Below are 288,358 nucleotides of genomic sequence, written 5' to 3' on the forward strand. Positions count from 1 at the left end.
ACTGGGGGCAGTGCTGGACATACTGGGGCAGATTGCTGGACACACTGGGGGTAATATGCTGGACACACTGGGGCAGATTGCTGGACAACATGGGGGTAATATGCTGGACACACTGGGGCAGATTGCTGGACAACATGGGGGTAATATGCTGGACACACTGGGGGCAGGACTTGAGGCATGGGCAGAATGTAGATACGGGGCATGATTGGAGACACGGGGCAGGATTGGATCATGGGGCAGGACGGATACGATGGAGGCTGGTGGGGCAGGATGTGGAGATCATATGGGGTAGAATGGATACTCATGAGGGCAGGATGCGAGAACATATGGCTGGAGCCAGGAATGAGAAACGGGGCCAGGGTGGGGAATATTATTACCATAGGGGCTAATTAAGGGATATTATTACTGCAGTGATGTATTTATTTTATTTTTTGAGTATACTGTTTTAAATGGGGGGGGGGCGGTCCTGTTACTGTGCAGAGTGACACTATATCACCTTTTTTTCTTCATGTGATGTAATGTAGAAGTTGTGAAAAATTAAGTAATGTGTTCTGCAAGCGGAGCTCGAGATAACTGTGTTATTTCCTGCAGAAACGAGTCCTGGCTGGAAGGAATGATGGCGGTCTGTGCTGGATGAAAGATGAAGGACTTCACCTAGAGACGTCACTGGTGAGTCAGTGTGTTACCTATACACTGACACTATACACTGTATACTATATAGAGGTCCTGTGTATAATGTCACCAGTGATCTCTGTATTACCTCTACACAGACACTGCATACTAAGTACAGATCTCCTGTGAATACTGGCACTTATGGTGATAGTATTGTGGGTTTTTTTTATTACTGATCAGTATTGTAGTATTCAGTCACTATGTGGTGGTAATATGTGGTCTGGAAATGGTGTTGTGGTATTTGTCCCTTGTATGTAGTATTATTCGGTCACTATGTGGCCTGGTCATGGTGTGGTGGTATTAAGTCACAGGTGTGGCATGTGGGGGTGACACCATTAGGCCCAGTTTAAGTTCTACAAAACAGGAAAACCGTTTTTGGTAACCTTTGTGTGTATTGAGCTGGGGGGGGGGGGGGGGGGGGGCGCCAAACTCGGGAACAGCCCCGGGCGGCAAAAGCTCTAGCTACGCCTCTGCATACATACACACACACAGCTTTATAGAGTAGATAAATACATATGTAAATAAATTGGTTGCTCTGCTTCAAATGGAGTGAAGTGGAAAGGAAAACTAAATTAAGAAAATTAAACTGTAAAAAAAGAAAATCTAAAGTAGGCATAGGTATAGATGACTAGACTAAAGGCCCCTTCACATTAAGCGACGCTGCAGCGATACTGACAACGATCCGGATCGCTGCAGCGTCGCTGTTTGGTCGCTGGAGAGCTGTCACACAGACAGCTCTCCAGCGACCAACGATGCCGGTAACCAGGGTAAATATCGGGTAACTAAGCGCAGGGCCGCGCTTAGTAACCCTTTGTTTACCCTGGTTACCATGCTAAAAGTAAAAAAAAACAAACACTAGATACTTACCTACCGCTGTCTGTCCTCCAGCGCTGCGCTCTGCTTCTCTGCTCTCCTCCTGTACTGGCTGTGAGCCGGAAAGCAGAGCGGTGACGTCACCGCTCTGCTTTCCGGCTCACAGCCAGAGCAGGAGGAGAGCAGAGCACAGCGCTGGAGGACGGACGGCTGTAGGTAAGTATCTAGTGTTTGTTTTTTTTCACTTTTAGCATGGTAACCAGGGTAAACATCGGGTTACTAAGCGCAGCCCTGCGCTTAGTTACCCGATGTTTACCCTGGTTACCAGTGAAGACATCGCTGGATCGGTGTCACACACGCCGATCCAGCGATGTCAGCAGGAGTCCAGCGACGAAATAAAGTTCTGGACTTTATTCAGCGACCAACGATCTCCCAGCAGGGGCCTGATCGTTGGTCGCTGTCACACATAACGATTTCATTAACGATATCGTTGCTACGTCACAAATAGCAACGATATCGTTAACAATATCGTTATGTGTGAAGGTACCTTAAAATATCTACCATAGGCATAGGTTAATTTGGCACCTAGGGTTTTAATATGCACCTGGGCACAGTCCTGGCAGTGGAGTGACCACAAGGGTGGGCGCACCTCATAGTCATGGTGCCATCCCTGCAGTCCCACCACGGACCGGAATGGCAGAGCTGTGGACGTCCTGAGTGTGACTGGGGTCTTAGTCAAGAAGGGAGTGGCCAGCCATATTTAAGGCACCAGCCGCTGTCCGGCATCGTCCCTCCAGTGCCGGGGAGGCGGCGCGCTCGGCGGACATGCAGGCTGGATGGCGAGGGGCGACTCTCCGGACTTAGCGCTGCAGGACTCTTCCTTCCCGGAGCGGCCATGAAGCTCGTGAACTTCGCGCTTGTCCTTGCGCTAGAAGGTAAAGCTGCGCGCCGGGTCCCGGCCGGGGGATGGCCGCCTCCATGTCTCGTCCGTCACTGTTGTCTATTCTGGGCAGCCTGTGCTATAAATGGCGCTCTCGTACCTCATTGTGAAATGCAACTCGTGCTTATTTCTGTCTCCGCCAGTCTGAAGTGAATGCCCGATCTCTTGCAGGCTTCTTGGCGCTCACTTGCTTACACGGAGCAGTCATTGATCACAATGAAGTTCTCCACCGAGCCAGCAATGAACTGCCGGAGCAGGCAGGACTGAGCGGCCGGCCACTGCTGACCGGCGGAAACCCCATGGTGGCGTCCTCCAGAGGTAGGTCCTCCTCCAGAGGTAGGGACTGAGGTATGTCCTCCAGAGGTGGGTCCTCCTCCAGAGGTAGGGACTGAGGTATGTCCTCCAGAGGTAGGTCCTCCTCCAGAGGTAGGGACTGAGGTATGTCCTCCAGAGGTAGGTCCTCCTCCAGAGGTAGGGACTGAGGTATGTCCTCCAGAGGTAGGTCCTCCTCCAGAGGTAGGGACTGAGGTATGTCCTCCAGAGGTGGGTCCTCCTCCAGAGGTAGGGACTGAGGTATGTCCTCCAGAGGTAGGTCCTCCTCCAGAGGTAGGGACTGAGGTATGTCCTCCAGAGGTGGGTCCTCCTCCAGAGGTAGGGACTGAGGTATGTCCTCCAGAGGTGGGTCCTCCTCCAGAGGTAGGGACTGAGGTATGTCCTCCAGAGGTGGGTCCTCCTCCAGAGGTAGGGACTGAGGTATGTCCTCCAGAGGTGGGTCCTCCTCCAGAGGTAGGGACTGAGGTATGTCCTCCAGAGGTGGGTCCTCCTCCAGAGGTAGGGACTGAGGTATGTCCTCCAGAGGTGGGTCCTCCTCCAGAGGTAGGGACTGAGGTATGTCCTCCAGAGGTGGGTCCTCCTCCAGAGGTAGGGACTGAGGTATGTCCTCCAGAGGTGGGTCCTCCTCCAGAGGTAGGGACTGAGGTATGTCCTCCAGAGGTGGGTCCTCCTCCAGAGGTAGGGACTGAGGTATGTCCTCCAGAGGTGGGTCCTCCTCCAGAGGTAGGGAGGTGTGTCCTCCAGAGGTAGGTCCTCCTCCAGAGGTAGGGACTGAGGTATGTCCTCCAGAGGTGGGTCCTCCTCCAGAGGTAGGGACTGAGGTATGTCCTCCAGAGGTAGGGACTGAGGTATGTCCTCCAGAGGTGGGTCCTCCTCCAGAGGTGGGGACTGAGGTATGTCCTCCAGAGGTGGGTCCTCCTCCAGAGGTGGGGACTGGGGTATGTCCTCCAGAGGTGGGTCCTCCTCCAGAGGTGGGGACTGAGGTATGTCCTCCAGAGGTGGGTCCTCCTCCAGAGGTAGGGACTGAGGTATGTCCTCCAGAGGTGGGTCCTCCTCCAGAGGTAGGGACTGAGGTATGTCCTCCAGAGGTGGGTCCTCCTCCAGAGGTAGGGACTGAGGTACGTCCTCCAGAGGTGGGTCCTCCTCCAGAGGTAGGGACTGAGGTACGCCCTCCAGAGGTGGGTCCTCCTCCAGAGGTAGGGACTGAGGTACGCCCTCCAGAGGTGGGTCCTCCTCCAGAGGTAGGGACTGAAGTACGTCCTCCAGAGGTGGGTCCTCCTCCAGAGGTAGGGACTGAGGTATGTCCTCCAGAGGTGGGTCCTCCTCCAGAGGTAGGGACTGAGGTATGTCCTCCAGAGGTGGGTCCTCCTCCAGAGGTAGGGACTGAGGTATGTCCTCCAGAGGTGGGTCCTCCAGAGGTAGGTCCTCCTCCAGAAGTAGGGACTGAGGTATGTCCTCCAGAGGTGGGTCCTCCTCCAGAGGTAGGGACTGAGGTATGTCCTCCAGAGGTGGGTCCTCCTCCAGAGGTAGGGACTGAGGTATGTCCCCCAGAGGTGGGTCCTCCTCCAGAGGTAGGGACTGAGGTATGTCCTCCAGAGGTGGGTCCTCCAGAGGTAGGTCCTCCTCCAGAAGTAGGGACTGAGGTATGTCCTCCAGAGGTGGGTCCTCCTCCAGAGGTAGGGAGGTGTGTCCTCCAGAGGTAGGTCCTCCTCCAGAGGTAGGGACTGAGATATGTCCTCCAGAGGTAGGTCCTCCTCCAGAGGTAGGGACTGAGGTATGTCCTCCAGAGGTGGGTCCTCCTCCAGAGGTAGGAACTGAGGTATGTCCTCCAGTTGTAGGGAGGTATGTCCTCCAGAGGTAGGGAGGTGGGTCGTCCAGAGGTGTCTTCCAGACCTAGGGAGTTACGTCCTTCAGAGGTAGGGAGCTGGATCCTGTATGGGGTGTGTCCTCCAGAGGTAGGGAAGTATATCCTCCAGAGGCAGGTGTGAAGGAGTGCACAGCCTCTGCTAGCTGCACATCAGAGCATTTCACCATTTTTCATGTCCTCCAGAGGCAGGGGGGTGGGTCCTCCAGAGGCAGGGGGATGGGTCCTCCAGAGGCAGGGGGGTGGGTCCTCCAGAGGCAGGGGGGTGGGTCCTCCAGAGGCAGGGAGGTGGGTCCTCCAGAGGCAGGGAGCTAGGTAATTGTTCCTCATTGTGAGCTGCTGCACACTGGGTGGCAATTGCCCCACAACCAAAACTTAGTCAAAATGGATCCAGGGAAATGGCGCTTTCATCGCAAAAAATAAAGCGCAGATAGGAGTGGCAATGTGATTTTTCTCCAAAATAGGGTAGATTTATTTTAAAAATCGGTCGGCACTAGAAGAAGGCTGTCCACAGCGGGAACACGTGTGGTTATAAAACAAGACTTGCACGAAGGGTGATCACATAATGTCTGCATGTATAAAAAGGATTGTTGGAAGCACCTTGCCCCATGGCCCCAAGGAGCTTGCTGAGGCCAATATGATATGGAGTGTGGGCAGAGCAATCGCACTAACCTGCACGCCAGTCAGCAAGCTCCCATTGACTTGTGCATCTTTGGCGCTTGTTGATGCTGACTTACTGAGCTATACGTGTGCAGGGAATACTATGGCTCTAATTCATCAGAACCAGCGCAGAATATTCAGCTGTAGACACAACCCTTATATAAGGCACAGCGATTCTTTACCCCTTGGGTTCAGTCTCCGCAAGATGTCAGGGTACAAGTTCCTGTCTTAGGCCTCTCTCATACCAGATGTCAGGGTACAAGTTCCTGTCTTAGGCCTCTCTCATACCAGATGTCAGAGTACAAGTTCCTGTCTTAGGCCTCTCTCATACCAGATGTCAGGGTACAAGTTCCTGTCTTAGGCCTCTCTCATACCAGATGTCAGGGTACAAGTTCCTGTCTTAGGCCTCTCTCATACCAGATGTCAGGGTACAAGTTCCTGTCTTAGGCCTCTCTCATACCAGATGTCAGGGTACAAGTTCCTGTCTTAGGCCTCTCTCATACCAGATGTCAGGGTACAAGTTCCTGTCTTAGGCCTCTCTCATACCAGATGTCAGGGTACAAGTTCCTTTCTTAGGCCTCTCTCATACCAGATGTCAGGGTACAAGTTCCTTTCTTAGGCCTCTCTCATACCAGATGTCAGGGTACAAGTTCCTGTCTTAGGCCTCTCTCATACCAGATGTCAGGGTACAAGTTCCTGTCTTAGGCCTCTCTCATACCAGATGTCAGGGTACAAGTTCCTTTCTTAGGCCTCTCTCATACCAGATGTCAGGGTACACGTTCCTTTCTTAGGCCTCTCTCATACCAGATGTCAGGGTACAAGTTCCTGTCTTAGGCCTCTCTCATACGAGCGTAAAACACGGCCCGGGTGCTGTGCCTTGTTTTATCTCGATCACCACTCGGCCTGATGTTATACTATGGAGCAGATTTTTATTCTAGTGCCCTTTCGGCACGATGTGAGTGGCTGCGAGACTCGACTCACATGCACCTATACATGTCTACGTATGTGTGTGAAACATCGGATTGAACTCTGATGTCATCCCAGTGTACTCGCCCAGAGAAGATGGAGAAATGAAGTTCTGCTTCTTCTCACCTGTGCTACCATTCTCTCACGCTAGAGAGTCGGGGCCAGTGCACTGACATTTGGATCAAACCCTGACAGATTTTGATCCAAGAGCATTTGCACACTCTGCCCGATTCTGTTCCATGAGAAAATCGACTGCCATGTGACCCCGGCCTTAAAGGAGTTCTCCTGTCACATATTGATGACTTATCGACTGGATAGATTATTAGTATGACATTGGTGGGGGCCCAGCACTCAGCACCCCCACCAATCAGCTGTTGTTTGCTCTGGTGGCTGACGTATGTATAGACTGTAAACAGAGCTGGAAAGTGCGGCTCCGTTCAGTGTGTAATGGTCCCTACTGACTAATGCAGATGGCTCCTATTTGGGTGTTGGACTGCCACCAATCTCATTTTAATGACCTGTCCCTCAGATCTTTGTTGTGATGTGAACAGACAATCCTTTCAAATCACTGTGTTTTGTCCTTTTTTGTTGTGCCTCAGAGAACTCTTCTGGGAGGTTTCAGTCTTTTGCAGGATTTTCCAGGATAATATGGAAGATTTGGAAAATTTAAATTAAAGGGTTGTTTACATCTTCATAAATGAGGGCATAACGGGGCTTTCTGATCGCTAAAGCCCTTCACATGCATTAGCCTGCAAGGGATCAAATAATGTGAAGCCATCTCTCAACTCTACTGCATTCATGCAGGTCACTGGAGGCAATTATGCCTTATTTTGTTATTGTTAACACATGCAAGAATCATGAAAGGCTTTTCCTGGGGCCAGAAAACCCCTCTAGGCTGGTTTCACACGTCAGTGGCTCTGGTACGTGAGGTGACAGTTTTCTCACGTACCGGAGACACTGACTCACGTAGACACATTGAAATCAATGGGTCTCTGCACATATCAGCGTGTTTTCACGGACCGTGTGTCCGTGTGCAAAACACGGAGACATGTCAGTGTTCGTGGGAGCGCACGGATTACACGGACCCATTAAAGTCAATGGGTCCGTGTAAAACACGTACCGCACACGGATGCCGTCCGTGCCGTGCAGAAGACAGATCTACAGTAAGCGCTGTTTCCCCCCCCCCCCCACGTGGTGCTGAAGCCGCCATTCATGTCTTCTCTCCAGCAGTGTTCGCTGGAGAGAAGATATGAAGAATCCTTTTTTTTTTTTTGTGTTTAAAATAAAGATCCTTGTCCCCACCCCCCTCCCACCCCCTGTGCGCCCGCCCGCTGTTAATAAAATACTCACCTGGCTCCCTCGTAGCGACCTCTCCGCGCTGCACCTTCTCCTGTATGAGCGGTCACGTGGTGCCGCCGATTACAGTCATGAATATGCGGCTCCACCTCCCATAGGGCAAAATCCGCATCGTGTGCACATAGCCTTAATGATCATGTCAACCTCTATGACCCGCCCCCCATTGATTTTGAAAATAAGAGTCCATGAGCAGAGGAAAACTGAGGTATTTAGAATGCTAAAGCAGCTCTGCGGCCTCTTTATTCTCTGGATCGGTGGCCATCACATATGTTGGACTAACAGCCATAATCTGGTGATGGCTAGTGATGAGCGAGTGTGCTCGTTACTCGAGATTTCTGAGCATGCTCGGGTGTTCTTCGAGTATCTTGGGTGTGCTCGTAGATTTTGTGTCCCCGCAGCTGCATGATTTGCGGCTGCTAGACAACCTGAATACATGTGGGGTTTCCCTAACAAACAGGCAATCCCTGCATGCGTTCAGGTTGTCTAACAGCTGCAAATCATGCAGCTGCGGCGACACAAACATTCTACGAGCACGCACAAAATATGGGGAGAAAACCCGAGCTTGCTCGGAAAACCCGAGTAATGAGCACACTCGCTCATCACTAGTGATGGCATGTTGTCCAATACCAAGCACAACATCTAAAAAATGTACAGGAGGTAAACCATGAAGGAAGTGGTGGGAAGGGTGCTGGAAGTTGGTCCTAACCCTACGAATTGACTATGAATATCTACACTGTGTGCAGAATTATTAGGCAAGTTGTATTTTACAGGACTATTTTTATTATTGATCAACAACTATGTTCTCAATCCCAAAAGAATCATAAATATCAAAGCTTAATATTTTTGGAAGTTGGAGTTGGGTTTTCCAGTTCACCACCTGACGGCACCATTGGAGGACGTCCTTCTTACCCTCAGTGGGACAGGAAAAACAAGCGTTTAAAAGGACCCTCCCCACTCCACCCACCAGTGTTTTTCCTGTCCCACTGTGGATAGGAACGGCAAGCTTTTCCTCCGACGGTGCTGTGCAGATGGTGGGGATCGGGGGGCCCAGCCTTTCCCTTCCCTGCCGCAAGACATCTGCGGCTGATACCTGCTTTGGGGGGTCCCTCAGCCTCCCCAGTGCAGCGCTGCTCCTGGGGTTGGGTCCGTCTCCTCCGCTCAGGGGGCTCTCGGTCCGGGCGCCTGTCTGCTGTGGGGTGAGTGCGGCGACAGCTTCCAGCAAGCGGCCGGTTCCAGCATGCGGCCACAGCTTTCTCCAGAGACCGCTTCCAAGCGGCCACTTCCGGGTCCAGCAGCCGCGTCACTTCTGGTCGCGGGGAGCATGGGGATGCCGGCAGCAGCGCCGGCCTCGGGTGAGGCGTTACAGCACGGTCAACCGCAGCGGCGGTAAGGAGGGCAGGATCAACCAGGTACATCCTATATAAACGTCTTAAGGGGGTCTTTATGCCACCAGCCATCCTGACAAGGAGCTCTCGGCTATACGGCTAGAACTGTCCTCACTATGGAGGAAACAGCCAGACCTGAGGGGACTGACCAGCTTCAGGGGCACGTGAGTGGGCTATACTAAGCCATACCACAATGCTCACCCCTCCCCCTACTTCCCTATCTACGGAGTATATCTCTATCTATCCTAGGCAGAGCCTCCTATCCCCGCACCTGAAAGGAAAAAATCTGGGAAAAGTAAATGCCCGATATGTGCTTTTAAATTTCTGGAAAATTGGCGGAAGCCACTATGCAAGTCGTGCACATCTAAGATTGTGGGTGATGAACAGACTGCGTTATTAGCCAGTAGGAAAACAATGATTCATCAGGAGGTTCAGGCATCCATCTCAAACCTGAATCTTTCCCAGACAAGTCAGTCAGAACCGCAAATATCATGGAAAAGACCAAGAGAGTCTAGTCCTTCCTCCGAAGAGGGAAATTCTGAAGAATGAGACCAGGAAGGAAGAGACGAATCATTGGGCAGAGGGAAGAGATATCTCTTCTCAGCGACAGATACAGATGAGCTTCTTCATGCAGTTCGTAACACCATGCCGTTACAGGACACGCCAGAGGAGACCTCGATCCAGGATGAAATGTTTGGCGGTTTACATGCTCAAGTCACAAAGGTTTTTCCAGTCAACAATCACATCCGTTCCATGATTCTAGAAGAATGGCAGGAAGCGGAGAAGAGACTAGTAGTACCTAGAAACTTCAGACTCCATTTGCCTTATAATCCAGAGGACATTAAAGTGTGGGATGAAGTTCTCAAGATTGATGTTCCATTGGCAAAGGAGGCGAAGAAGACCTCAATTCCATTTGAGGATTCCTCCGCTTTAAAGGATCCAGTGGATCGCAAAACAGATGGACTGCTCAGGAGAACTTGGGAATCCTCGGCAGCAATAATACGGGCCAATATAGTTGCAACATCAGTAGCCCGGTCATTGCATCTATGGATAGATGATTTGGAGGAACATCTCAAAGCTAAGACTTCCAGAGATGTTCTTCTCAAATCTCTACCATTACTTAAACTCGCAACAGGCTTTATGGTGGACGCTTCAGCAGAATCCGTGCGCTTCGCCGCCAGAAGCGAGTCCTTGTCCAACGCGGCCAGAAGAGATATCTGGCTAAAGACTTGGTCAGGGGATATCCAATCAAAAAATAAACTGTGTGGAATCCCATTCTCGGGGAATAAAGTATTTGGGCCTACTCTAGATGACCTTTTAGAAAAAGCCTCAGATAAAAAGAAAGGGTTCCCTGAGGAGAATAGTAAAAAATTCCAGCCCTTTCGTAGATCCCGACCTGGTCAGAAGACAGACTACAGGGGGAAAGGGAAGACTGGGAGGTGGTCTTATCCCAAGGGTGGAAAGGGTAGAGACTCCATCTTCCCAAGTGCAGGTGCTGGAAAGCCGAATAAATGACATCAAGGTGGGTGGTCGGTTACAAAAATTTCTAGGGGGTTGGCAGAAAATATCCCAAAATCCTTGGATTCTGCAGGTAATTGCTCAGGGGTACAAGCTAGAATTCTCCAACAGTCCCCCAGAAAGATTTGTTGTAACCCGACCCTGTCCACGCTCAGACTCCTCTATGTGGACAAACATCCAGGAATTGATAGAATTAGACGCAATCATCCCAGTACCCATCTCAGAAAGAGGCAAGGGCCATTACTCTCACTTGTTTTCGATTAAAAAAAAAAAACCTTCGGGAGACTCCCGAACGATTATAAATTTAAAACCCTTAAACAGGTGGGTCTGGTACAAAAGATTCAGGATGTAATCTCCGAAGTCCACAACGCCTCTCATAGACAAAGACATGGTGATGTGCACCTTAGATCTAAGCAATGCATACTACCATGTCCCAATACACACTTCCTACCAAACGTTTCTGAGATTCGCCCTAATGAACAAAGGAATAATGTTTCACATCCAGTTCAGATGTCTCCCATTCGGGCTTGCTTCGGCGCCCAGAATATTCACCAAACTAATGTCAGAAGTTGTAGCCTATCTAAAGAACCAGAATGTTGCCATATTGCCATATCTGGACGACTTTCTGATAATGGCGAGATCAGAGAAACTTCTCAAGAGACTGCAACTTCACACTTTCCATTCTACAGGACCTGGGGTGGATTGTGAATTGGAAGAAATCATGCCTGGTCCCAAATTGAATGAAATTTTTGGGACTCCAACGTCAGAACATCTTTTTTACCGGAAGACAGACAGGAGGCCTTGATCAGGCACATACACCAATTCAGAAGGAGTACCCCCTCCATAAGAGAGGCAATGAGGATTCTGGGCTTTATGATGGCATGCATAACCTGTGTAAAATGGAGCCAATTCCACTCGCGAGGATTACAGAGAGAGGTTTTGAAATCTTGGAACAGGAAACAGGGCTCCCTGGACAGGAAGATGATTGTTTCTCCGTCTGTAAAGAAATCCCTAACCTGGTGGAGCACACCGAAGAACCTAAAAGAGGGAGTTCCATGGATCCTCGATCCCTGTGTTACGATTACCACAGACGCCAGTCAATTCGGAGGAGGGGGACATATAGAAAATACATATTACCAGGGAGAATGGACTCCTCAGATTGCTGCAAGGTCGTCAAACTTCAGGGAGCTGTATGCGATCTGGAAGGTGTTATACCAGGCCCAGTCATAGGGGCAGACACGTAGGGATACTGTCCGACAATGTCACAGCAGTGGCATTTCTAAGACACCAAGGAAGTCTGAAACATCCTCCGCTGCAACACCTAGCAGACCAAGTTTTCAGATGGGCGGAGAAATCTGTCAAATCCATCTCGGCAGTTCACCTGGAAGGCGCCAAGAATCAAGTAGCAGAACGCCTGTATATCCCGGAGAATGGGAACTGAACCCAGAAATATTCAGCAGTCTGTGCCAGAAGTGGGGAACTCCTCAGGTGGATCTTTTTGCCACCAGGTCGAATGCAAAGACCAGAGCATTTTTCTCTCAATCCTCTAGATGGAGCCACAGGAGTAGACTCCTTGTCTCAGTATTGGGGAGAAGGTCTCCTGTACGCATTTCTGCCTCTTCCTCTGATACCGAAGACACTCAGGAAGATACGAGACGAGAGAGCAACCGTAATCCTGGTGGTTCCTTTTTGGACAAAAAGGAGCTGGTTCTCTCTACTATCCAGAATGTCAACAGAGAGACTAATCTTACTACCAAACAGGCAGGTCCTTCTACTACAGGGGCCAGTATTCCACAAAGACCCAGACTCTCTACACCTTTCTGCTTGGATCCTGAACGGCAAACCCTAAGATCCAGAGGCCTGTCAGAAGAGGTCATTACTACACTCCAGGCAAGCAGAAAGCTGGTGACTTCAGCGATTTTATAACAAAATCTGGAAGCGGTATTGTTCCTTTATAGGAGAGGTTCCTGTGGATACTTCAAATCCTGACATTCCCAGAATCCTCGACTTCCTGCAACTCGGGTTTGAGAAGGGCCTCCGGCCTAGTACTTTAAAAGTACAGATTGCAGCGCTTATTTTCTTTTTTGATAAGTCACTAGCCTCCCATCCTTGGATAGCAAGATTTTCCAGGGCCACGCAGAGAATGAGACCACTTGTGAGAAAATCAACTCCTCCTTGGGACCTAAACCTGGTCCTTAATGCCCTGTGTAAAACCCCATACTTGTTATCAGAAGATATGGGCATAGCCAATCTCTCCTTTAAAACTGCCTTCCTGATTGCCATCACATCAGCTAAAAGATTGGGGGAGATGCAGGCTCTATCCACTCAGGACCCATATCTTCAGATCTTTGATGACAGGATAGTCTTAAGACTTAACCCAGCCTTCCTCCCCAAGGTAGTGTCCTCAACAAATATAAATCAGGAGATAATCCTTCCCTCATTCTGCCAACACCCTAGAAACACAAAGAAAAGGGTCTACCATAACCTTGACGTTAGGGAGACTGTTCTAAAATACCTGGGGGCGACGGAAGGTTGGAGACGGGACACTAACTTGTTCATACAGTACGGGGGTCCAAATAGAGGTTGTAAGGCAGCAAAATCAACCTTTGCTAGGTGGCTCAAAACCATGATAAACCTAGCATATACAGACCAAAGGAAAGATCCCCCGGATATTCTTAGAGCCCATTCAACTCGAGCTATCTCAACATCATGGGCGGAGAAGGGGGGGAGCTGTTATGATCCGATGACCTTGGAGCTGCATGAGAACTTTCACTGGAGAAAGTGGCCACTATACTGACCGCAATCCTGATCTTAACACCGCAACTAGAAGTAGCCGTGGAGTGTACCTAACACACCTAGACACCTCGTCACAGCCGGAGGACTAAATACCCCTAAAGATGGAAATTGGAATACTATCTTGCCTCAGAGAAAATCCCCAAAGGATAGACAGCCCCCCACAAATATTGGCAGTGAGTCGGAGAGGAAAAAACATACACAGGCAGAAAAACAGGATTTAGCACAGGAGGCCACTCTATAGCTAGATAGGACAGAGTCCTGTGCGGTCAGTATTAAAACCCTTCAAAACATCCACAGCAGAATATACAAAAAACTTCCTACATCTAAGTAAAAGATGTAGGAGCGTAAATCTGCAACTCCAGTGAATCCTACAATCAGAGCAGGAATAAAACTGAAACAAGCACACAGCAGTGTGCCACAGATACAAAAACCAAACACTTATCTTTGCTGAATTTGGCAGCAAGCAGGAGAAGCCAGAAAGTGATCCAACACTTCACAAGGAACATTGACAACTGGCAAGGGCTAAAGGATCCTGCACACCTAAATATCCCAGTCAGAATTGTAATCATCCGATACACCTGGCCAGGACTGCGAGTCAGAGACAACTGCATTCCCACCTACAACCACTGGAGGGAACCCAAGAGCAGAATTCACAACAGGGAGCCTCATCTGAGCAAATTTGTAGGGCGGCGACTTGGACCAGTCTTTCTACCTTTGCTAGACACTATAAATTAGATGTCTCATCAAATCAATTAGCATTTGGTAGAAAAGTATTAAATGCAGTAGTCCCACCCTAGTTTACCATCCTTTGGTATTTCTCCAATGGTGCTGTCAGGTGGTGAACTGGAAAACAGTAATTAGACCTACCGGTAATTGTATTTCCAGGAATCCATCCTGACAGCACCACTAGTTCCCTTCCACTGCAAGTTTATACAATTGACTAATGTGATGTAACATTGGTGTATGACTATTAATAAACTCTCTTTTGCATCCATCCAGATGTGGTACTTAGAAAATCACTGGTGGGTGGAGTGGGGAGGGTCCTTTGGGTCCGGTTAGCTTGTTGTTCCTGTCCCACTGAGGGTAAGAAGGACGTCCTCCAATGGTGCTGTCAGGATGGATTCCTGGAAATACAATTATCGGTAGGTCTAATAACTGTTTTTCTTTTTTTTAGATTTGGCTGTCTTAGGAGGATATCTGTTTGTGCAGGTAACTATTACTGTGCAGAATTATTAGGCAACTTAATAAAAAAACAAATCTATTCCCATCTCACTTGCTTATTTTCACCAGGTAAACCAATATCACTGCGCAAAATTTAGAAATAAACATTTCTGACATGCAAAAAAAAAACCCCCCAAAAATTAGTGACCAATATAGCCGCCTTTCGTTATGATGACACTTAGCAGCCTTCCATCCATAGATTCTGTCAGTTGCTTGATCTGTTTACAAGCAACGTTGCGTGCAGCAGCCACCGCAGCCTCCCAGACACTGTTCCGAGAGGTGTACTGTTTTCCCTCCCTGTAGATTTCACATTTTATGAGGGACCACAGTTTCTCTATGGGGTTCATATCAGGTGAACAAGGGGGCCATGTCATTGTTTTTTTCTTCTTTGAGACCTTTACTGGCCATCCACGCTGTGGAGCAATTGGAGGCATGTGATGGGGCATTGTCCTGCTTGAAAATCATGTTTTTCTTGAACGATACCGACTTCTTCCTGTACCACTGCTTGAAGAAGTTGTCTTCCAGAAACTGGCACTAGGTCTGGGAGTTCAGCTTCACTCCATCCTCAACCCGAAAAGGTCCCACAAGTTCATCTTTGATACCAGCCCATACCAGTACCCCACCTCCACCTTGCTGGCGTCTGAGTCGAAGTGGAGCTCTGTGCCCTTTACTGATCCAGCCTCTGGCCCATCAAGAGTCACTCTCAATTCATCAGTCCATAAAACCTTTGAAAAGTCAGTCTGAAGATATTTCTTGGCCCAGTCTTGACGTCTTATCTTATGTTTCTTGTTCAAAGGTGGTCGTTTTTCAGCCTTCCTTGGCCATGTCCCTGAGTATCGTACACCTTGTGCTTTTTGTTACTCCAGTAACGTTGCAGCTCTGAAATATGGCAAAACTGGTAGCAAATGGCATCTTGGCAGCTTCGCGCTTGATTTTCCTCAATTCATGGGCAGTTATTTTGCACCTTTTTTGCCCAACACACTTCTTGTGACCCTGTTGGCTATTTGCCATGAAACGCTTGATTGTTCGGAGATCACGCTTCAAAAGTTTGGCAATTTCAAGACTGCTGCATCCCTCTGCAAGACATCTCTCAATTTTGGACTTTTCAGAGCCCGTCAAATCTCTCTTCTGACCCATTTTGCCAAAGGAAAGGAAGTTGCCTAATAATTAAGCACACCTTATATAGGGTTTTGATGTTATTAAACACCCCTCCTCATTACAGAGATGCACTTCACCTGATTTACTTAATTGGTAGTTGGCTCTTAAAGGGAACATGTCACCTGAATTTGGCGGGACCGGTTTTCGGTCATATGGGCGAAGTTTTCAGGTGTTTGATTCATCCTTTCCTTTCCCGCTGGCTGCATGCTGGCCGCAATATTGGATTGAAGTTCATTCTCTGTCCTCCGTAATCTAGGGATTTATGGTATCCCTGAAAACTGTCCCTGATGCACAGCTCGGGAGTACTGTGAATAGTAGTTTTCTACTACTAGAAAAAGGAAAATAAAGTGTACCACTTGAATCCTGACCACTTACATGCAGGTGTACCGCATGTGAAGTGCCTGACTGCGAAAAAGAAACAAACAGGCCTGCGGCTATTGGGAAGAGAATACAAGGCCGTACAAAGCACCTTGTAAATGTAGGTCCTTTGTAATGCTGCATTGATGGTGGTTAAACACTAAAAATATGTCTTGGTTTTATCCTCCATCTATGGAGATGACAGCAGTCCTGTATCTGTACGTGGGACAAACGCCAACCACCATGTCCAAGTCAAACGGCATACAGCAGTATAATAAAAATATGGGAGGCATGAACCTTGGTCACCAGATATCGCAACCTGTAGTACCATTAGAAAAAGCACAAGCTGCAAAACTATTTAACTTAGTTTTATACTAAACAACGCAGGGAACTAGAGCTCTTATGTGGACTACCGTGAGGACATAATAAAATGACATTTTAGAGAATGGGTGAGGACACTAGGGACCATGTAGCATACATTGAATACTTGTCACATATAATTAATTCTCCAGTAGCCCTAGTATATTTGTTTTTTCTTTGGTCATACTGTGTATCTATATTGCATCAATAATTACTTGATAATACAGATTAACTCCATATTTACTTCATGACATGGCTTACCGCACATCTATGTTTTTTCTATGTTGGCAAACTAGGGTACATATGATCTAGATGGTTTAGGCTTTTACCAGGGATAGCCTACAAGGAACGGGAATGCCATTGTCACTGCCTGAGGGTGCTATCTATCTAAAATATATAATTTTGATATATACTTACTTTGTAACGTCTTCACATCCTGTTTCGTCCAGATGTGTCCGGATCCCAGAATTTCAACTGGCAGAAGTTCCCCAACCTCCATATTGGGACACCCAAGTGATGGCTGTCGCAATATGGAAACTGCAGGTGGTATCAGCCTCTTGCACGGTACCAGCAGCGGAACACCGTTGCAACACGCGCACACACACACTATACGCCGTACACACCACAAACACAAACTGTATGCACCACACACACTGTATACGCCATACGCAGCCTCTTGCGCGGTACCACCAGCGGAACACCGTCGCACCACACATACACAGACATACACACACACACTCTGTATTCTGTACGCACCACACACACACTCACGCATCCTCTTGCTTGGTACTATCAGTGGAACACCGTCACGAACACGCCGCCGCCAGGATCAGCCAAATGATTCACTGACCGCTGCCATCTTTGTACAGGAGGAGCGCATGCGCAGTTTTAATGTGACCGCCGCTATCTGTCTGCACAAAGATGGCAACGGTCTGATTTACTGCGCCTGCATGAACTCTGCGCAGGCGCAGTGAGTCATTCGACTGATCCCAGCGGCAGATCTATGACATGTCTAAAGGCAGAGGAAGCCGGTCACATTAAAGGGGTTTTCCCACGAACAAAAGTTCATTTTAAAAATTGAGTGTGTCTGACTGTGTAAGGAGCATACCACATCTCCTGGCGGGGGGAAGCAGAAGACAATACTAACATTACAGCAGGGGATCACAGTGGATTCATTTTGTGAGGTAAAATATTTCACTGACTTTTTAAAAAAAAATATTTTGCTTCACAAAATGTATCCTCTGTGATCTCTTGCTCTAATGTCAGTATTGTCTTTTGCTTCCTCCCCTGCCCAGGAGCTGTGGAATGTTTTGTACATGGTCAGACACAGGGGTGAGTGTGTCTGACCATGTACGGACCATACCACATCTCTTGGGCGGGGGAGGAAGCAAAAGACAATACTGATAGTACAGCAGGGGATCGCAGAGGATACATTTTGTGAGGTAAAAACCAGCTATCGCATCAGGATATATATATATATATATATATATATATATATATATATATATATATATATATATATATATATATTCGAGTATATGCCGCCCGCCCCCCCCCCCCCCCCCTCCTAATTTTGCCACAAAAAAACTGGGAAAACTTAATGACTCGAGTATAAGCCTAGGGTGGAAAATGCAGCAGCTACTGGTAATTCGGCTTTTATCATCCCCACCGCTCACGCTAATATGTCATGAACCGGGGTTATTTGGTTGCCCCTGGTTCTTTCTGAAGGGGATTTATCTATATCACAATTCCCAGTTCCGGTTTGGAACTTGCAGCTCTCTGGCGCCCCCCCCCCCCCCCCCCGCCCCTTACCTTAGGTCAGACAGGGTACTGCACCTAGGATAATTAGTCACCAGAAAGGCGGCCTTACTTTGTACTGGCTAATGGGCACACTGCAGTGAGGGCGATATAACTACTCCTACTCAGGCAGGAACGATAATTATCCTTTCCGTCCGTCGCTACCAGGTTTCCCAAACGCACAGGACAAATCCGCTTCCCCCAGCTCCGATTTCTTAATTAATAACGGGTCCGGAGCCAACCCAAATTAGTAGCGCAATTTTCTTCAGAGGACGCTCTTCAATGCGGTCAGCTGTATCGGCTAGATGCCAATACAGTTGAACCAGCGATGACGGGTGGGTGGGTCCCACTGCTGACACCAGACCCCCCACCGCCTGCTCAGGGGCCCCATAGCTTCCGGGCGGCAGAGCAGGGAGAACGATTCTCCCTGCTCGGCGCAGAATGTAACTGTATTGGTGCGATGTGCACGCTGATACAGTTACAGTAGCGTAGCACGGGTGGGTCCCCACAGACCGCGGGGCGACTGCCTCCTCTACCCCTCCAGTAGCTATGCTACTGCATGTAGCTTTTAGGGAGCCCCTGGTGTGCCTGAACAATGGAAAGCTCTCACAAGTGACTCGATTTTTGAAACAAGTTCCCTAAAGTAATGAATCTAGATGTGTGGGAAGCACCTTGAACCCCCAGGTGCTTCTCAGAAGTTTCTAACAGTGAATTGTGCAAATAAAAGAAAAATCAAAATTTTCCCACAAAAAATGTTAATTTAGTCACAATTTTTTTTTATTTTCACAAAGTAACAGGAAAAAATTGAACTCACAAATTTGTTGTGCAACTTCTCTTGAGTACGCAGATACCCCATATGTGGTGAAAATCTACTGTTTGGGTGCACAGTTGGTCTCAGAAAGGAGGGAGTGACGTTTTGCAACGCAGATTTTGATTGAATGGTCTGCTGGTGTCATGTCGCGTTTGGAGAGCCTTTGATGTTCCTAAACAGTGGAAACCCCCCCACAAGTGACCCCGTCTTTGAAACTATACCCCTCAATGAAATTATCTAGATGTGTGGTGAGTACCTTGAACCGACAGGCGCTTCACAGAATTTTACAACGTTTATCTGTGAAAAAGAAACAAATATATTTTTCACCCAAAAATGTTGTTTTAGCCCCATTGTTTTTTTTTCTATTTTCTCAGTAATAGCAGGAGAAAATGGACCCGAAAATTTGTTGTGCAATATCTCTTGAGTACAACGATACCCCCCCCCCCCCCTTCCCCCATATGTGGTTGAAAACTACTCTTCAGGTGCAGTGTACAGCTCCGAAGGGAAGAAGCACCATATTGGAGATTACCGTATATACTTGAGTATAAGCCGACCCCCCCCCCCCCCCAATTTTGCCACAAAAAAACTGGGAAAATTTAATGACTCGAGTATAAGCCTAGGGTGGGAAATGCAGCAGCTACCGGTAAATGTCAAAAGTAAAAATAGATACCAATAAAAGTAAAATTAATTGAGACATCAGTAGGTTAAGTGTTTTTGAATATCCATATTGAATCAGGAGCCCCATATAATGCTCCATAAAGTTTATGATGGCCCCATAAGATGCTCCATATTAAAATATGCCCCATATAATCCTGCATAAAGGTTAATAAAGGCCCCATAAGATGCTCCATAGACACATTTGCCCCATATAATGCTGCACAAATGCTGATTATAGCCCCATGAGATGCTCTATAAAGATATTTGCCCCATATACCGTAATGCTCCACAAACGTTAATTATGGCCCCATACAGACACTTGCCCCATATAGTGCTGCACAAACGTTATGGCCCCATATAGTGCTGCACAAACGTTATGGCCCCATAGATGCTCCATACAGACACTTGCCCCATTTGCTGTTGCTGCGATAAAAATAAATAAATCACATACTCACCTCTCCATCGCTCAGGCCCCCGGCACTTTCAATAATCACCTGCTCCTCGTTCCGGCGCCACTCCATGTTCAGCACTAACGTTCAACAGATGGCGCGCACTAACCATGTCACCGCGCCCTCTGACCTGAGCGTCACTGCTGAAGACAGAGCGGCGCCGGAACGAGGAAAGGTGACTATCGCGCAGCGCTCCCCTCGCCGATATACTCACCTGGTCCTGGCGCTGTGCATGTCCCTGCTTCCCCGACACCGCAGCTTCATCCTGTACTGAGCAGTCACCGTTACCGCTCATTACAGTAATGAGTATGCGGCTCCACCCCTATGGGAGGTGGAGCCGCATATTCATTACTGTAATGAGCAGTACCATGTGACCGCTCAGTACAGGAAGAAGCTGTTGCTGCCAGCGCCGGGGGAGCCAGGGACCTGCAGGGACCGCGCCAGGAGTAGGTAAATATAATTAGACAGCCCCTGCTCCCCCTTCCCTGCCGACCCCTGGGTATGACTCGAGTATAAGCCGAGAGGGGGCTTTTAGCCAAAAAAGTGGGCTGAAAATCTCGGCTTATAGTCGAGTATATACGGTAGATTTTGCTGGACTGGTTTGAGTGTGCCTTGTCACATTGGCAGAGCCCCTGAGGTGCCAGAACAGCAGAACCCCCCACATAAGAGACTCAATTTTACAAGCTACACTTCTCAATTAATGCATCCAAGAGTGCAGTGATCATATTGACAACACAGGTGAGTACAGAATTTTATACCATTGGGCTGTGAAGAAAAAAATATTTAAATTTTTACCACTAAAATTTAACATTTTCACACTGGGAAATGGATAAAAATGGCACCAAAATGTGTCCCACAATTCCTGGTGAATGTTGAAATACCCCATATATGGCTGTACAGTACTGCTTAGGCTAGGGTCACATTGCGTTAGGGCAGTCCGTTTAGCGCATAGCGCTACAGACTGCGCTAACGCAATGTCCCAAAAGGGATCGCGTTTGCCGATCCCGCTAGCGCAGATCCCCGATCTGCGCTAGCGAGGATGGACCGCGCTTGCGTCCGTCACTCAAATGACAGCACATCGCTAGCGCACGCCCAATAAGGGCGTGCGCTAGCGATGCGTTCGCCATTACAGGCAATGGCAGCGTTAACGGACTACACCGCGTTATGTCGCGGTGTAACGTAGTCCGTTAAACGGGGTCACATAACGCAATGTGACCCTAGCCTTAGCCACACAGCGAGACTCTGAAGGGACAGAGCGCTATTTGACTCAGAGTTTCTTAGATTAGTTTGCAGAAGGCCCCGAAATGCTAGAAAGGCAGAATTCCCCTTCAAGTGACCCCATTGTGGAAATTATACCCCTTTGAGAATTTATCTACAGGTGTGACAATGTTGACTCCATGGGTGATTTCCAGAAAAAAGCAGTAGTGAATGTTGCTGAGTAAAAATTGCAAACTGCATGTGAGGGTTTCATACAGACACGATAATACAAAGGGTTAATTTGCACAAATGAGACAGTTAAGCAGCACTCAATAAACACTCAATAAATAAACAATAAGATGGGCCTGACAGATCAGGAGCTATATCACACAGCTAAATTGTTAAATGCATTCATAGTGCTAAAACATGTACCTGTCCAAAGGGCACCAAACTGTAAAATACAATGCAAAAAACAAATGCACACTAAGGCGGGCACGTCAAAACGCCGCATCCGCATACAACGCATGTCCCTGCGTACCCAGTGTTAAAGATGGGTACGCAGGACGCATGTGGAAATAGCTGGAGCTTAAGGGAGGAACTACAGCCATACGCAGACCAGCCACACGCAAGTGTGAACTTGGCCTCAACGGCACAGTGGCCACTAGTCAAATAGCTGATAGATAAAAAGTACATGCTCCTTTAAAATGAGGCAGACACATCAGGTAAAGGATAGCAGCAGATAAGGTGTCTCAAGTGCATAGGCAGAAGAAGGTAATGCGCGTTGCTTCTTTCTGGGGTGCTAGTGAATGGGTGGGTGAGCATGTGGTTCATTTTATACTTGTGTTAATTAGTGGTGGCAGACGTGTTTGGGACTAAGTCCTGTTCTTCCCTTTCTGAGCATGCCCAGGGCAAGATCTCTCATTGGAGATCAAGGGTCACATGCTTAGATACTGCAGCAAATCCCATTGGTTCTTCTTGGAAGGTCCTGTTCTTGCTGCAGCTATAAAAGGTTTGCATGGCCGCACGGCCATGCGCTAGTGTACATTTGGAATCGTGTGTGTGTGTTGATGAGTGCACGTCGTTCTTTATAATCCCCTCCCTTGTGTATGACTGTTTCCAAAAGGTGGATGCTTGCTGTCTAGCGCCCGACTAAGCTGTCAACATAAAGACACACGATACAGCGTCTATTGCTGTAACAACCAGTGCGACGCCGTGCGCTTATAGAGCGCTTTCCTATCCCAAGTCTGGGTGGTTAGTGCTGTCCGCCAAAGCGGCACAGTACACACTCTTGTGCTTTGTTATATTTTCTGTTACTTTGACACCCCAGTTGCAGAGTCGAGCGCAAGTGGTCTGTACGTACTCTAACCCTGTGTCTTGGGACAGAGTTCTGTGACTCCTTGCTTGCGCTCTTGGTGCGGCCCTGTGACGCAACAGGTTTTGCTTCCTTCACACAGGGTGAAGTTAACCTGTGTGTGTATCCACATTGTACCGCCATATAGTCCGTCATTAGTCAGCAGCAGGTTCCATCTCTGCACGGTGGACCCCGGACTGCGAACGCACCTTATACCATCTCTCTTATAATTTGGTGTGTTCCGCTAGCCCTAACAGTATGTGAAGCCTAGTGTGTTACGCATGTTAGCTGTGGTGTATGAGGGAATACTCCTACCTAGAAGTCTGAGATGATAGGACTTAGGCTGGAGTCACACTTAACGTATAAAAAATCGGTCTGATTTTGACGGACGAGAATTGCACAAATGTTCTCCAAACAGTGATCCGTGTGTTATCTGTTTGCTGTGTGATGGTGCGATTTCCTCGCATCAAGTAACCATGTGACACCCATATGCAATGCGATTTTAACATGAGCTTTTACATACAGCAGTTCTCTGTATGTAAAAGCTCGTGTTAAAATCGCATTGTAATACACAATTGTACACATCCTTTTAAAACCAAATATTCTTCAAAACATATATGTAGGAGGGTGGATCGGGCTAGTGGTCCCTCTTGTGTGTCCTGGCCGGAACTGTCGGGGCTGTCACCTTTGTTGCTAGGGGAAGGACTTTCTGGCTGGAGGAGACCTTTGCATCTCACTGTTGGGGGCGGGTCCAAGATAAAAGGGACTGAGCGCGGGAGAATGCGGCTTTTGTCGGGTACCCAGCGTGTGCGACAAGAGAAGGTTGACTCCCTCTACGCTGACTGATGCCAACCTACAGGGCTGCTTTACACCCTCCCATCCCCCGCGCATACAGAATGTGTACTTTCAGAGACCCTTTCCCTGCTATCCTCTGACGTCAACAATACTAACCAGTCTGTACCCCTGACCACTGCCAACACGCTACGCAGTACTGATCCTATGGTGCACACTGTAGTATCGAGACTGCACCATTTAGTCAGTGCCGTGTTCCAGGACCACATGTGAGAAGACCAGGAAACTTCAACGCTGTGCAGAGAAGTGCTTCACTTTCCTCCAGGACCGGTTCAGAGACTTTTCACATCACCTACGGCGCCATTGTGGGATTTTCCAGCCTCAACCATCCAGGAACCTGAGACTTATAAGTTAACTCATTATTTGACCCCCTGTTACCGCTAACACTTTGTGTTTCTATATATTCTCAACCCTGTATTCCCTGCATGGAGTATTTACTGCTGTGATAACTTTATATGAAAGCCCCATTAACTCTTGCTCTGCCTCCTGCTCATTACAGCATCCCTCTTACAGTACCTGTGAAAACCTTACACTTGGCATAGTCAGCAGGGTGCAGTCCAACAGCACGGAGGCATCAGACCAAGCAGTTGGGGGTGGCCCTTGGTCTAGTATCTCGCTGGGGGCAATGTTGAACAATTTGCCAAAGTTTACAGGAAATAACACCATGTTGTGGAGCTGGACTGAGTGCATAAGGGGTATGAAGAGAATGCATCCCATGACCCCTGCATTGGAAGCTGAGGGAGGTGGCTATCATGGCATTGGATAGAGAAGCTAGAGACTCAGTTATGTTATGGACCCCCAGGGAGCGAGACATCTTTAATAAGGTAATAGGGAAAATATGAACGTGGCGCAAGGTGTCAAAAAAAGGTTTTTCCTGCAGCGAATAGCGCAATCACCACAAAAATTGCCACAAAGTATAAAAAAAAAAAGGGTCTATATTTGTGCTGAAAAAGACCAATAGGATAAGAGATGAATATGACCACAAAAAGCACCCAATTGCATATATTAAAGGGAACCTGTCACCTGAATTTGGCGGGACTGGTTTTGGGTCATATGGGCGGAGTTTTCGGGTGTTTGATTCACCCTTTCCTTACCCGCTGGCTGCATGCTGGCTGCAATATTGGATTGAAGTTCATTCTCTGTCCTCCATAGTACATGCCTGCACAAGGCAAGATTGCTTTGCACAGGCGTGTACTATGGAGGACAGAGAATGAACTTCAATCCAATATTGCAGCCAGCATGCAGCCAGCAGGTAAGGAAAGGGTGAATCAAACACCTGAAAACTCCGCCCATATGACCCAAAACCAGTCCCGCCAAATTCAGGTGACAGAGTCCCTTTAATATAGTCAGCCAGTGAATTCTGTTAAATAGAATGAAAATGACCCACAGGTATCTCCATCATCCAATGTACACATGCAGTAAGGGTTAAACAGTCTTGGTTGCTTTAAGGTCAATGAATTTCTTACCATCGGGAGGATGACCGTTCGGATCGGCGATTTACAGATTCTCCAAAGCTGGGTGGATGGAATAGGAGTCCGTGGAATACAATCGGAGAGCTGCCCCATCCGGTAGCAGCTACTCCGTCTGTAGAGTCCAGTGAACAGCGGGATCCTGTATCTTAGTAACCAGACGTCGCGTGGTGTGAGAGCAGTGAACGCGGCTCTGTATGTACGGATCGCGGTAAGGAACATAAACTGAAGCGTTTCGGAAACGTCTGTTCCCTTCCTCAGGGAGCTATTCCACTCTATTCCATTCTATTTAACAGAATTCACTGGCTGACTATATTAATATATACAATTGGGTGCTTTTTGTGGTCATATTCATCTCTAATCCTATTGGTCTTTTTCAAAGCGAATATATACACATTTTATCTCTTAATAAGGTGCTGCAAATTTTGGAAGAGACTCATGGAGACCCCACAGATGTAGGGAAACTGAGGACACATGTGTCTTGCAGAGGGAGGGGGAGACTGTGACTCAGTACATGAACGCACTGCAGGAGTTACATACTGCGATTGTTAGGAAAGATGGCATTGGTATAGACCCTACGGGCATAATGCTACGAGACCTTTTAGTGACAGGCTTGCAGAACTCACTGACGAAACAGGCTTGCGGGAGGTGTGCTGGTAAACCCTTGTATCACTTTTTCTGAGATAGGAAATGAGATGCGTGAACAGGAGCAGGGAGTGACAATCCCGGTGGAGAAGGTCTGGAGCAGGGAGGTATTCGTGAATGTAATCACCGAACCCCAATGGGTGGAAGGATTGAGGAGAGAACTTCTGAATACTAAAGGAGAATTAGCTGACGTTAGAGAAAAAAAAAAAAAAAGGTCGGAGGCTGCCGCAAATTTACCAGGGGACAGGGAAGGCCCAGAGTCCCGCCATGATACTAGTAGAATGCTTCATCGACAGACCCCCTCACTTGCTTTAATTGTGGCGAGAATGGACATATAGTTCGGGAGTGTACAGGTCGGGGAAGAATTCCACCCTGTCGTCCGTTAAACTAGAAGGCTCCGAGCCAGGGGGATGCCGCCTTGAGCCACAACAGATGCAGGGGTGGTGTAGATGCAGATATCCATTTGTGGAAAGGATCTGGGATGAAAGGGTGTAGTATTAACTCGGGGAAGTGAGTAGCAGACATACAGTCACCCTGGGAATGAACGTCTTAAAGGAATTCGGAAGTCTCCTCATCAACGAACCCTCTAACGAGACTTTGAAGCAGTGGAGTCCACATACCCATATACTATGTAACTGGGCAATATACTACGTGGCTCTGTGCTGTATACTACGTCACTAGGCAATATACTACGTAAATGGGCAATATACTACGTAACTGGGCAATATACCATGTGGCTGCGCAATATATTATGTAACTGGGCAATATAATACGTGGCTGGGCAAAATACTGCGTGACTGGGCAATATACTACGTGGCTGGGCAATATACTACGTGGCTGGGCAATATACTACGTGGCTGGGCAATATACTACGTGACTGGGCAATATACTACGTGACTGGGCAATATACTACGTGGCCGGGCAATATACTACGTGGACATGCATATTCTAGAATACCCGATGCGTTAGAATCGGGCCACCATCTAGTGTGTGTATATGTGTGTGTGTGTATATGTGTGTGTATATGTGTGTGTGTATATATATGTATATATGTATGTATATATATATATATATATATATAATATTTGTACTTCTGTCTGTTTGTCTGTCTGTAACGGAAATCCTTAGCCGCTGATCAGCGACGGGCACAGTCCGGCCGCGAATTCGGCCCTCCCTACTTCCGTCCAGTCCGTGCCCGCTCCATACTCTCCTCGAGTCAGCGCTCACACTGGGTTAATGGCAGCATTTATGGACCGCATTTTGCCGTGGTGTAACGCACTCCGTTAACGCTGCTATTAACCCTGTGTGACCAACTTTTTACTATTGATGCTGCCTATGCAGCATCAATAGTAAAAAGATCTAATGTAAAAAAAAAAATCATTATATTCTCACCTTCCATCGTCCACCGATGCGCGCAAGGCTACCGCCAGCTTCTGTTCCCAGCGATGCATTGCGAAAATCCCCAGATGACTTAGCGGTCTCGCGAGAGAGTGAGTATATAACTAACTATTTTTTTTATTTTCATTCTTTTTTAACAGGAATATGGTGCCCACACTGCTATATACTACGTGGCCTGTGTTATATACTGCGTGGGGCAGTGTTATATACTGCGTGGGCAGTGTTACATACTACTTAGGCTGGGCTATATATTACGTGGGCTGTGCTATATACTACGTGGCTGTGCTATATACTACGTGGCTGTTTGTTTTACGTGGCCTCTGCTATATATATATATATATATATATATATATATATATATATATATATATACATAATTTCTAGAATACCCAATGCTTAAAAAAAATCTTTAAATGAGAAGTTGTGTCAAAACTTTTGGTCTGTACTGTATATATATTCTATTTTAACCTCTCAGTGTAATTTTATATTACAGTGCCCTAAATTGCCGGCTTTTCTAATGGACACCGGTGTATATTTCTCGCAAGTCACACTGATGGTCCGTGTAGTGTGCGATTATTTATTTTTGTTTTGTTTTTCTTTTTCCTCATCCATAGCTGATATACACTGCAAATCGCAGCATGCTGCAATTTCACTCGCACTTATAGTATGGCCGAGAGAAAAAAAATGGTGATGGCAGCTGGCCCATAGATTAACAGTGGTCCGTTTTTTTTCTCGCATAGCACTTGTCCGTATTCCTCTCTAGTGTGCCTATGCATGTGGCAAGTGAAATTGAGTAATTTTGAATATTAGTCCATAAAGTCAGCAGACAATTACTGCTTTAGCATGTGCTTTTGTAATGCAATGGTGGTCTCTGAACTTCTATGATGCCACCCTGGACAACACATCATTAGGCTAAGGTCGGAGTCAGACTCGACATATAAAAAATCAGTCCATTTTTCACAGCTGAAAATCGCACAAATGTTCCCTAACAGTGATCCGTATGTAATCCGTTTGCAATGCGAGGATGCGATTTTTCTCGCATCTAAGCATCCATGTGACATCCATGACACTTTTGTGCTCATATTTGTTCAGTTGCTTCTCATTAGCTGCACCATAACATTGGTGCACTCAATATAATGTCAAACCTAAAGATATTAACTAGAGTTAGATTATTTCATATTTGTATAGTAGATGCATTAGCCTTGCAAAAACGCAGTCTTTTCAATAATATACTCAGTGTTTCCTTCACTGCTATGGATCATTTCCTATGTGGGAAGAAACCCACTTGCAATTTTCCTGCCATAACTATGTGAATATTGTTGCACAAATATCACATTCCTTCCAGTGCTGGGCATTTGGCCTTTGTTGGCATACTTTTCTTTATTAGATATCTAAATTAACCCCTTAAGCCCCGAGGGTGGTTTGCACGTTAATGACCGGGCCAATTTTTACAATTCTGACCACTGTCCCTTTATGAGGTTATAACTCTGGAACGCTTTAACGGATCCCGGTGATTCTGACACTGTTTTCTCGTGACATATTGTACTTCATGGTAGTGGTAAAATTTATTCGATATAACTTGCGTTTATTTGTGAAAAAAACGGAAATTTGGCGAAAATTTAGAAAATTTCGCAATTTTCCAACTTTAAATTTTTATGCCCTTAAATCACAGAGATATGTCACGCAAAATACTTAATAAGTAACATTTCCCACATGTCTACTTTACATCAGCACAATTTTGGAACCAAAATTTTTTTTTGTTAGGGAGTTATAAGGGTTAAAAGTTGACCAGCAATTTCTCATTTTTGCAACACCAAATGAGATGTGGTCCCTAAAAAAAAAATGAAGTCATTTTGAGGGGTCTATATGATAGAAAATACCCAAGTGTGACACCATTCTAAAAACTGCAACACTCAAGGTGCTCAAAACCACATTCAAGAAGTTTATTAACCCTTCAGGGGTTTCACAGGAATTTTTGGAATGTTTAAATAAAAATGAATATTTAACTTTTTTTCACACAAAATTTATTTCAGCTCCAATTTGTTTTATTTTACCAAGGGTAACAGGATAAAATGGATGCCAAGCGTTGTTGTACAATCTGTCCTGAGTACGCTGATACCCCATATGTGGGGGTAAACCACTGTTTGGGCGCATGGCAGAGCTCGGAAGGAAAGGAGCGCCATTTGACTTTTCAATGCAAAATTGACAGGAATTGAGATGGGACGCCATGTTGCGTTTGGAGAGCCCCTCATGTGCCTAAACATTGAAACCCCCCACAAGTGACACCATTTTGGAAAGTAGACACCCTAAGGAACTTATCTAGATGTGTGGTGACCACTTTGACCCACCAATTGCTTCACAGAAGTTTATAATGCAGAGCCGTAAAAATAAAAAATCATATTTTTTCACAAAAATGATCTTTTCGCCCCCAATATTTTTTTTCCCAAGAGTAAGAGAAGAAATTGGACCTCAAAAATTGTTGTCCAATTTGTCCTGAGTACGCTGATACCCCATATATGGGTGTAAACCATTGTTTGGGCGTATGGCAGAGCTCGGAAGGGAAGGAGCGCCATTTTACTTTTCAATGCAAAATTGACTGGAATAGAGATTGGACGCCATGTTGCGTTTGCAGAGCCCCTGATGTGCCTAAACATTGAAATCCCCACAAGTGACACCATTTTGGAAACTAGACCCCTTAAGGAACTTATCTAGATGTGTGGTGAGCACTTTGACCCAACCAGTGCTTCACAGAAGTTTATAATGCAGAGCCGTAAAAATAAAAAATCATATTTTCCTATCGCCACGACAGCACCCACAACGAGAGAGGGGATCCGCCCACCTTCCGGACAGGAACCTACAGGTTAAAAACGGGCGGTCCCCCTCGCCCTCCAGTTTGGGTTCCTGTCCGGACGGCGGGAGCCTACAGGTCTCGTTCACCTACCCAGGTCCGCCAAGCCTCTGTGCGGTGTCCAGGTGAGAACGGCAGAGTCGGGGGCCCGGAAGCAGCGTCGGGGGAAGTCCTGTGTTCAGCTTCCCCCCTTGTCTGGCAAGGAGCGGCATGGCCGAGCGTTCGAAGTGGCGTTCCCGGGGGAAGGCACGCCGCCCTGGGTCGTCCACACGCGCGCGACGCTGCGGGAGCAGGTCGGCGCTTATGACCCGGAAGTGATCTAACGACTTCCGGAGGAGGCCAGGAGGAGGAGCGCGGGACCTTTGAAAAGAAGGCAGCGCTTGGTGAGTGGTGTGCGGCAACATGTCTTCCACAGGAGATGCCGAACACCGACAGTTAGGAGATCAGAGGAGGAGCAGCAGATCTCGTAGTGGAGATGTGGACGCGGGCAGCAGGACCCTGACAACCCAACGTCACGTCGCACCTCACCCCCTCAGAAACCGGTACTCTAATTTCATCAGCAGTGGTGAGTGTTATATCTGAGCCACTGGCTGATACAACAGTCTTCTATACTATGCTTTGTTATAGGGGAAGAATGTTGTGAATTCTGTGGCAGAGTTCACTCCTGTGGTCACAGGTGGTACTTCGGCTGATTCTCTCTGGGAGCTTCCGTTTGTGGAGGAAAGTGGTAATGCAGCTTCTGAGTTTCCTCCCTCAGGTGATCTGGTGAGCTCGTTAGCTGCTTCTCTACTTAACTCCACCTAATGCTTTGATCCATGCTTCCTGTCAATGTTCCAGTGTTGGACTTGTGTATCTCTAGATCATTCCTGTGGCCTGCTCCTCTGCATAGCTAAGTGCTTCTTTGCTATTTGTTGCTATTTTTTCTGTCCAGCTTGTCTATTTGTTTTGCTGGAAGCTCTGGGACGCAAGGGGTGTACCTCCGTGCCGTTAGTTCGGTACGGAGGGTCTTTTTGCCCCCTTTGCGTGGTTTTCTTTAGGGTTTTGTGTAGACCGCAAAGTTATCTTTCCTATCCTCGTTCTGTCTAGAATATCGGGCCTCACTTCGCTGAATCTATTTCATCCCTACGTTTGTCTCTTCATCTTACTCACAGTCATTATATGTGGGGGGCTGCCTTTTCCTTTGGGGTATTTCTCTGAGGCAAGGTAGGCTTATTTTTCTATCTTCAGGCTAGTTAGTTTCTCTGGCTGTGCCGAGTTGCATAGGCAGAGTTAGGCGCAATCCACAGCTGCCTCTAGTTGTGTTTGGAGAGGATCAGGGATTGCGGTCTGCAGAGTTCCCACGTCTCAGAGCTCGTTCTATTATTTTGGGTTATTGTCAGATCACTGTATGTGCTCTGATCGCTATGTACATTGTGTTACTGAATTGCCTATCACAACAGAAGAAGGTCTCAAAGTCTAAACATAAGCAGTGTGCGTTATGCACGGAGCCACTAACTGACATCTATGTAAAGAAATTATGTCAGACGTGTATATGCCGTACGTTAGAGGAAGAGGCCCCCCTCCGTGTATCGGATTTGAGGGAAGTAATTAGGGAAGAAATAATATCTTCCCTTAAATCTAGGCGGCATGAGAAGAGTAGTATGGAAATGGTATCCGATTCCAGCCCTTCGTTGCAAGAGGGCGAGTGCTCGGAGAGTTCATCACCATCCTCCTCAGATGAGGAAGGAAGGCCTTGCTTTGCCACCGATAATATGGAGACTTTAATTAAGGCAGTCCGTGCGACTATGGGTGTGGCTGAGAGTAAAGAACCGAAAACAAAGCAGGAGATCATGTTCGCAGGGCTGAGCCAGAGAAGTCGCAAAGCTTTCCCGGTGGTAGATACCATTAAAGATCTGGTCAAACGGGAGTGGGACAAGTTGGATAAAGGGTTCTTACCTTCGGCCACAAAAAGAAGGTACCCCTTTGAGGATGACACCTTATCCCAGTGGATGAAGATCCCAAAAGTAGATGCGGCAGTAGCCTCTACCTCGAAAACAGCCTCGCTACCATTGGAGGATGTAGGACTCCTTAAAGATCCTTCAGACAGGAAGGCTGACATGCTCCTTAAGAAGGCGTGGGAAGCATCATCTGGAGCCTTTAAAGGGAATCTGTCACCTGAATTTGGCGGGACTGGTTTTGGGTCATATGGGCGGAGTTTTCGGGTGTTTGATTCACCCTTTCCTTACCCGCTGGCTGCAATATTGGATTGAAGTTCATTCTATGTGCTCCGTAGTACACGCCTGCGCAAGGCAAGATTGCCTTGCGCAGGCGTGTACTACAGAAGACAGAATTAATTTCAATCCAATATTTCGGCCAGCATGCAGCCAGCGGGTAAGGAAAGGGTGAATCAAACACCCGAAAACTCCACCCATATGACCCAAAACCAGTCCCGCCAAATTCAGGTGACCGGTTCCCTTTAAGCCCGCAATTGCAGGCACCTGTACGGCAAGATCAGTTATGGTCTGGTTAACTCAGCTGGAAGAACAGCTTAAAGCTAAAGTACCCAGGGATAAATTGTTAAACTCCCTGTCTCAGGTCAGAGAAGGAGCGGCTTATCTAGCGGATGCCTCGATTGATTCCCTGAAATTGTCTGCAAGATCGGCGGGTCTCTCAAATGCAGCCCGACGGGCACTTTGGCTAAAGACCTGGAAGGGGGATGCTCAGGCAAAAGCCAAATTGTGCTCCATTCCGTGTAGGGGTGAGTACCTATTCGGCCCGGTGCTGGATGACATCCTTGCAAAGGCAGAAGACAGAAAGAAGGGTTTTCCTAAAACATTTAATCCCACTTTTAGGAATGCCTTCCGGAGACGCATGCCCTTCAGAAAATTCCAGTCAGACCAGCAGGGATATAATCGTGACTGGGAGACGTCGGACCAAAAGAAGAAAGGTGGATACTATAAAAACCCTTAGTCTTTCTCAAGATGTAGACGTAATTACAGATAGAACAGATCTACCAGTAGGGGGAAGACTACGGTTCTTCTCAGCAGAATGGAAAAGGATAACTTCTAGCGCCTGGATAATGGGAGTAGTCGAGTCAGGATTAAAATTAGAATTTTTGAGAACTCCCCCAAAACATTTTGTTATAATATCACTGGACACTCCGGCCCAACAACAGGCCTTAGAATTAGAGATTCAACAATTGCTTACAAAGCGAGTTATTGAAGAAGTACCAAAACATCAGGAGAAGACGGGCTTTTATTCTCCGCTATTCTTAATCTCTAAACCTGATGGGTCCTTTAGGACTATCATAAATTTACGTAAATTGAATAAATATCTTCAGTACCACGCTTTTAAGATGGAATCCATTAAATCAACAACTAAGCTTTTGTTTCCTAGGTGCTACATGTCGGTCTTGGATCTAAAAGATGCGTACTACCATCTTCCAGTTCACAGAAATCACCAGCAATTCCTCAGGATGGCAGTATGGGTAAACCATCAGATTAAACATTTTCAATTTTTGGCAATGCCATTTGGCCTGTCCATGGCACCTAGAGTTTTTACTAAGATTGTGTCGGAAGTAATGGCCCATATCAGGGAAAAGGAAACCCTTGTAGTGCCCTATTTAGACGATTTTTTAATAGTCGGAAATTCAATTGCTCAGTGTACGTCTAGGGTAAATGCCATAATATCATCCCTACAGGAACTCGGATGGATAATCAATTGGGAAAAGTCAAAACTGGAACCCACAAGACGTCAAATGTTCCTAGGAGTTCTTCTAGACTCAGAAGATCAGTCATCCTTCCTACCAGAAGAGAAGAAGCAGAAGATCATTCAAAGGATCATGGCTGTAAGGAAAGTTCCAAACTTAAGTTTAAGAGACGCAATGTCTCTACTAGGATCTTTGACTGCGTGTATATCGGCGGTGAGATGGGCTTAGGCTCATACCCGAATGCTTCAATACGAGGTTCTTCAAGCGGAGAAAGATCTTCACGGTGCTCTGAGCAGAAAGTTCAGTCTATCACCCGCCACTCTTCACGATCTGAGATGGTGGCTCAATCTGGCACATTTGTCAAAAAGAGTTCTCTGGACCATCACTCCGGACAACGTAATTACAACAGATGCCAGTCCGTTCGGTTGGGGAGCCCATATGGGAGACATTCTAACCCAAGGGTGATGGTCGATTCAAGAGTCCCAGAATTCCTCAAATCTAAGAGAGCTTGCTGCAGTCAAACAGGCTCTTCTTTGCTTACTACCATCCCTGAGGAATTCACATGTACAGATACAATCAGACAATATGACTGTGGTGGCCTACATCAATCATCAGGGGGGGGACAAGATCACGATCCCTAATGACCACTACAGCACAGATATTGTCTCTGGCCGAGAATCACTTACAATCCCTGTCGGCAGTTCATATAAAAGGGGAACTCAATATAGAGGCGGACTATCTCAGTCGCCATTCCCTTCGTCAGGGAGAATGGTCCCTAAACCAACACATATTCGATCAAATAGTCAATCTGTGGGGATTGCCGATAATAGATCTATTTGCTACGAGGAAGAACAGGAAGGTCAGGAGGTTCGCATCCTTACACATAGCAGACCAACCATTCATAGTGGATTCCCTTCGTGTCCGTTGGGACTTCCAGCTGGCATATGCCTTTTCCCCTATGTGTCTGATTCCGATAGTTCTCAGGAAGATCCGGGAGGAAGGAGCCAGAGTGATCCTAATTGCCCCCTTCTGGCCCAGGAGGCCTTGGTTTTCTCTCCTCAGGACAATGTCTGTGACCGATCCCTGGGTGCTGCCAGTAGTTCCGGAACTCCTTTCTCAAGGTCCATTTCGTCATCCAAATTTGGAGACTCTTCACTTAACGGCTTGGAACTTGAGAGGGAGCTTCTGAAGGAGAGAGGGTTCTCTAATGCTTTAATTACTACCTTATTGAAAAGCAGGAAGGAGGTTACTACAAAGATCTATACAAAAATTTGGAAAAAATTCCTTATGTTTTATCAGCAACCATTAGGAGATAAGGCTCCGATTTCAGCTATTTTAGAATTCCTTCAGAAAGGCTGGGAATTGGGTTTAGCAGTCAACACTCTAACAGTTCATGTTTCAGCCTTGGGAGCTCTATATAACAGTGATATAGCTGGTAATAGATGGGTTGCTAGGTTTATTAAGGCATGTCAGCGTTCTAACCCAATCCATATTGTAAGAATACCCCCTTGGGATCTAAATTTGGTGCTTGAGGCGTTGACCGAACCTCCTTTTGAGCCATTAGACTCTATTTCGATAAAAAATTTAACTTTAAAGACAGCTCTACTTTTAGCATTAACGTCTGCCAGGAGGGTCAGTGATATACATGCGTTATCAGTAGATCCTCCCTATCTAATAATTCTCCAGGATAAGATTGTCTTAAAGCCTGATCCTGCATATTTACCAAAAGTAGCAACTAAATTTCATAGAAGTCAGGAGATTTATTTACCATCTTTCTATGAAAATCCAGGTTCAGAAGAGGAGAAAAAATATCATACCCTAGATGTAAAGAGGGCGATATTAGAATACCTGGATAGGACACAAAGCTGGAGACAGAGTAGGGCTCTGTTTATTTCTTTCCAGAATCAGAAAAAGGGTTCTGGTGTCACGAAGAACTCTATCGCTAGATGGATTAGAGAAGCGATATGTCTTGCCTACTCTGCCAGGGGAGTAACACCACCAGAAGGCATCAGGGCGCACTCCACTCGGGATATTGGCATCATCCTGGGCGGAGAAGGCAGATGTCCCCATTGAAATGATATGTAAGGCGGCAACTTGGTCATCACCTTCCACCTTTTATAAGCACTATCGCCTTGATCTATCTGCTAATTCCAGCTTACAGTTTGGCCGTTCAGTACTTAGTGCTGTGGTCCCTCCCAAATCTTTGAAAGTCTCTCGTTGTGGGTGCTGTCGTGGCGATAGGAAAACCGGTTTTTACGTACCGGTAATAGGATTTTACAGAGTCCACGACAGCACCCATACATTCCCCCCCCCCCCCCCCCCCGTATTTAGTTACTTATTCCTGCACTCTGTTGGAAGGTGTGCCTTAAGGCCCCTTCACATTTAGCGACGCTGCAGCGATACCGACAACGATCCGAATCGCTGCAGCGTCGCTGTTTGGTCGCTGGAGAACTGTCACACAGACCGCTCTCCAGCGACCAACGATGCCGGTAACCAGGGTAAACATCGGGTAACTAAGCGCAGGGCCGCGCTTAGTAACCCGATGTTTACCCTGGTTACCATGCTAAAAGTAAAAAAAAAAAAACACTAGATACTTACCTACAGCCGTCTGTCCTCCAGCGCTGCGCTCTGCTTCTCTGCTCTCCTCCTGTACTGTCTGGGAGCCGGAAAGCAGAGCGGTGACGTCACCGCTCTGCTTTCCGGCTCACAGCCAGTACAGGAGGAGTGCAGAGCGCAGCGCTGGAGGACAGACAGCGGTAGGTAAGTATCTAGTGTTTGTTTTTTTTACTTTTAGCATGGTAACCAGGGTAAACATCGGGTTACTAAGCGCGGCCCTGCGCTTAGCTACCCGATGTTTACCCTGGTTACCAGTGAAGACATCGCTGGATCGGTGTCACACACGCCGATCCAGCGATGTCAGCAGGAGTCCAGCGACGAAATAAAGTGCTGGACTTTCTTCAGCGACCAACGATCTCCCAGCAGGGGCCTGATCGTTGGTCGCTGTCACACATAACGATTTCATTAACGATATCGTTGCTACGTCACAAATAGCAACGATATCGTTAACAATATCGTTATGTGTGAAGGTACCTTTAGAGATCACTCTATAGAAGTGGTGGTATTTAGTAGTGTTTAAGATAATATTGTCATGTACTGATTCATTGGCGGTATCCCTTGTACTCTGGAACACAAACTGGAGGGCGAGGGGGACCGCCCCTTTTTAACCTGTAGGTTCCTGTCCGGAAGGTGGGCGGATCCCCTCTCTCGTTGTGGGTGCTGTCGTGGACTCTGTAAAATCCTATTACCGGTACGTAAAAACCGTTTTTTTCACAAAAATGATCTTTTCGCCCCCAATTTTTTATTTTCCCAAGGGTAAGAGAAGAAATTAGACCACAAAAGTTGTTGTGCAATTTGTCCTGAGTGCGATGATACCCCATATGTGGGGGTAAACCACTGTTTGGGCGCATGGCAGAGCTCGGAAGGAAAGGAGCGCCATTTGACTTTTCAATGCAAAATTGACTGGAATTGAGATGGGACGCCATGTTGCGTTTGGAGAGCCCCTGGTGTGCCTAAACATTGGAACCCCTCACAAGTGACACAATTTTGGAAAGTAGACCCCTTAAGGACCTTATCTAGATGTGTGGTGAGAACTTTGAACCCCTAAGTGTTTCACTACAGTTTATAACGCAGAGCCGTGAAAATAAAAATTCTTTTTTTTTTCACAAAAATGATTTTTTAGCCCCCAGCTTTGTATTTTTACAAGGGTAACAGAATAAATTGGACCCCAAAAGTTGTTGTCCAATTTGTCCTGAGTACGCTGATACCCCATATGTGGGGGGGAACCACTGTTTGGGCGCATGGCAGAGCTCGGAAGGGAAGGAGCGCCATTTGGAATGCAGACTTAGATGGATTTGTCTGCAGGCGTCACATTGCATTTGCAGAGCCCCTGATGTACCCAAACAGTACAAACCCCCCACAAGTGACCTCATATTGGAAACTAGACCTCCCAAGGAACTTATCTAGATGTGTTGTGAAAACTTTGAACCCCCAAGTGTTTCACTACAGTTTACAACGCAGAGCCGTGAAAATAAAAAATCCTTTTTTTCCCCACAAAAATGATTTTTAGCCCCCCAAATTTTTGTTTTCCCAAGGACAACAAGAGAACTTGGACCCAAAAAGTTGTTGTCCAATTTGTCTCGAGTACGCTGATACCCCATATGTTGGGGTAAACCCCTGTTTGGGCGTACGGGAGAGCTCGGAAGTGAAGGAGCACTGTTTTACTTTTTCAATGCAGAATTGGCTGGAATTGAGATCGGACGCCATGTCGCGTTTGGAGAGCCCCTGATGTGCCTAAACAGTGGAAACCCCCCAATTATAACTGTAACCCTAATCCAAACGCACCCCTAACCCTAATCCCAACTGTAACCCTAACCACACACGCACCCCTAACCCTAATCCCAACTGTAACCCTAACCACACACCTAACCCTGACACACCCCTAATTCTAATCCCAACCCTAATCCCAACCGTAAATGTAATCCTAACCCTAACCCTAGCCCTAACCCTAATGGGAAAATGGAAATAAATATATTTTTTTTAATTTTATTATTTTTCCCTAAGGCTGAGTTCACCTTGCGTTAGGGAAATCCGTTTAGCGCTAGCGGATTGCACTAACGCAATGTCTTTTTAGGTGTCGCGTTTAGTGGTCGCGTTAACGTCCCCGCTCTGGAAGATCGGGGATCGGACCGCGGACGCTGCAAGCAGCGTCCGAGGCGCGCCACAAAAGAACGGCACCTTGCTAGCGCGAGCTGAAAATGGCATGCTCTAGCGATGCGCTACACCCGAAAATCACATTGCTGTCAATGGGTGTGCTAACGGACCCGTTGCACGGCGTTAATTGTGACATTTTCGCCGTGCAACGCTGTCCGTTAGCATTAACCCATTAACGCAATGTGAACCTAGCCTAACTAAGGGGGTGATGAAGGGGGGTTTGATTTACTTTTATAGCGTTTTTTATATCGGATTTTTATGATTGGCAGCCGTCACACACTAAAAGACGCTTTTTATAGCAAAAAAGTTTTTGCGTCTCCACATTTTGAGACCTATAATTTTTTCCATATTTTGGTCCAGAGTCATGGGAGGTCTTGTTTTTTGCGGGACGAGTTGACGTTTTTATTGGTAACATTTTCGGACACGTGACAGTTTTTGATCGCTTTTTATTCCGATTTTTTTGTGAGGCAGAATGACCAAAAACCAGCTATTCATGAATTTCTTTTGGGGGAGGCGTTTATACCGTTCCGCGTTTGGTAAAATTGATAAAGCAGTTTTATTCGTCAGGTCAGTACGATTACAGCGATACCTCATTTATATCATTTTTTTATGTTTTGGCGCTTTTATACGATAAAAGCTATTTTATAGAAAAAAATAATTATTTTGGCATCGCTTTATTCTGAGGACTATAACTTTTTTATTTTTTTGGTTATGATGCTATATGGCGGCTCGTTTTTTGTGGGACAAGATGACGCTTTCAGCGGTACCATGGTTATTTATATCCGTCTTTTTGATCGCGTGTTATTCCACTTTTTGTTCAGCGTTATGATAATAAAGCGTTGTTTTTTGGCTCGTTTTTTTTTTTTTTTTCCTTACGGTGTTCACTGAAGGGGTTAACTAGTGGGCCAGTTTTATAGGTTGGGTCGTTACGGACACGGCGATACTAAATATGTGTACTTTTATTGTGTTTTTTCTTTTTTTTTTTATAGATAAAGAAATGTATTTATGGGAATGATATATATTTTTTTTTCTTCTTTATTTAGGGATTATTTTTTTTTTTTTTTTTTTTTTTTTTACATGTGTGGAATTTTTTTTTTTTTACTTTTTCACTTTGTCCCAGGGGGGGACATCACAGATCACCGATCTGACAGTGTGCACAGCACTCTGTCAGATCGGTGATCTGACATACAGCCGGGCAGGATTAGAGCTGCAGCTGCAGCCTGATCCTGACCCGGAAGTGCTCCCTGCAGGACCCGGATGCAGCCCCGCGGCCATTTTGGATCCGGGGCCTGCAGGGAGAAGACGCTCGGTACACGGTGAGTACATCACCGTGTACCGATCGTCTCAGGGAAACCCGCAGGGAGCCCCCTCCCTGCGCGATGCTTCCCTGCACCGCCGGCACATCGCGATCATCTTTGATCGCGGTGTGCCAGGGGTTAATGTGCCGGGAGCGGTCCGTGACTGCTCCTGGAACATAGTGCCGGATGTCAGCTGCGCTCCCCCCGTGAGCGCAGCCGATCGCATATGACGTACTATCCCGTCACTGGGAATTAAGTCCCAGGTCACCTTGACGGGATAGTACGTCATATGGGATTAAGGGGTTAAGTAAGTATTTGAAATGGAATTGAAGAGGTGGTCTGAAGGCCAAATACATTTTTACCTAAATCCCGATCTATTTAGTATCATAACCTAAACTAATTTCTGATATACTAGCAGTAAAAATGCCCTATCCTTCCCGAGCTAACTAGACTTTCTAGCTGTTTTTTTTTTTTTTCTTCTGTGTGATGACTCTTAGTTTGAGTATCCCAGCATGCACTTGAATTCTCAAACAAAGCATCATCAGGGTGCAGGGGCTGCGGTCACTGCCACAGACCAGGCCCCCTCCTCGAAACGCATCTTACAGGGGTAGAGTGATCATTGTGAACTCCCAAGTACTATACAGAATTTGATAACATTAGGTCATCATACTGAATTTTTTTTTTCACAAAAATGTTGCTTTAGCCCTACATTTTTCCATTTTGCAAGAGGTAGCATGAGAGTGTGGACCCCGCGGTTTGTTACTCACTTTCTTCTGTATGTGGCGATATCCCATACAGTGGGGGAAATAAGTATTTGATCCCTTGCTGATTTTCTAAGTTTGCCCACTGACAAAGACATGAACAGTCTAAAATTTTAATGGTAGATAACTTTAACATTAAGAGATAGAATATCAAAAATAAAATCCAGAAAATCACATTGTATAAATTTATATAAATTTATTTGCATTTTGCAGTGAGAAAATAAGTATTGGATCCCTCTGGCAAACAAGACTTAATACTTGGTGGTAAAACCCTTTATGGCAAGCACAGCAGTCGGAAGTTTTCTGTACAGTTATATGAAAGTTTGGGCACCCCTATTAATCTTAAGCTTAATGTTTTATAAAAAATTGTTTTTTTTGCAACAGCTATTTCAGTTTCATATATCTAATAACTGTTGGACACAGTAATGTTTCTGCCTTGAAATGAGGTTTATTGTACTAACAGAAAATGTGCAATCTGCAGTCAAACAAAATTTGACAGGTGCATAAGTATGGGCACCCTTATCATTTTCTTGTTTTAAATACTCCTACCTACTTTTTACTGACTTACTAAAGCACTTTTTTTGGTTTTCTAACCTCATTAAGCTTTGAACTTCATAGCCAGGTGTATGCAATCATGAGAAAAGCTACTTAAAGTGGCCACTTGCAAGTTGTTCTCCTGTTTGAATCTCCTCTGAAGAGTGGCATCATGGGTTCCTCAAAACAACTGTCTAATGATCTGAAAACAAAGATTATTCAACATAGTTGTTCAGGGGAAGGATACAAAAAGCTGTCTCAGAGATTCAACCTGTCAATTTCCACTGTGAGGAACAAAGTAAGGAAATGGAAGAACACAGGTACAGTTCTTGTTAAGGCCAGAAGTGGCAGGCCAAGAAAAACATCAGAAAGGCAGAGAAGAAGAATGCTGAGATCAGTCAAGGACAATCCTCAGACCACCTCCAGAGAGCTGCAGCATCAACTTGCTGCAGATGGTGTCACTGTGCATCGGTCAACTATACAACGCACTTTGCACAAGGAGAAGCTGTATGGGAGAGTGATGCAAAAGAAGCCATTTCTGCAAGCACGCCACAAACAGTCGGCTGAGGTATGCAAAAGCACATTTGGAGAAGCCAATTTCTTTTTGGAAGAAGGTCCTTTGGACTGATGAAACCAAGATTGAGTTGTTTGGTCATACAAAAAGGCGTTATGCATGGCGGCCAAAAAACACAGCATTCCAAGAAAAACACTTGCTACCCACAGCAAAGTTTGGTGGAGGTTCCATCATGCTTTGGGGCTGTGTGGCCAATGCCGGCACTGGGAATCTTGTTAAAGTTGAGGGACGCATGGATTCCTCTCAGTATCAGCAGATTCTTGACAATAATGTTCATGAATCAGTGACAAAGTTGAAGTTACGCAGGGGATGGATCTTTCAGCAGGACGATGATCCAAAACACCGCTCCAAATCTACTCAGGCATTCATGCAGAGGAACAATTACACTGTTCTGGAATTGCCATCCCAGTCCCCAGACCTGAATATCATTAAACATCTGTGGGATCATTTGAAGAGGGCTGTCCATGCTCGGCGACCATCAAACTTAATTGAACTGGAATTGTTTTGTAAAGAGGAATGGTCAAAAATACCTTCATCCAGGATCCAGGAACTCACTAAAAGCTACAGGAAGTGACTAGAGGCTGTTATTTTTGCAAAAGGAGGATCTACTAAATATTAATGTCACATTTCTGGTGGGGTGCCCATACTTATGCACCTGTCAAATTTTGTTTGAATGCAGATTGCACATTTTCTGTTGATGTGAAACTGTAGTTGATGATGAGGTTTGCACCCATGTCAGGAGGAAATTTGGTCTACTCCTCTTTGCAGATCATCTCTAAATGAATAAGATTTTGAGGCCGTCATGTGGCAACTCAGAGCTTCAACGCCCTCCATAAGTTTTCTATGGGATTAAGGTCTGGAGACTGGCTAGGCCACTGCCTTTGACCTTAATGTGCTTCTTTCTGAGCCACTCCTTTGTTGCCATGGCTGTATGTTTTGGGTCATTGTCTTGCTGGAAGACCCAGCCACGACCCATATTTAATCCCTTAACCCACAAAGCTTTTTTCGGCTTTGCGTTTTCATTTTTCACTCCCCTCCTTCCCAGAGCCATACCTTTTTTTTATTTTTCTGTCAGTATGGCCATGTGAGGGCTTATTTTTTTTGCGGAATGAGTTGTACTTTTGAATGACACCATTGATTTTACCATGCCTTGTACTAGAAAATGGGAAAAAAATTCCAAGTGCGGTGAAACTGCAAAAAAGTACAATCCCACACTTGTTTTTTGTTTGGCTTTTTTTGGTAGGTTCACTAATTCCTAAAACTGACCTGCCATTATGATTCTCCAGGTCATTGTGAGTTCATAAAAACAAAACAGGGCTGGGTTCTTTTTTTATCTAAGTGGTGAAAAAAAATTTCAAACTTTGCTAAATAAAATAAAGAAAATTGCTTTTTTTATTCCGATACCCATAGCGTCTCCATTTTTCGTGATCTGGGGTCGGGTGAGGGCTTATTTTTTGCGTGCTGAGCTGACGTTTTTAATGATACTTCATTTGTGCAGATACGTTCTTTTGATCGCCCATTATTGCATTTTAATGCAATGTTGCGGCGACAAAAAAACCTTAATTCTGGCTTTTTGACTTTTTATCGCTACGCCGTTAAATGATCAGGTTAATCCTTTTTTTTTTTTTAAATTGATCGAGCGATTCTGAACATGGTGATACCAAATATGTGTAGGCTTTATTTTTTATTTTTTTATTTTGAATGTGTCGAAAGGGGGGGTGATTTAACCTTTTTTTCCCCCATATTTTTTAAAACATTTTTTTTAACTTTCGCCATGCTTCAATTGCCTCCATGAGAGGCTAGAAGCTGTCACAACTTGATTGGCTCTGCTACATATAGGCGATGCCACACCAGGATAGGAGTGCAGGATGCTCGAGTGTAGTACGCAGGACCAAGGACTCCAGGTCAAGTTGGCACAGCTCTAGGAGAGTGGAAGATTCTGCTGTCTCTAGAGGACATATTTTGGATGACATTCTGCCTCCCGTTCCAGTACTTCTTTATTTCCTCTAAGTGGTGAGTGACCTTTGAGAATGTCAGTTTAATAATGGAGGTCTGCTCACTCGCACTCTCAATCTCTCTCTCGATCTAAAATTCATGTCCCACTCAGGGGAAACACCCCACATAGACAAGACTAGGAAATCTATGTCATCAGACGAGGGTGTTTTGGAGGATTCATCGGGTTCATCCTCTTACAAAAGAGACTCAGGAGCGAGTTACTGTTTTCGCCTGGAAGAGATGGACAATTTGGTAAAGTCTGTAAGGTCCACAATGGACCTGGTCGACCAAAAGGCAAAAAAATCAGTCCAAGACTTGATGCTTGTGACTTTGGACCAAAGAAAGCATAGATCCTTCCCTATAAATGAGAAAGTGCTAGGACTCATTAAGAAAGAATGGGAAAGGCCAGATAAGTAGCGTCCCCACCATCTTCAAAATAAAATATCCCTTTGATGAGACAATAACATCCTGGAATAAAGCCCCAAAGTTGGATGTAGCTATATCCAAAGCCTCAAAACAATCATCCCTTCCATTTGAGGATGGAAGCTTGCTGAAGGCCCCCTAGATAGGAAAGTTGATACTTTTTAACCCTTTACGTGCTTCACTGGAAGTGAAGCAATGTGGAAGGAAAAAGTTAACATTTAACTTTTTTTTTTTTTACAAACATTTTACTTCAGAACCAATTTTTTTATTTTCACAAGTGTAAAAAGAGAAAATGAACCACAAAATTTGTTGTGACATTTCTCCTGAATACGCCGATACCCCATATGTGGGGGTAAACCTCTGTTTGGGCACATGGCAGAGCTTGAAAGAGAAGGAGTGGCGTTTGACTTTTTCAATGCAGAATTGGCTGTAATTGAGATCGGACACCATGTTTCGTTTGGAGAGCCCCTGATGTGCCTAAACAGTGGAACCCCCCCCCACAAGTGACACCATTTTGGAAATTAAACCCCTTAAGGAACTTATCTAGATGTGTGGTGAGCACTTTGAACCCCCAAGTGCTTCACAGAAGTTTATAACGTAGAGCCATTAAAATAATTAAATCACTTTTTTTTTTCCACAAAAATTATCTTTTCGCCCCCAAATTTTTACTTTTACAAGGGTAATAGGAGAAATTGGACCATGAAAGTTGTGCAATTTGTCCTGAGTATGTTGATACCCCATATGTGGGGGGGGGACCACTATTTGGGCGCATGGCAGAGCTCAGAAGAAAAATAAAAAATTATTTATTTTTTCTCTCTAAAATGATTTTTTTTTAGCCCCGAATTTTTTGTTTCCCCAAGAGTAGCAGGAGAATCTGGACCCCAAAAGTTGTTGTCCAATTTGTCCTGAGTACGAAGCCCCATATGTGGGGGTTAACCACTGTTTGGGTGCACTGCAGAGCTCTGAAGGGAGGGAGCACCATTTGACTTTTTCAACGCAAAATTGGCTGGTATCAAAGCCATGTCTTGTTTGGAGAGCCCCTGATGTGCCTAAACAGTGGAAACCCCCAATTCTAGCTCCAACCCTAACCCCAACACACCCCTAACCCTAATCACAACCCTAATCACAACCGTAACACCAACACACCCCTAACCCTAATCCCAACCATAACCACAAACCTAACCCTAATCCCAGCACATCCATAACCCTAACCATAACCCTAATCCCAAATTATAACCCTAATCCCAAACCTAATCCTAACCCCAACCCTAATCCCATCCCTAACCATAACCCTAGTCCCAAATCTAACCCTAATCCCAAACCTAAGGCCTCTTTTACACTTACCGGGTTTTTTGCGGCCCGTTATTGCAGGCCTTTTTTGCTGGCTGTATTGCCGCAATTTTCACGGTCTGCCGCAATAACGGACCGCAAAAAACTTGCAGATCACCGTTTTTTGGGTTTACTATATGTAAGACTCATGCTGGTGTGGTAGTTGGAGGCAAGTATATATCGCCCAGGTGTTTGTCCTATGTGAATTAGGCCACTCAGTATCTTCAGGGTGCTAATGGATTAATGATTGCAGGAATAAAAGATGACCAGCTGGGGGTTTCCAGTGTCTGCCTGGGGCACACAGATTGCCTGCCTGTGTGAGACGAACGTGAGTGAAGAGCTCTGCTCAAGATCTGTGTGATGTTAGCTGGGTGGGAGAAGCCCCCCCAGTTGTTGAGATAGCAACGTATTTGTTTAGATAGTGCCGGACAGGCTAGGATTTATTTTTATGTTTTGTTTTGTTCATGTTGCTTTCACGTTAATAAATCTGACCTGAGGTCAGCCTGCTCAGAAACCTGCTGTACGCCTCAGATTCAATGCACAAACCACATGACCTTTGACCCCAGCAAAGGCGATCCCAGAGTGTTTTGTCACATTGTGGTGGAGAACGCGGGCATACCGTGGCACAGGCGACAGCATGGAAGACGTGGTGAAAGCCTTAGTACAGTCCACTGCCGTACAGCAGCAGGCCACTGCCGCACAGCACGAAGCTAATCGCTTGATGGCCGCACTGCTGAAGGAGTTGGTGGACATGACGGTTGCAGACCGCCAACTTCTCCAACAGGTGGCGCAGCGCCTGGTGAGCATGCCTGACGCTGACCCGGAAGCAGAGTCCAGAAGGATCCATGTGAGTCGATACTGGCAAAAGCTGACTGCAGAAGATGACGTCGAGGCATACCTGACAACGTTTGAGCGGACGGCATTGAGAGTAGAAGGCTATAAGAAGACTGCAAAGCGTTATCAAGTTGTCCTTTCCTCAATTTGAAATGTAATTAAGAAATGAAAGTTAGCAAGAACAGTAAACAGGATAAGGTCTGAAAGATAAACCAAAATTTCAATGAGAGCTGCTCATAGGATTGCTAGAGAGGCAAATCCGAATCCCTGCTTGACTTCAAAAGCCCTTCAGAAAGACTTGGCAGACTCTGAAGTTGTGGTACATTGTTCTACTGTTTGGAGACACATGCAGAAATATGGGCTTCATGGAAAAGTCATAATGACTCATAAGTGACTCCATCTCCCGCATTATAGTTAGTGGCTATCTGAATCAAGGTTTTTGGGATGTACATGGAAACCACGACCTAAGCACTCAGCAGAGAGTACAAGATAAATATGACCCGAGCCTTATTCCAATTTTTGGGACGCAGAATGAACAGTACAAGAATAGTTGTTTATTTTTGCATGGTTTACTGTGTTGTACAAGTGATAAGACCACGTAAAACCTCTCAATCGCCCTCACCATAAAATTCAACATCATAAGTATGCAAAAGAACATCTAAATAAGCCTGTTGCATTTTGGAAACAAGTCCTGTGGACAGATGAGGTTAAAATATAACTATTTGGCCACAATGATCATAATAATAATATTCTTTAATTTTATATAGCGCTAACATATTCCGCAGCGCTTTACAGTTTGCACACATTATCATCGCTGTCCCCGATGGGGCTCACAATCTAAATTCCCTATCAGTATGTCTTTGGAATGTGGGAGGAAACCCGAGTACCCGGAGGAAACCCACGCAAACACATAGAGAACATACAAACTTTTTGCAGGTGTTGTCCTGAGTGGGATTAGAACCGACGACTCCAGCGCTGCAAGGCTGCTGTGCTAACCACTGCGCCACCGTGCTGCCCCTCATGATCAAAGGTATATGTGGAGAAAAAAGGACAGAATTTCAGGAAAAGAACATCTCGCCAACCATTAAGCATGGGGGTGGATAAATCTTGCCTTGGGGTTATTGCAGCCAATGACATGGGGAATATTACACAGGTAGAGGGAAGAATGGATATATATAGTCATTTTTTGAGCAGGGTAGTAATGGTGCAAGTGCCCTAGAAAACTTTTGAGCAGTGTGTGTGTGTGTATGTATGTATGTGTATATCTACTATATAATTGTCTAAGGGTCACTTCCGTCTTTCTGTCTGTCCTTCTGTCTGTCACGGATATTCATTGGTCGCGGACTCTGTCTTGTTATGGAATCCGAGTCGCTGATTGGTCTCGCCAGCTGCTTGTCATGGCTGCCACGACCAATCAGCGACGAGCACAGTCCGATTAGTCCCTCCCTACTCCTCTGCAGTTAGTGCCCGGCGCCGGCTCGCTCCATACTCCCCTCCGGTCACCGCTCACACAGGGTTAATGCCAGTGGTGACGGACCGCGTTATGCCGCGGGTTACGCACTTCGTTACCGCTGCATTTAACCCTGTGTGTCCCCAACGTTTTACTATTCATGCTGCCTATGCAGCGTCAATAGTAAAAAAAATCTAATGTTATAAATAATAATAATAAAAAAAACCTGCTATACTCACCCTCCGTACTCCGACGATGTGCTCGCACATTCCGCCAGCTTCCGGTCCCAGAGATGCATAGCAAAATTACCCAGACGACTTAGCGGTCTCTCGAGACCGCTAAGTCTTCTGGGTAATTTCGCTATGCATCCTGGGAACGGAAGATGGCGGCAGCTGCACGCCCATCGCCACAGCGCCGTTGGATCCCAGGGGGTGAGTATGTAACTATTTTTTATTTTAATTCTTTTTTTTTTTTAACAGGGATATGTGCCCGTACTGCTAAATACTGCGTGGGCTACATGGCTGCTATATACTACGTGGGCAGTACTATATACTACATGGCTACTATATACTACATGGCTGCTATATACTACGTGGGCAGTACTATATACTACATGGCTGCTATATACTACGTGGACAGTACTATATACTACATGGCTGCTATATACTACGTAGACAGTACTATATACTACATGGCTGCTATATACTACGTGGGCAGTACTATATACTATATGGCTGCTATATACTACGTGGGCAGTACTATATACTATATGGCTGCTATATACTACGTGGGCAGTACTATATACTACATGGCTGCTATATACTACGTGGACAGTACTATATGCTACATGGCTGCTATATACTACGTGGGCAGTATTATATACATCATGGCTGCTGTATAGTACGTGGCCTGTGTTAGATACTGCGTGGGCTGCGTTATATACAACGCATCGGGTATTCTACAAAATGTATGTACAGTCATGGTCATAAGTATTGACACCCCTGCAATTCTGTCAGATAATACTCCTTTTCTTCCTGAAAATGATAGCAAACACAAATTATTTGGTATTATCTTCATTTAATTTGTCTTGAATGAAAAAACACAAAAGAGAATGAAGCAAAAAGCAAAACATTGATCATTTCACACAAAACTCCAAAAATGGGCCAGACAAAAGTATTGGCACCCTCAGCCTAATACTTGGTTGCACAACCTTTAGCCAAAATAACTGAGACCAACCGTTTCCGGTAGCCATCAATGAGTTTCTTACAATGCTCTGCTGGAATTTTAGACCATTCTTCTTTGGCAAACTGCTCCAGGTCCCTGATATTTGAAGGGTGCCTTCTCCAAACTGCCATTTTTAGATTTCTCCACAGGTGTTCTATGGGATTCAGGTCTGGTCTCATTGCTAGCCAGCTTAGAAGTCTCCAGTGCTTTCTTTCAAACCATTTTCTAGTGCTTTTTGAAGTGTGTTTTGGGTCATTGTCCTGCTGGAAGTCCCATGACCTCTGAGGGAGACCCAGCTTTCTCACACTGGGCCCTACATTATGCTGCAAAATTTGTTGGTAGTCTTCAGACTTCATAATGTCATGCACACGGTCAAGCAGTCCAGTGCCAGAGGCAGCAAAGCAACCCCAAAACATCAGGGAACCTCCGCCATGTTTGACTGTAGGGACCGTGTTCTTTTCTTTGAATGCCTTTTTTTTTTCTCCTGTAAACTCTGTTGATGCCTTTGCTCAAAAAGCTCTACTTTTGTCTCATCTGACCAGAGAACATTCTTCCAAAACATTTTAGGCTTTTTCAGGTAAGTTTTGGCAAACTCCAGCCTGGCTTTTTTATGTCTCGGGGTAAGAAGTGGGGTCTTCCTGGTTCTCCTACCATACAGTCCCTTTTCATTCATACGCCGACGGATAGTACGGGTTGACACTGTTGTACCCTCGGACTGCAGAGCAGCTTGAACTTGTTTGGATGTTAGTCGAGGCTCTTTATCCAACATCCACACAATCTTGCCTCAGTGCCATGGGCTTTAAACTTCTTGATGACACTGCGCACGGTAGACACAGGAACATTCAGGTCTTTGGAGATGGACTTGTAGCCTTGAGATTGCTCATGCTTCCTCACAATTTGGTTTCTCAAGTCCTCAGACAGTTCTTTAGTCTTCTTTCTTTTCTCCATGCTCAATGTGGTACACACAAGGACACAGGACAGAGGTTGAATCAACTTTAATCCATGTCAACTGGCTGCAAGTGTGATTTAGTTATTGCCAACACCTGTTAGGTGCCACAGGTAAGTTACAGGTACTGTTAATTACACAAATTAGAGAAGAATCACATGATTTTTCGAACAGTGCCAATACTTTTGTCCACCCCCTTTTCTATGTTTGGTGTGGAATTATATCCAATTTGGCTTCAGGACAATTCTTTTTGTGTTTCTTAATTTAAGACAAATTAAATGAAGATAATACCAAATAATTTGTGTTTTCAATAATTTTCAGGAAGAAAATGAGTATTATCTGACAGAATTGCAGGGGTGTCAATACTTTTGGCCTTGACTGTATGTATATAGCAGCCACATACTATATAGCACAGGCCACGTACTATTTGTATGCTACAGTGCCTACAAGTAGTATTCAACCCCCTGCAGATTTAGCAGGTTTAATAAGATGCAAATAAGTTAGAGCCTTCAAGCTTCAAACAAGAGCAGGATTTATTAACAGATGCATAAATCTTACAAACCAAAAAGTTTTTTTGCTCAGTTAAATTTTTATAAATTTTAAACACAAAAGTGTGGGTCAATTATTATTCAACCCCTAGGTTTAAAATTTTGTGGAATAACCTTTGTTTGCAATTACAGCTAATAATCGTCTTTTATAAGACCTGATCAGGCCGACACAGGTCTCTGGAGTTATCTTGGCCCACTCCTCCATGCAGATCTTCTCCAAGTTATCTAGGTTCTTTGGGTGTCTCATGTGGACTTTAATCTTGAGCTCCTTCCACAAGTTTTCAATTGGGTTAAGGTCAGGAGACTGACTAGGCCACTGCAACACCTTGATTTTTTGCCTCTTGAACCAGGCCTTGGTTTTCTTGGCTGTGTGCTTTGGGTCGTTGTCTTGTTGGAAGATGAAATGACGACCCATCTTAAGATCCTTGATGGAGGAGCGGAGGTTCTTGGCCAAAATCTCCAGGTAGGCCGTGCTATCCATCTTCCCATGGATGCAGACCAGATGGCCAGGCCCCTTGGCTGAGAAACAGCCCCACAGCATGATGCTGCCACCTCCATGCTTGACTGTAGGGATGGTATTCTTGGGGTCGTATGCAGTGCCATCCAGTCTCCAAACGTCACGTGTGTGGTTGGCACCAAAGATCTCGATCTTGGTCTCATCAGACCAGAGAACCTTGAACCAGTCAGTCTCAGAGTCCTCCAAGTGATCATGAGCAAACTGTAGACGAGCCTTGACATGACGCTTTGAAAGTAAAGGTACCTTACGGGCTCGTCTGGAACAGAGACCATTGCGGTGGAGTACGTTACTTATGGTATTGACTGAAACCAATGTCCCCACTGCCATGAGATCTTCCCGGAGCTCCTTCCTTGTTGTCCTTGGGTTAGCCTTGACTCTTCGGACAAGCCTGGCCTCGGCACGGGAGGAAACTTTCAAAGGCTGTCCAGGCCGTGGAAGGCCAACAGTAGTTCCATAAGCCTTCCACTTCCGGATGATGCTCCCAACAGTGGAGACAGGTAGGCCCAACTCCTTGGAAAGGGTTTTGTACCCCTTGCCAGCCTTGTGACCCTCCACGATCTTGTCTCTGATGGCCTTGGAATGCTCCTTTTGTCTTTCCCATGTTGACCATGTATGAGTGCTGTTCACAAGTTTGGGGAGGGTCTTAAATAGTCAGAAAAGGCTGGAAAAAGAGATAATTAATCCAAACATGTGAAGCTCATTGTTCTTTGTGCCTGAACTACTTCTTAATACTTTAGGGGAACCAAACAGAATTCTGGTGGGTTGAGGGGTTGAATAATAAATGACCCTCTGAAAAGACTTTTCACAATTTAAAAAAAAAATAAACAAAGAAATAACATTCTTTTTTGCTGCAGTGCATTTCACACTTCCAGGCTGATCTACAGTCCAAATGTCACAATGCCAAGTTAATTCCAAATGTGTAAACCTGCTAAATCTGCAGGGGGTTGAATACTACTTGTAGGCACTGTATATACTACATGGCTCTTATATACTAAGTGGCCTGTGCTATATAGTATGTGGCTGCTATATACAGTGGGGCAAAAAAGTATTTAGTCAGTCAGCAATAGTGCAAGTTCCACCACTTAAAGATGAGAGGCGTCTGTAATTTACATCATAGGTAGACCTCAACTATGGGAGACAAACTGAGGAAATAATATACAGAAAATCACATTGTCTGTTTTTTTTATCGCATATTATGGTGGAAAATAAGTATTTGGTCAAAAACAAACAATCAAGATTTCTGGCTCTCACAGACCTGTAACTTCTTCTTTAAGAGTCTCCTCTTTCCTCCACTCATTACCTGTAGTAATGGCACCTGTTTAAACTTGTTATCAGTATAAAAAGACACCTGTGCACACCCTCAAACAGTCTGACTCCAAACTCCACTATGGTGAAGACCAAAGAGCTGTCAAAGGACACCAGAAACAAAATTGTAGCCCTGCACCAGGCTGGGAAGACTGAATCTGCAATAGCCAACCAGCTTGGAGTGAAGAAATCAACAGTGGAAGCAATAATTAGAAAATGGAAGACATACAAGACCACTGATAATCTCCCTCAATCTGGGGCTCCACGCAAAATCCCACCCCGTGGGGTCAGAATGATCACAAGAACGGTGAGCAAAAATCCCAGAACCACGCGGGGGGACCTAGTGAATGACCTGCAGAGAGCTGGGACCAATGTAACAAGGCCTACCATAAGTAACACACTACGCCACCATGGACTCAGATCCTGCAGTGCCAGACGTGTCCCACTGCTTAAGCCAGTACATGTCCGGGCCCGTCTGAAGTTTGCTAGAGAGCTTTTGGATGATCCAGAGGAGTTTTGGGAGAATGTCCTATGGTCTGATGAAACCAAACTGGAACTGTTTGGTAGAAACACAACTTGTCGTGTTTGGAGGAAAAAGAATACTGAGTTGCATCCATCAAACACCATACCTACTGTAAAGCATGGTGGTGGAAACATCATGCTTTGAGGCTGTTTCTCTGCAAAATGGCCAGGACGACTGATCCGGGTACATGAAAGAATGAATGGGGCCATGTATCGTGAGATTTTGAGTGCAAACCTCTTCCATCAGCAAGGGCATTGAAGATGAAACGTGGCTGGGTCTTTCAACATGACCATGATCCAAAGCACACCGCCAGGGCAACGAAGGAGTGGCTTCGTAAGAAGCATTTCAAGGTCCTGGAGTGGCCTAGCCAGTCTCCAGATCTCAACCCTATAGAAAACCTTTGGAGGGAGTTGAAAGTCCGTGTTGCCAAGCGAAAAGCCAAAAACATCACTGCTCTAGAGGAGATCTGCATGGAGGAATGGGTCAACATACCAACAACAGTGTGTGGCAACCTTGTGAAGACTTACAGAAAACGTTTGACCTCTGTCATTGCCAACAAAGGATATATTACAAAGTATTGAGGTGAAATTTTGTTTCTGACCAAATACTTATTTTCCACCATAATATGCAAATAAAATGATAAAAAAACAGACAATGTGATTTTCTGGATTTTTTTTTCTCAGTTTGTCTCCCATAGTTGAGGTCTACCTATGATGTAAATTACAGACGCCTCTCATCTTTTTAAGTGGTGGAACTTGCACTATTGCTGACTGACTAAATACTTTTTTGCCCCACTGTACATACATATTCTACAATACCCGATGCGTTAGAATTGGGCCACCATCTAGTGTGTGTGTATATATATACAGTGGGGCAAAAAAGTATTTAGTCAGTCAGCAATAGTGCAAGTTCCACCACTTAAAAAGATGAGAGGTGTCTGTAATTTACATCATAGTTAGACCTCAACTATGGGAGACAAACTGAGAAATAAAAATCCAGAAAATCACATTGTCTGTTTTTTTAACAATTTATTTGCATATTATGGTGGAAAATAAGTATTTGGTCAGAAACAAAATTTCATCTCAATACTTTGTAATATATCCTTTATTGGCAATGACAGAGGTCAAACGTTTTCTGTAAGTCTTCACAAGGTTGCCACACACTGTTGTTGGTATGTTGGCCCATTCCTCCATGCAGATCTCCTCTAGAGCAGTGATGTTTTTGGCTTTTCGCTTGGCAACACGGACTTTCAACTCCCTCCAAAGGTTTTCTATAGGGTTGAGATCTGTAGACTGGCTAGGCCACTCCAGGACCTTGAAATGCTTCTTACGAAGCCACTCCTTCGTTGCCCTGGCGGTGTGCTTTGTATCATTGTCATGTTGAAAGACCCAGCCACGTTTCATCTTCAATGCCCTTGCTGATGGAAGGAGGTTTGCACTCAAAATCTCACGATACATGGCCCCATTCATTCTTTCATGTACCCGGATCAGTCGTCCTGGCCCCTTTGCAGAGAAACAGCCCCAAAGCATGATGTTTCCACCACCATGCTTTACAGTAGGTATGGTGTTTGATGGATGCAACTCAGTATTCTTTTTCCTCCAAACACGACAAGTTGTGTTTCTACCAAACAGTTCCAGTTTGGTTTCATCAGACCATAGGACATTCTCCCAAAACTCCTCTGGATCATCCAAATGCTCTCTAGCAAACTTCAGACGGGCCCGGACATGTACTGGCTTAAGCAGTGGGACACGTCTGGCACTGCAGGATCTGAGTCCATGGTGGCGTAGTGTGTTACTTATGGTAGGCCTTGTTACATTGGTCCCAGCTCTCTGCAGTTCATTCACTAGGTCCCCCCGCGTGGTTCTGGGATTTTTGCTCACCGTTCTTGTGATCATTCTGACCCCACGGGGTGGGATTTTGCGTGGAGCCCCAGATCGAGGGAGATTATCAGTGGTCTTGTATGTCTTCCATTTTCTAATCATTGCTCCCACTGTTGATTTCTTCACTCCAAGCTGGTTGGCTATTGCAGATTCAGTCTTCCCAGCCTGGTGCAGGGCTACAATTTTGTTTCTGGTGTCCTTTGACAGCTCTTTGGTCTTCACCATAGTGGAGTTTGGAGTCAGACTGTTTGAGGGTGTGCACAGGTGTCTTTTTATACTGATAACAAGTTTAAACAGGTGCCATTACTACAGGTAATGAGTGGAGGAAAGAGGAGACTCTTAAAGAAGAAGTTACAGGTCTGTGAGAGCCAGAAATCTTGATTGTTTGTTTCTGACCAAATACTTATTTTCCACCATAATATGCAAATAAATTGTTAAAAAAAACAGACAATGTGATTTTCTGGAGTTTTTTCTCAGTTTGTCTCCCATAGTTGAGGTCTACCTATGATGTAAATTACAGACGCCTCTCATCTTTTTAAGTGGTGGAACTTGCACTATTGCTGACTGACTAAATACTTTTTTGCCCCACTGTGTATATATATATATATATATACATATATATATATATATATTACAGACCAAACGTTTGGACACGCCTTCTCATTTAAAGATTCTTCTGTATTTTCATGACTATGAAAATTGTAAATTCACACTGAGGGCATCAAAACTATTAATTAACACATGTGGAATTTAGTACTTAACAAAAAAAGTGTGAAACAACTGAAAATATGTCTTATATTCTAGGTTCTTCAGAGTAGCCACCTTTTGCTTTGATGACTGCTTTGCACACTCTTGGTATTCTCTTGATGAGCTTCAAGAGGTAGTCACCGGAAATGGTTTTCACTTCACTTCACACTTGTGCCCTGTCAGGTTTAATAAGTGGGATTTCTTGCCTTATAAATGGGTTTGGGACCATCAGTTGTGTTGAGCAGAAGTCTGGTGGATACACAGTTGATAGACTGTTAGCTGCTTTTTTCTTGCCATAATACAAATTCTAAGTAAAGAAAAACGAGTGGCCATCAATACTTTAAGAAATGAAAGTGTCCCCAAGTGCAGTGGCAAAAACCATCAAGCGCTCCAAAGAAACTGGCTCACATGAGGACCACCCCAGGAAAGGAAGACCAAGAGTCACCTCTGCTTATGAGGATAAGTTTATCCGAGTCATCAGCCTCAGAAATCGCAGGTTAACAGCAGCTCAGATTAGAGACCAGATCAATGCCACACAGAGTTCTAGCAGCAAACGCATCTCTACAACAACTGTTAAGAGGAGACTTTGTGCAACAGGCCTTCATTGTAAAATAGCTGCTGGGAAACCACTGCTAAGGACAGGCAACAAGCAGAAGAGACTTGTTTGGGCTAAAGAACAGAAGAGATGGACATTAGACCAGTGGAAATCTGTGCTTTGGTCTGATGAGTCCAAATTAGAAATCTTTTGTTCCAAACACCTTGTCTTTGTGCGATGCAGAAAAGGTGAACGGATGTACTCTACATGCCTGGTTCCCACTGTGAAGCATGGAGGAGGTGTGATGGCGTGGTTTGCTTGTGATACTGTTGGGGATTTATTAAAAATTGAAGGCATACTGAACCAGTGTGGCTACAACAGCATCTTGCAGCGGTATGCTATTCCATCTGGTTTGCATTTAGTGGGACCATCATTTATTTTTCAAAAGGTCAATGACCCCAAACACACTTCCAGGCTGTGTAAAGGCTATTTGACCAAGAAGGAGAGACATGGGCTGCTACGCCAGATGACCTGGCCTCCACAGTCACCAGGCCTGAACCCAATCGAGATGGTTTGGGGTGAGCTGGACCGCAGAGTGAAGGCAAAAGGGCCAACAAGTGCTAAGCATCTCTGGGAACTCCTTCTAGATTGTTGGAAGACCATTTCTGCTGACTACCTCTAGAATTACCATGAGTGATAAACAGTTATGTCCATAAATATTGGACCAGTTCTTAGCTAAAGAGTGTTTTATTGTCCTCTGATTGGGGTCTGGTTCTGTTGTGATGACCCCCACGTGGTCTGAAGGGCAAATTCCTTTTTTCCATTTTTTTTGACCAAATGACATACTCCACTTGCTGAAATGCAACATCAAACACACAAGGAACCAGGGCTGTGCAGTCATGGATTTTGAGTTGGTGTCCATCTTGGTGGAGTCGCAGTTGCAGTCTGTATAAAATGGACTGTCTCATACTCATTTTCTTCCTGAAAATGATTGCAAACACAAATTATTTGGTATTATTATCTTTATTTAATTTGTCTTAAATGAAAAAAACACAAACGAGAATGAAGCAAAAAGCAAAATATTGATCATTTAACACACAACTCCAAAAATGGACCAGACAAAAGTATTGGCACCCTCAGCCTAATACTTGGTTGCACAACCTTTAGGTCTTCTTTCTTTTCTCCATGCTCAATGTGGTACACACAAGGACACAGGACAGCGGTTGAGTCAACTTTAATCCATGTCAACTGGCTGCAAGTGTGATTTAGTTATTGCCAACACCTGTTAGGTGCCACAGGTAAGTTACAGGTGTTGTTAATTACATAATATATGTGTGTGTATGTATGTATATATATATATATATATATATATATATATATATATATATATATATATATATATATAAACTAGATTGTGGCCCGATTCTAACGCATCGGGTATTCTAGAATATGCATGTCCCTGTAATATATGGACAATGATGATTCCAGAATTCACGGCAGACTGTGCCCGTCGCTGATTGGTCGAGGCAATCTTTATGACATCATCGTCGCCATGGCAACCATTATGACATCATCGTCGCTGTGCCCGTTGCTGATTGGTCGAGGCCTGGCGGCCTCGACCAATCAGAGACGCGGGATGTCTACGTCCTTTATGACCTCATCGTCGCTGTGCCCATTGCTGATTGGTCGAGGCCTGGCGGCCTCGACCAATCAGAGAGCCGGGATTTCCAGGACAGACAGACAGACAGACAGACAGACAGACGGAAAAACCCTTAGGCAATTATATATATAGATATATATATATATATGTTTGTATGTATATACGTATGTATGTGTGTATGTATATATGTGTATATATGTGTGTGTGTATATATATGTGTATATATATATATATATATATATATATATAATATAATTATAATTAGCACTTCCGTCTGTTTGTCTGTCTGTAACGGAAATCCTTAGCCGCTGATTGGTCGTGGCCAGTAGTATCCTTGATCATGAGGAAGGTGAGAGATCAGCCTAAAACTACATGGGAGGGAACTTGCTATTTATCTCAAGGCAGCAGGCACCAGTCACCAAGAAAACCATTGGTAACAAATTACACCATAAAGGTTTCAAATACTCAAGTGCCCGCATGGTCTCCCTGCTCAAGGCACGTGTGCACGCCCGTCTGAAGTTTGCCAATGTACACCTGGATGATTCTGTGAGTGATTGGGAGAAGGTGCTGTGGATAGATGAGACAAAAATTTAGGTCTTTGGCATTAACTCAACTCGCCGTGTTTGGAGGAAGAGAAATGCTGCCCATGACCCAGAGAACACCATTCCCACTCTCAAGCATGGAGGTAGAAACATGTTTTGGGGTTGTTTCTCTGCTAAGGGCACGGGACTGTATGTAAGCTTTTTTTATCTTCATATAACTTACTAGATGGTGGCCCGATTCTAACGCATCAGGTATTCAAGAATATGCATGTCCACGTAGTATATTGCCCAGCCACGTAGTATATTGCCCAGCCACGTAGTATATTGCCCAGTTACATAGTATACAGCACAGACACGTAGTATATTGCAAAGCGACGTAGTATACAGCAGAGAGCCACGTAGTATATTGCACAGCGACGTAGTATACAGCACAGAGCCACGTAGTATATTGCCCAGCCATGTATGTCACAGGTTAAAAAATAAACATTTACTCACCTTCCAAGGAAGCCCTTGTAGTCATGTCGACTGTGTGCGGTGCACTCGACAGCTTCCGGTCCCAGGGTGGGTAGAGCAGGACCAGTGATGAGGTCGCGGTCACATGACCATGACGTCATGGCAGGTCCTTGTCACATACCATGTTTGCCACCGGAACCTGCCGCTTGCATGGAGCGGTTACCGGAGCGTCGCGAGGAGCGGGAAAGGTGGCAGAAGGTGAGTATATAATGATTTTTTTATTTTTTTATTATTTTTAACATTAGATCCTTTTACTATTGACGCTGCATAACCAGCATCAATAGTAAAAACTTGGTCACACAGGGTTAATAGTGGCCGTAACAGAGTGCGTTACCTGCGGCATAACGCGGTCCGTTGCCGCTGGCATTAACCCTGTGTGAGCGGTGACTGCGGGGAGTATGGAGCGGGCGCCGGGCACTGACTACAGGGGAGTAGGGAGGGACTAATCGGACTGTGGCTGTCACTGATTGGTTGCAGCAGCCATCAGCGACTTGGATTCCATGACAGACAGAGGCCGCGACCAATGAATATCTGTGACAGAAAGACGGAATTGACCCTTAGACAATTATATAGTAGACTGCATGGTGGCCCGATTCTAACGCATTGGGTATTCTAGAATATGCGTGTCCACGTAGTATATTGCCCAGCCACGTAGTATATTGCCCAGTCACGTAGTATATTGCCCAGTCACGTAGTATATTGCCCAGTGATGCAGTATACAGCACAGAGCCACGTAGTATATTGCCCAGCCACATAGTATATTGGCCAGTCACGTAGTATATTGCCCAGCTACGTAGTATATTGCCCAGCCACGTATGTCACAGGTTAAAAAATAAACATATACTCACCTTCCGAGGGCCCCTTGTAGTTCGGTCACATGACCGTGATGACATGGCAGGTCGTTCTCGCGCTGGCGCGCAGGACCTGTGATGACGTTGCAGTCACATGACCATGACGTCATGGCAGGTCCTTGTCACATACCATCCTTAGCACCAGAGCGTCGCAAGGAGCGGGAAAGGCGGCGTAAGGTGAGTATATAATGATTTTTTATTTTTTGTATTATTTTTAACATTAGATCTTTTTACTATTGATGCTGCATAGGCAGCATCAATAGTAAAAACTTGGTCACACAGGGTTAATAGCGGCGGTAATGGAGTGAGTTACCCGCGGCATAACGCGGTCTGTTACCGCTGGCATTAACCCTGTGTGAGTAGTGACTGCGGGGAGTATGGAGCGGGCGCCGGGCACTGACTGCAGGGGAGTAGGGAGGGACTAATCGGACTGTGGCAGTCGCTGATTGGTCGTGGCAGCCATGACAGGCAGCTGGCGAGACAAATCAGCGACTTGGATTCCATGACAGACAGAGGCCGCGACCAATGAATATCCGTGACAGACAGAAGGACAGACAGACAGATGGAAGTGACCCTTAGACAATTATATAGTAGATGGCCCCCTCACACACATTAGACTAATGTCAACTGAACCCATCAATATTGACTGACAGTCTATTGTATATCAGGGCCTGCCGATTCTTCTCCAACAGATGTTGATTTATTTATTTTTTTAATGACGTAGGATGTTTGCATTTTGGACTGCCGATGCTTTTTCTCCATAAAATAAGCCACCCCCAGAGGAGGCTGAACACTCTCTTGTTTGTTGAGGGTGGGGAAATAGAGAGAATAAGCTGAACCTATGGTAAATAACAAACAGCCATCTATTGTGTAACACGCGCTGTTGATATTACAGGGTATCTTGATTTGTATTTTTTTTTTATTTAGCAGTGTATTCTTCAAAGCCAAAAGATAAGCAAGGAGAAGAGAATATTCACAATGGAAGAAAGAAAGGCAAAGGACGAAAGCGGGATCCATGTCTAAGAAGATACAAGGACTTTTGTATTCATGGAACTTGTCGTGTTCTTAAAGTAACAAAGGAACCCTATTGTGTGTATGTTCTGATTTTAATATTTTAATGCACTTTTAATTTGAAGAGGTTTTTCCACAAACAAAAGTTGATTTTAATCAGTAGATCTTAGAATATTAACTTCCACAATTGGATGTGTTTAAAATGTTTCTGTGTTGAGATAATCTTATAAATGTGCCCCTGCTGTGTACTGTCTGACTGTACAGGGATATGGTCTGATCATACCACAGCTCCTGGGCAGGGGAGGAAGCAAAAGAGAGTATACAGACAGGACATCATGGGATTGTAAATGAGTCATTAATTGAAGTAAAATACTGTTTATCCCCTCTCCAACCTTAGACTTATAGGTACTTGTAAGGTTTCCTTCTCCTGTTTGCTGCAGGCTCCAGCGATGAGCCTGCAACTTTTACTGCACCCGTCAGCTGACTTTAGCAGCTGACAGATGCCCCTAACAGCAGCGGGTGAAATCACAATCCACCGGCGGATGTTAACATGTCAAATGCCGCTGTCAATCTCTGAACATGGAAGTGTGTCACAAACCCCACCTATCGCCTTCCATGTCACATAACCACGGGTCGCCGATGGGTTAGCATGACAACCCAGGGTCTGCAGGCCGGCACTCATAGCAGGTGATCATTTTAGCTACACATAGCTGAAGTCATGCTATGTGTAGCACAGGCATTCGTATGTTCACACCTTCTAGTCTCCCATGGAGCACTATTGAAGCAAGTGACTTTTAAATAAAAATAAAAGTTTTAAAAAATATTAAAAAAAAAAAATAAAATTTTAACCCCTTCATGACCTTGGGTTTTTCCGTGTTCATTTTTTGCTCCCCTCCTTCCCAGAGCCATAACTTTTTTATTTTTCCGTCAATTTGGCCATGTGAGGGCTTATTTTTTGCGGGACGAGTTGTACTTTTGAACAACATCATTGGTTTTACCATGTCGTGTACTAGAAAATAGGAAAAAAAATTCCAAGTGCGGTGAAATTGCAAAAAAAGTGCAATCCCACACTGGTTTTTTGTCTGTCTTTTTTGCTAGGTTCACTAAATGCTAAAACTGACCTGACATTATGATTCTCCAGGTCAGTACCTGTTCATAGACACCTAATATGACTAGGTTATTTTTTATCTAAGTGGTGAAAAAAAATTCCAAACTTTGCTAAAAAAAAAAAAATTGCGCCATTTTCTGATACTTGTAGCGTCTCTATTTTTCATGATCTGGGGTTCGGTTGAGGGCTTATTTTTTGCGTTCCGAGCTGGAGTTTTTAATGATACCACTTTTGTGCAGATACGTTCTTTTGATCGCCCGTTATTGCATTTTAATGCAATGTCGCAGCGACCAAAAAAAAACGTAATTCTGGTGTTTCAAATTTTTTTTCTCGCTACGCAGTTTAGCGATCAGGTTAATGCTTTTTTTTTATTGATCGGGCGATTCTGAATGCGGCGATACCAAATATGTGTAAGTTTGATTTTTTTAATTGATTTATTTTGACTGGGGCGAAAGGGGGGTGATTTAAACTTTATTTTTTTTTTACTTTTTTTTTTTACTTTTGCCATGCTTCAATAGCCTCCATGGGAGGCTAGAAGCTGGCACAACACGATCGCCTCTGCTACATAGCAGCGATCTGATGTTCGCTGCTATGTAGCAGAATTGCAGGTGTGCTGCGAGCGCCGACCACAGGGTGGCGCTCACAGCTGCCGGGGATCAGTAACCATAGAGGTCTCAAGGACCTCTATGGTTACAATATACAAGCATCGCCGACCTCCGATCATGTGACGGGGGTCGGCGATGATGTCATTTCCGGATGCGGGAGTTAAATGCCGCTGTCTGCGTTTGACAGCGGCATTTAACTAGTTAATAGGCGAGGGCAGATCGCGATTCTGCCCGTGCCTATTACGGGCACATGTCAGCTGTTCAAAACAGCTGACATGTCCAGTCTTTGATGCGGGCTCACCGCCGGAGCCCGCATCAAAGCGGGGCTTCTGACCTCGGATGCACTATCCCGTCCGAGGTCAGAAAGGGGTTAGAGCACCCCCCCCCCCCATTCAAAATAAAACAATGAAAAAAATGCACATATTTGTTATAGCTACGTTCATAATCGCCCGATCTATCAATATATAAAAATAATTAATCCTATGAGTAAACGGCGTAATGAGAAAATGGATCAAAATTCCAAAATTAAGTTGTTTTTTTTGTCTCTGCAACATTGCATTAAAATGCAAAAAAACAGGAAATCAAAAGCTGGTATCTGCACCAAAATGGTATCAATGAAAACATTGACACGCAAATATAAGCCATCACCTAGACCCAGATCACGAAAAATGGAGGCACTACGGGTCTCGGAAAATGAAAAATTTTTTTTTTTTTTTACAAACTTTTTTTTTTTTGATCACTTAACCCCTTTACCCCCAAGGGTGGTTTGCATGTTATGGACCGGGCCAATTTTTACAATTCTGACCACTGTCCCTTTATGAGGTTATAACTCTGGAATGCTTCAACGGATCCCGGTGATTCTGACATTGTTTTCTCGTGACATATTGTACTTCATGATAGTGGTAAAATTTCTTTGATATTACCTGCGTTTATTTGTGAAAAAAACGGAAATATGGCGCAAATTTTGAAAACTTTGAATTTTTATTCAATTAAATCACAGTGATGTGTCACACAAAATACTTAATAAGTAACATTTCCCACATGTCTACTTTACATCAGCACAATTTTGGAACCAAAATTTTTTTTGTTAGGGAGCTATAAGGTTTAAAAGTTGACCAGCAATTTCTCATTTTTACAACACCATTTTATTTTAGGGACCACATCTCATTTAAAGTCATTTTGAGGGGTCTATATGATAGAAAATACCCAAGTGTGACACCATTCTAAAAACTGCACCCCTCAAGGTTCTCAAAACCACATTCAGGAAGTTTATTAACCCTTCAGGTGTTTCACAGGAATTTTTGGAATGTTTAAATAAAAATGAACATTTAACTTTTTTTCACAAAAAATGTACTTCAGCTCCAATTTGTTTTATTTTACCAAGGGTTACAGGAGAAAATGGACCCCAAACCTTGTTGTACAATTTGTCCTGAGTACGACAATACCCCATAAGTGGAGGTAAACCACTGTTTGGGCGCATGACAGATCTTGGAAGCGAAGGAGCGCCATTTGACTTTTTAATGCAAAATTGACTGGAATTGAGATGGGACGCCATGTTGCGTTTGGAGAGCCACTGATGTGCCTAAACATTGAAACCCCCCACAAGTGACACCATTTTGGAAAGTAGACCCCCCTAAGGAACTTATCTAGAGGTGTGGTGAGCACTTTGACCCACCAAGTGCTTCACAGAAGTTTATAATGCAGAACCGTAAAAATAAAAAATCTTTTTTTTTCACAAAAATTTTCTTTTCGCCCCCATTTTTTTATTTTCCCAATGGTAAGAGAAGAAATTGGAACCAAAAAGTTGTTGTACAATTTGTCCTGAGTACGCTGATACCCCATATGTGGGGGTAAACCACTGTTTGGGCGCATGGGAGAGCTCAGAAGGGAAGGAGCGCCGTTTGACTTTTCAATGCAAAATTCACAGTAATTGAGATGGGATGCCATGTTGCGTTTGAAGAGCCCCTGATGTGTCTAAACATTGAAACCCCCCACAAGTGACACCATTTTGGAAAGTAGACCCCCTAAGGAACTTATCTAGAGGTGTGGTGAGCACTTTGACCCACCAAGAGCTTCACAGAAGTTTATAATGCAGAGCCGTAAAAATAAAACAAACATTTTTTAGTCCCCAGTTTTGTATTTTCCCAAGGGTAACAGGAGAAATTGGACCCCAAAAGTTGTTGTGCAATTTGTCCTGACTGCGCTGATACCCCATATGTGGGGGGGAACCACCGTTTGGGCGCATGGGAGGGCTCGGAAGGGAAGGAGCGCCATTTCGAATACAGACTTAGATGGAATGGTCTGCAGGCGTCACATTGCGTTTGCAGAGCCCCTAATGTACCTAAACAGTAGAAACCCCCCACAAGTGACCCCATATTGGAAACTAGACCCCCCAAGGAACTTATCTAGATGTGTTGTGAGAACTTTGAGCCCCCAAGTGTTTCACTACAGTTTATAAAGCAGAGCCGTGAAAATAAAAAATCTTTTTTTTTCCCACAAAAATTATTTTTTAGCCCCCAGTTTTGTATTTTCCCAAGGGTAACAGGAGAAATTGGACCCCAAAAGTTGTTGTCCAATTTGTCCTGAGTACGCTGATACCCCATATGTTGGGGTAAACTCCTGTTTGGACACACGGGAGAGCTCGGAAGGGAAGGAGCACTGTTTTACTTTTTCAACGCAGAATTGGCTGGAATTGAGATCGGACGCCATGTCGCGTTTGGAGAGCCCCTGATGTGTCTAAACAGTGGAAACTCCCCAATTATAACTGAAACCCTAATCCAAACACACCCCTAACCCTAATTCCAACGGTAACCCTAACCACACCTCTAACCCAGACACACCCCTAACCCTAATCCCAACCCTATTCCCAACCGCAAATGTAATCCAAACCCTAACTTTAGCGCCAACCCTAACTGTAGCCTTAACCCTAACTGTAGCCCTAACCCTAGCCCTAACCCTAGCCCTAACCCTAGCCCTAACCCTAATGGGAAAATCGAAATAAATACATTTTTTTTTATTTTTTTTATTTTTCCCTAACTAAGGGGGTGATGAAGGGGGGTTTGATTTACTTTTATAGCGTTTTTTTTTAGCGGATTTTTATGATTGGCAGCCGTCACACACTGAAAGACGCTTTTTATTGCAAAAAATATTTTTTGCGTTACCACATTTTGAGAGCTATAATTTTTCCATATTTGAGTCCACAGAATCATGTGAGGTCTTGTTTTTGCGGGACGAGTTGACGTTTTTATTGGTAACATTTTCGGGCACGTGACATTTTTTGATCGCTTTTTATTCCGATTTTTGTGAGGCAGAATTACCAAAAACCAGCTATTCATGAATTTCTTTTGGGGGAGGCGTTCATACCGTTCCGCGTTTGGTAAAATTGATAAAGCAGTTTTATTCTTCGGGTCAGTACGATTACAGCGATACCTCATTTAAATCATTTTTTTATGTTTTGGCGCTTTTATACGATAAAAGCTATTTTATAGAAAAAAATAATTATTTTGGCATCGCTTTATTCTGAGGACTATAACTTTTTTATTTTTTTGGTTATGATGCTATATGGCGGCTCGTTTTTTGTGGGACAAGATGACGCTTTCAGCGGTACCATGGTTATTTATATCCGTCTTTTTGATCGCGTGTTATTCCACTTTTTGTTCAGCGTTATGATAATAAAGCGTTGTTTTTTGGCTCGGTTTTTTTTTTTATATCTGTCTTTTTGATCGCGTGTTATTACATCTTTTTGTTCGGCGGTATGATAATAAAGCATTGTTTTTTTGTCTCGTTTTTTTTTTTTTTCCTTACGGTGTTTACTGAAGGGGTTAACTAGTGGGCCAGTTTTATAGGTCGGGTCGTTACGGACACGGCGATACTAAATATTTGTACTTTTTATTGTTTGTTTTTTTTATTTAGATAAAGAAATGTATTTATGGGAATAATATTTATTTATTTGTAAAAAATTTTTTTAACTTTTTTACTTTGTCCCAGGGGGGGACAATACAGATCGGTGATCTGCCAGTTTGCACAGCACTCTGACAGATCACCGATCTGATAGCAGTGCAGGCTGCTTCACAGTGCCTGCTCTGAGCAGGCTCTGTGAAGCCACCTCCCTCCCTGCAGGACCTGGATCCGCGGCCATCTTGGATCCGGGACTTGCTGCAGGGAGGAAGGTAGGAGACCCCCGGAGCGATCACATCGCGTTGCTGCAGGGGTCTCAGGGAAGCACGCAGGGAGCCCCCTCCCTGCGCGATGCTTCCCTGCACCGCCGGCACATCGCGATCATGTTTGATCGCGGTGTGCCGGGGGTTAATGTGCCGGGGGCGGTCCGTGACCGCTCCTGGCACATAGTGCTGGATGTCAGCTGCGATAAGCAGCTGACACTCGGCCGCGCTCCCCTCGTGAGCGCGGCCGATTGCCTATGATGTACTATTCCGTCCGTGGGAAGTAAAGCCCACCCCACATGGACGGAATAGTACGTCTAATGGCAGAAAGGGGTTAAATAACAAAAGAACCTAGACATGTTTGTTATCTGTGAACCCGTAATGACCCGGAGAATCATAAGGCTATGTGCACACATCAGGATTTTATGCGGAAATTTCCTGAGCAAAACCAGAGATTTTCCACATAAAATCCGCACGCGTTTTACTTGCGGTTTTGTCGCGTTTCTTGCGTGGATTTTATGTGGATTTTTCGCGTTTTTTTCCGGAGCTTCCCAATTCAATAACCTAGTGGGAAATCCGCAAAATTAATGAACATGCTGCGTATTTTTACGCAAGCGTTTTTTTTTGCAGAAAAATCCGCAACATATCCACAAAAAATGTGGAATTCATTGGAAATGATGGGATGCATAATGCATGCGTTTTTTTATGAGTTTTTGCCGCAGAATACCGCCGAAAAATCCGCGAATAATCCAGTATGTGTGCACATAGCCTAATGGAAAGTCAGATTTAGCATTTAGTGAACATGGTAAAAATAAAAAGCAATTGTGGTGTGAATTTTTTTCCTGTTTTTCAGTAGACTACATGTCAAAACTAATTGTGTCGTTCCAAAGTACAACTCGTCCCACAAAAACAATCCCTCATATGGCCATATTGACCTAAAAATAAGAGAGTTATGGCTCTGGGAAGAAGGAGAACAAGAAAAGGAAACTCAAAAACGGAAAAACCCAAGGTGGTAAAGGGGTTAACCCCTTTACGACCTATGACATATTGATACTTTCCCCTGTTTGATGCAGGCTCCTGCTATGAGCTTGCAACTTTTCCGGCACATGTCATCTGATTTCAACAGCTAACATGTGTCCCTAACAGCTGCGGGTGGAATCGTGATCCATCAGCTGCTGTTAACATGTTAAATGCCTCTGTCAATCTCTGACAGTGGCATTTAACATGATTGCGCCGGAAGCGCATCTTTAGCTCTGCTCATCGGTGCCTGTGTCACATAACCGCGGGTCACCAATGAGTTGGCATGACAAACCGGGTCAACAGGAGACTCCTGTTGTTGTAATTGTCAGACAGCAGATGAGCATATTCGCAACACATAGCAGGGTTTCAGCAATATGTGGCACAGGCGATCGGATGACTTCTAGATGATTGGTATCTACGAAACGTGATGACCTGAAGAATCTTAATAGCAGGTTAGTTTTAGCATTTAGGGAATATCGTAAAAAAAAAAAAAAAATTGTGGAATTGCATTTTTTTTAATTTCACCGCACTTAGAATTTTTTTCCTGGTTTCAAGAACACTATATGGTAAAATCAATGGTGGCATTCAGAAGTGCAACTCATCCCGCAGAAAACAAGCCATACTGACAGAAAAATAAAAAAGTAATGGCTCTGGGAAGAAGGGGAGGGAAATACAAAAACTGAAAAACCCAAGTGGTGAAGGGGTTAAACACATCCAATTGTGAAAGCTATTATTATTATTATTCCAAGATCTATTGATTAATGAACAACTTTTATGCAAACATCAGAACTAACTTCTTAGTGATTTTGAGTGTTTTTCATTTAACTTCAAATATTTCAGGTAGAATTAAAGCTAACATTTTTACCATTGAAAATACTATATGCATGTAATCCATATTATACAGTGCTAAGTATCCCAATCTGCACTAAGGCTTCAGGAAAGAGAGATCCTACTCATGGCTTTAGCTTTGGCTTGCAATTTGAAGAGAACCTATCACCTCATTTTTGGTTATTAAACTGGTCCCAGTGTGGTGCTATTGAAGCAATGTGCATCACTAAGGCCGGTTTCACACGTCAGTGGCTCCAGTACGTGAGGTGACAGTTTCCTCACGTACCGGAGACACTGACTCACGTAGACACATTAAAATCAATGTGTCTCTGCACATGTCAGCGTGTTTTCACGGACCGTGTGTTCGTTTGGAAAACACGGAGACATGTCAGTGCTCGTGGGAGCGCACGTATTACACGGACCCATTAAAGTCAATGGGTCCGTGTAAAACACGTACAGCACACGGATGTTGTCCGTGTGCAGTCCGTGTGCCGTGCAGGAGACAGCTCTACAGTAAGCGCTGTCCCCCCAGCGTGGTGCTGAAGCCGCTATTCATTTCTTCTCTCCAGCATTGTTCGCTGGAGAGAAGATATGAAAAATCTTTTTTTTTTTTTTTTTTGTGTTTAAAAAAAAAAAAAAAAAAAAAGATCCCTGTCCCCAACCCCCTCCCATCCCCTGTGCGCCCCCCTGCTGTTAATAAAATAGCATATTGACCACTGTAATGGGCGGCACCACGTGACCGGTCATACAGGAGAAGCTGCGGCAAGGACAGGAAGCAGCAAGGGAGCCGGGTAAGTATTTTATTAACAGGGGGGGGGGAGGGGGTTGGGGACAGGGATCTTTTTTAAAAAAAAATATATATATATTTTTCATATTTTCTCTCCAGCGAACGATGCTGGAGAGAAGAAATGAATGGCGGCTTCAGCACCAGATGCAGGGGACAGCGCTTAACTCTAGCGCTGTCTCCTGCACGGTCCGTGTGGTCCTCAGACGGCACATGGCTGCCGCACGTGTGCCACACTGATGTTCAGCGTAAGCACACGAACACGGATAATTCCGGTACCGATTTTTACGGTACCGGAATTATCTGGATGTGTGAGACTGGCCTTACTTGTTTTTGTCAAAGATAATCGCCAAGTATTAAGATTAAAAAAACACTTTATATCATTAGAGGATTCCCTCACAAACCTTTTCTTTCAGTCATATGGGTGGTGACTTTATCTTTTCATGAAAACACAAAAGGAGTGCACCATCCTACTTCTGTAAGAGGGGATCAACCTGCAGTATGTCTTGCAAACAGACAAATTGCAATCAAAAGCAAACAGACATACATGGAAGCAGGGATCTCCATAAAAATATAAATTTTATTAGTCCATTTAACACCACATATGAAATTTTAAAAAGAGCGTTGCATAATATATGCCTATTGTGTGCAGGAGCTGCAGGTTGCCAACTAGCACATATAAATAACACATATAGTAAGTATAGCACCAAACAATGGGGTCTGTGTCACCATAAAGGGGTTCATAAAGATATTGATTATTAACAATATTGTGGTTCAAAAATAGGATAAGCACCTAAAATATGTCACATTCAACAAGTGAAACTGATTGGCACCGAATACAAAGAGGTGTATGGATGTTGTAAAATAGCTGGTTATCCAAATATAAGCATCAATATCTTAAGGATCACTAAAGCCACCTTATGATTCGTATCCAAAGAAAATAGACCTACAATATCAAATGTTTATAGTCCCAGAAAATTGCAAACTGAGCTCAGTAACATGATATGACCATAACCTATCAAGTACCATAAGTAGCTAAGGGCTCAAGATATGTTCACAGAACCAAACCCATTGTGCAGTAATTAAGGTACAGAGGCAAAGACCGTCTCCTGTCAGCCCGACGCATGTCATCACAATTGTGACTTCATCAGGAGCCAATCAGTCACAGATCTTTTGGTGTTCTTTTGAAACTAGGCACTCCCACAACATTGCATTTGATAGTTGTGACTGGCCCGAAGTCACGGCAAGCACGTAACAAATACCATGCATGCCCCCTGCCCATCCGCTCCCCGGGCATGCACACTGACTCTGGTTATACAGCCCCAGCTTCATGTCAGATGCGCGCACGCTCCGAAGCGCAGAGTGTGAGAGGGACGCAGGATGTATATAGCACATGTAGACACTGATTCAGAGCGGCTCTGGAGCATGTGCGCATCTGACATGAAACTGGGACTGTACACCCAGAGTCAGTGCACATGCCTGGGGAGCAGAATAAGGGATACAATAAACACAGATGAAAGGACACAGAGAAAAGCAGATATGTAAGACTGTATAAGACCTGTTGGTTAAAATGTTTGAGAGAAAAGTCACCCGGTCACATCATGGTCACTGGAGAGACGAGCCCTGCGCGTATCTGCTTTTCTCTGTGTCCTTTCATCTTTGTTTATTGTATCGCTTATTCCGGGGATACACTCTTATTTACCGTACCCCTATTTCCTTATTGGAACTTCTATTTTCTTTGAGGGAGATTTTGCTGTTTAAGGATATCTTTACTATTGGTTCAGGATATATAAAATGTATTGTATAGACTGTTTACCTATAGTGCGCTATGTGTGCTGTAGCGATTCTCCACTATCTGTGGACGGGAAGTTCTCACTTGGCCGGTCGTTGAGGTATACGATGGGACACTCAGGGTTAAAACAAAAGTCCATTCGGTTTATTAACACACAGCATAAAACAAATCTCAGGTACTTGGTAACATGCAGCACCCCGTGCACCATTCAGCAATCGTTCGGCTCTACAGTACTGTTGTAGCTGTTTGCGTTCTGACCCAATGTCAGACATGCCAGATCACCAGTGAGGCCAAATCAGGAGGTTACGCCCCTTCATTTACAATCGCTTGGAGAAAAAAGTAAATCACACGTTTCTGTGAGCAAAGTCATTTTTATCTCTTGTAATGCAGCAAGAGGCAGTATTTTTTTTACCATTTACAACAAATGTAACTCAATGTAATTCATGTAGCCCTCCCCCTGTTACCCCGGGTCATGCTGAACTTTATTTCCCACGTACCCAGAACATGCTGTGGCTAACTATTGAGAACATATATGATAAGAAGTATAAAATCCTTGAAGAGGAGCCTACCAGACTACTGCATCATGACTAAACACGTTCTAGCAATTAAAGGAAAAAGACAATTAAAGGAAAAACATTAACCCTTCTATATCAATTCCCCCCTTTTGTAAATGGTATAACCTCTGCCACAGGGTCAGCTGATGTCCACAAAGGAGCTACTGTCTCATGGGTCTAGTACCCATAAGGGGGCTTTCTACCTGCTTCGCCCATCCACCCTCAGTGTGGACACTCACTTCCCCCATCAGCAGTGGTTACCCGGGATCTATTATACACTATGGTTGACTCAGCCTTAGATTCCTTCCTTAAGCATACACTCTTCAATAACTTATGTAATGCATATATTAGCGCTTTTCCAGCTACATAAAGCAATAAACAAAATAAAACAATAAAAATTGCATGCAAGTCTCTAAAATACCAAAAATAATCCATCCCACTAGGCCGCTAAGCCAATTGGCTGGATTTAAAAAGGAACCTAGTCTCATTAAGAGCCTTAAAGGGACACTGTCACCTGAATTTGGAGGGAACAATCTTCAGCCATGGAGGCGGGGTTTTTGGGTTTTTGATGAAGATTGCACTGTGCAGGCATGTACTACAGAGGACAGAGAATGAACTTCAATCCAATATTGCAGCCAGCGTGCAGCCAGCGGGTAAGGAAAGGGTAAATCAAAAACCCCAAAACCCCGCCTCCATGGCTGAAGATTGTGCCCTCCAAATTCAGGTGACAGTGTCCCTTTAAGGAACTTAGAAAATCTGAGTCCATTTCTCATTGTGTATGCAGTGTGGTATTAATACCTTCCTTGGCTCCAGGGGTAAGGCTAAGTACAGCATAGTCCTTGCAGATACTGGGTTGTGTGTACAGATCCAACAGTCCAACAGTTTTTGTCCTTCCGCATCTTTTATAAGAAAAGCAAGATATTGAATAAGTTTGATGTCACTGTCCACATTTAAAAGTTTATCCAGTGTCTCTGTAGGATGCAAAAATCCTACCACTGCTAGCAAGCTGATTAGGAAAACAGTCATTCTGCTGGTGAAAAGATCTTTTTGCAGTGACTGGCATGGATCCAGGTGGGCTTTCCCTCAAGTTTCACTGAGGTGAATGTGGTCAGCTGGACTTTAAAACGGGCCATCAAACCATGGATCTAGGCTCCTTCTCGCGTGTCTGTGTATGACCATCCAATCACCTGGATTCAGCTGATGTACGTCTGCACTGGCATTAGGATCTGGAATGTATGAAAACACATGTTTATGCACCACTTTTCTGCAAGGCTTAGACATGGGCTGACATAGCACTGTTTTGCATTTGTAGCACCTGTGGGAAGTACAGACTAGTCTTTGGGGCACTACCAAACAAGACTTCAAAAGGAGACAAGCCTGTCTTTCTATTTGGATTTTTACTGTTTTACCTGGGTTGTGCTGTACACAGATGAGGCATGACTGTACGAGTTTTGCGGCTGCATAACTGAAACCAGGAGCGATCCAGAAGGCATCTACCATGGACACATATGACATTTTGAGGTGTGAGTGGGGCCATGTGTTGCTTGCGCCATAATTAGGAACAGGGACCTTGGTATATACAATTTATCCTTATTCTCCCATACTCCTTCTGAGTTCAGCTCAGCTCCCATTCTTCCAGAGTGTTCCTTCTCTGTTTGGGCAGCTGGAGAGATCTCAGGACTAGGGTTGAGCGACCTTGACTTTTTTAGGGTCGAGCCGGGTTTCGCGAAACCCGACTATCTCAAAAGTCGAGTGAAATCGGCCGATTATGGCGAAAAGTCGAGGATCGACCGAAACACGAAACCCAATGCAAAGGCAATGGGATTTTTTTTTTTCTCTCTCTCTCTCTCTCTCTCTCTCGCTACAGCGCACAAGCGACAACATGGCGATAGGCGTCCACGCCCCTAAGACCTATGTCATCACTCTGCCCACGCCCCTTCATTGGCTGAAAAAAATGGCGCCAAGCGCGTCATACGAAACGCGACTTTGGCGCGAAAGTCGCGTACCGCATGGCCGACCCCACACAGGGATCGGGTCGGGTTTCATGAAACCCGACTTTGCCAAAAGTCGGCGACTTTTGAAAATGAACGATCCGTTTCGCTCAACCCTACTCAGGACATCTAGGCTCAGTGTGGTTGGAATACGCTGACTCCCCGCCACCGTCCACTGCTCCCTAGGCCGCCTTGCTGCTACTTTAGCAGTCTCGTCCGCCCTTCTGTTGCACTCTACCTCCACAATGTCACCGTTCGTGTGTGATTTTACCTTGACGATGCCAACCTGGACTGGTAACATCAATGCCTCCATTAATTGTTTCACCAGCTCTGCATTTTTAATGGGCTTACCGGCTGATGTAAGAAATGCTCTGCTTCTCCAGTTAGGGACATAATCATGGGATATTCCCCATGCATAATTCAAATCTGTGTAAATATTAGGGACTTTACCTGCAGCAGCTCTACACACCTCAGTAAGTGCCTTCAACTCTGCCTCCTGCACGGACATGTGAGGAGGGAGTGGTTCAGCTTGGATTACCTCATGTGAGGATACTACTGCATATCCAGTGTAGAATCTCTCATCCTGGTGGGATCTGGAGCCATCTACAAAAATAAAAACATCAAAATATGCATTAGGAACAGGGTTTTTTCCCCCATGAACATATGTAAAACACACTGTCTCCTGACTCATCAGTTCCTATGCAGTCATGTTCGTGCGTCATGTCAAAGTACCAGAGTACTCTTTTTCACCTGCCAACGCTGTCACCAATTCCCCCTTTTCTGAATCCACAGGCAGATGAGTGGCTGGATTCTGAACATTATGTCTTTTGAGGGCGACGTATTGAGGAATTAGTATTAGAACACATTCAAGTCTGATCTGTCTAGCCATAGACAGGTGTTTTGGTTGAAATTGTGTGAATATGGCATTAATGTCATGTGGGGTGTAAATTGTCAAAGGAAAAGTCAGTGTGAACTCACATGCCTTTCAGTAATACAGCAGCTCTTACAGCACGGACACACGTAGAAGACCTTCTAATCACTGGGTCTAATTGTGCTGAGTAGTAAGCTATCGGTCTCTGTTTCCCTCTATGCTGTTGTGTCAGCACTGCCTGTTTTCTTCTTTAATCAGGCATCTTGTACCTTTAGCAATATTGTAGCCTAAAAATGTCACCTTTTGTTTGCAATACTGTAGTTTGTCACTTGAGACTTTGCAACCCTTTCCTGCCAAAAACCACAGCAAGGACATCTGGTCCGGGCAGCAGAGCAGGAGGTCATCCACGTACTGTAATAGTACAATCTGTGGATGAGGTGAAGAATGCATTTGCCAAATCCGTGATTGTGAAACATTTTGATGTAGCTGGGATCTGTAACAGTACGGTGTGTATTAGGAACAATTGAGGTCACACTCACTGTAACATCATTAACCCCTTCACCCCCGGAGCTTTTTCCATTTTTTCATTTTCGTTTTTCGCTCCCCTCCTTCCCAGAGCCATAACTTTTTTTATTTTTCCGTCAATATGGCCATGTGAGGGCTTATTTTTTGCGGGACGAGATGTACTTTTGAACGATACCATTGGTTTTACCATGCCATGTAACAAAAAACGGGAAACAAATTCCAAGTGTGATGAAATTGCAAAAAAAAGTGCAATCTCACACTTTTTTGTTTGGCTTTTTTGCTAGGTTCACCAAATGCTAAAACTAATCTGCCATTATGATTCTCCAGTTCATTCCGAGTTCATAGACACCTAACATGTCTAGGTTATTTTTTATCTAAGTGGTGAAAAAAAAATTCCAAAGTTTGCTAAAAAAAATAAATAAAAAAAAATTGCGCAATATTCCGATACCCATAGCGTCTCCAATTTTCGTGATCTGGGGTCAGGTGAGGGCTTATTTTTTGCGTGCCAAGCTGGCGTTTTTAATGATACCATTTTGGTGTAGATACGTTCTTTTGATCGCCTGTTATTGCATTTTAATGCAATGTCGCGGCGACCAAAAAAACGTAATTTTGGGGTTTTGATTTTTTTCTCTTGCTACGCCATTTAGCGGTCAGGTTAATCCTTTGTTTTTATTGATAGATCGGCGATTCTGAACGCGGCGATGCCAAATATGTGTATGTTTGATTTTTTTTTTTTGTTTTATTTTGATTGGGGCGAAAGGGGGGTGATTTGAACTTTTTATATATTTTTTATTTTTAAACACTTTTTTTTTTTTTTTTAAATTTTGGCATGCTTCAATAGCCTCCATAGGAGGCTAGAAGCATGCACTACACGATCACCTCTGCTTCATAGAGGTGAAGTACAAATCACCTCTATGTAGCAGAAATGCAGATGTACTTTGAACGCCGACCATAGGGTGGCGCTCAGAGCAATCGGCCATCAACAACCATAGAGGTCTCAAGAAGACCTCTGGTTGTTATGGCAATGCACCGCTGACCCCCGATCATGTGACGGGGGTCAGCGGTGCGAGCACTTCCGGCCGGGAGCGCTAGTTAAATGCCGCTGTCAGCGCTTGACGGCGGCATTTAACTAGTTAATGGGCGCGGGCGGATCGCGATTCCGCTCGCGCTCATTGCACGCACACGTCAGCTGTACAAAACTGCTGACATGTCGCGGCTTTGAGGTGGGCTCACCGCCGGAGCCCACCTCAAAGCATGGGATCTGCCAGCTGACGTACTATTCCGTCAGCTGGCAGAAAGGGGTTAATAGCCTGTAAGTCATGAACTATTCTGTAAGTGTCAGGGGAACCCTTGGGTCCCTTTTCTTCTTAATGGAATACAAAGGGTGTTGCAGCGGGAAGATCTCTGCACTAGAACCCCTGCCTTAACATACTCTTTAATATTCCTGCTCAGGGCCATTGATTTGACTAGGCTCAAAGGGGCATTGCTTTAACCAAAGAAGAGTGGTTCCTTTTAATTTATCATGACAGGGGGAATGGGCAGCCAACCCATATCAGATTTTCCCCTTGCCCAAACGGTGTCTGGTACCTGACTCTTTTCCCTGTCCTCAGACTTTCTGGTGTCAGGTGTTACTTTCATTACTCTTGCCATATACACCATTTCTGCAATATTACACAAGTGTTTATATAAGTCACACATTAATGTCCAAATATTATATATACCCGTATTAGATTGGGTAGAGTACCCCTTAAAGAACTAAATTTGATTCACAAATTGTTACCATTAAAATATATAAATACGAAAGGTGCTGAGTCATAAAATGGGGAGCACAATGCCATAGGGCAAAGCACAAGCTTATTCTAAAAATGTAGTAGCCCTATATAAATCCATAACCAACAGTTTGAAATACAAAAAGAAAGGATATGAAAAATACCAAATATCAATGCAGTGACTAATGGTTTGAGCCAATAGAATGAATGGCTATAAAAACTATATATCACATGAAGACAACCTAGAAATAAACTGTTACTATACCATCTTGTGTAAGGAAAACTACTAAACTGGCAAGTGAATAGAATTAAGTATAACTATAATAGGGCATGATTTACCTGTGGTATAATGTGCACGTGGAAGACCCTGGCGTCCCTCTGCCCCAAGTGTTTATATGAAAGGGGACTTGTGACTGTAATACCCTCAGGAGAGTACTGTATGGTGGCCTAGACAGCACTCCACTCTGCTCCCAGCAAAATTATATGGGTATTGTCACTAACAATAAGTTTGTAAGCACCTCTCGGCTGTCTCGTGATTCTAGTCATATTTGTTTAGTCATAAGGGCTTCAGTCGCTTGTCCCTCTACCCTCACGCATTCCACAGTCTCGTCAGTAATAATGTCTGACATTATCAAGTCTGTGTACCACAGTCCCGGCTGCCCCAGTGTCAATCAAGAATTCTGTCTCTTTCCCTCCTGGCATTGTTATGGTGGCAGGGCCAAGGTTATGGTGGCAGGACCATTGTTAAGGCAGGACCAGGTCCGGAGGGGACAGGAACAGGGCACACATTTGTCACTGGATTGTCAGTTTCCTAGTCTGAAGGTGAAAGAGGTGGAAGATTGGTCTGCTTAGTCTTAGGCCGGCTTCACACTCAGCGTATGAAAATACGGTCCGTTTTATACGGCCGTAATACGCTGAAAAGTCCCCAAAATAGTGGTCCGTAGCTCCTCCGTAGGCAGGATGTTTCAGCGTTTTTTGCGCATGGCATCCTCCGTATGTAATCCGTATGTCATCCGTACTGCGTGTTTTTAATCGCAGGCTTGCAAAACCGACATACGGATATACAAGGGATCCATGTGTTAAAAACCCCCAAAAACATATATACTGTGTATATATATATATATATATATATATATATATATATATATATGTCAGTAGACACATATATGTATATATATTAATATTTCATCCAGCGCGATATAGCAGAAAGCCGGTAATTCAATTACCGGCTTTTGCTTTCTCCTTCCTAAACCCGACATGATATGAGACCTGGTTTACATACAGTAAACCATCTCATATCCCCATTTTTTTTTGCATATTCCACACTACTAATGTCAGTAGTGTGTCTATGCAAAATTTGGCTGTTCTAGCTAGTAAATTAAAGGGTTAAATGGCGGAAAAAATTGGCGTGGGCTCCCACACAATTTTCTCCACCAGAGTGGTAAAGCCAGTGACTCAGGGCAGATATTAATAGCCTGGAGAGGGTCCATGGTTATTGAACCCCCCCCCCCGGCTAAAAACATCTGCCCCCGGCCACCCCAGAAAAGGCACATCTGGAAGATGCGCCTATTCTGGCACTTGGCCACTCTCTTCCCACTCCCGTGTAGCGGTGGGATATGGGGTAATGAAGGGTTAATGCCACCTTGCTATTGTAAGGTGACATTAAGCCAAATTAATAATGGAGAGGCGTCAATTATGACACCTATCCATTATTAATCCAATAGTAGTAAAGGGTTAAAAAATAACACACACATTATTAAAAATTAATTTAATGAAAAAATCACAAAGGTTGTTGTATTATTTTATTCTACTCTCAATCCACTCACTGAAGACCCTCGATCTGTAAAGGAAAAAAAAAAAAAATAAACCAACAATATACATACCTTCCGAGGATCTGTCACGTCCAACGATGTAAATCCATCTGAAGGGGTTAAAATATTTTGCAGCCACGAGCTTTGCTAATGCAACGTTGCTCATGTCTGCAAAACCCCGGAGAATGTAGGTAAAGTAGGTCAATCACCTATATTTACCTGCTTTTGCGGTGAGGCGCCCTCTGCTGGCTGTTCCTAGATCATGGGAACTTTCCTAGAAAGCTCCCAGGCTCGAGATCATAAGAGGGCGCCCTCTGCTGGTTGTCCTCATATGAACTCGAGCCTGGGAGCTTTCTAGGAACAGCCAGCAGAGGGCGCCTCACCGCAAATGCAGGTAAATATAGGTCAATGACCTACTTTACCTACATTCTCCGGGGTTTTGCAGACATGAGCAACGTTGCATTAGCAAAGCTCGTGGCTGCAAAATATTTTAACCCCTTCAGATGGATTTACATCGTTGGACGTGACAGATCCTCGGAAGGTATGTATATTATTGGTTTATTTTTTTTTTTTTCTTTACAGATCGAGGGTCTTCAGTGAGTGGATTGAGAGTAGAATAAATTAATACAACAACCTTTGTGATTTTTTCATTAAATTAATTTTTAATAATGTGTGTGTTATTTTTTAACCCTTTACTACTATTGGATTAATAATGGATAGGTGTCATAATTGACGCCTCTCCATTATTAATTTGGCTTAATGTCACCTTACAATAGCAAGGTGGCATTGACCCTTCATTACCCCATATCCCACCACTACACGGGAATGGGAAGAGAGTGGCCAAGTGCCAGAATAGGCGCATCTTCCAGATGTGCCTGTTCTGGGGTGGCTGGGGGCAGGTGTTTTTAGCCAGGGGGGGGCCAATAACCGTGGACCCTCTCCAGGCTATTAATATCTGCCCTCAGTCACTGGCTTTACTACTCTGGCGGAGAAAATTGTGCGGGAGCCCACGCCAATTTTTTCCGCCATTTAACCCTTTAATTTACTTGCTAGAACGGCCAAATTTTGCACATACACACTACTGACATTAGTAGTGTGGAATATGCAAAAAAAATGGGGATATGAGATGGTGTACTATGTGTAAACCATGTCTCAAATCATGTCGGGTTTTAGGAAGGAGAAAGCAAAAGCCGGTAATTGAATTACCGGCTTTCTGCTATATCGCGCTGGATGAAATATTAATATATATACGTATATGTGTCTCACTGATATATATATATATATATATATATATATATATATATATATATATATATATATATATATATATATATATATATATATATATATATATATATATATATATATATATATATATATATATATATATATATATATATACCTATTCTATGTGTACACATTCTACCTATTCTACTGGAAGCTGTCAGTGTGATTTTACTGTACACCGCACTGAATTACCGGCTTTTCTCTCTAACACCGCTGCGTATTCCTCGCAAGTCACACTGCTGGTCCGTGTGTAATCTGTATTTTTGGGGTTTCCATAGACTTTCATTGACGTTTTATTTGCGCAATACGGTGACAAACGCAGCATGCTGCGATTTTCTACGGCCGTAGAAAGCCGTATAATACTGATCTGGAAAATACGGCAGATAGGAGCAGGGGCATAGAGAATAATTGTGCCGTATTTTATGCGAGTTTTACGGACGTAGTTTCTGCGCTCATACGTCCGTAAAACTCGCTAGTGTGAGGACGGCCTTAGGGTTTTTGCAGTGGTTGGTGTAGTGTCCATTTTCTCCACAATTCCTTAGGTTCCTTACTACGTCTCCACTGTTTGCCTTGTGCTCCAGCATACATGACAGGTCGTCTTATTGTCCTAGTTTGTTCAACTCCTTTAGCAACCTTCAGGAGGTCTTTTGGATCTACATTTCTCCATTGAGGTCTGGCTGTCTGTACTGCGTTTCGTAAGCCTTTGTTCATATCGTCAATAAATGCATTTACCAATATTTTAACATCAAGTGGGTTTACTGGACTGTACCCCATGTCTGCCCATTTCAGCTGTAACTGTCCAAAGTACATCTCTACGCTCTCTCCTTTTGTCACATCTGTAAAAGTCTTAATTTGCGTCCTAGTACATCACCTGCTTTTGTGCTCACCAAACTCTCTAGGTCTGCCCAGGTGCACTTATACGGTCCTTGCTGAGTCTTGGTGTGCCTAACACGGATTACTGTCTGCTAACTGTCTGTGACGACCCCACCGGTTCCCGGATACCTCTTATCCTCAGAGGCGTCTTCTTTGGAGGTATACCACAGGCCTTATCTCTTGGCTCAGCCTAGCCAGCACTGCCCGTGCACAAACACAGACTCCATTTTGGGTCTTCAGACACACCCCATTGGGTGGGGTATGTAGGTGACTGGACCCACTCATCTCTCCAAGTCACCTGGAAACCTTCCCAATGTATAGTAACCCTCAGCAGTAGATCTGCTGAGCAAAACAAGCCCAGGCTTCCATCACAGGGCCACCCACCTCTGTGATACATACCACCCATTAACCACATGGCCACTCGCCATATTACATACCTCCCCTCTAAAGCCGAGGGGCTTGGCACCTTCTATTACCCAACCAGAGACCCTTCTCAGTCGCCTCTGAAAGTCACACCATCTGTCACAATTGGGCCCTGCCACTGAACCCTTTTGGAACCATCTGTCATCCGACTCTGTCACCTACTCTGATAGTGATAAATCAACGTGTGCACAACCTAAGAGGGTGCATGGGTAGGTTCCCAAACCGCTATAACAAGTAAATACAAAACCCAGCACTCAACTTTGTGGTGAGAAGAAATGGATAATTTATTGTAATCCCAAGAAAAACGTATCCCAGAGTACAACGCTGATTCCTATGACGAGAGAGTGTGTATGCAGCCTTAATGGCGGCTGGTCTCGCGGTGTCCACCACTGTGTCGAATCAGCGTTGTACTCTGGGCATTACCGGCAGCGTGTATAGCCACTAGCACCCATCTCCTATCCCAATATATGTTACTGACGAAGGTCCTTTGTGTGACCGAAACGTTTTTCTTGGGATACAATAAATGATCCATTTCTTCTCACCACAAAGTTGAGTGCTGGGTTTTGTATTTACCTCCTCTGATAGAGCTGCCCCTTTGTCGGACCACACCCATCCCTAGAGGTCAGTACAGTGTGGTGATTCCCTGGCACCTATACCTTCTGTCTGTTCTGACTTTTGTCACCATGTCTGCTACGGGGTTTCCCTAGGTCACTTGGCACTGAGCTCACAGAAGAGTCACTACTTCTAACTCTTCCTTGTCCTCTTCCATCAGGCCACCTTCGGTTGTCGCTCTGTTGACAATTTCTCCTACTGACTTTATTACCCAGAGAGCAGTCGTTCCATTAATCTTCCGGTTGAGTACTTCCTCCCTTTAAAAAACCCTTCGTCTCTCCATACCTCGGGGTGAAAGTGGCCTTTATCTTCTTCGCCTTTCCTGCAGCTGTTTATTAATTTGCAGTCTCTCAGGTCTCAGCTGCTCTACCTCTCTTAGGTACGCCATTCAATATTCCAGAAGTATTCGGATATTCTCAAGGCTCTCAATTCATCTGATAACGAAGATCAAAGCTTCACCAGCTACCTGCGTTTTGTCATCAGGCGGAATCCACACTCTTGCCACACCAGACTTCTCTATGATTTCCTGCATCACTCTTCCCAATCTCCCAATAACTTTTCTCACCAGATTTCTGGGCACTTGAACGATGTCTTTCACCAATTCCAACTCACTTTCTTTGCACGCTTCAGACATCGAGCGGCTCCATCATTCCTCAACAGGATCATCCTTTTCATGCGAAGACAGTGTAGGTGCATGTCACTCAGGATAGCCACCCGCTTCACTGTGACTTCCTAGTTGACAGTATAACCAACTGTTTAGTAGTCTTTGGCGCCAGTACACCCTACATGCTTCCACCGCCTTCCTAAAATCTTCATGCACCGCCTCACTGGCACAAACTTCTCGCACGTCCTCGGGTACCTCTACTATGCACTTGAAGAGTGAAGTCTCATCCTTCATGGAAAGACTGCTCCTGCTTTGCCTTTGACATTTCTATCAAGTCATCTGCCATGATCGAGGAATTGTCTTGTTCAGCTTTTAGCGCAAGCTGTCCCTGAGCTTCACACTCTTCAAGATCCCTTGCCAAGATGGGCATTTGCAGCTTTGCCTCTTTACTACTCTGGCACTGCCGTTGTAAGTCTGCGACCACCATCTACTTCTCCTGTAGAAGTCCTCTTAATGCTTCTCTGAGCACCTCCATATTTTCCAATATGGCCTTGTTCACAGATTGACACGTTGACAGGTGACCTCTGAGCTCAGAGACTTCCTTCTCCAGCTCATCCACTCTGTACTCAGCCGCTTGTCTCAAGACCTTTTCTTCAACATCAGGTTCAGTTTTCTCTTGGGTCTTCCCTCCATTACCTTCAACCGCTTCTAGGGTCTCTGCTGGGCTCAATGAAGAGTCAATCCTTCGCTCCCAGATTCCATCTCTCCAACCTCGGGTTCTCTGAAGTTTTCACCCCCAACTGTCCTGGTGTCACTTGCCTCAGTACAGTTCCCTTCCCCTTCCAGAGTTTTTACACAGTTGTCATTTTCCTGCATCTCAGAGGCAAATGAACCACTATGACCTTTGTGGGTTTTCACTCCATCTGCGCTCTCTGGAATTTGCTGATGGATATCCACCGTCACAATGTGTCAGTTTCATTTTCAGCACATCAGCGGCTACCTCTGTGCTGGGGTTTATCGGCCCCCTTATCTAGAGCTTTAAGTTTGTTTGCACCTGACCCCGTCTCGTCTTCAGAGGGTTCAGCCTGTCCTGCCTTTCTGCGGCCGCCGTGACCCCAGTGACTAGGAAAACCCTTGACATTTTTACTCGGGTCACCTTACCGCACTCTCTTTCCCTTGGGTTACCGTCACAGGTGTCTGGCCCCTTTCCTGGTGCTACCTCCTTTTCAACGCTCACACAGGTGGTCACCTCAGCTAAGTCCTTGAGTTCAGACCCACACTTTTTCCCGGTCACCCTTAACTCTGAGACCTTGACGTTGGAGGGCACCACCTCATCCTCGATACATCCCATTAACAGGAACCCTTTCAGCCGCCTGCTGTGGTGGGGCTCCCTTAGTCATTCCGGCTCCCCTCTGAACAATCAGACATTCCCCTGTCTTCCCAAAAGTCCCAAAACCATTTAAAGTTCCGGCCTATTACAATAGGGAATGGCAAATCCAGGACTACAGGGACGTCATGGCTTGTAACAATCCAGGGTGTCTCAATGATTACCCTGGACACCGGATAACCCTTAGGGACCCGATGGATGCAGTGGACTTCCATCTTCCTTCCGGGAATCAGATAGATGGGGATTGTGGCGGTCACCGGGCTCCCTGAGTCTAGAAGACCAGTCACACACTCTCCATTGATTTCCACAGTACACCTCTGTGACCTCTTGTCAGGTGGCTAGTCAGCGCATAGTCCCGGACCTGCGCTGTCCGAACGTTGTTCCTGGCAACAGTGCTTCGGCGCATTGGGCCACCACCCCTATTTGGGTCATTGCCCCCTTTTGAGACTCCACTGTTGTGAATTCTGTTGTCAAGCTCCCTCCTGTGGTCATGAATGGTACTTTGGCGAGTTCCGTCTATGGGCTCCCTCTAGTGGCTATGAGTGAAGCTGCGGCTTCTGAGGTTCCTTACACAGGTGACGTGGTTTATCCTTTGGTTGGCTGTTCTATTTAACTCCTCTCAGATCGTTACTCTAGGCCAGCTGTCAATGTTTTTGCATTCGTTCAGTTCGCTCCTGGATCTCTCTGGTGACCTGCCTTCTCCTGCAGAAGCTAAGTTCCTTATAGTCTTATTTTGTTCTCTGTTTTCTTGTCCAGCTGGTTTTCATGATTTTGTCTTGCTAGCTGGAAGCTCTGGGATGCAGAGTGGTTCCTCCGCACCGTGAGTCGGTGCGAAGGTCTTTTTTGCACACTCTGCGTGGTCTTTGTAGGTTTTTGTGCTGATCGCAAAGTTACCTTTCCTAACCTCTGTCTATTTAGTTTTTCTGGCCTCCCTTTGCTGAAAACCTGTTTTCATTTCTGCGTTTGTGACTTTCATCTTTACTCACAGTCAATATATGTGGGGGGCTTCCTTTACCTTTGGGGAATTTCTCTGAGGCAAGGTAGGCTTTATTTTCCTTCTCTAGGGCTATATAGCCTTAGGCTGTGACGAGGCGCCTAGGGAGCGTCAGGAGCGCTCCACGGCTATTTCTAGTGTGTGTGATAGGATTAGGGCTTGCGGTCAGCAGAGTTCCCACATCCCAGAGTTCGTCCTGTATGTGGTTTAACTATCAGGTCATTCCGGGTGCTCCTAACCACCAGGTCATAACACTCCACCCCCTTTTGGATCAACACCCCTTTTGAGACTCTACCCCTTTCTGAGCAACCATCACTGTTTTTTCCCCATAGTTTGTAAGCTTGCGAGCAGGGCCCTCACTCCTCCTGGTATCTGTTTTGAACTGTATTTCTGTTATGCTGTAATGTCTATTGTCTGTACAAGTCCCCTCTATAATTTGTAAAGCGCTGCGGAATATGTTGGCGCTATATAAATAAAAATTATTATTATTATTATTATTATTATTACTGCCCTGTTGTGAGTTCCATTCTGGAGCTCCCTCCTGTGGTTGCTAATGGTATTTTTGCGAGTTCTGCCCTTGGGCTCCCTCTGGTGGTTTCAAGTGGAACTGCTGCTCCATTAGGTAGTTGTAGCAGCTGCCTTCACTAATCGTCTTGCCTGGGTTTGTTATTTAAACCTGCTCTGGGCTTTAGTCCATGCCTGCTGTCAATGTTCTTGGTTGGATTTGATTCTTCCCTTGGATTTCTCATATGGCCAGTCCTTGTCTGCAAAAGATAAGTTTTGCTAGTTTTGTTTGTCCATTTGTTTGGACACTTTTGCTTTGCATTTTGTCTCTTTTGTCCAGCTTGTCACTATGTCTTATTCAGGCTAGCTGGAAGCTCTGGGAAAGATTTGCCCCTCCACACCGTGAGTCGGTGTGGAGTTCATTTTTGTAAACTCTGCGGGGATTTTGTAGTTTTTTATACTGACCGCACAGTATCCTTTGCTCTCTGTCTATCTAGTTTAGTTTTGGCCTCCCTTTGCTGGAATCTAATTTCATTTCTGTGTTCTTCATTTCCCTCTCCTTTCACAGTCTATATTTGTGGGGGGCTATCTTTCCTTTTGGGGGTTTCTCTGAGGCAAGATAGCTTTCTATTTCCTTCTTTAGGGGTAGCTATATCTGAGGCTGTGACGAGGTGTCTAGGGAGTGTCAGGAACATCCCACGGCTATTTCTAGTTGTGTTGTTAGGATTAGGGACTGCGGTCACTAGAGATACCACCTTCTCAGAGTTTGTTCCATATTGCGTTTTAGCCACCAGGTCATTTCAGTGTGGCCTCTTAACCACCAGGTCATAACACTGCCCCTTTTGGGACTCTACCCCTTTTTGTGCAACTATCACTGTTTGGTTCACCGCCCCTTTTTGGGACTCCACCCCATTTCGGGCAACCATCCCTCCTTGGGGTGCACGCTGTGGACTCCCCATACCCTCTCAGGTTCCTCACCGCCTGTGCACGGCAGTCTATCTTCCCCAACAGTTTCTTATGGTGAGGCTCCGCACTGCTCTGCAAGACTCTGTCCATCTCCACAAGGCTCTGCACAGGGAGGCTTTGCACGACTCCGCAAGGCTTTGTTCTGCAGATTTCATGAACCCGCCAATCCACAGCAAGCTGCCCGAAGTTCGTGGACCCGCTGATCCACAGCAAGACGCCTGGAGTTCGCGGACCCACAATCCACACCAAGCCGCCCTGAGTTCGTGGACCCGCAGATCCACAGCAAACACCTGCTATAGTCCTCCCAGGTACCTTCTGGACCGATGCCCACAGTCTAGCATCAACTGTAGTGATTCTCCACTATCTGTGGCCGGGGAGTACTCGCTTGGCCGGTCATTCAGGTATACGCTGGGACACTCAGGGTTAAAACAAAAGTCCATTCAGTTTATTAACACACAGCATAAACTGAATCTCTGGTACTTGGTAACATGCAGCACCCTGTGCACCATTCGTCAACCGTTCGGCTCTACAGTACCCACGGTCCTCGCTGAGTCGTGGTGTGCCTAACATGGATTATTGTCTGCTATCTGTCTGTGACAACCTCACCGGTTCCTGGATACCTCTTATCCTTAGTCATCCTCTCTAGAGGTATACCACAGGCCTTGTCTCTCTGGCTCAGCCTAGCCAGCACTGCCCATTCACAAACACACAGACTCCATCTTGGGTCTTCAGACACACCCCCTTGGGTGGAGTATGTAGGTGACTGGACCCACCCATCTCTCCAAGTCACCTGGAAGCCTTCCCAATGTATAATAACCCTCAATAGTAGATATGCAGAGCAAAACAAACCCATGCTTCCATCACAGGGCCACCCATCTCTGTGATACATACATTAACCACATGGCCACTCGCCATACCACAGTGCCAGTGCACAGTGGGAGGTTCTTACATGGCCCTCCAGTTGTAACTTACCTTTAAGTGTTTTTAATCTATTTCTTGTCTTGCTTGTTTTTTTGTACTGTAATAAATAGCATTGTGTGTTTACTAATGGATACCTGATTGCCGTGACTTTGTGCTAGTCAATCAAATGCAATGAATGATATAAAGTGTTTATTTAAACCTAATACTAGGAGATTTTCTTTGACAAAAACATGCTATTGATGCACATTGCCTCACTACCGCACACTGGGACCAGTTTAATAGCCAAAAATGAGGGGACAGGTTGCCTTTAAGAAATAAAGCCAGGACATGCTAATCTTAGCAACAGATCTCACACCTTGAGCCAGCTATCAGCCTTTTGAGGTCTAACCCCTGCTGAGATAGGGATCCTGTTAAGGTACCTTTACACTAAATGACTTACCAACGATCACGACCAGCGATACGACCTGGCGGTGATCGTTGGTAAGTCGTTGTGTGGTCGCTGGGGGGCTGTCACACAGACAGCTCTCGGAGCGACCAACGATCAGGGGAAAGATTTCGGCATCGTTGAAACTGTCTTCAACGATGCCGAAGTCCCCCTGCAGCACCCGGGTAACCAGGGTAAACATTGGGTTACTAAGTGCAGGGCCACGCTTAGTAACCCGATATTTACCCTGGTTACCATTGTAAAAGTAAAAAAAAAAAACACTACATACTCACATTCCGATGTCTGTCACGTCTCCCGCCGTCAGCTTCCCGCACTGACTGTGTCAACGCCGGCCGTAAAGCAGAGCACAGCGGTGCTTTGCGGCCGGCGCTGACAGTCATTGCTGGGAAGCTGACTCCGGGGGACGTGACAGACATCGGAATGTGAGTATGTACTGTTTTTTGTTACTTTTACAATGGTAACCAGGGTAAATATCAGGTTACTAAGCGTGGCCCTGCACTTAGTAACCCGATATTTACCCTGGTTACAAGTGAACACATCGCTGGATCGGCATCACACACGCAGATCCAGCGATGACAGCGGGTGATCAGCAACCAAAAAAAGGTCCTGATCATTCCCCAACGATCGCCCAGCATGGGCCTGATCGTTGGTCACTGTCACACATAACGAGATCGTTAGCGGGATCGTTGCTACGTCACAAAAAGCGTGACATTGCAACGATATCGTTAACGATCTCGTTATGTGTGAAGGTACCTTTACAGCTGCACAAATGAAGGGGTTTTTTGTAATGCCATTGCCAAATAGGATACAAATGATTGACATGAAATTATATCTCCAAAATTCTTCACAGTTAATTTTATATTTTGTTAGATCGTACTTTTATTGACGCAGTGATACTGCATATCTTTATTTTTTTATTTTTTTTAAATATATGTATATTTAAAGAAGCACTCCCATTCAAAATTTTGTTAGCCAGCCATCAGCTCCCCACAATCACAGCGCAGCTGAAAGGGCGTGTAGAATGACAAAGATTGACAGACTAAGGGTATGTTTCCACGTTCAGGAAACGCTGCGTGTTTGATGCCGCGTAGATTTTTCTTATTGATTCCTTTTGATCACGGTGATAGACAGTATCACAGTGATCAAAAGCCAATAAGTAGTATGTCATCACCTAAGTCAGATAAAAATTACAAAATTAAAAATATATATATTTTTTCATTTTTTTTGCCATTAGGGTTGGGTTAGGATTAGGCTTGGACTAGGGTTAAGCTCGGACTAGGGTTATGTTTGGGCTATGGTTAGGGTTAGCGTTGGGGTTGGGGTTTTTTCAAAAGTTAAAAAAATTATGACGATACGACAACTAGTTATAAAGGCACAGATGATTGGCCTCGGGGAGACCAAAACATCCAACACCACGGAGACACCATCACGTGTTTCTCAACGCAGTGATTCCAGAACACTGCCCCCATCCCTTATGGGAAATATGCAGATGCAAGTAAAGAAGCTGCGGAGACACCATCACGTGTTTCTCGACGCAAGCAGTGAATAGCCAGGCCTTTCCCCGGGAAGGAACAACCACGGGAAGGGCAGCATCCTATGAAGGAAAGCCACCTGTGCCAAGCATGGTATCCATCCACAGACAGCTGTTTCGGGGTTTTTGCCCCTCATCAGTGTGGAGTAGGAATCTGGCTATTAGGAGCAGTGCCTAGTAAAAAGGCTATAAAGGCACAGATGATTGGCCTCGGGGAGACCAAAACATCCAACACCGCGGAGACACCATCACGTGTTTCTCAACGCAGTGATTCCAGAACACTGCCCCCATCCCTTATGGGAAATATGCAGATGCAAGTAAAGAAGCTGCGGAGACACCATCACGTGTTTCTCGACGCAAGCAGTGAATAGCCAGGCCTTTCCCCGGGAAGGAACAACCACGGGAAGGGCAGCATCCTATGAAGGAAAGCCACCTATGCCAAGCATGGTATCCATCCACAGACAGCTGTTTCGGGATACGACAACTAGTGTTTGGCCCTCTCCTCCATACAGATCTCCAGATCTTTCAGGTTTCAGGTCTGTCACTGGGCAACATTGAGTTTCAGCTCCTTCCAAAGATTTACGATTGGATTCCGCTATGGACACTGGCTAAGCAACTCCAGGACCTTGAAATGCTTCTTACGGAGCCACTCCTTAGTTGCTCTGGCTGTGTGTGTTTTCTGTCATTGTCATGCTGGAAGATCCAGCCACGACCCATTGCTCTTACTGAGGGAAGAAGGTTGTTTTCCAAAATCTGTTGATACATGACTCCATCCATCCTCCCTTCAATATGGTGCAGTTGTCCTGTCCCCTTTGCAGAAAAGCACCACACAAGTATGATGTTTCTCCCACCATGCTACATGGTTGGGATGGTGTTCTTGGGGTTGTACTCATCCATCTTCCTCCAAATACAGCGAGTGGAATTGATACCAAAAATTCTATTTTGGTCTCATCTGAGTACATGACCATGCCTCATCTGGATAACCCATATACAGCTCTGGCAAAAATTAAGAGACCACTGCAAATTGTTCAGTTTGTCTGATTTTTCTCTTTATAGGTATATTTTTGAGTAAAATGTAAATTGATCTTTTATTCTATAAACTTCTGATAACATGTCTCTGAATTTACCAGCAATTTTTGTAGGTTTTTCTGACAAAGAAAAATGGTAAAAAAACACAAAACAGTGCTTTCAGACCTATATTATATTATATATACTACCGTTGAAAAGATTAGGGTCACTTAGAAATTTACTTATTTTTGAAAGAAAAGCACATTTTTTTCCAATGAAGCTAACATTAAATGATTCAGAAATACACTCTGGTTTGTAATGCAATATTTCCATAGGTGTATAGAGGCCCATTTCCAACAACCATCACTCCAATGTTCTTATGGTACTTTGTGTTTGCTAACTGTGTAAGAAGGCTAATGGATGGTTAGAATACCCTTGAAAACCCTTGTGTAAGTATGTTAGCACAGCTGAAAACAGTTTGGCTGATTAGAGAACCTATAAACCTGACCTTCCTTTGCGCTAGTTGAGAATCTGGAGCATTACATTGGTTGGTTCCATTAAACTCTCAAAATGGCCAGAAAAAAGAACTTTAATGTGAAACTCAAGAGTCTATTCTTGCTCTTAAAAATGAAGGCTATTCCATGTGAGAAATTGGCAAGAAACTGAAGATTTCCTACAATGGTGTGTACTACTCCCTTCAGAGGAGAGCACAAACAGGCTCTAACCAGAGTAGAAAGAGAAGTGGGAGGCCCCGCTGCACAACTGAGTAACAAGACAAGTACATTAGAGTCTGTAGTTTGAGAAATCGACGCCTCACAGGTCCTCAACTGGCAGCTTCATTAAATAGTACACGCAAAACTCCAGTGTCAACATCTACAGTGAAAAGGCGACTCCGGGATGCTGGTCTTCAGGGCAGAGTGGCAAAAGAGAAAGCCATATCTTAGACTGGCTAATAAAAGGAAAAGATTAATATGGCAAAAGAACACAGACTTTGGACAGAGGAAGATTGGAAAAATTGTTATGGACAGACAAATCCAAGTTTGAGGTGTTTGGATCACACAGAATAACACTTGTGAGACGCAGAACAACTGAAAAGATGCTGGAAGAGTGCCTGACGCCATCTGTCAAGGATGGTCGAGGTAATGATGTGATGGTCTGGGGTTGCTTTGTTGCTGGTAAAGTGGGAGATTTGTACAAGGTAAAAGAGATTTTGAATAAGGAAGGCTATCACTCCATTTTGCAACGCCATTAGTGATGAGTGAGTATACCCGTTGCTCGTGTTTTTCCGAGCATGCTCGGGTGATCTCCAAGTATTTGTAAGTGCTCGGAGCAGGGCCGGCTCCAGGTTTTTGAGGGCCCCGGGCGGAAAGAATCTCAGTGGGCCCCCCCCTTCCCTTTAACACATACCACGATTCATGATCGCATATAACACAGCCACGTAGCATATAACACAGCCACGTAGTATATAGCACAGCCCACGTAGCATATAACAGCCCATATAGTATATAGCACAGCCTCATATTATATAACACGGCCCACATAGTATATAGAACAGCCATGTAGTATATAGCACAGCCCACGTAGCATATAACAGCCCATATAGTATATAGCAGCCACAAAGTATATAACACAGCCCACGTAGTATATAACACTGCTCACGTAGTATATAGAACAGCCATGTAGTATATAGCACAGCCCACGTAGCATATGACAACCCATATAGTATATAACACAGCCATGTAGTATATAGCACAGCCCACGTAGCATATAACAGCCCACGTAGTATATAGCACAGCCCACGTAACATATAACAGCCCATATAGTATATAGCACAGCCCATGTAGTATATAGCACAGACATGTAGTATACAGCACAGCCCCCCTCCCCCCAAGAATGGCCCCATAGTCCAGTACTCACTGTTATTGTAAAAAAAAAAAAACCACTCCCCACCTCTCAACGTGCCCGCGCTGCTCCCTGCTCCGGTCTCGGCCGGCCAGTGTCAGAGTGGGGAATGATGGGAGAGGGAGCGTCAGGTGATGCTCTCTCCTCCATCATTTGCTTTGAACTTTACCGGCAGACGCCAGTATAGTTCTATGCAGCGGCAGGGGAGTTGGCGCTGGCGACAGGCGGGCCCCCCTGCCTCACAGAGGCCCCATAGCGGCTGCGTCATGTGCCACTAGCTGAGGGCCCCTGGGGGAGCGGGAGCCCTAGGCAGCTGCCTGCTTCTAACGCCGGCCCTGAATGGGCCCCCCTGTCTCGCCAGGGCCCCGGTACTTTCCCGGGTACGCCGGGTGCTGACGCCGGCCCTGGCTTGGAGATTGTTTTCTTTGCCTCAACTTCATGATTTACAGCTGATAGACAGCTTGAATACATGTGGGGATTCCCTAGCAGCCAGGCAAACCCCACATGTACTCAGGCTGGCTAGCAGCCGTAAATCATGCAGCTGCATCAACAAAAACTAAATCTCCGAGCAGTTACAAATGCTCGGAGACCACCCGAGCAACGAATACACTCACTCATCACTAAACGCCATTCCATACCCCGTGGACAGCGCTTGATTGGAGCCAATTTCATCCTACAACAGGACAGTGACCCACAGCACACCTCCAAATTATGCAAGAACTATTTAGAGAAGAAGCAGGCAGCTGGTATTCTGTCTGTAATGGAGTGGCCAGCGCAGTCACCAGATCTAAACCCCTTTGAGCTGTGGGAGCAGCTTGACCTTATAGTATGCAAAAAGTGCCCTTGAAGCCAAACCAACTTGTGGGAGGGGCTTCTGGAAGCATAGAGCGAAATTTCTCCAGATTACTTCAGCAAATTAACTGCTACAACGCCAAAGGTCTGCAATGCTGTAATTGCTGCAAAGGGAGAATTCTTTGACTAAAGCAAAGTTTGAAGGAGAAAGTTATTATTTCAAATAAAAATCTTTTTTTCGAACCTTGTCAATGTCTGGACTAGATTTTTAATTAATTTTGCAACTCATTTGAATAATAGAAGTATGAGTTTGCATGGAAAACACAAAATTGTCTGGGTGACCCTTAACTTTTGAACAGTAGTGTATATAATGTTTGTTTCCTATCATGATACTATAAGCATTTTCATTAGTTGTTTATATTTTATCATGGTCCTCCATAGGTCCTTGTGATGTCCTTTCATTATCCTCTGTAGTTGTGTTTTTAATGATCATTTTAACATGTATGTTCATTAAAGATTTGAATTTATGAATAATTTTTTATTGGGCTAGGACTATGTGGTGACTGAGGTTTAGTCTGTGCCGGTGCTACATCGCAGTGCAATACAAATTAATGGGATTGTGTTGTGACCTTGAGAGTACTGTGATAAGCAAGTCACAAAAACATCTGACAAGGCTGGAATTCTTGTGACTTTACTTGTCGCAGGACCCTGGAGGTCATGGTGTGACTCCATTCATTTGTGTTGCACTGTGATGTAGCAGTACTGAGCATACTCTGGTTGCGTAACAGATATTGCTCGCAAAGTTGCCATGTAGACCTAACCTAAGTGCTAATACCATTTTGGTCTACATATACATAACATTTTTTTCATTTATTTTTTTTTATTAATTCCTCTCCAATTTTTATATGCCATTTTTGATAAACTTGCTTTCTGTTTATTTAGGACTTGAACTTCTGCTTGTTTGATCTCTGCTCATGTGTAACGCAGCTTATTTAGATCTGAATAGAGGCCTATTACACCCTGCTTATGGTTATCTGCTACTGTATATTAACATTTTTTCACATTTGTGTTCATGTTTGGAATTCTTTGCCATGTTTTCTAATGACGTCTTTTTGCTTAATGATGTATACTGTAATTGACTCTTTTGGATTTAAAAGTATGTGCTATGTGTAATGTGTTATGTATGCAATGAACAAGGGCTCTGTTGAGTCCAAAACGTTGTGGCATTCTCAGTATTCTTGAGCACAATGCAGTATGTTTAACCCCTTCCTGACATTTGCTGTACATGGATTTATATACAGCGGTATATTATAGCTGACCCTGCAGAAACCTATAAGCTCAATTCTAAAACTATTTTGATGCTGTGTAAAATGCAAAGAAAATGAGAATGCAATGATTTGGAAATCTCCTACAGCCATATTTTTGGACATTTTTCCATTTCTTTAGAAAGAATTAACCCTTCGAAATTGATGGCAGCAACAGATCTCAAAAAAAGCTGGGACAGGGCCACATCTACCACTGTGTAGCATACATGCTGTTTTTTTTTTTTTTACAACAGTCTGTAATTGTGAAGTGAAGTGAGAAGACCAATTGCTTGAGTTTTGGGAAAGGAATGTTGTGCCATTCTTGTCTATTGTTGGATTCTAGCTCCTCAACAGTCCTGGATATTTGACAGATTTTTGATTTTTCATTTCATAATGCACCAAATATTTTCTACTAGATGGCAGCCCGATTCTAAAGAATCGGGAGTCTAGAATCCATATATACTTTATTTATTCAAATGTAAGAATAATACAATTAATAAATAATAGTAAGAAAGAACAAAAATAATAGGCAGTATATGGAGAAAACACCAAACAAAAGTTCAAAATTGGTGTGAAAATGTCACTGAACCACTTCACAACTAAATATATATAGTTTTGGTAAATGGTATTATCATTTTTTTGACGAAATTCGGCAGGAGCTTGAAGAGCAACGTCACTGGGCCCGCCTCCACGCAGTAGAAACTTGCTGTGAGGTAAAAATTCAAAAATCACACCAAAATGGCGGGCGGAGTGTGTCACAGTACGGCACGTTTCTGATTGGTCACTCGCAGCAGGCGGCAACCAATCAGACACTGGACACTGTTGACATCACTTATCTCCGGACATTAGCTCCGGACATTAGCTCCGGACATTAGCTCCGGACATTATCTCCGCACATTAGCTCCGGACATTAGCTCCGGACAAAGCCACGGAAGTTGGCACAAATTGCAGGAAGTAGTATTCTAGGCAATTATATATTAGATTGGTGAAAAGGTCTTGACTGTATGCAGGCCGATTTATCATTTAAACTTCTGCGAACATGACACATCTATAAATAACACTGTGTTAGGCTGGTTTCACACGTCAGTGGCTCCGGTACGTGAGGTGACAGTTTCCTCACATACCGGAGACACTGACACTGACCTCTATGGGAGGTGGAGCCGCATATTCATCACTGTAATAGGCGGCAGCACGTGACCGCTCATACAGGAGAAGCTGCAGTGAGGACAGGAAGCGGCGCCAGCGAGGGAGCTGGGTAAGTATTTTATTAACAGCGGGGGGGGGGGGAGATTTGGGGACAGGGATCTTCTTTTAAAACAACAACAAAAAAATGAAAAAAGATTTTTCATATCTTCTCTCCAGCGAACGATGCTGGAGAGAAGAAATGAATGGCGGCTTCAGCACCAGATGCAGGGGACAGCGCTTAACTCTAGCGCTGTCTCCTGCACGGTCCGTGTGGTCCTCAGTCGGCACACGGCTGCCGCACGTGTGCCACACTGATGTTCAGCGTAAGCACACGGACACGGATAGTTCCGGTACCGATTTTTCCGGTACCAGAATTATCTGGACGTGTGAGAGTGGCCTTACAAAGGTTTTGTCCCTCAGACAATTTTGAGTGTTCCTGGTAGATTTTTTTCATGCTGATTTCATAAATAATGTCAGATTTTTCCTATCACTTTTTTGAGAAATGATAGGAAACCTTATAATATTCTGTTATAATTCTAAAAACACGGATTATGAACGAAAGTTATCTCCAAAACACTTTTGAACAATTGCTTTTGCCACTGACATCGATGCACATGTATGTATTGTCTCAGACGTCATAATGTAGACTATAAACTGTTGTTTCTTAACCCCTTACTGCCAGCTGACGGAATAGTACGTCAGTTGGTAGTATCCCCCGCTATGAGGTGGGCTCCGGCTGTGAGCTCACCTCAAAACCACGACATGTCAGCTGTTTTTAACAGCTGACATGTGCCTGCAATAGGCGCAAGCGGAATCGAGATCCGCAAATGCCTATTAAGTAGTTAAATGCCCGCTGTCAAACTCTGCAATGCACTTCCGGACGCCGGTTTGGAAATACGCGGCGAAGACCCCCGTCACGTGATCGGGAGTCATCGCTGCATTGCCATCACAACCAGAGGTCTCTTTGAGACGTCTATGGTTGTTAATGGCAGATTGCTGAGTGCCACCCTGTGGTCGGCGCTCATAGCAAGCCTGTAATTCTGCTGCATAGAGGTAATCTGAGCATCACCTCAATGTAGTAGCGGTGATCATGCTATGGCAGCTTCTAGCCTCCTATGGAGGCTATTAACCCCTTTCTGCCATTAGACGTACTATTCCGTCCATGTGGGGTGGGCCCTACTTCCCAAGGACGGAATAGTACGTCATAGGCGATCGGCCGCGCTCACGGGGGGAGCGCGGCCGATCGCAGCCGGGTGTCAGCTGCTTATCGCAGCTGACATCCGGCACTATGTGCCAGGAGCGGTCACGGACCGCCCCCGGCACATTAACCCCCCGGCACACCGCGATCAAACATGATCGCGATGTGCCGGCAGTGCAGGGAAGCATCGTGCAGGGAGTGGGCTCCCTGCGGGCTTCCCTGAGACCTTCCCTGATGTGATCGCGTTGCTCCGGGGGTCTCCTACCTTCCTCCCTGCAGCAAGTCCCGGATCCAAGATGGCCGCGGATCCGGGTCCTGCAGGGAGGGAGGTGCCTTACCAAGTGCCTGCTCAGAGCTCTGCAGCGCTCTGAGACAGATCAGTGATCTGTCAGAGTGCTGTGCAAACTGGCAGATCACCGATCTGTATTGTCCCCCCCTGGGACAAAGTAAAAAAGTAAAAAAAAATTTTTACAAGTGTGTAAAAAATTTTTTTTAAAAAAAATCCTAAATAATGAAAAAAAAAAAAATATTATTCCCATAAATACATTTCTTTATCTAAATTAAAAAAAAAAACAATAAAAGTACACATATTGAGTATCGCCGCGTCCATAACGACCCGACCGATAAAACTGTCCCACTAGTTAACCCCTTCAGTAAACACTGTAAGAAAAAAAAAAAACGAGACAAAAAACAACGCTTTATTATCATACCGCCGAACAAAAAGTGGAATAACACGCGATCAAAAAGACGGATGTAAATAACTATGGTACCGCTGAAAGCGTCATCTTGTCCCGCAAAAAACGAGCCGCCAAACAGCAACATCAGCAAAAAAATAAAAAAGTTCTAGTCCTCAGAATAAAGCGATGCAAAAATAATAATTTTTTCTATAAAATAGTTTTTATCGTATAAAAGCGCCAAAACATAAAAAAATGATATAAATGAGGTGTCGCTGTAATCGTACTGACCCGAAGAATAAAACTGCTTTATCAATTTTACCAAACGCGGAACGGTATAAATGCCTCCCCCAAAAGAAATTCATGAATAGCTTGTTTTTGGTCATTCTGCCTCACAAAAATCGGAATAAAAAGCGATCAAAAAATGTCACGTGCCCGAAAATGTTACCAATAAAAACGTCAACTCGTCCCGCAAAAAACAAGACCTCACATGATTCTGTGGACTCAAATATGGAAAAATTATAGCTCTCAAAATGTGGTAACGCAAAAAATATTTTTTGCAATAAAAAGCGTCTTTCAGTGTGTGACGGCTGCCAATCATAAAAATCCGCTAAAAAACCCGCTATAAAAGTAAATCGAACCCCCCTTCATCACCCCCTTAGTTAGGGAAAAATAAAAAAATTTTAAAAATGTATTTATTTCCATCTTCCCGTTAGGGTTAGGGCTAGGGTTAGGGCTAGGGTTAAGGCTACAGTTAGGGTTAAGGCTACAGTTAGGGTTGGGGCTAGTTAGTGTTTGGATTACATTTGCGGTTGGGAATAGGGTTGGGATTAGGGTTAGGGGTGTGTCTGGGTTAGAGGTGTGGTTAGGGTTACCGTTGGAATTAGGGTTAGGGGTGTGTTTGGATTAGGGTTTCAGTTATAATTGGGGGGTTTCCACTGTTTAGGCACATCAGGGGCTCTCTAAACGCGACATGGCGTCCGATCTCAATTCCAGCCAATTCTGCGTTGAAAAAGTAAAACAGTGCTCCTTCCCTTCCGAGCTCTCCCGTGTGTCCAAACAGGAGTTTACCCCAACATATGGGGTATCGGCGTACTCAGGACAAATTGGACAACAACTTTTGGGGTCCAGTTTCTCCTGTTACCCTTGGGAAAATACAAAACTGGGGGCTAAAAAATAATTTTTGTGGGAAAAAAAAAGATTTTTTATTTTCACGGCTCTGCGTTATAAACTGTAGTGAAACACTTGGGGGCTCAAAGTTCTCACAACACATCTAGACAAGTTCGTGGGGGGGTCTAGTTTCCAATATGGGGTCACTTGTGGGGGGTTTCTACTGTTTAGGTACATTAGGGGCTCTGCAAACGCAATGTGACGCCTGCAGACCATTCCATCTAAGTCTGTATTCCAAATGGCGCTCCTTCCCTTCCGAGCCCTCCCATGCGCCCAAACGGTGGTTCCCCCCCACGTATGGGGCATCAGCGCACTCAGGACAAATTGCACAACAACTTTTGGGGTCCAATTTCTCCTGTTACCCTCGGGAAAATACAAAACTGGGGACTAAAAAATAATTTTTGTGGGAAAAAATTTTTGTTTTATTTTTACGGCTCTGCATTATAAACTTCTGTGAAGCTCTTGGTGGGTCAAAGTGCTCACCACACCTCTAGATAAGTTCCTTAGGGGGTCTACTTTCCAAAATGGTGTCACTTGTGGGGGGTTTCAATGTTTAGGCACATCAGTGGTTCTCCAAACGCAACATGGCGTCCCATCTCAATTCCAGTCAATTTTGCATTAAAAAGTCAAATGGCGCTCCTTCGCTTCCAAGCTCTGTCATGGGGTATCGGCGTACTCAGGATAAATTGTACAACAAGGTTTGGGGTCCATTTTCTCCTGTAACCCTTGGTAAAAGAAAACAAATTAAAGCTGAAGTAAATTTTTTGTGAAAAAAAGTTAAATGTTAATTTTTATTTAAACATTCCAAAAATTCCTGTGAAACACCTGAAGGGTTAATAAACTTCTTGAATGTGGTTTTGAGAACCTTGAGGGGTGCAGTTTTTAGAAAATAACCAAGTGTGACACCATTCTATCATATAGACCCCTCAAAATGACTTCAAATGAGATGTGGTCCCTAAAATAAAATGGTGTTGTAAAAATGAGAAATTGCTGGTCAACTTTTAACCCTTATAACTCCCTAACAACAAAAAAAAATTTTGGTACCAAAATTGTGCTGATGTAAATTAGACATGTGGGAAATGTTACTTATTAAGTATTTTGTGTGACATATCTCTGTGACTTAATTGCATAAAAATTCAAAGTTGGAATATTGCGAAATTTTCAAAATTTTCGCCATATTTCCGTTTTTTTCACAAATAAACGCAGGTAATATCAAAGAAATTTTACCACTATCATGAAGTACAATATGTCACGAGAAAACAATGTCAGAATCACCGGGATCCGTTGAAGCGCTCCAGAGTTATAACCTCATAAAGGGACAGTGGTCAGAATTGTAAAAATTGGCCCGGTCCATAACGTGCAAACCACTCTTGGGGGTAAAGGGGTTAAAGCATGCCAAAAGTGTAAAAAAAAAGGGTTTAAAAATCTGAAAAAATAAAAAAAAAACATAAATTTGGTATCGCCTTGTTCAGAATCGCCCGATCGATCAATAAAAAAAGAATTAACATGATCGCTAAACAGCTTAGCGATATAAAAAACAAAACGCCAGAATGGGGGTTTTTGGTCGCCGCACCAGTGCATTAAAATGCAATAACGGGCAATTAAAAGAACGTATCTGCACAAGCGTGGTATCATTAAAAACAACAGCTCGTCTCGCAAAAAATAAGTCCTCACATGGCCATATTGATGGAAAAACCAAAAAGTTATGGCTCTGTAAAGAAAGGGAGCGAAAAACGAAAAATTGAAAAAAGCTCCGGTCATAAAGCGTTAAAAACCTTACTTGATATAGACTTTTGGAGCACATATTCGTGTTCAGCATATCAAAATCTATAAGCTACAATACAATTTTTCTTGGGGGGGCAAGAACTTCCCTGAAATCTGTTGCGCAGTATAATTTAACATTTTGATTCATCTGGCCACTGAACAGTTTTCCATTTTTGCCTAAGTCAATTTTAAATGAGCTTAAACCTAGCAAAGATGGCAGCATTTCTGGGTTGTGTTGATATATGACTTCTTATGCAGGATAGAGCTTTCACTTGTATTTGTGGATTGCACAGCAAACTGTGTTTACACATAGAGATGGGCGGACCTCTCTGGGTGCTAGAAAAGGACCCAAACCCCATTCACTTGAATAGGGTGCCCAAACATCCAGTGTTTGCCACGCTGTCATGTGCATGACAGCTCGGCAAACACCGCTTCTGATCGGCGGTAAAATCATTACCACCGGTCAGACAGCCGTGGTTCCCACGCTGTCATTTGACAGAATGAGCCTGCAGCTGTGATCGGAACTAAAAAGTTTACTTACGGTCCGTAGCGTCTGCTGATAGGACTACTGCTTCCACTTCCATCAGCCTACGCCTGCTGCCTCTAATAATGATGTGAGCAGGCGGCAGCTGATGGGAGTATTCATCAGCTGATGCCTGCGCTGTAAATAAATAATTTTTAAAAAAATGGCGTGGGTTCCTCTGTATTTTTTTATAACCAGCCAGTCAAAACTCACAGCCGGGGGCTGCAACCCTCTGCTTCAGCAAGGCTGGTTATCAATAATGGAGGTGTCCCCACTCCGATTTAAAAAAAAATTATTTAAATAAATACATTTTAAAAAGGCGTGGTGTCGCCCCCATTTTTGACAACCAACCAAGCTCAAGCTGGGGGCTTATATTCTCAGGCTGGTACGCGGCCATGGATATTGGCCTCCCACAGCCTAAAAATAGCAACCTGCAGCTGGCCCAGAAAAGGCGCGTTGGACCCGTTGAAGCGTGCAAGATGCGAAACGGCCGTAGTCCTCTTTTTCTGTATGTTCTGCTAACATCTCTCCCTTATAACCTTGTCCATTTTGTGCAAATTAAATAAAGGACAAAGGTCATTGAGGTTACATCTGGTCACTGAGGCTGCATTCCCAGCCGGGCAAATTAACTGCAGTGACCTTGGTGAGATCTCCCACTGAGCTCAGAGAGCTCACTGTGAGAAATTTTCACACAGTGAACTGCGATGAACTCTGAGTACAGCGCTGCAGCATGAGACTTTAAATAAATAAATAATTTGAAAAAATAGTGTGGGATCCTGTTTTTGTTATAACCAGCCAGGCAAAACTCACAGTTGGGGGCAACCCTCAGCAGTCAGTGTTAGCAAGGCTGGTTATCCAGAATAATGGCGTCCCCACACCATTTTTTTAATTCTTTAATTAAACAATTAAGAAAAGGATGTGGGGTCCTCCCCACTTTTGACAACCAGTCAAGCTAAAGCAATTCTGGTGCTTTGCCCAGCTCTTCCCACTTGCCCTGTAGTGGTGGCAAGTGGGGTTCATATCTGTGAGGTTGATGTCACCATTGTATTGTCCGGTGATATGAACGGAGAGGCATCTTTAAGACACCTATCCATTACTAAGCCTATAGTTGTATTGTAAATAAACAAGCAACCAGAATAAAGTCCTTTATTTGAAATAAAACACACTTTTATTTTTTTATTTAAAAATAACAAACACATGAATACTCCCCTAACTCCCCAGTCAAGCCACATAGTTGAAAATTGACTCTCCAGCTGTTTTTCATTAGTATAACTTTTCCAGAATTTTGTTAACCCTGTCGTTACTGTTTTAAGATGTATTGCTGCCATCAATTGCTAAATGAGTTAATATTTTCTGATGAAATGGAAAAATGTATACCATAAATGTCTAAACCTTTTTTGTGTTCTGTTCTGAACAAAATATGTCTATAAAAGTAAAAATGCAGCACTCCATTTTCATCTAAGGTGTTTGATTCACCAGGCATGCAATATTTTAGCCACAAAGGTGTTTATTAAGCTTATTAAAAAGAATTGCGGTTGAATGCCAGATGCCAGATGGATAACATTGAATGAATCTGGAGTGCCACTTTTCTTCCTTATTAGATTTTCAGTGTGACTTTGGACCATGATACTTTACTGCCTTTCACTTATTCTGGAAATAGGTGATTGTGGAGTGTTCTGTTCCAATTTTTTTAAAATTTAAAATATTGCTATAAGAGATGTCCATTCTTGTTTCTTTTATTTATTTTTTACATTTTACAAAACATCCTTACTTTTTTTTTTTTTTACAGGGTTTGCACATTGGTGCTAGCATCGATCGTTCATGGCATACATAAAAAATACACTCTGGACATACAGTTAGGCAGGTGCCACACTAGCGAGTTTTACGGACGTATGAGAGGTGCAGAAAATACGGATTGCATACAGTACAATGATTCTCTATGGCCCAGCTCCTATCTGCCGTATTTTACGCATCCGTATTATACGATCTTTTACGGCCGTAGAAAATCGCAGCATGCTGCGTATGTCAGCGTATTGCGCAAAAAACTCGCCAATGAAAGTCTATGGGGGCGAGAAAATTACGGATTACACACGGACCAACAGTGTGACTTACGAGAAATACGCAGCGGTGTTCTATAGAAAAGCCGGCAATTCAGCGCAGTGTACAGTATAATCACACTGACAGAATAGAATAGATACTAGGTGTGTTTGTATATATATATATATATATATATATATATATATATATATATATATATATATATATATATTATATAATCTCAGTGAGACACATATATATATCTATATGTAATTCAGCGCTAGATAGCAGAAAAGCCGGTAATTCAATTGCCGGCTTTTCCTATCTCCTTCAAAAACCCGACAGGATATGAGACATGGTTTACATACAGTAAACCATCTCATATCCCTTCTTTTATTACATATTCCTCCTTAGTAATGTAAGAAGTGTCTTTATGTCAAATTTTGTGTTTCTAGCTATTGAATTAAAGGGTTAAATCCCGGAAAAAATTGGCGTGGGCTCCCGCGCAATTTTCTCCGCCAGAATGGTAAAGCCAGTGACTGAGAGCAGATATAGCCTAGAGAGGGACCATGGTTATTGCCCCCCCCCCCCCAATCCGGCTAAAAATATCTGCTCCCAGCCACCCCAGAAAAGGCACATCTGGAAGATGCACCTATTCTGGCACTTGGCCACTCTTCCTACTCCCGTGTAGCTGGTGGGATATGGGGTAATAAAGGGTTAATGTCACCTTGCTATTGTAAGGTGACATTAAGCCAGGTTAATAATGGAGAGGCGTCAATTATGACACCTATCCATTATTAATCCAATAGTACGAAATGGTTAATAAAACACACATTATTAAAAAGTACCGTATATACTCGAGTATAAGCTGACCCGAGTATAAGCCGACCCCCCTAATTTTGCCACAAAAAACTGGGAAAACTTATTGACTCGAGTATAAGCCTAGGGTGGAAATGCAGCATTTACCGGTGAATTTCAAAAATAAAAATAGATCATTATTTCCCCATAGCTGTGCCATATAGTGCTCTGCACCGTTCATATTTCCCCATAGCTGTGCCCCATATAGTGCTCTGCACCGTTCATTGTGCCCCATAGCTGTGCCCCATATACAGTGCTCTGCACCGTTCATTGTGCCCCATAGCTGTGCCCCATATACAGTGCTCTGCACCGTTCATTGTGCCCCATAGCTGTGCCCCATATGCAGTGCTCTGCACCGTTCATTGTGCCCCATAGCTGTGCCCCATATACAGTGCTCTGCACCGTTCATTGTGCCCCATAGCTGTGCCCCATATAGTGCTCTGCACCGTTCATATTGCCCCATAGATGCTACACATAAATCTGTGCCGCTGCTGCTGCTGCAATAATAAAAAAAAAACACATACTCACCTCTCTTGCTTGCAGCTCCCAGCGTCCGGTCCCGGCGCCTCCATCTTCCCGGCGTCTCTGCTCTGACTGATCAGGCAGAGGGCGCCGCGCACACTATATGCGTCATCGCGCCCTCTGACCTGAACAGTCAGAGCGCAGACGCCAGGAAGATGGAGGCGCCGGGAAGATGGAGCGACGCCCGGCGGCTGGAACGCGGACAGGTGAATATTACATACTTACCTAGTCCCAGCGATCCTGACGCTCCCTCTGCCTGGTCTTCGGTGCCGCAGCCTCTTTCTCTATCAGCGGTCACCGGCACCGCTGATTAGAGAAATGAATACGCGGCTCCACCCCTATGGGAGGTGGAGCCGCCTATTCATTTTTTTAATGAGCGGTCCCACGTGACCGCTGAAGAGGGGAAGATGCTGCAGCACAGAAGACCGTGGGACGGCAGGGGGAGCGCCAGGATCGCCAGGACTAGGTAAGTATGCCTCAGCGCCCTCACCCGCCGACCCTGCCACCCACCTTGACTCGAGTATAAGCTGAGAGGGGCACTTTCAGCCCAAGAATTTGGGCTGAAAATCTCGGCTTATACTCGAGTATATACGGTATTTTAATGAAATAAAGACACATGGTGTTTTAATATTTTATTATACTCTTAATCCACCTGAAGACCCTTGTCACCTGAAACAAAGTAAAAAAAACAAAAAAAAAAAACAATATTCCATACCCTCCATCTTGTCCCACGATGTAAATCCTTCTGAAGGGGTTAAATCATTTTACACTCAGGAGCTCTGCTAATGCAGCTGTGCTCCTAGCTGTAAAACTTGGTGAATGAATGGAATGCAGGGGAATGACCTGTAGTTACCTTGAGTCGTGGTGATGCGCCCTCTGCTGGATATCCTCATATGAACTCGAGCCTGGGAGCTTTTCAAAATATTTTTCCATGCCCCCAGTCACTGGCTTTACCATTCCGGCGGAGAAAATTGCACGGGAGCCCACGACAATTTTTTCCGGGATTTAACCCTTTAATTTAATAGCTAGAGCCCCCAAATTTTACACCAAGACACTTTTTACATTACTAAAGAGGAATCTAATACATAAAGCTGAATGTGTGTGTGTATGTCCGGGATTGGCATCTGCACCGTGGCAGCTATAGCCACAAAATTTTGCACAGTCACACGTCTGGACCCCGAGAGCGTCATAGGCTAAGTTGTGAGGCAAAATTTTAACCCTGCGCGTTCCAATTCACCAAACAATTTTGCCCCTATCTACATAATGGGGGAAAAGTGAAAGGAAAAGTGTTGGAGGCAAATTGACAGCCAGGAGGAGATGGCATACAGGTATATACTATATACAGGGGAGATGATATGCAGCTATATATTATATACAGGAGGAGATGACATACAGGTATATACTATATACAGGGGAGATGACATACACGTATATACTATATACAGGAGGAGATGACATACAGCTATATATTATATACCGGAGGAGATGACATACAGGTATATACTGTATACAGGGGAGATGATTTACAGGTATATCTAATATATAAAGCTGAATGTGTGTGTGTATGTCCGGGATTGGCACCTGCACCGTCGCAGCTACAGCCACAAAATTTTGCACAGTCACACGTCTGGACCCCGAGAGCGTCATAGGCTATGTTGTGAGGTGAAATTTTAACCCCGTGCGTCCCAATTCACAAAACAATTTTGCCCCTATCTACATAATGGGGAAAATGTGAAAAGAAAAGTGGCAGCTGCCAGATGTGAACAAGGGGGACTTAAAGAACAAGATGGCGCCAAAGAGTATATACCGTACAGTTGCTAAGGTGGGGCCCCAACATGGGATACTCACCACACATGGGGATATGAACACACACACAAAATGCGCCACACACTACGTGCTTGAACACATATACCACCCTCAGCACACATTTCACCACACATACACCAATCTCGCCACATAAAAGTTGAAACACAAAAGTCGCCACTCAAAACTCGCCACGCGCAAAATTCGCCACATGCAAAACTCACCACATGCAAAACAAGGCTCACGCAAAATTCGCCACACGTGCAAAACTCACCTCATGGAAAACTCACCACACGCAAAACTTGCACACGCAGAAAAATTGCCACATGCACAAAAGTTGCAACACATGCAAAAGTTGCCTCACACAAAACTTGCACATACTCAAAACACACCACACATAAAACTCGACGCGCAAAACACACTAACCTGTCACATGCAACTCGACACACAAAAAGTTGCTACACGAATGACGCCACACAAAACTCATCTCACAAAAGTTGCTACACGCATGTCGCCACACAAAACTCATCTCACAAAAGTCGCTACATGCATGTCACCACACGCAACTCAACACAAACAAATTGACACATGAAACTCGCCCTAAAACACACAAGTCTGGTATCCTACAAAAATACAAATCTGATTAATGAGCAGACAAATTACAAGAGCAACAAATGTACGATATAGGAAATACGACAGCCAGTCTGCCAATAGCAACCAATCACAGCTCAGTTTCTACTTTGCTACAGTTAATTAATCTGAGCTCTGATTGCTTAATATAGGCAGGACATTCTCAGTATAACAAAGTTTGTGTGAGGTAATAGCATGTTGTTAGGGTCTGTTGGTGGAAAGGCTGATGTCAGTCACATTACCTCTGGGTGAGAGGATATAGAAACTGCCAGTTACAGACTATTTTTACCACAATAATGCCTCATAAGAAAAGGAATTCCATGGCACGAATGTCAGCTGATGCAAAAAGAAAACCTGCATTACGGGCCAATGAAAAATGTGAAGACCGAGAAACAAGGCTGACACACATGAGAACAGCAGCTGCTTTCTCAAGAGCCAATGAACTTTCTGAGCAGAGGGAAGCGAGGCTTGCAGACAAGAGAATAAGAGCTGCTTCCTCAAGAGCCAATGAACTTTCTGAGGAGAGGGAAGCGAGGCTTGCAGACATGAAAACAAGAGCTGCTTCCTAAAGAGCCAATGAACTTTCTGAGGAGAGGGAAGCGAGGCTTGCAGATAAGAGAAGAAGAGCTGCTTCCTCAAGGGCCAATGAGTCATCTCAGCAGAGAGAAGGCAGACTTTCCGCTAAGAGAATTGCTATTTCCACCAGGGCACAGGAAATGGTTGGAGATTTGAAACATGCTGCCTTTTGTTACCAGTCAGACATAAACTATCAGGATAATCCTAAAGTTCAGATAGGAAAAATGGATGTGGTCTGCATGTACTGCAGTGCCCTAAAATGGAAAGATGAACTGCCAGGTTTATGCTGTGCAAATGGCAAGATAAGACTTCCACCTCTCCTGTCACCACCAGATCCCCTAAAGTCTCTGATGACAGGTACTAGTACAATATCAAAGCACTTCTTGGACAACATCAGGAAGTACAACTCCTGCTTCCAAATGACATCATTTGGTGCAACAAAAGAAATGTTTACAACAGGATTTATGCCGACATTTAAAGTTCAAGTGCAGGTTTACCACTCAATTGGCTCACTGCTTCCATTACAAGGAGAAGAACCTCAATTTCTTCAACTCTTCTTCATGGGAAATGCAGAAGCAGAGGCTCAGCGGAGATGCTCTTTAATTCCTAACACTCGCCTTGATATTGTCACTATTTTGCAGCAGTTCTTTCACTCCAACAATCCATATGTTCAACTTTTCAAGACTGCTCTTGAATGCATGCCAAATGACGATTACAAGGTTGTCATTCGAGCTGACAAAACACCACAAGGTGAGCATCAGTGACGTTTCAATGCTCTCACATTTGATGAGATGGCCATCTTGATTGTAGTTAATGATTTTCAAAGCCGTGACATTGTGCTTCAGAAAAGGAACAATAGTTTGCAACGAATAGCAGAAACTCACAGGTCCTATGATGCACTGCAATATCCAATCATCTTTTGGCAGGGACAGGATGGCTATCACTTTGGAATACCTCAGACAGATCCTACAACAGGCAACCCTTCAAGAAAAAGTGTCTGCCATGGACTTCTATGCATATAGGATCATGACAAAATTTGCAGAGGAAAATCACATCTTGAAATGCAAACACCTCTTTCACCACTTTATTGTTGACATGTATGCAAAGGTTGAGAGTGAGCGTCTTTTATATATCCGACTAAATCAAAAGAAGCTCAGGGCAGAGGGATATATTCACCTTAGAGATGCTGTTGCAAATGATGCTGATTCAAAAGAGTTGGGGAAATTGGTTATTCTTCCATCAACTGTCACTGGAAACCCACGACACATGCATGAATACACACAGGATGCAATGGCTTATGTGAGAAAGTATGGCCGTCCAGATCTTTTCATCACCTTTACTTGCAATCCTGCTTGGGAGGAAATTGGAGGGCACCTGTTGCCGGGCCAAAAAACTGTGAATCGCCATGACCTTATTGCTCAGGTTTTCAAACAGAAACTTTCAAAAATGACTAATCTCATCACAAATCACATATTTATGGTGAGACGCAGTGCTGGATGTATTCAGTTGACTGGCAAAAAAGAAGCCTTCCTGACGCCCACATCTTGATCTGGCTGAAGCAAAAAATACAGCCTACTGAAATTGACAATATCATCAGTGCCGAATTGCCAGACCTTCGGATTGACCTATTGCTGTTTGACACCATCACAAAAAACATGATCCATGGTCCGTGTGGGAGTCTCAACAAAAAGTCTCCCTGTATGATTGATGGCAGGTGTTCAAAGCATTACCCACGATCCCTGGTCCAAGAAACCCAAACAGGACAAGATGGATATCCAGTCTACTGAAGAAGAAAGCCAGGGGATGGTGCTTTCAAAGCTCAAAATGCGTGTTGGATCATCACTCCAAGAGATAGAAATTGACAACAGGTGGGTAGTGCCTTACAACCCTTTGCTCTCAAAAATCTTCCAGGCCCGCATAAATTTCAAATCTTGCCACTCTGTGAAATCAATCAAGTATATCTGCAAATATGTTCACAAAAAAAGTGATCAAGCAGTTTTTGAACTCCAGAAAAATGGACCTATTATTGATGAAGTGGAGGCATTCCAGATGGGTAAGTACATACGCAGCAATGAAGCTGTTTGGAGAATATTAGGATTCTCCATTCATGAGCGCTACCCACCAGTTGTGCATCTGAGTGTGCACTTGGAAAATGGACAGAGAATTTATTTTAACCCAGCAAACTTGCAGCAGCAGCTCCTAACACCACCTAAGACCACCCTCTTGGCATTTTTTGAGCTGTGTCAACAAGACTCTTTTGCAAAAACAATTCTCTACTGTGATTTACCAAAGTACTACACTTGGAATGCCTCCAGAAAAGCACTGGAACGGAGGAAACGGGGGCTTGATATTGAACGCTATCCAGGGGTCAAAGCAACTGGTACGCTTGGTCGCGTCTACACTGTTCATCCGTCAAATGCAGAGTGCTTCTACCTGCGCATGTTACTTCATGTTGTCAAATGCCATACATCATTTTCTGACCTGAAGACCGTCGGAGGCCATGTGTGTGAAACATTCAGGGAAGCTTCCCAACGAAAAGGACTTCTGGAAAATGATGGACACTGGGACATGACCCTCAGGGAAGCAGCAGCCACACAAACCCCAAAGCGACTAAGACACTTCTTTGCTATTATTCTAACAACCTGTAGCATTTCACATCCTCTTGAGATTTTGATAAAGTACAAAACTGATCTCAGTGAGGACATCCTCATGCAGATTAGAAGGGAAAATCCTCAGCAACTCATCAACTTCACTGAGGAAATGTTCAATGAAACTTTAATGCTCCTTGAAGATCAGTGCATAGCAATGTCAGGAAAAGCATTACATTTGTTTCTTTTGCCTGCTCCAATAAGAAATCCTGAAGGCTTCCAAATGTGTAGGGAGATTTTCATAGAAACAAACTACAATATTGATGAACTGACAGCATTTGTGTCTCAGAACGAGCCAATATTGGTACCAGATCAAAGGGACGCCTATAACTACATTTTAAGTTTCAGTGAAACCAACAAAGGTGGGATTGTCTTCCTTGATGCTCCAGGTGGAACAGGAAAGTCATTTGTAATCAACTTGCTCCTGGCAAAATTTCAACAACAAAAAAAGATTGCACTTGCAGTGGCTTCTTCTGGAATTGCAGCTACGCTTTTAAAAGGTGGCAGGACAGCACATTCGACATTCAAACTACCACTTAACGTGTCTCATAGTGACAGCCCCGTGTGTAATATTGCCAAGGGATCAGGACTGGCCAAATTGCTTCAAAAATGCAGTCCCATCATTTGGGATGAATGCACCATGTCACACAAAAGGGCTCTGGAAGCAGTGGGCAGACTGCTGCAAGACCTGCATAGCAACAAATATATCATGGGAGGAGTAGTTGTTGTTTTGGCAGGTGACTTCCGCCAAACACTACCTGGTATTCCAAGATCAACCCCTGCAGATGAACTCAATGCCTGTCCCAAAGCATCGTACCTTTTGGAGAAAAGTAAAGAAAATGTCACTGAACACAAACATAGGTCTATATGACAGGCGATGTTTCTGCTGGACTGTTTTCGAGCCAGCTGTTGACTATTGATGTTGGCAAGGCACCAGTAAACTCAACCACTGGACAGATCACCTTCCCAAGCAACTTTTGCTGCATTGTGACTTGCATTGAGGAGTTGAAAGCAAAGGTTTCGCCAAACATTCAACTCCACTTCAAAAATTCTGGCTGGCTGTGTGAAAGGGCTATTCTAGCTCCTACAAATGACAGCGTCAACAAGATCAATCTTCAAATTCTAAATCTCCTTCCAGGTGTGTGCACAACCTACAAGTCAGTAGATACAGCAATAGACTCTGCTCAAGCATTATTTTATCCAACTGAGTTCCTCAATTCCTTAGAGCCACAATGACTTCCTCCTCACAACCTCTTTCTAAAACCTGGAACACCTATTCTGCTATTGAGAAATTTGGATCCAACAAAGCTGTGTAATGGAACAAGACTCTTGATTAAGAACCTGTTTCCACATGTAATTGAGGCAACCATTTTGACAGGATGTGCCACAGGAGAAGATGTTTTCATTCCAACAATTCCTCTCATTCCATCTGATTTGCCTTTTGATTTTAAACGCCTCCAGTTTCCTGTTCGACTGGCATTTGCCATGTCCATCAACAAGGCTCAGGGACAGTCCTTGAAAGTGGTTGGAATCGATTTACAATCTCCATGCTTTTCTCATGGTCAACTTTATGTGGCCTGTTCAAGAGTTGGAACAGCCAGAAATCTGTTTGTCTTTGCACCTGAAGGAAAAACTAAGAATGTCGTTTATCAAAAGGCTCTCGAATAAGTAGTAGAAGATTACTTCACATTACTTGGCCAATTTAGTTAAATCTGTGTGGAATATCTCTGGTGTTGAAATATATGTTGTAAAATGCTTCTATTGGCTTAGTTTTTGCCTTTTAATAATTACATTTCTATCTATTTGTTTTGTGTTTTTTGTGTGCAGAATAAATTTTTGTTAAAACATTCTATTTTGCTAACAGCAGTTATTAACCCGGGTGAAGCCGGGTAGTGCAGCTAGTATGTAATAAAAGAAGGGATATGAGATGGTTTAGTGTATGTAATCAATTATGACACATTATTAATCCAATAGTATGAAATGGTTAATAAAACACACACATTATTACAAAGTATTTTAATGAAATAAATACACAGGTTGTTGTAATATTTTATTATACTGGTAATCCACCTGAAGACCCTTGTCACCTGGAACAAATGTAAACAAAACAAACAAAAATATTCCATACCTTCCGATGATCAGTCTCGTCCCACGCTGTAAATCCATCTGAAAGGGTTAACTAATTTTACAAGCAGAAGCCTGCTAATGCAGCCGCCCCTGCCTGTAAAAACCCCGCAAATGAATGGAATGTGGGTGAATGACCTGTAGTTACCTTGAGTTGCGGTGATGCGCCCTCTGCTGGATGTCCTCATATGAACTCGAGCGTCGGAAAATATTCTGAAAAGTTCCCAGGCACGGGATTCAGCTTATCCCCCCTTTGTCAGGATAATTTTTTCCGAAACGCGTCGGGTGTGCGCAGGCACGGAATTTAAGCTTACCCCCCAGGTATATGAGACGTATTTTGCTGTACTGTCTTATACCTCTTTATATGTTTTTAGCATGTGTTCACACACTGTCTAAACCTCTTGGCAGGTCCTTGCACCTTGGCACTTTATGTTTGACTATATTTTATACACCTAAATCAGATATTATCTGGTGTATTGCACGTGGTCACTTTATCTTTGATATTGTTGTATTTTTGCACTATTAGTTTTTTCATATATTTTTATTTGTATATTTATTTTTATATAGATTTTTTCATATTGCTTCGCACATTTTGACACGTACAGCTTAAACAAAAAATCCTGGTATTTTGGTGGGGGTTCTGCTGGGAATTTTATATATTTTATATATTTTATAATCCTGCGGTTGCGCAATTTTTGTATAAATATTTTATTTTAAATTTATGTAATCATTGCCACTTCTATTAACCCCTTCATGACCAGGGGATTTTTCGTTTTTCCGTGTTCGTTTTTCGCTCCCCTCCTTCCCAGAGCCATAACTTTTTTATTTTTCCGTCAATTTGGCCATGTGAGGGCTTATTTTTTGCGGGACGAGTTGTACTTTTGAACGACATCATTGGTTTTAGCATGTCGTGTACTAGAAAACGGGAAAAAAATTCCAAGTGCGGTGAAATTGCAAAAAAAGTGCAATCCCACACTTGTTTTTTGTTTTTGGCTTTTTTGCTAGGTTCACTAAATGCTAAGACTGACCTGCCATTATGATTCTCCAGGTCATTACGAGTTCATAGACACCTAACATGACTAGGTTATTTTTTATCTAAGTGGTGAAAAAAAATTCCAAACTTTGCTAAAAAAAAAAAAAAAAAAAATTGCGCCATTTTTCGATACTCGTAGCGTCTCCATTTTTCGTGATCTGGGGTCGGTTGAGGGCTTATTTTTTGCGTGCCGAGATGACGTTTTTAATGATAGCATTTCGGTGCAGATACGTGCTTTTGATCGCCCGTTATTGCATTTTAATGCAATGTCGCGGCGACCAAAAAAACGTAATTCTGGCGTTTCGAATTTTTTTCCCGCTACGCTGTTTAGCGATCAGGTTAATACTTTTTTTTAATTGATAGATCGGGCGATTCTGAGCGCGGCGATACCAAATATGCGTAGATTTGATATTTTTTTTATTGATTTATTTTGATTGGGGCGAAAGGGGGGTGATTTAAACTTTTATGTTTTTTTTATTTTTTTCACATTTTTTTAAACTTTTTTTTTTACTTTTGCCATGCTTCAATAGCCTCCATGAGAGGCTAGAAGCAGGCATAGCACGATCGGCTCTGCTACATAGCAGCGATCTGCTGATCGCTGCTATGTAGCAGAATTGCACGTGTGCTCTGAGCGCCGACCACAGGGTGGCGCTCACAGCGACGGGCAATCAGTAACCATAGAGGTCTCAAGGACCTCTATGGTTACCATTCACAAGCATCGCCGACCCCCGATCATGTGACGGGGGACGGCGATGACGTCATTTCCGGCCGCCCGGCGGTAGTTAAATGCCGCTGTCTGCGTTTGACAGCGGCATTTAACTAGTTAATAGGTGCGGGCAGATCACGATTCTGCCCGCGCCTATTACGGGCACATGTCAGCTGTTCAAAACAGCTGACATGTCCCGGCTTTGGTGCGGGCTCACTGCGGAGCCCTGCATCAAAGCAGGGGAGCCGGCATCGGACGGTATAGTACGTCCGATGCCGGTAAGGGGTTAATAAAGGCATATTTTAAATATTCCCATGCTCATATATTTTCTGGTTTAGTTTTTGTGTCGTATTGCTTTGGTTTTAGTCTCTCTTCTGCACTGGTTTCCACTGCTGGCTTTCACAGCGCACCCTGGTGGTCTATTTTATATTATTTTTATTATTTTAATATTGATATGTGATATAGTGGATTTGTGATTAACTGTGGGTGTACTGTGATATATATCTAATATCTACATGTACTTTGTCATATAGTGTTCCCCCAATTTTTTTTACACTCTGCTCGATTGTATTAATTCATATCTCATATATATGTATTTTAAGAATTTCAATAAACTGTGTATTTTATGAGACCTACTTAGCACTGGATTCTATGTTGGTATTTGTGTACCTGGTGTTGCACTCATGTCCAGGTTTTCCCAGCAGCACAGATAGCATAGGGCCAATACAAGTCTATGGGTCCTTGTACGTGTTTAACATTGAAAGTATGTGAGAAGTTTTTAAATTTAATTTCCAAGTATCCATACCAGAAAACACAGAAGGCACACGGACGACTCACTGATTGAAAACACTGGTGACACCGATACCGGTGTCATATGGACATGTGAAGGGGACCTAAAAATGTTGTTGGTGGAATATTTCAGGATTGGGTGCCCCATTTTGAATTTTGCCCACGGCCCCAATTTGGCTTAAACTGGTGTCAGGAGTTACTTTTTTTGTTATAAATCCAGAAGGAGGAGAAGCACAGCAACCCAAGCCCTTGCTCATCACTACCATGCTTCACTTTCCAGGGTTCTTTACAGCCTATGATTCATACCGCTGATCTATAGGACTGAAAAGATCTAATTGTGCAGAACAGAATCCCAAAAGTAATGTGGCTTGTTTAGATTGTTTTAAACATACTGAAGTTATCTTTTCTTGTATTTTTGATTCAATCTGTGCAGATTGAAATTTCTGCACAGATTTGTCACAAAACCTGAAGGGTTTCCTGATGCCAGCAAAATGAATGTAGATCCTGAAATATCATGCACATGGTGTTTATTTTTGCCTTTCAGATTTGGTGCAGATTTAAGTTAACAGCATGTCAAATCGTTCAGTGTTTTTGCTGCAGATTTTACCCATACTAATGGGGAATAATCTGCACCAAAAATGCTTGTAAAAAAACGCATCAAAAAATACCTATTTTACCTACTGGTTTTCCTGCCAACAGATGCAGAAATTGTGCAAATGTTTATGCACCAAATACTTAATGTGTGCACAGACCCTTAGGGTAAGTTCACACAGGGCGTTTTTGCTGCGTTTTTTTGCTAATTTTCAGCTGCTTTTTACAGTACCAGCAAAACCTATGAGATTTCAGAAATCTCAGGCACACACATTGGGTTTTTGTGTGATCAGGATTTTGTGCTTTACAGCGTTTTTTGACATAGGGCATGTCACTTCTTTCAGCGCTTTTCCAGCGTTTTTTCAGTGTTTTCCACCCATTGACTTGAATGGATGGTGAAAAAATTCTCCAAATACACAAGGTTGACTTTTCTTGCAGCGTATTTGCTGCAGAAAAGTCAAGGACAGCCAGATGTGACATCACACTTGGCTCTGCTATCTCTAGATGGCAGGATGCATGATGCGTCCATGCAGCCTGTCATCCAGCAGTGCGGACCCGAAATCCATTCACTTGAATGGGGGTCCGACATTACGGTGTTTGACACTCTGTCAAATGCATGGGAAATTATCCCCGTCGGTCAGAGAGCCGCGGTTCCCACGCAGTCAGAAGACAGCGGGATCGCTCAGCTGTGATCGGAGGTATAAAGTTTACCTCCGATCACTGGTGTCAGCTGAAGGGACTACTGCTCCCATCATCTGACACCTACAGCCGCTAATTACAGTGAGAGCAGGAAAGACGGATGGGAGTTTTCATCTGCCACTCCTGTGCTATAAACTGAAAAAAAAAACAGGCGTGGGTTCTCCCGTTTTCATAACCAGCCAGACAAAACTTACAGCTGGGGGCTGCAACCTTTAGCTGTCAGCGTCAGCAAGGTTAGTTATTAACCCCTCTGTGACCTTGGACGTACTATCCCGTCGAGGTGCCCTGGGCCTATCTGACCCTTGACGGGATAGTACGTCCTGCCCTTTAATGCGATACCGCGACTTAAGTCGCGGTGATCGCATTAAAATTCCGACGCCATCTCACCTGGGGGGAGATGGCCTCGGCATCCAGGGCATTGTCGCCGCCCACCCGCCCTCTCGATCGCTGTGATTGGCTGTTCAATTCTGAACAGCCAATCACAGCCATTCTCATTGTTTCAGCCAATCGAAGCGGCTGAAACAATGAGGTCACAGGCTAGGATCGAGTACCGATGTACTCGATCCTAGGTCCGGTGCCTGGCAACGCCAGGCACCGGCAAGAACACCCCGGATTGGCGCGATCGCCGATCGCATCGATCGCGCCGATCGCAGGGCACCACGCGGTATTACCGCGCTGTGCCCTGCCGGAACCTGCGTGGATCGGTGCTCTAATAGCACCGATCCTAGGATAGGACACAGTGCAGGCCCAGCAGGGCCTGCAGGAGCCGATTGGCGCGATCGATGTCATCGTCGATCGCGCCAATCACAGGGCGCAGCGGCGATCACGCTGTGACCGCTCTGTGCCCTGCAGGTGACCTGGCTGTGACCTGCCTAGGATGGCGCGAACAGATCCGATCCTAGGCAGGTCACAGCCAGGTCACCAGGAAAGCTCTGATTGGTGGGATCGATGTTATGGTCGATCCCACCAATGACAGGTCACAGCAGCAGCATGACCGCTCTGTGACCTGTCTGTGTCACCTGCCTGACCTGTGTATGACCGCTCTGCAGGGTCCTCATTCTAGCTGAGGATTCCTACAGAGCGGTCATACTGCTGGATCTCCTGGCTTGATCTCTCTGCTGAATCTACCTTCTGTGCTGGGTATTGTGGTGCCACAGCAGCCTGTAGCACCACAATCCCTGCTAAAGAAAGAAGACAACTAAACGTAAGTTTTATCCCTGATCCCTGCCCAATCCCCGTTCATCCGTGCCCAATCCCCGTTCATCCACCCCAATCCCCGTTCATCCACCCCAATCCCCGTTCATCCACCCCAATCCCCCCTTCCTCCTCTTTTTACCCCCTCCACCCCCATTTGTGCCGCCTCCGTGCGCACATTTAGTAGCCGCCGAGCGTTGATTGGTGACGCAGTTCACCGATCAACGCTCGCGCTCGCTTTTTTTCCCTCGCCCCCGTTGCGCCAACTCCGTACACACATTCCGCAGCCGCCAAAGTTTGATAAGTGACGCAGTTCACTTATCAGAGTTTGTGCCTGCCGTTTTCCTTTTTTTTTTTTCACCCCCCTTTTGCGCCACCTGACTACAACCGTACGTTTTGATCACTGATCCCTGCCCAATCCCCACTTCCACCCCCATCTCCCTTCCCCCTCTTTTTACCCCCCTTTGCACCTCCTTCCGTGCGCCTATTTAACAGCCGCCGAACGTTGATTGGTGACGCAGTTCACCGATCAACGCTCGCGCTCACTTTTTTTCCCTCACCCCCGTTGCGCCAACTCCGTACACACATCCCGCAGCCGCCAAAGTTTGATAAGTGACGCAGTTCACTTATCAGAGTTTGTGCCTGCCGTTTTCCTTTTTTTTTTTTTTCACCCCCCTTTTGCGCCACCTGACTACAACCGTACGTTTTGATCACTGATCCCTGCCCAATCCCCACTTCCACCCCCATCTCCCTTCCCCCTCTTTTTACCCCCCTTTGCACCTCCTTCCGTGCGCCCATTTAACAGCCGCCGAGTGTTGATTGGTGACGCAGTTCACCGATCAACTCTCGCGCTCGCTTTTTTCCCTTCAGCCTTTTTGCGCAACCTCCGTACACACATCCCGCAGCCGCCAAACTTTGATAAGTGACGCAGTTCTCTTATCAGAGTTTGTGCCTGCCTTTTTTTTTTTTTTACAGGTTTTTCTTCTCCTTTTAGCATCTTCTTTTCAGATAAGTTTGCACAAATCACTATCCCCCCACACAAACACATACAGTTATCAATAAAGTGCACCCAATCACCATATTCACACAAAAATGTCCCGCTCGTCCCGTTCGTCCCAACAGCGCTATTCATTGGAGGAGGCATATGCTTTCCTTGCCTCCGACACTGATAGCGAGGGAGAGGATCCCACTTTTCTTCACTTTTCTGATTCTTCATCCTCTTCCTCCTCCTCCTCCTCTTCCTCCTCATCTTCCTCCTCGGGTCCTGCGGAACCACCACGCAGACGCCCCAGGACAGAAGATGAGGCAGCCCCCACCACTCCTGAACCAGCGCTCCCCACTGCGGAACCCACATGGACCTCGCCCCCCGAAAATTACGAGCCACTGATTCCTGATTTTGTGGCAGAATCAGGAATCAAGTTTGACACCACGGGCCTCACAGAAACAGACTTTTTCAAAGTCTTTTTCTCTGAGGATTTTATTAACCTCATGGTGGAGCAAACTAATTTGTATGCTCGTCAATTTTTGGAGCAAAACCCCGGCACATCATTTTCCAACTGGTCTCCTGTAGACGCAGTTGAAATGATGCAGTTTTGGGGCCTGGTCCTCCACATGGGGATCGTGAAGAAGCCAGAAATGCGGCAATATTGGAGTGTAGATGTTTTATATAACACTCCAGTATTCCGAATGGCCATGGTTCGGAGACATTTTGAGGCCATCCATAAATTCCTGCATTATTCCGATAATGCACAGTGTCCCGCACGAGATTACCCCAACTTTGACCGTCTGTTCAAAGTTCGGCCGGTCATCGAACACTTCAACAAAAAGTTTTCTGAAGTGTACATGCCCAAAAGGGACATCTGCGTGGATGAGTCCTTGGTCCATTTTAAGGGGCGGCTCGGATTCCGTCAATACCTGCCCAACAAAAGGGCCAGGTACGGAATCAAACTCTACAAGCTGTGTGAGAGTGCCTCAGGGTACATCCACAGGTTTAGAGTGTATGAAGGGAAGGACAGCAGGATTGAACCCCCTGAGTGTTCTCCTGTCCTGGGAGTGAGTGGGAAAATCGTGTGGGATTTGGTGCACCAACTGCTGGATAAAGGTTATCACCTCTATACTGATAACTTTTATACCAGCATCCCACTCTACAAATCCCTCTCTGCGCGAGGTACCGCAGCCTGCGGTACTGTGCGCAAAAATCAGAGAGGCCTCCCAAAGACGCTACTTCGGCAGATGCTCAGAAAAGGTGAGAGCAAGGCCCAATGTAGCGACCACCTGCTGGTGGTCAAGTACAAGGACAAGAGGGATGTCCTTCTCTTGACCACCATACATGGTGATGGCAGAGCCCTCAGCACTGTACGGGGTACCTCTACACAGGTCTGCAAACCGGACTGTGTACTGGGCTACAACAAAAGCATGGGGGGGGTTGATCTCTCTGATCAACTCCTCCAACCATACAGTGCTTTGAGAAAGGCCAAGGTGTGGTACAAAAAGTTGGCCGTCCACATCGTACAAATGGCAATGCTCAACGCTTTCCTGCTGTTACGATGTGCACGCCACACCGATACGTCGTACCTTCAGTTCCAGGAGGTAGTGGTTAAGGCCCTGATATTTGGTACTCCGGAAGGAGAGGGCCCCAGTACTTCCGGAACTGAAGGTGCTCGTATCGTACCAGGCCAGCATTTTCCGGGGGTGGTCCCGCCAACCGGCAGAAAAGGTAAGCCGCAAAAAAGGTGCCGAGTGTGTTACAAAAGGGGAATACGCAAGGACACCATTTATCAATGCGACACCTCCCCCGAAAAACCTGGCCTGTGTATGAAGGATTGCTTCAGATTGTACCATACCTCCATGCACTACTAATTTACTTTACAAGAAAGCGTACATTAGTTCCAAAAAGGGGGCACATCTAGATAAGTTCCTTGGGGGGGGGGTCTAGGTTCCAAAATGATGTCACTTGTGGTTTTTTTTTACTGTTTAGGCACATCAGGGGCTCTGCAAACGGAACATGACGACCGCAGACCATTTCTGCATTCCAAAACGTCACAACTTCCCTTTCGAGCCCCAACGTGTGCCTAAACAGTTTTTTCCCACATATGGCGTACCAGCGTAATCAGGACAATTTGGACAACAACTTTTGATGTCCAATTTCTCCTGTTACCTTTGGGAAAATTAAAAATTGGGGACTAAAATATCATTTTTGTGGGAAAAAATAGGATTTTTTATTTTCACGCCTGGGCATTATAAACTTTAGTGAAGCACGTGGGGGTTCAAATTTCTCACCAAACACCTAGATAAGTTCCTTAGGGGGTACAGTTTCCAAAATGGGGTCACTTGTGGGGGGTTTCTACTGTTTAGTCACATCAGGGGCTCTGCAAATGGAACATGATGCCAGCAGAACATTCCATCAAAGTCTGCATTCCAAAACGTCACTACTTCCCTTTCGAGCCCCAACGTGTGCCCAAACAGTAGTTCCTCCCCACATATGGGGTATCAGCGTACTCAGGACAAATTGGACAACAACTTTTGGGGTCCAATTTCTCCTGGTACCCTTGGGAAAATTAAAAATTGGGGACTAAAATATCATTTTTGTAGGAAAAAATAGGATTTTTTATTTTCACGCCTGGGCATTATAAACTTTAGTGAAGCACGTGGGGGTTCAAAATTCTCACCACACAGCTAGATAAGTTCCTTAGAGGGTCTAGTTTCCAAAATGGGGTCACTTGTGGGGGGTTTCCACTGTTTAGGCACATCATGGGCTCTCCAAACGCGACATGGCGTCTGATCTCAATTCCAGCCAAATTTAGCTTGAAAAAGTCAAACGGCGCTCCTTTCCTTCTGAGCCCTGCCATGCGCCCAAACAGTGGTTCCCCCCACATATGGGGTATCAGCGTACTCAGGACAAATTGGACAACAACTTTTGGGGTCCAATTTCTCCTTTTACCCTTGAGAAAATAAAAAATTGGGGACTAAATGATCATGTTTGTGGAAAAAAAATAGGAATTTTTTTTTTCACGCCCGGGCGTTATAAACTTTCGTGAAGCACTTGGGGGATAAAAGTGCTCATGACACATCTAGATAAGTTCCTTAGGGGGTCTAGTTTCCAAAATGGGGTCACTTGTGGGGGGTTTCCACTGTTTAGGCACATCAGGGGGTCGCCAAACGCGACATGGCGTCCGATCTCAATTCCAGCCAAAGTTAGCTTGAAAAAGTCAAACGGCGCTCCTTTCCTTCTGAGCCCTGCCATGCGCCCAAACAGTGGTCCCCCCCCACATATGGGGTATCAGCATACTCAGGACAAATTGGACAACAACTTTTGGGGTCCAATTTCTCCTTTTACCCTTGAGAAAATAAAAAATTGGGGACTAAACGATCATGTTTGTGGAAAAAATAGGATTTTTTTTTTTCACGCCCGGGCATTATAAACTTTCGTGAAGCACTTGGGGGATAAAAGTGCTCATGACACATCTAGATAAGTTCCTTAGGGGGTCTAGTTTCCAAAATGGGGTCATTTATGGGGGGTTGCCACTGTTTAGGCACATCAGGGGGTCGCCAAACGCGACATGGCGTCCGATCTCAATTCCAGCCAAATTTAGCTTGAAAAAGTCAAACGGCGCTCCTTTCCTTCTGAGCCCTGCCATGCGCCCAAACAGTGGTCCCCCCCCACATATGGGGTATCAGCATACTCAGGACAAATTGGACAACTTTTGGGGTCCAATTTCTCCTTTTACCCTTGAGAAAATAAAAAATTGGGGACTAAACGATCATGTTTGTGGAAAAAATAGGATTTTTTTTTTTCACGCCCGGGCATTATAAACTTTCGTGAAGCACTTGGGGGATAAAAGTGCTCATGACACATCTAGATAAGTTCCTTAGGGGGTCTAGTTTCCAAAATGGGGTCATTTGTGGGGGGTTGCCACTGTTTAGGCACATCAGGGGGTCGCCAAACGCGACATGGCGTCCGATCTCAATTCCAGCCAAATTTAGCTTGAAAAAGTCAAACGGCGCTCCTTTCCTTCTGAGCCCTGCCATGCGCCCAAACAGTGGTCCCCCCCACATATGGGGTATCAGCGTGCTCAGGACAAATTGGACAACAACTTTTGGGGTCCAATTTCTCCTTTTACCCTTGAGAAAATAAAAAATTGGGGACTAAACGATCATGTTTGTGGAAAAAATAGGATTTTTTTTTTTCACGCCCGGGCGTTATAAACTTTCGTGAAGCACTTGGGGGATAAAAGTGCTCATGACACATCTAGATAAGTTCCTTAGGGGGTCTAGTTTCCAAAATGGGGTCATTTGTGGGGGGTTTCCACTGTTTAGGCACATCAGGGGGTCGCCAAACACGACATGGCGTCCGATCTCAATTCCAGCCAAATTTAGGTTGAAAAAGTCAAACGGCGCTCCTTTCCTTCTGAGCCCTGCCATGCGCCCAAACAGTGGTCCCCCCACATATGGGGTATCAGCGTACTCAGGACAAATTGGACAACAACTTTTGGGGTCCAATTTCTCCTTTTACCCTTGAGAAAATAAAAAATTGGGGACTAAACGATCATGTTTGTGGAAAAAATAGGATTTTTTTTTTTCACGCCCGGGCATTATAAACTTTCGTGAAGCACTTGGGGGATAAAAGTGCTCATGACACATCTAGATAAGTTCCTTAGGGGGTCTAGTTTCCAAAATAGGGTCACTTGTGGGGGGTTTCCACTGTTTAGGCACATCAGGGGGTCGCCAAACGCGACATGGCGTCCGATCTCAATTCCAGCCAAATTTAGCTTGAAAAAGTCAAACGGCGCTCCTTTCCTTCTGAGCCCTGCCATGCGCCCAAAAAGTGGTTCCCCCTCACATGTGGGGTATCAGCGTACTCAGGATAAATTGGACAACAACTTTTGAGGTCCATTTTCTCTTTTTACCCTTGGGAAATTAAAAAGATTATTGCTGAAAGATCATTTTTGTGACTAAAAAGTAAAATGTTAATTTTTTCCTTCCATGTTGCTTCTGCTGCTGTGAATCACCTGAAGGGTTAATAAACTTCTTGAATGTGGTTTTGAGCACCTTGAGGAGTGCAGTTTTTAGAATGGTGTCGCTTTTGGGTATTTTCTGCGATATAGACCCTTCAAAATGACTTCAAATGTGAGGTGGTCCCTAAAAAAAATGGTTTTGTAAATTTGGTTGTAAAAATGAGAAATTGCTGGTCAAATTTTAACCCTTATAACTTCCTTGAAAAAAAAAAAGTTTGTTTCAAAAATTGTGCTGATGTAAAGTAGACATGTGGGAAATGTTATTTATTAACTATATTGTGTCACATAACTCTCTGGTTTAACAGAATAAAAATTCAAAGTTGGAAAATTGTGAAATTTTCAAAATTTTCGCCAAATTTCCGTTTTTTTCACAAATAAACGCAAGTTATATCGAAGAAATTTTAGCACTATCATGAAGTACAATATGTTACAAGAAAACACTCTCAGAATCGCTAAGATCCGTTGAAGCGTTTCGGAGTTATAACCTCATAAAGGGACAGTGGTCAGAATTGTAAAAATTGGCCTGGTCATTGACGTGCAAACCACCCTTGGGGGTAAAGGGGTTAAGAATAGAGGGGGGCCTCCCGCTTTTTTTAAATTATTTAAATAAATAATTTTAAAAAACAGCGTAGGGTCCCCCACATTTTTGGCAACCAGCCTTGCAAAGGTCACAGCTGGGGTCTGGTATTCTCAGGCTGGCAAGGGGCCATTGATATAGGCCCCCCCCACCCTAAAAATAGCAGCCCACAGCTGCCCGGAAAAAGCTCACCTATTAGATGCGCCAGTTCTGGTGCCTTGCCCACCTCTTCCCACTTGCCCTGTGGTGGTGGCAAAGGGGGTAATGAGGGGTTAATGTCGCCTTCCTATTGTAAGGTGACATTAAGCCGTCTTAGTAATGGAGAGGTGTCAATAAGACACCTATCCATTACTAATTCCATAGTAATTAAAAGGTTAAATAAACACACAATAAGAAAAAAGTCTTTTAATGAAATAAAACACCACACAGTTTTACCATTTTATTGTTCTGCCATTTCAAGCAAAGCCCTCGGTCTTCTGAAATAAAAATAATAAACCAACAATATACTCCCTGATCCGTCGCAGTCCAATATAATGAGTGTCCCATGCAGTATCTGTGGGAGATAAAGCTTACAACCGGGAGTTCTGCTAATGCGACCACTCCCGGCTGTAAGCGACTGGGGAATGAATGAGACGCAGCGGGCGCATGCTCAGTAACGAGCGGTGACGTCATTGAGCCTGCGCTCCCTCACAGCCTGACCTGAGGTAACCTCTGGACCATGGGAAAATGCCAGTGAAGAGGTTACCACAGGTAATCTATTGATCTATTCTATCTATTCATTCTATCTATCTATTCATTCTGTCTATCTACAGGAAGTTGTTGTTTTTTTCTCTGTGTGCACTCAACTTTATTGGCATGCACAAATAGAAAAAAACGCTGTAAATTCCTATCAATGGGTTGTATAAAAAAGCATCAAGAACCACATCTGATGAAAAACTGCATTAATAAGCTGCAGTTTTCTTCTTGAAAATTATGAGTTTTTCTTCAAAATACGACATCCTATATTTTGAACATTTAGTCATACACATATACTGAAAAGCTACTATGTATTATTGAATCTAACTAGTATATGGCGGGTAGTAGACCAAATTCTGAATCTATACATGGCACTACGGAAATCCATGCATTGGTACAAAAAGATGTCACTGTACGCACTGCAATTGGGAATGTAGAATTAATACACAAAGAATAAGGAAGTCCTTACGCAATGTTAAAGAGAAAATTGTATTTCTATGTCTGAGTCTGACTGAAAGACGCTTCCACAACACTGACTGGGTACTATCCCCTCTACCACACATGGAACAGGTATAGCTTAATACAAAACCTTAAATGGGAAAGCATGACATGTAACTGAAATGTCGGTTTTTATTTGATCACCTGTCATCTGTAAATAGCACTTCCAAGGACAGGTTACTCCAATTATCAGGTCCCAAGGGAAGACCTTCTTTTCACCATTGAACCCCTGTACAGGGATGTGGACTTGCGCAGGGAGGCCTGGGATGGGTTCTAGGATTAGCCGCTGGCCAGAGGAGCAGAAATAGTCAGGTCTCCTTGTCATGCCATATGCGAAGACAAGAAACAAAATAATAAATCAAAAAAATCTTCAGTAAACTGTCTGAGGTCAGAACCAGAATAAAACAGAGCTGAACCACATCTAGTAAATCTATAAATGGCGGTAGGACACTGAGTCAGTAATGTAAATAGAGAGCAGCCTCGCTTCAGGGCTCTGAGCAGGGAGAAATTCTAGTTGGACAGAAATTAATTACCAAGCCATCCGGGTGGTGGTGCCACAAGTCCCTGTCATTGCTGAATTTTCCAAAATAAAAGCAGTGGTATATTTCTCATAACCGTTTTGTGGGAAATTGGCCTTAGAAGACAACATTTCAAACTGGTGCTATAACAAAAATATATCATGCTAACTTTTTTAACATGCCTAAGTAAATAGGTAAGAGATGTTTCTCTGGTGTGGTACTGTCATTTTCAATGAAGGTTAAATTTTTTTTCAATATATATTTGTATTTTCATATCCATTGAAGAAATCCAGATCTAATTTCAGTGATCTATATTTTGTAGGTGCCAAGCGGGATATCATGGACAAAGATGTCATGCACTTACTCTTCCTTTGGGAAACCCACTGAACACATATGATCACACAACAATCTTGGCAGTGGTTGCAGTTGTACTCTCCTCTTTTTCTTTAATTGTTATAGCATCATTGTTAATATTAAGGTATGTCTATTTTGGCGTTGTGAAAATGTGTGTTCATCAAATACGGTACTTTGCATATAGACTGTGTGACCAAATAATATGTAATGAACTTCTGATAACTCCTTGTCCCTTAATTAGGATAGATCATCAGTATCATCAGAAGTATATATGTCACCAATATTAGGTCAGTCGGTTTCCAATACCCAGAACCCCCACTGATCAGCTGTTACAAGCTCTGGTGGCATTGGATGTAAACACATGGAATGGAGTTGCACTGCACAGCTCCATTCAATACAAAAAAAAGTTGTAGCAAGCATACTACATGTAAAGTGCCCAATAAGGGTTTAATTAGAATGATACAAAATTTGCATAATACATAATCTACATGTAAATACAGACCAAATAGGGCCCAACTGCTAGTATATATACCAACCAGAAACCACAAAAAAGCAGTCAAAAGGTCCCATAAAATTGTAAACTTTATTAAACAACAGTTTAAAAGTTAATAAACAGGTACAATGGCATGAATGGAGGAATAAATAGTGCCCATATTGGTCATAGGCAGAAAAAAGAGGGCGAAACTGGCCAAGCACTCCTGCATAATCCAAATATTACGCCAGAGTATGGCACATAACAATCTTCCGAAAATATCAATGCAGATATATATTGTCATGCAGCTGCAGTGCAGTACAGCGCAACCTCCACCAGGGGGAGCCTGGTAGTGAAGCCAGACTGCACACACAGAGCAACTGAACAGACGCCACCTAGTGGCGAGAGCAAGGTCAGGAAAACCAAGTCAGAGCACAACAGTACAAACGGATTCAGACAGAACGGATAGTCAGGATATAGCAAGGGATCAATAAACCAGGACGGGCAAAATACGGTACCAAAGGGATAAACTGAAACAGAGTCAAAGAGCCAAGCCAAGATATCATAACCAGGGAGTCAAGCAGATAAACAGACAGACAAAGAGACACTGGGAAAGGGCAGGCGGGGGGATAACAGACACAGGACAAGTCAGGGTTCAGTAGGACAAACCAAGGGCTTCCAGAGTCAGGTTCACACGCCAAAGACAGAGCTATAGCTGACACCACCCTCAGGATACCTGGGAGCTAAATAGCAAACCCGAGTCCAGAATGAGGCAGATCAAAGTTAACCCTTGACATGATCCACCCAGAGAAAAGGCAGACAGAACTAAACTCCGGAACGGATCATGACATATATCATTACCGGCAACGAGGTACAACCTCATAGTACATACCTATAGAGTGCAGGAGTGGGAGGCCAAAAACCCAACCCCGACACGCGTTTCGGAGTGGCAAAGACTCCTTCCTCAGGGAACATGTGGAGATATATCAACAAGTATGTGTATTTATACCTTACTAATAAATGACAAGCCATGCCCCTGCACGCAGCGCCGCCAGACACTGCACACCACATCCTGAAACTCCCCCACCTGCCGGCGTCTGGAACACGTGGGGCCCCACATGACCGGACGACCTACATGTGAGGAAAGCCGGCGCGACGTCACAAGACAGGGTGCGCAAGCGCACAGCGAGCAGTGCATAGCGGCCATTTTACTAAAGGGCACAGGCAAAGGGCAAGAATGCAGTCCATTGTAAGTGAACTGAATGGATGCAAACAGCGGCACAAAATAAATAACTAGGTGCCTGGGCCTCCTATACCATAGCAGGCGCAGCGTCGCAAGACAAATATAATTGCGCATGCCAAACAGTATATAGCAGCCATTTTACTAAGGGGCACAAATAGAAGGCAAGTATAAAGCAATTATAAACGGAATAAATACATATAAGCAACAATGCAGAATAGATTACTAAGTATATGGGTCACCATATTATAATATGAATATTATCAAATACATTTGTATACAAAATAAATAATATAGATCATTATGAACATCAGCACAAATATACAGTATACAATAGTACATAGAGAGGAACCCATGTATGCAAATACATTGTTACACATAAATATACCTTATCACAAAATATCCATATATACAGCAAGATTAGAAATGCCACAATTGCCCTGTACCCCAAAGAAAAGGGGCTGTCCTCATATTGGAAGCCCATATGACAGATAGCCCCACAACATAGTCAAAGAACGATGCCAATGCGGCATCATTAAGAGAAATCCCATAGATAATAGGTTGATGATGATATCCATGTAGATCCAGCATCATACTTGCTCCACACGATGTGCATAATATTCAAACTTAAAAAACAGTAGTCACCTCGAAATATACAATACTAAAAGGAAAAATTAAAAATTAAAATCAATAACAAATGAAGAAAAACATAGTATGAGACAAAAACTACCCAAAACCACACATGAGCACACAGCAGGCAGAAGATCACAGAAAAGGGGCAAACGATATATTTTCATTTAACCCGTGTGGGTGTATCGTATGCAAGGTCCAAATCCACCTTGTTTCGAGCTGAGCAAGGCGTTTGGAAAGATTCCCTCCTCTAATATTAATGTTAAGTTGGTCAATCCCCCGCACTCTCAACATCGCAGTATCACAAAGATGGAAATCCTTAAAATGCCGTGGCAGCGTTTTAAGGCTGGCCACGTCTGTGCAGGTAGCCGCCGCCTGTATGCCCAGAACGTGCTCCCGAACACGAACCTTTAGTTGTCTAGTTGTAAGTCCTACATATATTAATCCACAAGGGCATGTGACGTAATATATAACATACCTTGTAATGCATGATATACGATGTTTAATTGCAAAATTTTGGGTACCGTCAGAATTAAAAAAGAGGAGCATCGTTCAATATTAGGGCATGCGACGCATCTACCGCACGGCACGAAGCCAACCCGCGACGAAGCAATGTCACAAAATGTGGGTACCAATTGACCAACATAGTGACTTCGAGTGAGTCTATCCCTCAAGTTCCTTGCCCGATTGAAGGTAATAGAAGGGCTATTGGGAAGAAATTTCTTGATAATGGGGTCTGCCTGTAAAATAGGCCATGCCTTCTCTAACGCAGATCGTGTTGAGGATGGTACGATGTAATGAACCTAGCCTTACTGTTATGATACGGTGGTCTAGGAGCAACATGGAACGAGCTCTGAAGGAAGTGGTAACTGTACTGACCGCAGTCCATAAGCTCAACACAACACTAGAAGTAGCCGTGGAATGCTCCTAACTCTCCCTAGGCATCTCATCACAGCCTAAGAGCTAACTACCCCTAAAGAAAGAAGCAGGAAAGCTATCTTGCCTCAGAGAAAATCCCCAAAGGATAGATTAGCCCCCCACAAATAATGACTGTGAGTGGAGAGGGAAAAGACATACACAGAATGAAACCAGGATGAGCACAGGAGGCCAGTCTAGCTAAATAGATAGGACAGGATGGAATACTGTGCGGTCAGTATAAAACACTACAAAAATCCACGCAGAGTTTACAAAAAATCTCCACACCAGACTAAAGGTGTGGAGGGCAAATCTGCCTCCCAGAGCTTCCAGCAAGACAGAAATAATTCACACTGATAAGCTGGATGAACATAGAAAGCACAGAATGGATAAGTCCACAATCTATGGACAGAAAAGAGCAAGCAAAAACTTAGCTTAGCTGAACTGGTCAGGATAACAGGGAACTCCAAAGAGATGTGAATCCAACCAGGAACCATTTACAAGTGGCACTGGCTGAAGAAAGAGCCAGGCCTAAATAGCCGAGCAGAAGAGACAATAAGTGGAGGCAGCTGATGACAGCTAACTCCAAGGAGCAGCCACACCACTAGAAACCACAAGAGGGAGCCCAAGAGCAGAACTCACAAAAGCGCCACTTACAACCACCGGAGGGAGCCCAAGAGCGGAATTCACAACACCTTACCATTCGAGTTGGCTTTATAAGTTGTATTGTTGTATAGTAAATTATTCCGGGATGAATGTTTCGCACAGTGGTAGGTTCTTTTTACCATCCGTCTACTGTATCCCCTAGAGATAAACCGTGCTGAAAGTTCCTCCGCTCGGATCTCGAAATCACGATCATCAGAACAGATCCGACGTAAGCGGAGAAACTATCCAACAGGGATAGCTTTTATCATATGGTGTGGGTGACAAGATGAAGCATGAAGGAGAGTATTAGTGGCCGTTTTTTTTACGGAAAATATAGTAACGTCCAAAAAATCTATTTTTTCAGCATCCCACACTGGGGTAAGACGAATGTTAAGGTCATTGTCATTAAGGGCAGCTATAAATTACAGAAGGTCGATGGGGGTGCCCTGCCAGACAAAAAATATATCGTCAATGTAGCGTGCCCACAAAAGGACACGCTCAATTGACCCCTGTTTGTCAGACAGGAAAAGGTCACTCTCCCACATCCCAAAGAACAGATTGGCATAGGAGGGTGCGAACGCCGCCCCCATGGCTGTTCCCTGGACCTGCAAGTAGAAAGACCGTTTAAATACAAAAAAATTGTGTGTGAAGGTGAATTCAAGAAGCTCCAGGATGAGGTCCCTCAACCCGATTGGAAGAGTAGAAGTTTCCAAAAAGAATGGCTCTAATGCCGTCATGGTATCCAATACTGATGTAGAGGGACTCAACATCAACTGAAGCCAAAAGGGTATCACCCTCTAAACACAACCCATCGACCTTGCGCAATTCAATGGCGCAATTCAATGTGTAGTAGCCACTGATGGGTACTGCAGTACAACCGATATTCGAAAGAATAAGAACTGTTCTGCAGTATCCCGCCACTAAGCAATGTGACGGAGCGGGGGTGTTGCAATCCGTATAATCTGCCTCTGTCAGAGGTAAAAACAGCCGAAAGGTGGGAATGCCAGGTGTCATACCCTCATGGAACTAACATATCCCAAGGAAAGCTGATCACTGTGTTCTGATGAGACAAATCCTTTCAACATGCAGACCTCTGGCTCTCATGACAATCTATCGGCACCCTGTGATCACGTGACGGGGCGCCGATGGGCAGCGGTTGGGGCATGTTAAATCCTACTGTCATAGATTGACAGTGGTATTTAACTGGTAAATAGCCGAGGGTGGAGTTGTAATCTTCCCATGGCTGTTAAAGGCATGTGACAGCTGGTTAAATCAGTCATCATGTGTGGGGCTCAGCGACAAAGTCCGCATCAAAGTCAGTGACACGACATTTGACGTAAATTGGAACTTGGTTGACATAATTTTGATATAAAAAAGATGTGTAAAAGGATAAAATTTAGTTAACCAAGTAGTCCATTTTATTTTCATGCTGTATTGAAACATATTTAGAGAACTACATAACAGATTAAAAAACGTACAAACACCTCAAATTATAACCAGGCAGAATGATACCTTTAAGATGAAAATAAAACCTTAAAATGAAACCAATGAGCAGGTCAGAAGGTTATTCCAGTCATTTTGTTCAGACCTCAAGGTTGCAATCCACAAAGCTTATATATCCAAAATAACAATAGCTACATTTGAGAAATCTGTTTGCCGCATCTGAGGGAATATATTATTACTAAAGTTATCATTATGAACTAAACAAGAATACAAAAATCCATTCCATTATTTGCAACATTGAATAAATGTTTAATTGTACAGCTCGTTGGGTACAGCCGGGACCAGCTGCTTCGAAAGCATCACCAAACCGCGCACCTTACGGCGCGCGAATTTTTGCCTGTAGGACATTATTGCAAGAGAGCTTGGCTGAGTAGATTACACAAGAAGGAAAACACACAGCAAGTCAGCAGGATCTAGGAGCAACATGGCAGATGTGACAACCTACATGGTGAGCTGCAGCATGTGCTACATGTTCACAGATCGACCAGAAGAAGAATCCAATTTCACCTGTCAGAAGTGTAGACTAGTGGCCCTTTTAGAAGAAAAGGTGCGGGGTCTGGAAGAAAGAATAGCAACTTTGAAACTCATCAAAGAGAATGAAGACTTTCTAGACAGAACAGAAGCATCTCTACTGGTCACAGAAGGTGAAAAAAGTGTCAGAGAACCTCCAAAAGCAGATGAGTGGAAGCATGTGACCAAAAGAAGCAAGAAGACCATGGAGAAATCACCAACCACACAACTGAAGAACCGATATCAAATCTTTGTAGAGGATGAAGATGGCACACCTAAGAATGAAGCAATACCAGCAAGCAAAAAAGAAAAGGGCACACAGCAACAAGTGACAGCAAAAAGTACAGCCAAGAAGCAACGAAGAGTGGTGGTGGTGGGAGACTCACTACTGAGAGGCACAGAAGCAGCCATCTGCAGACCGGACATAACTGCAAGAGAAGTATGCTGCCTTCCAGGTGCGATGATCAAGGATGTGACCGATAGGATACCAAAGCTCTTCAGCTCCAAGGACGTCCACCCATTTCTTCTGATACATGTTGGCACCAATGACACGGCAAGGAAGGACCTACCGACAATCTGCAAGGACTTTGAAGAGTTGGGGAAGAAAGTAAAGGAACTGGATGCACAGGTAGTTTTTTCTTCTATCCTTCCAGTAGACGGGCATGGCACCAGGAGATGGAACAGGATCCTTGATGCAAACAACTGGCTAAGACGATGGTGCAGACAACAAGGATTTGGATTCCTGGACCACGGTGTGAATTACTGGTATGATGGACTCCTCGCCAGAGACGGACTACACCTCAACAAACCTGGGAAACACACATTCGCCAGAAGACTCGCTACACTCATCAGGAGGGCGTTAAACTAGAAGAAGAGGGGACGGGAAGAAAAACATTAGACTCGAACAAAGACGACCCAGGAAAACATACTCAGAAAGGAGGTAAGAACATTTCTAAAACAATCCACAGTGAGGAGATTGGAACAAAACAAAATCCTCTAAACTGCATGCTCGCAAACGCCAGAAGCCTGACAAACAAGATGGAAGAACTAGAAGCAGAAATATCTACAGGTAACTTTGACATAGTGGGAATAACCGAGACATGGTTAGATGAAAGCTATGACTGGGCAGTTAACTTACAGGGTTACAGTCTGTTTAGAAAGGATCGTAAAAATCGGAGAGGAGGAGGGGTTTGTCTCTATGTAAAGTCTTGTCTAAAGTCCACTTTAAGGGAGGATATTAGCGAAGGGAATGAGGATGTCGAGTCCATATGGGTTGAAATTCATGGCGGGAAAAATGGTAACAAAATTCTCATTGGGGTCTGTTACAAACCCCCAAATATAACAGAAAGCATGAAAAGTCTACTTCTAAAACAGATAGATGAAGCTGCAACCCATAATGAGGTCCTGGTTATGGGGGACTTTAACTACCCGGATATTAACTGGGAAACAGAAACCTGTGAAACCCATAAAGGCAACAGGTTTCTGCTAATAACCAAGAAAAATTATCTTTCACAATTGGTGCAGAATCCAACCAGAGGAGCAGCACTTTTAGACCTAATACTATCTAATAGACCTGACAGAATAACAAATCTGCAGGTGGTTGGGCATTTAGGAAATAGCGACCACAATATTGTGCAGTTTCACCTGTCTTTCACTAAGGGGACTTGTCAGGGAGTCACAAAAACACTGAACTTTAGGAAGGCAAAGTTTGACCAGCTTAGAGATGCCCTTAATCTGGTAGACTGGGACAATATCCTCAGAAATAAGAATACAGATAATAAATGGAAAATGTTTAAGAACATCCTAAATAGGCAGTGTAAGCGGTTTATACCTTGTGGGAATAAAAGGACTAGAAATAGGAAAAACCCAATGTGGCTAAACAAAGAAGTAAGACAGGCAATTACCAGTAAAAAGAAAGCATTTGCACTACTAAAGCAGGATGGCACCATTGAAGCTCTAAAAAACTATAGGGAGAAAAATACTTTATCTAAAAAACTAATTAAAGCTGCCAAAAAGGAAACAGAGAAGCACATTGCTAAGGAGAGTAAAACTAATCCCAAACTGTTCTTCAACTATATCAATAGTAAAAGAATAAAAACTGAAAATGTAGGCCCCTTAAAAAATAGTGAGGAAAGAATGGTTGTAGATGACGAGGAAAAAGCTAACATATTAAACACCTTCTTCTCCACGGTATTCACGGTGGAAAATGAAATGCTAGGTGAAATCCCAAGAAACAATGAAAACCCTATATTAAGGGTCACCAATCTAACCCAAGAAGAGGTGCGAAACCGGCTAAATAAGATTAAAATAGATAAATCTCCGGGTCCGGATGGCATACACCCACGAGTACTAAGAGAACTAAGTAATGTAATAGATAAACCATTATTTCTTATTTTTAGTGACTCTATAGCGACAGGGTCTGTTCCGCAGGACTGGCGCATAGCAAATGTGGTGCCAATATTCAAAAAGGGCTCTAAAAGTGAACCTGGAAATTATAGGCCAGTAAGTCTAACCTCTATTGTTGGTAAAATATTTGAAGGGTTTCTGAGGGATGTTATTCTGGATTATCTCAATGAGAATAACTGTTTAACTCCATATCAGCATGGGTTTATGAGAAATCGCTCCTGTCAAACCAATCTAATCAGTTTTTATGAAGAGGTAAGCTATAGGCTGGACCACGGTGAGTCATTGGACGTGGTATATCTCGATTTTTCCAAAGCGTTTGATACCGTGCCGCACAAGAGGTTGGTACACAAAATGAGAATGCTTGGTCTGGGGGAAAATGTGTGTAAATGGGTTAGTAACTGGCTAAGTGATAGAAAGCAGAGGGTGGTTATAAATGGTATAGCCTCTAACTGGGTCGCTGTGACCAGTGGGGTACCGCAGGGGTCAGTATTGGGACCTGTTCTCTTCAACATATTCATTAATGATCTGGTAGAAGGTTTACACAGTAAAATATCGATATTTGCAGATGATACAAAACTATGTAAAGCAGTTAATACAAGAGAAGATAGTATTCTGCTACAGATGGATCTGGATAAGTTGGAAACTTGGGCTGAAAGGTGGCAGATGAGGTTTAACAATGATAAATGTAAGGTTATACACATGGGAAGAGGGAATCAATATCACCATTACACACTGAACGGGAAACCACTGGGTAAATCTGACAGGGAGAAGGACTTGGGGATCCTAGTTAATGATAAACTTACCTGGAGCAGCCAGTGCCAGGCAGCAGCTGCCAAGGCAAACAGGATCATGGGGTGCATTAAAAGAGGTCTGGATACACATGATGAGAGCATTATACTGCCTCTGTACAAATCCCTAGTTAGACCGCACATGGAGTACTGTGTCCAGTTTTGGGCACCGGTGCTCAGGAAGGATATAATGGAACTAGAGAGAGTACAAAGGAGGGCAACAAAATTAATAAAGGGGATGGGAGAACTACAATACCCAGATAGATTAGCGAAATTAGGATTATTTAGTCTAGAAAAAAGACGACTGAGGGGCGATCTAATAACCATGTATAAGTATATAAGGGGACAATACAAATATCTCGCTGAGGATCTGTTTATACCAAGGAAGGTGACGGGCACAAGGGGGCATTCTTTGCGTCTGGAGGAGAGAAGGTTTTTCCACCAACATAGAAGAGGATTCTTTACTGTTAGGGCAGTGAGAATCTGGAATTGCTTGCCTGAGGAGGTGGTGATGGCAAACTCAGTCGAGGGGTTCAAGAGAGGCCTGGATGTCTTCCTGGAGCAGAACAATATTGTAGCATACAATTATTAGGTTCTGTAGAAGGACGTAGATCTGGGTATTTATTATGATGGAATATAGGCTGAACTGGATGGACAAATGTCTTTTTTCGGCCTTACTAACTATGTTACTATGTTACTATGTAATTGTTGCAGGGTATGGCTCAAATACCAACAGGTTTATGGATTACTAGATGGTGGCCCAATTCTAACGCATCGGGTATTCTAGAATATCCATGTCCACGTAGTATATTGCACAGCCCACGTAGTATATTGCACAGCCCACGTAGTATATTGCCCAGCCACGTAGTATATTGCCCAGCCACGTAGTATATTGCCCAGCCATGTAGTATATTGCGCAGCCACGTAGTATATTGCCCAGTCACGTAGTATATTGCCCAGTCACGTAGTATATTGCCCAGTCACGTAGTATATTGCCCAGTCACATAGTATATTGCCCAGCAAAGTAGTATATTGCCCAGTGACGTAGTATATTGCCCAGCCACGTAGTATGTTGCCCAACCACGTAGTATATTGCCCAGTGACGTAGTATATTGCCTAGTGACGTAGTATATTGCCCAGTGACGTAGTATACAGCACAGAGCCACGTAGTATATTGCCCAGTGACGTAGTATACAGCACAGAGCCACGTAGTATATTGCACAGCGACGTAGTATAGAGCACAGAGACACGTAGTATATTGGCCAGTTATGTAGTATGTTGCATAGCGAAGTAGTATACAGCACAGAGCCACATAGTATATTGGCCAGTCACGTAGTATATTGCCCAGCTATGTAGTATATTGCCCAGCCAGGTTTGTCACAGGTTAAAAAATAAAAAATAAACACATACTCACCTTTCCGAGGGCCCCTTGTAGTCCACGGCAGCTTCCGGTCCCAGGGTTGGTATGAGCGCAGGACCTGTGATGACGTCGCGGTCACATGACCGTGACATCATGGCAGGTCCTTTTCCCATACCATCTTTGCCACCGGAACCTGCAACGGAAGATGGCGGCCGGCGCGAGCGACTACGGAGTGTGAATATAGCAGGTTTTTTTTATTATTATTTTTAACATTACATTTTTTACTATTGATGCCGCATAGGCAGCGTCAATAGTAAAAAGTTGGGGACACACAGGGATAATAGCGGCGGTAGCGGAGTGCGTTACCGGCATTAACCCTGTGTATTAGCGGTGACCGGAGGGGAGTATGCGGGCGACAGGCACTGACTGCGGGGAGTAAGGAGCGGCCATTTTCTTCCGGACTGTGCCCGTCGCTGATTGGTCGCGGCAGCCATGACAGGCAGCTGGCGAGACCAATCAGCGAATGAATAACCGTGACATACAGAAGGACAGACGGAAGTGACCCTTAGACAATTATATAGTAGATGCTGAGTAATCTACAGACAGTGTTAGTTTGGCCCCGTTATATTGATTAAAATGATACCTTGGTTGATGAAATCCATCTTGTGGTTGTTGAATCTTTATTTTCAGTTTTGATTTGAAAAAAAATTGCTTCCTCCAAGATGACGCCACCTGCGCAGTAGCAGCTATCGGACCACTGCATATATAATATTCACATGAAGACCTCCCACAGGCCGCCCCGGAGCCCGAGCATATCATTAACTGAAAACTGAAAATAAAGTTTAAAGAACAACCACAAGACGGATTTCATCAACCAGGTTCTTGTATCAGTATAATGGCGCCGACCTGACACTGTCTGTAGGTTACAGAGCACAATCCTGCTGACAGGTCCCCTTTAAACACATGTGATGTAACAAATGAAACCCTTGATTAGTTGCAACAGATTACCTAAAAAACCAAATCACAATAATGCGGAATCCCAGAAAAACATATACACCAACTTAGAAAAAACAGAGATCCCTAAAAAATAACCTTTATTAATATAATTAAAAAAGACTATATTTATAAATATAGTCTTTTTTAATTATATTAATAAAGGTTATTTTTTAGGGATCTTTGCAACAGATTAGGCAGAGACAACACTTGATTTGCTTGTGTTTGCTCTTATGAGGAAGTCTATTCAGGGTAGTCATTAAAGTGGCATTTTGTAATGAATTTGGATGAACCGTTTGTTATATTAGTTGTGTTCAGATGTTTAAACGATTTTTGTTTGGTTTATTATAAACAGCAGAAAGTTTGTACATTTTGCTAATAAGCCAAAATTACTACTGTATTTGCTGGTGGATATACAGCACTGTGTAAACAATCCATGGTCCTGCAGTCTGTGCTGGCCCTGAGTATCCACCATACTATACACTTTAATATGCTCCATAAAAGGGGTGAATACATATGCACATGACAATTTTTAGTTATTTGATCCCATAAATTTAAATTTGCCTATGGGTAGTGATGTCTCAGCTCAATACACACAGAGCTCTGCAGAAGGGCATACTCCCCAACTTATATAGCAAATCTGTCACCGGGTATTTCCTTCAATTTCCCAATTGAGGCAGGAGTAGAGACCTTGGTTCCAGCAATGTACTGAGCTGTTTGCTGTCATTTTGATAAAATCACAGTTTTATCTGCGGCAGATCTACCAGTTGTCTGAACTTTTGGCTCTGTATAACCCTGACCACACAACTGATTTCCAGCTTTCTGCCACTGAACAGTGTACATAGAAAGCTGCCAATCAGTGGTTATTAGAGTTGAGCGACCTTGACCTTTTTAGAGTCGAGCCGGGTTTTGCGAAACCCGACTATGTCCAAAGTCGGGTCGAGTGAAATCGGCCGATTATGACGTAAAGTCGGGATCGACCGAAACACGAAACCCAATGCAAGTCAATGGGGCAGCATAGTCGGCAGTGAGTGGGGGCCAGGAAAACACCTAGAGTGGCCATTTTAATGTCAAAACCATCCATTCTTCTTAATGAAGCTTGTCAAGCGTAATTTACCTTATAATAATTGGAAGGCATTTGAAATTGGGGGTCATTTGGCTAAAGTTGTGGGGGGTAGGGCTGGTTCAAGTAATTAGTGGGCCCAGGAAATCTGGACCACGTCACGGCAGTGGAGCAGGGAGAGGTAAGTATTTCAACTTTGCAAGTGCTGTGAACCTGAGCAAGCAGGGGGGGCCCACTCGTTGGCATTGGCACTGGCACAGGGCCCCTCAAAGTACAGCGGTGTGTTTGCACGGCGGGGGCGCCTCCCACCGGCAGCAACACTTTTGCGTACTATGAGAGGCCCTGTGCCAGTGACGTCGCCAACTAGTATTCCTCCCCCCACCTGATGAAGGAACCTGCACTTTCATCTGCACCTTCCTCTTTGTCCCCGTGTAAGGTGGTATGGTATGCGGGAAGAGCAACCTGACTTTCAGCAGGGTCACAATGTTGTTGTGTAGCGTGCACGGGGAATGTTGCGTTATGGGTCAATGTACCAGCAGACTCATCTATCACTGGCTGGGCAATGGGCACGATGAAGTGGAAACACAGATATAGGCCCAAAGAAGAAAGTGGGCTAAATGCAGTTCAAAATTGGTAACACAGGAATAACCAGGGGGCATTGCAGTGGAGGACAACTGGAATGAGAGGCTGACACAGAGAGTAGGGCCAAATCAGTAAGTAGTCGAAATGCAGTTCAAAATTGGCAACCGTAGTAAACAGGCGGCACAGCTTTGTTCAGTGGAGGAGAACAGCAAGGAGTGGCAGACACCGATAGTAGGCCCCAAACCAACTAGTACGCCAAATGCAGTTGTTCCATTTAACCACAATTTAATGAGAGCCTGAAGATAGAAGCTCAGGAAAGGCAACCTGGGGAACACCTTGGAGTGTAACACACCATCTCTCTCCACCCCATACCCATTTTGTATGGCCTAATGCAGTGTACTTTTCTACAACTACTAAACGAGAGTCGGAAGACCAAAGCAATGGCAAGGAAACCTGGGGAACACCTTAGAGTGTAACACACCCTCTCTCTACACCCCATACCCAATTTGAAGGCCTAATGCAGTGTAGTTTCCAAGAACTACTAAACGAGAGCCGGAAGATCGAAGCTCAGGAAAGGCAACCTGGGGAACACCTTGGAGTGTAACACACCCTCTCGCTACACCCCATACCCAATTTGAAGGCCTAATGCAGCGTAGTTTCCAACAACTACTAAACGAGAGCCGGAAGATCGAAGCTCAGGAAAGGCAACCTGGGGAACACCTTGGAGTGTAACACAACGTCTCTCTACACGACGGAAGGGCTGATTCTTAGGAAGGAAGGCTGTTGGAAATAAGCATTGCGCGTCCGAGGGTGATTATATTCTTATTAGGTATATACTCACCCTCGGACGCGCCCTGCTTCTTTATTTGGAATGAATGTTTATTTGCAATGTGGTGTTGACTTTCTCTATTATTTTGGTAATTAATGATTTTATTATTTTCATTATTTTGCATCTTCTCGGCAATAATATAAAGAAGACGCGACAGGACAACACTCGGTGGATGCCATATGTGTGTTTTCAATTTAAAAAAACTTTCAGTTAACTACTTGCAGGAGAAAGTAATTGTAGCTGGTGGCCATTTTTAGTACTGTACCAGATTAGAGTTGTGTGTTTGTTTTTAATGTTAAAATGTCTGCATTTGATATCTCACCAGTATTTTCTTTTTTATAAGCAAAATACTTATTTTTATATTTTCTGATGTTGGTTCCAGGGGTACACGGCCAGCAGTGCCCTGGTCAGTGTAGTAGTAGTTGAAAGAATGGACCGCAGACAGGCATCGAAGGCCTAAAATAATAACACATGGCTGTAGGCAATTTTAAATTGGTTCCAGGGGTACACGGACAGCAGTGGTGTGGTCAGTGGAGGCCTAGTGGAAGGAGTGACCGCAGACAGGCATCGAAGGCCTAAAATAATAACACATGGCTGTAGGCAATTTTAAATTGGTTCCAGGGGTACACGGGCAGCAGTGACCTGGTCAGTGTAGTAGTAGTTGAAAGAATGGACCGCAGACAGGCATCGAAGGCCTAAAATAAAAAAATTGGGCTGGCTGTAGGCAATTTTAAATTGGTTCCAGGGGTACACGGGCAGCAGTGGTGTGGTCAGTGGAGGCCTAGTGGAAGGAGTGACCGCAGACAGGCATCGAAGGCCTAAAATAATAACACATGGCTGTAGGCAATTTTAAATTGGTTCCAGGGGTACACGGACAGCAGTGACCTGGTCAGTGTAGTAGTAGTTGAAAGAATGGACCGCAGACAGGCATCGAAGGCCTAAAATAAAAAAATTGGGCTGGCTGTAGGCAATTTTAAATTGGTTCCAGGGGTACACGGGCAGCAGTGGTGTGGTCAGTGGAGGCCTAGTGGAAGGAGTGACCGCAGACAGGCATCGAAGGCCTAAAATAATAACACATGGCTGTAGGCAATTTTAAATTGGTTCCAGGGGTACACGGGCAGCAGTGACCTGGTCAGTGTAGTAGTAGTTGAAAGAATGGACCGCAGACAGGCATCGAAGGCCTAAAATAAAAAAATTGGGCTGGCTGTAGGCAATTTTAAATTGGTTCCAGGGGTACACGGGCAGCAGTGGTGTGGTCAGTGGAGGCCTAGTGGAAGGAGTGACCGCAGACAGGCATCGAAGGCCTAAAATAATAACACATGGCTGTAGGCAATTTTAAATTGGTTCCAGGGGTACACGGACAGCAGTGACCTGGTCAGTGTAGTAGTAGTTGAAAGAATGGACCGCAGACAGGCATCGAAGGCCTAAAATAAAAAAATTGGGCTGGCTGTAGGCAATTTTAAATTGGTTCCAGGGGTACACGGGCAGCAGTGGTGTGGTCAGTGGAGGCCTAGTGGAAGGAGTGACCGCAGACAGGCATCGAAGGCCTAAAATAATAACACATGGCTGTAGGCAATTTTAAATTGGTTCCAGGGGTACACGGGCAGCAGTGACCTGGTCAGTGTAGTAGTAGTTGAAAGAATGGACCGCAGACAGGCATCGAAGGCCTAAAATAAAAAAATTGGGCTGGCTGTAGGCAATTTTAAATTGGTTCCAGGGGTACACGGGCAGCAGTGGTGTGGTCAGTGGAGGCCTAGTGGAAGGAGTGACCGCAGACAGGCATCGAAGGCCTAAAATAATAACACATGGCTGTAGGCAATTTTAAATTGGTTCCAGGGGTACACGGGCAGCAGTGACCTGGTCAGTGTAGTAGTAGTTGAAAGAATGGACCGCAGACAGGCATCGAAGGCCTAAAATAAAAAAATTGGGCTGGCTGTAGGCAATTTTAAATTGGTTCCAGGGGTACACGGGCAGCAGTGGTGTGGTCAGTGGAGGCCTAGTGGAAGGAGTGACCGCAGACAGGCATCGAAGGCCTAACATAACAAACTTGGGCTGGCTGTAGGCACTTTTAAATTGGTTCCAGGGGTACACGGGCAGCAGTGGTCTGGTCAGTGGAGGCCTAGTGGAAGGAGTGACCGCAGACAGGCATCGAAGGCCTAAAATAATAACACATGGCTGTAGGCAATTTTAAATTGGTTCCAGGGGTACACGGGCAGCAGTGACCTGGTCAGTGTAGTAGTAGTTGAAAGAATGGACCGCAGACAGGCATCGAAGGCCTAAAATAAAAAAATTGGGCTGGCTGTAGGCAATTTTAAATTGGTTCCAGGGGTACACGGGCAGCAGTGGTGTGGTCAGTGGAGGCCTAGTGGAAGGAGTGACCGCAGACAGGCATCGAAGGCCTAAAATAATAACACATGGCTGTAGGCAATTTTAAATTGGTTCCAGGGGTACACGGGCAGCAGTGACCTGGTCAGTGTAGTAGTAGTTGAAAGAATGGACCGCAGACAGGCATCGAAGGCCTAAAATAAAAAAATTGGGCTGGCTGTAGGCAATTTTAAATTGGTTCCAGGGGTACACGGGCAGCAGTGGTGTGGTCAGTGGAGGCCTAGTGGAAGGAGTGACCGCAGACAGGCATCGAAGGCCTAACATAACAAACTTGGGCTGGCTGTAGGCACTTTTAAATTGGTTCCAGGGGTACACGGGCAGCAGTGGTCTGGTCAGTGGAAGTCTAGTGGAAGGAGTGACCGCAGACAGGCATCGAAGGCCTAAAATAATAACACATGGCTGTAGGCAATTTTAAATTGGTTCCAGGGGTACACGGACAGCAGTGACCTGGTCAGTGTAGTAGTAGTTGAAAGAATGGACCGCAGACAGGCATCGAAGGCCTAAAATAAAAAAATTGGGCTGGCTGTAGGCAATTTTAAATTGGTTCCAGGGGTACACGGGCAGCAGTGACCTGGTCAGTGTAGTAGTAGTTGAAAGAATGGACCGCAGACAGGCATCGAAGGCCTAAAATAAAAAAATTGGGCTGGCTGTAGGCAATTTTAAATTGGTTCCAGGGGTACACGGGCAGCAGTGACCTGGTCAGTGTAGTAGTAGTTGAAAGAATGGACCGCAGACAGGCTTAGAAGGCCTAACATAACAAACTTGGGCTGGCTGTAGGCACTTTTAAATTGGTTCCAGGGGTACACGGGCAGCAGTGGTCTGGTCAGTGGAAGTCTAGTGGAAGGAGTGACCGCAGACAGGCTTCCAAGGCCTAACATAACAAACTTGGGCTGGCTGTAGGCACTTTTAAATTGGTTCCAGGGGTACACGGGCAGCAGTGGTCTGGTCAGTGGAAGTCTAGTGGAAGGAGTGACCGCAGACAGGCTTCCAAGGCCTAACATAACAAACTTGGGCTGGCTGTAGGCACTTTTAAATTGGTTCCAGGGGTACACGGGCAGCAGTGGTCTGGTCAGTGGAAGTCTAGTGGAAGGAGTGACCGCAGACAGGCTTCCAAGGCCTAACATAACAAACTTGGGCTGGCTGTAGGCACTTTTAAATTGGTTCCAGGGGTACACGGGCAGCAGTGGTCTGGTCAGTGGAAGTCTAGTGGAAGGAGTGACCGCAGACAGGCTTCCAAGGCCTAACATAACAAACTTGGGCTGGCTGTAGGCACTTTTAAATTGGTTCCAGGGGTACACGGGCAGCAGTGGTCTGGTCAGTGGAAGTCTAGTGGAAGGAGTGACCGCAGACAGGCTTCCAAGGCCTAACATAACAAACTTGGGCTGGCTGTAGGCACTTTTAAATTGGTTCCAGGGGTACACGGGCAGCAGTGGTCTGGTCAGTGGAAGTCTAGTGGAAGGAGTGACCGCAGACAGGCTTCCAAGGCCTAACATAACAAACTTGGGCTGGCTGTAGGCACTTTTAAATTGGTTCCAGGGGTACACGGGCAGCAGTGGTCTGGTCAGTGGAAGTCTAGTGGAAGGAGTGACCGCAGACAGGCTTCGAAGGCCTAACATAACAAAATTGGGCTGGCTGTAGGCACTTTAAATTGGTTCCAGGGGTACATGGGCAGCAGTGTATGGTCAGTGGAAGTCTAGTGGAAGGAGTGACGGCAGACAGTCTTCGAAGGCCTAACATAACAAAATTGGGCTGACTGTAGGCACTTTTAAATTGGTTCCAGGGTAACACGGCCAGCAGTGGCCTGGTCAGTGTAGTAGTTGTAGAAAGAAGGGACCGCAGACAGGCTTCGAAGGCCTAACATAACAAAAATGTCAAAACAATGGTATTGTCAGTGCCAGGCATTGAAGGATGTCAGCGGCTAGACTACACATTGGTGAAGCTGTGAGAGATAATTTTGCTAGTGGTAGAGCACTGTTTGAGCTGGGGGGGGGAACTGTCTTGTGGCCGGCGGTACAGGCACAGGGCCCCTCATATTACAACGGTGTGTCTGACGTTGGGTGCGCACCACCACCGCCAGAGACACTTTATTGTACTATGAGGGACCCAGTGGCAGTGCCGTCGACCAAAAGCGGCCACACCCACCTCTTCAGACAAACAGCACTCTCAAGGGTCCAAGCGCAAAGTGGCGATAGCACGGCCCCGTGTGGGGAGTTTGGCCATTTCGTGAGGTGGAAACATGTCGTATGCTGGACAATCAGGTGAAGAAAATTACGAGATTGGAAAAGTCATTCAGAATAGTCCACAGGCAAGACCTTTTCATAGGAAAGCTAGGTGTCAGCCGGGCAGGGTGGGGCAAAAGATTTTGAAATCCAGTTGTGGTTCATTTTAATGAAGGTTAGATCATCTACATTTTGGGTAGCCAGACGAGTCCTTTTTTCTGTTAGTATTGAACCTGCAGCACTGAATACTCTTTCTGATAGGACACTAGCTGCCGGGCAAGCAAGCTCCTGCAATGCATATTCTGCCAATTCTGGCCAGGTGTCTAATTTGGATGCCCAGTAATCAAATGGGAATGACGGTTGAGGGAGAACGTCGATAAGGGATGAAAAATAGTTTGTAACCATACTGGACAAATGTTGTCTCCTGTCACTTTGAATTGATGCTGCAGTACCTGTCCTGTCTGCGGTCATAGAAAAATCACTCCACAACCTGGTCAGAAAACCCCTCTGTCCAACGCCACTTCTGATTTCTGCCCCTCTAACACCTCTGGTCTGCTGGCCCCTGGAGCTCGTGTGAGAACGATCACGGGCGCTGTGTGCAGGGAATGCCAGAAGCAAACGGTCAACAAGAGTTGATTGTTTTGTTGCTAATATTAGTTCCAAGTTCTCATGTGGCATAATATTTTGCAATTTGCCTTTATAGCGAGGATCAAGGAGGCAGGCCAACCAGTAATCGTCATCGTTCATCATTTTTGTAATGCGTGTGTCCCTTTTGAGGATACGCAAGGCATAATCCGCCATGTGGGCCAAAGTTCCCGTTGTCAAATCTGCGGTTGTGCTTGGTTGAGGGGCAGTTGCAGGCAAATCTACGTCACTTGTGTCCCTCAAAAAACCAGAACCCGGCCTTGCCACGCCACCAATTTCCCGTGCCCCCGGGAAAGCTTCCTCATTAAAAATATACTCATCCCCATCATCCTCCTCATCCTCCACCTCCTCTTCGCCCGGTACCTCGTCATGTACACTGCCCTGACCAGACAATCGCTGACTGTCATCAAGGCTTTCCTCTTCCTCTGGTGCAGACGCCTGATCCTTTATGTGCGTCAAACTTTGCATCAGCAGACGCATTAGGGGGATGCTCATGCTTATTATGGCGTTGTCTGCACTAACCAGCCGTGTGCATTCCTCAAAACACTGAAGGACTTGACACATGTCTTGAATCTTCGACCACTGCACACCTGACAACTCCATGTCTGCCATCCTACTGCCTGCCCGTGTATGTGTATCCTCCCACAAAAACATAACAGCCCGCCTCTGTTCGCACAGTCTCTGAAGCATGTGCAGTGTTGAGTTCCACCTTGTTGCAACGTCTATGATTAGGCGATGCTGGGGAAGGTTCAAAGAACGCTGATAGGTCTGCATACGGCTGGAGTGTACAGGCGAACGGCGGATATGTGCGCAAAGTCCACGCACTTTGAGGAGCAGGTCGGATAACCCCGGATAACTTTTCAGGAAGCACTGCACCACCAGGTTTAAGGTGTGAGCCAGGCAAGGAATGTGTTTCAGTTGGGAAAGGGAGATGGCAGCCATGAAATTCCTTCCGTTATCACTCACTACCTTGCCTGCCTCAAGATCTACAGTGCCCAGCCACGACTGCGTTTCTTGCTGCAAGAACTCGGACAGAACTTCCGCGGTGTGTCTATTGTCGCCCAAACACTTCATAGCCAATACAGCCTGCTGACGTATGCCAGTAGCTGCCCCATAATGGGAGACCTGGTGTGCAACAGTGGCAGGTGCGGATGGAGTGTTTGTGCGACTGCGGTCTGTGGACGAGCTCTTGCTTCTGCAGGAGGACGAGGAGGAGGAGGAGGAGGGGGTGCGAACGGCTACAGACAACTGTTTACTAGACCGTGGGCTAGGCAGAACTGTCCCAAACTTGCTGTCCCCTGTGGACCCTGAATCCACCACATTTACCCAGTGTGCCGTGATGGACACGTAACGTCCCTGGCCATGCCTACTGGTCCATGCATCTGTTGTCAGGTGCACCTTTGTGCTCACAGATTGCCTAAGTGCATGGACGATGCGCTCTTTAACATGCTGGTGGAGGGCTGGGATGGCTTTTCTGGAAAAAAAGTGTCGACTGGGTAGCTCGTAGCGTGGTACAGCGTAGTCCATCAGGTCTTTGAAAGCTTCGCTTTCAACTAACCGGTAGGGCATCATCTCTAACGAGATTAGTCTAGCTATGTGGGCGTTCAAACCCTGTGTACGCGGATGCGAGGCTAAGTATTTCCTTTTTCTAACCATAGTCTCATGTAGGGTGAGCTGGACTGGAGAGCTGGAGATCGTGGAACTAGCGGGGGTGCCGGTGGACATGGCAGACTGAGAGACGGTGGGAGATGGTATTGTTGCCGCCGGTGCCCTAGATGCAGTGTTTCCTACTACGAAACTGGTGATTCCCTGACCCTGACTGCTTTGGCCTGGCAAAGATACCTGCACAGATACAGCAGGTGGTGCGCTAAATGGTGGTCCTACACTGCCGGAAGGGATGTTGCGTTGATGACTAGCTTCATTGGCCGAGGGTGCAACAACCTTAAGGGACGTTTGGTAGTTAGTCCAAGCTTTCAAATGCATGGTGGTTAAATGTCTATGCATGCAACTAGTATTGAGACTTTTCAGATTCTGACCTCTGCTTAAGGAAGTAGAACATTTTTGACAGATGACTTTGCGCTGATCAATTGGATGTTGTTTAAAAAAATGCCAGACTGCACTCTTTCTAGCATCGGATACCTTTTCAGGCATTGCAGACTGAGCTTTAACCGGATGGCCACGCTGTCCTCCACCAGGTTTTGGCTTTGCCACGCGTTTTGGGCAAGATACGGGCCCGGCAGATGGAACCTGTGGCGATGTTGATGCCTGCTGCGGCCCCTCCTCCTCCTCTGCTTCAGAACTGCTGCCGCCTGCACCCTGTTCCCCCAATGGCTGCCAATCGGGGTCAAGAACTGGGTCATCTAATAACTCTTCTTGTACCTCCTGCGCAACTTCGTCTGTGTCACCGTGTCGTTCGGTGGTATAGCGTTCGTGATGGGGCAACATAGTCTCATCAGGGTCTGATTCTTGATCAGCACCCTGCGAGGGCAATGTTGTGGTCTGAGTCAAAGGACCAGCATAGTAGTCTGGCTGTGGCTGTGCGTCAGTGCACTCCATGTCAGATTCAATTTGTAATGGGCATGGACTGTTAACTGCTTCACTTTCTAAGCAAGGGACGGTATGTGTAAAGAGCTCCATGGAGTAACCCGTTGTGTCGCCTGCTGCATTCTTCTCTGTTGTTGTTTTTGCTGAAGAGGACAAGGAAGTGACTTGTCCCTGACCGTGAACATCCACTAACGACGCGCTGCTTTTACTTTTACCAGTTTCACGAGATGAGGCAAAAGAGCTAGAGGCTGAGTCAGCAAGATAAGCCAAAACTTGCTCTTGCTGCTCCGGCTTTAAAAGCGGTTTTCCTAATCCCAGAAAAGGGAGCGTTCGAGGCCTTGTGTAGCCGGACGACGAACCTGGCTCCACAGCTCCAGACTTAGGTGCAATATTTTTTCCCCCACGACCACCTGATGCTCCACCACTACCACTACCCTCATTACCAGCTGACAATGAACGCCCCCGGCCACGACCTCTTCCACTAGACTTCCTCATTGTTTTAAAAACGTAACCAAACTAACGTTATTTGTTGCAGTCACACAACTTACACGGTGAGCTATAACTTCAGTATGATTTAGCTACCCCTTTACAGGTTGGTGAGACCACAGCGAAAATCAGGCCCAATGTTACACACTCTTTTTTTGGTGGCTGCAAATTAGAGAGATGCCCCACACGCAGGACTGTCACTGAAGCACAAATGTTAATATTAATGTCACACTATTATTTTTTTTTTATTTTTATTTTTTTCAGGAACACTTTAGAAACCCCCCAAAAAAAAAAATATAGATTTTTGCAGGGAGAATTTAGAAAACAAATGTAACAAACTATATGCTTTCTATGGGCCACTGAGTGAGAGATGACGCACACAGGAATCAGGAGTGGCACACAAGCCCAGAGGCCAATATTTTTCTACCAATGATTGATGGAGTTATTTTCTCTGGTAGATTTTGGAACCCAAATCAAGGAAAAAAAATGTAGGCTTTCTATGGACCACAATTGGAGAGAGAGAGAGAGAGAGATGGCACACCCAGGAGTCAAGACTGGCACACAAGCAGAAAGGCCAATATTAATCTCCCACTGTTTTTTTTGGTTGTTTTTTTTTTTTTTTTTTTCAGGGAGACTTTAGAAAAAAAAATAATAAAAAAAATATGATTTTATCAGGAAGAATTTAGAAACCAAATAAAATAAAATGATTTTTTCAGGGAGAATTTATAAAACAAATAAAACCAAAAATAGGCGTTCTATGGCCCACTGACTGAGAGATGACGCACCCAGGAGTCAAGACTGGCACACAAGCAGAAAGGCCAATATTAATCTCCCACTGTTTTTTTTGGTTGTTTTTTTTTTTTTTTTTTCAGGGAGACTTTAGAAAAAAAAATAATAAAAAAAATATGATTTTATCAGGAAGAATTTAGAAACCAAATAAAATAAAATGATTTTTTCAGGGAGAATTTATAAAACAAATAAAACCAAAAATAGGCGTTCTATGGCCCACTGACTGAGAGATGACGCACCCAGGAGTCAAGACTGGCACACAAGCAGAAAGGCCAATATTAATCTCCCACTGTTTTTTTTTTTTTTTTTCAGGGAGACTTTAGAAAAAAAAATAATAAAAAAAATATGATTTTATCAGGAAGAATTTAGAAACCAAATAAAATAAAATAATTTTTTCAGGGAGAATTTAGAAAACAAATAAAACCAAAAATAGGCGTTCTATGGCCCACTGACTGAGAGATGACGCACACAGGAGTCAGGAGTGGCACACAAACCCAGAGGCCAATATTTTTCTACCAATGATTGATGTAGTTATTTTCTCTGGTAGATTTTAGAACCCAAATCAAGGAAAAAAAATATAGGCTTTCTATGGACCACAATTGGAGAGAGAGAGAGAGAGAGAGAGAGAGAGAGAGAGAGAGATGGCACACCCAGGAGTCAAGACTGGCACACAAGCAGAAAGGCCAATATTAATCTCCCACTGTTTTTTTGGTTGTTTTTTTTTTTTTTTTTTCAGGGAGACTTTAGAAATAAAAATAATAAAAAAAATATGATTTTATCAGGAAGAATTTAGAAACCAAATAAAATAAAATGATTTTTTCAGGGAGAATTTAGAAAACAAATAAAACCAAAAATATGCGTTCTATGGCCCACTGACTGAGAGAGAGAGAGAGATGGAACGCTTAGTACTGGCACACAAGCCCAAAGGGCAATATTAATCTCCCTTTTTTTTTCCAGGGAGAATTTCTGAAACCCAAAAAAAAAATAAAATAGGCTTTCTATGGCCCACTATTTGTGAGAGAGATGGGACGCTCAGGACTGGCACAGATGGCACGCTCAGGACTGGCACAGAAGCCCAGAGGCCAATATTAATCTCCCTTTTTTTCTGGGAGAATTTATAAAACCAAAAAAATATTTAAATAGGCTTTCTATGGCCCACTATTTGTGAGAGAGATGGCACGCTCAGGACTGGCACAGATGGCACGCTCACAACTGGCACACAAGCCCAGAGGCCAATATTAATCTCCCTTTTTTCAGGGAGAATTTCTAAAACCCAAAAAAAAAATAAAATAGGCTTTCTATGGCCCACTATTTGTGAGAGAGATGGGACGCTCAGGACTGGCACAGATGGCACGCTCAGGACTGGCACAGAAGCCCAGAGGCCAATATTAATCTCCCTTTTTTTCTGGGAGAATTTATAAAACCAAAAAAATATTTAAATAGGCTTTCTATGGCCCACTATTTGTGAGAGAGATGGCACGCTCAGGACTGGCACAGATGGCACGCTCACAACTGGCACACAAGCCCAGAGGCCAATATTAATCTCCCTTTTTTCAGGGAAAATTTATAAAACAAAAAAAAAAATTAAATAGGCTTTCTATGGCCCACTATTTGTGAGAGAGATGGCACGCTCAGGGCTGGCTGGCACAGATGGCACGCTCAGGACTGGCACACAAGCCCAGAGGCCAATATTAATCTCCCTTTTTTTCTGGGAGAATTTATAAAACCAAAAAAATATTTAAATAGGCTTTCTATGGCCCACTATTTGTGAGAGAGATGGCACGCTCAGGACTGGCACAGATGGCACGCTCACAACTGGCACACAAGCCCAGAGGCCAATATTAATCTCCCTTTTTTCAGGGAAAATTTATAAAACAAAAAAAAAAATTAAATAGGCTTTCTATGGCCCACTATTTGTGAGAGAGATGGCACGCTCAGGGCTGGCACAGATGGCACGCTCAGGACTGGCACACAAGCCCAGAGGCCAATATTAATCTCCCTTTTTTTCAGGGAGAATTTATAAAACCAAAAAAAAAAATAAATAGGCTTTCTATGGCCCACTATTTGTGAGAGAGATGGCACACTCAGGACTGGCACACAAGCCCAAAGGCCAATATTAATCTCCCACTGTATTTTTATCAGGGAGAATTTATACACCCCACAAAAAAAAATACAGAAAAATGAAAAGGCTTTCTATGGCCCACTATGTGAGAGAGATGGCACACACAGGGATGGCACTCTAGCAGAAATGCCAAATTGCCAATCTTAATCTCCCACCAAAAAAAAAAAAAAAAAAAAAACAGGGAATGTCCTACAATTACTATCTCCCTGCCTGCAGTAATCTCAGCCAGGTATGGCAGGCAGCTACTATCTCCCTGCCTGCAGTAATCTCAGCCAGGTATGGCAGGCAGCAATAAGGAGTGGACTGATGCACAAATGAAATAAAAAGTGTGGACAAACAAAAAAGATAGCTGTGCAGAAAGGAAGGAACAAGAGGATTTGTGCTTTGAAAAAAGCAGTTGGTTTGCACAGCGGCGTACACACAGCAATGCAGCTATCAGGGAGCCTTCTAGGGCAGCCCAATGAGCTACAGCGCTGAGGGGAAAAAAAAAAAAAAAAAAAATTCCACTGTCCCTGCACACCGAGGGTGGTGTTGGACAGTGCAAATCGCTGCAGCACAAGCGGTTTTGTGGTTAATGGACCCTGCCTAACGCTATCCCTGCTTCTGACAAAGCGGCAGCAACCTCTCCCTAAGCTCAGATCAGCAGCAGTAAGATGGCGGTCGGCGGGAACGCCTCTTTATAGCCCCTGTGACGTCGCAGACAGCAAGCCAATCACTGCAATGCCCTTCTCTAAGATGGTGGGGACCAGGACCTATGTCATCACGCTGCCCACACTCTGCGTTTACCTTCATTGGCTGAGAAATGGCGCTTTTCGCGTCATTGAAACGCGACTTTGGCGCGAAAGTCGCGTACCGCATGGCCGACCCCGCACAGGGGTCGGATCGGGTTTCATGAAACCCCGACTTAGCCAAAAGTCGGCGACTTTTGAAAATGTTCGACCCGTTTCGCTCAACCCTAGTGGTTATTATACAGAGGGGGTTATATAGAGCTCATGAATTTGACTACTTTTACTAGTCATCTATTGATAAAATCATTGGTGTATCAGCAGGAGATGATCAAAATTACGCTGAGCAGCCCAGGAAGTGATACATCTTTGGAATCAGGCGCTCAGCCTGGTGACAGGCACTTACACAGCCATTTTACCCCTTTGGAAACCTCTTGGTGTTCTCACCAACTACAATACACCTTAATGGCCCCCGTAGAGTATGATTCTCCTCACAATTCAGTCAACATGCTGTATGATACCTATTGTTCTGTCCTCACTAGCTGAGGCAGGCTCATACGTAGCTATACAGTCAGCTAAAACGCTATACCGGGGTCCAATAAGGAGACTGTGATTGAGTCTGTGCTTTATTAAACGTAGTGGTATATTGATGCGGTGAAACTGTGAACAATGATATACATAGAATCAGTGCATGGTATAGAACAGATACATACTACACATGAGGTACATTATGCATAACATTTAGGAAGCTAGTAACTGAACTGGGAGTACAACTGGTTAAACTAGGCTAAAATAGAGCAGAAATATCTACAGAAAGCATAAAGACATACCGGCAATGCAATCGCAAGGGGGATGAAGTGAAGCGTCTTTCCTTGAAGGCAAACTGAAGAAAGTGAAAGGAAAAATGGAGGGAAATGGAGGCTGAGCTACCATAATGCATTGCAAAGGAGGAGGAGAATCAAACATGGAAAATACCAGAAACAGAAAATAGGACTGCCAACATAACTCTGACCACTAGAGGGAGCCAAAGCATCACAGATAAATAAAGATATGAACAAATTGTATGACGGAGACAGAACACTCCCCGTCTGACATCAACGGATGTCACTACTCCTTTCTTCAGGAGGCAACAATAGGACCAGTTTAGATACCGGTCTGAAAAATGTCTTAGGTTCATTCCCTTTGGTCATCCTTAGTTCAACTTTGCGGACATTGCCGTCCTTGCTCGGGAATGTTGCGGTAACTAGACCAAGTGGCCACTGGTTCCGGTGAATCTGACAGTCTTTCACAAGAACGAGGTCACCTATGTTCAGATTAGGTTTAGTAGATTGCCACTTGGTACGTGGCTGCAGGGTAGACAAATATTGTTTGCGCCACCTGTCCCAGAAAGTATTTGCAAGACTTTGTACCTGTCTCCATTGGCGCTTGTAGAGATCCTTCACGTCGAATCCTCCTGGAGGGGCACTGGACAGTCCCGTTTTCTGGGTAAGTAGAGTAGCTGGAGTCAATAACAAGGGCTCCTCAGGGTCTTTAGGAACTGGAACCAGGGGTCTTGCATTGATTATAGCTGCAGCTTCAGCCATGAAGGTGATTAGGCTTTCGTGGGTAAGCCTCGCTGCTCCTTTACATTTTTCCATGTCACGAGTTCTGGTAGCCATGAATGAGCGAGCTATATGTGTCAGGCAGGTAATGGCTCGAGTAAGTGACTTCCAACTTGAGAATCTGTCGAACCTGCAAGATCCAAGCTGGATAACAGAGGTCATTGTATGTAGTGTAGACACCTAAGGGCGGATTTCAGCATCTGAGTCCTGTCCTACTAGTTCAAAGGTGTCTGGAAAACATTCCTCAATGTACAATAGTTTTGGTCCAGAGAGCCATGTTGAGCTTCCTAGTCGACTTGCGTCAACTGCTCTAGCTGCATGATCTGCGGGATTCTGGTCTGTGGGTATGTAATGCCACTGCTGTGGGTGAACTGATCTCCTGATTCGTAGCACTCTGTTATTGACATAAACGTAGAATCGCCTGGTTTCGTTGTGGATATATCCCAGGACTACTTTGCTGTCTGAGTAGAACTTGGCCTGTGTCAGGTCGATATCCATTTCGGATGCGATGAACTCCGCTAACTCAACGGCTAAGACTGCGGCACAAAGCTCTAACCTGGGTATACTGTGCTCTGGTTGTGGTGCGAGTTTGGCCTTTCCCATGACGAAACCAATGTGGCACTGACATTTAGAGTCTACAGTTTTGAGGTAGGCAACAGCGGCAATTGCTTTGACAGAAGCATCTGCAAATACGTACAGTCTTTGGGTCTGTATCTCAGTAGATGGCACAGGGGTGTATGGTCTTGGCACATGCAGGTTGGAGAGGGATCGTACAGACTGTTGATGGTAGACAGGACGCCTCTACGTGTGAAAGGCCTCTCTTCCTGGCTGACCTGAAAGGTGAAAGTGTCTGACTGTAGATTCCAGAGAAGCCCGAGGCTGCGTTGCATTGGTGCGGGATCTGACCCCAGGTCCAGGTCTCTGAGACCATTACATAGGTCCTGAGAAGGGAATGCTTCCATGAGTTCTTGGCTGTTTGAGGCTATTTTATGAAGCCTAAGGTTCGAGCAGGCAAGCATGTCCTGAGCTCTCCTGAGAAGACTGATGGCAGTCTCATTTGAAGGCATGGCTTTTAGACAGTCGTCGACATAAAAGTCCTTTTCTATGAATTGTCTGACATCTGCTCTGTATTCTGCTTCTCCTTCCTGAGCCGACCTTTTGAGTCCGTAAATGGCGACTGCAGGTGAAGGACTGTTGCCAAAGATGTGCACTCTCATGCGATACTCTGTGACTTCTTTAGTAGGATCATTGTCTCTGTACCAGAAGAATCTTAGGAAGTTCCTGTCTCTCTCACAAGGAAACAATGGAACATTTGCTGGATGTCAGCGATGAAGGCAATGGAATCCTTACGGAAGCGCATAAGTACACCCAGTAGTTTGTTATTGAGGTCTGGTCCTGTCAGCAGAACGTCATTCAGGGAGACATCATTAAATTTAGCACTGGAATCAAACACGACTCTGATCTGGCCTGGTTTCTTAGGGTGGTATACTCCGAACATGGGTAGGAACCAGCATTCTTCAGAGTCTTTGAGAGTGGGAGCTAGTTCTGCGTGACGGTTTTCAAAAATCTTTGACATGAAGGAGAAAAAGTGATCTTTCATCTCTGGTTTCTTTTGCAGATTACGAATGAGAGAGGAGAAACGTTGTAATGCCTGATTTCTGTTGTTCAGTAGACGTGGTCTGTGGGTTTTGAAGGGAAGAGGTGCGACCCAGCTGTTGGTCTCATCTTTAATGAATCCCTTGTCCATTACCTCTAAGAACAACTTGTCCTCTACCGACATTGCCACTTGGTTGTTCTGCTTAGTTCTCTGGAAGACTGTGCACCCTAACTGATCCTCATAGCTTCCCGACACTATACTGCTGTCGTGAGTAAAGTCTATTAAATGGTTGGGCAGTTGGATGCTGTGTGGCAGTTCCCTGACATGGAACTCATTGTTACAAGGTTGAAACAGAGATGGACGTCCTTTCTCCAATGTATTTGTCAGCATGCTTGTCACAGAAGATGGGGCGTGCATGTGTCCCAAGCATACGTTGCCAATTATGACCCATCCTAGGTCTAGGCTTTGGGCATAGGGAGCGTTGTGGAGTCCATTGATATGACGTCTCACTTTATGAACCTGCAGGATATCTCTCCCCAACAGCAGAATTATCTGGGCCTTATGGTCAAGTTCCGGTATAAGGTGTGCTATTCGTTTTAAGTGAGCGTGATGGATTGCTACATCTGGTGTAGGGATTTCAGATCTGTTGTCTGGGACCTGGTTACATTCGATGATCGTAGGTAGCGGTAGGCAGAATTGTCCATCTAAAGACTCGATCTGGTAGTCAGTAGCTTTCCTGCCTGCTGTTGTCACAGTACCTGCACACATCTTTAAGGAGTAGGGAGTGCTTGGCCCTTTGATGTTGAATAGGTCAAAGAACGTTGATCTAGCCAAGGATTGATTACTTTGATCATCCAAGATAGCATACAGTCTTACAGCTTGGTCTCTATGGCCCTTCGGGTATACTTTGACGAGGCATATTTTTGAACAGGACCTACTGTCTATTGTCCCTTTGCAGACCTCGGTACATTGTGAAGTGATCTCTGGCGTAGCTTTATCAGTGTTCCTTTCCTCCCCGCCATGCTCACTGTCAGCTGGCGTGTTTTGTGTACTCCATGGAGCTGGGCCAGGGTGTAGAGCAGTGTTATGATCTGTGGTGCCACATTCTGTGCATTTTACACTGACCTTGCAATCCTTGGCGAGATGAGCTGTGGACGAGCAGCACTTGTAGCAGATACCGTTTTCTTTCAGGAAGCTTCTGCGATCTGGCATAGATTTTCCTCTGAAGGCTTTGCATTTCAGGAGAGGATGAGGCTTCTGATGAAGTGGGCACTGCTTGTCAGGGTCCTGCACCTTTGTTTCTGATTGGGAGCAGCCAGCAGACCTGTAATTAGAGCCTGAAGAAGAAACATAAGTCTTGTGTACTGCCACAGATGTTCTGCGTGGATTTGCAGGTGGTGATGGTGTGGCATATGGCATTGCAAAGTCAAAGCTGGGATCGTTTCTAATTCTCGCTTGTTGGTGTATGAAGTCTACAAAAACGGAGAAGGGAGGGAATGGAACGCTGTGTTTGTATTTGTACGTGGAACCATGTGTGAGCCACCTCTCCTGTAGATTGTAGGGCAACTTCTGGACTATAGGGTTAACACCTCTGGCTGTGTCGAGAAATGCAAGTCCCTGTAGGTTGTCCTCGTATTTGGCAACTTGGACTTCCTTTAGCAGGTCGCTTAGCTCTCTAAGTTTCTGGAGACCTTTGTTAGATATTTTAGGAAAGTCATCGATTCTTTTGAACAAGGCTCTTTCTATTACTTCTGCTGAGCCGTAACACTCATCCAGCCTTTTCCAGATCTCTTTGAGGCCAGTCTCAGGGCGGTATGTCTCTGATCCTTACTGCGTGTTTGACTGACTCTTCTCCCAGGTATTTGACTAACAGGTCTATCTCTTCCCTGTGTTGCAGCCCCAAGTCTCTAATGACATTTTGGAAGGAAGCTTTCCAAGCTCTGTAACCTTCAGCTCGGTCAGTGAATTTCATGAGTCCCTTGGCAACCAGTTCACGTCGTGTTAAGAACTTGGCAAATTCTGTCGTGAACCGTTGTCAGCAGAGTATACTGGTGATGGGTCACCCTGATAGTGATGTGAGGTGCGTTCGTACCTGTTAGTGTCCTCAGGGTGGCGCCAGCCGGTGTCGTATTGCTTCAGCCTGATGTACGGTGTGTCAGCAGGGTGATCCATGTTGGTTACCTGATGAGGGGCAAGGTAGTCATTAGCAGAGTTGTTTTGCCTCACATTTTCGAGTTTGTTTCTGTCCTGAGCCTCGTGACGACTCTCGCTCACTTCGCTGGAGGTGTCGTATTCTGGTTTTGGTACTGGTTCAGGGTTATAGTTTGGATCAGGAAGTTCATTAACATACTGAGATGTGCGTTGTGGTGAGTCTTGCAGTGGAAACTCCAGACTCGACGTACTGTTTTGGCTAAGCAGCTTGGGATTTTGCGCTGCTTCTAGCGATTCTGCTTCGGCGAGGGCTGCGGCAGCTTCCCTTTTTGCTGCTAGGCTTTCTAAGGCGGCATCCACACGTGCCTTCTCTAACTGCGACCTTCTCTCTTGATCGGCTCTCTCATCATCTATGCGTGCTTTTTGTAACTGCAACCTTCTCTCTTGATCGGCTCTCTCATCATCTATGCGTGCTTTTTCTAACTGCAACCTTCTCTCTTGATTGGCTCTCTCTAAGCGCAACCTTCTCTCTTCGTCATCTAGGCGTGCTTTTTCTAATTTAAGTTGCATCTCTTGGTCAGCAAAGCTCGCTCGTATTTTGGCAGCTTCAGCATTTGTGCGGGCAATGGCGACAGCGCTGCTGATGGATGTTGTCTTTGAGGAGACGAAAGTAACAGATCTTGTCCTATGCGATTTGTGAGACATGGTGTCTTGGGAAAGTGCTTGGCTGTGCAGAGATTGCTGTAGCTGTATTTAGTCTCTGAGTAGCCGGTGACTTGAATCCCACTAGTTGGATGGCTGCCGTTTCACTGTTCTGTCCTCACTAGCTGAGGCAGGCTCATACGTAGCTATACAGTCAGCTAAACCGCTATACCGGGGTCCAATAAGGAGACTGTGATTGAGTCTGTGCTTTATTAAACGTAGTGGTATATTGATGCGGTGAAACTGTGAACAATGATATACATAGAATCAGTGCATGGTATAGAACAGATACACACTACACATGAGGTACATTATCATACCTCCCAACCGTCCCGGATCCAGCGGGACTGTCCTGATTTTGACAGTCAGCCCCGCGATCCCTCGCAGGACATTAATTGTCCCGCACTGGTTGGGAGGTATGTGAATCACCCGGTCGGTCAGCTGAGAGCTCCCTGCACCCGGCCAGCACAGCAGCACATAATGGCTGCTCTGTGCACAGGACCTGTGATGAGGTCACAGGATGGGAGGAGTCAGGGGGTCACATGATCGGATTCGGGAGGAGGACCTCCGTGTACAGGACTTTGCTGGTTGCCATGGCGCCGGAGGAGGGTAAGGCAGCGTATGTGTGAGGTCAGGAGGTGTTTACAGGGTGGATGTAGCAGAGCCGTGTGTGTAAGAGGTGTATGGAGCTGAGCCGTTTGTGTAAGGGGTGTACGGAGCCGTGTGCATGAGGTGTACGGAGCGGAGCCGAGTGTGTACGAGGTGTACGGAGCCGTGTGTATGAGGTGTACGGAGCGCAGCCGCATGTGTACGAGGTGTACGGAGCCGTGTGCATGAGGTGTACGGAGCGCAGCCGCGTGTGTACGAGGTGTACGGAGCCGTGTGCATGAGGTGTACGGAGCGCAGCCGCGTGTGTACGAGGTGTACGGAGCCGTGTGCATGAGGTGTACGGAGCGCAGCCGCGTGTGTACGAGGTGTACGGAGCAGAGCAGCATGTGAAAGGTGTACGGAGCGGAGCCGTGTGTGTAAGGGGTGTACAGAGCACAGCCCCGTGTGTATGAGGTGTACGGAGCACAGCCGCGTGTGTACAAGGTGTACGGAGCGGAGCAGCATGTGAAAGGTGTACGGAGCGGAGTCGTGTGTACGAGGTGTACGGAGCACAGCCGCGTGTGTACGAGGTGTACGGAGCGGAGTCGTGTAAGAGGTGTTCGGATGAGAGCAGAGAGTGAAAGGTGTATGGAGTGGAGCCACGTGTGTACGAGGTGTGCGGAGCAAAGCCATGTGTGTGCAAGGTATACGGAGTGGAGCAGTGTGTGCAATGTGTATAGAGCGGAGCCGTGTATGTACGAGGTGTACGGAGTAGTGCCGTGTGTGTACGAGATGTATGGAGAGGAGCCGTATGTGTATGAGGTGTACGCAGCGGAGCCGTGTGTGTGCAAGGTATACGGAGTGGAGTAGCTTCTGCAATGTGTATGGAGCGGAGCGGTGTGTGTATGAGGTGTACGTAGTGCCGTGTGTACGAGATGTATGGAGCGGAGCGGTGTGTGTATGAGGTGTATGGAGTGGAGCTGAATGTGTACGAGGTGAACGGAACGGAGCCGTGTGTGTTTGAGATGTATGGAGCGGAGCCGTGTATGCAATGTGTACGGAGCGCAGCCGCGTGTGTAGGAGTAGCTATGTGTGGCCATTATACGGCACGAAGTATCATGTGCGGCCAATATACAGTATGGAGCATCATGTGCGGCTGTTATACAGTATTGAGCATCATGTGGGGTCATTATACAGTATTGAGCATCATGTGGGGCCATTATACAGTTTGGAGCATCATGTGTGACCGTTATACAGTATGTAGCATCATGTGTGGCCGTTATACAGTATGGAGCATCATGTGTGGCCATTATACAGTATGGAGCATCATGTGTGGCTATTATACAGTATGGAGCATCATGTGTGGCCGTTATACAGTATGTAGCATCATGTGTGGCCGTTATACAGTATGGAGCATCATGTGTGGCTATTATACAGTATGGAGCATCATGTGCGGCCATTATACAGTATGTAGCATCATGTGTGGCCGTTATACAGTATGTAGCATCATGTGTGGCTGTTATACAGTATGGAGCATCATGTGGGGCCGTTATACAGTATGGAGCATCATGTGTGGCTATTATACAGTATGGAGCATCATGTGCGGCCATTATACAGTATGTAGCATCATGTGTGGCCGTTATACAGTATGTAGCATCATGTGTGGCTGTTATACAGTATGGAGCATCATGTAGGGCCGTTATACAGTATGGAGCATCATCTGTGGCTATTATACAGTATGGAGCATCATGTGCGGCCATTATACAGTATGTAGCATCATGTGTGGCCGTTATACAGTATGTAGCATCATGTGTGGCTGTTATACAGTATGGAGCATCATGTGGGGCCGTTATACAGTATTGAGCATCATGTGGGGTCATTATACAGTATTGAGCATCATGTGCGGCAATTATACAGTATGGAGCATTATGTGTGGCCGTTATACAGTATTGAGCATCATGTGGGGTCGTTATACAGTATTGAGCATCATGTGCGGCCATTATACAGTATGGAGCATCATGTGTGGCCATTATACAGTATTGAGCATCATGTGTGGCCATTATACAGTATGGAGCATCATGTGCGGTCATTATACAGTATGGAGCATCATGTGTGGCCATTATACAGTATTGAGCATCATGTGTGGTCATTATACAGTATGGAGCATCATGTGCAGTCATTATACAGTATGGAGCACTGTGTGGCCATTATACAGTATTGAGCATCATGTGTGGCCATTATACAGTATGGAGCATCATGTGTGGCCATTATACAGTATTGAGCATCATGTGTGGCCATTATATAGTATGGAGCATCATGTGCGGCCATTATACAGTATGGAGCACTGTGTGGCCATTATACAGTATTGAGCATCATGTGTGGCCATTATACAGTATGGGGCATCATGTGTGGCCATTATACAGTATGGAGCACTGTGTGGCCATATTTTTTTGTTTATAATTATTCTTTATGAACAGTGTGATCAGCAGTGCTAAATGGGTGTGGTTGAGACGTGGATATGGGTGTGACTAGTGAATGGGTGTGGTCAGAGGCGTGGCCTAAAATTTGCCGCGAGAGCTGGTATGTCACTCTTCATAAGGAGAAACATTGCCCCTTAGACCCCTGTATGATACCTGTCCCGGTGAATTCTCCCACAGTAATACCCCAAACACACATTATTATGATGACTCCACAGTGTCCCCAGCAAAGTATGATGTTACCACAGTGCCCTGACAGTATAATGCCAGCTCCATAATATGATGTCTACAGTGCCTCAAACTTCAGTATGATGTCTCCACCGTACCCCTAGCACAGAATGCTTCCCACATATTATGATGTCCCAAAATGCTCCCACACATTATGATGGCCCCCACATACCCTAGAGACAATGTTGTGTCCCCAAATTGCCTGTTTCATACACACACACTTTGAGGCCCTCAGTGACCCACCACAGTATGATTCCCCACTGTCCGCCCGCACAGTATGATGACCCCCACATAATATGATGACTGAAATCAGACTGCTCCCTGTTGCGCCATTATATCCAACTGTATTGCAATTCTGACATTGGGTGGGGGCACAGTGATATTTGGAAACGGGCCACAACATGTCATGGGCCACATAACAGCCACCCCATTAGTGGTATTTCATTATTCTGTGAATATACACTTCACAACCTTGTTATTTCAACATCAAAAAGGAGAAGTCCTGGAATTATCAAAATCACAGTATTGACATACATATTCATGATATGCAAATTATGAAAAAAAGAAACAAAATTCTCAAATGTCACAATTTGTTAAGAAATCCATGCACTTATACACGTTTGCCTGCTATCAATGAGGTTTTTAATATTATTTGCAGTACAGAATGGATCACTACACCCCATTCTTTGAGTCTGACGAACCCACATAGGCGACACCATGACGAGGAATTCATGAGGTATGCCACCCCTGTTCCTAATCTCAGGGTTATGTCATAGGGTATCATATTGCATATTAGGCGGACCCCTCTAGTCTTCATTCCAGGTACACAGTCAGGTTGGACTTACATTGATTTGAGTGAGAATGATTGATTGGTAAGGCCATTCATCCAAAGTGTCTCAGGAGCCTGATTTTCAACTCTATAAGATCACAAATTACTGTGTGGCCTAAACCTCCTGCCATGGCTTGCACCATCTCCGGACTTGTCTCCATTGAGCACATGTGGGACGTCATTAGTTGAACTGCTTGCTGTAATTCTTGATGATTTATGTGACAAGTGCATTCGTTATGGCAGAACTTTACTCAGACAACCATAATAACCTTACTGATAGCAAGCCAAGTTGGGGAAGTGATTATGTCCGTGGTGCTCTTACTGAATAAATTTGGATATGTTTAAAGGGAACCTGTCACCCCGAAAATCGCGGGTGAGGTAAGCCCACCGGCATCAGGGGCTTATCTACAGCATTCTGTAATGCTGTAGATAAGCCCCCGATGTTACCTGAAAGAGGAGAAAAAGACGTTAGATTATACTCACCCAGCGGCGGTCCCGCTGCTGGTCCGGTCGGATGGGTGTCTCTGGTCCGCTGCGGCGCCTCCCATTTTCATTCCAAGACGTCCTCTTCTGATCTTCAGCCACGGCTCCGGCGCAGGCGTACTTTGTCTGCCCTGTTGAGGGCAGAACAAAGTACTGCAGTGCGCAGGCGCCGGAAAGGTCAGAGAGGCCCGGCTGTTGTGAATTCCGCTCTTGGGCTCCCTCCGGTGGTTGTAAGTGGCACTTTTGTGAGTTCTGCTCTTGGGCTCCCTCTTGTGGTTTCAAGTGGTATGGCTGCTCCTTGGAGTTAGCTGTCATCAGCTGCCTCCACTTACTTCTCTTCTGCTCGGCTATTTAGGTCTGGTTGTTCCTTCAGCCAGTGCCACTTGTAAATGGTTTCTGGTTGGATTCACATCTCTTTGGAGTTCCCTGTTATCCTGACCAGTTCAGCAAAGCTAAGTTCTTACTTGCTCTGTTCTGTTCACAGATTGTGGACTTATCAGTTCAGTGCTTTCTATGTTTGTCCAGCTTATCAGTATGAATTAATTCTGTCTTGCTGGAAGCTCTGGGAAGCAGATTTACCCTCCACACCTTTAGTCAGGTGTGGAGATTTTTTGAAAACTCTGTGTGGATTTTTGTAGTGTTTTATACTGACTGCACAGTATTCCATCCTGTCCTATCTATCAAGCTAGACTGGCCTCCTGTGCTCATCGTGGTTTCATTCTGTGTATGTCTTTTCCCACTCCACTCACAGTCATTATTTGTGGGGGGCTAATCTATCCTTTGGGGATTTTCTCTGAGGCAAGATAGTTTTCCTGCTTCTGTCTTTAGGGGTAGTTAGCTCTTAGGCTGTGACGAGATGCATAGGGAGAGTTAGGAGCATTCCACGGCTGCTTCTAGTGTTGTATTGAGCTTAGGGACTGCAGTCAGTACAGTTACCACTTCCTTCAGAGCTTGTTCCATGTTGCTCCTAAACCACCGCGTCATAACACCCGGCGCCTGCGCACTGCAGTACTTTGCTCTGCCCTCAACAGGGCAGACAAAGTACGCCTGCGCCGGAGCCGTGGCTGAAGATCAGAAGAGGACGTCGTGGAATGAAGATGGGAGGCGCCGCAGCGGACCAGAGACACCCATCCGACCGGACCAGCAGCGGGACCGCCCCTGGGTGAGTATAATCTAACGTCTTTTTCTCCTCTTTCAGGTAACATCGGGGGCTTATCTACAGCATTACAGAATGCTGTAGATAAGCCCCTGATGCCGGTGGGCTTACCTCACCCGCGATTTTCGGGGTGACAGGTTCCCTTTAAACATATCCAAATTTATTCAGTAAGAGCACCACGGACATAATCACTCCCCCAACTTGGCTTGCTATCAGTGAGGTTATTATGGTTGTCTGAGTAAAATTTGTTGTTTCAATTTTTTTCATAATTTGCATATAATGTCAATTTTTATAATTTTACAACTTTTCCTTCTGTTTCTTCTGGATTTTGCTATTTCAGTGCTGTATGTATATGTATTCTATACATACATTCCATATTTTGTGTATTTTAATGTATTATACTGTATAATGATTCACTTTTTTTGTTTTTATTTTTCAAGGTACCACAGGACAGGAGCTTATAAAGTGGACAATGAGAAAAACCTAAAAGTTACAAACCCTACATTACGATAATTCTGGTTACTCAAGATTCTAGAGATCAAAAACTTACATGGACTCAAACCTGAATTTCTGACTTGTAATGCTAATGAAATATTACATTCTTGAAGGTAGAAATAGATGTCTGTTTTTTGTCCTTGTACTGGTGAAATTGTACACACTTTCATCCTTAGAATGAGAGAAGCAGTACTTTGAAACGTTTTCTTTCTTGGGCAACATTATTTCTTTGCATTTCCCCCTATAGGGCACTCAGTAGGATTATACATTGTTGTAGTAAAGAGTCAGACACTTTCTAAAAGTATGTAATATTTGTAGCCCATAGCTATATTTTTTATGTGTTGAATTTCATAACTTAACTTGCCCTTCCATGCTACACGATACAGAGTGAGCTAGCTGTATTACACGTCATGTACGATGTCAGGTCTTTCTGAATAAAAGCTCTGGTTCTACAAACACAGAACACAATGTAATTGCAGAGTATATGCCACGGTCACACGTTCTGTGTTTGGTCAGGATTTTATATCAGTATATGTAACGCAAAACCAGGAGTGGGACGACCTCAGTAGAAAAGTACAATTAAAACATGTCACCACTTCTGTATTTATCACCCACTCCTTGTTCTGACTTACAAATGCAGATGTTAAATACTGACCGTGTGAACGTGGCTTTTGATTCCGAATCGCATTAAAATTTTCCATGGAGGCTACTCTAGAAACATCCTAGATCTACTTTTAAGTTTAAAAAAAGACTGATGCGTGTGTCTAACATAGCAAATATCCAAGAAGTATCATTTCTCCTTGTGGAGATTGACATGCTAAGCATGCCAAGATGAGGAGACTTAAAGCTGCAATGCTCCTCTGGTGTTTTTGCCATGTTAATTATGCATATTTCCCAAAGGACGAGACAGGACGGTAATCCACGAACAAGTTCTGGTACAGAAGTCAATGCTATAATCAAGAACAAGGCATGACTAGGATATACTGTAAACCCAAGGGAAAGTGTACAGGCAGGCATAACAGGTAAACAGGTTCCCAGAATCTGACAAGCTTCGTTTACCTGTGCCACCCAATTTTGCATTGCAGACAAGGAAGGCGAACTGTGGTCCATTTCACCAGACAGAAGTTATTACTAGAACAGAAGGGACGTTCATTTGCTTCCAGCAATAACACTTCCTATATATGTTTGCATATGGATTCATGTAGAAGTGTAAACAATGTAATTTGCTTAAAACTTACATTTTATTTTTATCGCCATAATATATTAACAGTGAAGTGGGTCTGAAAATAGCAGAATAAAATTGTGGTGTCCTGTGTGTTGCTTTACATCCAAAAAAAACATGAGAAAAAGACAAACCTATATAAAAGCCAATCAATGTATTAGCTACAAACTGGACACTCTGTGATTAACAACAATAACAAACAATGTTACATGTCTCTGAATTTCCAAGCAATACATTTTGTATTTTTTTTCTGAAAAAGAAAAATGGTCAAAATAACAAAAAATGCATTGCTTGCAGACCTCAAATAATGCAAAAAAAAAAAACAAGTTCATAATCATTTAGAAACAACAATACTAATGTTTTAACTCGGGAAGAGTTCAGGAATCAATGTTTTGTTGAATAACCATGATTTTTATCACAGCTTTCATGCGTCTTGGCATGCTTTCCACCAGTCTTTCTCACTGCTTCTGGAACAAAAATTTAAGCAGTTCTTCTTTGATGGCTTGTGACTATCCATCATCCTCTTTATTACATTCCAGAGGTCTTCAATGGGGTTCAGGTCTGGAGATTGGGCTGGCCATGACAGGGATTTGATGTGGTGGTCCTTCATCCACACCTTGATTGACCTAGCTGTGTGGCATGGTGCATTGTCCTGCTAGAAAAGCCTTGTATGCGACTTGATTCATACGTCCTTCGCAAAGATTGACCTGCCCAATTCCAGCCTCGCTGAAGCATCCCCAGATCAACACCTGGTCGTCTAATGATTAGACAGAGATCGGGAGAGGCTTACAATCCACAGTTTCTTGCATGCGCCCACCGTGAAATTTGGTGGAGGATCGGTGATGATCTGGGGATGCTTCAGTAAGGCTGGAATTGGGCAGGTTGTTCTTTGTGAAGGACGTATGAATCAAGCCGCATACAAGGATATCCTGGAAAAACAGTTGACGACTTCTGCTGAGGCAATGTTCCCCAACTCTGAGGATTGTTTTTTTCCAGTAGGATAATGCGCCATGCCACACAACTAGGTCAATCAAGGTGTTGATGAAGGACCACCACATCAAATCCCTGTCATGTATGAAGGGGATCAAATAAATATATGTAGACACATATCAGTTGCCTCAATAGATTAAAGTGCTCCAAAATTATGCCAATAATAATTGGTGGAAAAGGTATGCCCAAGGCATGCTATGACAGCATCAAAATAATAAATCATAAATTACAAAAGACAAAGTGATTGAAATAAATTGATAAATAAAGTACACAGGACCCATAGTATAAAATCGAATATTCATAAGGAGATTCAAATTAAGAATCAAGTAAATAAAGGGTCATGAGAAGAGCTCCACCCATATTACTTCTAATGGCAGCTTTATTAATCCCTTTACCCCCAAAGGTGGTTTGAACGTTAATGATCACTCCAATTTTTACAATTCAGACCACTGTCACTTTATGTGGTAATAACTCAGGAATGCTTTAACAGATCCCACTGATTCTGAGATGGAAGTGCCGGGGCTCTGGCCTGTCGCAAAATGTCGGCAGAGCCCCAGGCAGTGCCAGACACCCACGCAGCACTGCTGGGCACCTGAGATACACGCAGCAACGGCCAGCATCCGCCGGGCACCCGGCAGCAGCACAAGAACTCCGCAGCAGCGCAAGATCCCCGCAGCAGCACGCCACACATCCCTGCCTGCAGCCTGAAGCATCACCCCACTCCTGCCTCCTCCAGCAGCGACCCTGGGACCCCGCTTCACTGCAGCCACCACCCCCCAGTAAGCAATAAGATGCAGGGATTATAAGAAGCACCACCAATTTATTAAAAAATATTTTTTTCTTATTTTTCTCCTCAAAATGTGAGGTGCGTCTTATAATCAGGAGCGTCTTGAGGCGTCAAGAGAGGCCTGGATGTCTTCCTGGAGCAGAACAATATTGTATCATACAATTATTAGGTTCTGTAGAAGGACGTAGATCTGGGGATTTATTATGATGCAATATAGGCTGAACTGGATGGACAAATGTCTTTTTTCGGCCTTACTAACTATGTTACTATGTTACTATGTTATAATCCGAAAAATACGGTAGTGTTTTTTTTTTTAAATCAAATACATTTTTTATTAACAGTAATCAAATTAACAAACTATTGCAATTGTATCACAAAAGGAATAGACCTATTTACATATTTTGAAATACTCCCCTTCTCCCCCTTAAAGCATATGTGGACAACAATAGAACATAGGACACGAACATACATTGCATGCACATTAAGACAGCACTCCATCAGAGTCAGCTCATCTCCATCCACGGTTTCCACAATGTTTCAAAGGTTTTTACACTTTTTCTTTTCTCATAAATACCCTTTTCCATATTAACCACCATATCGGATTGTCTGTAGAATTCTTGCAGCGTCGGCGGTTCTTCGTGTCTGGCAATTAATTTACGCGCAACATATAACAATCTGGCTATTGCCAGCTTATGATAATTTTTCACCCGGACCTCCTCCACATAGCTCAAGATACACACTACCGGATCCCTTTCAATCGTACAACCATATGCTTTCTCAGTTGCTTCCCTAACATCTAACCAGTATGGGTTTAGCCTTGGACATTGCCACAGCATGTGGAGAATCCCCGCCCCCTCGGAGTGGCACCTAGGACACTCAGAGGTCTGTCTCAACCCGGCTTTATACATCTTATCTGGAGTTCTATATACTCTGTGGAGCACATATATTTGCGAGAGTCTACCTGGTTCACTCAATGACAACTGGGGGATATATTCCATGATATCTTCCTATTTATCCTCCTCAACTCTTCCTCCCATTTCTCCTTTTGCTTTAATCGGGTATCTGTTGAAAAAGGTATATAGCAAATCTTTGTAGATATCAGAAACCACCCCTTTCGTACCACCCTCTGCACCAACATAATCCACCAGGATATCTTTATGAATCTCCATATTAACTGTTTTACTCTGTGATAAATAAGCATGTCTCAGCTGTCCATATTGAAACCTACAGAGCTGCGATAACCCAAAACTCTCCTGCAGTGCCTCAAAAGATGTCAGTCCATGTGTGTCTTGTACTTGGGCCATATACTGAATACCCAATGACTTCCAATTTTTGAATTCCCCCATTTTAATAAATTCCGGTAACATTTTGTTATGCCAAATTGGGGAGAAACTTGTCAGGGGCCCCACGCCCTTGTCTTTTTAATTGCCTCCTACACCCTTTGTAGAAGTGTCAAAGTAGAATAGGCCATTCCAAACTTCTTAAAACTACCCGCCTCCAAACCCTGGACATCTGTTGTACCGAGCCCCGGCCATTCACCTCCAACCTCTCATTTCCTGGCCTTGCGCTGCCAAAAAACATATCCATGGGTTCGGAAGTGCCAGTCCACCTCCGTCTTTAGGCCTCTGCAGCAATTCAATTCTAATTCTTGGCTGTTCCTTCCTCTAAACAAGGTCTCGAAACATAGAATTGATGGTATGAAACCACCTTGGGGGCAGCCATACGGGGCTATTGTGCAATACATACAATAATTGGGGCATGAGAATCATTTTAATTAAATTTATCCTTCCAACCAATGAGAGACATAATCTACACCACACCCCTATTCTCTTCCTAAATTTATCCAACAAGGGGGACAGATTCAATTCTATGTAGCTCGAGAAAGGAGTGACACCTGGTTACCCAGATATTTGAACTGTTGGACCCCTGCTAACTTATTGCCCTCCCCCGATATCAGGATATCATTACAGCCTCTGTCCACCACCAGAATATTAGACTTCTCCCAGTTAATCTCAAGGCCTGATACATCTCCAAATGACTTAAGGTTTTTCATCGCCCCCAACAATGACTCCCTGTTAGGAGTCGAAGTCCCACCACTGCACAGGGGGAATCTCAAACCATGTCAGCTGCGGTCTCTCATTCTGGATCAGCCGCAGTGGAGCCTGCTCAGCGGAGACGTCGGTCCCAGCGTGTCGCTCAGTAGGATTCTGTGCAAAGGGTTACTGCTGCCTTTCCAGGCTCTGCCATTGTAGCCTGTACTGATCAGCGGAGAGCAGACGTCTCTGGGACTAAGTCCTGCTTTTCCCCTTCTGAGCATGCCCAAAGGACGACCTCAGTGAAGGTCTGGGGTCACATGCTCAGGTACTGCAGTAGCTCCTATTGGTCCTCTAGGAAGGTCCTAAAGTTGCTCAGTTACTGTAGCAGTTCTCATTGGTCCTCTAGGAAGGTCCTGAACTTGCTTCAGCTATAAAAGGCTCGCATGGCCATGCGCTAGTATACACTTGTTTATGTGTGTGTGTTGTGAGTGAAAGTCGCTCTTTAATCATCCCCTCCCTTGTGATTGAATGCCCACGTAAGGAGGATGATTGTAATCTAGCACCCGACTTGTTACCAACACTGGTACACAAACAGCGTCTATTACTGTGACCGCCAGTGTGGCACCGTGCGCTATCACCGCGCTTTCCAAACCCAAGTCTGGGTGGTTAGTGGCGTCCGCCAGTGCGGCACCGCATGCACTCTCGTGCTACTTAACTATTATTTCTGTTACGTACGGTACTGTGGCCCTGTGATTCAACAGGGTTCGCTTCTTTCACACAGGATAAAGCTAACCCATGTGTGTATCCTCATTGTACCGCCATATAGTACATCATTGCTTAGCAGAAGGTTCCATCTCTGCACAGTGGACCCCGGGCTGTGAACGCACCTTATTCCTTTTCTCTAATTTGGTGCGTTCCACTAGCCCTAACATTATACTAGCGCCAGGGTCTGGCTAAGTAATGATGGACGAATAGCGATTGCAGGGGTACATCCAGCTGCTGGAGGGCAGGTTGGCAGCTCTCGAGTGTGCAACCTCAGCGGTGGATGTTACCGCAATAGCTGTTTAGGGTGCTAGCGTGGCTGCGGCAGCATTACCCATTGCCATCTCTGTTACAACCTTATCTCACCTCCCGCTGCCAGAGAAATACTCTGGTGACAGTAAATCCTGTAGGGGTTTCGTAAGCCAGTGCAGTATACACCTCGAGCTCCTGGCTGTGCGTTTTTCCACAGAGCGGGCAAAGGTGGGATTCCTAATTTCTCTGCTGTCGGACAGGGCATTGGAGTGGGCTACACCGCTGTGGGAGCGCGACGATCATGTCGTGCAGAATGCTCCTCGGTTTTTGAGCACTCTGAAGCAGGTCTTTTTAGGACCCCAAGTCACCCATGATACGGCGCTCCAACTGCTGGCACTGACTCAGGGTTCATCCATGGTCAGCCATTTTGCCATCCACTTCCATTAGCCTCTGAGCTGGAATGGTCGGATAAAGTCCTATCCCAGTATTTTGGAGAGGGCTGGCTGATGATGTGAAGGACGCTTTTGCCACTAGGGAGATTCCCGCCACACTGAAGGAGCTCATAGCTATGTCAACCCGCATCGACCTTCATTTTCACGAGCAAAAGTTGGAGCGAGCCCAGTGCAGGCATGGGTTTCGGCTGGCTCCCACCTTTGCCAATCCTCAGGAATCTCCGGTCCAGGCGTCCGAGTCACATGAGGCCATAGAGGCGTTGCGTGCGGGATCTAAGTCCCGGTCCACTCGTGCACTTATGGTCTGTCATATTTGCCGGCAGTCAGGACATCTTGTCTCCAAGTGTTCTCAGTGGTCGGGGGAACGTTGACGTCTAGTGGTAGTTGGAGGAGGTACACTAGACACAGAGACGTTTTCCTCTAAATTGTCCTTCAAGGGGACAATTACCATAGGCCCATCCACTCTTATGGTAGAGCTTTGCCCAGATTCTGGGGCGGAAGGCAATTTCATGCCATCTGCTTTTGCCCAGCATCACGCAATACCCCTGGTGATGCTCGCCAACCTGTGACCATTGGAGTGGTAAATGGGTCGACACTACCCTAACAGATTACACATCAGACCATTCCATTCACTCTTTCATGTCTCCATCACATCAGGAGATTATCTCCCTATTAGTCATTCATGAGGGAATTGATGAGGTCCTGTTGGGGATACCATGGCTTTGCTATCATTCTCCTCATATAGAGTGGTCCTCAGGGAAAATTTGGGGATGGAGTAAATCATGTGAGGGTAGATGTCAGAGGGAGTGCGTTCAGGTTGCTTCTACAGAGGTACCCACAGATCTTTCCTCTCTCCCCAAGCACTATTGGTCCTATGCGGATGTGTTCTCCAAAAAGGCTGCGGAGACTCTTCCGCCTCACTGCCGCTATGACTGTCCTATTGACCTCTTGCCTGGTGCAGAGCCTCCCCAGGGTCGAGTCTATCCGTTATCTCTCCCAGAGATGGAGGCAATGTCCCAGTACATTTAAGAGAATCTGGCAAGAGGATTCATTAGGAATTCAGTGTCATCTGCAGGGGTTGGATTCTTTGTGCAGAAGAAGAATGGAGAACTACATCCATGCATAGACTACAGGGGTCTTAACGCCATCACCGTTAAGAATAAATACCCACTACCCCTGATATCTGAGCTTTTTGCTAGGCTACGGGGAGCAAGGGTATTTACTAAGTTAGATCTGCGGGGTGCTTACAACCTGATTCGCTTACAACCTGATTCGCATCCGTGAGAGGGACAAATGGAAGACGGCTTTTAACACCAGGGATGGGCACTATGAATATCTGGTGATGCCCTTCGGGCTCTGTAATGCCCCAGCTGTTTTGCAAGAATTTGTGAACGACATCTTCCACCTCGGTCGTAGTCTATCTGGATGATATTCTCATCTACTCTCCAGATATTGACTCCCATCGGAGAGATGTTCGCAAAGTTTTTGACCTCTTACGGGCAAACTCCCTCTACGCCAAGTTGGAGAAGTGTGTGTTTGAGCAGGAGTCCTTGGCTATATCATCTCTGCCCAGGGATTGGCTATGGATCCTGCCAAGCTACAGGCTGTGATGGACTGGCAAAAACCCCATTCTCTTAAAGCGGTGCAGTGCTTTATGGGGTTCATTAATTACTATCGCCAGTTCATCCCACACTTCTCAACTTTGGTAACTCCCTTGGTTGCCCTCACCAAGAAGGGAGCAAATCCCAAGTTGTGGTCGGAGGAGGTCTCCAAGGCCTTTCTCTCGATTAAGTCACACTTCGCTAGCGCTCCCATCTTTCATCTCCCCGATGTAGATAAGCCATTTATTATGGAGGTGGATGCCTCATCCGTTGGTGCTGGAGCAGTCCTCTTCCAAAAGGATGCTCAAGGTCGGAAGTATCCTTGCTTCTTCTTTTCCAAGACCTTTTCACCAGCGGAGAGGAATTATTCCATCGGGGACAGGGAGTTGCTAGCCATGAAGTTGGCTTTCTCAGAGTTGAGTCACCTCTTGGAGGGAGCTTGCTTTCCCTTCCAAGTGTTCACAGACCACAAGAACTTGGTGTACTTACAGACGGCCAAGCGGCTGAATTCTCGCCAGGCTAGATGGTCCCTGTTCTTCTCCCGGTTCTATTTTACTCTCCATTTTCTCTCTGGGGAGAACATTTGTGCCGACGCTCTCTCGCTCCGTAGTGTCATCTGAGGAGGAGAAGGAGGAGCATAAGCTTATTGTCCCTTCTGAGAGCCTGAGAACTGTTGCTCCGGTTTCGCTAGAGTCTGTGCCCCCAGGCAAGACTTTCGTTCCATCTAATTTGCGACCGGAGGTTCTCTCTTGGGCTCACTCGTCCAGGGTGGGTGGACATTTTGGGACCAAGAGGACATCTGAGCTTTTAGCGAGTATGTACAAGCGGCCGCATATGGTCCGTGACGTCGGGAACTATATTCAGGCGTGTGTCTTCTGCTCCAAGAATCGGTCTCCTCTGCAACGGCCTGCTGGGTAACTTTATCCCCTGCCGGAGGCAGACAGGCCCTGGGAGATGGTCAGGATGAACTTCGTGGTGGGCTTACCCAAATCTCGTAACTGCACTGTTATCTGGGTTGTCACCGATCATTTCTCTAAGATGGTGCACTTGGTGCTGCTTCCACGGTTACCTTCTGCACGGGCCTTGGCGGCGTTGTTCATTAAACATATTTTCCGTTTACATGGCATGCCTGATAAAATTGTCAGCGACCGGGGTCCCCAGTTCGCATCTCGGTTTTGTAGAGAGCTCTGTTGTTTACTCAGCATAGAACTAAATCTCTCCTCTGCATATCATCCTGAGACGAATGGGTTGGTAGAGAGGGCCAACCAGACTCTGGTGATATATTTGTGACATTTTGTCTCTGCTAGGCAGGATGACTGGGCATCTTTGCTTCCTTGGGCAGAATTTGCTCTGAACGACTCCGTAACCGATTCCACTGGGCAGACTCCTTTTCTCCTTAATTACGACCAGCAGCCGCGTGTCCCTGTTCCCATGCTCGTGTCATCCACTGATTCCAGGGTGGCAGACTGGGCAGTGGAGGCACGTGACATTTGGGACCACACACAGGATTCGGGCTTCCAAGGAGAGAATGATGGTTTCTGCCAATGCTCACCGGCGCCCCGCTCCGACCTTCGCTCCTGGTGACTTAGTGTGGCTCTCCGCCCGTAACATCAGGCTGCGAGTTGGGTCCACTAAGCTTGCGCCTCGCTACATTGGTCATTTCAAGGTTCTGGATCAGGTTAACTCTGTGGTCTACCGTTTGGCTATTCGTCTGCACCTTGGAATCACCGACACCTTCCACATTTCCCTCTTAAATCCCATCTATATGTCCCGGTTTTCTGAGTCATCTGCTGGGACATCGGGTTCGTCCACGGATGAGTACGAGGTGAATGCTATCATGGGGTGCAAGGTAGTATGTGGCAAAAAATACTATCTGGTGGACTGGAAGGGCCACGACCCTAAGGACAGAACCTGGGAACCTGTAGAGCACATTCGGGCTCTACTGCTCATTGCAGTCTTTGAGCGTAGCGAGGCCCAAGGAGGGGGGGGGTAATGTTAGAAGTCGAGTTCCTGCCTCTGCACAGGGGGAATCTCGAACCATGTCTGCTGCGGTCTCTCATTCTGCATCAGCCACAGTGGAGCCTGCTCAGCGGAGACGTCGGTCCCAGCGTCTCGCTCAGGCTCTGCCATTGTAGCCTTTACTGATCAGCGGCGAGCAGATGTCTCTGGGACTAAGTCCTGCTTTTCCCCTTCTGAGCATGCCCAAAGGAAGACCTCTCAGTGGAGGTCTGGGGTCACATGCTCATGTACTGCTGTAGCTCCTATTGGTCCTCTAGCAAGGTCCTGAAGTTGCTCAGTTACTGTAGCAGTTCTCATTGGTCCTCTAGGAAGGTCCTGAACTTGCTGCAGCTATAAAAGGTTCGCATGGCTGCACGACCATGCGCTAGTATACACTTGTTTATGTGTGTGTGTTGTGAATGTCCCCCAACACATGCAGTAAGCGCTATCTATAGATTACATATAAATATATCTATAGATAATATCAAGCCCGATGTTTAGTAATAAAATGGTACATAAAAAGTTAAACAAAGACACACACACACACACAAAATCTGCGTTAGGCCGGGGTCACACTTGTGAGAAACTCACGAGTCTCGCACCTCAATACCCGACACTGCCACCGGCACTCGGACCGAAGTATTCAGCTGCCTAAAAATACATGCAGCTGCACGCTCCGATCCCGAGTGCCAGATATTGATGCAAGAGACTTGTGCGAGTTTCTTGCAAGTGTGACCCCGGCCTTAAACGTAATATGTTTAATTGAAAAAAAAATTTAAAAAAAAAAATGGCGTGGGCTCCCGCTCAATTTTCTGCACCAGAGAGAGAAAGCCATCGACTGGGGGCAGATGTTTATAACCTGGGAGGCTATACAGACAGCTGCGGGCTGATATTCATGGCCTAGGATGGGGCCATGGTTATTGCCCCATCTACAAGCACCAGCTCACAGCAGCCCCAGAAATTGCGCATCTCTAAGATGCGCCAATTCCAGCACTTAGCCTCTCTTCCCACTGCCCTGTAGAAGTGGCATATGGGGTAATAGTTGGGGGTTGATGCTACCTTTGCATTATAAGGTGACATCAAGCCTGCTTAGTAATGGAGAGGCGTCAATAAGATTCCTATCCATTACTAATCCTATAGTTGTGAAAGGAGTGAAAATAAACAGCCAGAATAAAGTATTTTAATTAAATAAAACACAACACAGTTTTGACATCTTTATTGTTCTGACAACCCATGGAACGCCCTTGAACTCCTGCAAAAAAATAAATAATAAGCTAACACAAATACTCCTTGGTCCGACACAGTCCATTTAATAACGAGGGTCCCACAACGATCTCCCCTATAGGGCTGTCACATCAGATGTGATTGCTCTACAGGGCCTCCAGTGACACACTGACAAGAGACAATGGCTCCTGCAGTGTTATCACTGAGGGTTCAATGAGTTCAAGCTCTCACTTTATGGCACTGCTGCGTGAGAATTTTCCAACGCAGCAATGCAGTAAGTGACAGATTGAACTCCAGTGACCTCTGATGGCAGAATGATCCACTACGGGAGGATACCTGCCGTCATTGTATCACCAGAGCCTCTGGAGTGCGGTCACATCTACCGATGTGACAGTTCTCCTCGGGAGATCGTCGTGGGACACTCGTTATTAAATGGATTAAATCGGATCAGGGAGTATATGGTGGTTTATTATTATTTTTTTTTTACAGGTGATCGAGGGCTTTGAGGACTAGGTGATTGGCGAGTAGGTACTGTATGTATGTGTATGTCTAGGTGTATACTGTATATGTCTGTATGTTGTTTTTTGTTTGTTTGTTTTTTACACTTGAACACAGTAGCCGGATGATGGGACTACTACTGTCCCATCATCCGGCTAGCTGTCACTGTAGCAGACCTAGCTGGATGGGACTAGTAGTCCCATCGGACGATGCCTGCCTACACACAGACCTGCAGACACACAGCCCCGCAGACACAAACACCCGCACACAAACACGTACATCTTCTCTGCGCAGTCTCCGCCCACACACTCTTCCCCTTCGCGATCTGCATTTTTTGCACGCACATCCACAGATCTTTTTAAACTTGCAGTTTTGCTGCGGATTGGCCTGACATAATGGAAGTCAATGGGTGCAGAAACGCTGCAGTTCCGCAAAAAGAATGCATGCACACATTTATCAATTTCCCATTGACTAACATTGGTGGTGCACTGCACTGCGGATTTAACGCAATTCCGCGAGTCCAAAAACGCTGCGGAAACGCATCAAAATCTGCAACGTGTGCACATAGCCTTAATGTGCGATTGGTGAGAAGCAGTAGCGTAGCTACTGGGGGGCAGAGGGTCCGGAGCCACGCTACTGTAACTGTATCGGTGCGCTGCGCGCGCCGATACAATTACTTTCTGCAGCAGAACAGGGAGAATCGATCACCCTGCTCTGCCGCTATGGAGCCCCTGATCAGACGGGGGGCCCCGGTGCCAGCAGTGGGCCCCCCGTCGTCATTGGAAGATCAGCTGTACTGGCATTTAGCCGATACAGCTGATCGCATTGATGGGAGGAGCGCTGTGCTCCTCTCATCATCCCCGTCGGCATCTGACGTCGCCGACACTGACAGCGGGCGCGATGATGTCACTGCCCGCTGTCAGGAGATCAGCGGGAGCAGCGCAGGTACCAGGTAGAAGAGAGGTGAGTATTTATTATTTTTTAATGGGGGTGCTGCCTTATTACAGAGTCTGCCTATAGGGTTGCTGCCTTATTACAGGGTCTACCTATGGGGGGGCTGCCTTATTACAGGGTCTGACTATAGGGGTGCTGCCTTATTACAGGGTCTGACTGTTGGGGCTGCCTCATTACAGGGTCTGACTATAGGGGGGCTGCCTCATTACAGGGTCTGACTATGGGGTGCTGCCTTATTACAGGGTCTGCTTATAGGGGTGCTGCCTTATTACAGGGTCTGACTGGGGGCTGCCTTATTACAAGGTCTGACTATGGGGGTGCTGCCTTATTACAGGGTCTGCCTATAGGGGTGCTGCCTTATTAAAGGGTCTGACTATGGGGGTGCTGCCTTATTACAGGGTCTGCCTATGGGGGTGCTGCCTTATTACAGGGTCTGCCTATAGGGGTGCTGCCTTAATACAGGTTCTGACTATGGGGGTGCTGCCTTACTACAGAGTCTACCTATAGGGGTGCTGTCTTATTACAGGGTCCGACTATGGGGGTGCTGCCTTATTACAGGGTCTGCCTATAGGGTTGCTGCCTTATTATAGGGTATGCCTTATTACAGGGTCTGACTATAAGGGTGCTGCCTTATTACAGGGTCTGACTGTGGGGGCTGCCTCATTACAGGGTCTGACTATAGGGGGGCTGACTCATTACAGAGTCTGACTATGGGGTGCTGCCTTATTACAGGGTCTGCCTATGGGGGTGCTGCCTTATTACAGGGTCTGCCTATGGGGGGAGCTGCCTTATTACAGGGTCTGACTATAGGGGTGCTGCCTTATTACAGGGTCTGCCTATAGGGGTGCTGCCTTATTACAGGGTCTGACTATGGGGGCTGCCTTATTACAGGGTCTGCCTATGGGGGGGCTGCCTTATTACAGGGTCTAACTATAGGGGTGCTGCCTTATTACAGGGTCTGATTGTGGGGGCTGCCTCATTACAGGGTCTGACTATAGGGGGGCTGCCTCATTACAGGGTCTGACTATGGGGTGCTGCCTTATTACAGGGTCTGCCTATGGGGGTGCTGCCTTTTTACAGGGTCTGCCTATGGGGGGGCTGCCTTATTACAGGGTCTGACTATAGGGGTGCTGCCTTATTTCAGGGTCTGCCTATAGGGGTGCTGCCTTATTACAGGGTCTGACTATGGGGGCTGCCTTATTACAGGGTCTGACTGTGGGGGCTGCCTTATTACAGGGTCTGACTATGGGGGGGTTGCCTTATTACAGGGTCTGACTATAGGGGTGCTGCCTTATTACAGGGTCTGACTATGGGGGTGCTGCCTTATTACAGGGGCTGCCTATGGGGGGCTGCCTTATTACAGGGTCTGACTATAGGGGTGCTGCCTTATTACAGGGTCTGCCTATAGGGGTGCTGCCTTATTACAGAGTCTGACTATGGGGGCTGCCTTATTACAGGGTCTGACTGTGGGGGCTGCCTTATTACAAGGTCTGACTATAGGGTTGCTGCCTTATTACAGGGGCTGCCTATGGGGGGGGCTGCCTTATTACAGGGTCTAACTATAGGGGTGCTGCCTTATTACAGGGTCTGACTGTGGAGGCTGCCTTATTACAGGGTCTGATTGTGGGGGCTGCCTCATTACAGGGTCTGACTATAGGGGGGCTGCCTCATTACAGGGTCTGACTATGGGGTGCTGCCTTATTACAGGGTCTGCCTATGGGGGTGCTGCCTTTTTACAGGGTCTGCCTATGGGGGGGCTGCTTTATTACAGGGTCTGACTATAGGGGTGCTGCCTTATTTCAGGGTCTGCCTATAGGGGTGCTGCCTTATTACAGGGCCTGACTATGGGGGCTGCCTTAATACAGGGTCTGACTGTGGGGGCTGCCTTATTACAGGGTCTGACTATGGGGGGGTTGCCTTATTACAGGGTCTGACTATAGGGGTGCTGCCTTATTACAGGGTCTGACTATAGGGGTGCTGCCTTATTACAGGGTCTGCCTATGGGGGTGCTGCCTTATTACAGGGTCTGCCTATGGGGGGCTGCCTCATTACAGGGTCTGACTATGGGGTGCTGCCTTATTACAGGGTCTGCCTATGGGGGTGCTGCCTTTTTACAGGGTCTGCCTATGGGGGGGCTGCCTTATTACAGGGTCTGACTATAGGGGTGCTGCCTTATTTCAGGGTCTGCCTATAGGGGTGCTGCCTTATTACAGGGTCTGACTATGGGGGCTGCCTTATTACAGGGTCTGACTGGGGGCTGCCTTATTACAGGGTCTGACTATGGGGGGGTTGCCTTATTACAGGGTCTGACTATAGGGGTGCTGCCTTATTACAGGGTCTGACTATAGGGGTGCTGCCTTATTACAGGGTCTGCCTATGGGGGTGCTGCCTTATTACAGGGGCTGCCTATGGGGGGCTGCCTTATTACAGGTTCTGACTATAGGGGTGCTGCCTTATTACAGGGTCTGCCTATAGGGGTGCTGCCTTATTACAGAGTCTGACTATGGGGGCTGCCTTATTACAGGGTCTGACTGTGGGGGCTGCCTTATTACAAGGTCTGACTATAGGGTTGCTGCCTTATTACAGGGGCTGCCTATGGGGGGGCTGCCTTATTACAGGGTCTAACTATAGGGGTGCTGCCTTATTACAGGGTCTGACTGTGGAGGCTGCCTCATTACAGGGTCTGACTATAGGGGGCTGCCTCATTACAGGGTCTGACTATGGGGTGCTGCCTTATTACAGGGTCTGCCTATAGGGGTGCTGCCTTTTTACAGGGTCTGCCTATGGGGGTGCTGCCTTTTTACAGGGTCTGCCTATGGGGGGCTGCCTTATTACAGGGTCTGACTAGGGGTGCTGCCTTATTACAGGGTCTGACTATAGGGGTGCTGCCTTATTACAGGGTCTGCCTATGGGGGTGCTGCCTTATTACAGGGGCTGCCTTATTACAGGGTCTGACTATAGGGGTGCTGCCTTATTACAGGGTCTGCCTATAGAGGTGCTGCCTTATTACAGGGTCTGACTGTGGGGGCTGCCTTATTACAGGGTCTGACTGTGGGGGCTGCCTTATTACAAGGTCTGACTATAGGGTTGCTGCCTTATTAAAGGGCCTGACTATGGGGGTGCTGCCTTATTACAGGGTCTGCCTATAGGGGTGTTGCCTTATTAAAGGGCCTGACTATGGGGGTGCTGCCTTATTACAGGGTCTGCCTATAGGGGGCTGCCTCATTACAGGGTCTGACTATGGGGTGCTGCCTTATTACAGGGTCTGCCTATAGGGGTGCTGCCTTATTACAGGGTCTACCTATAGGGATGCTGTCTTATTACAGGGTCTGACTATGGGGGTGCTGCCTTATTACAGGGTCTGCCTATGGGGGTGCTGCCTTATTACAGGGTCTGCCTATAGGGGTGCTGCCTTATTACAGGGTCTGACTAAGGGGGCTGCCTTATTACAGGGTCTGACTATGGGGGCTGTTTCACTCATTACAGGGTCTGACTATGGGGGCTGCCTTATTACAGGGTCTGTCTATGGGGGTGTTGCCTTATTACAGGGTCTGACTATGGGGGTGCTGCCTTATTACAGGGTCTGACTATGGGGGTGCTGCCTTATTAAAGCGCTGCGGAATATGTTGGCGCTATATAAATAAAGATTATTATTATTATTATTACAGGGTCTGACTATGGGGGTGCTGCCTTATTAAAGGGTCTGACTATGGGGGTGCTGCCTTATTACAGGGTCCGACTATGGGGGTGCTGCCTTATTACAGGGTCTGACTATGGAGGTGCTGCCTTATTACAGGGTCTGACTGTGGGGGCTGCCTTATTACAGGGTCTGACTGTGGGGGCTGCCTTATTACAAGGTCTGACTATGGGGGTGCTGGCTTATTACAGGGTCTGCCTATGTGGGTGCTGACTTATTACAGGGTCTGACTATGGGGGTGCTGCCTTATTACAGGGGCTGCCTATAAGGGTGTTGCCTTATTACAGGGTCTACCTATAGGGGTGCTGTCTTATTACAGGGTCCGACTATGGGGGCGCTGCCTTATTACAGGGTCTGTCTATGGGGGTGGTGCCTTATTACAGGGTCTGCCTATAGGGGTGCTGCCTTATTACAGGGTCTAAAGGGGTTGCCTTATTACAGGGTCTGACTATGGGGGCTGTCTCACTCATTACAGGGTCTGACTATGGGGGCTGCCTTATTACAGGGTCCGTCTATGGGGGTGTTGCCTTATTACAGGGTCTGACTATGGGGGTGCTGCCTTATTACAGAGTCTGACTATGGGGGTGCTGCCTTATTACAGGGTCTGACTATGGGGGTGCTGCCTTATTACAGGGTCCGACTATGGGGGTGCTGCCTTATTACAGGGTCTGACTATGGAGGTGCTGCCTTATTACATGGTCTGCCTATAGGGGTGCTGCCTTATTACAGGGTCTGACTGTGGGGGTGCTGCCTTATTACAGGGTCCGACTATGGGGGTGCTGCCTTATTACAGGGTCTGACTATGGAGGTGCTGCCTTATTACATGGTCTGCCTATAGGGGTGTTGCCTTATTACAGGGTCTGACTGTGGGGGTGCTGCCTTATTACAGGGTCTGCCTATATGGAGGTGCTGCCTTATTACAGTGTCTGCCTATGTATAGAGTCTGCCTATGGGGAGTGCATTATACTATATTGTGGACTATGCTACTGTATATGGAGGCTATCTAGGGGGCCATCATACAGTATGGAGATTACAATATGGGGGTCATTATACATTGTTGGAGCCATCAAACAGTTTGGGGGCTACCAAGAGGTCAGTATACTATGTATAAGTGAGCATCATACAGTGTATAGGGGAGCTGTACAGAGGGAGAATGGGGACTTTATTAAATGAAAAGTGGCACTTAAATTCACCAATAAACCACACTGGCGCTGCACGTGTTTGTGTCTAGAGGAGAGAGGGTAAAGAAAAAGCAGCTGGTATTTAGACAGAAGGTGTACTGACCTCTGTCGAATGTATTTACATGAAGAGTGATTGTTAAAAATACCGCGCTAAGGAGGGTTTGGTCAGGACTGGTGGTTTAACTAATTACAAACGAAAGTGCATAAATAGGTACATTAAATGCTAAACCCAGTCAACCACACTCAGGGGTTTGTTTACGTTGAACCTTCCTTATTTGGGTTTAACCCCTTAGTGACAGAGCCAATTTGGTACTTAATGACCAGGCCAATTTTTGCAATTCTGACCACTGTCACTTTATGAGGTTATAACTCTGGAACGCTTCAACGGATCCCGCTGATTCTGAGATTGTTTTTTTCGTGACATATTGTACTTCATGTTAGTGGTAACATTTCTTCGATATTACTTGCGATTATTTATGAAAAAAACGGAAATATGGCGAAAATTTTTAAAATTTTGCAATTTTCAAACTTTGTATTTTTATGCCCTTAAATCAGAGAGATATGTCATAAAAAATAGTTAATAAATAACATTTCCCACATGTCTACTTTACATCAGCACAATTTTGGAAACAAATTTTTTTTTTGTTAGGGAGTTATAAGGGTTAAAAGTTGACCAGCAATTTCTCATTTTTACAACACCATTTTTTTTTAGGGACCACATCACATTTGAAGTCATTTTGAGGGGTCTATATGATAGAAAATAATGAAGTGTGACACCATTCTAAAAACTACACCCCTCAAGGTTCTCAAAACCACATTCAAGAAGTTTATTAACCCTTTACGTGCTTCACAGGAACTGAAACAATGTGGAAGGAAAAAATGAACATTTAACTTTTTTTTGCAAACATCTTAATTCAGAACCATTTTTTTTATTTTCACAAGTGTAAAAACAGAAATGTAACCATAAATTTTGTTATGCAATTTCTCCTGAATACGCCAATACCCCATATGTGGGGGTAAACCACTGTTAGGGCGCACCGCAGAACTTAGAAGTGAAGGAGCGCCGTTTGACTTTTTCAATGCAGAATTGGCTGGAATTGAGATCGGACACCATGTCACATTTAGAGAGCCCCTGATGTACCTAAACAGTGGAAACTCCCCACAAGTGACACCATTTTGGAAACTAGACCCCTTAAGGAACTTATCTAGATGTGTGGTGAGCACTTTGAACCCCCAAGTGCTTCACAGAAGTTTATAACGTAGAGCCGTGAAAATAAAAAATCGCTTTTGTTTACACAAAAATGATCTTTTTGCCCACAAATTCTTATTTTCACAAGGGTAACAGGAGAAATTAGACCACAAAAGTTGTTGTGCAATTTCTCCTGAGTACGCTGATACCCAATATGTGGGGGTAAACAACTGTTAGGGCGCACCGCAGAGCTTGGAAGAGAAGGAGTGCCGTTTTACTTTTTCAATGTAGAATTGGCTGGAATTGAGATTGGACGCCATGTCGCGTTTGGAGAGCCCCTGATGTGCCTAAACAGTGGAAACCCCCCACAAGTGACACCATTTTGGAAACTAGACCCCTTAAGGAACTTATCTAGATGTGTGGCGAGCACTTTGAACCCCCATGTGCTTCACAGAAGTTTATAACGTAGAGCCGTGAAAAAAAAAAATTGCATTTTTTCTACAAAAATTATCTTTTTGCCCACAAATTTTTATTTTCACAAGGGTAACAGGAGAAATTAGACCACAAAAGTTGTTGTCCAATTTCTCCTGAGTACGTCGATACCCAATATGTGGGGGTAAACCACTGTTTGGGCGCACCGCAGAGCTTGGAAGAGAAAGAGTGCCGTTTTACTTTTTCAATGTAGAATTGGCTGGAATTGAGATCGGACGCCATGTCGCGTTTGGAGAGCCCCTGATGTGCCTAAACAGTAGAAATCCCCCACAAGTGACCCCATTTTGGAAACTAGACCCCCCATGGAACTTATCTAGATGTGTGGTGAGAACCTTGAATGCCCAAGTGCTTCACAGAAGTTTATAATGCAGAGCCGTGAAAATAAAAAATATTTTTTTTTTCCACAAAAAAGATTTTTTAGCCACCAAATTTTTATTTTCACAAGGGTAACAGGAGAAATTGGACTGCAATAGTTGTTGTCCAATTTATCCCGAGTACGCTGATGCGCCATATGTGGCGGTAAACCACTGTTTGGGCGCACGGCAGAGCTCGGAAGGGAAGGAGCGCCTTTTTGGAATGCAGACTTTGATAGAATGGTCTGTGGGCATTATGTTGCGATTGCAGAGCCCCTGATGTACCTAAACTGTAGTAACCCCCCACAAGTGACCCCATTTTGGAAACTAGACCCCCCAAGGAACTTATCTAGATGTGTGGTGAGAACTTTGAATGCCCAAGTGCTTCACAGAAGTTTAGAATGCAGAGTCGTGAAAATAAAAAATATTTTTTTTTCACAAAAAAGATTTTGTAGCCCCCAAGTTTTTATTTTCACAAGGGTAACAAGAGAAATTGGACCCCAGAAGTTGTTGTCCAATTTATCCCGAGTACGCTGATCCCCCATATGTGGGGGTAACCCACTGTTTGGGCGCACGGCAGAGCTCAGAAGGGAGGGAGCACCATTTGACTTTTTGAGCGCAAAATTGGCTGTCGTGTTTGGAGACCCCCTGATGTACCTAAACAGTGGAAACCCCCCAATTCTAGCTCCAACCCTAACCCCAACACACCCCTAACCCTAATCCCAACCTCATCCATAATCCTAATCACTAACCCTAACCATAATCACAACCCTTACCCCAAAACAACCCTAATGTCAACCCTAACCATAACCCTAATCAAAACCCTAAATCCAACACACCCCTAATCCTAATCTCAACCCTAACCTCAAACCTAACCCTAATCCCAATACACCCCTAATCACAACCCTAACCTTAACCCTAATCCCAAACCTAACCCTAATCCCAAGCGTAACCCTAATGCCAACCCTAACCCTAATACGAACCCTAATCCAAACCCTAACCCTAATCCCAGCTCTAACCCTAACTTTAGCCCCAACCCTAGCCCTAACTTTAGCCCCAACCCTAACCCTAGCCCTAGGGCTACTTTCACACTTGCGTCGTTTGGCATTCCGTCGCAATCCGTCGTTTTGGACAAGAAACGGATCCTGCAAATGTGCCCGCAGGATGCGTTTTTTGCCCATAGACTTGTATTGCCGATGGATCGTGACGGATGGCCACACGTCGCGTCCGTCGTGCACTGGATCAGTTGTGTTTTGGCGGAGCGTCGGCACAAAAAAACGTTCAATGAAACGTTTTTTTGTACGTCGCATCCGCCATTTCTGACCGCGCATGCGTGGCCGTAACTCCGCCCCCTCCTCCCCAGGACATAGATTGGGCAGCGGATGTGTTGAAAAACTACAGCTGCTGCCCACGTTGTGCACAATTTTCACAACGTGCGTCGGTATGTCGGGCCGACGCATTGCGACGGCCCCGTACCGACGTAAGTGTGAAAGAAGCCTAACCCTAAGTTTAGCCCCAACCCTAACCCTAAATTTAGCCCCAACCCTAACCCTAAATTTAGCCCCAACCCTAGCCCTACCCCTAACCTAACCCTACCCCTAACCTAACCCTACCCCTAACCCTACCCCTAACCTACCCCTAACCCTACCCCTAACCCTACCCCTAACCTAACCTAACCCTACCCCTAACCCTACCCCTAACCTAACCCTACCCCTAACCCTACCCCTAACCTAACCCTACCCCTAACCCTACCCCTAACCCTACCCCTAACCTAAACCTAACCCTACCCTTAACCCTAACCCTACCCCTAATTTTAGCCCCAACTGCTGTTCTCCTGCCGGCCGGCAGATGGAGACAGATGGCGGGCGCACTGGGCATGCGTCCGCCATGTTCTGCTGCCGGCGGCCAGGAGGAGCAGCAAGAGGATCCAGGGACCTAGGTGAGTATGCTAGGGTCCCCGAATCCCCCTATTTCTCTGTCCTCTGATGTGCGATCACATCAGAGGACAGAGAATTACACTTTACTTTTTTTTTTTTTTTTTTTTTTTGCGGTCGCCGGTAAACAGTTAATTACCGGCGATCGCAAATGCGGGGTGGGTTAAAAACCCCCCGAATCATGTTCTCTGGGGTCTCGGCTAATACCGACCCCGATCGTGCTCTTTGGGGTCTCGGCTACCCCCGGCAGCCGAGACCCCAAAGATTCTCCCGGTGCCGGCCGGCGGGCGCACTGCGCATGCGCCCGCCATTTTGAAGATGGCGGCGCCCACCGGGAGACACGAGGAGCATCGGGGGAGCTAGGTGAGTATTGGGGGGCCACCTGGGACCCCTTTTCTCTGTCCTCCGATGTGCGATCACATCGGAGGACAGAGAAATTAAAAAGAGATCGCTTTTTTTTTTTTTTTTGCGATCGCCGGTAAACGGTTAATTACCGGCGATCGCAAATGCGGGGTGGGTTAAAACCCCCCCCGAATCATGTTCTCTGGGGTCTCGGCTACCCTCGGCAGCCGAGACCCCGGAGAAAATCGGCCTCTGGGGGGCGCTATGGACTTTTTCCACAGCGCCGTTAATTAACGGCGCTGTGGTTTAAGTACCCTTAGCGGCCGCCGTTAAAAGGCGTATCGGCGGTCGCTAAGGGGTTAATTGGTGATTTAATTAAAGAATCGCAACCTGGTTTATGTACATCCCATCTCACATACTTGTAAAGGAGATGAATAAGGTGCTGCGTGAAGATGCCCCGAGTGTGGTTGACCGGATTTAGCATTAACCTTTAATGTACCTACAGTCATGGCCAAAAGTATTGACACCCCTGCATTTCTGTCATATAATACTAATTTTCTTCCTGAAAATGATTGCAAACACAAATTATTTGGTATTATTTTCTTCATTTAATTTGTCTTAAATGAAAAAACACAAAAATAATTGTCCTAAAGCCAAATTGGATATAATTCCACACCAAACATAAAAAAGGGGGTGGAAAAAGTATTGGCACTGTTCGAAAAATCATGTGATGCTTCTCTAATTTGTGTAATTATCAGCACCTGTAACTTACCTGTGGCACCTAACAGGTGTTGGCAATAACTAAATCACGCTTGCAGCCAGTTGACATGGATTAAAGTTGACTCAACCGCTGTCCTGTGTCCTTGTGTGACCACATTGAGCATGGAGAAAAGAAAGAAGACCAAAGAACTGTCTGAGGACTTGAGAAACCAAATTGTGAGGAAGCATGAGCAATCTCAAGGCTACAAGTCCATCTCCAAAGACCTGATTGTTCCTGTGTCTACCGTGCGCAGTGTCATCAAGAAGTTTAAAGCCCATGGAATTGTGTCTAGCCTACCTAGATGTGGACGGAAAAGAAAAATTGACAAGAGATTTCAACACAAGATTGTGCGGATGTTGGATAAAGAACCTCGACTAACATCCAAACAAGTTCAAGCTGCTCTGCAGTCCGAGGGCACAACAGTGTCAACCCGTACTATCCGTCGGCGTCTGAATGAAAAGGGACTGTATGGTAGGAAACCCAGGGAGACCCCACTTCTTACCACGAGACATAAAAAAGCCAGGCTGGAGTTTGCCAAAACTTACCTAAAAAAGCCAAAAATGTTTTGGAAGAATGTTCTCTGGTCAGATGAGACAAATGTAGAGCTTTTTGGGCAAAGGCATCAACATAGAGTTTACAGGAGAAAAAAAAAGGCATTCAAAGAAAAGAACACGGTCCCTACAGTCAAACATGGCGGAGGTTCCCTGATGTTTTGGGGTCGCTTTGCTGCCTCTGGCACTGGACTGCTTGACCGTGTGCATGACATTATGAAGTCTGAAGACTACCAACAAATATTGCAGCATAATGTAGGGCCCAGTGTGAGAAAGCTGGGTCTCCCTCAGAGGTCATGGGTCTTCCAGCAGGACAATGACCCAAAACACACTTCAAAAAGCACTAGAAAATGGTTTGAGAGAAAGCACTGGAGACTTCTAAGGTGGCCAGCAATGAGTCCAGACCTGAATCCCATAGAACACCTGTGGAGAAATCTAAAAATGGCAGTTTGGAGAAGGCACCCTTTAAATATCAGGGACCTGAGCAGTTTGCCAAAGAAGAATAGTCTAAAATTACAGCAGAGCATTGTAAGAAACTAATTGATGGTTACCGGAAGCGGTTGGTCGCAGTTATTTTGGCTAAAGGTTGTGCAACCAAGTATTAGGCTGAGGGTGCCAAAACTTTTGTCTGGCCCATTTTTGGAGTTTTCTGTAAAATGATCAATGTTTTGCTTCATTCTTTTTTGTGTTTTTTGATTTAAGACAAATTAAATGAAGATAATAATACCAAATAATTTGTGTTTGCAATCATTTTCAGGAAGAAACTGAGTATTATCTGACAGAATTGCAGGGGTGTCAATACTTTTGACCATGACTGTATTTATGCACTTTCGTTTGTAATTAGTTAAACCACCAGTCCTGCCCAAACCCTCCTTAGCGCGGCACACATGGCATTATTACTTTCTAGGGGCAAAATATGGCCATTTACACCTGGCATTACTATATTATGGAGGGGTGCTTTAGAATTTAGAAGGCACAGAGAACCACACAGCAGGTGCAGTAATAGGGACACATACGGCAGAAGCAGCTCAGTATTGGGGTATAAGCAGGATGAGGAGTTTGTGCAGGTTGGGAATAGATGGTGATAGGGCTGGAATATGAGAAGTTAAATATGTCTTTGTTGTATTCCCTGCAGGTGAGTCGTTGCTGGAAGAAGTTGTCATGTCGGTCTGGTCCAGATGTAAGAGACGGGTAAAATGAACGATTCCATCAGAGAACATCATAGAATGATAGAGTTGGAAGGGACCTCCTGGGTCATCTAGTCCAACCCCCTGCTCAGAGCGGGATTCACTAAATCATCCCAGACAGATGTCTGTCTAGCTTCTGTTTGAAAACTTCCATTGAAGGAGAACTCTCCACCTCTCGTGGCAGCCTGTTCCACTCATTGATCACCCTGTCAAAAAGCTTTTTCTAATATCTAATCTGTGTCTCCTCCCATTCAGTTTCATCCCATTCTAGTCTTTTCTTGTGCAAATGGAGCACAAAGAGCAATGGAGAGATAGATACATAGTTATGAAGGTTGAAGGAAGACTTTAAGTCCATCTAGTTCAACCCATAGCCTAACCTAACATGCCCTAACATGTTGATCCAGAGGAAGGCAAAAAAAACCCATGTGGCAAAGAGTAAGCTCCACATTGGGGAAAAAAATTCCTTCCCGACTCCACATACGGCAATCAGACTAATTCTCTGGATCAACGCCCTATCAAGGAATCTAGTGTATATATCCTGTGACATTATACTTTTCCAGAAAGGTATCCAGTCCCCTCTTAAATTTAATCACGAATCACTCATTACAACATCATACGGCAGAGAGTTCCATAGTCTCACTGCTACATCAGCGGTAAGACATTATCTGTAACTGTGCAGGGATCTTAATTAACACCTATATATGGCTACTCAGTAACTATAACGCCAAGCAATATCAATCTATAACACCAAAGAAGCACTAGGCGACACTAATAAAAAATGTATAAATTTTATTCATAAGCAAATGTAAAAATATATAAAGATCAAAGATAAAATCAGGGAAAACCAAACAAAATGCAGGAGCAACCAATAGGTATCGCTAGAAATAAGTGGTAATAGTCCATGTAGCGTTACCTTCACCGTAACAATATTATTATCAATAAATTTAACCATACATTCAAGAAAAACCATAAGAAAACAGTTACCACACCACCCGACGCTGCAGCTGTCAGTGAAAAATGCACGCAAAAATAGTGCATATGTATCATAAAGGTAAGTCAGTAATTTAGCATAGGTGTGCAAATCACAGCATAAAATCATATATATCTAGGTTTTTAGGAGTGCAAAATCACTGTGAGCGGCAGCATCGGGGTGTACAACAGTACACACAAAACATACCAGATGGAAGGAACGTATTTACCTAATGTAGACCACCAGCCAGGGACCCACGACACCCGACGCGCGTTTCGCTGAGAAAGCTTCGTCCATAAGGACTTACCTTTATGATACATATGCACTATTTTTGCGTGCATTTTTCACTGACAGCTGCAGGGTCGGGTGGTGTGGTAACTGTTTTCTTATGGTTTTTCTTGAATGTATGGTTAAATTTATTGATAATAATATTGTTACGGTGAAGGTAACGCTACATGGACTATTACCACTTATTTCCAGCCATACCTATTGGTTGCTCCTGCATTTTGTTTGGTTTTCCCTGATTTTATCTTTGATCTTTATATATTTTTACATTTGCTTATGAATAAAATTTATACATTTTTTATTAGTGTCGCCTAGTGCTTCTTTGGTGTTATATATATATACTGTGCAGGGATATGTTATATGTTCTGTAGGGCTCGTATCTACCACTGACCATACGGCGGTAATATCCATATTGGTCTTTTTACGGTATGTGCACACGTTGCGGATTCTCTGCGGATCTGCAGCGTTTTTTGGGGTGCAGAAACGCTGCAGATCCGCAATTGATTTACAGTACAATGTAAATCAATGAGAAAAAAAAAAGCTGTGCACACATTGCAGAAAATCCGCTGCGGAAACGCTGTGGTTTAAGGGTATGTGCACACGTATCCTGGAGGACTGCGGATTTTTCTGCAGCGGATTTTGAAAAAACGCAGTTCAAAACCGCTGCGGTTTCTACTGCGGATTTACACCTGCAGTTTTCTATTGGAACAGGTGTAAACCTGCAGCGGAATCCACACAAAGAATTGACATGCTGCGGAATATAAACCGCTGCGTTTCCGCACGTTTTTTTCCGCAGCATATGCACTGCGGTTTTCATTTCCCATAGGTTTACATTGTACTGTAAACTCATGGGAAACTGCTGCGGATCCGCAGCAAAATCCGCAGCATGTGCACATGGCCCAAAAGTAGCATGTCACTTCTTTTTTGAGAATCTGCAGTGTTTTTGCACCCATTCCATTATAGAAATCCGCAGGGGTAAAAAACACAGCAAATCCGCAAGAAAACCGCAGCAAAAACGCACAAAAAACGCTGCGGATCCGCAGCTGTGTTTTCTGCCAAGACAGGCAGAATCCACAACAGAAATTCCTAAGGCTAATCCGCAACGTGTGCACATAGCCATATAGAGATTATATTCAGTAACAGTGCGTTCATCTGCTGAGGTTCTCCTTCACTACTAGGCCGGGATCACACATGCGAGAAATACGTCTGAGTCTCTCATGGTAATCCCTGGCCCTGCACCCGACACTCAGGAGTGGAGCGTGCAGCTCCATGTATTGCTATGCGGCTGCACGCTCCGTCCGGAGTGTCGGGTGCAGGGCCGGGGATTACCAAGAGACTCTGACGTATTTCTCGCATGTGTGATACCGGCCTTAGGGCGCGTCACCGAGTTGTAATCAAGGTTACCTGGTTAGGGGCCCACTCAGAAGCTTCGTCCCCCCTGAACCAAAACCCTAGCTACACCGCCAGTTCACGGGGTGGAGGTGGGGGCGAAATTCCCAGTGGCAGCCCTGAACAGCGGTGCCAGGTAGTTACCAAATACTTGGTTGGGTTGGGATTAGGGTTAGGGGTGTGTCTGGGTTACAGGTGTGGTTAGGGTTACCGTTGGGATTAGGGTTGTGTTTGGATTAGGGTTTCAGTTATAATTGGGGAGTTTCCACTGTTTAGGCACATCAGGGGCTCTCCAAACGCGACATGGCGTCCGATCTCAATTCCAGCCAATTCTGCGTTGAAAAAGTAAAACAGTGCTTCCCTTCCGAGCTCTCCCGTGCACCCAAACAGGAGTTTACCCCAACATATGGGGTATCAGCGTACTCAGGACAAATTGGACAACAACTTTTGGGGTCCAATTTCTTCTGTTACCCTTGGGAAAATACAAAACTGGGGGCTAAAAAATAATTTTTGTGAGAAAAAAAAGATTTTTTATTTTTACAGCTCTGCATTATAAACTAATGAAACACTTGAGGGCTCAAAGTTCTCACAACACATCTAGATAAGTTCCTTGGGGGGTCTAGTTTCCAATATGGGGTCACTTGGGGGTTTCTACTGTTTAGGTACATTAGGGGCTCTGCAAACGCAATGTAATGCCTGCAGACCATTCCATCTAAGTCTGCATTCCAAATGGCGCTCCTTCCCTTCCGAGCCCTCCCATGCGCCCAAGCGGTGGTTCCCCCTGACATATGGGGTATCAGCGCACTCAGGACAAATTGGACAACAACTTTTGGGGTCCAAGTTCTCCTGTTACCCTCGGAAAAATACAAAACTGGGGCTAAAAAATAATTTTTGTGGGAAAAAATTTTTGTTTTATTTTTACGGCTCTGCATTATAAACTTCTGTGAAGCCCTTGGTGGGTCAAAGTGCTCACGACACATTTATATAAGTTCCTTAGGGGGTCTACTTTCCAAAATGGTGTCACTTGTGGGGGGTTTCAATGTTTAGGCACATCAGTGGCTCTCCAAATGCAACATGGCGTCCCATCTCAATTCCTGTCAATTTTGCATTGAAAAGTCAAACGGCGCTCCTTCCCTTCCGAGCTCTCCCATGCGCCCAAACAGTGGTTTACCCCCACATATGGGGTATCAGCGTACTCAGGACAAATTGTACAACAACTTTTGGCGTCCAATTTCTTCTCTTACCCTTTGGAAACTAAAAAATTGGGGGCGAAAAGATAATTTTTGTGAAAAAATATATTTTTTTATTTTTACGGTTCTGCATTATAAACTTCTGTGAAGCACTTGGTGGGTGAAAGTGCTCACCACACCTCTAGATAAGTTCCTTAGGGGGTCTACTGTTGTGAATTCTGTGGCAGAGCTCCCTCCTGTGGTCACAAGTGGTACTTCGGCTGGTTCTCTCTGTGAGCTTCCGTTGGTGGAGGAAAGTGGTACTGCGGCTTCTGAGTTTCCTTCCTCAGGTGATGTGGTGAAGTCGTTAGGTGCTGCTCTATTTAACTCCACCTAGTGCTTTGATCCTGGCCTCCAGTCAATGTTCTAGTATTGGACCTGTTTCCTCCTGGATCGTTCCTGTGGCCTGCTGCTCTGCATAGCTAAGTTCCTCTTTGCTATTTGTTTGCTGTTTTTTTTTCTGTCCAGCTTGTCAATTTGTTTTTTACTGCTTGCTGGAAGCTCTGGGACGCAGAGGGTGTACCTCCATGCCGTTAGTTCGGTACGGGGGTCTTTTTGCCCCCTTTGCGTGGTTTTTGTAGGGTTTTGTGTTGACCGCAAAGTTATCTTTCCTATCCTCGCTCTGTTCAGAAAGTTGGGCCTCACTTTGCTAAATCTATTTCATCTCTACGTTTGTCTTTTCATCTTAACTCACAGTCATTATATGTGGGGGCTGCCTTTTCCTTTGGGGTATTTCTCTGAGGCAAGGTAGGCTTATTTTCTATCTTCAGGCTAGCTAGTTTCTCAGGCCGTGCCGAGTTGCATAGGGAGCGTTAGGCGCAATCCACGGCTGCCTTTAGTGTGGTTGGAGAGGATTAGGGATTGCGGTCAACAGAGTTCCCACGTCTCAGAGCTCGTTCTTGTTTTTTGGGTTATTGCCAGGTCACTGTATGTGCGCTGACCTCTATGTCCATTGTGGTACTGAATTACCTTTCATAACAGTACTGGAGGCCCAAAGTACTAATGATTCTCAATAGAGGGAAAAAAGAAGTTCTGAGACCATTTTTTTTTTCTCTGCACTGTGTTTTGCCTTTTTTTTCCCCTAGACATTTGGGTGGTTCAGGACACAGGTGTAGCAATGGACATTAAAGGTCTGTCTTCATGTGTGGATCAGCTCACGGCAAGAGTACAAAGTATTCAAGACTTTGTGGTTCAGAATTCTATGTTAGAACCGAGAATTCCTATTCCTGATTTGTTTTTTGGAGATAGAACTAAATTTCTGAGTTTCAAAAATAATTGTAAACTATTTCTGGCTTTGAAACCTCGCTCCTCTGGTGACCCAGTTCAACAAGTTAGGATCGTTATTTCTTTTTTGCGTGGCGACCCTCAGGACTGGGCATTTTCTCTTGCGTCAGGAGATCCTGCATTAAGTAATATTGATGCATTTTTCCTGGCGCTCGGATTGCTGTACGATGAGCCTAATTCTGTGGATCAGGCAGAGAAGAATTTGCTGGCTCTGTGTCAGGGTCTGGATGAAATAGAGGTATATTGTCAGAAATTTAGAAAGTGGTCCGTACTCAGTGGAATGAAGGTGCGCTCGCAGCTATTTTCAGAAAAGGTCTCTCTGAAGCCCTTAAGGATGTCATGGTGGGATTTCCTATGCCTGCTGGTCTGAATGAGTCTATGTCTTTGGCCATTCAGATCGGTCGACGCTTGCGCGAGCGTAAATCTGTGCACCATTTGGCGGTATTACCTGAGCTTAAACCTGAGCCTATGCAGTGCGATAGGACTTTGACCAGAGTTGAACGGCAAGAACACAGACGTCTGAATGGGCTGTGTTTCTACTGTGGTGATTCCACTCATGCTATCTCTGATTGTCCTAAGTGCACTAAGCGGTTCGTTAGGTCTGCCACCATTGGTACGGTACAGTCAAAATTTCTTCTGTCTGTTACCTTGATCTGCTCTTTGTTATCATATTCTGTCATGGCATTTGTGGACTCAGGCGCTGCTCTGAATTTGATGGACTTGGAGTATGCTAGGCGTTGTGGGTTTTTCTTGGAGCCCTTGCAGTGTCCTATTCCATTGAGAGGAATTGATGCTACGCCTTTGGCCAAGAATAAGCCTCAGTACTGGACCCAGCTGACCATGTGCATGGCTCCTGCACATCAGGAGGTTATTCGCTTTCTGGTGTTGCATAATCTGCATGATGTGGTCGTGTTGGGGTTGCCATGGCTACAAGTCCATAATCCAGTATTAGATTGGAAATCCATGTCTGTGTCCAGCTGGGGTTGTCAGGGGGTACATGGTGATGTCCCATTTCTGACTATTTCGTCATCCACCCCTTCTGAGGTTCCTGAGTTCTTGTCTGATTACCGGGATTTATTTGATGAGCCCAAGTCCGATACCCTACCTCCGCATAGGGATTGTGATTGTGCTATCGATTTGATTCCTGGTAGTAAATTCCCAAAAGGTCGACTGTTTAATTTATCTGTGCCTGAGCACGCGGCTATGCGGAGTTATGTGAAGGAGTCTTTGGAGAAGGGGCATATTCGCCCGTCATCGTCGCCATTAGGAGCAGGGTTCTTTTTTGTAGCCAAGAAGGATGGTTCACTGAGACCTTGTATAGATTACCGCCTTCTAAATAAGATCATGGTTAAATTTCAGTACCCCTTGCCATTGTTATCTGATTTGTTTGCTCGGATTAAGGGGGCTAGTTGGTTCACCAAGATAGATCTTCGTGGTGCGTATAATCTTGTGCGTATTAAGCGAGGCGATGAGTGGAAAACTGCATTTAATATGCCCGAGGGCCATTTTGAGTATCTAGTAATGCCATTCGGACTTGCCAATGCTCCATCAGTGTTTCAGTCCTTTATGCATGACATCTTCCGAGAGTACCTGGATAAATTCCTGATTGCGTACTTGGATGACATTTTGATCTTCTCGGATGATTGGGAGTCTCATGTGAAGCAGGTCAGAACGGTGTTTCAGGTCCTGCATGCTAATTCTTTGTTTGTGAAGGAATCAAAGTGTCTCTTTGGTGTTCAGAAGGTTTCATTTTTGGGGTTCATCTTTTCCCCTTCTACTATCGAGATGGACCCTGTTAAGGTCCAAGCCATCCATAATTGGACTCAGCCGACCGCTCTGAAAAGTCTGCAAAAGTTCCTGGGCTTTGCTAATTTTTATCGTCGCTTCATCTGCAATTTTTCTAGTATTGCTAAACCATTGACCGATTTGACCAAGAAAGGTGCTGATGTGGTCAATTGGTCTTCTGCTGCGGTGGAAGCTTTTCAAGAGTTGAAGCGTCGTTTTTCTTCTGCCCCTGTGTTGTGTCAACCAGATGTTTCGCTTCCGTTCCAGGTCGAGGTTGATGCTTCTGAGATTGGAGCAGGGGCTGTTTTGTCGCAGAGAAGTTCTGATTGCTCGGTGATGAAACCATGCGCCTTCTTTTCCAGGAAGTTTTCGCCTGCTGAGCGAAATTATGATGTGGGCAATCGAGAGTTGCTGGCCATGAAGTGGGCATTCGAGGAGTGGCGTCATTGGCTTGAAGGAGCTAAGCATCGCGTGGTGGTCTTGACTGATCATAAGAACTTGACTTATCTCGAGTCCGCCAAGCGGTTGAATCCTAGACAAGCTCGTTGGTCGTTGTTTTTTGCCCGTTTTGACTTTGTGATTTCATACCTTCCGGGCTCTAAAAATGTGAAGGCGGATGCTCTGTCTAGGAGTTTTGTGCCCGACTCTCCGGGTGTATCTGAGCCGGCGGGTATCCTCAAAGAGGGAGTAATTGTGTCTGCCATCTCCCCTGATTTGTGGCGGGTGCTGCAAAAATTTCAGGCTAATAAACCTGATCGTTGCCCAGCGGAGAAACTGTTTGTCCCTGATAGGTGGACGAATAAAGTTATCTCTGAGGTTCATTGTTTGGTGTTGGCTGGAATCTTTGGTACCAGAGAGTTAGTGGCTAGATCCTTTTGGTGGCCATCTCTGTCGCGGGATGTGCGTACTTTTGTGCAGTCCTGTGGGATTTGTGCTCGGGTTAAGCCCTGCTGTTCTCGTGCCAGTGGGTTGCTTTTGCCCTTGCCGGTCCCGAAGAGGCCTTGGACACATATCTCTATGGATTTTATTTCAGATCTTCCCGTCTCTCAAAAGATGTCAGTCATTTGGGTGGTCTGTGATCGCTTCTCTAAGATGGTCCATTTGGTACCCTTGTCTAAATTGCCTTCCTCCTCTGATTTGGTGCCATTGTTTTTCCAGCATGTGGTTCGTTTACATGGCATTCCAGAGAATATCGTTTCTGACAGAGGTTCCCAGTTTGTTTCGAGGTTTTGGCGAGCCTTTTGTGGTAGGATGGGCATAGACTTGTCTTTTTCCTCGGCTTTCCATCCTCAGACTAATGGCCAGACCGAACGAACCAATCAGACCTTGGAAACATATCTGAGATGCTTTGTTTCTGCTGATCAGGATGACTGGGTGTCCTTTTTGCCTTTGGCTGAGTTCGCCCTTAATAATCGGGCCAGCTCGGCTACCTTGGTTTCACCGTTTTTCTGCAACTCTGGGTTCCATCCTCGTTTCTCTTCAGGGCAGGTTGAGTCTTCGGACTGTCCTGGTGTGGATACTGTGGTGGACAGGTTGCAGCAGATTTGGACTCATGTAGTGGACAATTTGACTTTGTCCCAGGAGAAGGCTCAACGTTTCGCTAATCGCAGACGCTGTGTGGGTCCCCGACTTCGGGTTGGGGACTTGGTTTGGTTATCTTCTCGTCATATTCCTATGAAGGTTTCCTCTCCTAAGTTTAAACCTCGTTTTATTGGTCCGTATAGGATTTCTGAGGTTCTTAATCCTGTGTCTTTTCGTCTGACCCTTCCAGATTCTTTTTCCATACATAACGTATTCCATAGGTCATTGTTGCGGAGATACGTGGCACCTATGGTTCCATCTGTTGATCCTCCTGTCCCGGTTTTGGTGGAGGGGGAGTTGGAGTATATTGTGGAGAAGATTTTGGATTCTCGTGTTTCAAGGCGGAAACTCCAGTATCTGGTTAAGTGGAAGGGTTATGCTCAGGAAGATAATTCCTGGGTCGTTGCCTCTGATGTCCATGCTCCCGATCTTGTTCGTGCCTTTCATATGGCTCATCCTGGTCGTCCTGGGAGCTCTGGTGAGGGTTCGGTGACCCCTCCTCAAGGGGGGGGTACTGTTGTGAATTCTGTGGCAGAGCTCCCTCCTGTGGTCACAAGTGGTACTTCGGCTGGTTCTCTCTGTGAGCTTCCGTTGGTGGAGGAAAGTGGTACTGCGGCTTCTGAGTTTCCTTCCTCAGGTGATGTGGTGAAGTCGTTAGGTGCTGCTCTATTTAACTCCACCTAGTGCTTTGATCCTGGCCTCCAGTCAATGTTCTAGTATTGGACCTGTTTCCTCCTGGATCGTTCCTGTGGCCTGCTGCTCTGCATAGCTAAGTTCCTCTTTGCTATTTGTTTGCTGTTTTTTTTTCTGTCCAGCTTGTCAATTTGTTTTTTACTGCTTGCTGGAAGCTCTGGGACGCAGAGGGTGTACCTCCGTGCCGTTAGTTCGGTACGGGGGTCTTTTTTCCCCCGTTGCGTGGTTTTTGTAGGGTTTTGTGTTGACCGCAAAGTTATCTTTCCTATCCTCGCTCTGTTCAGAAAGTTGGGCCTCACTTTGCTAAATCTATTTCATCTCTACGTTTGTCTTTTCATCTTAACTCACAGTCATTATATGTGGGGGCTGCCTTTTCCTTTGGGGTATTTCTCTGAGGCAAGGTAGGCTTATTTTCTATCTTCAGGCTAGCTAGTTTCTCAGGCCGTGCCGAGTTGCATAGGGAGCATTAGGCGCAATCCACGGCTGCCTTTAGTGTGGTTGGAGAGGATTAGGGATGGCGGTCAACAGAGTTCCCACGTCTCAGAGCTCGTTCTTGTTTTTTGGGTTATTGCCAGGTCACTGTATGTGCGCTGACCTCTATGTCCATTGTGGTACTGAATTACCTTTCAAAACAGTCTACTTTCCAAAATGGTGTCACTTGTGGGGGTTCAATGTTTAGGCACATCAGTGGCTCTCCAAACGCAATATGGCGTCCCATCTCAATTCCTGTCAATTTTGCATTGAAAAGTCAAATGGCGCTCCTTCACTTCCGAGCTCTGCCATGTGCCCAAACAGTGGTTTACCCCCACATATGGGATATCGGCGTACTCAGGACAAATTGTACAACAACGTTTGGGGTCCATGTTCTCCTGTTACCCTTGGCAAAATAAAACAAATTGGAGCTGAAATATATTTTTTGTGAAAAAAAGTTAAATGTTAATTTTTATTTAAACATTCCAAAAATTCCTGTGAATTACCTGAAGGGTTAATAAACTTCTTGAATGTGGTTTTGAGCATCTTGAGGGGTGCAGTTTTTAGAATGGTGTCACACTTTGGTATTTTCTATCATATAGACCCCTCAAAATGACTTCAAATGAGATGTGGTCCCTAAAAAAAATGGTGTTGTAAAAATGAGAAATTGCTGGTCAAATTTTAACCCTTATAACTCCCTAACAAAAAAAAATTTTGGTTCCAAAATTGTGCTGATGTAAAGTAGACATGTGGGAAATGTTACTTATTAAGTATTTTGTGTGATATATCTCTGTGATTTAATTGCATAAAAATTAAAAGTTGGGAAATTGCGAAAGTTTCAAAATTTTCGCCAAATTTCCGTTTTTTTCACAAATAAACGCAGGTAATATCAAAGAAATTTTACCACTATCATGAAGCACAATATGTCACGAAAAAACAGTGTCAAAATCACCGGGATCCATTGAAGAGTTCCAGAGTTATAACCTCATAAAGGGACAGTGGTCAGAATTGTAAAAATTGGCCCGGTCATTAACGTGCAAACCATGATTGGGGGTAAAGGGGTTAATAACCTGAAGAATTAATTCAACATGGTGAAATATGGATTCAAAAGTCCATGCAACAACATCATACATATATTCTCACAGTCACAGGAAAAGAAAAAAACATAAAACTTTGTAGAAAAGGAAGAAATCACCATGAAAGAGCCACTGGCAAAACAAGGGGATCAGTGATGGCTCCGGAAACATGGAGGCAAAGGCACCAACCACCCGCGTCTATTCAAGGCGAGTCATCCAGGGGTTAATTTACAAAAGCCCCGGATACTGCCACATAACATGGAATGTCACATTTTAGTGGAGTAGAAGCGGCTGACTGTCTCGCAGCTGTGACTCCTGCAGCACGGGCGCTGTGCCTCCACTACGCATGCGTGAAGCGGCTCCACGCGTGTCCGCTATGCCAGGAGTGGGCGACTACTGAGCAGGAAGGCTCTACCCCACACGTCACAACTGACGGACGCAAAGCAGGAGGAGCGGCCCGCCGTTGGCGCATGCGCACTCTTGCTGACGAAGCAAGATGGCATCCGCTATGGACCTGGAGCTTAAGAAGGTACTCATGGCTCTGAGCCGCACTCGGTAACCATAGTAGACTGGGCGAGGCTTGTATTCTTCAGGTTTACTGGGAGATTCTCTGGTGGCATTTCTCACATGTGCCTCCTCAATATGAGTGGCATGGGGAACAGCCCGGCGTGCTGGTATAGGTGAGGTGCCAGTGATGGGTGGCAGGATGATTCCTGGTGGGCCTGCTGCGCAAGGGCTAACACTCTGCCTGTGGCTGTACAGAGCGGATTCTATGTGACGCCTCAGGTCACTGGGGTCTGCAATCCCCCTGGTTCTGGCAATGTCTGTCCCTCCATAGGCACGATGACACGGGCCAGGCACAACCACGCAGGCTAGCCACGACCACACAGACCAGCCACAACCACACGGCCAGCCACGACCACACGGACCAGCCACGACCACACATACCAGCCACGACCACACATACCAGCCACGACCACACGGACCAGCCACGACCACACGGACCAGCCACGACCACACATACCAGCCACGACCACACATACCAGCCACGACCACACGGACCAGCCACGACCACACATACCAGCCACGACCACACATACCAGCCACGACCACACATACCAGCCACGACCACACGGACCAGCCACGACCACACATACCAGCCACGACCACACATACCAGCCACGACCACACATACCAGCCACGACCACACATACCAGCCACGACCACACGGACCAGCCACGACCACACATACCAGCCACGACCACACATACCAGCCACGACCACACATACCAGCCACGACCACACATACCAGCCACGACCACACGGACCAGCCACGACCACACATACCAGCCACGACCACACATACCAGCCACGACCACACGGACCAGCCACGACCACACATACCAGCCACGACCACACATACCAGCCACGACCACACATACCAGCCACGACCACACGGACCAGCCACGACCACACATACCAGCCACGACCACACATACCAGCCACGACCACACGGACCAGCCACGACCACACATACCAGCCACGACCACACATACCAGCCACGACCACACGGACCACACATACCAGCCACGACCACACGGACCAGCCACGACCACACATACCAGCCACGACCACACATACCAGCCACGACCACACGGACCAGCCACGACCACACATACCAGCCACGACCACACATACCAGCCACGACCACACATACCAGCCACGACCACACGGCCAGCCACGACCACACGGCCAGGCACAACCACGCAGGCTAGCCACGACCACACAGACCAGCCACGACCACACGGCCAGCCACGACCACACGGACCAGCCACGACCACACATACCAGCCACGACCACACGGACCAGCCACGACCACACGGACCAGCCACGACCACACATACCAGCCACGACCACACATACCAGCCACGACCACACGGACCAGCCACGACCACACGGACCAGCCACGACCACACATACCAGCCACGACCACACGGACCAGCCACGACCACACGGACCAGCCACGACCACACGGACCAGCCACGACCACACGGGCCAGCGACGACCACACGGACCAGCCACGACCACACGGACCAGCCACGACCACACGGGCCAGCGACGACCACACATACCAGCCACGACCACACGGGCCAGCCACGACCACACGGGCCAGCCACGACCACACGGGCCAGCCACGACCACACGGGCCAGCTATGACCACACACGTAGCCCAATGTCACATTGCCATGGGCTGATGTCATGTCAGTAGCGAGTGCCCATCACCTATAGTAGCAAGGTGTTTCCACAGGATGGGAGCAGTAGACCGCTCCTCCAGTGTGCACGTGTACAGTACTTGGGGCAATGTGGAGAGCTAGAGTGCCTGCTGCTGTACTAGCGTGTTCCTTGCCGATTATCTGCCCCTGTGAATGGCGTATTAGTCTCACTCTGTAGGTAGATTGCTCACCGCAGTTTCCATAGTGCTGAATCTAAGCTCATGAGCTGTAATGAGGTGCTGGAGCAGCTTCTTCTGTAGTCTAGCTCTGTACTGCGGGCGTTATAGGATATGATTGATTAGACCCCACTGATCCAAAGAGCAGCTTTCTGCTCCTCTCCTGTTTTGACTGATCATGCAGGTCATTCATGGCATTCCTGCTGCTCTGTGCCCGCCTTCTGTACGGCCTCTGTGCCACTTCTCTGTTCCCGCGTTTTGTTCCGCCTCTGTGCCCACGTTCTGTGCCCGCACTCTGCCGCTTCTCTGTGCCCTGCTCTGTGCCACCTCTCTGTGCCCTGCTCTGTGCCACCTCTCTGTGCCCGTGTTCTGTGGCACCTCTCTGTTCCCCCGTTCTGTTTTGCCTCTCTGTGCCCGCGTTCTGTGCCACCTCTCTGTGCCTGCGCTCTGCCATCTGTGCCCTGCTCTGCCTTTCTACCGCTGGGCTCACATGAGTGTATAAATGAAAATCAGATCATTTTTAATGTAGAAAACAAATAATTTTTCATTTCTGATGCCATGTGTATGGTAAGCCTTTTTATACCTCAGCAGCTTCCTTTGTTAATATTTGCAACATATATAGAAGTGGATGATCTGTGTAAGATCTGATTTTTATTTATTTTTTGAACAACTATGCACTTTAATGGTCGAGTTTCATCTAAAATACAGTACAGAATAGTGCGTGGTGCAATTTTCTTTTGAACAGCTTTACTAAAGGGATTGTCTAAACCACGTCCAGGCGCTCGGTGCTTCGTGGCCAAACATGTGACCGCGACGTCATCACAGGGCCTGCGCGAGAAGGACCTGCCATGACGTCACGGTCATGTGACCGAACTACATGGGGCCCTCGGAAGGTGAGTATATGTTTATTTTTTAACCTGTGACATACGTGGCTGGGCAATATACTACGTAGCTGGGCAATATACTACGTGGTTCTGTGCTGTATACTACGTGGCCGGGCAATATACTACGTGGCCGGGCAATATACTACGTGGACATGCATATTCTAGAATGCCCGATGCGTTAGAATCGGGCCACCATCTAGTGTATATATATATATATATATATATATATATATATATATATATATATACTAGCTATTGAACCCATTCTACGCCCGGGTGGCGAGCATTTATATTGGTATATGGTCTCCATCCTGGTATGTGCTGCTCCATCCTGCGTCCCCATCCTGTCATGTGCTGCACCCATCCTGCGTCCCCATCTTGTCATGTGCTGCACCCATCCTGCGTCCCCATCTTGTCATGTGCTGCTGCCATCCTGCGTCCCCATCCTGTCATGTGCTGCACTCATCCTGCGTCCCCATCCTGTCATGTGCTGCTCCATCCTGCGTCCCCATCCTGGTATGTGCTGCACCCATCCTGCGTCCCCATCCTGTCATGTGCTGCACCCATCCTGCGTCCCCATCCTGTCATGTGCTGCACCCATCCTGCGTCCCCATCCTGTCATGTGCTGCACCCATCCTGCGTCCCCATCCTGTCATGTGCTGCACCCATCCTGCGTCCCCATCCTGTCATGTGCTGCACCCATCCTGCGTCCCCATCCTGTCATGTGCTGCACCCATCCTGCGTCCCCATCCTGTCATGTGCTGCACCCATCCTGCGTCCCCATCCAGTCATGTGCTGCACCCATCCTGCGTCCCCATCCAGTCATGTGCTGCTCCCATCCTCCGCCCCCGTTCTGTCATGTGCAGCTTCCATCCTGCGCCCCCGTTCTGTCATGTGCAGCTTCCATCCTGCGCCCCCGTTCTGTCATGTGCTGCTCCCATCCTGCGCCCCCGTTCTGTCATGTGCTGCTCCCATCCTGCGCCCCCGTTCTGTCATGTGCTGCTCCCATCCTGCGCCCCCGTTCTTTAATTTGCTGCTCCCATCAATATGCCCCATACGCTGCTCCATAAAGGTTTATGGCCCCCATAAAATGCTCCATAGTATATGCCCCCGTACACTGCTCCATAAAGGTTTATGGCCCCCATAAGATGCTCCATAGTGTATGCCCCGTACGCTGTTCCATAAAGATTTATGGCCCCCATAGGATGCTCCATGGTATATGCCCCCGTACGCTGCTCCATTATGGTTTATGGCCCCCATAAGATGCTCCATAGTATATGCCCCGTACACTGCTCCATTATGGTTTATGGCCCCCATAAGATGCTCCATAGTGTATGCCCCGTACGCTGTTCCATAAAGGTTTATGGCCCCCATAAGATGCTCCATGGTATATGCCCCCGTACACTGCTCCATTATGGTTTATGGCCCCCATAAGATGCTCCATAGTGTATGCCCCGTACGCTGTTCCATAAAGGTTTATGGCCCCCATAAGATGCTCCATACTATATGCCCCCGTCCACTGCTCCATTATGGTTTATGGCCCCAGAAGATGCCCCATACTCTATGCCCCCTGTACACTGCTCCATTATGGTTGATGGCCCCCTTAACATGCTCCGTTCTATATGCCACTGTACACTGCTCCATTATGGTTGATGGCACCCTTAACATGCTCCATTCTATATGCCCCCGTACACTGCTCCATTATGGTTGATGGCCCCCTTAACATGCTCCATTCTATATGCCCCGTACACTGCTCCATTATGGTTGATGGCCCCCTTAACATGCTCCATTCTATATGCCCCCGTATGCTGCTGCTATAAAAAAAACAAAAAACATACTCACCTATCGTCGCTGGGCGCCGAGTGCTGGGGGGCCTGAGCAGGCGGGGACACCAGCGCGCTGTGGGGGTCAGGTGCAGGTATCGCCGCCAGCTCAGGCCCCCCAGCACTTACTATATTCACCTGTCCTCCGTTCCACCGCTGCGCGCCGCCATCTTCCCGGTCCTCTGGCTGTGACTGGTCAGTCAGAGGGCGGCGCCGGCGTGCATTAAGCGCGTCATCGCGCCCTCTGAACTGAAGGTCACAGGCCGAGGACCGGGAAGATGGCGGCGCGCAGTGGTGGAACGGGACAGGTGAATATAGCCGATACTCACCCTACTGGCACGTCCCTGCTTTTCTGTTGGAGATCGCGGTGTGCGTTCAGTGTTAACGCATACCGCGATCTCCCGGGAGCGTCACTCTGTGAGGCCCAGACTGCGCTTGCGCACGATATCTCACAAAAATCAAGCCATACTGGTTGACTCCACGTCAGTCCCAAGTCCTCCACACGGACTGTCCAGGTCGATGGTCTGTCAGTGCTTCCAGGACATCTTCACTGCCAGGAGACTCCAACAATGACCGTCCAGGTCGACGGTCTGTCAGTGGTTCCAGGACATCTCCACTGCCAGGAGACTCCAACACTGACCGTCCACTCAGTGCCAAAACCCAACCATGCGCTATTCAGGAATCCTATTCCCCAGGACTTCAAACACAGGCTTCCAGGGCCGTGCACTTGGATCATTCAGATCCACACACAGGAACCCACATGAACCACATTACATAACTGTAACCACTCCCGTGGGTGGGTGTGGCTAGTTTGACCCTCCCATCTCTCATAACTAGCCCTGCCAGTCTCCCATTAGAACTACACCATTACTTGTGGGACTACAGGTCCAAGAACACAACATAACTTTAGACTGACAATGCAGAGTGTCTTCCTCTGCGACACACATACTGGCCATTTATAATCCTGCCGGACATTATATAGCACAGGCCACGTAGTATATAGGAGCCATGTAGTATATAGCAAATACTACGTGGCCTGTGCTATATACTATGTGGCTGCTATATACATACATACAGTACAGACCAAAAGTTTGGACACACTTTCTCATTTAAAGATTTTTCTGTATTTTCATGACTATGAAAATTGTGCATTCACACTGAAGGCATCAAAACTATGAATTAACACGTGTAATTATATACTTAACAAAAAAGTGTGAAACAACTGAAAATATGTCTCATATTCTAGGTTCTTCAAAGTAGCCACCTTTTGCTTTGATGACTGCTTTGCACACTCTTGGCATTCTCTTGATGAGCTTCAAGAGGTAGTCACTCGAAATGGTCTTCCAACAATCTTGAAGGAGTTCCCAGAGATGCTTAGCACTTGTTGGCACTTTTGCCTTCACTCTGCGGTCCATTTCACCTTAAACCATCTCGATTGGGTTCAGGTCTAGCGTTGCACCCCAACACTCTTCTTCTTGGTCAAATAGCCCTTACACAGCCTGGAAGTGTGTTTGGGGTCATTATCTTGTTGAAAAATAAAAGATGGTCCAACTAAATGCAAACCGGATGGAATAGCATGCCGCTGCAAGATGCTTTGGTAGCCATGCTGGTTCAGTATGCTTCAATTTTTGATAAATCCCCAACATGGTCACCAGCAAAACACCCCCACACCATCACACCTCCTCCTCCATGCTTCACGGTGGGAACAGGCATGTAGAGTCCATCCATTCACCTTTTCTGTGTCGCACAAAGACACGGTGGTTGGAAATAAAGATCTCAAGTTTGGACTCCTCAGACCAAAGCACAGATTTCTACTGGTCTAATGTCCATTCCTTGTGTCCTTTAGCCTAAACAAGTCTCTTCTGCTTGTTGCCTGTCCTTAGCAGTGGTTTCCTAGCAGCTATTTTACCATGAAGGCAAAGTCTCCTCTTTACCCCCAAGGGTGGTTTGCACGTTAATGACCAGGCCAATTTTTACAATTCTGACCACTGTCCCTTTATGAGATTATAACTCTGGAACGCTTCAACGGATCCCAGTGATTCTGACATTGTTTTCTCGGGACATATTGTACTTGATGATAGTGGTAAAAATTCTTTGATAGTACTTGCGTTTGTTTGTGAAAAAAACGGAAATTTGGCGAAAATTATGAAAATTTCGCAATTTTCCAACTTTGAATTTTTATGCAATTAAATCACAGAGAGATGTCACACAAAATACTTAATAAGTAACATTTCCCACATGTTTACTTTACATCAGCACAATTTTGGAACCAAAATTTTTTTTTGTTAGGGAGTTATAAGGGTTAAAATTGACCAGCAATTTCTCATTTTTACAACACCATTTTTTTTTTTTTTAGTGACCACATCTCATTTGAAGTCATTTTGAGGGGTCTATATGATAGAAAATACCCAAGTATGACACCATTCTAAAAACGGCACCCCTCAAGGTGCTCAAAACCATATTCAAGAAGTGTATTAACCCTTCTGGTGCTTCACAGGAATTTTTGGAATGTTTAAATAAAAATGAACATTTAACTTTTTTTCGCAAAAAATTTACTTCAGCTCCAATTTGTTTTATTTTACCAAGGGTAACAGTTGAAAATGGACCCCAAAAGTTGTTGTACAATTTGTCCTGAGTACACCGATACCCCATATGTGGGGGTAAACCACTGTTTGGGCGCATGACAGAGCTCGGAAGCGAAGGAGCGCCATTTGACTTTTCAATGCAAAATTGACTGGAATCGAGATGGGACACCATGTTGCTTTTGGAGAGCCTCTGATGTGCCTAAACATTGAAACCCCCCACAAGTGACACCATTTTGGAAAGTAGACCCCCCTAAGGAACTTATCTAGAGGTGTGGTGAGCACTTTAACCCACCAAGTGCTTCACAGAAGTTTATAATGCAGAACCGTAAAAATAAATCATATTTTTTCACAAAAATTATCTTTTCGCCCCCAATTTTTTATTTTCCCAAGGGTAAGAGAAGAAATTGGACGCCAAAAGTTGTTGTACAATTTGTCCTGAGTACGCTGATACCCCATATGTGGGGGTAAACCACTGTTTGGGCGAATGGGAGAGCTCGGAAGGGAAGGAGCGCCATTTGGAATGCAGACTTAGATGGAATGGTCTGCAGGTGTCACATTGCGTTTGCAGAGCCCCTAATGTACCTAAACAGTAGAAACCCCCCACAAGTGACCCCATATTGGAAACTAGACCCCCCCAGGGAACTCATCTAGATGTGTTGTGAGAAATTTGAACCTCTAAGTGTTTCACTACAGTTTTACATAGTGGATGCTTTCCTGAAACGGAAAGTACTTGCAAGCAGCATAATACAAAGAATAGCAGGTTTACCCAGAATCCTTTGCAGTAGGCGGAGCTATGCAAATCATCTCTTTCCACCCCTGTCTAATCCACAGCGCTTGGAACCGCCAAGCGTGCAATGCTGCGGATTAGTTTCTAAATTTACACAGCCAACCAATTCCTACCTGTGGACACGTGTTTCGGGCTTTAGGCCCTCATCAGCACAGGGCTGGAATTGGTTGGCTGTATGGAGTGGGGCTCGGTGAGCAAGCGATACATACATGCTAGCCACCTTAGGTTAAAGGTGGCTAGCATGTATGTATCGCTTGCTCACCGAGCCCCACTCCATACAGCCAACCAATTCCAGCCCTGTGCTGATGAGGGCCTAAAGCCCGAAACACGTGTCCACAGGTAGGAATTGGTTGGCTGTGTAAATTTAGAAACTAATCCGCAGCATTGCACGCTTGGCGGTTCCAAGCGCTGTGGATTAGACAGGGGTGGAAAGAGATGATTTGCATAGCTCCGCCTACTGCAAAGGATTCTGGGTAAACCTGCTATTCTTTGTATTATGCTGCTTGCAAGTACTTTCCGTTTCCGGAAAGCATCCACTATGTATTTCCTTTAAGTAGAGGGCTTTTCGGTCTCTTTCGTCCCGCTACATTTAGCCCAACTTGGGTCTCTCCCTAAGGTGGCTAGCATGTATGTGTCACTACAGTTTATAACTCAGAGCCGTGAAAATAAAAAATCTTTTTTTCCCACAAAAATTATTTTTTAGCCCCCAGTTTTGTATTTTCCCAAGGGTAACAGGAGAAATTGGACCCCAAAAGTTGTTGTCCTATTTGTCCTGAGTACGCTGATACCCCATATGTTGGGGTAAACCCCTGTTTGGGCACACTGGAGAGCTCAGAAGGGAAGGAGCACTGTTTTACTTTTTCAACGCAGAATTGGCTGGAATTGAGATCGGACGCCATGTCGCGTTTGGAGAGCCCCTGATATGCCTAAACAGTGGAAACCCCCCAATTATAACTGAAACCCTAATCCAAACACACCCCTAATCCCAACCCTATTCCCAACAGTAAATGTAATCTAAACCCTAGCCGTAACTTTAGCCCTAACTTTAGCCCCAACCCTAGCCCCAGCCCTAACCCCAACCCTAGCCCCAGCCCTAACCCCAACCCTAGCCCCAGCCCTAACCCCAGCCCTAACCCTAGCCCTAACTCTAGCCCTAGCCCTAACTCTAGCCCTAACTCTAGCCCTAGCCCTAACTCTAGCCCTAACTCTAGCCCTAGCTCTAGCCCTAGCTCTAGCCCTAGCTCTAGCCCTAGCTCTAGCCCTAGCTCTAGCCCTAGCCCTAGCCCTAGCCCTAGCTCTAGCCCTAGCTCTAGCCCTAGCTCTAGCCCTAGCTCTAGCCCTAGCTCTAGCCCTAGCTCTAGCTCTAGCCCTAGCCCTAGCCCTAGCCCTAGCCCTAGCCCTAGCTCTAGCCCTAGCCCTAGCTCTAGCCCTAGCTCTAGCCCTAGCTCTAGCCCTAGCTCTAGCTCTAGCCCTAGCTCTAGCCCTAGCTCTAGCTCTAGCCCTAGCCCTAGCTCTAGCCCTAGCCCTAGCTCTAGCCCTAGCTCTAGCCCTAACTCTAGCCCTAGCCCTAACTCTAGCCCTAGCCCTAACTCTAGCCCTAGCCCTAACTCTAGCCCTAGCCCTAACTCTAGCCCTAGCCCTAACTCTAGCCCTAGCCCTAACTCTAGCCCTAGCCCTAACTCTAGCCCTAGCCCTAACTCTAGCCCTAGCCCTAACTCTAGCCCTAGCCCTAACTCTAGCCCTAGCCCTAACTCTAGCCCTAGCCCTAACTCTAGCCCTAGCCCTAACTCTAGCCCTAGCCCTAACTCTAGCCCTAGCCCTAACTCTAGCCCTAGCCCTAACTCTAGCCCTAGCCCTAACTCTAGCCCTAGCCCTAACTCTAGCCCTAGCCCTAACTCTAGCCCTAGCCCTAACTCTAGCCCTAGCCCTAACTCTAGCCCTAGCCCTAACTCTAGCCCTAGCCCTAACTCTAGCCCTAGCCCTAACTCTAGCCCTAGCCCTAACTCTAGCCCTAGCCCTAACTCTAGCCCTAGCCCTAACTCTAGCCCTAGCCCTAACTCTAGCCCTAGCCCTAACTCTAGCCCTAGCCCTAACTCTAGCCCTAGCCCTAACTCTAGCCCTAGCCCTAACTCTAGCCCTAGCCCTAACTCTAGCCCTAACTCTAGCCCTAGCCCTAACTCTAGCCCTAGCCCTAGCCCTAACTCTAGCCCTAACTCTAGCCCTAGCCCTAACTCTAGCCCTAGCCCTAACTCTAGCCCTAGCCCTAACTCTAGCCCTAGCCCTAACTCTAGCCCTAGCCCTAACTCTAGCCCTAGCCCTAACTCTAGCCCTAGCCCTAACTCTAGCCCTAGCCCTAACTCTAGCCCTAGCCCTAACTCTAGCCCTAGCCCTAACTCTAGCCCTAGCCCTAACTCTAGCCCTAGCCCTAACTCTAGCCCTAGCCCTAACTCTAGCCCTAGCCCTAACTCTAGCCCTAGCCCTAACTCTAGCCCTAGCCCTAACTCTAGCCCTAGCCCTAACTCTAGCCCTAGCCCTAACTCTAGCCCTAGCCCTAACTCTAGCCCTAGCCCTAACTCTAGCCCTAGCCCTAACTCTAGCCCTAGCCCTAACTCTAGCCCTAGCCCTAGCCCTAGCTCTAGCTCTAGCCCTAGCTCTAGCCCTAACTCTAGCCCGAAAATGGAAATAAATACATTTTTTTAATTTTTCCCTAAGGGGGTGATGAAAGGGGGTTTGATTTACTTTTATAGCGAGTTTTTTAGCGGATTTTTATGATTGGCAGCCGTCAGACACTGAAAGACGCTTTTTATTGCAAAAAATATTTTTTGCGTTACCATATTTTGAGAGCTATAATTTTTCCATATTTTGGTCCACAGAGTCATGTGAGGTCTTGTTTTTTGCGGGACGAGTTGACGTTTTTATTGGTTACATTTTCGGGCACGTGACATTTTTTGATCGCTTTTTATTACGATTTTTGTGAGGCAGAATGACCAAAAAGCTATTCATGAATTTCTTTTGGGGGAGGCGTTTATACCGTTCCGCGTTTGGTAAAACTGATAAAGGAGTTTTATTCTTCGGGTCAGTACGATTACAGCGACACCTCATTTATATCATTTTTTTTACGTTTTGGCGCTTTTATACGATAAAAACTATTTTATAGAAAAAATAATTATTTTTGCATCGCTTTACTCTCAGGACTATAACTTTTTTATTTTTTCGCTGATGATGCTTTATGGTGGCTCGTTTTTTGCGGGACAAGATGACGTTTTCAGCGGTATCATGGTTATTTATATCTGTCTTTTTGATCGCGTGTTATTCCACTTTTTGTTCGGCGGTATGATAATAAAGCGTTGTTTTTTCCTCGTTTTTTTTTTCTTACGGTGTTTACTGAAGGGGTTAACTAGTGGGCCAGTTTTATAGGTGGGGTCGTTACGGACGCGGCGATACTAAATATGTGTACTTTTATTGTTTTTTTTTATTAATTAGATAAAGAAATGTATTTATGGGAATATTTTTTTTTCATTATTTAGGAATATTTTTTTTTATTTTTGTTACACATTTGGAAATTTTTTTTTTTACTTTGTCCCAGGGGGAGACATCACAGATCGATGATCTGACAGTTTGCACAGCACTCTGTCAGATCACCGATCTGACTTAGAGCAGTGCAGGCTTCACAGTTCCTGCTCAGAGCAGGCTTTGTGAAGCCACCTCCCTCCCTGCAGGACCCGGATCCGCGGCCATCTTGGATCCGGGGACTGCAGCGAGGAAGGAGGTAGGAGACCCTCGCAGCAACGCGATCACATCGCGTTGCTGCGGGGGGCTCAGGGAAGCCCGCAGGGAGCCCCCTCCCTGTGCGATGCTTCCCTATACCGCCGGCACATCGCGATCATGTTTGATCGCGATGTGCCGGGGGCGGTCCGTGACCGCTCCTGGCACATAGTGCCGGATGTCAGCTGCGATAGGCAGCTGACACTCGGCCGCGTTCTCCCCCCCCCCCCCCCCGTGAGCGCTGCCGATCGCATATGACGTACTATCCCGTCGAGGGTCAGATAGGCCCAGGGCACCTCGACGGGATAGTACATCTAAGGTCTGAAAGGGGTAGTTGTTGTAGAGATGTGTCTGCTGCTAGAACTCTGTGTGGCATTGAATTGGTCTCTAATCTGAGCTGCTGTTAACCTGCGATTTCTGAGGCTGGTGACTCGGATAAACTTATCCTCAGACGCAGAGGTGACTCTTGGTCTTCCTTTCCTGGGGTGGTCCTCATGTGAGCCAGTTTCTTTGTAGTGCTTGATGGTTTTTGCAACTGCACTTGGGGACACTTTCAAAGTTTTCCCAATTTTTCGGACTGACTGACCTTCATTTCTTAAAGTAATAATGGCCACTCGTTTTCTTTACTTAGCTGCTTTTTTCTTGCCATAATACAAATTCTAACAGTCTATTCAGTAGGACTATCAACTGTGTATCCACCAGACTTCTGCACAACACAACTGATGGTCCCAACCCCATTTATAAGGCAAGAAATCCCACTTATTAAACCTGACAGGGCACACCTGTGAAGTCAAAACCATTTCCGGTGACTACCTCTTGAAGCTCATCAAGAGAATGCCAAGAGTGTGCAAAGCAGTCATTAAAGCAAAAGGTAGCTACTTTGAAGAATCTAGTATATGTCATATTTTCAGTTGTTTCACACTTTTTTGTTAAAGGGAAGGTGCCACCAGTTTTCTTGTATTTTGTTTTTTTGTGAAATTAAGCTTAAAATAGTAATTAAAATGTATTAATGCAATGTTTGCACTGTTTGCAAACATTTCTATATGAAAAATATTATATATTTTTCTACAAATATACATATTTACCACTAGGGGGAGCATTTTCCGTTTTAGACCTCAAGCAGCTATAGTAAGATTTAGCAGCTCTGCCCCAGGGATATTAGACCACCCAAAAGGGGAGGGAAATGGTGATGTCAGCAGTTACTGCCCCAACAGTAAGAATGAAGAGCAGCATCACAGGGCAGCACCATTTTGTGTGTGACTGCCCTGTGATCTGCTGTCACCAGCAGTCACTGCATCAGAGGAGCAGAACACAGTGGACTCAGCAGCATCTGGACCCAAGAAGAGTGAAGACATGTGGTGTGCATGGAGCAGCATTAGGAGCTGTCTGGGAGCTCCAGCTCTGCAGTGAATAGCCCGGCATTATGGAGGGAGGGGAGAGATGCATTGTATGGCTAAGGCCGGGGTCACACTAGACCGTAATACGGACGAGTGCAATGCGATAAAAAAATCACATAGCGCTCGCAATGTTAATCTATGGGGCAGCTCCCATCATCCGATATTCTCTCTGCCGTATTCAGGATCCGAGTGAAATCGCAGCATGCTGCAATTCTCAGTGTATCTCGGCCGAGAATCGCCAATGAAAGTCTATGGGGGTGAGAAAAAAATCGCACAGCACACGGACCATCAGTGTGACATGCAAGAAATTCTCAGGCATTGAGCAGGTGACAGGAAAGGCTCAGCCATTATTTGCTCATTTTGCAAGTGTGTGAGAAAATCTCACCATACGGACGCCATACGGATGTCACACGGATGCCAAACGGATCATTGGATGCGAGAAAATCGCATCCTCGCACTGCACACGGATCACTGTTTTGGTAACATTTGTGCGATTCTCGTCCATCAAAAACGGACCGCTTTTTTATACGTTGTGTGTGTCCCCGGCCTAAGAGTGACTGATGGGAGAGAAAGAGACGTGAAGTGTGATGAGTGAGACACATATGGAGTGTGATGGGGAGATACACATTGAGGCTGTGTGCACACGTTCAGGATTTTTCGCATTTTTTTGCGTTTGTTCGCTATAAAAATGTGATAAAAACAATTTAAAAATGCATACATATGCATCCCATCATTTATAATGCATTCCGCAATTTTTGTGCATATGTTGCGTTTTTTCTGGGGGAAAAACGCATCGCAGTAAAAAACGCAACATGTTCTGCGCATGTCGTGTCTCCTCTGATGTGGGCTCCGGCGCTGAGCCCACATCAAAGTCACGACATGTCGGCTGTTTTGTACAGCTGACATGTGCGCGCAATAGCGGCAGGTGAAATCGCAATTCACCCGCCGCTATTAACCTGTTAACCCTGCTGTTCTGTTCGGTCTGGGGAGACCTATTTTGAACTTTGGTATTTTTTGGGGTGTTCAAGATGCGGTTCTGAAACTTGTGGTTGATTGACTTAAATGAGGATGGGTCGGTCGGCCACGGGTTTCAGAGCCGCATCTTGAATATTTTAAAGAATATTGAAGTTCAAAGTCGGTCATTTTTGACCAACAGAACAGCAGGGTTAAATGCCGCTGTCAAATGCTGACAGCGGCATTTAACTACCGCTTCCAGCCGCGCGGCCAGAAATGGGCGTATCGTCCACCCCCGTCACATGATCAGGGGTTGGCGATGCGTCAGGATGGTAACCATAGAGGTCCTTGAGACCTCTATAGCTACTGATGCCGGCCTGCTGTGAGTGCCTCCCTGTGGTCGGCGCTCATAGCAAGCCTGTAATTCAGCTACGGAGCAGCAATCTGATGATCGCTGCTATGTAGCTGAGCCGATCGAGTTGTGCCAGCTTCTAGTTTCCCATGGAGGCTATTGAAGCATGGCAAATGTAAAAAAAAGTTTTTAAAAATATGAAAAAAAAAATAAAAATTAAAGTTTAAATCACCCCCCTTTTGCCCCATCAAAAATAAAACAATAAAAAAATCAAACCTACACATATTTAGTATCGCCGCGTTCAGAATCGCCCAATCTGTCAATAGAAAAAAACATGACTGACATGTGCCCGCAATAGCGGCAGGTGAGATCGCGATTCAACGGTTCCTCTGTATGTGTTTTCCGTCCGGCGGAAACAGCTGTTTTGACGGATCCTTCAAAAAACGGATGAAACGTGTGGCCATCCGGCGCTAATACAACTCAATGAGAAAATAACGGATCCGGCGAAAAAAAACTGATCTGGCAGAAAAAAAAGTAAATTGTGGAAAAAAACGGATCTGGCGTGAAAAAACGGATCCGGCGGAAAAAACTGATCTGGCAGAAAAAAAAGGAACTTGTGGGAAAAAAACGGATCCGGCGGAAAAAAACGGATTAGGCGGGAAAAAAAGGATCTGATGGAAAAAAAACTGATCTGGCAGAAAAAAAAGGAAATTGTGGAAACAACCGGATCCGGCGGGAAAAAACGGATCCGGCGGGAATTAACGGATCCAGCAGGAAAAAATGGATCCAGCGGAAAAAAAGGATCCGGCGGAAAAAAACGGGTCCGGCGGGAAAAAATGGATCCGGTGGAAAAAACGGATCTGGCGGAAAAAAACGGATTCTGCAAATGTGCTCGCAGGATGCGTTTTTTTCCCATAAACTTGTATTAGCGACAGATCGTGACGGATGGCCACACGTCGCGTGGTCGCGTCCGTTGTGCAACGGATCCGTCGTGTTTTGGTGGACCGTCGGCACGAAAAAACGTTCAAGTGAACTTTTTTTGTCCAGCGCGTCCGCCATTTTCTACCGCGCATGCGCTGCCAAAACTCCGCCCCCTCCTTCTAGACTTCAGAATGGGCAGTGGATGTGTTGAAAAACTGCATCCGCTGCCCACGTCGGGCACAAATTTCACAACGTGCGTCGGTACATCGGCCCGACGCATAGCGACGGACTCGTACCGACGCAAGTGTGAAAGAGGCCTTTGTGAGGGTTGAATTAAAAAAAACGCGTGGGCGCCCGTGCAATTTTCTGCGCCAGAGGGGGAAAGCGATCGCCCGGGGGCCAATATTTGTAGCCTGCTATGAATATCAGCCCGCAGCTGTCTGCGTAGTCTTTACTGGCTATTAAAATAAGGGGACCCCAAAAAAAAAAATTGCGTGGGGTCCCCCTATATTTTATAGCCAGAAAGGCTACGCAGACAGCTGCAGGCTGATATTCATAGCCTAGAGAGGGGCCATGGATATTGCCCCCCCCCCCCCCCCCCCTAGGCTACAAATACCAGTCCGCAGCCGCCCCAGAAATGGCGCATCTGTAAGATGCGCCAATTCCGGCACTTAGCCCCTCTCTTCCCACTCCCTTGTAGCGGTGGGATATGGGGTAATAAGGGGTTAATGTCACCTTGCTATTGTAAGGTGACATTAAGCCGGGTTAATAACGGAGAGGCGTCAATAAGACGCCTATCCGTTATTAATCCAATAGTAAGAAAGGGTTAAAAAAAACACGCACACATTAGGAAAAAAGTATTTTAATATTCTTCATTTCACCATACTTACCATACTTCAGCACCTGCAAAAAACGTAAAATAATAAACCGTATACTACCTGTCCGCCGTAGTCCAATTAATAACGAGTGTCCCACGACGATCTCCCCTATAGAACAGTGACATCGGGTAATGTCACTGCTCTATAGGACCTTCAATGACACACTGACAGGAAACAATGGCTCCTACAGTGCATCACTGAGAGGTTACCTTAGGACAAGGTCTCACTTTATGGCAATTGCTGCCTGGGAAAATTTCTCATACACCAATGGCATAAAGTGAGACTAGGGACTTTTTTTTACAGCGGCGGAGGAATACAGTGGTGGAAGGATACCTTCCTGCTGTCATTGTGTTCCTGGAGCCCCTGGAGAGCAGTCGCATTATCTGATGCTGCTGCTCTCCACGGGAGATCGTCGTGGGACACTCGTGGATTTCTGCGGACTGGGAGTATATTGGTTGTTTGTTTTTTTAATATTTTTTTTACAGATGACACTGGCTTCGGGGAACAAAGTGACAAGTAATGGTGAGTATGAAATCTATGTTTAATGTACTGTATGTCTATATGTATGTAATTTATGAATGTATTGTATGTAGCATGTATGTAGCATGTATGTAGCATGTATGTATGGAGTATTTTTTTTTTTCATTCAACACATTAGCCGGATGATGGGACTATTAGGCTATGTGCACACGTCCGGATTTTTAGCGTTTTTGCGGAATTTCGCTATAAAAACGCTATAATTCCTCATCAAAAACGCTAAAAATATGCATCCTATCATTTAGAATGCATTCCGGATTTTTTGTTCAGATGGATGCGTTTTTTTTTCCGCAAAAAAAACGCATTCCGCAAAAAAAATGGACATGCTCATTCTTTTTGCGGATTTCTAAGCCAAAATGACTTTCAGGAAAAAAAAAATGCAAAAAATCCGCACAAAAACCGCGAAAAATCCGCGCGGAAAAAAACGCGAATTTCTGGCAGAATTCTCCGGATTTTGTCAGGAAAAAAACCTGACGTGTGCACATACCCTTACTGTCCCATAATTGGCTAATGTGTCAATCACTGTCATTGTAGCAGGCATCGTCCGATGGGACTTGTAGTCCCATCGGACGATGCTTGCATACACGCATAGAGACCCCCCCACGCCGCAGAGATCCCCCATGCTGCACAGAGACCCCCCACGCCGCACAGAGGCCCCCCCACGCCGCACAGAGACCCCCCCACGCCGCACAGAGACCCCCCCACGCCGCACAGAGACCCCCCCACGCCGCACAGAGACCCCCCCACGCCGCACAGAGACCCCCCCACGCCGCACAGAGACCCCCCCACGCCGCACAGAGACCCCCCCCACGCCGCACAGAGACCCCCCCACGCCGCTCAGAGACCCCCCCACGCCGCACAGAGACCCCCCCACGCCGCACAGAGACCCCCCCACGCCGCACAGAGACCCCCCCACGCCGCACAGAGACCCCCCCACGCCGCACAGAGACCCCCCCACGCCGCAGAGATCCCCCATGCCGCACAGAGACCCCCCCACGCCGCACAGAGAGGGAGAGCGACACAGGGGGAGAGTGCAGTTTACTGGAGATCACTGGGACTCTGTGCAAGTGGGGAGGCGGAGACAGAGCAGAGGGAAGCACACAGGGCAGCGTGTGAGAGCAGAAGATGTCTGCCCAGAACCTGCAGTGCCTGCAGTACAGAGGAGAAGTGAGGGCTTCTTCTCTCCTGTGATAGAGAGCAAGTGGAGCTCGGCAGATAGCACAGGGCTCTAATAAAATGGCAGCTAGTCACACCTACAGCAGTGAGTTGTGCAGCCCACAGAGGCGTGCCCAGCTCACTGCTAATGCTGCTGCAATGTTACAGATAGGGTCCGAGCCGGTCTATTATCTCCTATGTCCATGGGGTGCCGTAATCTGACACTGATAGTGACCTGCTACTGCTGCAAAACCAAGATGTCAGCCCCCAGTGCCTTCTTTCTACTCATATAACACACGGAATCTGTTTTACATGCATTCAAATCTGGGTTATAACAGCATGTTATGCTACATTACATTGATTAATTAATGATCTACAAACGCGGTACCTTCCCTTTAAGTATATAATTCCACATGTGTTAATTAATAGTTTTGATGCCTTCAGTGTGAATTTACAATTTTTATAGTCATGAAAATACAGATAAATCTTTAACCCCTTCATGACCCAGCCTATTTTGACCTTAAAGACCTTGCCGTTTTTTGCAATTCTGACCAGTGTCCCTTTATGAGGTAATAACTCAGGAACGCTTCAACGGATCCTAGCGGTTCTGAGAATGTTTTTTCGTGACATATTGGGCTTCATGCTAGTGGTAAATTTAGGTCAATATATTCTGCGTTTATTTGTGATAAAAACGGAAATTTGGCGAAAATTTTGAACATTTCGCAATTTTTATTCTGTTAAACCAGAGAGATATGTTACACAAAATAGTTAATAAATAACATTTCCCACATGTTTACTTTACATCAGCACAATTTTGGAAACAAATTTTTTTTTTGTTAGGAAGTTATAAGGGTTAAAATTTGACCAGCGATTTCTCATTTTTACAACGAAATTTACAAAACCATTTTTTTTAGGGACCACCTCACATTTGAAGTCAGTTTGAGGGGTCTATATGGCTGAAAATACCCAAAAGTGACACCATTCTAAAAACTGCACCCCTCAAGGTACTCAAAACCACATTCAAGAAGTTTATTAACCCTTCAGGTGCTTCACAGCAGCAGAAGCAACATGGAAGGAAAAAATGAACATTTAACTTTTTAGTCACAAAAATTATCTTTTAGCAACACTTTTTTTTATTTTCCCAATGGTAAAAGGAGAAACTGAACCACGAAAGTTGTTGTCCAATTTGTCCTGAGTACGCTGATACCTCATATGTGGGGGTAAACCACTGTTTGGGCGCACGGCAGGGCTTGGAAGGGAAGGAGCGCCATTTGACTTTTTGAATCAAAAATTGGCTCCACTCTTTAGCGGACACCATGTCACGTTTGGAGAGCCCCCGTGTGCCTAAAAATTGGAGCTCCCCCACAAGTGACCCCATTTTGGAAACTAGACGCCCCAAGGAACTTATCTAGATGCATAGTGAGCACTTTGAACCCCCAGGTGCTTCACAAATTGATCCGTAAAAATGAAAAAGTACTTTTTTTTTCACAAAAAAATTCTTTTAGCCTCAATTTTTTCCTTTTCACATGGGCAACAGGATGAAATGGATCCTAAAATGTGTTGGGCAATTTCTCCTGAGTACACCGATACCTCATATGTGGGGGTAAACCACTGTTTGGGCTCAAGGTAAGGCTCGGAAGGGAAGGAGCGCCATTTGACTTTTTGAATGGAAAATTAGCTCCAATTGTTAGCGGACACCATGTCGCGTTTGGAGAGCCCCTGTGTGCCTATGCATTGGAGCTCCCCCACAAGTGACCCCATTTTGGAAACTAGACCCCCCAAGGAACTTATCTAGATGCATATTGAGCACTTTAAACCCCCAGGTGCTTCACAGAAGTTTATAACGCAGAGCCATGAAAATAAAAAATAATTTTTCTTTCCTCAAAAATGATATTTTAGCCTGGAATTTCCTATTTTGCTAAGGATAATAGGAGAAATTGGACCCCAAATATTGTTGTCCAGTTTGTCCTGAGTACGCTGATACCCCATATGTGGGGGTAAACCACTGTTTGGGCGCACGGCAGGGCTCGGAAGGGATGGCACGCCATTTGGCTTTTTAAATGGAAAATAAGCTCCAATCATTAGCGGACACCATGTCACGTTTGGAGAGCCCCTGTGTGCCTAAACATTGGAGATCCCCCAGAAATGACCCCATTTTGGAAACTAGACCCCCAAAGGAACTAATCTAGATGTGTGGTGAGGACTTTGAACCCCCAAGTGCTTCACAGAAGTTTATAACGCAGAGCCATGAAAATAAAAAAAAAAAAAATATTTTCTCAAAAATGATCTTTTAGCCTGCAATTTTTTATTTTCCAAAGGGTAACAGGAGAAATTTGACCCCAAAAGTTGTTGTCCAGTTTCTCCTGAGTACGCTGATACCCCATGTGGGGGTAAACCACTGTTTTGGCACATGTTGGGGCTCGGAAGTGAAGTAGTGACGTTTTGAAATGCAGACTTTGATGGAATGCTCTGTGGGCGTCACGTTGCAATTGCAGAGCCCTTGATGTGGCTTAACAGTAGAAACCCCCCACAAGTGACCCCATTTTGGAAACTAGACCCCGAAAGGAACTTATCTAGATGTGTGGTGAGCACTTTGAACCCCCAAGTGCTTCATAGAAGTTTATAATGCAGAGCCGTGAAAATAATAAATACGTTTTCTTTCCTCAGAAATAATTATTTAGCCCAGAATTTTTTATTTTCCCAAGGGTTACAGGAGAAATTGGATCCCAAAAGTTGTTGTCCAGTTTCTCCTGAGTACGCTGATACCCCATGTGGGGGTAAACCACTGTTTGGGCACATGTTGGGGCTCGGAAGTGAAGTAGTGACGTTTTGAAATGCAGACTTTGATGGAATGCTCTGCGGGCGTCACGTTGCGTTTGCAGAGCCCCTGATGTGCCTAAACAGTAGAAACCCCCCACAAGTGACCCCATTTTAGAAACTAGACCCCCCAAGGAACTTATCTAGATATGTGGTGAGCACTTTGAACCCCCAAGTGCTTCACAGACGTTTACAACACAGAGCCGTGAAAATAAAAAATCATTTTTCTTTCCTCAAAAATGATGTTTTAGCAAGCATTTCTTTATTTTCACAAGGGTAACAGGAGAAACTGGACCCCAGTAATTGTTGCGCAGTTTATCCTGAGTATGCTGGTACCCCATATGTGGGGGTAAACCACTGTTTGGGCACACGTCGGGGCTCGGAATTGAGGGAGCACCATTTGACTTTTTGAATACGAGATTGGCTGGAATCAATGGTGGCGCCATGTTGCGTTTGGAGACCCCCTGATAGGCCTAAACAGTGGAAACCCCTCAATTCTAACTCCAACACTAACCCCCCCACACCCCTAACCCTCATCCCAACTGTAGCCATAACCCTAATCACAACACTAACCCCAACACACCCCTAACCCTCATCCCAACTGTAGCCATAACCCTAATCACAACCCTAACCCCAACACACCCCTAACCCTAATCCCAACTGTAGCCATAACCCTAATCACAACCCTAACCACAACCCTAATTCCAACCCTAAGGCTATGTGCCAACGTTGCGGATTCGTGTGAGATTTTTCAGCATCATTTTTGAAAAATCCGCGGGTAAAAGGCACTGCGTGTCCGCGGATTTCCAGTGTTTTTTGTGCGGATTTCACCTGCGGATTCCTATTGAGGAACAGGTGTATTAGTATTTCCAGCCATGGCCGATGATATTTCAGCATCGGCCATGGCTGGATTGTAATATTTCACCCGTTATTATAGGTGAAATATTACAAATCGCTCTGATTGGCAGTTTCACTTTCAACAGCCAATCAGAGCGATCGTAGCCACGAGGGGGTGAAGCCACCCCCCCTGGGCTAAACTACCACTCCCCCTGTCCCTGCAGATCGGGTGAAATGGGAGTTAACCCTTTCACCGGATCTGCAGGGACGCGATCTTTCCATGACACCACATAGGCGTCATGGGTCGGATTGGCACCGACTTTCATGACGCCTACGTGGCGTCATGGGTCGGGAAGGGGTTAAATAAGGTGTGTCCAATCTTTTGGTTTGTACATACATACATACATACATACATACATACATACATACATACATATTCTAGAATACCCGATGCGTTAATTCAGGCCACGCAGTATATAACACAGCCCAAACAGTATATAGCAGCCACGCAGTATATAACACAGGGCACGCAGTGTGTAACACAGGGCACGCAGTGTGTAACACAGGGCACGCAGTGTGTAACACAGGGCACGCAGTGTGTAACACAGGGCACGCAGTGTGTAACACAGGGCACGCAGTGTGTAACACAGGGCACGCAGTGTGTAACACAGGGCACGCAGTGTGTAACACAGGGCACGCAGTGTGTAACACAGGGCACGCAGTGTGTAACACAGGGCACGCAGTGTGTAACACAGGGCACGCAGTGTGTAACACAGGGCACGCAGTGTGTAACACAGGGCACGCAGTGTGTAACACAGGGCACGCAGTGTGTAACACAGGGCACGCAGTGTGTAACACAGGGCACGCAGTGTGTAACACAGGGCACGCAGTGTGTAACACAGGGCACGCAGTGTGTAACACAGGGCACGCAGTGTGTAACACAGGGCACGCAGTGTGTAACACAGGGCACGCAGTGTGTAACACAGGGCACGCAGTGTGTAACACAGGGCACGCAGTGTGTAACACAGGGCACGCAGTGTGTAACACAGGGCACGCAGTGTGTAACACAGGGCACGCAGTGTGTAACACAGGGCACGCAGTGTGTAACACAGGGCACGCAGTGTGTAACACAGGGCACGCAGTGTGTAACACAGGGCACGCAGTGTGTAACACAGGGCACGCAGTGTGTAACACAGGGCACGCAGTGTGTAACACAGGGCACGCAGTGTGTAACACAGGGCACGCAGTGTGTAACACAGGGCACGCAGTGTGTAACACAGGGCACGCAGTGTGTAACACAGGGCACGCAGTGTGTAACACAGGGCACGCAGTGTGTAACACAGGGCACGCAGTGTGTAACACAGGGCACGCAGTGTGTAACACAGGGCACGCAGTGTGTAACACAGGGCACGCAGTGTGTAACACAGGGCACGCAGTGTGTAACACAGGGCACGCAGTGTGTAACACAGGGCACGCAGTGTGTAACACAGGGCACGCAGTGTGTAACACAGGGCACGCAGTGTGTAACACAGGGCACGCAGTGTGTAACACAGGGCACGCAGTGTGTAACACAGGGCACGCAGTGTGTAACACAGGGCACGCAGTGTGTAACACAGGGCACGCAGTGTGTAACACAGGGCACGCAGTGTGTAACACAGGCCAGTCCGGAAGAAAATGGCCGTTCCTTACTCCCCGCAGTCAGTGCCTGTCACCCGCATACTCCCCTCCGGTCACCGCTAACACAGGGTTAATGCCGGTGGTAACGGACCACGTTATGCTGCGGGTAACGCACTCCGTTACCGCCGCTATTAACCCTGTGTGTCCCCAACTTTTTACTATTGACGCTGCCTATGTGGCATCAATAGTAAAAAATGTAAAGTTAAAAATAATAATAACAAGAAAAAACTACTATACTCACCCTCCGTAGTCGCTCGCGCCGGCCGCCATCTTCCGTTGCAGGTTCCGGTGGCAAAGATGGTATGGGAGAAGGACCTGCCATGACGTCACGGTCATGTGACCGCAACGTCATGACAGGCCCTGCGCGAGAAGGACCTGCCACGACGTCACGGTCATGTGACCGCGATGTCATCATAGGCCCTGCGCGCCTGCGCTAGATAGACCTGCCATGACTATAGGCATACTATTAGGGTGATCAATAGTAAAAAGTTGGGGACACACAGGGTTAATAGCAGCGGTAACGGAGTGCCTTACCCACGGCACAAAGCAGTCCGTTACCGCTGGCATTAACCCTGTGTGAGTGGTGACTGGAGGGAAGTATGGAGCGGGCGCCGGGCACTGACTGCGGGGAGTAAGGCGCAGCCATTTTTCCACTGGACTGTGCCCGTCGCTGATTGGTCCATGACAGACAGAGGCCGCGACCAATGAATATCTGTGACAGACAGACAGAAAGACGGAAGTGACCCTTAGACAATTATATAGTAGACTAAATGGTAGCCCGATTCTAACGAATCGGGTATTCTAGAATATGTATGCTTAGTGTATAGCACAGCCCACGCAGTACATTGCGCAGCCCACGCAGTGCATTGCGCAGCCCGCATAGTACATTGCGCAGCCCACGCAGTACATTGCGCAGCCCACGCAGTACATTGCGCAGCCCACGTAGCATATTGCGAAGCCCACGTAGCATATTGCGCAGCCCATGTAGCATATTGCGCAGCCCAAGTTGTATATTGCGCAGCTTGCGTAGTATATTGCGCAGCTTGCGTAGTATATTGCGCAGCTTGCGTAGTATATTGCGCAGCTTGCGTAGTATATTGCGCAGCTTGCGTAGTATATTGCGCAGCTTGCGTAGTATATTGCGCAGCTTGCGTAGTATATTGCGCAGCCCACGTTGTATATTGCCCAGCCCGCTTACTATATTGCGCAGCCCACGTTGTATATTGCGCATCCCGCGTACTATATTGCGCAGCCCACGTTGTATATTGCGCAACCCACGTAGTATATTGCCCAGTATATTGACCCTTAGACAATTATATAGTAGACTAGATGGTAGCCCGATTCTAACGCATCGGGTATTCTAGAATATGTATGTGTAGTGTATAGCACAGCCCACGCGGTACATTGCGCAGCCCACGCGGTACATTGCGCAGCCCACGCGGTACATTGCGCAGCCCACGCGGTACATTGCGCAGCCCACGCGGTACATTGCGCAGCCCCTATCTACATAATGGGGAAAAAGTGAAAGGAAAAGTGTTGGAGGCAAATTGACAACTGCCAGATGTGAACAAGGGGGACTTAAAGAATGAGAGCGATGGCGCCAAAGAGTATATACCGTACAGTTGCTAAGGTGGGGCCCCGACATGGGATACTCACCACACACGGGGATATGAACACACACTACCACGTGCTTGAACACATATACCAGCCTCAGAACACATTTCACCACACATACACCAACCTCGCTACATAAAAGTCGAAACACAAAAGTCGCCACTCAAAACTTGCCACATGCAAAACTAGGCTCACGCAAAACTCGGCACACGTGCAAAACTCACCTCGTGGAAAATTCGCCACACGCAAAACTTGCACACGCGGAAAAATTGCCACATGCACAAAAGTAGCAACACATGCAAAAGTTGCCTCACAGAAAACTTGCACATACTCAAAACGCACCACACATAAAACTCGTCATGCGCAAAACTTGCTGCACACAACTTGCTACACTAACCTGTCACATGCAACTCAACACACAAAAAGCCGCTACATGCATGTCGCCACACGCAACTCAACACACACAACTTGACACATGAAACTCTCCCTAAAACACACAAGTCTGGTATTATCCTTCAAAAATAAAAATCTGATTAATAAGCAGACGAACTACAAGAGCAACAAATGTACCATATAGGAAATGCGGCAGCTGTCAGTCACATGACCTGTCTATTATGTATATGTGTGAGCTAATATATACTACCAGGGGGAGGGCTTCCTGTTGGCTGGGGATTTATCAGGCTGCCAATTTAGCTTACAAATACTGAAGTAAAAATACTGACCAAATAACGAGTGGTCTAATACAGGAGGAGATGGAGATATATACTATATACAGGAGGAGATGACACACAGGTATATACTATATACAGGAGGAGATGACACACAGGTATATACTAAATACAGGAGGAGATGACATACAGGTACATACTATATACAGGGGAGATGACATACAGTTACATACTGTATGCAGGGGAGATGACACAGGTATCTATATATATATATATATAATTGCCTAAGGGTTTTTCCGTCTGTCTGTCCTGGAAATCCCGGCTCTCTGGTCGAGGCCGCCAGGCCTCGACCAATCAGCGACGGGCACAGCGACGATGATGTCATAAAGGACGTAGACATCCCGCGTCTGATTGGTCGAGGCCGCCAGGCCTCGACCAATCAGCAACGGGCACAGTATCGACGATGATGTCATAATGGTTGCCATGGCGACGATGATGTCATAAAGGTTGCCTTGACCAATCAGCAACGGGCACAGTCTGCCGCGAATTCGCCTCGACCAATCAGAGAGGCGGGATTTCCAAGACAGACAGACAGACGGAAAAACCCTTAGACAATTATATATATAGATACAGGAGATGCCCAGGTTATACCAGCTGTACATATATAATTATATACAGGAGATGCCCAGGTTAAACCGGCTGTACATATATAATTATATACAGGAGATGCCCAGGTTATACCAGCTGTACATCAATCAGCGACGGGCACAGCGACGATGTCATAAAGGACGTAGACAACCCATCGTCTGATTGGTCGAGGCCGCCAGGCCTCGACCAATCAGCAACGGGCACAGTATCGACGATGATGTCATAATGGTTGCCATGGCGACGATGATGTCATAAAGGTTGCCTTGACCAATCAGCAACGGGCACAGTCTGCCGCGAATTCTGGAATCATCATTGTCCATATACTACGGGGACATGCATATTCTAGAATACGCATGTGCCCGTCGCTGTTTGGTCGCGGCATTGCGGTCTCGCGAGACCGTTACGTCATCATTTCGCGAGACTGCAATGCAACCAGGAGGAGGATGGCGCCGCTGCTGCTGCTCCTGCTGTTCTGTGCAGGGAGCCTCCGCGCTGCCGGGTGTCCGGAGGCTGTGAGCCCGGAGCGGAGCCTGATGTGGGGGCCGGGGCTGCAGGCGGACATCACCCTGCCCGTCCAATACTTCCACATCCAGGCTGTGAGCGGCGCCGGCCGGAACTTCACCTCCTCCCCAGGTAACCACGTGACCGCGGCTAATCATCAATGATCCCAGACAGACGGGAGTGGCGGCCACACAGCCTCGTCCTCTGACGTCACTGCCCCACCATTAACCCCTTAGACTCAGTATCTACTATATGTGACTGGGCAATATACTACGTGGCTGGGCAATATACTATGTCACTGGGCAATATAGTACATGAACTACGTGGCTGGGCAATATACTACATGGCTGGGCAATATACTACGTGGCTGGGCAATATACTATGTCACTGGCCAATATAGTACGTGAACTACGTGGCTGGGCAATATACTATGTGGCTGGGCAATATACTATGTGACTGGGCAATATAGTACGTGAACTACGTGGCTGGGCAATATACTACGTGGCTGGGCAATATACTACGTGGCTGGGCGATATACTATGTCACTGGGCAATATAGTACGCGAACTACGTGGCTGGGCAATATACTACGTGGCTGGGCAATATACTACGTGGCTGGGCAATATACTACGTGGCTGGGCAATATACTACGTGGCTGGGCGATATACTATGTCACTGGGCAATATAGTACGCGAACTACGTGGCTGGGCAATATACTACGTGGCTGGGCAATATACTACGTGGCTGGGCAATATACTACGTGGCTGGGCAATATACTACGTGGACATACATATTCTAGAGTACCCAATGTGTTAGAATCGGGCCATCATCTTGTATACTATATACAGGAGCAGATGACACACAGGTATATACTATATACAGGAGGAGATGACTTACAGGTATATACTATATATAGGAGGAGATGACACACAGGTATATACTATATACAGGAGAAAATTACATACAGGTATATACTATATAAAAGAGGAGATGACACATAGGTATATACAGGAGGAGATGGCATACAGCAGGTATATACTATATATAGGGGAGATGACATACAGGTACAGTTATATGAAAAAGTTTGTGCACCCCTATTAATCTTAAGCTTAATGTTTTATAAAAATTGTTTTTTTTGCAACAGCTATTTCAGTTTCATATATCTAATAACTGTTGGACACAGTAATGTTTCTGCCTTGAAATGAGGTTTATTGTACTAACAGAAAATGTGCAATCTGCATTCAAACAAAATTTGACAGGTGCATAAGTATGGGCACCCTTATCATTTTCTTGTTTTAAATACTCCTACCTACTTTTTACTGACTTACTAAAGCACTTTTTTTGGTTTTATAACCTCATTGAGCTTTGAACTTCATAGCCAGGTGTATGCAATCATGAGAAAAGCTGTGAGGAACATAACAAGAACTGTACCTGTGTTCTTCCATTTCCTTACTAAGGCCAGAAGTGGCAGGCCAAGAAAAACATCAGAAAGGCAGAGAAGAAGAATGGTGAGATCAGTCAAGCACAATCCTCAGACCACCTCCAGGGAGCTGCAGCATCAACTTGCTGCAGATAATTTCACTGTGCATCGGTCAACTATACAACGCACTTTCCACAGGGAAAAGGTGTACGGGAGAGTGATGCAAAAGAAGCCGTTTCTGCAAGCACGCCACAAACAGTCGGCTGAGGTATGCAAAAGCACATTTGGAGAAGCCAATTTCTTTTTGGAAGAAGGTCCTGTGGACTGATGAAACCAAGATTGAGTTGTTTGGTCATACAAAAAGGCGTTATGCATGGCGGCCAAAAAACACAGCATTCCAAGAAAAACACTTGCTACCCACAGTAAAATTTGGTGGAGGTTCCATCATGCTTTGGGGCTGTGTGGCCAATGCCGGCATCGGGAATCTTGTTAAAGTTGAGGGACGCATGGATTCCTCTCAGTATCAGCAGATTCTTGACAATAATGTTCATGAATCAGTGACGAAGTTGAAGTTACGCAGGGGATGGATCTTTCAGCAAGACAATGATCCAAAACACCGCTCCAAATCTACTCAGGCATTCATGCAGAGGAACAATTACACTGTTCTGGAATGGCCATCCCAGTCCCCAGACCTGAATATCATTGAACATCTGTGGGATCATTTGAAGAGGGTTATCCATGCTCGGCGACCATCAAACTTAACTGAACTGGAATTGTTTTGTAAAGAATAAAGCCTTGTGTGGATGTTACAAACAAGTCACTGCAGCCATAGGTGAATTCATTGAACGGTTCAGTTTCTACAGTGGGGTCACTATTGGGGGTTTTCTGCTGTTCTGGCACCTTCTGGTCTGTGTAAGAGTCACCCGCAAACTATTCTAGCAAAATCTGTGCTCCAAAAGCCTTATAGTTCCTTCTTTCTCAGCCCTGACGTGTGGCCTAACAGAAATTTCTGACGGCATAAATGGCATCACAGCGACAAATTGTGCAATAAAATGCAGCGTTTCACCTATTAACCCTTGTGCAACTGACCACTTTGCAGCTAATAAAAAAAATATATATTTTTATCAATAAAATGTTATATTACCACATCCCAATGTTATAAAATCCTGTGAGTTACCTGTAGGTTCAAAACCCTCACTACACCTCTAGATGAATTCCTTAGGCAGTGAAGTTTCCAATATGGGGTCCCCTGGGGGTTTCTGCTGTTCTGGCACCTCAGGGGCTCAGCTAGTGGAGCCTACAATCTATTCAGAAGGAATCTGCATTCTGCAAGCTCCTTCCCATCTGACCCCTGCCCTGTGCTCCATCTACAGCCACATGTGGGGTGCTGCCGCATTCAGGAGAAATTGCATAACAAAATAAGGGGGCCATATTTCTCTTATTACCCTTGCGGAAATGATACATTTGGGGCCAATTCAGTATTTTAGTGGGAAAAAAATATTTGTTTTTTGTTTTCACTTATAAATGTTATAAAGTTTGATTAATAAGAAGGAATGGTTTTTTTCGGTGCTGCCAGGAATACTAGTATTAACCGAACTTTGGAATAAAGTGTGGTTGTGTACCAGAATCGAACTTCCATGGGTCCACTCATCCCTAATCACTATACCTCTGGATAAAATCCTTCAGTTTAAAAAAATAAATGGGTCACTTGTGGGGTTTTCTGCTGTTTGACTTAGGGGCCATGCAAATGTGACATGGTGCCCACCATCTATTTCACCCAAATTTGTGTTCAAATAGTGCTCCTACTGGTCCGAGCCCTGCCGTGTGTCCTACAGAGGTCTCCGGACCATATGTGGGCTCTCTGTGCTCTCAGAAACAAGATGTGGGGTCCATTTTCCTGTGCTATTCCTTGTAAGGCATGCTCATACTAACCATTTTTTAGCGTTTTTTTTCTACTACAAAACCTTCTCTTTTAGCGGTAAAAAAGCATCAGAAAAAAGCAGGTTACGTTTGTCTCTTGTGCTTGCTGATAGTTTTGTGAAAAAAAATCTGATTCTGCTTAACCCCTTTACCCCCAAGGGTGGTTTGCACGTCAATGACCAGGCCAATTTTTACAATTCTGACCACTGTCCCTTTATGAGGTTATAACTCTGGAACGCTTCAACGGATCCTGGTGATTCTGACATTGTTTTCTCATGACATATTGTACTTCATGATAGTGGTAAAATTTCTTTGATATTACCTGCGTTTATTTGTGAAAAAAACGGAAATTTGGCGAAAATTTTGAAAATTTCGCAATTTTCAAGCTTTGAATTTTTATGCAATTAAATCACAGAGATATGTCACACAAAATACTTAATAAGTAACATTTCCCACATGTCTCCTTTACATCAGCATAATTTTGGAACCAAATTTTTTTTTTGTTAGGGAGTTATAAGGGTTAAAAGTTGACCAGCAATTTCTCATTTTTACAACACCATTTTTTTTTAAGGGACCACATCTCATTTGAAGTCATTTTGAGGGGTCTATATGATAGAAAATACCCAAGTGTGACACCATTCTAAAAACTGCACCCCTCAAGGTGCTCAAAACCACATTCAAGAAGTTTATTAACCCTTCAGGTGTTTAATAGGAATTTTTGGAATGTTTAAATAAAAATGAACATTTAACTTTTTTACACAAAAAATTTAATTCAGCTCCAATTTGTTTTATTTTACCAAGGGTAACAGGAGAAAATGGACCCCAAAAGTTGTTGTCCAATTTGTCCTGAGTACGCCGATACCCCATATGTGGCAGTAAACCACTGTTTGGGCGCATGGGAGAGCTCGGAAGGGAAGGAGCGCCGTTTGACCTTTCAATGCAAAATTGACAGGAATTGAGATGGGACGCCATGTTGCATTTGGAGAGCCACTGATGTGCCTAAACATTGAAACCCCCCACAAGTGACACCATTTTGGAAAGTAGACCCCCTAAGGAACTTATCTGGATGTGTGGTGAGCACTTTGACCCACCAAGTGCTTCACAGAAGTTTATAATGCAGAACCGTAAAAATAAAAAATCAAATTTTTTCACAAAAATTATATTTTTGTCCCCAATTTTTTATTTTTCCAAGGGTAAGAGAAGAAATTGGACCTCAAAAGTTGTTGTCCAATTTGTCCTGAGTACGCCGATACCCCATATGTGGCAGTAAACCACTGTTTGGGCGCATGGGAGAGCTCGGAAGGGAAGGAGCGCCGTTTGACTTTTCAATGCAAAATTGACAGAAATTGAGATGGGACGCCATGTTGCGTTTGGAGAGCCACTGATGTGCCTAAACATTGAAACCCCCCACAAGTGACACCATTTTGGAAAGTAGACCCCCTATGGAACTTATCTGGATGTGTGGTGAGCACTTTGACCCACCAAGGGCTTCACAGAAGTTTATAATGCAGAGCCATAAAAATAAAACACAATTTTTTTCCCACAAAAATTATTTTTTAGCCCCCAGTTTTGTATTTTTCCAAGGTTAGCAGGAGAAATTGGACCCTAAATGTTGTTGTCCAATTTGTCCTGAGTACGCTGATACCCGATATGTGGGGACGGGAACCACCGTTTGGGCGCATGGGAGGGCTCGGAAGGGAAGGAGCATCATTTGGAATGCAGACTTAGATGGATTGGTCTGCAGGCGTCACATTGCGTTTGCAGAGCCCCTAATGTACCTAAACAGTAGAAACCCCCCACTAGTGACCCCATATTGGAAACTAGACCCCTCAATGAACTTATCTAGATGTGTTGTGAGAACTTTGAACCCCCAAGTGTTTCACTACAGTTTATAACGCAGAGCCGAGAAAATAAAAAATCTTTTTGTTTTCCCACAAAAATTATTTTTTAGCCCCCAGTTTTGTATTTTCCCAAGGGTAACAGGAGAAATTGGACCGCAAAAGCTGTTGTCCTATTTGTCCTGAGTACGCTGATACCCCATATGTTGGGGTAAACTCCTGTTTGGGCACACGGGAGAGCTTGGAAGGGAAGGAGCACTGTTTTACTTTTTCAACGCAGAATTGGCTGGAATTGAGATCGGACGCCATGTCGTGTTTGGAGAGCCCCTGATGTGCCGAAACAGTGGAAACCCCCCAATTATAGCTGAAACCCTAATCTAAACACACCCCTAACCCTAATTCCAACGGTAACCCTAACCACACCTCTAACCCTGACACACCCCTAACCCTAATCCCAACCCTATTCCCAACTGTAAATGTAATCTAAACCCTAACCCTAACTTTAGCCCCAACCCTAACTGTAGTCCCAACCCTAACCCTAGCCCTAATCCTAGCCCTAACTCTAGCCCTAATCCTAACCCTAGCCCTAACCCTAGCCCTAATGGGAAAATGGAAATAAATACTTTTTTTTATTTTTCCCTAACTAAGGGGGTGATGAAGGGGGGTTTGATTTACTTTTATAGCGGATTTTTATGTTTGGCAGCCGTCACACACTGAAAGACGCTTTTTATTGCAAAAAATATTTTTTGCAATACCACATTTTGAGAGCTATAATTTTTCCATATTTTGGTCCACAGAGTCATGTGAGGTCTTGTTTTTTGCGGGACGAGTTGACGTTTTTATTGAAAACATTTTCGGGTACGTGACATTTTTTGATCGCTTTTTATTCCGATTTTTGTGAGGAAGAATGACCAAAAACCAGCTATTCATGAATTTCTATTGGGGGAGGCGTTTATACCGTTCCGCGTTTGGTAAAATTGATAAAGCAGTTTTATTCTTCGGGTCAGTACGATTACAGCGATACCTCATTTATATCATTTTTTTATGTTTTGGCGCTTTTATACGATAAAAACTATTTTATAGAAAAAAATAATTATTTTTGCATCGCTTTATTCTCAGGACTATAACTTTTTTATTTTTTTGCTGATGATGCTGTATGGCGGCTCGTTTTTTGTGGGACAAGATGACGTTTTCAGCGGTACCATGGTTATTTTTATCTGTCTTTTTGATCGCGTGTTATTCCACTTTTTGTTCGGCGGTATGATAATAAAGCGTTGTTTTTCGCCTCGTTTTTTTTTTTTTTTTCTTACGGTGTTTACTGAAGGGGTTAACTAGTGGGACAGTTTTATAGGTCGGGTCGTTACGGACGCGGCGATACTAAATATGTGCACTTTTATTGGGCTTTTTTTTTTATTTAGATGAAGAAATGTATTTATGGGAATAATATATATATTTTTTTTCATTATTTTGGAATATTTTTTTTTTTTTTACACATTTTGAAAATTTTTTTTTTACTTTTTTACTTTGTCCCAGGGGGGACATCACAGATCAGTGATCTGACAGTTTGCACAGCACTCTGTCAGATCACCGATCTGACTAGCAGCGCTGCAGGACCCGGATCCGTGGCCATCTTGGATCCGGGGCTGGAGGAAGCAGGGAGGGAGGGAGGTAAGACCCTCGCAGCAACGCGATCACATCGCGTTGCTGCGGGGGGCTCAGGGAAGCCCGCAGGGAGCCCCCTCCCTGCGCGGTGCTTCCCTGCACCGCCGGCACATCGCGATCATGTTTGATCGCGGTGTGCCAGGGGTTAATGTGCCGGGGGCAGTCCGTGACCGCTCCTGGCACATAGTGCCGGATGTCAGCTGCGATAAGCAGCTGACACCCGGCTGCGATCGGCGGCGCTCCCCCCGTTAGCGCTGCCGATCGCTATGACGTACTATCCCGTCCAGGGTCAGATAAGCCCAGGGCACCTCGACGGGATAGTACGTCTAAGGTCACAGAGGGGTTAAAGGGAACCTGTCAACACAATTCTGTCCTACCAGCTAAAAATATCACTTTATTCAGTATCAGCTATGCCTTCCCTGACTCCCCATGTACCACCCATAAAGACCTTTCATATTTCTCCCACAATGTATGCTAATAGGGTCGTCCACTCCGATGGGCGTGGCTTCGGGTCACTCCACGCCTCTCCTTGGCTGCCGCATTCAGTCATTGACGTGGATGGCGCAGATCGCTGTGAGATATCGTGCCCACGCAGTCAAATGGTTTCTCGCGCACGCACACTTCTAATTTTGGCGCAGCAAAACCTGATGCCTATGTTTTTTTTCACCACCCATTACTTTCAGTGGGTGAAAAATGCTAAAAGTGACATGGCCCATTGTGTCAAAAAACAAGCAAAGCACAAAACACTGAGGGCAAAAAAGTCAAGATTACTGAAATCTCATAGACTTTGCTGGCTCTGTAAAATGCAGATGAAAATTTGCATAAACAGCGCATGAAAAAAAGCTTAGTAATTGTGAAAACTGGGGCTAAAGCAACATTTTAGAGGAACATTTTCCATGGTTTTTCTTCATTCCGCTTTGTATTAATTCTTGTGTAGCACCTGAAAGATTTAAAAAAAAAAATGTCCTGACCACAGTTTTGCAATATTTGAGGGGTGCACTTTTTATAATGGTGTCACTTTTGGGGAGTTTTCAATATATAGCAACCCCAAAGTCCATATGAATCTGAATAGGTCCCTAAATGAAACAGGTTTTGTAAATTCCTTGAAAAAATGTGAAATTACTGCTAAACTTTTAGCCCTTCTAACATCCAACCAAAATAAAATGAGAAATGTTGCAGGTGTAAAGTAGATGTAGGCAGTATTTATTTTGTACATCATGACTAACTGGTTTAAGGATATAAAGATTGAAAATTGCAGAAAAAAAAAACTCCGATGCAAATGAGGGAGCTTTGGTGCCGATCACAGTTATGCTCTTTGATTTTGCATAGTGAGCGCTGTCATTTCTTGATGGCGCAAAAGCAAATGCGGCCTGACCTCAATTGGCAACACATTGCAGACTCTGAACATTGGCTCCTGCCTACAGTCACAAATTGGTACTGTACTGCAGCCCGGGGCCAGCAGTGGCGCTGAGCGCGGCGGGGTTTCTGCAGTGCCCTTGTGGAGGCGCAGGCAGCGCTCATTAGAGAGTTGTCAATCAAAATGACAGTGCCAAGTATGCAAATCGCGAGGGCGTAACTGCACTGAGCTGTTCTCCACACACAGCCCCCTCCCATAATGGAATAGAACTTGTCCTGCAAAATACAAGCCCGCATATGGCTATGTGTGGGAAAGAGAAAAAGACGATTGCTATTTGAAAATGGTAAGGAAAAAAATCCCAACCATTGATAAACTTCACTTCTATTTTACAATATGACTCTTTGAAACTTCCCACTTCCTCCTGGGCCCTAAAGAACAGGACCATGTCACCAACCTCAGCACTGACAATGTGGCTACTTGTTTCCTAGAAGAAAATCAACCATATCAGCCAGGACATTTTTCCACAATGCCTTCAGAGCCTGGATCCCCTTTCTTTCCGCACCTAAAGTTCACTTTCCACCTTTGAACCTGTTAGAGAAGAAGTTACTCACTTGGCTCCTACAACCTGCACCAATGACCCTATTTCCTCACATCCCCTTCAGTCCCTCTTACCGGCTGTCACAGCCCACCTAACTAAAATATTTAACCTCTCTCTCTCTTCCAGTATTTTTCCCTCTTTATTCAAACATGCTGTCACTACCCCTTTAATAAAAACCCATCCTCCATGCACCCAATAGCACTCGGTAACTGTGATTAGATACTGGCTGGTGTCCGGATCATGCAGCTTCTTTGAAATGCCCTGCTTATTACAGTGATTGCTGGACGGTACAAGCACTTTTTACCTATTGCCCCCCTATTTCCTGACAGATTGTAAGCTCGGACCCTCGCTCCTCCTATTCCTGAATTATGTGCTGCATTGTAATGTCTGTCTGTACATGTCTGCAGAGTTTGGTGCTATATACCCTAAATAAAATGATTGTTGACCTTGGCTCTGCTGTATCTGAGGACTGTTGGCCTCAATCATCGGGGTGCTTTGCTTGTTTTTTTGTGCAAAACACCTTGAAATGCCACAAAACGTTTACATAACTCAAACTTTTACAAAATGTTATGCGACTTCTGCCATCTCTGCCAAAGTGGGCATAGGTTGGACCGGAGCGGCGAGGCCCACCTAGTAAAGGCATCAACTATATGCTACTTTGGTGACATAACTACCAGAAATGTTCTCTGGTCATTGGGCGAGGAACATTTGTGGCAGAGGCACACATCAGTTGTAAGATTCTCCGGAACCTGGCAGGGCCCCCATGCCCCCCAACCCACCAGCATTAGACTGTGTTGCTGAATACCCTGCCTAGCTAGCCCTCTATAGTGTTTACCACCTAGACCTATGTTTGAAAAGGAAAATTCTGTATAAGGTTTGCGTTTCATATGCTAATTAGCACTTTGGCTAGTTGGCCCAACAAGAGCAACGATGGGGTGAAGAAAGCCGCGTGCATGCTGGAGTTCTGCCGAAAGCTGCTGATGACGCTGGCTCTTGCAGGTCATGTTGTCACGCCTGCAGGGGCCGACCTGGAACGCAAAGTTCATAAAGCCTTTTTTAACCCCTTCAGAAATCGTGACGTGTGTGTATATATATGTATATATATATATACACACACTTATGTCGTGCCTCTGCCTTTTGATGCGGGCGCTGATGCTGACCCTGCATCTTCCTCACACATGACTGCTGGTTTGCAAAAAAGAAAAGGCAACAATTGCAAAAACCTTTATTTCATACAAAATTTTGGAGTTTTTTTTACCGCTGAAATAAAAAATAAGACATGTCTGGTATTTCCTGATTAACTTACTCGTACTGACTTGCAGAATCCTATTTCCAGGTCATTTTCACCATACAGTGAACATGGTAAATAACCTCAAAAACAGTTGCAGGTTTTTTTTTCACCGCACTTGGAACTTTTTCCTTGTTTTCCAGTACATGAGATGGTAAACCCAATGGTGTCGTTCAAAAGTACAACTCATCCCACAAAAAACAATCCCTCACATGGCCATATTGGAAGAAAAAATATAAAAAAAATATGGATCTGGGAAGAAGGGGTGGAAAAAAAGGCAAAATTGCCCACGGCTGAAGGGGGTAAATATGGGTCTAGGTTGTAGAGAGCTGATTAGGCAGGGTATTCAGCAACACGTAGGTTAATGCTGGAGGGCATGGGAGACCTGCCAGGTTCCCTGTAAGGGGCATGCACTTCCTTATGAATAGGCACATCTTACTCCAGCAGGATCACGTAAGAATTGGGTCCCAGGATTCTATGCGATGATCTGTTGTGTAGCGTTGACCTTGTACTTTAGGTTTATGTAAAATCACTGACCACAGAGAAATCTGAGCATAGCTGTCGCAGAGGTCCAGAAATACTGTGTATCATCAGTGTGCTGGACTGAAGCACACACTCGCCTCTGCTACATCTGTGCACACTCTGATTTCACATAGATATGTCGTGCCGATCGGACAGTGGCGTACAGCCAGCCTGTCATCAGGTTTCTGCTATGGAATCTGAGAGACCCTGATCCCAGCGATCCCTACAAGGCAAATGGTTTTCTTGTTCATTACATTCCTGTGTTCATCATAGGCCTTCACAGAACTTCAGGCAAAAGTTATTGACACGCAGCAAAAGGTGAAGCTCGCCGATCTTCAGATCGAGCAGTTATCTAGAACAAAGAAACATGCCCATCTTACCGACACCGAGATTAAGAACCTGCCCGATGGAACGCCAATGTATGAAGGTGTGGGACGGATGTAAGTAGATATCTTCTGTGTTCATTCTTAAAATGGATTGCTCACCCTGACTGAGCGCTAAGGGCAGGACGCCAGTATATCTTTTACCTTTACAAAACTGGATGCAACTGTTGCGTTGTCAGCGAACCTTTTCCTTTCTGCTAAGTAGGAAAGTGTAATCTGCTGTGCTGTCTTATATTGAGGAATGTGATAAAAGGGTTTTTATTTTTTAATTAGTGTCGGTGGCCACTTTGCCACTGTGCGTGGTGACGAAAGATGGAGGCTTCCATTGGAGAAGTGAAATGGATCCGTATTGCTGATAATAGGAAAAAACCTCTGAAATGAGCCCAGCGTTAAGGAGAAAGGAAGAAACAACTGACAACACGGACAAATTGACATTACTGAACATTCTAGTTAAAGGGAATCTGTCTCCAAGTTCTTGCCATCCCTCTGACCGCAGCATAATGTAGGGGCAAAGACCCAGATTCCAGCAGTGTGTCACTTACTTGGCTGCGTCCATTTTCCCTGCTGCAGACCTTCCAGTTCTCTGAATGCTGAGCCCTGTATTACCAGCGCACACCCCACTGATTGGCAGCTGCCTGTTTATGCACAGTGTACACATTTGCCGATCATTGGTGGGGGCAGGGTTATACAGAGCACATGATTGTGGAGGGCTACCTACCAGCAGGTTTACCAGTCCTCTGATAATCTCCTGATGATAAACAATGATATACCAAAAATACAGCAACCAGCCCAGTAATGGACTCTCTGGCAAAAAATAGGTAACAAATGCCCTTAATGAGGGCTTTACGAGTATGTTATTAAATACCTGTAAAATACCAATCAGTGAGCACATTTTCTCCAAGCTCATTGCTTTCAACCATTCGTTCCTGTATGCTCCCATTCCTCACGTCCCTGCATTCCTCGCGTCCCTGCATTCCTCGCGTCCCTGCATTCCTCGCGTCCCTGCATTCCTCGCGGTTCCTGCATTCCTCGCGGTTCCTGCATTCCTCGCGGTTCCTGCATTCCTCGCGGTTCCTGCATTCCTCGCGGTTCCTGCATTCCTCGCGGTTCCTGCATTCCTCGCGGTTCCTGCATTCCTCGCGGTTCCTGCATTCCTCGCGTCCCTGCATTCCTCGCGTCCCTGCATTCCTCGCGTCTCTGCATTCCTCGCGTCCCTGCATTCCTCGCGTCCCTGCATTCCTCGCGGTTCCTGCATTCCTCGCGGTTCCTGCATTCCTCGCGGTTCCTGCATTCCTCGCGGTTCCTGCATTCCTCGCGGTTCCTGCATTCCTCGCGGTTCCTGCATTCCTCGCGTCCCTGCATTCCTCGCGGCTCCTGCATTCCTCGCGGCTCCTGCATTCCTCGCGGCTCCTGCATTCCTCGCGTCCCTGCATTCCTCGCGTCCCTGCATTCCTCGCGGTTCCTGCATTCCTCGCGGTTCCTGCATTCCTCGCGGTTCCTGCATTCCTCGCGTCCCTGCATTTCTCGCGTCCCTGCATTCCTCGCGGTTCCTGCATTCCTCGCGGTTCCTGCATTCCTCGCGTCCCTGCATTCCTCGCGTCCCTGCATTCTTATTGCAGGGGTGGGGAACCTTATTTCTGCCAAGGGCCACTTGGATATTTGTACCAGTCTTTGGGGCCGTACAAATTATGAGCTAACTCTGTCCCTAAAGTACGTGCTGACACTGCACCGATGTCAGGTTGTAATCTCCCATTACATGCACCTCGGCGTTCAGTAGTGAACACAGTGTGCACATGCTAAGAGCAAGAAGAGATTAAAGTGCCAGCAGCCAACAAAATACACCTGATGGCCCAAGGACTGCGGTCTGCGGGAATCTGCCCGGGGCCAGATAAAAGATCACTGGGCACATTAAAGGGCCTGAGGATCCCCACTCCTGCCCTATTGTTTCAAATCCACAACTTGTCAATTTCCCCTGTGGATACGTTGAGTTTTATGTGTAGATTTTTCACATAGACTTAAATTAGATGTGGAAAATCCACAGGTAAAAACAGGTACGTTTCTGTAGTAGAAACCCATCAAAAACGCTTGTAATCCGCACGTGATTGTATCAATCTAGTGTTATCATAGCCAAAGACTAAGAAATATCAAAAAACAAAGTGGCTTTATTTAATGCATCACACACCAAAAAGACAAAAAACAAAGAAAATGCAAGTAACCAAATTTACTTAGTATGTGCAGAAACTGTGCAGAAAATCTGCAACCGCCAAAGCTCCTCCCAAACAGGTAGGAAAGTGATGATACGCCATACACAGCCGATTTTCTCTGCCATGGTCCTTACAGTTGTCTTTAAAGGGAACCTGTCCCCCCAGGGCCTATTAAGGTAAAAGAGCCTCCTTCTGCAGCACTAAGGCTGCATTCTGTGAAGGTGGCTCTTATGTTTTTGATCCCTAATAATGCTGAAATATAAACTTTTTTTTTTTTATGAATTTCCCACCATACCTGTATTTAGTCTGGGGGGTACATTTTCTCCCCTGACTCATCCGCCTCGCAGCTGTCCATCATCTGACCGGGCGCCGCCTCCTCTCTGTCTTGTGCCGTCACAGGCGCCTGCGCTCTTTAATTATTTCTCAGGCATGCACCGTGCGCGCTGCCCTGGAACTTACATCAAGTGATGTAAGTAGATCGCGCCTGCGCACTGCGCCAGATTCCCAGCCCCACAGTGTGAATAAATCATAGCACACTGCGGGGCGGGATCTCGGCCATGCGCGACACGCAGGCGCGATATCAGTACATCAGCTGATGTGGGTTCCAGGGCAGCGCGCACAGCGCATGCCCAAAAAATGAGAGCACAGCGCAGGTGACGTGAGGAAAAATAGAGGAGGAGGCGGTGCACTGAGGGGATGATGAACGGCTGCGAGGCGGCTGAGTCGAGGAGAAAATGTACCCCTCGGACTCAATACAGGTATGACACGCAATTTATAAAATTGAATATTTCAGCGTTATTAGAGAGCAAAAATATAACACCTTCACAGAATGCAGCCTTAGTGCGGGAGAAAGAGGCTCTTTTACCTTAATAGACCCTGGGGGAGTGACAGGTTCCCTTTAAATTCATTGAAGTTGCTTCAGAATAAACCATAATATCTTGTTCCTGCCTATTAAACTTTACACAAAACCTTGAGCTAATGGTGCACTTTTCCCATTACAGAGTACAATATGCTTTCTAATATGTGCTGCCTTTTTTAGGTTTGTTCTTCAGACTAAAGAAAAAATTCACGGTCAACTCTTAAGTAAACAGAAAATTGCAGATGACAAGATTGCGGAGATAGAGGTTGGTGCCTTTTTTCTACTCACTCTGTTGTCATTTGGAAAAGACTGTGATTCTTAGAAGAAGTCTTGCATTGGAGAAGGAGCCGTCTCAGAACAGCTAACAGCCAGCAGGGACTAAAGGCCACCGGTGATTCACATGGCCGAGCAATCAGAAGTCCCATAAGAGGGAACACTCAACCTTTTGTGTTCTCTTAGAAGCACTGCTAGATAAGACTAGCTGGGGCTCTCTCAAGAGAACACTCCGAAAAATCTGGCCACTAGAATGAGGGATCCTCTTGTTCGGTCTCCTGACAGATGATGGATTGCTTGACAGAATGTCGGGGAGAGAAGGATCAGGGCTTTGGACTTTTGTTCGGCAGTGAGATTAGCGGCTTCTTCTCTAGAGAAGTGTTACGGGAAGTCCACTTACAAGTGACTGTTGGCCGATATTGGCAGGTTCAGCCAACTTTAGTGTAATGCTTAACATTATATTAAAATGTCAGTCTTTGGAGTTGCACCATTACACATCGATTACTTTTCTCTTTTTTCTGAATGTGGATGAATGGTTGATCCATCATAAAAATTACCTGATTGATAAATATTAGTGGTGAGCGAGTATACTCGTAGCTCGGGTGGTCTCCGAGTATTTGTGACTGCTCGGAGATTTAGTTTTCCATGCCGCAGCTGAATGATTTACAGCTACTAGACAGCTTGATTACATGTGGGGATTCCCTAGCAACCAGGCAACCCCCACGTGTACTTATGCTGGCTAACATGTAAATCATCCAGCTGCTTCAACAAAAACTAAATCTCCGAGCAGTCATAAATACTTTGAGATCACCCAAGCGTGCTCGCGAAAACCCGAGCTACGAGTATACTCGGTCATTACTAATAAATATCCCTTTTTAGTGACTTTTAGGGTATGTGCACACGTTCAGGTTTTATCGCGATAAAAACGCTATAAAACGCATTAAAAAATGCATACATATGCGTCCTGTCATTTAGAATGCATTCTGCAATTTTTGTGCACATGATGCGTTTTTTTCCGGAAAAAAAAACACACAGTAAAAAAAAAGCAGCATGTTCATTAATTTTGCGGATTTTTTGCGTTTTTTCCACTATTCTATGCATTTGGAAAAAACGCGCAAAAAGTGTCAAACGCATTAAAACTGCCAAAAAAAGCGCATGCGGATTTCTGGCAGGAATGTCCCGTTTTTGTCAGGAAATTTCTGCTAGAAATCCTGAACGTGTGCACATACCCGTACACATTTTTATCTTTGCTGTCTAGTGCAGTGCTTTCATGGGAGCATTGACTATGCTGACAGAATATAACTTCGATTCACGATTTATCTGATATGCACACTACTGTTGTTAGTCTTTTAATAGATTTGAAAGATTTGTCTGATTCCTTCCTAAGACCATTCCGCACTGCATTGTGTTGTGTAATACTGCAGCGTAGCCCTATTACCGTCCATGAGTAATCTGCAATGTCTGACAGTGGTGTGCTCCTCCCGATTATCTGATGCTTGTTTGCTGCATGCTGTAAGGATGTACACTTTTCACAAATCTGCCCTACGTACCAATATTGCATGGGCAGCATGGTGGCTCAGTGGTTAGCACTGCAGCGCTGGGGTCCTGGGTTCAAATCCCACCCAGGACAACATTTGCAAAGAGTTTGTATGTTCTCCCCATGTTTGCGTGGGTTTCCTCCCACATTCCAAAGACATACTGATAGGGAATATAGATTATGAGCCCCATTGGGGACAGTGATGATAATGTGTGCAGAACTGTAAAGCGCTGCGGAATATGTTAGCGCTATATAAAAATAAAGATTATTAAGATTATTGCATTTTCTTTTTGCAGCAGAAAAAGTCGTATCTGGAGAGAAGTGTGAAGGAAGCTGAAGATAACATTAGAGAAATGCTTTTGGCTAGAAAATCCGTGTAATGGCGCCAAAATGTTCCTGTTGAGTGTTGAAATGGTTGAGATACATTCAGCTTTATGACTGAGGTGTTAAGTTAAATATTTTTTGTTACATATTGACTTTGTTTGCATAAATTGAAATTTATCATTAAATTTTTTATGTTGCTAAAGCAATTTATGTATATTTTTTTTTCAAATAGACCATTCATACATTTTGTCATAAAAATATAAGGAAACCCCATCTAATTAGTGGGTGTTAGTTGCACACCAGTTGCCAACCGCTATTCCGTTACTAAATGCTAACCTTTTACTTGTCACAGGACATCCTGTTGCTGTGCTGGTATTGTGAACTAGGAACCATTGAAGTGGGCTGATCTCTAGATAAAAGCCCACATGACTATATACTGAGCGGTAGCTCAACTTAAGTTTCACCAAGGCATCGCTTCTTCCTGGGCTTCAAATATCAAGGCTGAAACTTTTCATTTATGAGGAAGTTCTTTTCCCCAGATTGTAGGAATCAAAAATTGTTGAAAGAATTCAGGATTTTATGGACTAACTTATGGACCAACTATTACGGTAACTATTATGTCAAAATCGGTCAAGATCATTTCCCCACATTATTCCCACATATAATTCCCTTATCTGTAAAGCCTTTAATAGCAATATAATGAACAAACAAGAAAAAAAATTTCTTGGAATCCGATATCCCACTATACTTTTCTTTTACCATTTACCCAAAATCCACAAAAAATTGATAGATCCCACTGGTAGACCCATTATTTCAGAGATTGGGCCTCTCAAGCAGATTATCAGAATATATAGATATCATTATGCAACCACAAGTGAACAACTTGCTAAGCTATTTTAAGAGATTCCTCCCAGCTTACTGAAATTTTGAAAGATGTTAGATGGGAATCTTCTTTTTCATTTCTAACCCTAGATGTCACGTTATTGTTAGCACAACGCCGGATCCCTGCTCTGACAGGCAGGGTCTTCGGCATGTTTCTTCACTCACCCATGCTGTGGGCAGTTCTTCCCTTCCCCATGCTCAGCATGCTTTCAGACGGTCCCCCAGCCATGTTCTTAGGGCACGCGTGCTTGCGCTCCCACCATCTTAAAGGGCCAGCACGTGCACTTGCTATTTTCTCCCCAGCCAATTGCTGTGGGACATTATGTATATGTTGCTTTCTCCCCACTGGGAAGGTGCCTGAGCAGCCTTCCTGTTTCACAGTTTAGGTTGTGTAAGGTTGCATACCAGTCCCCACCTCACTCAACTGAAGATCCTGTCTGCTGAACTCTGATGCAAACTCTGTCAGCTGCTCCCTCCAGTCTGTCCTCTGGGTTCAGCTGCTGCGCGTCCCTTGGTCTGTCCTGGAGTGGCACCTGGAGCTCATCTGGAGCCAAGTCTAACCTCCCCATCAGAGGGGCTAGTAAACAGTCAGGTGTTTGCTTAGTCACTCCCCTCCAGGCTCTCCACGGTCCGTTGGCACAGTGGTTCCACAAACCACGTCCGTGACAGTTACCGTATATACTCGAGTATAAGCCGAGATTTTCAGCCCACTTTTTTGGGCTGAAAGTCCCCCTCTCGGCTTATACTCGAGTCATACGCAGGGGTCGGGAGGGGGAGCGGGGGCTGTGAAATTATACTTACCTACTTCTGGCGTGGTCCCTGCAGGTCCCTGGCTTCCCGCTGGCAGCAACAGCTTCTTCCTGTACTGAGCGGTCACATGGTACCGCTCGCTCATTACACTAATGAATATGCGGCTCCACCTCCCATAGAGGTGGAGCCGCATATTCATTACTGTAATGAGCGGTAACGGTGAGTGCTCAGTACAGGATGAAGCTGCGGCGTCGGGGAAGCCAGGGACCTGCACAGCGCCAGGAGCAGGTGAGTATACGGGGAGGGGAGCGCTGCGCAATAGTCACCTGCTCCTCGTTCCGGGCATCGCTCTGTCCTCAGCAGTGACGCTCAGGTCAGAGGGCGCGGTGACGTGGTTAGTGCACGCCCTCTGTTGAACGTCAGTCCTGAAGACAGAGCGACGCCTGGAACGAGGAGCAGGTAACTATTGAAAGTGCTGGGGGCCTGTCCGACGGAGAGGTGAGTATGTGATTTTTTTTTTTTTTTTTATCGCAGCAACAGAAAATGGGGCAAGTGTCTGTCTGGAGCATCTATGGGGCCATAACATTTGTTCAGCACTATATGGGGCCATAACATTTGTGCAGCACTATATGGGACCATAACATTTGTGCAGCACTATATGGGACCATAACATTTGTGCAGCACTATATGGGGCCAAAACGTTTGTGCAGCACTGTATGGGGTCATAACGTTTGTGCAGCACTATATGGGGCCATAACATTTGTGCAGCACTATATGGGGCAAGTGTCTGTATGGTGCCATAATTAACGTTTTTGGAGCATTACGGTATATGGGGCAAGTGTCTGTATGGAGCATCTTATAGGGCCATAATCAAGGTTTGTGCAGCACTATATGGGGCAAATATATTTATGGAGCAAACCAAAAAAAGAGAATCTAGGAAGCAGATGTCATAAGTATCTAAAACCAATAATTTTATTAAGTGAACGCAAAAAAATATTACCATACAAATTCAATTTTGGTTTGGCTATACTTACACGTTAATTTCACGTTGATGTCGTTACTGTTCAATATGTTCACAAATGACAGGAGCTCTTCTTCCGTGCCCTGCCAAATCATGAGAATGTCATCGATAAATCTCGCCCAAAAGAGGACCTTTTCAATGTCGGCAATGGGGTTGGTGAAAATATTTTACGTTCCCACGCCCCTAAAAAAAGATTTGCAAATGAGGGGGCAAATGCCGCCCCCATAGCCGTACCTTGCTTTTGTAAGTAGATAGTATTTTTAAACAAAAAGTAATTATGTTCTAATGCAAATCTGAGGAGAGACATGAGAAAGCTAGATAGCTCCACATCATAGTCAGACATCCTTAGGAACATTTGTACAGCTCGCATACCATCATTATGTTGGATCGACGTGTAGAGAGATTCTATATCTAGGGATACGAACCACATATCTTCTTCCATAGGGATCTCTTCCACTTTACCCAATACATCACCAGTATCCCTAATGTATGATGGCAGGGTTTGCACAATAGGTTTAAGGTGAAAATCCAGATACTTACACGTTGTTTCGCATAAGCTTGCATTCCCCGACACGATGGGTCGTCCTGGCGGATTTGACAGACTTTTATGGATTTTCGGGGTGAAGTAGATGCATGCAGTTCTTGGATGCATAGGTACAAGATTGTCTCTTAGTTCTTTTGTTATTATCCCTTCGTCAAAGGCTTTGTTCAGAATTTCACACAACTCGCTCTGGAAAGCAGATGTAGGATTATAGGTTAGTCTTTTATAACAACACGTGTCTCTAAGTTGTCTGAAGGCCTCTTTTTCGTATTGTTTCTTCGGCCATATCACTACATTGCCCCCTTTATCAGAAGGTTTTATTAGTATATCCCTCATATTTTTGAGTTCATACAGTGTTTTTCTCTGATCTTTTGACAAATTGTCCTTTGAAATGCCTTTAGCAATTTTTTCAAACTCCTCAGTAACAAGTTTTACAAAAATCTCGATATTTGGATAGATGTTCAATGATGGGAATTTCTTAGGTATCGGTACCACAAACTTACTCTTATTTGGTGGCATGTCCTGTTCATCCAATAATTCCTCTAATGCAGCTATGGTTTCCAATTCCTCAGTACTCCAATTTTCACTTCTGTCTGTTTTATCATGCAGTTTTTTCAAAACTAATTTTCGGGCGAAAAGGTGGAGATGGCTAGGAAAGAGTCAAAGGGGGAAACAGGGGAGAAGATTAAGCCTAGGCTTAATACATCTATCTGTGATTCAGACAATTGAATTTGATAGGTTAATCACCTGCAATTTTGAAGATGGATTATCAGTTCTTCTGTTACGACTATTACCTTTCCTCCGGTAATTGTTTTTTCTCAGATTGTAGATATGATTATTAGCTCCCCGTTCACTTTCATCATCTCTGGATGACATAGATGAGAATGATGAGGATCTAGATTTGTCATATTCCTTCGCCGTCATAGATCGCCATCTATAGATAGTGCCACTTTTAAAATCATTAAGATCTCTCTGGAATTTTTTTGTTTTAACTTTTCACTTCTTTCTCCCAGATTTGAAATTGGGTATCAATATCTTTATTTAATAACTCCAATTCAGACGTTGTCAACACTTCAGTCAACTTTTTGCGTGTATTCTCAATGTCCACGTCAAATTTTTCTAGACGTTTTTTATTGTTCTGTCTCCGCCATCTAATATTGTTACCCTGATTATTTGCTTGCATAATTGCAGTTTCCTCAGTATACAGTATTGATATATTCATGCCTTTATTCATCTGTGATGCTTTGGCTCCCTCTAGCGGTCAGAGTTATGTTGGCAGTTCAATCTTGTTTTTGTATTATCCATGTCTGATTCTCCTCCTCCTTTGCAATGCATTATGGTAGCTCAGCCTCCATTTCCCTCCATTTTTCCTTTCACTTTCTTCAGTTTGCCTTCAAGGAAAGACGCTTCACTTCATCCCCCTTGCGATTGCATTGCCGGTATGTCTTTATGCTTCATATAGAAATTCCTGCTCTATATTAGCTTAGTTTAACCAGTTGTACTCCCAGTTTAGTCACTAGCTTTCTAAATGTTATGCATAATGTATATCATGTGTATTATGTATCTGTTCTATGCCATGCACTGATTCTATGTATATCATTGTTCACAGTTTCACCGCATCAATATACCACTACGTTTAATAAAGCACAGACTCAACCACAGTCTCCTTATTGGACCCCGGTATAGCGGTTTAGCTGACTGTATAGCTATGTATGAGCCTGCCTCAGCTAGTGAGGACAGAACAGTGAAACGGCAGCCATCCAACTAGTGGGATTCAAGTCACCGGCTACACAGAGACTGAATACAGCTGCAGCAATCTCTGCACAGCCAAGCACTCTCCCAAGACACCATGTCTCACAAATCACATAGGACAAGATCTGTTACTTCCGTCTCCTCAAAGACAACATCCATCAGCAGCGCGGTCGCCATTGCCCGCGCAAATGCTGAAGCCGCCAAAATACGAGCGAGCTTTGCTGACCAAGAGATGCAACTTAAATTAGAAAAAGCACGCCTAGATGACGAAGAGAGAAGGTCACTCTTAGAGAGAGACGAGCAAGAGAGAAGGTCACGCTTAGAGAGAGACGAGCAAGAGAGAAGAATGCAGTTAGAGCCGACCAAGAGAGAAGAACGCAGTTAGAGAAGGCACGCGTGGATGCCGCCTTAGAAAGCCTAGCAGCAAAAAGGGAAGCTGCCGCAGCCCTCGCCGAAGCAGGATCGCTAGAAGCCGTGCAAAATCCCAAGCTGCATAGCCAAAGCAGTATGTCGAGTCTGGAGTTCCCACTGCAAGACTCACCACAACGCACATCTCAGTATGTTAATGAACTTCCTGATCCAAACTATAACCCTGAACCAGTACCAAAACCAGAATACGACACCTCCAGCGAAGTGAGCGAGAGTCGTCACAAGGCTCAGGACAGAAACAAACTCGAAAATGTGAGGCAAAACAACTCTGCTAATGACTACCTTGCCCCTCACCAGGTAACCAACGTGGATCACCCTGCTGACACACCGTACATCAGGCCAAAGCAATACGACACCGGCTGGCACCACCCTGAGGACACTAACAGGTACGAATGCACCTCACATCACTATCAGGGCGACCCATCACCAACCGGCTGACAACCGGTTCACGACAGAATTTGCCAAGTTCTTCACACGACGTGAACTGGTTGCCAAGGGACTCATGAAATTCACTGACCGAGCTGAAGGTTACAGAGCTTGGAAAGCTTCCTTCCAAAATGTCATTAGAGACTTAGGGCTACAACACAGGGAAGAGATAGACCTGTTAGTCAAATACCTGGGAGAAGAGTCAGTCAAACACGCAGTAAGGATCAGAGACATTAATATAAACCGCCCTGAGACTGGCCTCAAAGAGATCTGGAAAAGGCTGGATGAGTGTTACGGCTCAGCAGAAGTAATAGAAAGAGCCTTGTTCAAAAGAATCGATGACTTTCCTAAAATATCTAACAAAGGTCTCCAGAAACTTAGAGAGCTAAGCGACCTGCTGAATGAAGTCCAAGTTGCCAAATATGAGGACGACCTACAGGGATTTGCATTTCTCGACACAGCCAGAGGTGTTAACCCTATAGTCCAGAAGTTGCCCTACAATCTACAGGAGAGGTGGCTCACACATGGTTCCACGTACAAATACAAACACAGCGTTCCATTCCCTTCCTTCTCTGTTTTTGTAGACTTCATACACCAACAAGCGAGAATTAGAAACGATCCCAGCTTTGACTTTGCAATACCATATGCCACACCATCACCACCTGCAAATCCACGCAGAACATCTGTGGCAGTACACAAGACTTATGTTTCTTCAGATTCTAATTACAGGTCTGCTGGCTGCTCCCAATCAGAGACAAAGGTGCAGGACCCTGACAAGCAGTGCCCACTTCATCAGAAGCCTCATCCTCTCCTGAAATCCAGAGCCTTCAGAGGAAAATCTATGCCAGATCGCAGAAGCTTCCTGAAAGAAAACGGTATCTGCTACAAGTGCTGCTCGTCCACAACTCATCTCGCCAAGGATTGCAAGGTCAGTGTAAAATGCACAGAATGTGGCACAACAGATCATAACATCGCTCTACACCCTGGCCCAGCTCCATGGAGTGCACAAAACACGCCAGCTGACAGTGAGCATGGCGGGGAGGAAAGGAACACTGATACAGCTACGCCGGAGATCACTTCACAATGTACCGAGGTCTGCAAAGGGACAATAGACAGTAGGTCCTGTTCAAAAATATGCCTCGTCAGAGTATACCCAAAGGGCCATAGAGACCAAGCTGTAAGACTGTATGCTATCTTGGATGATCAAAGTAATCGATCCTTGGCTAGATCAACGTTCTTTGACCTATTCAACATCAAAGGGCCAAGCACTCCCTACTCCTTAAAGACGTGTGCAGGTACTGTGACAACAGCAGGCAGAAAAGCTACTGACTACCAGATCGAGTCTTTAGACGGACAATTCTGCCTACCGCTACCTACGATCATCGAATGTAACCAGATCCCAGATAACAGATCTGAAATCCCTACACCAGATGTAGCAATCTATCACGCTCGCTTAAAACGAATAGCACACCTTATACCGGAAGTCGACCATCAGGCCCAGATAATTCTGCTGTTGGGGAGAGATATCCTGCAGGTTCATAAAGTGAGACGTCATATCAATGGACTCCACAATGCTCCCTATGCCCAAAGGCTAGACCTAGGATGGGCCATAATTGGCAACGTATGCTTGGGACGCATGCACGCCCCATCTTCTGTGACAAGCATGCTGACAAATACATTGGAGAAAGGACGTCCATCTCTGTTTCAACCTTGTAACAATGAGTTCCATGTCAGGGAACTGCCACACAGCATCCAACTGCCCAACCATCTAATAGACTTTACTCACGACAGCAATATAGTGTCGGGAAGCTATGAGGATCAGTTAGGGTGCACAGTCTTCCAGAGAACTAAGCAGGACAACCAAGTGGCAATGTCGGTAGAGGACAAGTTGTTCTTAGAGGTAATGGACAAGGGACTCGTTAAAGATGAGACCAACAGCTGGGTCGCACCTCTTCCCTTCAAAACCCACAGACCACATCTACCGAACAACAGAAATCAAGCATTACAACGTTTCTCCTCTCTCATTCGTAATCTGCAAAAGAAACCAGAGATGAAAGATCACTTTTTCTCCTTCATGTCAAAGATTTTTGAAAACCATCACGCAGAACTAGCTCCCACTCTCAAAGACTCTGAAGAATGCTGGTTCCTACCCATGTTCGGAGTATACTACCCTAAAAAACCAGGCCAGATCAGAGTCGTGTTTGATTCCAGTGCTAAGTTTAATGATGTCTCCCTGAATGACGTTCTACTGACAGGACTAGACCTCAATAACAAACTACTGGGTGTACTTATGCGCTTCCATAAGGATTCCATTGCCTTCATCGCTGACATCCAGCAAATGTTCCATTGTTTCCTTGTGAGAGAGAGAGACAGGAACTTCCTAAGATTCTTCTGGTACAGAGATAATGATCCTACTAAAGAAGTCACAGAGTATCGCATGAGAGTGCACATCTTTGGCAACAGTCCTTCACCTGCAGTCGCCATTTACGGACTCAAAAGGTCGGCTCAGGAAGGAGAAGCAGAATACGGAGCAGATGTCAGACAATTCATAGAAAAGGACTTTTGTCGACACCTGTCTAAAAGCCATGCCTTCAAATTAGACTGCCATCAGTCTTCTCAGGAGAGCCCAGGACATGCTTGCCTGCTCGAACCTTAGGCTTCATAAAATAGCCTCAATTAGCCAAGAACTCATGGAAGCGTTCCCTTCTCAGGACCTATGTAATGGTCTCAGAGACCTGGACCTGGGGTCAGACAGCGCCCCAATGCAACGTAGCCTCGGGCTTCTCTGGAATCTACAATCAGACACTTTCACCTTTCAGGTCAGCCAGGAAGAAAGGCCTTTCACACGTAGAGGCGTCCTGTCTACCATCAACAGTCTATACGATCCCTTGGGTTTCGCAGCTCCTGTTACTATACAAGGCAAGGCCCTACTAAGAGACTTAACTAGGGAAACATCTGACTGGGATGCACCTCTGCCACCTGATAAGAGGATCCAGTGGGAAGAGTGGAAGAACTCATTAGCGGCACTCTCCAACCTGCATGTGCCAAGACCATACATCCCTGTGCCATCTACTGAGATACAGAGCCAAAGACTGTACTTACTTGCAGATGCTTCTGTCAAAGCAATTGCTGCTGTTGCCTACCTCAAAACTGTAGACTCCAAATGTCAGTGCCACATTTGTTTCGTCATGGGAAAGGCCAAACTCGCACCACAACCAGAGCACACTATACCCAGGTTAGAGCTTTGTGCCACAGTCTTAGCCATTGAGTTAGCAGAGTTCATTGCATCCGAAATGGATATCGACCTGACACAGGCCAAGTTCTACTCAGACAGCAAAGTAGTCCTGGGATATATCCACAACGAAACCAGGCGATTCTACGTTTATGTCAATAACAGAGTTCTATGAATCAGGAGAACAGTTCATCCAAAGCAGTGGCATTACATACCCACAGACCAGAATCCCGCAGATCATGCAACTAGAGCAGTTGACGCAAGTCGACTAGGAAGCACAACGAGGCTCTCTGGACCAAAACTATTGTACATTGAAGAATGTTTTCCAGACACCTTCGAACTTGTAGGAGAGGACTCAGATGCTGAAATCCGCCCTCAAGTGTCTACACTACATACAATGACCTCTGTTATCCAGCTTGGATCTTGCAGGTTCGACAGATTCTCAAGTTGGAAGTCACTTACTCGAGCCATTACCTGCCTGACACATATAGCTCGCTCATTCATGGCTACCAGAACTTGTGGCCAGGAAAAATGTAAAGGTTGGCATCTTTGTAAAAATACCTACGTTACCTCTGACTTAGAGTTCTCTAGAAATCACATCATCCTCACTGTTCAAAGAGAAACCTACTTTGCAGAAATCCAATGTCTTATTAACAAAGCTCCAAAACCAGCGAGCAGCGTATTGAGAAAACTCGACCCATTCATCGACAACAGTGGCCTACTGAGAGTAGGAGGCCGACTTAAAGAAGCTGAGATGGAGTTTGTGGAGAAATTCCCTCTTATACTTCCCGGAAAATGTCATGTTGCCTACCTAATCGTACAACATTACCACAATCTGGTCAAGCACCAAGGAAGACTATTTACAGAAGGAGCAGCGAGGCTCACCCACGAAAGTCTCAACACCTTCATGGCTGAAGCTGCAGCTATAATTAACGCAAGACCCCTGGTTCCAGTTCCTAACGACCCTGAGGAGCCTTTGTTATTGACTCCAGCTACTTTACTTACCCAGAAAACAGGACTGTCCAGTGCCCCTCCAGGAGGATTCGACGCGAAGGACCTCTACAAGCGCCAATGGAGACAGGTATAAAGTCTTGCAAATACTTTCTGGGACAGGTGGCGCAAACAATATTTGTCTACCCTGCAGCCACGGACGAAGTGGCAATCTACTAAACCTAATCTGAACATAGGTGACCTTGTTCTTGTGAAAGACTGTCAGATTCACCGGAACCAGTGGCCACTTGGTCTAGTTACCGCAACGTTCCCAAGCAAGGACGGCAACGTCCGCAAAGTTGAGCTAAGGATGACCAAAGGGAATGAACCTAAGACATTTTCCAGACCGGTATCTGAACTGGTCCTATTGTTGCCTTCGGAAGAAAGGAGTAGTGACATCCGTTGATGCCAGACGGGGAGTGTTCTGTCTCCGCCATCTAATATTGTTACCCTGATTATTTGCTTGCATAATTGCAGTTTCCTCAGTATACAGTATTGATATATTCATGCCTTTATTCATCTGTGATGCTTTGGCTCCCTCTAGCGGTCAGAGTTATGTTGGCAGTTCAATCTTGTTTTTGTATTATCCATGTCTGATTCTCCTCCTTTGCAATGCATTATGGTAGCTCAGCCTCCATTTCCCTCCATTTTTCCTTTCACTTTCTTCAGTTTGCCTTCAAGGAAAGACGCTTCACTTCATCCCCCTTGCGATTGCATTGCCGGTATGTCTTTATGCTTCATATAGATATTCCTGCTCTATATTAGCTTAGTTTAACCAGTTGTACTCCCAGTTTAGTCACTAGCTTTCTAAATGTTATGCATAATGTATATCATGTGTATTATGTATCTGTTCTATGCCATGCACTGATTCTATGTATATCATTGTTCACAGTTTCACCGCATCAATATACCACTACGTTTAATAAAGCACAGACTCAACCACAGTCTCCTTATTGGACCCCGGTATAGCGGTTTAGCTGACTGTATAGCTACGTATGAGCCTGCCTCAGCTAGTGAGGACAGAACATTTATTATTGCCAATCAACAGCTCAATAAGTGATTTAGAGCATTGATTACATACTTCCTCCCACTTAGTTTTAAATACAGTGTCTTCAATGGGGAAGGACGGCATAATTCTTACCCGAAGTCCTCTGGGTATGAGTCCCTTAGATAGATATTTTTCTAAAGATGCTCTATTCCACCACGTACGAGTCCGTTTTTTCAGAAGATATTTCATTGAGTTTTTTAATTCAGTTTTTTGCCCACTTTCATTAACATCAGATTGCACGGTATCCCCTTTTTCCTGTGCATTTCTTTGACATTACTATTGGAAACTTAGTTGGGGTGCTGTGCATGGCTCTGTGCCTGCAGTTATATTTTGCATGTGTATCTCGCTGAGGACAGTATTTTTTATCCCTTATATATGTAATGTATGGTAATATTTTTTTGCGTTTACTTAATAAAATTATTGGTTTTAGATACTTATGACATCTGCTTCCTAGATTCTCTTTTTTGGTTTGGTCTGTATTTATGGGAAGAGTCAATCAAATAGGCCAGGTTTATTATATATGAATCTTTATGGAGCATCTTATGGGGCCATAATCAGAATTTGTGCAGCATTATATTCGGCAAATGTGTCTGGAGCATCTTATGGGGCCATTATTAACCTTTATGCAGGATTATATGGGGCATATTTTAATATGGAGCATCTTATGGGGCCCATCATAAACTGTAAGGAGCATTATATGGGGCTCCTTATACAATATGGATATTCAAAAATACTTGACCTACTGATGTCTCAATTAATTTTACTTTTATTGTTATCTATTTTTACTTTTGACATTTACCGGTAGCTGCTGCATTTCCCACCCTAGGCTTATACTCGAGTCATTAAGTTTTCCCAGTTTTTTGTGGCAAAATTATGGGGGTCGGCTTATACTCGGGTCGGCTTATACTCGAGTATATACGGTATATTCCAATATTCCTCATGAGATTGGCGTATCATGTTTTAAAAAAAAATTCTCACTTGATAATTGGTTATTAGTTACTCAATAGAGTTCATTTTAGAAGGAATGTCCTTCATTTTGAAAAATAATTATAGAATGTTTTTAAAGAAAAACTTATCAAGTAAAAGGAACTGCTATGGGTTCCAATGTGGGACCAACCTATGCAAACCTTTTTATGGGGGTCTTTGAGGAACTTTTCATCACTAGAGATACCCCCACGAACAGCATTGTCCTATACAAAAGGTATATTGATGACCTGTTCATCATTTGGGATAATTCTCTGACGAAAGTTGAAATCTTTATTAAGGAACTTAATTCAAATAATTGGAGATTATCTTTTTCCCATAAGGTCAGTAACCAGGCCATTAACTTTTTACATTTACTTGTGTTCATCTCCAACCAACAGGTTTGCACTAAGATTTTTTTTTTTTATAAAAGTAGATGCAAATAGCTATATCCATTATAAGACCACTCCAAATGGTTGCAAAATATTCCCCAAAAACAGTTCAATAGGATTATAAAATATTGCACTTTAGAGACCGATTTCATAGATCAAGCTGTAATTATCAAAGATGGGTTCATACAACAGAAGTACCCAAAAAACTCGTCATACGCCTACAATATTCTAAAGACAGGGACCAAGAATCCCTTTTAAGGAAAACAGTCAAAAAGAATGACAATACATTGGAATCCAATTTTATAACTACCTTCAATTATCAACATAGGAATATACAAAACATTTTTCAAGATACTTGGCATACATTGCAGAATGATCTGGTTTTGGCAAATATATTTTCTAAAAACCCGGTTTTAACTTTCGGGAGGGCTCCGACTCTCCAAAATGTCCTGGCTCCAAGTAGAGTTAGGGAAATGGATGACCCCTCCATAACGAGGTCTCGACGAGAAAATAAAATCACCAAGTGTCCAGGTAGGAATTGTCTTTGCTGCCATGCTATTTTGAATGGTCTCTCTACTTTTACTTCAGCGCAGACTGGTGGAACCTTTCCTATAAAAAGCCCCATGTCCTACACTACAAGTTTTCTTGTATATGTCATTATATGTTCCTGCCAGAAACAGTATGTGGGCAGTACTACTCAAGCTCTTAATAAACGATTTAACTCACATCGTTCCAATATTCTAAAATATATTGGAAGTATTACTGCGGCGGTCGGTACCCTCGCTTTGATGCTGGCTGCAGCAGTGAGCCCGCATCAGCTGACATGTGCCCGCAATAGCGGGTGGAATCGCGATCCACCCGCCGCTATTAACTAGTTAAATGCCGCTGTCAATGAGTGCATCGCCGACCCCGTCACATGATCGGAGGTCAGCGATGCGTCGGCATAGCAACCAGAGGTGTAATTGAGACCTCTATGGTTGCTGATGCCGGCTTGCTGTGAGCGCCACCCTGTGGTCGGCGCTCATAGCAAGCCTGCAATTCAGCTACATAGGATCGATCTATGCATGTTGAAGCATGGCAAAAGTTAAAAAAAAAAAAGTTAAAAAAAACATATATATATATATATATATATATATATATGTTTAAATCACCCCCCTTTTGCCCCATTCAAAATAAAACAATATAAAAAAATATCAAACCTACACATTTGGTATCACCATTGTGATGGTGGGATATGTTATGTGGGTATCATTTTGTGTATATTTCTATTTTACTTATTTTCATGGTGTTCTCTTGTTAAGGTACCGTCACACTGAACGTTATCGCTAGCGATCCGTGACGTTGCAGCGTCCTGGCTAGCGATATCGTTGAGTTTGACACGCAGCAGCGATCAGGATCCTGCTGTGCCATCGTTGGTCGGCGCAGAAAGTCCAGCACTTTATTTCGTCGCTGGACCTCCCGCAGACATCGCTGAATCGGCGTGTGTACCAGCGATGTCTTCACTGGTAACCAGGGTAAACATCGGGTTACTAAGCGCAGGGCCGTGCTTAGTAACCCAATGTTTATCCTGGTTACCAGCGTAAATGTAAAAAAAAAAAAAACACTACATACTTACATTCCGGTGTCTGTCCCCCGGCGCTGTGCTTCTCTGCACTGGCTGTGAGCGCCGGCCAGCCGGAAAGCACAATGGTGACGTCACCGCTCTGCTTTCCGGCTGGCCGGCGCTCACAGTGCAGAGGAAAGCACAGCGCCGGAGGACAGACACCGGAATGTAAGTATGTAGTGTTTGTTTTTTTTTTTACGTTTACGCTGGTTACCAGGGTAAACATCGGGTTACTAAGCGCAGCCCTGCGCTTAGTAACCCGATGTTTACCCTGGTTACCAGGGGACTTCGGGATCGTTGGTCGCTGGAGAGCTGTCTCTGTGACAGCTCTCCAGCGACCAAACAGCGACGCTGCAGCGATCGACATCGTTGTCGGTATCGCTGCAGCGTCGCTTAGTGTGAAGGTACCCTTAGGGTACCGTCACACTATAACATTTCGATCGCTACGACGGTACGATTCGTGACGTTCCAGCGATATCGTTACGATATCGCTGTGTCTGACACGCAGCAGCGATCAGGGATCCTGCTGAGAATCGTACGTCGTAGCAGATCGTTTAGAACTTTCTTTCATCGCTGGATCTCCCGCTGTCATCGCTAGATCGGTGTGTGTGACACCGATCTAGCGATCTAGCGATGCGTTCGCTTGTAACCAGGGTAAACATCGGGTAACTAAGCGCAGGACCGCGCTTAGTTACCCGATGTTTACCCTGGTTACAAGCGTTAAACTAAAAAAAAAAACAAACAGCACATACTTACATTCTGGTGTCCGTCAGGTCCCTTGCCGTCTGCTTCCCGCACTGTGACTGCCGGCCGTAAAGTGAAAGCAGAGCACAGCGGCTGTGCTTTCACTTTCACTTTACGGCCGGCAGTCACTGAGTGCGGGAAGCAGACGGCAAGGGACCTGACGGACACCAGAATGTAAGTATGTGCTGTTTTTTTTTTTTTTTAGTTTAACGCTTGTAACCAGGGTAAACATCGGGTAACTAAGCGCGGTCCTGCGCTTAGTTACCCGATGTTTACCCTGGTTACCCAGGGACCTCGGCATCGTTGGTCGCTGGAGAGCTGTCTGTGTGACAGCTCCCCAGCGACCACACTACGATTTACCTACGATCACGGCCAGGTCATATCGCTGGTCGTGATCGTAGGTAAATCGTATAGTGTGACGGTACCCTTAGGATGAGTTGTTATTTGCCATCTGATATTCTCCCCACAGTTCTGTATTGTTATCTCTCCACAGGGTCAGTGAATAATGTTGTTTGCTAATATGCTAATGACATGTTGACCTAGCTTGTTGAAACAATGGAGCCCCTGCCACCCACCCCCCTAACCTGTGAATGAGGAGAGGGACTTGTAAATATCAGGGGAGTGACACACAGATCAGATACCTTGTGGAAACATGATGTGAAGACAGCACCTCAGAGAGAGAAAGAAGGGAATATGGACTGTTATCCTGTGTCTGCTGGCTTGTTGGACTTTTATTCTGTTACTGAACTGCATTCGTGTTCTGGACTATTTTATCCTTTGTGTGGTGGATTATATGGACCTTTCGTGTTTTTGCCTAAATGAAAGTTCTGGAATTGTTCACTATTCTCTTGCTCTGTTGATTGTGTGGTACCGGAGTAGGACCCTGTGACAATTGAGAGATAACAATACAGAACTGTGGGGAGAATATCAGATGGCAAATAACAACTCATCCTACAAGAGAAAACCATGAAAACAAGTAAAATAGAAATACGGTATACATAAAATGATACCCACATAACCTATCCCACCATCACAACCGCGTTCAGAATAGCCCGATCTATCAATTAAAAAAAAAAAGGCAGTAACCTGATCGCTAAACGGTGTAGCGGGAAAAAAATTTGAAACCACAGAATTACGTTTTTTTGATCAGTTTTAGGTTTTTTTTTTTTGTTTGTTTTTTAAGCAAAGTTTGGATTTTTTTTTACCACTTAGATAAAACAAAACCTAGACCTCTTTGATGTCTATGAACTCGTAATGACCTGGAGAATCATAATGGCTGGCCAGTTTTAGCATTTAGTGAACCTAGCAAAAAAGCCAAACAAAAAAACAAGTGTGGGATTGCACTTTTTTTTTGCAATTTCACCACACTTGGAATTTTTTTCCCGTTTTCTATTACACGACATGGTAAAACCAATGATGTCGTTCAAAAGTGCAACTTGTCCCGCAAAAAGCAAACCCTCATATGGCCATATTGATGGAAAAATAAAAAAGTTATGGCTCTGGGAAGGAGGGGAGCGAAAAACAAACCGTTAAAATTTTTCCCAATGGAAGAAATGCCACTGCAGGCCCACAACCAAATTGAGCAATTACATAGAAAGGAAATATATTGTATTTATAAATTAAACACCCTGGCCCCCAATGGTCTCAATGAAATTACGGACACTTTATTTTTATAAACAATTCTCACATCATTGCTGTTCCATTAATTGGTTTTCAATAATAATATAATGCATAAGATTATTATTATTATTATTATTTATTATTATAGCGCCATTTATTCCATGGCGCTTTACATGTGAGGAGGGGTATACATAATAAAACAAGTACAATAATCTTGAAAAATACAAGTCACAACTGGTACAGGAGGAGAGAGGACCCTGCCCGCGAGGGCTCACAATCTACAAGGGATGGGTGAGGATACAGTAGGTGAGGGTAGAGCTGGCCGTGCAGCGGTTTGGTCAATCGGTGGTTACTGCAGGTTGTAGGCTTGTCGGAAGAGGTGGGTCTTCAGGTTCTTTTTGAAGGGTCGATGGTAGGCGAGAGTCTGATATGTTGTGGTAGAGCATTCCAGAGTAGGGGGGATGCACGAGAGAAATCTTGTATGCGATTGTGGGAAGAGGAGATAATAGGGGAGTAGAGAAGGAGATCTTGTGAGGATCGGAGGTTGCGTGCAGGAAAGTACCGGGAGACGAGGTCACAGATGTATGGAGGAGACAGGTTGTGGATGGCTTTATATGTCATGGTTAGGCTTTTGTACTGGAGTCTCTGGGTGATGGGGAGCCAGTGCAGGGATTGACAGAGGGGAGAGGCCGGGGAATAGCGGGGGGACAGGTGGATTAGTCGGGCAGCAGAGTTTAGAATAGATTGGAGGGGTGCAAGAGTGTTAGAGGGGAGGCCACAGAGCAGGAGGTTACAGTAGTCAAGGCGGGAGATGATGAGGGCATGGACTAGGGTTTTTGCAGATTCTTGGTTTAGGAATGTGCGGATCCGTGAAATATTTTTGAGTTGGAGGCGGCAGGAAGTGGAAAGGGTTTGGATATGTGGTTTAAAGGAGAGATCAGTGTCAAGGATTACCCCAAGACAGCGGGCTTGTGGGACTGGGGAGAGTGGGCAGCCGTTTACTGTAATGGATAGGTTCGTTGGGGAGATCGCGTGAGATGGGGGAAAGATGATGAATTCTGTTTTGTCCATGTTAAGTTTTAGAAATCTAGTGGAGAAGAAGGATGAAATAGCAGACAGACATTGAGGGATTCTGGTTAGTAGGGAGGTGATATCTGGTCCAGAGATGTAGATCTGTGTGTCGTCAGCATAGAGATGATACTGAAAGCCGTGAGATTCTATGAGCTGTCCCAGGCCAAAGGTGTAGATGGAGAAGAGCAGGGGTCCTAGAACTGAACCTTGCGGGACTCCGACAGATAGGGGGCGAGGTGAGGAGGTGGTGTGTGAGTGGGAGACGCTGAATGTACGGTCAGTTAGGTATGATGAGATCCAGGATAGGGCCAATTCTGTGATGCCAAGGGATGAGAGGGTCTGCAGCAGCAGGGAATGGTCCACTGTGTCAAAGGCAGAGGACAGGTCCAGGAGGAGGAGGACAGAGTAGTGTCGCTTGCTCTTGGCGGTTAATAGGTCATTGGTGACCTTAGTTAGGGCAGTTTCAGTGGAGTGGTGTGACCGGAAGCCTGATTGAAAGCGGTCGAAGAAGGAGCAGGAAGATAGATGGGAGGACAGTTCAATATGGACATGTTGTTCCAGTAGTTTTGAGGCAAAGGGGAGAAGTGATATAGGGCGATAGCTAGATACAGAGGATGGGTCAAGAGAGGGCTTTTTGAGGATAGGTGTGATTGTGGCATGTTTAAAGCTTGAGGGGAAAATGCCAGTTGTTAGTGATAGGTTAAAGAGATGGGTTAGGGTTGGGATGAAGACTGTGGTGAGGTGTGGGATGGGAGTGGGTCAAGTGCACAGGTGGTGAGATGCGATCTTGAGAGTAGAGTGGAGAGTCCGTCTTCTGTAATGGTGGAGAAGTTGGTTTTGGAGGTGGAGGGCTGGGTAGTTGGGAGGAAGGGTTCTGGGGGTTGTTTACTAAAATTGTCTCTGATGTTCTCAATTTTCTGCTTGAAAAATGAGGCGAAGTCTTCAGCTGAGATGAGTGGGGAGGGAGGAGGTGCTGGGGGACGGAGGAGAGAGTTGAAGGTGTTGAATAACTGTTTGGGGTTGTGAGACAGGGAGGATATGAGAGATGAGAAGTAGGTTTGTTTTGCTGTGGCGAGCATGGTTTTGAAAGCAGTGAGGGACTGTTTGAATGCGATGAAGTGCTCGATGGAGTGGGATCTTTTCCATCTGCGCTCAGCAGCTCTGGAAGCTCGCCTCAGTTCTTTTGTCATGCTGGTGTGCCAGGGTTGTCTGTTGATTTTGCGAGCTTTGGTATGTGTGAGAGGGGCAAGAGATTCCAAAGCTGCAGCTATTGTGGTGTTATATAGAGTGGCAGCATCATCCGCATTGTGTAGGGAGCTTATGTCTGTGAGAGGGAGGAGGGATTCAGAGAGTGAGTGAAGATCAAGGTGTTTAAGATTTCTGCGAGGGTGTGAGAGTTTGTGGGGTGGGGGTTGTAGACAAGGAGTGGAAAGGGAAGAGAATGTAAGTAGGTTGTGGTCAGAAAGAGGAAGAGGTGAGTTTGAGAGGTTAGATAGGGAGCAGAGGCGGGTGAGAATGAGGTCCAGTGTGTGACCATCTTTGTGGGTGGCTGTAGAAGACCATTGAGTGAGGCCAAAGGAGGAAGTGAGAGATAGAAGTTTAGTGGCAGCTGAGAGGGAAGTGTCAATGGGGATGTTGAAGTCGCCCATGATGATAGTGGGGATGTCAGCGGCGAGGAAGTGGAGTAGCCAGGTGGTGAAGTGGTCGAAGAAGGTGGTGGCTGGCCCTGGGGGACGGTAGATGACAGCCAGTTGGAGGTTGGAGGGGGAGTAGATGCGCACAGAGTGCACCTCAAAGGAAGGGAGGATAACAGAGGGTGGCAGTGGGATTGGGGTGAAGGAGCAGTTATCTGACAGGAGAAAACCAACTCCTCCGCCATGCTTGCTGCTGGGGCGGGGTGTGTGAGAAAGGTGGAAGCCACCGTAAGAGAGTGCCGCAGGGGAGGCTGTGTCAGAAGGGGTGAGCCAGGTTTCAGTGATGCCGAGGAAGGAGAGTTTGTTATTGATAAAGAGGTCATGGATAAATGGAAGTTTATTGCAGACAGAGCGTGCGTTCCATAGTGCTCCAGATAGGGAAATTGGGGGAGTGGGGGCAGGATGAATGGGTATGAGGTTACTGTGGTTGCGAGGACGTGTAGAGGATCGTGGCAGGGGATTAGAAATGAGTGTGGGGATGTGATGAGGAGGGCCAGGATTTGGGGATATGTCGCCAGCAATGAGGAGCAGCAGACAGAGCGTTAGAAGGTGTGAGCTGGATAGGTCATGATGTGGCCGTGTGTGCCTGGCGAGAAAGGATTGTATGTGGAGGAATAGTTCTGTGGAGGAGGTGAGATGACTGGGGAGGATGGAGGGAGAAATGACTAGTTCTTTACTGGGTGGAGGGACTACAGGAGATAGGAAGAAATAGAGTAGTATGGGGGTGAATGTGAAAAGAAACCGAAACATTATAGTGGTTTTCTATTCCTTTACCTTCCAGTCAATTCCAGTCCAATTCTAGTCTAATTCATAGCAATTAAAAAACTGCAATTTAAAAATGCAATTTCTAAGATGGTCAGACACGTCTGGTCAGACTCATGGCTATGAATTTATGGGCACCTAAGGGCTCACAGCTGAGAGGGAGGATGTGGACGTGTGTGTCTAGAGCACATGTTCACAGTTAAGCCAGGTCATAAGATAAGGTGTCAAGGTGAAAATATATCTTTATACACTTTTGTACTTTTATATTTTCTTATGCTGTGAAACAATAAGTTTTTTCCCTTTGCTTGCTAATGCAAATGTAATTGTATTTAAGATGGCTGCCAGTATTCACCTTTGCCCTAGTTCTGCTTTGCTAAAGAAGCAAGTTTCACATTCCAGAAGCTAAGTATCATTTCTGCTGAAGTCGAAACTTAAAGTGACGTGGAGACAGGAGGATCCATCAGATGACGTCAGGACCAACCAGAAAGACTGAATACTAGATATATTGCTTAAACACCGCCTAACCCCGCCCTCTGCACACCTTCCCCCAATAGACCATATAATGTTGTGTATTAGGAAATAAAGAGTTCAGTTGCTGTGACGTTGCTACACCTTGTAGACACACGAGCATGCACTGAGTTTGAACCAGCCTTTGTCTGACTCATTCTTATCTGGTACCAATGCTCACATAATCTAATTTGGAATGACTGTTGAAGGAAGGATATTGTCGTGACGACCCCGACAAAGGACTGTTCATGTCCTGTTTATATATGAGAACGGAGGCGCACTCTGCTCAAGGAAGTTGCAGGCCGAACTTGGGTACTGACTAAACGGAAAACAGCTGCACTCAGACATTGATATAATTTGCTAAATAATTTTAAGTATTACATGTGCAGGACAACACCACAGAAAGATGAAACCATGAAGGTGAGGCTACGTTTTGACACCACAGCAGGCACTGCTTGCGCCACACTTCATATATGCCCCAGCGGGGACTTCATCCTTCATTATCTGTTTACAAGTCACATCTAATTATAAGTGAGGTTTGCCAAAGACCCAGGAAGGGTCGAAACGTAGCCTTACCTTCAGTGTTTCATCTTTCTGTGGTGGTGTCCTACACCTGTAATAAACACAATTATTTTGCAAATTATAACGTCTGAGTGCGGCTGTTTTCCTTTAAGTCATGTCCTGTTTATAGTCTTCACTTGCTATTTTGCGCGAGAATGGTTTAGGTACATGTTCACCACAGAGATCCTTCATATCACTTACCATTCTGATTGCCGTCCTGCTTCTGAATGTTTTTCGGAGTCTCAGCATGGAGTCCCTTTTCCTTTATCTGCCTGCTTTCCGACTCTGCACACGCAAGGCATTCAGTTCATTACAGTCCTTTTATCCCTCTGATTGGGATACATGTAGTCCGGGGTACATGATAGGAAGTCTAGCAGTAGAATCTGCCCGTTAATACATGCGCAGACTTTCTAATTGAAGGCTTGACACAAAGATTGGTTTCAGAGACCCAAGCTCCTATTTGTGACATTATGGCGCACTCATAGTAAAAATGATAATTGCTTACTTTGTACTACCTTTTTTTTCCCTTTTCCCGATTAAAAATATTTGACCTCTCACAGGGTAATTCTGTTCAGAAGTAACATTAGCCTTTATCCACAAATAATTTACGGGATTACAAAAGGAGTTCCTATACAAAGTTTTTTCCATGTTTCTGATATAATTCCTGTTGACATTAGTTTATATATATATAGAGAGAGAGAGAGAAAGAAAACAAAAAGCAGCACCAAAAGAGAACAAAGGGTGCAAAAAATCCTTACAGGTATGTTCCAAACCTCATGCTATAAATATATATTTGTACAATTTTTTATCCTTTTTTCCCTCCTTCTTCCAAAATGTCTTTGGTAACTTCCAACAGGATCAATGGAACTTAACAATTTTTCCCAGTGTCTCACAGCCACAGTTCACTGTTGTTTTTTGGTTTCGTCCCTATGAATCAGTCTTCACAGGATCAAATCTTATTTACTACAATTGATCCTCGTCGATTATTATTTTTTGACTCTATATACTGTCAGCAGATCTGAACAACTCCCGAGTGGTGCATGACCATATATGACCAATTTGGGTCTCCGTAGGGATCAAATCATCGCAGGATCGTAGCCTATATATTGTAAACCGGTAAATGAAGGAATGAATTGACCATGGCTCAGCATTCCCAGCTAGGAATCAGACAGGCTACAACATGAGGAGGGAGCGGTGAGGGAGCGTGCAAAGACGAGACAGACTACGGCCGTTTCGCGAACAATCGCTTCAACGGGTCCAGTGGGAATGCTGAGCCATGGTCAATAAAGGACTATTATATCATTGAAGATTACGGGTGAGTGCTGCTTTCATTCATTCCTTCATTTACCGGTGATTCAGCTGCTTCTAGTGCATGCACCTCCCCGTCTTCAGAAGAAGCTTGCTCCGTCTGGTCTCTAAGGAGAATATCGTCAGGGTCTAATTTCGGGAGAGCTCATTCAGTGCCGGTCGATTGACTTCTTTCTTGTGACTGTGTCTATATATTGTAAATGTTTTGGAAGTATAACCAATATGTCTTTTTATATTTTTTACACTTTCTGACAGTAGACGTACTATCCTGTGCATTTGCCCTGGGCCTGTCTGACCATGGACGGGATAGTGCGTCATCGCCAATCGGCCACATACACGGGTGGTGTGCGGCCGATCGGGGCCTCGTTTCAGCAGTGACAAAGTGCCAGGAGCGGTCACAGACCGCTCCCGGCACTTTAACCCCTGAAACAGGCTGACAGCCCCTCTGCCTGTGGATCGGAGACCCTGCAGCACACTGCGAGGTCCCTATCGCTGCCATGGAGACCTGATGTCGTCATGACAACATCCGGGTCTCCAGAGCTGAGAGACTTCCTGTCATGCGCAGTGCATGTCAGGAAGTCTCTAAGATTAGTGTACAGAAGCTGCAGTGCTGACAGCTTCTACACTGTGTTCCAAATTATTATGCAAATAATGTTTCCTCATATTTTCTCTAAATTACCTATCTGAATTGCAGTCATTGTTATTTTCCAGTCATCTACTTTTCTAATATAATTACAACACCAGAGCGACCATAGAATAAATGGTCAACTCAATGAAGCTCACCAATCAAAGGATACTTTAAAATATAACATTTATTTAAGAATATATAAAAGAAGGATCCAAATAGCCACATACGAGGGGCGATCCAAAAGTAATGATAATCAATACTAAACACTATGAATATAGTCAAAAAATAAATTTATTTTTCTACATAGTCTCCTAACAAGTCTATACATTTAGTCCATCTCTTTTCTAAACTTAGAATTCCCTTCGAAAAAAATTCTTGATCTTGACCCTCAAAAAAATCCCCAACAGCGGTTATCCCGTCGCTATTGTCGTCAAATTTCTTGCCCCGGAGGTGTTCCTTGAGCCGAGGAAAGAGAAAGAAGTCACTGGGGGCTAGATCTGGTGAATAGGGGGGGGTGTTCCACCAGTTCAAAGCCCGCTTCTTGAATGGTAGCCATGGCAACAGCAGCTTTGTGAGCCGGCGCGTTATCTTGGTGAAACAACACTCCAGCCCGCAGTTTGCCGCACCTTTTCTCCTTGATAGCCTCCCACAATCTTCTTATTTGTTCTGCGTAGTAGGAGCCCGTAATAGTGGCTCCCTTCTCCAAATAGTCCACCATAATAATTCCTTCAGCAACCCAAAAAACAGACGCCATAACCTTCCCTGCTGAGCTTGACACTTTGAATTTCTTCGGCGTCGGTTCGTCGGCTCGTTTCCATGTCATCGATTGTTGTTTAGTTTCGGGATCAAAGTGGTGGATCCAGGTCTCGTCCATGGTCAAAAAACGTGACAAAAAATTTTCCTTGTCTGCCTGGAACTTTTCGAGATTTGCTATTGAAATGTCAACTCGTTTCTTCTTTTGTTCGTTGGTTAACATTTTTGGCACCCAACGCGCGGAGACCTTTCTCATATGCAATTCTTTTGCAAGGATTCTTTGAATACTGCCATATGAGATCACTGTGACCTCAGCTACATGCCTGATAGTCACTCTTCGATCTGCCAATACAACTTCAACTTTTTTCACGTTTTCTTCATTGAGGGATGTGGATGGGCGTCCTTTACGATGTTCATTTTCCGTCGATGTTCTTCCCAGCTTAAATTCCTTGGCCCAGCGTGCAACTGTGGAATATGGAGGAGAACAGTCCCCCAATGTTTCCACCAAGTCGCTGTGTATGTCTTTGGTAGTCATTTTTTTCAAGCAGAGGTATTTGATGACAGCTCTGAGCTCGTTTTTTTCCATTTTGATGTTCACTCCTCGGCAGTTCATATTCAAATGAATGTAGCTCCCGGGAATCGTGGTCTATTTAAGTAATTTATTTTTCCTGGACTACTGGGTACCTAAGAGAGAAGAAAACATTTTATTTTAATTTCTGTGTGCAATAGAAATAACCGATTATCATTACTTTTGGATCGCCCCTCGTATAAAGAATATTAGAACACGAACAATAACCCCATATCAGAGGGGGACATCCACCCACAAGCCAATACGCATGTATATACTAGGACAATCTATAAGTATGCTGGCAAGGAAAGCTATCACACATGATAAACCCAGGCTGAAGAACCTTATTCACATACGCATGCTGTGCCCGTCAGAACCCTATATACAATGAGTGCAGAAAACCGCATCCCAATAGTACTAAACCGACAGGGACCATTACAAGTGCCAAGGATTCAGCATAATAAACGCCCAGGGTGATATATTAACCCCTTTCTGACCACGGACGGGATAGTACGTCCGAGGTCAGATCCCCTGCTTTGATGCGGGCTCCGGCGGTCAGCCCGCATCAAAGCCGGGATATGTCAGATGTTTTGAACAGCTGACATGTGCCCGTAATAGGCACGAGCAGAATCGCGATCTGCCCGCGCCTATTAACTAGTTAAATGCCGCTGTCAAACGCAGACAGCGGCATTTAACTACCGCATCCGGCCGGGCGGCCGGAAGTGACGTCATCGCCGACCCCCGTCACATGATCGGAGGTCGGCGATGCTTCTCCATTGTAACCATAGAGGTCCTTGATACCTCTATTGTTAATGATCGCCGGTAGCTGTGAGCGCCACCCTGTGGTCAGCGCTCACAGCACACCTGCAATTCTGCTACCTAGCAGCGAACAGCAGATCGCTGCTATGTAGCAGAGGCGATCGTGCTGTGCCTGCTTCTAGCCTACCATGGAGGCTATTGAAGCATGACAAAAGTAAAAAAAAAAAAAGTTGAAAAAAATGTGAAAAAATTGGTTCCAAAATTGTGCTGATGTAAAGTAGACATGTGGGAAATGTTACTTTTTAAGTATTTTGTGTGACATATCTGTGTGATTTAAGGGCATGAAAATTCAAAGTTGGAAAATTGCGAAATTTTCAGAATTTTTGCCAAATTTCCGTTTTTTTTCATAAATGAACGCAAGACATATCTAATAAATTTTACCACTATCATGAAGTACAATATGTCACGAGAAAACAATGTCAGAATCACTTGGATCCGGTGAGTGTTCCAGAGTTATAACCTCATGAAGTGGTCAGAATTGTAAAAATCGTCCTGTCATAACCTTCCAACCACCCTTGCGGGTAAAGGGGTTAAGATTTTTAATATTAATTTTAATTCTATTCTTCAGGGGTATAGGCAAGTCTGGCTTTCTTTGATGACAAAGAACCCCCTTGTTTTTACCTTTTTTTTCATGTAGTTTATATTTTGTTTTATAAAGAACTTTGATACGATCATGTGCTAAAGACACCACATATAAGTAAATCAACCTTGGTAGTTGCCATAGGTTTTGTCCTGATGAAAAGGACCTGTGTATGACCTCGAAATGCGTTGACCTGAAACGTGTCCAATAAAGCTTTTGAAAATATTATCGACTCTGAATATACTCTCCAGCAGCGCATCCACTGACACTTCTTGCGGATCCTGTGCTACTTTCTTTATGGACACCACTCCATTACTAAGCCGTGGGCTTCATGTCACCTGACAATACAAAGGTGACATCAGCCCCACAAATATTTCCCCACTTGCCACCGAAACAGGGCAAGTGGGAAGAGCGAGGCTAAGTGCCAGAATTGGCGCATCTATAAGATGCGCCATTTCTGGGGCGGCTGAGAGCTGATGTTTTTAGCCTAGGAGGTGCCAATATCCATGGCCCCTTCCCAGGCTATTAATATCAACATGCAGCGGTCTGCCTAGCCTTTGCTGATTATTAATTATAGGGGTATCCCATGTCATTTTTGGGGGGATCCCCCATTTTAATAGCCAGTAAAGGCTAAGTATACTACAGCCTTCCCCGGCTATATACATCTACCCCAAGCCGTCAGCTTTCCTTCTGCTGGTTATTAACCCCTTTATGACCGGAGCTTTTTTAATTTTTCCGTCAATATGGCCATGTGAGGGCTTACTTTTTTGTGGGATGAGTTTTACTTTTGAACGACATCATTGGTTTTACCATGTCATGTACTAGAAAACGGGAAAAAAATTCCAAGTGCGGTGAAATTGCAAAAAAAAGTGCAATCCCACACTTGTTTTTTTGTTTGGCTTTTTTGCTAGGTTCACTAAATGCTAAAACTGACCTGCCATTATGATTCTCCAGGTCATTGCGAGTTCATAGACAACAAACATGTCTAGGTTATTTTTTAAGTAGTGCAAAAAAATTACAAACTTTGCTAAAAAAAAAAAATTGCGCCATTTTCTGATACCCGTAGCGTCTCCATTTTCAGTGATCTCGGGTTGGGTGAGGGCTTATTTTTTGTGCGCCGAGCTGACATTTTTAATGATACCATTTTGGTGCAGATACGATCTTTTGGTCGCCCGTTATGACATTTTAATGCAATGACGCAGTGACTAAAAAAACGTAATTTTAGCGTTGACTTTTTTCGCTATGCCGTTTAGCGATCAGGTAAATCCTTTTTTTTCTATTGATTGGGCGATTCTGAACTCGGCGATACTAAGTATATGTGTTTGATTTTATTTTTAGTGTTTTATTTTAAATGGGGCGAAAGGGGGGTGAATTGAACTTTTATATTTTTTTTTAAACACTTTTTTTTTTACTTTTGCCATGCTTCATTAGTCACCATAGGCTACTAGAAGCTGGCACAACTCGATCGGCTCTGCTACATAGAGGCGATGGTCAGTTCGCCTCTTTGTAGTAGAGTTGCTGAGTTGCTATGAGTGCCGACCACTGGGTGGCGCTCACAGCAATCCAGCAGTGACAACCATAGAGTCTCTAGGAGATCTCGGGTTGACCCGTGATCACGTGATTTGGGTCACCGGTGTGCGTATTTCCGGTGCGATTGCCGTAAGCGCCATTTAAATGCCTATGTCAGCGTTTGACAGCTGCATTTAACTAGTTAATAGCCGCAAGTTGATCGCGATTCCACCTGTTCAAAACAGCTGACATGTCCTGGGAAAGATGTGAGCTCACTGCCGGAGCCCACATCAAAGGGAGAGATACCGACACCAGCGTGCTATTGCACCCGATGTCGGTAAGGGGTTAAAATTATGTGAGAGCCCACGCAATTTTTTTTTTCTAAACAGTTGCTGTCTGGTTATAGCCTATGTACATTCGTTCTGTTAACGCTCCTACATAGGCTGGTGACAATTTGTGCCTAGTTTTGTTTGTGTTTACTTATCGGCTTAATAATGATGGTGTCGAGCTGAGTGTGAGCGTCAGCGTGTGAGTGTCAGTGTGATCATCAGCGCGTAAGTGTGAGCGTCAGAATGTGAGCGTCAGCGCGTGAGTGTGAGAGTCAGAGCGTGCGTGTGAGCGTCAGCATGAATGTGTCAGCGTGTGATTGTGTGAGCGTCAGTGTGTGAGCACACTCCCCCCATAGACCAGCACACTGCTCTCCTGAAATACTCTGTGCTCCTGTCGCCCTGCTCCTTCCCCCATATATCTCCCTCTGTGACTCCCCCATAGACCAGCACACTGCTGTCCTGAAATACTCTGTGCTGCTGTCAGGGCCGCCATCAGGGCATGATGGCCGTGACTGGTGTATGGGGCCCGGTGAGCAGAGGGGCCCGCATCGGGCCCCGTCTTATCTGCTCACCGGGCCCCTACCGGCAGCCACAGGCTGAACCGGGCCCTTAGCGCCGCCGAGTCGCCGACGCTGCAGCTGTTTAAAGCTATTGACGTGCGGGCGCGGGCCCGCACATCAATAGTTAACAGCCGCCAGCCAATCAGAGGCTGGCAGCTGACGTCAGCCGCAGCGTGCGTGCATGTCGCCGGCGTCTGACATCATTGTCAGTAGCCGGCGAGTGCATGCACGCTGCAGCTGCGTGGAGACTTCGCCCGCCGCAGGAGCACGGCCAGGTAAGAAGAACTTCTTTTTTTTTTTTTTCTTGAGAGCGGCGATCCGGGGGCCGAGGTAAGGGGAAAACGCTGGACACGGGCAAAAAGCTGGACAGAGATGGGGCAGAGTGCTGGACAGAGATGGGGCAGAGTGCAGGACAGAGATGGGGCAGAGTGCTGGACAGAGATGGGGCAGAGTGCTGGACAGAGATGGGGCAGAGTGCTGGACAGAGATGGGGCAGAGTGCAGGACAGAGATGGGGCAGGATTGGAAACAGATGGGGCAGAGTGCTGGACAGAGATAGGGCAGAGTGCTGGACAGAGATGGGGCAGAGTGCTGGACAGAGATGGGGCAGAGTGCTGAACAGAGATGGGACAGAGTGCTGGACACAGATGGGGCAGAGTGCTGGACAGAGATGGGGCAGAGTGCAGGACAGAGATGGGGCAGAGTGCTCGGCAGGATTGGAAACAGATGGGACAGAGTGCTGGACAGAGATGGGGCAGAGTGCTGGACAGAGATGGGGCAGAGTGCTGGACAGAGATGGGGCAGAGTGCTGGACAGAGATGGGGCAGAGTGCTGGACAGAGATGGGGCAGAGTGGAGGACAGAGATGGGGCAGAGTGCTGGACAGAGATGGGGCAGAGTGCTGGACAGAGATGGGGCAGGATTGGAAACAGATGGGGCAGAGTGCTGGACAGAGATGGGGCAGAGTGCTGGACAGAGATGGGGCAGAGTGCTGGACAGAGATGGGGCAGAGTGCTGGACAGAGATGGGGCAGAGTGCTGGACAGAGATGGGGCAGAGTGCTGGACAGAGATGGGGCAAAGTGCAGGACAGAGATGGGGCAGAGTGCAAGACAGAGATGGGGCAGAGTGCAGGACAGAGATGGGGCAGAGTGCTGGACAGAGATGGGGCAGAGTGCTGGGAAGAGATGGGGCAGAGTGCTGGGCAGAGTGCTGGACAGAGATGGGGCAGAGTGCTGGACAGAGATGGGGCAGAGTGCTGGACAGAGATGGGGCAGAGTGCTGGACAGAGATGGGGCAGAGTGCAGGACAGAGATGGGCAGAGTGCAGGACAGAGATGGGGCAGAGTGCTGGGAAGAGATGGGGCAGAGTGCTGGACAGAGATGGGGCAGAGTGCAGGACAGAGATGGGGCAGAGTGCAGGACAGAGATGGGGCAGAGTGCTGGACAGAGATAGGGCAGAGTGCAGGACAGAGATGGGGCAGCGTGCTGGACAGAGATGGGGCAGAGTGCTGGGCAGGATTGGAAACAGATGGGACAGAGTGTTGGACAGAGATGGGGCAGAGTGCTGGACAGAGATGGGGCAGAGTGCTGGACAGAGATGGGGCAGAGTGCTGGACAGAGATGGGGCAGAGTGCTGGACAGAGATGGGGCAGATGTGCTGGACAGAGATGGGGCAGATGTGTTGGACACAGATGGGGCAGATGTGTTGGACACAGATGGGGCAGATGTGCTGGACACAGATGGGGCAGATGTGCTGGATACAGATGGGGAAGAGTGCTGGATACAGATGGGGCAGAGTGCTGGAAACAGATGGGGCAGGATTGGAAACAGATGGGGCAGAATGGAGACAGATGGGGCAGGATTGGAGACAGATGGGGCAGGATGGATACGATGGAGACAGATGGGGCAGGATGGGGAGATCATATGGGGCAGAATGGATACTCATGAGGGCAGGATGGGAGAACATATGGCTGGAGCCTGCAATGAGACACACGGGGGCTAGGATGGCGAATATTACCATAGGGGCTAATTAAGGGATATTATTATTGCAGTGATGTATTTATTTTATTTTTTGAGTATACTGTTTTAAATGGGGGGAGGTCCTGTTACTGTGTAGAGTGATACTATGTCACCTTCTTTATGTGGTGTAATGTAGAAGTTGGGAAAATTAAGTAATGTGTTCTGCAAGTGGAACTTGAGATAACTGTGTTAAGCCCCCGTCACACATAGCGAGATCGCTAGTGAGATCGCTGCTGAGTCACAAGTTTTGTGACGCAACAGCGACCTCAGTAGCGATCTCGCTATGTGTGACACGTAGCAGCGACCAGGCCCCTGCTGTGAGATCGTTGGTCGTGTCGGAATGGCCTGGACCGTTTTTTGATCGTTGAGGTCCCGCTGGGTAGCACAGATCGCTGTGTTTGACACCTTACCAATGACCTCGTTGACAGGGCGTCCCATTGAATCATCATGAAATAGCATCGTTGTACAGGTCGCTACAGGTCGCCGCATCGCTGCTGCGTCGTTGGGGAGATTGCACTGTGTGACATCTCACCAGCGACCACATAGCGACGCAGCAACGATCCCTGACAGGTCGTATCGTTGTCGGGATCGCTTAAGCGTCGCTATGTGTGACGGGGCCTTTATTTCCTGCAGAGACGAGTCCTGGCTGGATGAAGTGATGGTGGTCTGTGCTGGATGAAAGATGAAGACGTCACTGGTGAGTCAGTGTTAACTATACACTGACACTATACACTGTATACTATATACAGAGGTCCTGTGTATAATGTCACCGGTGATCACTGTATTATCTGTACACAGACACTGCTTACTAATTACAGATCTCCTGTGTATAATGGCACTGGTGGTGATAGTATTGTGGGGTTTTTTTTTTATTATTGATCAGTATTGTAGTATTTAGTCATTGGTGGTAATATGCGGTCTGGTCATGGTGTAGCGGTATTTGTTCTTTGTATGTGATATTATTCGATCACTGTGGTGGTAATATGTCATCTGGTCATAGTGCTGTGGTTTTTGTTCCTTGTATGTGATATTATTGGTCATTTTAAAAATTGAAAAATAAATAAAAATATACCTAAATTGTATTGCATATTTTAACAAATATTTAGTAGGTTACAGCAGTGTAGGGCCCGGCCAAAAGTGTCTACCGTGTTATGGTGGCGGCTTAAAAAAGCTTTTGGCCAAAACAAAAGCTGCCGGCTATATGTGTGATCTGGTGATGGGAACTGTTAATGTGTGATAGGTGAGAAGTGGATATTTTCCAAGAGAGAGCGGTGGGACTGAGGCCTGTTCGAGGGATGGAGCCTGGAGGCGGGGCTGGGGTGGAGCCTGGGCGGAGTCTCAAGGGGGCCCCGAAAATTTTGCCAGTATGGGGCCCCGAAATTTCTAGTGGCAGCCCTGGCTGCTGTATATGGTGGATGGAGAGCATGGCAGTTTTCCTCAGCATGCGAACAGCGCAGAAAGCATAGACTTGGTGTACTCTGCTTTCTGTTGGGTCCCTACTCCACTCTGTATGCAGTCTATGAGGGTATGAACACCTGGAACCACATTAATGTGCTTACAATTAGGCCAGGGTCACACGAGTGTATAAGTCAGACAAGTACTATCCCATTTTTTTATCGGATAGCATGCGGGCCAATGTTGTTCCGTGGGGCAGTGCTAATGAGGCTTTTTCACTGACCGAATCTCTGTGAAAGAAATGACAGCAAGGTGCGATTTCACTCCAAAATCTGAAGACAATAATTAAGTCTGAGTGTGTGGAAAACATCGGACTGCAGTCGAATGACATCTGAGTGTGGTCCAATTTCTGTGCATACACAATGGAGATAACATGTTGTTCTCCAACTTCTCTGTTTTGCTATGGTCTCATCTAAGAATCGGATCACACTATGCTGACACTCAGATCAACCTGTGATCAGAATGATCTGGAATGAGAGAATCTACGGGCATGTGGCCCTGGTCTTAGGAGGATGAAACAATATATAAAAAATTGTATCAATGGTTTAGTTACTCTTTAAAAACTCTTGTTATAGAGATCAGTGATGGCCAGAGATCAAGCCTCACCAATCTGACTGCCCGAACTATATAGGACATAAAAGATGATCTTTTAACTGTATTTAATGGGACACTTTTTACTAACCAGCCAGACATTTGTTCCTAGTTGGTCAGTTTGTCTTCATTAGTAGATCCTGGCCAGCGCAGTGTGTACTGTAATAATGGTGCTTTTGCCTGTAATGTATCGTGCATCCAACATATACTGCAGTATTTTGTTTTATTACCTTCTTTTACTGGAACACACATTATTCTGCAGCTAAGTGCTACATTACAGCTGCCATATGTAGAACAATTCCTGCCGTAAGTAGAACAGTTGATGTTCGTCCTTTGTAGTTTAAGATGACTATGGCTTCAGGGTTTGAAGAGAATTAAGGAAAATAGAAAAAATTGGAGTCCGGCTCAACAGGACTGGATTTTACTTTTCTTTTTCTTTTTCCCTTCCCCATGACAGCACCGTTAAATGAGAGATGGCCTCCACCCCACGGAACAGGAAACCTGCAGCAGAGATAAAAGAAGAGGGCAGCACCTCTCTCCTCAGTTTTGGTTTCCGGTTCCTGCGGGTGGAAGCCTGCGGCGGTATACCTCCGGAGGGATCCCCCTCTGATGATTTCTGGTCTCAGACCAAGGTCCGTGGCGTGGGGCAGCTGGGCGCAATAGCGCCCCGCGTCATCCCGGTGTCCAGGGAGCTGCTGTGGGTTGTGCCTCATCCCACTGCTGGACTCCCCGGCGGCCACTCCTGGCCAGAGGCTGGGCCTGGGTACGCGTGTCTATCACGGCGCTGGCGCCGAGTGGATGGAACGCCTTCCAGGTCATACAAGAAGTGACGTCACACGCCAAGGGAGAGCGGTGTGCTGGAGGAAGTTGATTCATAGGCACAGACACACTGCTCTCACCTGATAATATTTAAAGGGGCAATGCGCATTGATGCAGCGGCAACGGCCTCTCAGAGGATATGGCGGACCCCATAGTGGAATCGCCTATGCCTGTGGGAGGGAACCCACAAGCTACCGAGGGGAAGAAAGCCACGACCAAACAGAAAAACAAAGCATGTGCGCTATGTAGAAAAGCCTTCGCTAGAACATATGAAAAACGGATTTGTCAATCATGCATCGACAAAACTGTGGCCGAGGAGTCACCATCTTTACTCCAAAGCATAAAAGCCATTATTAGGGATGAGGTAAAAACCACGGTAAAGGAGCAAATGAAACAACATATCATATGTAGTTCTGGGAACCCGAGGACATCGGAAAATTACTTAAACTTGTCACATCTACTATGGGGTGTTGAAACGCCCAGAGAGCAGTGATCAATCCAGGATTCCATGTTTAGTAACTTGGAGGGGAAAAAACGGAGGGTTTTACCCTTTCATGATAACTTATTGAATCTGATTAAGAGGGAATGGAAAAAGCCGAACAAAAAGATGTCAGTTCCGCAGACCCTGAAACGCAAATACCCATTTGACGAAGAAATATGCAAAAAATAGGAAAAATCTCCTAGATTAGATGCTGATATTGCTAATACCTCCAGGGGAATAGCGCTTCCAATTGACTTGGGTTCCTTGAAAGACCCCTTCGACAAAAAAGCTAATGCCTTCCTAAAATCAGCTTGGGAGGCATCAGCATGGTCATTTAAGCCTGGGGTGGCTGCCACTTGTATAACTCGCGCTATGGTCAAGTGGTTAGAGGAGTTAAGTGATCAGATAAAGGACAAATGTCCAAGAGAGAGACTACTGGAGGCAATACCTTCCTTGCAAAAAGTGGCAGGGTTCCTAGCAGATGCTGCGGTTGACTCTGTCAGATGTGCTGCCCGTGCATGCGACCTGTCCAACTCAGGTCGAAGAGCACTATGGTTCAAAAAATTGGGCTGCCAACTTTCAATCGAAAGTAAAGCTCTGTGCGGACCCTTGTTGAAATTTTGGAGAAAGCGGCAGATAAGAAAAAAACTATTTCCGCCACCCCCCTTCTCTAGACATCGTTGGAGTGACTCTCGATTGTCCTTTCGAGGGTCAGTGAGAGGAGGACGATGCCCTCAGATGACAAGTCCATGCCAGGCAATTGCTAGAGAGAAAGGAGATAGAGGATTCCCCTTCAGTAAGCCTCCCCATAAACCAGATTCCAAACACCAATGACGGCAAAGTTTGTTTCTTTGTACATCGGTGGGAAGCGTTACCAACCTCACAGTGGATAACCAACCTGTTATCCGAGGGCCTACGGCTAAATTTCATCACCCCCCTTCTCAGCGGATGATAATGACTGATATGGCCAAAAAAAATCAGGCCACATTAGAGAGGGAAGTTCATCTCCTTATAAAAAAGGAAGTGCTCATAAAGGTACCAGACCAAGAGATAGGAAAAGGTTTCTACAGCACCTTGTTTCTTACACCAAAACTAGATGGTTCGATGAGGACAATCTTCAACTTAAAAGCACTGAATCGTTATACCCGAGTAGAGAAATTCAAAATGGAAACTCTAAAATCAGCAGTAAGGTTACTTTATCCAGGCTGCTACATGGCAGTAGTAAATCTAACAGATGCTTACTACCATGTACCAATTTGTAGAGAACATCAGCAGTACCTAAGGTTGGTAGTAGAGTTGGCACAAGTTCCCACTCATTTACAATACCAATGTCTTCCTTTTGGAGTATCAGTGGCCCCTCGAATCTTCACGAAGATAGTCTCCAAAATAGCATCCTTCGTGAGGAAAGAAAACATACTACTGGTACCCTAGTTAGACGACTTTCTCATTGTAGCAGACAGCAAGGGAGACTGCGTAATAGCAGTCACAAGAGTACGAGAGGTGCTGACCAGGCTGGGCTGGATGATAAATTTAAAAAAATCAAGGATAGTACCACTTCAGATACAGGTATTCCTCAGGATTCAGTTAAATTCGGTCAGACGAGACTGTGATCTTCCAGACAGGAAAATCCGAGCCATACAACAAAAGAGAAAACGGACACAAGCTGGCCAGTTCATCTCAGTAAGAGAAGCAATGTCCCTTCTGGGCATGCTAATGGCAACAATCCCAGCGGTCCAATGGGTGCAAATACATACGAAAGAATTGCAGTGGCAAATCCTGCCCGAGCAGGCAAAGGACCCTTACAATTTAAATCGAAAGGTTATCTTATCGCCAAAAGTGCGGGACTCTCTAAGGTGGTGGCTGAAGGCCGGAAATCTAAGAAATGGCATACCTTGGTCGGTCCAAAACCCATTGGTACTGACCACGGATGCAGGTCCGATAGGCTGGGGAGCACATCTAGCAGACCAAATTCTACAGGGCCAGTGGGGTCCCTCAATGAGGGCAGCATCCTCCAACTTTCAGGAGTTAGCGGCGGTAAGACAGGCAAGTCTCCAAGCAGAAGAGAGCATCACAGGAAAACATTTAGTAGTATAATCCGACAACAGCACAACCGTGGCATACATAAATCGACAATGGGGAACAAGGTCAGGGTCTCTGATAGAATATGCCAAGAGGCTGTTCATATGGGCAAAAAACAATCTTTTTTCCTTGTCAAGCACACACTTGAAAGGGGCATGCAACATTGTAAAGGATTTCTTATGCCGTCAATTGTTACACCAGGGAGAGTGGTCCTTAAATTAGGAAATATTTGGAGAAACCTGTGCCATCTGGGGTACTCAACAAGTGGATCTGTTTGCCACAAAACAAAATCAGAAAGTAAACAGGTTCTACTCCCTAAATCCAAGGGAAAACCCAGAAGGAGTGGATGCGCTGTTGCACCAATGGAAGTTTCAACTTGCTTATGCGTTTCCCCCAGTAAATAGGGGTAGTGACCAATAGGATGAAAGCATTCAATGAGGTCAGTTAACCCTTTGTATACAAGCGGTCAGCTGTCAGAAATGCAGCAATAAAACAAAAAAATCAACAAAGTAAAAAAAAATCCAAAAATAAAATATGAAATATAAAATGTACAATATATAGATGTAAAAATGTCACCTGACCGCGATGTCATCGAAGGTCCTTCACTCATTGCATTCTTAAGAACAGAGGCGGACGCTTGCAGCGCTGAGTGCCAGGGTCCGTCGGAGGGGTGAGTATATCCATATTTTTTATTTTTATTCTTTATTTTTTACATGAATATGGATCCCAGGGCCTGAAGGAGAGTCTCCTCTCCTCCAGACCCTGGGAACCACACGCCGTATAACATGACTGGGCATATAAGATGACCCCCGTCTTATACGGAGGGTATATCCCAAATTCCATATTTTATATGGAAAAGTTGGGGGTCGTCTTATACGCCCAGTCGTCTTATACACCAGAAAATACAGCACTTGATCTATAATTATAAGTTTTAAGAATTTTGGATTTTTTGATGGAAAATGCATAAATGTTTGGACACACTATGTTGTTGTAACCCATTGGGCATATTGTGACGATGCTTGTTTAATCTAGCATGCATCGTCTGAATAGTGTGACCCACATATTGTAGGCCGCATGTGCATTGTAGGAGATAAACAACATAAGTGGACTGACAGTCCACCCTGCAATTGATGGTGGAGCTCTCCCCAGTGGTTTATGATCTGAAAGAGGTGGCTCCACCAACAATTGAGCTACAGCACAGACATTTTGGGGTGTTGCAAGTATAACAGCCCAAATTAGAATTCTGGATTTCTCCTTTGTATTTTTTATTTAAAAAAAAATGTTGCTAGGTGACACCATACTCCACAAATTGCAGTTTCTTCTATAAACAATAATTGGCCTGTTGGGCAAATGGTTTGAAAGAATTGGGTCAGCCTGTTAGATGAACCAATACTTCCTTAATAACCTTTGAATCCTTGCTCGAGACTGGTTGTAAGTGGTTACCATACTCCATTCCCTAGATTTCGTTTCATTGATCTTATTATCGGAAAGGATTTTTGCAATACAAGAGTCTTGTGTGAGAGGTTGAGTTCTCTTATAGGCATCTATTAATAACTTCTTAGGATATCCTTTCTGTAGGAATTTTTGCCTAACAATTCCCGATTCCTTCACAAAATCCTGATCATTTGTAATATTTTTAAGAACCATCCAAAACTGGCCATATGGAATATTCTTAATACATCTGGGGATGTGCCCACTATCAAACCTGAGATAGCTGTTTACATCAACAGGTTTTAAACGTGTAGACGTGGACAACCTCCCCAGATCATCCACTTTAATGAGAAGGTCGAGAAATTGGATGGATGTGTTGGACATGGACGCTGTAAATGATAAGCCCCATATATTCCTGTTTAATTCATCAATGAAATCAAGGGCCGTAATTTCGAGGGCATTCCAAATCAAAATCAAATCATCTATGAAACGACGGTAGAAATTAATATGGCCCAATGCCAGGGGGGAGTGCGAAATGAAAATGGACTTAAAAAGGCCCATATACAAGTTAGCATAACTTGGGGCGACTCTTGTCCCCATCGCGCAGCCCCTGACCTGCCTGTATGTATATTGTGCCATCAAAAGTGAAGACATTATTGTTTAAGATAAAACTGATGGCTGTTAAAATAAAATTCCTTTGTTCCTCTGGCATGGATATTGTCGGTAATTAGAAAATGATCCACTGCTTGCATACCCAATTCATGGGTGATATTGCTATACAGTGATGCCACATCTAAAGTTGGCAATAAATAATTACTCTGAGGGGGTAGATCTCTCACTAATTTGATCCATTCAGAAGAATCTTTCAAATAGGAGTCCAAACTTAATACAAACTTTTGAACAAACAGATCAACATAATGTGATAGGTTCGCAGTTATTGAGTTGATACCCGAGATGATAGGGTGGCCAGGGTGGTTGGTTGCATTCTTGTGCAATTTCGGGAGAAAATAAAAAAAAGGGTGTTATAGATATCCCCAAAAATTTTCTTATTTTTATTCTGGATCCCTTTTTTTCCCAAGCTTTTTTTTTATTACCAGAGTATTATAATTAAAATAATTATAACTTAAAATAATTATAGATCAGGTAGCTCTTACTGCTTTGAATCGTTAACTCAAACTCACAAGAAAGACATGGGTCCCATATACTGGAGGGTAATGCCTAATTGGCCTGGTGTATATACCCATGAAATAAGCGGACATTAAATGTATACTCCCAATACTATTAACACATTAGAAAAAATGGAGTTCCATACATATAGTATAATTAAAAAATTAGTACACTTTATTGAAAATATCAAAGATTACAAACAAGTAACAAAATTAACAAAAAAAGACAAAAAACCCTAGTCTGGGAACTGCTGCATCCCCGGCACAAAAATGTATTTAATGTGCTCCAAGCATGGAAATAGTCTAGCACAACATGACTGATACCGACTATTGCATTACTAATATGCCCAACATAAGTATGAGGCAATGTCCAACCTCTATGAGATAGTACATACCACAGGAATTGTCATAGTGACAAAAAGTCCATATGGGGAAACATAAGTGCAAAGTATCAGAGTTAGGTATAAAATTCCTTACCCATGCTGGAAGACAGTTAGGTGCCGGGTTGCTGAAGTAAACCCACCTGACGCGCGTTTCGCGTAGGCTTTATCACAGGAGGGGAGTGCTTTGAATCGTTATAGCAACTTGATAAAGAAAGAAAGCTTTTGGATCTTTAAATTAGGTACTTTGAGTCCTAAGGGTCTGAATTTCACCAATGAGAATGTAACAGTATTAAGGATAAGGCTTCCGTCACACTAGCAGTATTTGGTCAGTATTTTACATCAGTATTTGTAAGCCAAAACCAGGAGTGGGTGATAAATACAGAAGTGGTGCATATGTTTCTATTATACTTTTCCTCTATTTGTTCCTCTCCTGGTTTTGGCTTACAAATACTGATGTAAAATACTGACCAAATACTGCTAGTGTGACGGCAGCCTAAAAGAAATGCACTGTATGGTAATTATTAGAAAAGGATAGGAGGAAAGGACTGAATGTGCATGTCCTCGTCAGATTGCAGATGCTAAGTAGGTTGAGGCTGGATCAGCACTAGCATGGGAGACTGGCTGGGAAACGTTTTGCAGGTGATTAGGTGGTTCAATCACTTTGAAATATATTATCTTTAGGTCAAATATATTTTATTTTATCATGATATTGCTATATTTTACATATTTTTACATCTATATATTGTACATTTTATATTTAAGATCATTTTATTTTTGTTATCTTTTTTTACTATTTGTTGATTTTTTTTATTTTTTTTCGTTTTATTGCTGCATTTCTGACAGCTGACTGACTGTACACAAAGGGTTAATCAACATCATTGAATGCTTTCATCCTACTGGTGACTACCTCTATTTAATCCACCTGAGGAAATGCATAGTGGTTAACCCCTTAACAACCGCCGATATGCCTTTTAACGACGGTAGTGGAAAACGTGTATAGCACTCCCCAGAGTCTGACTTTCTCCGAGATCTCGGAACTGCCGGGGGTAGCCAAGACTCCAGAAAACATGATTCAGGTTGGTATTAACCGACCCTGAGGTTGCGATCGCCGTTATTAACCGTATAACGGCAACCGCAAAAAAAAAGTCCGGTTGAGATTTAACCCCTTTCTGACATGTGACATACTATCCCGTTGAGGTGGGTGGGCCCGTAAGCCCACCGACTGGATAGTACATCATACGCGATTGGCCGATCGCGGCCGGGTGTCAGCTGACTATCACAGCTGACATCCGGCATTATGTGCCAGGAACAGTCATGGACCGCCCCTGGCACATTAACCCCCGGCACACTGCGATCAAACATGAGCGCAGTGTTTCGGCGGTATAGGGAAGCATCGCGCAAGGAGGGGGCTCCTGCGTGCTTCCCTGAGACCCCCGGAGCAACGCGAGGGTCTCTTACCTCCTCCTCCCTGCAGCAGGCCCGGATCCAAAATGGCTGCGGCATCTGGGTCCTGCAGGGAGGTGGCTTCACTGTGCCTGCTCAGAGCAGGCGCCGGGAAGCCTCCAGAAGTGCACGTCAGATCGCTGATCTGACACAGTGCACAGCGATCTTACACTATAACATGAAGCCCCACCCTGGGGCTGTTAGGGCTAGCTGAATGCACCGAGTAAATAGAGATGTTTATTATAAATGGTGCGTTCGCAGCCCGGGGTCCACCGTGCAGGAGGAACCTGCTGCTAGCGAATGGCGGCACTGTTTGGCGGTATAGACTAGCTCTGTTACTCCACAGAGTAGCCGTGAAAGGGAAGCACTGCGCCCTGTTAGCCTCACAGGAGCACAAGCTTACTGCCAAGCTGATAGCAGTCAGTGGTTATGCAACATGCAATCTCCTCACCGGAGAAGTCGGTATTCTAGGGACTTATTTCAGCCGGGTCCCTGAACACACTCATACAATCTCCTCACCGGAGGTGCTGGTATTCTAGGGGCTTATTTCAGCCGGGTCCCTGAACACACTCATGCATAACCACACTAGCGCAAAGCACATATATGAATTGATACTAGCGCATGGCCGTGCGAGCCTTATATAGCTGCAGCAAGTAAAAGACCTTCCTAGAAGGACCAATGAGAGACTGCCATACCTGAGCATGTGACCCTAAATCTCCACTGAGCGATCTTGCCCTGGGCATGCTCAGTGTGTGCAAAGCAGGACTTAGTCCTAGCACCTACAGGACCTTCCTGAAAGGACCAATGGACTTAGCTGCAGTATCTGACCATGTGACCCTCGATCTCCACTGAGAGATCTTACTCAGGGCATGCTCAGAACGAGAAAAGCAGGACTTAGTCCCAGAAGCATCTGCTCACCGCTGCCCAGCACTGACTTCAATGGCAGAAGCAGGAAAAGCAACGGTAACTCTTTGTACAGAGTGGGACTGAGCAAGATGCTGGGACCGATGTCTCCGCTTAGCAGGCTCCACTGCGGCAGGAGAAGAATGAGAGACCGCAGCAGAGATGGCTCTAGATTCCCCCTGTGCAGAGGTGGGAACTCGACCTCTAACATTACCCCCCCTCCTATGGCCCCCCCCCTCTTTGGGCCTCGCTACGCTCGAAGGCGGCAATGAGCTGCGGAGCCCGAATGTGCTCAGCAGACTCCCAGGACCTGTCCTCAGGACCATAACCCTTCCAATCCACCAAATAAATTTTTTTGCCACGTACCACCTTGCACCCCAAAATAGCGTTCACCTCGTAATCGTCCATAGACGAACCCGATGTCCCAGCAGATGACTCAGAAAACCGGGACATGTATACGGGTTTCAAGAGGGACACATGAAAGGTGTCGGTGATACCCAGGCGTGGCGGAAGGGCCAAACGATAGACCACAGGATTTACCTGTTCGAGGACCTTGAAGGGACCCAAGCAGCGAGGTGCAAACTTAGTGGACTCAACTCGCAGCCTGATGTTACGGGCGGAGAGCCACACCAAGTCGCCAGGAGCAAATGTGCATCGGCGGAGGACCTCATTCTCTCCTTAGAGGCCCGAATGGCATCCTGAGTGCGGTCCCAAATATTCTGTGCCTCCACAGCCCAGTCTGCCACCCTGAAGTCGGCGGAAGACACGGGCATAGGCACAGGTATCCGCGGATGCTGACCATAATTGAGGAGGAATGGGGTTTGTCCAGTGGAGTCGGCTACGGTGTTGTTCAGTGCAAACTCTGCCCACGATAGCAAGGATGCCCAGTCATCCTGCCTGGCTGAGACAAAATGTCGCAGATATGTGACCAATGTCTGGTTGGCCCTCTCTACCAACCCATTCGTCTCGGGATGATATGCGGAAGAGAGATTAAACTCAATGCTAAGAAGACGACAAAGCTCTCTCCAGAACCGAGAAGCGAACTGGGGACCCCGGTCACTGACAATTTTGTCTGGCATACCGTGTAGGCGGAAGATGTGTTTTATGAACAACGCTGCCAAGGCCCGTGCAGAAAGTAACCATGGTAGCGGCACCAAATGCACCATTTTCGAGAAATGATCGGTGATGACTCAAATGATGGTACAGCCGTGAGACTTGGGTAAACCCACAACAAAGTCCATCCTGACCATCTCTCAGGGCCTGTCTGCCACCGGCAAGGGATAGAGTAACCCAGCTGGCCGTTGACGAGGAGATTTATTTTTGGCGCAGGAGACACACACCTGAATATAATCTCTGACATCCCGGACCATATGTAGCCACCAGTACGTCCTCGCCAGCAGCTCAGGTGTCCTCTTTGTCCCAAAGTGTCCACCCACCCTGGACGAATGAGCCCAAGAGAGAACCTCCGGTCGCAAATTAATGGGCACAAAAGTCTTGCCCGGAGGCACAGACTCTAGTGAAACCGGCGCTATGGTTCTCAGGCTCTCTGAAGGGACAATAAGCCGAGGCTCCCTTTCCTCCTCCTCAGATGACACAACAGAGCGAGAGAGAGCATCAGCACGAATGTTCTTCTCCCCAGCGAGATAATGAAGGGTGAAGTGGAACTGGGAGAAGAACAAGGGCCATCTGGCCTGGCAAGAATTTAGCCGCTGGGCTGTTTGCAGATATAACAAATTTTTGTGGTCCGTGAAGACTTGAAAGGGAAAACGAGCCCCCTCCAAGAGATGTCTCCATTCCGAGAAAGCCAGCTTCATCGCTAGCAACTCCCTGTCCCCAATGGAATAATTCCTCTCCGCAGGTGTGAAGGTCTTGGAGAAGAAGAAGCACGGATGCTTCCGACCTTGAGCATCCTTTTGGAAGAGGACTGCTCCTGCACCAACGGAAGAGGCATCCACCTCCATTATGAACGGCTTATCAACATCGGGACAATGTAGGATGGGAGCGCTAGCAAAATGAGATTTAATAGAAGAAAAGGCCCTGGAGACCTCTTCAGACCACAATTTGGGATTTGCTCCCTTCTTGGTGAGGGCTACCAAGGGAGCTACCAAAGTTGAGAAGTGGGGAATGAACTGGCGGTAATAGTTAATGAACCCCATAAAGCGCTGCACCGCTTTAAGAGAATGAGGTTCTTGCCAGTCCATCACAGACTGTAGTTTGGCAGGATCCATAGCCAATCCCTGGGCGGAGATGATATAGCCCAGGAAAGGTAAAGACTCCTGCTCAAACATACACTTCTCCAACTTTGCATAGAGAGAATTTGCCCGTAAGAGGTCGAAGACTCTGCCAACATCTCTCCGGTGGGAGTCAATATCTGGAGAAAAGATGAGAATATCATCCAGATAGACTACGACCGAGGTGGAAAGCATATCCCGGAAGATGTCGTTGACAAAGTCTTGGAAAATGGCTGGGGCATCACCAGATACTCATAGTGCCCATCTCTGGTGTTAAACGCCGTCTTCCATTCGTCCCCCTCACGGATGCGAATCAGGTTATACGCACCCCACAGATCTAATTTGGTAAATACCTTCGCTCCCCATAGCCTATCAAAAAGCTCAGAAATCAGGGGCAGCGGGTACTTATTCTTAACGGTGATGGCGTTAAGACCCCTGTAATGTATGCAAGGACGTAATTCTCCGTTCTTCTGCACGAAGAAGAACCCTGCCCCTGCTGGTGACACTGACTTCCTAATGAACCCTCTTGCCAAATTCTCCTGGATGTATTGGGACATGGCCTCCATTTCCGGAAGAGAGAGGGGATAGACACATCCCCGAGGAGGTTCTGCTCCAGGCAAGAGATCTATAGGACAGTCATAGGGACAGTGAGGCGGAAGGGTCTCCGCAGCCTTTTTGGAAAAGACGTCTCCATAGGACCAATAGTATTTGGGGAGAGAAGAGAGATCTGTGGGTATCTCAGTGGTGGAAACCTGAACGCACTCTTTCACAAATCTGTCATTACAGGATTCACTCCAACCCAATATCCTCTCAGAGGTCCACTCAATATGTGGGGAGTGGAAACGGAGCCAGGGTATTCCCAGCAGAATCTCATCCATTCCCTCGGGAAGGACAAGAAGGGAAATTATCTCCTGGTGGAATGGGGACATATTTAACGTGAAAGGGACAGTCTGGTCTGTGATCTAAGATGGAAGTGTCGACCCATTCAGTACTCTAACAGTCACCGGTTTGGCGAGCATCACCAGAGGTATTGCATAACGCAGAGCAAAAGCCGAGGACATGAAATTCCCCTCTGCTCCAGAGTCCACACAAAGCTCGACTGTTAGAGAGTTAGAGCCTAATATGATTGTCCCCTTGAAGGACAGCTTGGAGGAAAATGCCGCTGTGTCTAGAGAACCTCCTCCAATGGTTACTAGAGGCGATCGTTTACCCAACCGCCGTGGACATTTATTGGCATAATGTCCTTCTTGTTGGCAATTTCTGCAAACCACGGGTACTCGAGCGGTTCGAGACTTAGGTCCCGCTCGAGAAACCTCCATGGCCTCATGGGAGTCGGACGCCTGAACGGAAGATTCTAGAGGTCTGGCAAAGGTGGGAGCCAGCCAAAACCTCTGCCTACAGCTCCAACCTCCGCTCGTTAAAACGGAGGTCGATGCGGGTAGATATAGAAATAAGCTCCTCCAGTGTGGCGGGAATCTCCCTGGTGGCCAAGGCGTCCCTCACATGGTCTGCCAGTCCTCTCCAGAACACCGAAATAAGGACTTTATCTGGCCACTCCAGCTCAGAGACCAGAGTCCGGAATTGGACGGCGAACTGGCTGACCATGGACGAACCCTGGGTTGTTGCCAACAATTGGAGCGCGGTATCGTGGGTGACACGAGGTCCCAAAAAAGACCTGTTTCAGAGCGTCCAGGAAGAGAGGAGCACTCTGCACCACACGATCATTGCGCTCCCATAGCGGCGGTGCCCACTCCAACGCCCTGCCCGACAAAAGGGATAAATAAATCCCACTTTCGCCTGTTCCGTAAGAAAACGTGCAGCCAGAAGCTCAAGATGTATGGAGCACTGACTCACGAATCCCCGACATTGCTTACTGTCACCAGCAAACTTGTCTGGAAGCGGAAGACGGGATAAAGTCAGAGCTGGGGTGGCAGAGGACAAACTGGCTGCAGCTACACTTGCAGCCTGAACAGTGACTGCGGTAACATCCACAGCTGAGGTTGTGCGCTCGAGAGCCGCCAACCTACTCTCCAGCTACTGGATATACCGCTGTAAACGCTGATCGTCTGCCATTTACTAGCCAGACCCTGGCGTTAGTATACTGTTAGGGCTAGCGGAACGCACTGAGTAAATAGAGATGTTTATTATAAATGGTGCGTTCGCAGCCCGGGGTCCACCGTGCAGGAGGAACCTGCTGCTAGCGAATGGCGGCACTGTTTGGCGGTATAGACTAGATCTGTTACTCCACAGAGTAGCCGTGAAAGGGAAGCACTGCGCCCTGTTAGCCTCACAGGAGCACAAGCTTACTGCCAAGCTGATAGCAGTCAGTGGTTATGCAACATGCAATCTCCTCACCGGAGAAGCCGGTATTCTAGGGGCTTATTTCAGCCGGGTCCCTGAACACACTCATGCATAACCACACTGGCGCAAAGCACATATATGAATTGATACTAGCGCATGGCCGTGCGGCTATGCGAGCCTTATATAGCTGCAGCAAGTAAAAGACCTTCCTAGAAGGACCAATGAGAGACTGCCATACCTGAGCATGTGACCCTAAATCTCCACTGAGAGATCTTGCCCTGGGCATGCTCAGTGTATGCAAAGCAGGACTTAGTCCTAGCACCTACAGGACCTTCCTGAAAGGACCAATGGACTTAGCTGCAGTATCTGACCATGTGACCCTCGATCTCCACTGAGAGATCTTACTCAGGGCATGCTCAGAATGAGAAAAGCAGGACTTAGTCCCAGAAGCGTCTGCTCGCCACTGCCCAGCACTGACTTCAATGGCAGAAGCAGGAAAAGCAGCAGTAACTCTTTGTACAGAATGGGACTGAGCAAGACGCTGGGACCAACGTCTCCGCTGAGCAGGCTCCACTGCGGCAGAAGAATGGGAGACCGCAGCGGAGATGGCCCAAGATTCCCCCTGTGCAGAGGCGGGAACTCGACCCCTAACAGGGGCAATGTTATAGTGTAGAAAAAAAAATATTCACATGTGTAAAAAAAAATTTGGAAAAAATTCCTAAAAATATATATATATATTGTTCCTAAAAATACATTTCTTTATCTAAATAAAAAAACAAAACAATAAAAGTACATATATTTAGTATCGCAGCGTCCGTAACGACCCGACCTATAAAACTGTCCCACTAGTTAACCCCTTCAGTGAACACTAGGGTTGAGCGACCTTGACTTTTTTAGAGTCGAGTCGGGTTTCGCAAACCCGACTATCTCAAAAGTCGGGTCGAGTGAAATCGGCCGATTATGACGTAAAGTCGGGATCGACCGAAACACGAAACCCAATGCAAGTCAATGGGGCAGCATAGTTGGCAGTGAGTGGGGGCTAGGAATACACCTAGAGTGCCCATTTTAATGTCAAAAC

At 45.5% G+C, this 288,358-nt stretch overlaps 2 protein-coding genes across 3 annotated transcripts; both read left to right on the forward strand.

Moving 5' to 3' along the window:
- Window positions 1-2,128: 2,128 nt before the first annotated feature.
- Window positions 2,129-163,396, forward strand: HBEGF (heparin binding EGF like growth factor). 2 transcript variants are annotated; one of them, XM_069763894.1, is made up of 5 exons: window positions 2,129-2,420; window positions 2,597-2,743; window positions 60,248-60,413; window positions 125,091-125,246; window positions 163,226-163,396. In XM_069763894.1, exons 1-5 carry the CDS (start codon window positions 2,144-2,146, stop codon window positions 163,296-163,298), a joined length of 819 nt encoding a protein of 272 aa, XP_069619995.1. In that variant the 5' UTR covers window positions 2,129-2,143; the 3' UTR covers window positions 163,299-163,396. The 2 variants fall into 2 exon arrangements, with proteins under 2 accessions (XP_069619995.1, XP_069619996.1); XM_069763895.1 differs by having other exon boundaries at window positions 60,251-60,413.
- Window positions 163,397-198,914: 35,518 nt separating this feature from the next.
- PFDN1 (prefoldin subunit 1) lies at window positions 198,915-242,144 on the forward strand. Its single transcript, XM_069763896.1, has 4 exons — window positions 198,915-199,034; window positions 236,632-236,798; window positions 239,985-240,069; window positions 241,911-242,144. Exons 1-4 carry the CDS (start codon window positions 199,002-199,004, stop codon window positions 241,992-241,994), a joined length of 369 nt encoding a protein of 122 aa, XP_069619997.1. The 5' UTR covers window positions 198,915-199,001; the 3' UTR covers window positions 241,995-242,144.
- The last annotated feature ends 46,214 nt before the right edge of the window (window positions 242,145-288,358 follow it).

This window comes from Ranitomeya imitator, chromosome 4 (genome assembly GCF_032444005.1).
Source record: "Ranitomeya imitator isolate aRanImi1 chromosome 4, aRanImi1.pri, whole genome shotgun sequence".
Taxonomy (NCBI): domain Eukaryota; kingdom Metazoa; phylum Chordata; class Amphibia; order Anura; family Dendrobatidae; genus Ranitomeya; species Ranitomeya imitator.

Excerpts from the sequence above, each read along its gene's own strand:
- HBEGF (XM_069763894.1), top strand. The coding sequence starts at position 2,144 with ATGGTGCCATCCCTGCAGTCCCACCACGGACCGGAATGGCAGAGCTGT. Across the intron at positions 60,414-125,090 it reads ACAAAGGAACCCTATTGTGT|GTGCCAAGCGGGATATCATG; the intron begins GTATGTTCTGAT and ends TATATTTTGTAG. Across the intron at positions 125,247-163,225 it reads GCATCATTGTTAATATTAAG|GTACCACAGGACAGGAGCTT; the intron begins GTATGTCTATTT and ends TTATTTTTCAAG.
- PFDN1 (XM_069763896.1), top strand. The coding sequence starts at position 199,002 with ATGGCATCCGCTATGGACCTGGAGCTTAAGAAG. Across the intron at positions 199,035-236,631 it reads TGGACCTGGAGCTTAAGAAG|GCCTTCACAGAACTTCAGGC; the intron begins GTACTCATGGCT and ends TGTTCATCATAG. Across the intron at positions 240,070-241,910 it reads ACAAGATTGCGGAGATAGAG|CAGAAAAAGTCGTATCTGGA; the intron begins GTTGGTGCCTTT and ends TTCTTTTTGCAG.